General features: G+C 49.4%; 3 protein-coding genes across 4 annotated transcripts; 1 reads left to right on the top strand and 2 right to left on the bottom strand.

Annotated features, from left to right (window-relative positions):
- Positions 1-13,745: 13,745 nt before the first annotated feature.
- AK8 (adenylate kinase 8) lies at positions 13,746-147,939 on the bottom strand (the record flags this gene model as incomplete). Of its 2 annotated transcripts, XM_082656115.1 has the most annotated exons (13): positions 13,746-14,003; positions 15,126-15,206; positions 73,716-73,857; positions 94,777-94,866; positions 101,919-102,050; positions 105,488-105,688; positions 106,183-106,254; positions 106,756-106,837; positions 126,810-126,878; positions 136,085-136,198; positions 138,417-138,466; positions 145,061-145,145; positions 147,812-147,939. In XM_082656115.1, 13 exons carry the CDS (start codon positions 147,893-147,895, stop codon positions 13,766-13,768), a joined length of 1,440 nt encoding a protein of 479 aa, XP_082512241.1. In that variant the 3' UTR covers positions 13,746-13,765. The 2 variants fall into 2 exon arrangements, with proteins under 2 accessions (XP_082512241.1, XP_082512242.1); XM_082656116.1 differs by lacking the exons at positions 138,417-138,466; positions 145,061-145,145 and having other exon boundaries at positions 147,812-147,895.
- A 5,207-nt stretch (positions 147,940-153,146) lies between these two features.
- SPACA9 (sperm acrosome associated 9) lies at positions 153,147-155,702 on the top strand (the record flags this gene model as incomplete). The annotated part of the gene is made up of 4 exons (XM_082656274.1): positions 153,147-153,315; positions 154,066-154,114; positions 154,269-154,438; positions 155,641-155,702. The coding sequence occupies 4 exons, from the start codon at positions 153,147-153,149 to the stop codon at positions 155,700-155,702; spliced, it is 450 nt and encodes a 149-aa protein (XP_082512400.1).
- Positions 155,703-156,336: 634 nt separating this feature from the next.
- TSC1 (TSC complex subunit 1) lies at positions 156,337-205,157 on the bottom strand. The gene is made up of 23 exons (XM_082656151.1): positions 205,128-205,157; positions 195,931-195,993; positions 188,426-188,611; positions 186,877-186,980; positions 185,625-185,777; positions 183,543-183,687; positions 181,857-182,011; positions 181,395-181,468; positions 175,509-175,684; positions 174,777-174,892; positions 174,330-174,441; positions 173,899-174,017; positions 172,052-172,121; positions 171,540-171,644; positions 170,694-171,252; positions 169,573-169,616; positions 168,772-168,938; positions 167,796-167,978; positions 166,795-166,905; positions 165,555-165,677; positions 162,448-162,635; positions 162,205-162,366; positions 156,337-161,795 (listed from the first exon to the last, which is right to left on the bottom strand). The coding sequence occupies exons 3-23, from the start codon at positions 188,529-188,531 to the stop codon at positions 161,255-161,257; spliced, it is 3,513 nt and encodes a 1,170-aa protein (XP_082512277.1). The 5' UTR covers positions 188,532-188,611; positions 195,931-195,993; positions 205,128-205,157; the 3' UTR covers positions 156,337-161,254.
- Between the last annotated feature and the right edge of the window lie 2,634 nt (positions 205,158-207,791).

Here is a 207,791-nt window from a genome sequence, read left to right as displayed (position 1 = left end):
TGGCTGCCTCGGCCATGACCCACAGGTGTGGGGAAGCTAACACCCCAGAGCCCACCCTCAGTGGAGCCACAGGGAACTGGGGGTCAGCGTCGCAGTTCTCCGACCAGCGTTCTACAGTTTCCCAGGCCTCCCTCGTGTGACTGAGCCAGTTTCCCATAACAGTAACCTGCTGTTAACCCACCACTTAAGGCTGCCCCCTTCTCTGCCTCACCTTCCTCACTTCTTCACCTGTGCTGCTTTGGATCACCTCCTAAATAAACTACTTACACCAAGGTCCTTAAATCATGGTCTGCTTTGCTGGGAGACTTAAAGGCGAATTGGTACTTTTTCCTAAAAGTAGCCCAGGAAGCAACCCCTCAAGATGGGATCCTGGAATCAGTTCACATGCCAACTGTAGCTAACTGTAGCAATGGGCACCTCAGTGCTGCTGGAACGTCCTGGGAGCTCAAAGGGCCCTGAATGCAAAGCCAAGAAGATCTGGACTAAAATGAAGTTCCCAGTCAGGACGCTGAGATCTGGGATGGGGTCTTGAAGATACTGAATCCCCACATTCCCTGGAATCCCGTCGGCCAGCAGATTCATTCTCGCCCACTTGATAAAGGAGAGTAGCTCTGATTGCCTGGGGACCAGCCAAGACCTGGAACCTCATGGGATGATATCTTCCCTCTTCAAGACCCACCCTCACTCCCTGCATTCCCTCCAGGTCAATGACTAGGGTGAATTTTAGCCTCACCCACGTGGGGAGGACACTGCGTACTCACCAAGGAGCTGCAGGGCCTGTGGGCAGGAACCAGGGCGTTTGGGGCCAGGAGGGAGAACAGAGGCTGGAGAGGGGAGCTCATTGGTGGGGAAAACTCTGTGTGGCTCAGACGAGGACCCCTGGAAAGAGTCCTGTGTGGTGATGGGCGGCTCATCGAAGCTTGGACCTTGAAGCCGCCCTCAGGGGACTGAGGACGAGACCTGCAGCGTGAGGATGAGAGGGGTGCATGCGACAGGCTGTGTGAGGCCAGAGAGCCCCCCAGCCGACCACATTTCCCAGGAGAGACCAGGGGCGCCCTCTGGCTAAAGCCGAGGTGTGGGCACTGAGTCAGTGAGAAGCCTGGTGGCGGCTGCCCCTAGGCCAGGTTGACAGAGCTGCTGCACAGGAATCGGCCTTCCTAGGGTCAACGATGCTGGGATCCCGTCCCCTAGTGGTTGCCCTGGGCTGGTAACAGGAAATGGAATGACCACCACGGGCCGGCTAGAGCGGCCATCAGAGCCTTGGTGTGCAGGACCCTGTACCAGGCAGTTCCTATGGGTGAGAGACGGGTGGACAGTAAGGGTGTTGTTGGATTTTTACCAAAACTGGGCTTGAAAACCCAAGCTGTGGTCATTTCCCCAAAGCTGGAGTTCATATTTGGGAGAACTTAACGTCACGCACAGAGGACAGCTAAAAGGTGTGACTAATCAATACTAGATACTCGGTAGGGGGCAGCCATAGGAGGCACTGATGAAAAATTATGAACAACAGAATGTCAGAGCAAGTCTGACCAAGGATTAGAAAAGAACAGAGTGTCAGCATGAGCCTGATCAAAAAGTATGAAAAACAGTCCGTCAAAGTAAGCTCAGTGAGACCACTGACACAAACACCTGCTGTTTACTGAAACTAGGATGATGGGCAACTACTGCAGCTCTAGTTCCATAAATAGAGTTAAACACTACAACTTAGTACCCACTTGCTGGTTACCTACATGCATTAGGACATTTTGATGGTCAATAACCAAATCAGCTAGTTATATGTTTATAAACCGGTGTCTTCTGCAATGAGAAGCCCACGCACCACAACGAAGAGTGGCCCCCGCTCACCACAACTACAGAAAGCCCGCGCACAGCAACAAAGACCCAACGCGGCCAAAAATAAATAAAATAAATAATAATTTAAAAAAATAAATAAATTGGTGTCTTCCCTTGAGTCTTAATTTCTTCCCTTCTCCCCTGACACTCATCGGCTCCTCACAGTATAATCCGAAGACATTTGACTTTGATTCCACAAAATAGTGCTGGTCTGTGACACACATGGCAGCATCCTAACGACTTGGTAAACAGGAAGTGGCAACTCTTGGTATGTGGGCATCTCTGTGCCTAGAGGGAGCTGAGCATCCTGCCTGCGGGTCCTGCCACATGAGGGAAGTTGTGCGGGTCTAGTGGGCTGGGGCGTGACGTTCCCTTCGAGGTAAAGAGGAAGTGGCTGTGCCTTCACCTCCTCCCACCGAGAGACAAAGGTGCCTGCTGGGCCTCCTAGGACTGGCAGACGGCTCTGGCTCATTTACTGAGAAATTCAGGAGGCTGCGGAGCGGGGTCCACGGCAGGTCCAGGCTGCGGTGCGAGCTGCCCTGTCACTTGGCCAGGTGACCTGGAAGAGCCAGTCAAACTAGACACACCTGTGTAGATTATGGAGCCACGTGGAGTTTCCAAAAAGCCCTGACGAGCTGCAGCACAGACGCCAGGGTCCTGAGCGGGGCCGCGCCTCCACCACAGTCTGCGGGGCTCTGGGGAAGACTGAGTGCCTGACCTGTGGGACATCCAGTGACCACGTGACCAGAGCCATGCATCACACGCGGGGTACCATCAGATCCAGGACGAGACAGCCACTATCAACAAGAGCCATCCTACGATACCGTGTGCCCAGGAGCTAGAATTGATGAGTTGGGACCCCAAGCAGTGGCAGGATTTGTCCCCCCACCATCATTCCCTGTGGTCCATTTGAAGAATTTTTGCTTCCCATCACCACAAGGTCAGGCTTGGTGGAATTAGAGGTTCTGCATCCCTAGGATGTGGAATGCTTCCACCAAGGGACACAGTAAGTGTCCCACTGAACTGAAACTGTAATCACTGCCTGGTAATTTGGGGCCCCTCACACTGGTAGACCAGCAGGCAAAGGAGTAAATTATTACGCTCGTGGGGCTAAGTGACCCTGATCTCACAGGAAGCTGGGGTTTCTGACATAATGCATAGTACAAGTGGGCAATAATACATACCAGTTTTGGCCTTGTGGAAAGAATAGATACATATATATGTATAACTAAATCATTTTGCTGTATACCTGAAACTATCACAACATTGTTAATCAACTATACTCCAATATAAAATAAGAAGTTTTAAAAAATTCAACAATAATGATTTTTTAAGATGACCGGCTTTTAGCAATCTTGGAATAGGAGCAATTAACTTCCTAATTTAATAAAGTATATCTTAAAAAACCCTGATAACAAATCTTATACTTAATGGTAAAATATTGAAAACTTCTCTACTGAGATCAGGAATGATAAAAAGGCGACTTGCTATTAGCACTTCTAGTCAACATTGTACTAAAGGTCTCACACCCCTGCAAGGCAAGAAAGAGAACGGTCTAAAGACTGGAGAGAATAGGAATCATGTTCTCAATCAACATGATTAGGTATGAAAAACGTATAAAAGAATCCATTGATAACTTACCAGAGGTAAGTGAGATCAGCAAGGTTTCTGGTCAGAGTGAATCCTCAAAAAGAAACTATAGAAATATGTATGGCAGCTTTGTTGCCAGGAAACAACTCAAATGCCCATCAATAGGTAAATATATAAGCAAAATTTAGACCATCCACACAAAGGGATATTACTCAGCAATAAAAAGGAACAAATTAGTGATACACACGTGCCACTTACTGAATGTTTAATGCTCAGCTCCAGACTCACCCTTCAGCGCCTGCTCTGCTATAATGGGCAGGACTCCCTCAGCACTTCTTTGCACGGTGCTAAGCTTTGTCAATAGAGGGCACTGGAGGGACTCTGCAGAAGGAAAGGGCTTCCCGGACCTGGTGGCCTTCGTCCCTCCTTCCCTCCTTTCTTGCCCTACTTCTCCTCTTACTCTGCAGCTATGATCACAGCTGTAGAGGATGGGCCATTGGTGTTCTGCCCCAGGCTTTGCTAAGTGTCTCCAACCCTGAGGGCAGCTGGCCTGTGGGTCCCAGCTTTGATCAGCCTGATGGGGCAACCAACTCGTCCCAGTTTGCCCAAGACTGGCCTGGTTTTAAAACTGAAAGCCCCGCAGTTCCTTCAGTCCCATGGAAACTGGGACAGTGGTTCACCCTATAAACCATGCTCCCCAGACATGATTAAATAGCTTTCGAAAGGAAGGGAGAAGCACAGAAGTCCTGGGTCCTCTCTCTGCAGTTAGTGGGAAGGAGCCTGTCCTTGCCAGGACACCACCACGGCTAATGCCATACTTGGCTGTACTTCCATTTTCAGGTTCTTTCTCTCCCTTTCCCTACCTTCTCCTTAAAACGAGCAAAGAAAGATCACAGAAGCTTTGACAATGTCACGGGAACTGTCCTCCAGCTGACTGTTTGACAAGAGACCATACCATCTGCCAGCCGGGGCCCCTGCTCAGGATTCTCACGGGGGACACGTACCAGTGTCAGAAGAGTGGGGTGATCTTTCAAGACAGGTGCCCCCAAGAGTCTCCCGGGACACCCAGGGGAGGCCAGGTGTCAGGGGTGACTCCATCCAGCCCCAGGTCTGAGTCCCCAATTCTCTGATTCTCTCAGCTCTGCCCTTCTTTGCATTTCAGCTTCAGACTCAGGCTGGTAGCAGGACATGTGTGCCTGATGACGCGAAACTGTTCTCAGAGTGTGCCCACGCCCGGCCGCGCCCAAGAAGGCAAGCATGTGTCGGGCAGCAGGGAGGCTCTTAGAACCTCCAGGCTGCACGAGCTCCTCAGGTGATGCTAACGCACTTGTTAACTCACCTGCAGCCTCTCATTGCTGCCGGTCCACACGCACCACAGCTTTGCTCTACCAGGTGACCCTGATCTTTCCAAAGCCGGTAACCTGCCCACCCCCGCCGGCAGTCTGTATGAGCTCCCACTGCTTCACGTTCTTTCAACATTAGGAGCTGCCAGTTGAATTACTGCCAGTCTGGGGGCATGTAACACTATCCCAGTACGGTATGCATATCCCTGGTTACTAAAAAGATCGAGCTTTTTTCATGTATGTAGTTGGCTATTCATGTTTCCTTCTGCAAAATGCCTGCTTCATAGTTTTCTCTTCAGTCACGTGTGTGTGCTATTTAAGCCTCTCTCAAACGCATTCAGCTTTTAAATGAACATATAACATACCCGATTAAGTGTATGGCTTAAGGTTTGAGCGTAACTACTACCCAGACTGATGGAGAACGTTTACAGCCCCCAGAAGGTTCCTTGTGCCCCTGCTCATGCAATGGTCTGCTCAGAGGTGACAATTATTTCTGATTTCTATTAACAGTGATTTGTTTCATCTGTTCTTGTACTTCATCTAAATCGAATCATACATTCGATCTAGATGAATCGGTCTGGTTCTGAGACTCACCCATATTGGGGTATTTATCAGGAGTTTGTTTCATTGTCATGGAACATTTAATTATACGAATGTGCCACGATCGATGAACGCGTTGTTTCCAGTTTAGGGCTAATACAAAGACAACTGCTATTAACACGTTTGTATACATATGCACGCGTTTCTCTTGGCAATACTAGGAGAGGAACTGCCAGGTCGAGGGGCAGACACGTGTAGCATTAGTAGATGATTGCTTCACGGTTTTCCAAATGGTTAAAACCCAATGCTCCCTCCCACCAGCCCTGCAGGAGAATTCCAGTTTCTCCAACTACTCTCCAACACTTGGTGATGTCTTTGTCAAATGCTGGTGGTGGGTGGGGCAGGCAGCTATCACCGTGACCCTAATCTGCATTTCTCTGATTACTAACGAGGTTAAGCATTTTCCATCTACTGTAGTTAACTGATCATTCATGTTTCCTTCTGTGAAATATCTGCTCATGTCTGTTTTCACTTTTCTAGTTGGTTGCTTGTATTTTGGTAATATTGGGGTGTTCTCTGCATATTCTGGACAGCAATCCTGTTTAATTAAACGTATTGCTAATGTTTCTTCCGCCGCTCTATTTCTACCTGTAGGGACTGCGTTTTTCCTCCAGTCTCCATGCAGAGACCATTTCAGCTGAAGCCCTGGGCCACTAGGGGTCAGCAGATACTTCCCGGGCTGCTCTGGGGTCAGCTCTCCCCTGTCTCTTTGGATTCGTACGTTCTTATCATTTTTGGTCTCTCTATATTTTTTATTTTTTCTTGCCAGCTCAGTTATAATTTTAGAGGTTTTTTTCATACTTCATTCAGAATCTGTAGGGGTTTGTGTTAAGAAGGGTCACCAGGATATCTAATCTGCCACGTTGCCAGGGATGGATGTCTCCAGTTACTTTTGAATTTCCATGTTCTGACCACAAGGATCCTCCACAACAACGATGCAGTGATCCCCAGAGCTCAGGTCCACAGACACAGATCAATAATGGGATGTTTGCTAGAAAAACAGCCCCCCAGGGCCCACCCTGAACTTGCTGAATCAGAATCTCCAGGGATGGAGCCCAGGATTTTCATTTTAGCAAGTGTTCCAGATGCTTTTCACATGCTGAGAGAGTGCCTCTCCCAGAAGGCTGCTTGGATACAAAATTACATTCTTCAAAGTGGCTAAAATGTCTACATGAAGAAGAATGAGGCTGGCCCCCACCCTCACACCACACAGAAAAATGCACTCACCATGGACGGCACGCTTAAACGGAAGAGCTAAAACTAAGAAACTCTTAGAAGAGAAAATATAGGAGTAAATGCACGTACTTTGGATTAGGCAAAGTCTTCTTAGGTGTGACACCAAAACCACAAGTGACAAAAGAAAAAAATAGATAAATTGGACTCCGTCAAAATTTGAAACGTTTGCACTACAAACAATACCATCAAGAGAGTGAAAAGACAACCCACAGAATGGGAGACAATATTTGCAAATCATATGCCTGATAAGGGACTTGTATCTAGGCTATGTAAGAACTCGTAGCTCAATAGTAAAAAGATGAAAAACTCAATTTTCAAATGGGCAGAAGGCCTGAATAGACACTTCTCAAATGAAGACATACAAATGGCCAACAAGCACATGAAAAGATGCTCAACTTCATCAGCCATCAGGGAAATGCAAATTAAACCCACCATGAGATACCACTTCACACACACCGGGATGGCTACAAAGACAGATAATAACAAGTGTTGGCAAGAACAGAGAGAAATTGGAAACTTCAGACACTGCCGATGGAGATGTAAAAAGGTAAATCCTGAAAACAATCCAGCAGTTCTTCAAAAGGTTAAACACAGGGCTTCCCTGGTGGCGCAGTGGTTGAGAGTCCGCCTGCTGACGCAGGGGACACAGGTTCGTGCCCCGGTCCAGGAAGACCCCACATGCCGCGGAGCAGCTGGTCCCGTGAGCCATGGCCGCTGAGCCTGCGCGTCTGGAGCCTGTGCTCCGCAACGGGAGAGGCCACAACAGTGAGAGGCCCGCGTACCAAAAAACAAAACAAAACGAAACAAAAAAAGGTTAAACACAGAGTTACCATAGGACCCAGCAATTCCACTCCTGGATATCCACCTAAAGAAATTAAAACATGTGTCCACACAAAAACTTGTTCACAAATGTTCATAGCCGTGTTTTCCATAACAGCTGAAGAGTGAAAACAGCTCACAAATGCCCATCAGCTGATGAATGGATAAATAAAACATGGGACATCCCTACAATGGAATATTATTATTCCTCGGTAAAAAGGAAAGAAGTACTTATATCTTGCAACATGGATGGACCTGAAAATCTTACGCTAAGTGCAAGAAGACAGTCACAGAAGGCCACATATCGTAAGATTCCAATTATATGCAAAGACCAGAGTAGGCAAACCCAGAGAGACAGACAGTAGATTACTGGTTGCTAACAGCTAGACGTCGGGGGGATGGGGAGTGATGGCTAATGGGTACGGGGGTTCTTTAGGGGGTAACAAAATGTTTTAAAATTAGTAAGAATCGTTGCACGACTGTGTGAATACACTAAAAACCAGTTAAGTTATATACTTTAAATGGATGAATTCTACAATATGGGAATTATATCTCAATAAAGTTGATATGGCTAGAAAGTTTATATTCATGCATCTTCCTCCATCACACACGATGATCTCCAAGCTCTCGTGGTTTTGTAAAGAGCACAGAAAGTTATCACTGTGAATGACACCCTAATGCTGGCACATGTGCATTTCAACCTCCCCATAAATCCCCGGCAGCAGGTTCGACGCACAGCACCTCATACCTGGGCCTGTGAGCAGGTGCCTGTTCGTCCTTCCTCTCCTCCTGGAGATCAGTGGAGGGCTGGCTGTTTCTGAGAGTAGCTCAGTTACATGTAAATTACATGTCAGTGTTGTCATTCCAACCGCCACCAGGGATCAGGTGGAAAAGATTTGCAAAGGCAACAAGAGCTTAACAGGAAAAACTGGACTTCACCACACGGGTATCACTAAAAACCAGCCTACAGTTGACCAGAAGTGACGGCTGTGAGCAGAGCTCAGCCCTCTTGCCTTGGGGAAGGAATGACCAGGTTGGTAGGTCAGTAGCTTATTTGATAGCCCTGGATTGCTGGTGAAAAAAGAAAAATCAGGAAACTGTTCTGCTAAGGGAAGGTGCCTTATGTGACAACATGGATGTACTTCGAGGACATTATGCTCAGTGAAATCAACCAGTTACAGAGGACAAATACTGCATGATTTCACTTATATGCAGGGTCTGAAATAGTCAAACTCGGGTGTTCCATGGTGGTCCGGTGGTTAGGATTCTGGGCCTTCATTGCCGTGGCCTGGGTTCAATCCCTGGTCGGGGAACTGAGATCCTGCAAGATGCTCAGCGTGGCCAAAAAAAAAAAGTGAAATAGTCAAAACTCATAGAAGCAGAGAGAAGCCTGGTGGTTGCAGGGGCTGGTGGAGGTGGGGTGACTGCAGGGCTGCTGTTCCCTAGGTATAGAGCTTTAGTTATGTGACATGAATGAACCCCGGAGAGCTGCTTACAGCAATGAGCCTGCAGTTAACACTATACGGTCCACTGAAAAATGTAAGAGGGCAGACCTCGTGTTAGGTGTTCTTGCCACAATTCTTTACAAAAGTAGGTAACAGGGCAGGATATACAGTACAGTCCCATTGGTGTACTCGTACCCACCTATCTATCCACCCGTCCGTTCATCCATCTGTCCATGCACCCATCCATTCATCCCTTCAAACTTTTAAATTTGGGTATCTCTAGTGAATGACAAATAAGGGAGGGTTTTATCGTGGCGAGGATGGGAGTTTCACTTCCTAAGCGATGGGCTTCAGAGGTATTGAGCTTTTTATAAGTAACATTTTAATAATAATAAATATTTACAGGGCTTCCCTGGTGGCGCAGTGGTTGAGCGTCCGCCTGCTGATGCAGGGGACACGGGTTCGTGCCCTGGTCCGGGAAGATCCCACATGCCGCGGAGCAGCTGGGCCCGTGAGCCGTGGCCGCTGAGCCTGCGCGTCCGGAGCCTGTGCTCCGCAACGGGAGAGGCCACAACAGTGAGAGGACCGCGTACAGCAAAAAAATAAAAATAAAAAAATAATAATTATATTTCAATTTTTTAATGGAAGCATATTCCATGATCAACTAATAGGTCACTTTTTCTCATGCCTCTGAACTCTCCTTGGCTCAGAAGTCAGCCCCCAGGCCACCTTCACCTGCCCTAGGGGGTCTCCTGTGAGTCCTGGCCACATTTAAATTCCCTGTCCCCTGCTCCCCTGGCCCTGGGCACACCTCCAGACGAGTCCTAACCATGCCCCCGTGCCCAGGAACCTTGTCTGACCCTCTAGTCAAAAAAGCGGAGCTGGCTGGGTGGGTGCAGGGCTGTTTCATGGGACCCAGGGTCAGAGATGGGTCTCAGGAACCATCAGAAATTAGGTGGCCTCTTTTTCTCTCTCGTTTCTGTCATCTTCTTTGTAAAATGTAAGCCTCATAAGGGCAGAGATTTTGTCCTTTTTTTCCTCTGTTACATCCCCAGTGCCCGGCACAGTAGGCAGTCAGTAAATACCTGTTGGATGAATGGGGCGGACACGTGTCTGCTTCTCTCTCGGTTCCTCCAGGCAAACTTGCACTGCTCTCCTACGCACAGGCCAGACAGACACCGACACCCTCTCCTTCCTCCAAGCCGCAAGAAGAGAGTGACCAGCTGCCCTCAGTTCTTTCCAAATTCCTGGGAGAGAGGAGCTGATTGGCCAGCTCAGAGCACAGGTGTAACCCCGGTCTCAGCAGCAGCAGTCAGGTTCAGGTCCCACAGGAGAAACACCTGTGGAGGCTGCAGGGTGGGGACAGGCAGACACCCCATAGGAGCCTCTATACCATCTGGATTTCCCACTGGTGGGGAGTAGGGAAGGGACAGGGCCGAACAAACACAGACGTGAGCCAGGGTGTCGGGTGGGAAAAGAGTTTGTGGTGACAACATGATGAAAGAGGCTGGAAATGAACGAGGGAGCTGCTTTAATGATGACAGCATCAGCGATTGTTCTGCAAGTTACCTTAATCAGACCTCAGTGGTTAACTTCAAGCACAGCGGCTGATCTGGAAATTAACACATTTGCCCTCCAGCCACAGACTCCGCCTCTCCTGGGCCAGGAAGCCCCCAGCCAGTATCACTGCGGCTGGAACCGGATGCTAATACACTCCAGCCAGGCCTCCCAATTAGGCCGCGACCTGGAGCTGAGGGCTCCAATTAGAAGAGCCTAATTTGTCCCGGCAGCCTGCGACCCTGGAGCGGGGAAGCTTTGCTATGCAAAGCAGCGGGAGGGGCTGTGCGTCGCGGGGGTGAGATGAATACTATTTGCTCGTCGTTTCCGGGGGAGCTATCTACACGAGCAGGAGCGTGTTGGGCCAACCCGGCGGCGCGGCAGGGCCACCGCATTCCCGAAGGGTGCGCCCGGAATCGCGCGCCGGAGCACATCTCAGTGAAGCCCCGTCCCCGCGTCCAGGGCGGCGCGGAGCCCAACCAAGGCCCCGCCGCGGGGCATCCAGGATGCCAGGGGCTTCGGGACGCCGGGACGCGGCGGGGACGAGCTCCCCCGGGGTAAAGGCAGGGCCCTTGGCAACCCCGACGGCGACGGAGGGAGAAGCAGGTGCCGGTCATCACGTGGAGTTCTGGGACCAGCGAGTGACTCAGGTCCCGACCCCTGTTGCCACTTACCACGCACAGCCTTTCACAAGTTATTTGACTCCTCTCATCTAGGGATTAAAAACAGCACTGACCTCAAGGGGAGCTGTGAGAATGTAATTGAGAAGGGCTGCATTTATTGAGCATGTACTATGTGCCCTATTTTCAGCCTTGGTGTATGTATTCATCACTTCATCCCACAATACGAGGTTAGTATTGCCTAGGAGGCAGTGACTACTTGTTCTCATTTTACAAGGATCCAGAGGGGTGAAGCAACTTGCCCAAGGTCACACAGCAGCATGGGGACCTACACTCCTGGCGGGGACATCACCTGCCTCACAGAGGGGGCGCAGAGCTGGCACAGCTGCTCTAACGGGGTGGGGCAGGTGGAGGGAGAGGAGGGGTAAAGGTGTGGGCAGTCCAGAGAGGAGGTCGTCCACAAAGTAAGCCTTGCTATGTGAACTAAATAAATGAGCGTCTGATGATGTCCTTGGCTAAAGATCTACATCCAAATGGTATTTCACTGAGCAAAGTGAGACCACATTCTCTGGTACCCGGAATGACACGCAGAGGGGTAGGCAGGCCTGTGTTGGCCACCTCCCTGCTTTTGTCTCCTGCAATCAGGGGGTGCCGGGTACAAGTGGGCAGAGTTTCATCACAGCAACCGGGCCCTGTGGTCTGTACCTGGGACTTCTCCCGGGGCCTCCCAGGGCCCGAGGAGGCTTAATGTGCAGGAGCCCATCGTCAGGGGACTTTCAGGGTAGTTGCTGTTTTCCCTGTAGGGGTTGGGGGGAAGTGGGGCCTGGGAGGGGAGGCCCTGATGGAGTTTCAGGAGGTGGCACCCAGTGCCCGCGCAGCGTGAGGAGAGAGAGAGTCGGGCGGCTGAGCCACGAGGCAGGGGGAGGTGCAGAGGCCGGGATGCTGCCTCTGGAGAGAGGGCCCAGCCCCGGGAGGTGCTAGGGCAGGCCCAGGGCTCGGTCTGAGGTGACGGGGCAGAGGCAGGAGGGCAGGCCCGGAGGCCTGGCTCCAAGGACCCCAGCTGCCGGCTGGCACGTCACTGGCTACTGTGGCCAGCGCCAGGGTCAGATCTTTGCTGGAGGGACTCTGGGCTGCTCCAGGCTGGAAGGGGCTTTAGCCATTAGGCGTAGAGTCCCCGAGCTGCCCAGAGCCCGGGGGCTGGAGTCCTGGGCCCCGGCTGGCCTGGCCTGCTGAGCCCCGCGGGCAGAGCACCAGAACACCGGGTTCAGGTGTGCCACGGACCCGGGTGACCTCAGGCAAGTCACTTACCCTCTGCGGCTTTAGTGTCCTCTTCTGTCGATGGAGGGAATCACCCAAGTATCCTTCTAATGAGGTAAAAAAAATGGTGGGGGGAGGGGCTCATGAAAGAGGATCAAGAGCTCTGTCAGCCTAAGATGTCACTGTCCTGTCCCTCCAGGAGCTCCTCCTGGTCCTGTGGGCTCTGGGGGACCCAGAGGGGCTATTTCCGTGGGAGGTGAAGGCAGGCCTTCCGAGGGGCTCCAGCAGGTCTCAGGAAACAGCTAAGTGTGTCTAGAGCTGCCCTGACATGGCAACCACTCACCACATGTGGCCATTTACATTTTTTTCTTTTATATAAACTTATTTATTTTATTTTATTTTTTTGGCTGCGTTGGGTCTTCGTTGCAGTGAGTGGGCTTCTCATTGTGGTGGCTTCTCTTGTTGCGGAGCACGGGCTCTAGGCGTGCGGGCTCAGTAGTTGTGGCTCGTGGGCTCTAGAGCACAGGCTCAGTAGTTGTGGTGCACGGGCTTAGTAGCTCTGTGGCATGTGGGATCTTCCCAGACCAGGGCTTGAACCTGTGTCCCCTGCATTGACAGGCGGATTCTTAACCACTGCGCCACCAGGGAAGTCCCTACATTTTTTTTTTTTTTAAGCAAATTTACTTTTCCCACAGATCAATTTCCATTACCAAGGAAGTATTTAATTTTAATTTTTTTTTTTTGGCCGCACTGCTTGGCATGTGGGACCTTAGTTCCCCAGGCAGGGCTCGAACCCAGGCCCCCTGCATTGGAAGCGCGGAGTCTTAACCACTGGACCACCAGGGAAGTCCCCATTTACATTTAAATTCGCGAACATTAAGGACAATTTTTTTTTTTGGACAATTTTAAAAACATCTCAGTTGCAGTGGCCATGTTCCCCGCGCTCAGCAGCCACCTGCAGCTCGTGCCGTGTTGGACGGTCAGAGAGCATGGCCCTCATTCCAGAGAGTTCTACAGGACAGGCTGCTCTAGAGACAGCGGCTTCGGTAAACTGCATTTCCTGAGAGCACAGCATGTGCCAGGCTCCGTGCTGAGCACTTCACCACCATCATCCCGTTTAGTCCCAAAGCAACCCCGTGAGGCAGGGACTGTTGTTACCCCGTTTTAGTTGTGAGAAACGAGGGGCTCCGAGGATCGGGTGACAACCCCGGGGTGCACAGCACATTGATGCTGGAGCCACGACGCATCCCAGGTCTGACCTGGTCCGCAGCGCTCTGCTTGACTGCTCTCCGGGACTTTGCCTGTCCTGTGCTCCCAGACCCCCAAACGAGGCAACCTTCCGGCCGCCTCACCGTCAGGACACACGAGACTGCACTCCGCACTCTTTATTGGCTGAGTTTCCAGAAGGTCGGGGGAGAAGGGTTCACTTTGTTCCCCTGGGGGATGCTCCTTTGCTCTTAAGCCATCAGGGAACTTTCTTGGGCAGGGGATTAATGATCCCACTCTCTATGTATTCAAAGACCGTGTACGGGTCCTGGTCCCCGTTGAGGGTGATGGCCTGCCCATAGAACTCCTGCAGCTCAGCGGAATTCCTGTAGAACTGCTCCATTCTGAGCCTGATCTGCTCTTCAGAATCCTTTGGGCTCTGCAGGAGGCGGGCCTGGATTTCCATGGTCGGAGGTGGCTTGTACATGAGGTGGTACCTGCGAGAGGAGGGGAAGCAGGTGACCCCTGGTCCAGCTCAGAGGACAGGGCAGAAAGGGGCCCTCTGTCCTCCTGCCGAGCAAGCTGGTCACCATCACCGCCGCCACCAAACATTTGCTCTGCACCAGCTGTGTGCACACCCTCAGCTGGGTCCGGGAGCTGCAGACAGACCCAAAGCCCAGGCCCTGCCCAGGAGAGAAAAATGCAGATCAGTAATAGGACAGAACATAGTAATATACCGAGGACCGAATGCCTTTCTTTCTTTCATTCCCTTCCTTTCATCTTTCTTCTCTTCTTCATTCCAAACGATATTTATCAGCTGCCACGGACGCCTGGCACACGTTTGCTATTGACGACGCAGTGGCAGGCAAGGCAGTTGCCTCTGGCTTTATGGAGTCCAATGGGGGATGGGACATTATAACACCAAGTGTGAGCAGAGATGACGGGAAGTACCGCCGTCACTGCTGGAGCGACCCCAGGGGCATGGCCGCGTGAAGGTCATGGCACTTGACACAGGTCAGTGAAAAGATGTCCCCCAGCAGCAAGGCGACAGATCAGACCTATAGTTCAGGATAATCCTGGTATTTCCTTCGAGCCCCTCCTCACTCCCTACTGAGAAACGTGGTCTGGTGACCGAGAAACAGGGCCTTGATTACTGGGAAGATGGAAGCGTCTACCTCTTTGCAATCGCAGAGACTATACATTGGATTTCAGCACCAACACAGTGATTGTACTTGGTCAGATGCGGAATAGAACTCAGGATTTACCCCCGAGGCTGTGGGAGGGCTCGAAGGTGAACTGGTTCCCGAGGGGACGCGTCTGAACAGCAACCACACCTGGGATGTACTGTGGTCACAGCAGAGGCCTGGAGCGCCATTTCACCCGCTGAGCCCAGGACAGAGCCGGCGAACATTTCAACAACTGCTGGGGAGCCCCGGACATTAATTTTCTTGCTGCTCTTCCAGGAAAAGAGGGGCCGACAGGAAGCGCAGAGGAGCTATAGCTGGGGGAACCCCCTTTCTAGAGTCTTCTGTCAGTCGTCACTGGCGTCATCCCTGGAAACATCGGTCAGCTACGTGGGGAGAGGGGGTCCCTGGCGGGGCGTGGAGCCTGGCACAAACCTTTCTCCTGTGACAGGGTCGGTTCTTCTCAGGGTCAGCCGCTCAATGATGGAATCGTATGGCACGTTCAGGAAAAACACCCTACGAGGAAGAACAAGCACCATGGTCAGCTGGAGGGAACCGCAGGCTGCACTCGTCCGAGACCAGGGTGGGCAGCAGCCCCCGAGAGTGGGTGGAGCCTCGGTAGCCATCACTCAGGCTCGGGGTATCAGACTCTGGACGGTCACCTGGGAAAGATGCAGGCGCGGCCTCCCTGCCGAGGAAGCTCTCCGCACCCTGATTCAGGGACGGTGCCCAGCGCCCATCACTCCCGGGGGTAGGGGGGACTCTGGGGGGGGCATCACTCAGGTGAGCTTCGGGGAGCAGATGCGCCATCCTTGTGGCAGGACAGTGTGTTCTCTGGAGTCACACAGACTTGGGTTAGAATCTCACCTCCACCATGGACCTGCTAGGCGACCTTGGGCCACTAACACAAACCCTGTCAGACTCAGTTTCCTCACCAGCAAAATGGGTGCAGTGATAGTTGCTGGTGTTGAAGATGTAAGGAAAAGAAGCATGTGACAAGCTTAGTGCAGGGCTTCCTCACTTTCTCTTTCACAGAAGAGTCCTGGACCCAAGGGAGCAGGACCCTCAAAATCAACAGTCCCAGCAGAAAAGACACAGCTCTCACTTCTGATAACTCAGGACTCCGACTGGGCCTGCCTGAGAATCCATCTCCTGAACCCCTAGTTCAAATGGTTTAATCCCTTCCCTCTTTGGCGGTGGAAGTCTTTCTTTCTTTTTACTTTTTTATTTTTATTTTTTGCAGTACGCGGGCCTCTCACTGTTGCGGCCTCTCCTGTTGCGGAGCACAGGCTCCGGACGCGCAGGCTCAGCGGCCATGGCTCACGGGCCCAGCTGCTCTGCAGCACGTGGGATCCTCCCAGACCGGGGCACGAACCCGCGTCCCCTGCATCGGCAGGCGGACTCTCAACCACTGCGCCACCAGGGAAGCCCTCCTTTTAAAACTTTTATTGGAGTATAGTTGATTTACAGTGTTGTGTTACTTTCTGCTGTGCAGCAAAATCAATCAGTTATACATATATCTATTCTTTTTTAGATTCTTTTCCCATATAGGTCATTACAGAGTATTGAGAAGGGTTCCCTGTGCTATGCAGTAGGTCCTTATTAATTATTTATTTTATATAGAGTAGTGTGTACATGTCAGTCCCAATCTCCCAATTCATCCCACCTCTCCTTCCCCCCTTGGTAACCATCAGTTTGTTTCCTACATCTGTGACTCTATTTCTGTTTTGTAAATACGTTCATTTGTACCATTTTTTTTAGATTCCACATACAAGAGATACAATACGATATCTGTCCTTGGGAAGCCTTTCTTTATATAAAACCTGAGGAGAGAGGCTCTCAATCAGGGCCGATGTTGCCCTGAGAAGCTATTTGGCAACATGTTTGTGGCTGTCACAACGGGGGGCGGGGGGAGTGCTACTGGCATCTAGTGGGTGGAGGCCAGGGGTACTGCTCAGCATCTCACTCTGTGTAGGACAGGCCCTACCGCAAAGCATTACCGCCCCGTGTCAGTCGGGAGGCAAATGGAACCGGTGGGAGGTGCCAGCGCTCTGGCTGGGGTCCGGCTGGGGGAAGCGGGTCGGGGTGAAGGACCAAGTGTTCTAGCTCTTCCCCACAGATCTAATCCAGGGCCTGTCTTCTGGCATCAAACCATATCAGTTTGTTTGTTTTGTTTTTTTTTTTTTTGGTACGCGGGCCTCTCACTGTTGTGGCCTCTCCCGTTGCGGAGCACAGGCTCCGGACGCGCAGGCTCAGCGGCCACGGCTCACGGGCCCAGCCGCTCCGCGGCATGTGGGATCTTCCCGGACCGGGGCACGAACCCGTGTCCCCTGCATCGGCAGGCGGACTCTCAACCAATGCGCCACCAGGGAAGCCCTCAGTTTGTTTTTAAAAAAATAAGTTCTGGAATATTCTATGGCTCACTTACTGTTTATTCATTACTCTAATTAATTCATGCCTATGTTTATTGAGTGCCTGTCGTGTGCCAGGCTCTGCAGTGAGGCCCTGTGGTTACCAGCCCATCGTATGGGACTGAGACAGGACATTTAACAGAGTTGTCATCTCGGACATCAGCGTCCCATGACTGATGCAACTTCCACTGGGGACGACATCCGTGACAGCGGTAGCGGTGACAGCCTCACTGTGCACCCAACACCTTGTTCATGTCACTTCCGAGGAAGTAAATTCAGGCGAAAAGCACCTCTAAGTGTAAGAGAAACGTACTCAGCGATTTCCCGCCTTCACAGGTGGGTGGGAGTCTTTTCAGGGCGGATCCTCTGTCTCCTCCTAAGTTAGTGAACAAGAAGCCTTCACCGGCATCCCAGGAATTCACCAGGTGTGTTGATCAGGCCGCCAAGAGGCCAAGCTTTAGTGGGTCCAGTGGCACATTGGTCCCCATGGGCCCTGGTCCAGCCTCTTGGGCCCAGGTGCCACCCCTAGGGCCAGAGCCATGACCAGCCCCCAGCCAGTGTCCTGACACCCGGGAAGCACTCAGGAAAGGAAGGAATAAGTGAACAGGTGGCACACCATTCTAGTGCTCTATTTAAATACTCTCTCTGCCTCCTGACCGACTTTCCTCCATCCCAGCCAAAGAACTCAACCAACTGGTAGAGTTGAGAATGATGCTAAATTCCGGGGCTGGAAGGGGTCAGCGTTTCCCTAATTCCCGGGGAACAGGTGCATCAGAAGCCCCTTGGGAGACGGTGACTCTGCTGCATGCCAACACCCTGGCCCAGAAATGCTGATTCAGCAGACATTGGAGGGCGCCCAGTATTCCCCCCTCCCCACCACCCAGTGCCTGGAATCCGCTGCCTTGGAGAACACCTGGGCCAGGCACTCTTGAAGGTCCTGTGACCCCTGGAAATTACACACAAACTATGGAGTACGTGTGATTTTTGGGAAGGGATAGATCCATGTTTCACAACAGATTCTCAAAAGGGTCCTGGTTCTTAAAAAGGGTTAGGTGTCACCGGTCTGAGTTTCACAGGGCAATGAAGGATGTGGCCACAGCCGACGTGAGGAGGTGGCAGAGCTGGGCCGCCCCAGATGCCACACTCTGTCTTCACACTGCTTCCTGGCGATTTTCCTGAGCCCCTCTGGGGAGCCACCCCGATGCCCACTTATCCCTATGACTTGTTTGGAGTTATCTCATCCCCGGGCTGTGGGGCTGGGCATGAGGGAGGCCCAGGTGTGGCCAATTTGAGTGCCAGCTCCTCCTGGCCACAGAAGTTGGGTCAGGGTGCAGACTGATCGAAGCCAGGCCAATGAGACGCTGCCCCAAGGCTTGCCAGAGAGAAAGGAGCTTCACTTTTTCTGGGGCTGCTAAGCTGTTGGCACGGGAGCCTGGGGTTGCCTGGGGTCTGCACCCAGAGACAGCCTACCTGAGAATAAAGCCCACCCCGAGAGAGCAGAGAGATGGTGAGAGACACTGTTTGGGGCCCTGGATCAAGCTGTACCTGAAGCCAAACGCCCCTCAATGTTTCCCCGACATGAATACATAAATCTCTTTTGCATAAACCAGTTTGAGCTGGGTTTCCTGCAATTGTTATCCAAAGGCCATCTACTACATCTAGTCTCTCCACACCTGCTTCTGGAAAATGTGTAAATTAAAAAAAAAAAAAAAAGAGTCAAACATGAGCCAAATGCTCTCCTTCAAGACCAGCATCTCCCGGGCTTCCCTGGTGGCGCAGTGGTTAAGAATCCGCCTGCCAATGCAGGGGACATGGGTTCAAGCCCTGGGCCGGGAAGATCCCACATGCCGTGGAGCAACTAAGCCTGTGTGCCACAACTACTGAGCCTGCGCTCTGGAGCCTGCGAGCCACAACTACTGAAGCCCGCGCGCCTACAGCCCGTGCTCTGCAACAAGAGAGGCCACTGCAATGAGAAGCCCCCGCTGGCCGCAACTAGAGAAAGCCGTTGTGCAGCAACGAAGACCCAACGCAGCCAAAAATTTTAAAAAAGACTAGCGTCTCCCACTGACTTTCTTCTCGTTCTCTCTTTTTGCCCACACCGTTTGCTGAGGTTCACTTCTGCCCAGTTGCCAAGAAGCCCCTCGCTGGTAGCTGATGAAAGCTGCAGCCTCCCTTCCACGAAGTGAGCACAGCCTGGGGCGTGGGCGGGAGCCATGAAAACCCACCTCTTCCCCCGCGCACATTCTCGACAACGATCTCCATTCCCCACGTGCCTCGAAATAACAGCCCCCAAATAAAACAGGCGAGATCAGGAGCGTCTGAACACCGGAGCACAGATGTTTCAATGTGCTTTCATCTCTTACACTCCAAACATGCCTGCCCCCCCCGCACCCCCAGAACTTGAGAGGCCCAACAGCAACACCAAAACGTGGCTGTCACCGCAGCTGGCGGCTGACGGTGCCGCTCCGGATGCCGACGCCAGTAGAAAGGGAGCCAGTTTGGAAATCCGTGATAATGGATGCTGCTTCATAAACAAAGGAGCCCCCGTTGAAAGATTTTTAACCCAGCATATCAAGATCGCTTGTCGTCATTCAAGGGAATGGCTTGTGAAAGGCTGGCGAGATCAGAAGCGCAAAGGACACCAAATTGGTACTTGAAACACGTCGCTGGGAAAAGCCTCGCTGGGGAGGAGCTGTGCTTCCACACTGGAAGCTTCTGATTAGCCAGGCTCACGGCGACCTGGTGCCACAGCCAGGTGGCGGGGAGAGCGGGGAGCCTAGTCAGCTCTGCTGCCCTGTGCGTGCCCCACCTGCCGGTTTTGGGTATCATTTACAATAACAGCTAGGAAAGACAGAATGTGAAAGCAAAGAATATTCAAAGCAGGGCACACCGGGCAGAGACACCCCTGGCATATGTGCTTGGGTTCACCAGGGCAGGGAGCTACGCCTGCCTTGGGGTTTGCAGAATTTCAGGCTGGTGGCTGCCTCAGGAGGGAGCTGGAAGGTACCTCTAATCCCTCACTCCTCGCTCCTGGACCAGCAGCAAAAGTACCAGCCCCACCACCCACCCACTGAATCAGAGTCTAGAGGGATGTGTGTGCACACCGAGGCTGCAGAAGTGCCGCTCTGATCGCGTGTCTCCCAGATCTGCCTGGTGTTGGGGACCATCTGCAGGGCTTGTCTAAAACACAGATTCCGACCTGAGACTAACACACGGTTGTAAATCGTCTATTCTTCAAAAAATAATTATTAAAAAACAAAACAAAACAAAACATTCCAGGCAGCCCTCCCAGAGCTACCAAGACGAAACCTCCACGGGAGGGGCTGCGGGACCTGTATTTGTAAGTCAGCAGCTCAGGTGATCCTCCTGCTCAGGCAGGTATGGGAAGCATGGCTGTTATCCCAGGTCTCACCTTGGCCAAACCTTGGAACCGGAAGGGGAGCTTTGAGAATACTGAGGCCTGGGCCCCACCAGTAGGGATTCTGCTATAATTGGCCCAAGGGGAGGCCTGGGAGTGGAGATTTTTAAAAGCTCCCCAAGTGATTGTTGTATGCAGCCAACTTTGAGAACCACTGCTCTGATTCAATCGCTCCGTGTACAAGATGGGGAAACTGAGTCCCAGAGAGAAGAGGGCTCACACACTGTCACCCAGGGCACTGATGACAGACAGTGAATGACAGCGGGGAGCTCCTGACCCACCCCCATTATGACCCCTCTGATCATACTGCCTGGGGCTCTGTCTGGGGAGCAAAGGAAGCCTCTTCCTCAAAGGCCTTGAAGCTTACCCCCTGCTCCAGAGCTAAACTCACTGGGGACAGAGGGATAGAATTTTCTCTGGACCCATGGATAGATTTGATAAATTGAGAGATATGACATCTAAGAACTGGCTTTAAATAAATATGATGTCCCGTTCTGTCCAGAGGCAGGGGTCTGCCCTTATTAGCCTCTTGATCTCAACCAATAAGTCTCTACTCTGTGCAAAACTCCATACAAAGCACCATGATGTAACTACAATGAGATACCACTTCACACACAGCAGGGTGGTTATTATCAAAAAAACAGCAAAGGGACTTCCCTGGGTGGTCCAGTGGTTAAGACACCGTGCTCCCGAGGCAGGGGGCCTGGGTTCGATCCCTGGTCAGGGAACTAGATCCCGCAAGCGCCAACGAAGGTCCCGCGTGCCGCAAACTAAGACCCGGCGCAGCCAAATAAATAAATATTTTAAAAAACAGCAAATAACAAGTGTTGGCTGGTGAGATTGTGGAGAAAGTGGAACACTTGTGCATTGCTGGTGGGAATGTAAAATGGTGCAACAAGTGATCCAGCTATTCCACCTCTGATATATACCCAAAATAAGGGAAAGCAGAAATTGGAACAGATATTTGCACACCCAAGTTCACGGCAGCATTAGTCACAACAGCCAAAAGGCAGAAATAACCCAAACGTCCATCAGTGGACGACTGGATAAACAAAACGTGACATACACTCACAATGGAATATCATTCAGCCTTAGAAAGGAATGAAATCCTGACACCTGCTACAACGTGGATGAACCTTGAAGACATTACACTAAGTGAAATAATCAGACACAAAAGGGTAAGTATTATATAATGGCATTTATATGAGGTACCTAGATTAGTCAAATTCATAAAGACAGAAAGCAGAATGGTGGGGGAATTTCCTGATGGTCCAGTGGTTAGGACTCAGCGCTTTCACCGCAGGGGACCCGGGTACGATCCCTGGTGAGGAAACTAAGATCCCGCAAAGCCAAGCAGCTCGGCCAAAAAACAAAAAGAATGGTGGGAGCCAGGGGCTGGGGGGAGGGGAAATTTGGAGTTGTTGTTTAGTGGAGATGGAGTTTCAGTTTGGGAAGATGGAAAAGTGCTGGAGATGGATGGTGGTGACGGTTGCACAAGGAGAATGTACTTAGTACCACTGAACTGTACACTTAAAGGTACTTAAAATAGGGGACTCCCCTGATGGTTCAGTGGTTAAGACTCCAGGCTTCCACTGCAGGGGTGCGTGGGTTCGATCCCTGATCGGGGAACTAAGAGTTTACATGCTGTACGCATGGCCAAAAAAAAAGGTTAAAATATTAAATTTTATGTTATGCATATTTTCTCACAATAAAAAATAAGCACAACGGTGTGGTTAATAGACATTATGATGAAGGTAGGAGGAGGGGTGGATTTCTAGCCCTGAATAAGTTTACAATTTAATGAGGTTCTTAATATGCATATGTATACAAAAAATGGATGGACCAGAAAATATGAACCTATAATGGTACTAATTCTATACTAATTATAAGGCCAATGCTATACATACTCAGAAAATAGAAAAGGAAAGAATAGAACTTAATTAATTAGGCTGCCTTTCCCTGATACCAAAAACCAGACAAGGACACTACAAGAAAACTATAGACCAATATCCCTCATGAATACAGATGCAAAAATACTCAATAACATATTAGCAAATTGAACCCAGCAATACATAAAAAGAATAATACATTACAATAAATGGGGTTTAGCCTAGTAATGAAAATCTGGCTCGATATTTGAAAATCAATCAATATAACCATATTATTAGACTAAAGAAGAAAACTGTATAATCATCTCAATAGATGTAGGAAAGCATTTAACACAATTTTATATCAATTCCTGATAAATATTCTAAGCAAACTAGAAATAGAAGGTAACTTCCTCCTCAGTCTAATAAAAGGTATTTACCAAAAAACTACAGCTAACATCAAGACTGAATGCTGGGTTTCTCTGGTGGCGCAGTGGTTGAGAATCCACGGGTTTGACAGGGGTTCGAGCCCTGGTCTGGGAAGATCCCACATGCCGCGGAGCAACTAGGCCCGTGAGCCACAACTACTGAGCCTGCGCATCTGGAGCTCGTGCTCCACAACAAGAGAGGTCGCGACAGTGAGAGGCCCGCGCACCGCGATGAAGAGTGGCCCCCACTTGCTGCAACTAGAGAAAACCCATGCATAGAAACAAAGACCCAACACAGCCAAAATAAACAAACAAATAAATAAATAAATAATTTGAAAAATAATAAATAAATAAATAAAAGACTGAATGCTTTCCCCTTAACATTGGGAACACAGCAAGGACGTCCGTTTTCACAACTCCTATTCAACATCTTACTGGAAGTCCTGGATAGTGCAATATATCGAGAAAAGGAAATAGCAAGCATACAAATGGAAAGGGAAGAAATAAAACTGTGTTATTTGCAGATGACACGATCATCTAATTCAAAGCCCCAAAGAATCATCAAAAAGGTCACTATAACTAATAAGTACGTTTAGTGAATTCACAGACTACAAAACCAATAAACAAAATATAAACGAACTTTTCAAGACACTAGCAATAAACAACTGGAAACGGAAATTTTAAAGTACCATTTACTATAATATAAAAATGAAATACTTAGGTATAAAGCTAACAAAATATGTATAAGATCTGTCTGATGAAAATTACAAAACACTGGTGAAAGAAACCAAAGACTTAAATACATATGGGGAGCTATACCATGTTCATGGACTCAGAGACTCAATAGTGTTAAAATGTCAATCCTACTAGATCTGCAGATTCAATGCAATTCTAATCAAAATTACAAGAAAGTGTTTGAAAATTCCACACAAGTTAATTCTCAAATTTATATGGAGCGTTTTTCTGGAAAAGAATTAGAATCACTAAAACACGTTGAAAAAGCAGAGCAAATTGATTTCAAGGCTTACTACAAAGCCACAGTAGTCAAGACAGTATGAGTGTTAGTGAAAGGCTAGACACAATGGATTAAAGAGTCTGGAAGTTGACTCATACAAATATGACCAATCACTTTTCAACAAAGCTACCAACACAATTCAATGGAGAAAGATGGTTTTTTCACCCAGTGTTGCTGGAATAATTAGACGTCCATATGCAAATAATGATAATAATAATAATAATCTTGACCCATATCTCACACCATACACAAAATTTAAATCAAACTGGATCACGAACCTAAATAGAAACCTGAAACAATTAAACTTCTGGAAGAAAATCTCTGTGACTTTGGGTTAAAGAGTTCCTACATATGACACCAAAATCATGACACATAGATTTTTAAATTGATAAATTAGATTTCATTAGAAATCTAAAAATTAAAGACTTCTGCTCTTCAGAAGACCTTAAGAAAATGAAAGAGATGCCATAGACTGGGAGAAAATAACTATGAAGTCTATACCTGATAAAGGATTTGCAACCAGAGTACATACAAATGTGAATTACACGCACAACTAATGACATAAAGGAGGACGCACAAATAGATCCCTTAGTACCTTGTGTTTCCAAATTTGATGTTCAAATTGGGAAAGTCTGGTCCAGGAAAACAGTTTCCTGAAAAAGGCTCAAACGACTCCTCCTTCCCCAGTTCCTTCAAAGCCCGGAAGGAAGGCAGCGGAATTACCCACGCTTTAAACCAAGACTCAGCCTCTGCCACGCGGAGCCCTTTTTCGGGGCTGGAGCGTAGGCAGCAGTGGCTCTCAAGCTTTGATATAATCAAGGGGTCTTCTCTCAAAGGGGAACTTTGCCATGACTGCCACTGAAGCAAGGAAACAGAGAGAAAGGAGAGCCACCAAGAAAAAAGGCAAAGTGACACTGTACAGTAGAATGGTCTGCTCACCTTCAAAACGTGTGCCCCGACACATCAGAGAGGTGAGGCAACATCAAAGCTATTGCAAAATAGTCCTCACATGACTGCAACAAGTGGGGCCATTGGATAGCACAAAGCAGGAGTAACCATTGTTATGGACGCGTCAGGACAAGGTCTCCGCCTAGTCCAAGGGCAGGGAGAGGCCGCATCGTGTCTAGAGGTGACTGCATTTGGGGACGGCAGTGAGGGATGGGCAAGCTGTTAGAGGACTCTAATGGGAATGAAAGATGAATGGAGCTGAGGATGGTAGGACTTGGGAGAGAGTGGTTCGAGGGAACAAGTGAATTATGCACAGACTATCAAAAAAACAAAAAATAAGAACTGGGTCAGCTGCAGAAGGCTCCACACCTCTGAGTACACCGTGGGAGGAGCTGTCTGAGGACAGGGGCTGGGCTGCCTTGTCTGTGCTGCAACCTTCGTGCGGGGATGTGGGGAGGGCTGAATAAACGTGCAGCGAATGAGTGGATTAGCACGTGAGGGAACCAGCTGTGATGCCAGGCAAGGCCCTATTCCATCTCACAGGGACGGCCCCGTCAGCTCTCTGGGATCGGCCCCCGGGTCCACCCAGCCACAGGTGCAGGCTGATTCCCGGCACAGAATGCGATGCTGGACAGGGTTTGGATGCAAGGCCTCCCTGGAGACCGGAAAAGTCCCCGGTCACAGTTTTAAATTTTTTACTATGCATCTTTTTTACTCTGACAAGAGTACAATTTGAAAAGAAAAGGCCAAACGTCTCAACCTCATTTTAAACCCCTGTGCAGCATGCCTCCTGCCCTCAGGTAGCCGCTGCAGGGTCCCCTCCCCGCCGGCTCCCCGCTCCTTCAGAAAACAAGGCTCCCACTGGCCATTTCTTGTTTAAAACTGTGCATAATTGATAGTGGCAAATCTACACGGCCCACCTCTAAAATCTCTCCAGGGGCAGGAAGAACAGTCTCCACGACTGTCATTAACTGGGAAATTAACGAGCACGCCTGGCGGTTCAGCACGCGCTGTGCAAAGTGCCCCAGTCCGGTGTAAGGAGAATGACCCCAGGTTCAAATTCCTGCATAATCCGTCTCCATCTGAGAGTCCTTGAAACATTTCTGCCTCCATCACCACTGGGAAGAAAGAGAATAATTCCTCTGCACACGGCCACCCAGACACTTCCTAGACGATCATGAAATGCACATCATTGGAAGTCAGAAAGTTCTGCAAACTTTTCCCAAAGAGAAAGGCAGATGAGCTTAAGGCAAAAAAAATGACAGTGGACAAGTGGAAAGCAAGCTAGAGCTACACTCCAGGACTAGCCAGTCTCTGCCAACTCGGGGCGCCAGCTATACCAGTGGCTCTCAGACTGGACACAGGAGGACTCTAAAAATTCTGGCTTTCCCCGGGTCCAGGCAGGCCCGGTGTCCAAACTCTGGCAACACTGCCCTCTCCCCGCATCTCTCGTGCCCACAGAAGGTCAGCAAGTCAGCCATCAGTGCAGGGCAATCACCTGGGCGGGGCCAAAACGGCTCTCAGGGGCCACTGGGCACCTACACTCATCACTGCCTTTCCCTCGGTCGTCCTTCAGCTCCGTGTCTGTGTTTGAGGGGGCCTGGCTCACCACCCAGCTGGTGTTCTTCTGTGTGAGAAGTTCCTGTGTGTTCCTAGAAACCTGTCTTCCCTGTGCAGTAGCCAGAAGCCACACTGCGCCTTCTATCTTGCGCTCAGAGCACCTGCAGCCGCACCAGCACCTGGCTGCCTTGGGGTCCCTCCTGACAGTGGGAACACAGATCAACGCTGGTCAACCGTGACGCATGCCGGCGTGGACACCAGTTCAGTCCCGAAAGGATGACTGGGCTGGGGAACATTCTGTCAGTGCCCCGTGGTCTGGCCGACGCGTGGACGCTCCGTCGGATCCGCCGCTTCAAGAGAGAATTTGTGTCTCAGCTGTAAGGGGCAGGGTCAGCTGACAGCCTCCAGCTGTAAATATCTTCCAGGGACTTGAACCCTATGTTCTTTTTTTTTGTTTTTTTAAACATAGCTACTGAGATATAATTCACCCCCCTAAAAGCATACAATGCAGTTCTTTTTAGTGTATTTACAGCGTGTGCAACCGTCAACGCGATATAAGTTTGGGAGATTCTCATCACCCCCAAAGGAAACCCTGCACCCGTGAGAAGGCTGTCCCCACCCCCCCGCTCCCAGCCCCTGGCAACTGCCAGTCTGCTTTCTGTCTCTGCGGATCTGCCTCATCTGGACACGTCATACACATGGAATCATACAATGCGTGGCCCTCCAAGTCTCCGTTTAGGAAAATTAAGGAAAAAAAAAAAAAAGAGGACCTCACAAGGTCGTTTTAAAAGTTAAACATAATAGTGCATATAAAGTGCTTAATGCGTAATAACAACATAGAATATCCACGTGGCCCTACATGCCGGGCATCCTGCATTTAGCCTAATGTCTTGAAGGTTCATCCCCATTGTGGCATGTATCAGAACTTCCTTCCCTTTTATGGCCAAATGGTGTCCCAGTGTATGGACAGACCAGATTTTGTTTATTCATGCACCGACTGATGGACCTTTTAACCCAAGCTTTTGAGCAAGGTCACATTCTTCTGGGGTGGCCCTCGGCCAGTGAATGAGCACGGACGGGTACCAGGGCCTGGCCACTTCTGCCCCACACAGCCCTCCCTCAGGAGGTCCCTGCTGGGCCAGTGGAGTCTGGGTCAGCCTGCCTCCTGATCCCATGGCTCCCCCTGCCCCATCCTGCTTCATCCCTTTTCCTGGCTCAGCTCTTACCTGCTCACAAAGCCTTTTCCACCCCATGACTGTCTCAGCCTCTGCTTCCAGGAGAACCCAACCTGCGACATGTGCCCTGAAAGGCACCAGGAGCCTTAAAGTATTCGGTCCCATTTATGTGAACACAACTTCCTGTTTGCATGCCCATCCTCCACCAGGCTATCATCTGTAGGCAGGGACCAGTGCATTCGTGTGGCAGTGGAGAAGAGGGGACTGGCTTGGACATGGGTTCTGAGGTCAGAAAGACCTGGGTTCAAATTCCAGCGCCACCTTCTGGCCCACTGTGGGACCAGCCATTTTTACCCTCCAAGTCTCCATACGTGAGGATTAAAAAAAAAAAGTACCTTGCAAAGTTATTTTAAGGATTAAATATGAAAATCCATACAAATTGCTTAGTGTGTGATGATAAGACAAAATATCTATGGGGCCTACATGGCAGGCAGTCTTCTAAGACTTGACCTACCTTAGGTCATAACTCCTCATTGTGACCTTACAAGGGGATTATTATTATGTCCATTGTAGCATGTGAGAAAACTGAGGGACAGAGAGATTCAACCTGCCATAGTGCCCCAGCTAGAAAGTGGCCATGATGGTTAATTTTGTATGTCAACTTGAATAGGCCATAGGGTACCCAGATATTTGGACAAATATTATTCTGGGTGTATCTGTGAGAGTATTTTTGGACGAGATTAACATTTAAATTAGTGGAATACAGAAGAAATTAATACAATATTTTAAATCAACTATACTTCAATAAAATAAATTAACAAAATTAATTAGTGGAATGAATGAAGCAGATTGCCCTCCCTAATGTGGGTGGGCCTCATCCAATCAGTTGAAGGTCTAAATAGAACAAAAAGGCTGACCCTCTCCCGAGTAAGAGAGAATTCCTCCTGTCTGCTTGCTTTTGAATTGGGACATTGGCTTTCTCCTACCTTCAGATCTAGTGGGGTGGAGGTGGGATCGACAAGCTCATGTACCCCATCCTCAAGGCTCACTGGACCCCACTTCAGCCTTCCTGCCTTTTGGCCCTTCCTGGGGCTCCTGCTTTCGGACTCACCCCACAGATCTTGCAGCTTGTCAGTCTCCATAACCACATGAGCCAATTCCTTACGATGAATCTTTCTCTACATATAATACACATCCATTGGTTCTATTTCTCTGGAGAACTTTGCCTAACACAGTGGTGGAGCCAGGATGCAAACGCAGGCAGCCGGCTCCAGTGTCCGTGCAGCTGAGCACAGCACACCATCATGAATCTGCTGAAAGATGGAGGAAGGAAAGAAGGAGGGAGGGAGGCGGGGAGGGAAGAAGGAAGGGGAGAGGGAGGGAGGGGGGAGGGAGGGAGGGAGGAAGGGGAGAGGGAGGGAGGAAGGGGAGAGGGAGGGAGGAAGGGGAGAGGGAGGGAGGAAGGGGAGAGGGAGGGAGGTCTTGGCGTCCACTGCTCAGCGCAAACCCCAAACCTCAAATCCCAAATGTGTGGCCCAGCTTTAGCTCTCTGGGCTGAGCTGCAGAGTCAGCTGGAGTCAGAGCCACCTTCCTCTACTTTAAGCAGATCAACTGGAAGGGCTGTGGGGCAGGAGATGGGCAGATGCTCTGGCAAGGGGGCCTCCACCATGTGCTTTCCTCTCAGCCGCCCTGCTACCGGGCGCGCATCCCAGGTGCTGCTCCAGGAGCAGGAATTCGCTTCAGGGACCAGAGAGCAGGGTGCGCAAAACCTGGACCCTTGGACCGCCTGGGAAACAAGTGCACTCACCTCGTTGCCGCTCCCCGGAAAAGGGAAGCAGAGGGAGGGGGAGGGGAATTAATTTCGAGGTTTCCTTTCCCAGAGCCAGTCTCCCTCAGTGACAAATGGCACATGAAGACCTGTCCTGGTGAAGAGTTACATAAGCATGTCCCGGCCACCATCCGAATCTCCACTCTTGACTTTTCCACTCTATTTTTTTTAATAAGGTGCTGCAGAGAAGCTTTTGCTTTAACCCTTTCCACAGCTGGAGATTTCCTCCATGAAACTCTCTAGCGAAAAGCATTTTACTTCTTGGCTTCAATTTTTAACCCTTTGCCGCTCATTAATCTCCTCCATCACCATCATCACCTTCATTGCAAACCTTTCTATACTTACTACGTGCCAGGCACCTGCACTAATAAGCATATTACACATGTGTGTTGTGCCATTTAATCCAAGTAAGGTCCTGTGATCCTGCCCATCTCAAGGGTGAAAAAACTCAGGCTCCCAAGAGGTTAAGTGCTGCCTCCAGGCTGGGCTCCAGGTCCAGCTGCCTTTAGGTGCTCTTTCACTACCTTCCTACGTGTAAAATAACATCACTTGTTCCCTGCAGCTGTTGGAACATCCCTGAAGTCTCTGGTGAGAATCAGAAAGTGGGAAAGGGACCGACCCTGAAGCAGTTTAGGAGGGGAGCGAGTGGGGTGAGGTCCACACTGTCCATGCATCCCAACCTCAAGTTTCACTGAACCCCACCTCAGACTCCTTCGGGCCAAAGTCATCACCTCATCTGTGTCCTCCATCACCTGACCGACGGCTCCCCAGCCGCTGGGACGCCCGCCTCAGTTTGTCTCCCTGGGGACGCCGTGCACAGCTGCCTCTCAGGGTTAAAGATAAATAATGTGGATTCCAAAAGATCCTTCATCCCCAGTCGCAGCTGTCTTGCCTAAGGATTCCACCACTGTGTTTGTTAAACCCACACTTTAATTACTCCAAAATTATGTTAAAACCTTGCATAAATATTGCAGTGACATCTTCCAAAGAATTTCATTACAGCAAGTTGGGCTGCTGCCAGAGCTTCGGTTAAAAAGTAAGAGGAGAACAGACACATGCAGAAAAGATACTGTTTTCAAGATAAAAAGGCAGGGAGGTCATCCTTTGTCAGATCACCCAGGTGTCAAAGAGAAACAGACTCTCCCATTTCACAGACTGAAGGGGGAAAATGCCCTTCGGCCCTCCCACCTAATAGGTTTTACTTCTCGAAAAACCTAAATCTGATTAAATATTAATAACCAGTGGTATTAATTAAGGGGGAAAAGTCCATCAAGAGAACCCCAATATGTTTACAGTGTCCCCAGGAAACTGGGGAAATTCACAATCAAGTGTGTAAATGTTCTAAAAAAGGGTCCTGAATATTTTATGAATATTTGTCATAAAACAGAAATAATAACCACTGTGCAGAGCTATTAGAATTAATATTTATGCTGCCCGCCATGAAATATTCATGGGGACAGAGAAAGGGGGGGCTGTAAGACAAGAATTAATTTACATTGGGCTCGGTTTACCCGCTGGCTTGATGTTTAAAGACGGTTGACAAGCCTTCGGATGAATCCGCCAGTCACTTCCCGAAGCAGCCAGTGGAGTGGAGGGGGTGGGGACGGGTCCGGGCTGCTGACAGCTCACAGATTGAGTTTCTGACAGCCCTTAAAAAACCTAAACGGCCCCCCACCTTTTTTTCCTTCTTCCATTGCCCAAGGCGCTCTGTTCTGCCACCGCGCATCCGAGCTCCCCTTCCATCTGCTGAAATTAACGAATTAATGAGCGCGACCCGCTTTACAGCGGGGCCCTATGAATGTTTACAGGCGATTAAATTATAATGCGGGGCGGCTGTATAATTCATGAACCAATTAAAGGAAGTGTTAGTTGATTTGATGGGATGAGGACGTACAAAATGCATTTAACTAATGGGGAGCCACGGGCTGCGAGGGCCGGCTCCCTCTCTCTCGGATTACGCGGCTAATTGCCGCGCTTTATGGGGCTGTCACTGATAGCCATGCATATTTCATCGTTCTCAAATACTTCAATTGTGTGCGTCCGTGTCGCGGCTGTAATATGGAGAAGCCCGGCCAAACTTGGCTGTAGTTACAGCGGCCGGGCTGCGACGGAGGCTGGAAACCCGAGCCGGGGCATCGGGTGTCTCCTGCCATTAGGTGATTAAAAGGGCTCAGCGTAGGATCGCCTTTGCTTTTACCGACAATTCCGATGCTGGCTTCAGGACGGTGGCCACACCAGGGCCCTGACCCCCTTTTCTGTGGGGGAGGGGGGAGGGGAAGTCCACAGCCGCTGTATTGTTCCCAGCACGCCCACGTCTAGAGTTCAGGGGTCCCTTGGGTCACCCAGAGGGCCCAGTGTCCCCCAGGGCAGTTCACCAGGGACGCATCCTGAGCTAAGGGTTTCCTCCAGGCCCGACTTTGTCCGTCGGCACAAGGTAGCTGCTCAGGGTTTCATTATTCGCAGTTGGGGGCAAACTTGGACCCATCGTGAAGCTCTGCCATCAGCACGCTGCCGTGTGCTTGGAAGGAAATCGCAGACAAGAGGAAGCCTATTCTGCTGCTCCGGAAGAGAGAACTCGAGTCCACGGCTCTGGGCCTGAAGGGCAGGGAGAACGCGGCCCAGCGGGTGCCTGGTTCTGAGAGACGCCACCTTCATGCCCACCATCCCGGTTCACTCTTCGAGGCCTGGGCGAGCGCCCCCCAATGCACCCCAGACCATCAGAGCTCTGCCTCAAGGGTCTGCTGCTCTCAGTAGCCTGGCCAACTGGCCGGCCTCTGAAATGGCTCCGCTCTCTCCACTGGCTTCTAAGTCTGGATTTCACGGGCGCTAAACACACGTGCGCACGTGACACACACACCCCTAAAATAAATGATTTAAAAACCCTGGGGTTCATATCTTCAATCCCCCGGTGGATGCCTGAGAAAGAATTTCTTCTGCTTCCACTTTTGGCACCCAGAGCTGGGAGGAGAGACTGGCCAGCGGCCAGAGCTGCACTCTCAGATCAACGCTCACATGCTTTCTCCACATCCGCGCTCGAGAGCTTTGTGACCCTGGGCAAGCCTCAGGCTCTCTGGCTCCATGATGGGGATGGGGTAGAAGAGACTCGGCCCCACACTTAGGGTTGGGTCCGGCAAGTAATAACAGCCCACGTTATTTCAGCCGATATTATTATCGTGTGATATTAGAGATTCTAACTTATGCAAGTAGGGAGGCCCATCTCACCACTTTTCTCCTCCGCAATGCACATCGTGGTCAGGGTCGGCCTCCACCCCCCAGTTGCACATGAATGCTCCGCTGTCCAGTGAAGTGACTGCTGGTCTATCAGAAGGCCCAAGGAGTCAGCAGACCCTCCTCTTACAAGCACGGGGTGTCTCTTTGACTAGATCCAGGTGGAAAGGCTGCAGGAAGCGAGGGACCACAGGTAAGAAGAGCACCCAAACGGCTGCCACTTCAAGGATGGAGGAAGGGCCAATGGCAAGCTAACAGAAAGTAAGTTAACTCGGCCTAAATTATCTCCTTGCAACCTACACTTAAAGAGCAATGGGTAGTCCAGGTGGATTTAAGCATTCTGGTTTAAAAGAAAACAAAAGTATCATTCATCAAGTGCTTACCATGGGCAACCAACTGTCCTATCTATTTTACAAACATGACCTTATATCATCTTGCGAGGTAAACAGTAGTATTCTCAGTGCACAAACGGGGAAGCTGAGGCACAGGGCAACCGACCATCTTGGTGCAGGAATTTCTTCCAAGCAAATACTTGTGTTGACATTGGTGAAGAGGCCAAGACACACTCTTAAATTTAAAACAAAAAGTTATATAATAACATATATTATATGAGCCTGTTTAACAAGAGAAGTAAATCTAGAAGGATGTACACCAAGCTAGCCATAATGTTTATTTTGGGGGGAGGGAGTGGGGCAAAAGGGGACTTTTTGCTTTATATATATCTGCTTTTTTTTTTTTTACAATGAGAATGTATTATTTCTACAATTAGGAAAAACACTAATTATACAATAACAAGAAAAAGCTAATTTTTAAAAAGGGAAATTATCGATGTTAAGCTAAGGACCAGCATGATGGTGCGAACGCATATGAGTGGACCAGGTTCTCTTGTGCACACAAGAGTTATAGTTTAATGGGTCCAGGCACCAGCCTGACACCCTGACATCATCATGGAGTCAGCACTTCATTTCACAAGAGCGGGCAGACTGGAAACAGGACACCACAGATGGTGGCCACCGAGAGCCACAGTGAGATGAATCTGTGTGTATACCACACTGCTCACCTAATCTCCCACGTGCCCAGGTGTCAGAGGGGCCAGGTGAGAAAATAGCTCAGTGCAAACCAATGCCTCTGCGTTAGGAGAATCAACTTATGTTCATTCGTTAGACAAATATTGACCCAGTCCCTCCTGTGTGCTAGTCACCCCCTGTCCCAGGTACCACGGACCTAGCGGTGAACGAGCCAGACACGGTCCTGTCCTCACAAAGCTTCCAAGGTGTTCTCGTATACATACGAACAAAGATTTCCTGCTCTTGGCACTTGGGTTTGGTTCTGCTATTAAAAGATTAAAACATGTAGTATGAAAAAACCAGTTGGCAACCAACACAGAGATGAGATGCACAAGGTATTTGGCAAACGTGGTTCAGGCAAGGCGGGCGAAGCACACCCTAATGTCTTAAGTGAATAATTTTCCAATGCAATGGCTGTTGTTAATCAGCTAACATTGACAGTGTTTGTTACGGGCTAAGCATGCTACAGATACAGCAAGTCCCCTACACATGAACGAGTTCCGTTCCGAGAGTTTGTAAGTCCAACAAGGTTAGCCTGGGCACCCAACTAACATAATCGGCTAGATAGTACTGTACTGTAATAGGTTTATAATACTTGTCACACAAATAATTGATAAAAAGCAAACACAAGAAATAAAGACATTTTTAATCTTACAGTACAGTACCTTGAAAAGTACAGTAGTACAGTACAACAGCTGGGATACAGGAGTGGCGTCGAGTGAACAGGCAAAGAGAGTTACTAACCAGAGGAGGGAGAAGAGGTGGGAGATGGTAGAGCTGAAAGATCGTCAGCAATAGGAGACGGAGGGCGAGCTGCAATTTCACTCACGCCTGACGTTCACATCTTTGAAAGTTCGCAACTTGAAGGTTCGTATGTAGGGGACTTACTGTATAATGTTATGTCATGGAATCTCTCCCTGTACCAGGGAGGTACAACTAGTATGCCCCATTTGACGGGTGTGGAAACTGGGGCTCCAAGCAGTGAGTGAAACTCCCAAGGTCACATCCTCATTAACAGCAGACTTTTTTTTTTTAAATAAATTTATTTATTTTATTTATTTATTTTTGGCTGTGTTGGGTCTTTGCTGCCACGCGTGGGCTTTCTCTAGTTGCAGCGAGCAGGGGCTACTCTTCGTTGTCATGTGTGGGCTTCTCACTGCAGTGGCTTCTCTTGCTGCAGAGCATAGGCTCTAGGCGCATGGGCTCAGTAGTTGTGGCACGCGGGCTCAGTAGTTGTGGCTCACGGGCTCTAGAGCACAGGCTCAGTAGTTGTGGCACACGGGCCTAGTTGCTCCGCGGCATGTGGGATCTTCCTGGACCAGGGCTTGAACCCGCATCCCCTGCATTGGCAGGCGGATTCTTAACCACTGCGCCACCAGGGAAGTCCCAACAGCAGACTTTTTGAGTTCAGGTTAGTCGGACACCCCAGGCTGAGCTGTAACCATTGGGCCACAGTGCCCCTCCGGACGCTCTTGCGCAGAGCACCTCGTAAACAGCTCTGGCTCCTCAGATGTCCCGTGCCTGGCATCACGCTGAGGATGTGCGGACACCACCTCCCCATTTCACAGACGAGGCAACACACTCCATCGCCCTCCAGAGCATTTTCACTGCCTGTATTCAAAGGAGACCTGTATTCTGCTTTCTGTCTCTGTGGGCTTGCCTGGTCTGGACATTTGGTATAAGTGATCTCACATAGGGCGTGACCTTCCGTGACTGGCTCCTGTCACTCAGCATCGTGCTTTTGAGGTCGAAGTCATTCTGAAACCAGCCCATTTTACAGATGAGAAAATGGAGGCTCCACAGGAGGGAACTTGCCAAGGCCATGAAGCCAGTCAAGGGCAGAGCCAGGCTCTGACCGGGTCCATCTGATTCAAGAGCCCATAGCTGTACCAGCTCCGTGGCTAGGCTCTCGGTTCCTTTAGATGATTTGTTTCAGGAGGAACCGACTGAACGTGTGCACGTGCTCAGCTCAGCTCCTGGGTGTTGGCTGCTCACAGACCCCCAGCCCCTCCACTGCCCCGGCTCCTGACTCCCCGGCCACACGGCCTCCTTGCTGCCAGGAGCACACCCTCCGCACAGGTGGCCCCTGGCCCTCGGACTCCCAGTGGCCACGGGGCCGCCCCTTTCATTGATCCAGAGCTCCGCTGAGACGTCTCTCCCCAGGCCCCAGGGGTGAGCAGGGTCCCGACGTCTCACGCCTCCTGCTTTGTTCCCCTCAAAGCCCCCCTCCCTGGGAGACATCACAGATGCATCTGTTTGTGTTTACTCTCTGTAGGCACAGATGTGTCTGGGTTGTTCTCTGCCCTACTGTCAGCTCCTAGAACTGTGCGCAGCACACAGTAGGTGCTCAATAAACGTTTGTTGACTCAACTATGTTGTCCTCAAGAATCTCGCCCTGGGACTTCCCTGGTGGTTAAGAATCCGCCTGCCAATGCAGGGGACACGGGTTCGAGCCCTGGTCCGGGAAGATCCCACATGCCGCTGAGCAACTAAGCCCGTGAGCCACAACTACTGAGACTGCGAGCCATAACTACTGAAGCCCGTGAGCCTAGAGCCTGTGCTCTGCAATAAGAGAAGCCACCGCGATGAGAAGCCTTTGCACCGCAACGAAGAGTAGCCCCCGCTCGCCGCAACTAGAGAAAGTCCGTGCACAGCAACAAAGACCCAAGGCAGCCAAGAATAAATAAATAAATAAATTTATTAAAAAACAAAAATAGAATCTCGTCCTTTGAAGGGTGGGCTGGAGCTGAGGGCGGCTGGAAGAATCAGGGGGAGGGTAGCCACAGCCACAAGCCATAGGGACATGGCTACAAAGGCCACCACGCAGGGTGGATAGGGCTCGGCGCCTGCATGTGTCTCCTCTTATCTCCTCCACCATCTACTTCCCCTACCTTCCTCTGCATGCTGGATTCACACTCAGCTCACCTTTACTGAGTTTCTGCCGTGCACAAGCCTCTGGGGATGGGCCAGGCCTCACCCACCCGCCGTGTCCCCCTGAACTAGCCTCTCCTCTGTCGGGCCTCCACCAGCTTCACTTCGTCCACGCATTTTTCCAAAGCAGAGGCCGCAGAGACCCTACGGGAGACACACCTCCACGGCATTCCCGACACAATTCAAAGGACTTCCCGGAATGTTCCAACTCTAGGAGATCCCCTCTGGGCTTCCATTCCAGGAAAGGTACTTTCTCTTTCTTCTCAAATGTCTAAATATGACAGGAAGCTCGTACTTGTGGGCTAGAAAGACAGGCTCAGATTCTACAAAGCCAAACAGACTCCACCTGGAGAATTCCAGCGCAACTCAGACCTTCCCCCGTGGGCAGCCTCCGAGAGGGGCTCCCTTGGGCCCCGTCCCCTCCTGAATCTGCACCCAACTTCCGGGTGCATCCAGAGACAGTGGCTAATGGAAGTTGGGTAGAAGCGGAACCCTGAACTTCGTTGATCGAAACCGGAGGAAACTTCGATGTGGGGGATGCAGGACGCCTGTGCTGGGAGGCCTCGCTCAAAGCACAGCCCCGAGGTTTGGCACTGGCAGTGCCAGGAGAAGACGCCCCTGATCGTCTACTGAGGAGAAACCCAGGGTTAAACTGTTTATCTGGTTACACTCCTGGGTTAAACTTCTTAAGTGAACCTACCTATGAGGTGAAACCTGAGTCTCCAGTTAAAGCTTTTCCACATCCTTGGCTGCGGACACAGGTCTGCAACTTGAAACTTCTGGGTTTCGATAGTTGCCTAGGAATTGTATCTATTATTCGAGCCCAGAAGCCTACGGGCTCTGGAGTCATCTACCCCAAGGGCATCTCCCTGCAATAATCCTGTGTCTGTGTTGGGGCACAGCCGCTCTCAAAGGAGAGCCGTGCGGCCACTAACACAGGGGCCGGGAGAGTGTTTGTGAACAGGGATTCACGACACATTAAGTGCAAGAAAAGGATGGGATACAATGTATGTAGTTAAAACCCTGTTTTTGTAGCATATCCCTGAAAATGTCAGAATATGCATACTATATCAAAATGGTAACAATGATTGTCTCTGGGTATTGGAAATATTCTTACTTAGCTACATTTTCTAGCTGTTCCACAAACAAATGGATTCCCTGTGTAATAAAATGTTTGAAATATACAGACAAGACCCCCAGGCGACCCACAGCTCCCAGGGGCCTCCCCTGGCCTTGCCCCGGCTTATGAAGGGCTGGGTCTCAGCCTCCCCGCTACGCCCTACCCCCCGCCCCAAGATGAGCTGCCCTGGAACCTGCCTGCATGGCTCTTCCTTCCCTCTCCCCACCGCTGGCTCCTTTTCATTCAAGTCTTGGCTTAAACAGCCCCTCCTCAGAGGCGCCTTCCCCTTAGAACCTGCCACGTCGCCCTTCTCCGCCCCACTCAGCAGTTCACCTCCCCCCGGGGCACTCTGTCCTGGCACACAGTTCCCCTTTGCTTGTTTGTGTGGTGTGTGTCTCTGCCCATGGGAATGTTGTGTTCACTGCTGTAGCCCCAGGGTCTGGGACAGGGCCTGGCAAAGATCAGCCCATAATAAACACACATGGAACGCACAGATCAACGCGTGGGTGCTTTCCTTATTAGTAGGAAAGGCAGCTGCCCAACTGGGCTCTGAGTTGAGCGCTCTGCCCAGGGAATCACACGGCATTCCCACGGGAGAGGAGCCAGTCTTACTCTTGGCCTCTTTCAGTGACGACGAGTCAAACGTTCAGAGACGCAAGGTCACCACCAAAGTCACCCTTCAACGAGCGTTCACGTCCTGGGCCTCTTCATCTTGCCCCTCCATTGCCAAGACGCCCACTGGAGGGGGTAGGCCTGGCCCCAAGGGCGGGGCCCTGGAATACCTATCGAGGAAGGGCTTGGGGCAGTGGCCTGGTTAGAAGTGATGCATGGGACGTGTCTGCAGAGTCTCGTGCTGCTTAGACGATGGGTGGGAGCTCATGGGGGGAGGGGGCTGAAGCCGTCCTGGACTCTCCCCCAGGTGAGAGTCCTTCCCTATCCTCGGTAGGGAAGGGCCCGCTTAGCTCCAGGACATACTAGTTTCCTTGTGGGGGACTGGAGGTCATCCCCCTGAGGCGGCCCCCCTTCCCCCGCCTGCGGGGGTGGAACAGGCACCTTCACGTGGCGGGGCCCTGGCGACCACAGGAGATAAATGCTCTCACGGCCCATCCCTGCAGCCTCCTGGGGTGGCACTACGGTGACAGTGGGTCGGCAGGTGGCAAGCACAAAGATGTCCTGCCAGCTCTGAATTAAGAACTACTATCACCTCCATTCTTCGATGCAGAAAAGGGGCCTGGAGGAGAAATAACTGGCCTCAGTTAGTGCAGCTCAGAAGGGGCCGGCCCTTCGCTGTCACTCCACGGGGCCGCTCCCTCAACGACCAGCTGCAGGCCGACCTTGAGAATCCACTCAGCGCAGCACAAACTCCGGGGAAGGAAGAGACAAGGATGCCGACGGCCAGAACCTCTGCGCCACGGCTCCCAGAAGACGGGGACGTGCGAGGTCGGGGAGGGGAGACGCCGAGCAGATTGCTCTCTGATGTTTCTGAAGTGCCTCGGCCGCAGGCACGCACACAGGTGCATCCTGGTTCAGGACAGAAATGGCTATTTGCGTTTCATTATCTTTGAGCAGGACTGCAGAGACGAACGGGGTGATGATGGAGCAAAGCAGCTTACTGTTGGGCGGGGGGCGGGGGGAGCCCAAGGTGACCCCAGCCTGTAACACTGTCGCTGCGTCACCGATCACTCCGATGATTACGTTTTCCTAGAAGATGGCTCAGCACGCAAGTGAGGGAACAGCCCCAAGCTCCCGGGCCTACCTGAGTGGACGTGGCGGGTGTCAGGAGCGCCTCCGCCTTTTAACAGCACGTCTCCATCCAGCCAGGTGGTGTTTGGGGCTCCCATCACTCCCGCCACCGCGCTCTCTGTGGCTGCTGGCTCGTCCTGCGGCCGGCCGTTCCACGCAGGGACACCTCAGCCAAAGGCAGCTGCCCTGACTCTTCCTGCCCAGCCGTGCCTGCCTCGCAAAGCCAGCTGACTTCTTCCCTTCTGATCCCACTTTTCCCCAACCACTTACAGAAGAAGGCCTTGCGGCCCAAACATGACCGCTGACCCGATTAGCCGTGCTTTGCTGATATCTCTATCAGCATCTTCCCTTCTTCCAGCTGACAGCAGGGAGCGCTCTGTCGGGCTGGGATATTTGGATTATAACTTGCTCGTCTCAAATACTTAACAGGGTTTCATATTTTCCGTGTGTCGGGGACCTGGAAGGTCACGCGTCCTTGGCTCCCCCTCAATTGTTTTCCTGTTGAGGGTGTCTTCCCAGGGTCGAGTGCCCTACCCTACACCCCAGGAAACACCCCCAGGAGACACTGCTATGGGTTGAGCACCCGCGAATCCCCTTCTGAAAGGCAGACTTCCGGGGGGAGGGGACCGCGTCTCACCCATTTTGCATCCCCAGAGCCTGCACTGTGTGCACGCAACACTCACCATAGGGCTAATCTTAAGTTTGCAGAATGAATAAATGACCTTCCTATTTGCTGAGATCCATGCCCATGAGCTCCAGAAGCGCAGCCCCAGTAGCGGTGCAGTATAGCACCCCAGAATCAAAGAGAACCCCAGAAGCCCTCCAGTTCTGCAGGCAGAATTGCCTCGGACCAGTGACCATCGCTAATTCTCAAAGATTTCCAAGGGAAGAGATTTATCGCTCAGAAGCTTTGCTTTTTTTCTCTTATCATCACCTTTACAGACACAACAGTTCTTTTTGTCCAGACTCTTGTCCATTTCAATTCTGTTTCCCTTTGTTTTCCTCTCATAGGAAATCCCAAAGCAGCAGCTCACTCTTTATAGGTAGAGAGAATTACCCTCTCAAAAGGAGCCCCAGGTTCTACAGAGAAAAAGCTTCAGTTTCAAACCCTCTTGCCTTCTGCAGCGTCCAGAGGAAGGACGACGCTCGCTCGGGCACAGGGATGCTGGGCGCGGAGGGGAAGCAGGGCGGGGTGTGGGGGGCGGGGCCTGAAACCTATAAGAACATTAAATAAATCATTGGCGTATTTTTATTATTATTATTATTATTTTTTTTTTTTTTTTGCGGTATGCGGGCCTCTCACTGTTGTGGCCTCTCCCGTTGCGGAGCACAGGCTCCGGACGCGCAGTGTCAGCGGCCATGGCTCACGGGCCCAGCCGCACCGCGGCACGTGGGATCTTCCCGGACCGGGGCACGAACCCGCATCCCCTGCATCGGCAGGCGGACTCTCAACCACTGCGCCACCAGGGAAGCCCCATTCGCGTATTTTTAAACTTTCACTGTTCTTGGTAACAAATTCCTTCTGACCCACCTGCCCACCAACCACAGACCCACGTCTCACCCCACAGGGCAAGGGTGCCCTGGCAAGGGGAGGGCACCCCGGGGTCCACGCTCCAAAACACACATCAAACTTGAACCACCCTCCCGCCAGAATCGCTGGCACCCCTGCTGGCATCTTTCCAGACAAGTCCGAGTTCACTGGATTATCTCACTCGTTTTTTTCTGCCGCGCCTCACGGCTTGTGGGATCTTAGTTCCCCGACCAGGAATCAGTCCATCCTGGGCCCTTGGCAGCGAGAGCTTGGAGCCCTAACCACTGGACCGCCAGGGAATTCCCAATTATCTCACGCTTTGGAGCTGAAAATGTGCTCTCCTATGCAATGGACATGCATCACCTAATTGATTTCTCACCAGCCCGGGGCGCAGGTGCCATTATATCACGCCCACTTTATAGAGGAGGGGCGTGACCTGCCCGAGGTCCATGGCCAGTAAATGGCAAAGCAGGATTTGAACCTGGGCAGTGTGGACGTGACTGCCACACGGCTGCTCTACTCAGCCTCAGGGACCACAGCAGGTCAGGGCTTCAAGGCAGGTCTTGCCCTGCACAGGTACACACCTGGCTGACCTTCTGGCTAACGCGGCGCTGTGTACCGGCTGGTACCCCCAGCCAGCTGTACCTCTGCCCCTCGATTCAGGTAGCTGAAGGGCACACAGCTCGAGGCTTGGTGTGAGGCAGTGCCGCCCTTGTGGCTGTGCTCGTCAAACTAATGTCTGCACACCCATAAAACGGCGCACTCACGATCGTTACCAACCCTACGGATACAGCTCACCGGATTGGTATCTAGAGAGTTCTGCCTGCTGATTTTCTCTGTTCTTCTAAGTACTCCACAACTAAATGTTCCACAAAGCCATTTCCTCCCCAAATATTTATGTTCTCAAATGCTTATTAGCCTCTCTATCATGATCAAGATTTTATGAGCACTCTATACCAACTGTGAATTAAAGACATAATTTCGAATCCATCAAATTCCAGGTTGGCGCTACATTTGTCTCTATTACGCTGCAGCAGTCGTCATGGGCGCCCGGCAGATGACAACTGAAAGCATCTGTCCAGGGGCAGCTGAAGTGACTGATGTTTCAATCCGGAAGCAAATGGGGGATTGGTGTCTACCGCCAGCAGCAGCAGAGAAGTTTCCACGGCTCACTGACACGTGGAGGATTTGAGAGCAAAAGGCAAATCTCCGGACGACACTCTCCCACCCTCGTTCTACCAACCAGGCCGCCCCCAACCCACTCATCTCTGGCACAGGAGGGCCGGCATCTCACAGCAAATGAAAAAGACAGATGGCAAAAAACAAGCAAGGCTGTACCTTCCTCTGATGAGCCTGCCTGGGGGCCTGTTGGCTAATCCAGTTCTCTTTCTGAAACACGGAAGGAGCAACAGCTCACCAAGCTGGCACAGAAGTGCTAACTGCTACCGTTTATTATTCACATTCAGTAGAAGCCGCCTCGTTGAACCTAAGAGCGCCTTTACACCATATAGGCCATTAATTCCACTTTGAAAATTCCACTCCCACCTAGAGGGTAAGCTGGTCCGTCTGATCTGTTCACTGTCCCAGCACACAGCACGTGCTCACTACTTGTTTGTCCACTAACACCAATTCAAACTCAAGTCTTTCAGCCTACGGAACGGGAGAAAATATTTGCAAACGATGAGACCGACAAGGGCTTAATTTCCAAAATGTACAAACAGCTCATACAACTCAATGACAAAAAAACAAACAACCCAACTGAAAATGCTCAGAGGACCTACACACACATTTCTCCAAAGAAGACAGATTGCCGAGAGGCACATGAAAAGATGCTAAACGTCACTAATCATTAGAGAAATGCAAATCAAAACTACAATGAGGTACCACCTGACACCGGTCAGAATGGCCATCATTTAAAAGTCTACAAATAACAAATGCTGGAGAGGGTGTGGAGAAAAGGGAACCCGCCTACACTGTTGGTAGGAATGTAAACTGGTGCAGCCACTATGGGAAACAGTACGGAGGTTCCTCAGAAAACTAAAAATAGAATTACCATATGATCCAGCAATCCTACTCCTGGGCATATATCTGGACAAAACTCTAATTTGAAAAGATACATGCAACCCAATGTTTATAGCAGCACTATTCACAATAGCCAAGACATGAAAACAGTCTAAATGCCCATTGACAGATGAATGGATAAAGAAGATGTGGTATACATCTACAATGGAATACTACTCAGCCATAAAAAAGAATGAAATCGTGCCATTTGCAGCAACATGGACGGAACTAGAGATTATCATATTAAGTGAAGTAAGTCATAAAGAGAAAGACAAATACCATATGATATAACATATGTGGAATCTAAAATATGGCCCAAATGAACCTATTTACGAAACAGACTCACAGACATAGAGAACAGACTTGTGGTTGCCAAGGACGGGGGCACAGGGGAGGGATGGACTGAGAGTTTGGGGTTAATAGATGCAAACTAGTACATGTAGAATGGATAAACAACAAGGTCGTACTGTATAACACAGGGAACTATATTCAGTATACTGGGATAAACCATAATGGAAAGGAATATAAAAAAGAATATATATATATGTATATGTATAACTGAGTCACTATGCTGTACAGCAGAAATTAACACAACTTTGTAAATCAACTATACTTCAACTAAAAAAAAACAGGGCTTCCCTGGTGGTGCAGTGGTTGAGAATCTGCCTGCCAATGCAGGGGACACGGGTTCGAGCCCTGGTCTGGGAAGATCCCACATGCCGCAGAGCAACTAGGCCCGTGAGCCACAACTACTGAGCCTGCGCGTCTGGAGCTTGTGCTCCGCAACAAGAGAGGCCGTGACAGTGAGAGGCCCGCGCACCGCGATGTTAAAAAACAAGCAAAAAAAACCCTCGGGTCTTTGAGTCCAAAGCTCATGTCTTTAACACTAAACCTACGGCTTCTAGAAGATGTCATGGCAACGCCAGCCAGAGGTCCGCCCCCAGGGGAGCCGAGCGCGCCTGCTTCCAGGTGGAGCTCTACGTCCATGCTCTTCCGAGGTGCACAACTGTTCTCACAAAGGACGGACGAGCCTGGCATGTTTCTGCCACCGGCACCAAGACAGGCAGCCTGAACGAAGAGCGGAGTTTCCAGGCGTTGTCTTCCTGAAGGCTGGATGCCTGGGTCCCATGCCAATGGCGAGTCGGCGCCCATGCTCTGCATTTGGCAGGGGCACTGAGGTTTCTTGGAGAGGCAGCACGGCTCTCACGAGAACCACTTTCTTTCACGATTGGCCTTTACGTTCATAAGCCTGTCATGTTTTAGCTGTGGCTAGAGGCTCAAAGCATTAAAAATTGGAATAATTGTCATTACTTAAATACTCTAAGTAAATCAAAGAGGAACTGCTGTGAGCAATACAACCATTCTTGAAAGAAAACATTTAGGCATCTTTTAAATCCATCATCGAGCCTAAGAAAAAAATATGCTCCCTAAAACTTAAGTTTCCTGCAGTCAAACATTTCCACGGCTTGAGCATTTGCGTGGTGATTCAGCCGAACTGTGTCACAAACCTGGGTGGTTCCAGGGACCCACTTTGCTGCCTAGGTGTCCTCTGGAGTCCTGCAGCGTGGTATCCCCAAACCTACATGAAGTCTTTGTTCCTTGGATGGTCTAGCGGTTTCCACACACACACCTCCTTTGGTCACACAGTGCTTTATCTCCGCCAGTAGAGTCCGGAGCTCTCGGGCACTTTGGTAGCACCCACTGAAAATAAAAATTACAATCCAGCAACTCCACTTCTTAGGATTTTAATCTGTAGAGATAGTCCCATGGATATGCAGAACCACACTACAGGACATCAACTGTAGCAGTGTCTGCAAAATGAAAGAAGGAACACAGTCTAAATGCTCTTCAGTAGGGACGTGGTCAAATTGCTTACTGCCTAGTCTAAGGCTGGAACACTATGTGGCTATTAAAAAGGATGAGGCAGAGCTAATGTGCTACATGGAAATATGTCCAGATACGCTTCCAAGAGAAAAGAGAAAGTAAGCAGTGTGTGCAGTATGTCTCCATCTATATAAAATAAGTGCATATATTTATAATCTCCTTATTGATGCAGAGAAATTTTCTGGAAGAATACCCTAGAAACTACGAAGAGTTGTTGCTTATGGGGAAGGATGAGAAGAAAATATTTTCCCCATTTCTTATTATGACATATTTTGATACATAAAAATAAGTTATGTAGCATATAATCATTCAGGCCACAACTCTATTTTTTTTTTTTTGCGGTACGCAGGCCTCTCACTGTTGTGGCCTCTCCCGTTGCGGAGCACAGGCTCTGGACACGCAGGCTCAGCGGCCATGGCTCACGGGCGCAGCCGCTGAGCGGCATGTGGGATCCTCCCGGACCGAGGCACGAACCCGTGTCCCCTGCATCGGCAGGCGGACTCTCAACCACTGCGCCACCAGGGAAGCCCCAGGCCACACCTCTTTCTGGAGCACCTACTATGTGCCAGGTATTATTATTTTAGGAGCTTGAGATAAATTGGTGAATCAGACAAAGAATCCTTTACTAGAATAATTTCTATTCTGCTGGATACGGTCACTTAAGAAATGCATCCCTCCAATACTGACACACTCTGGATGCTCCTAACCCATCCCATCCCTCTGTCTGCACACACACCCCAGGAGAACCACCATCATGAATTTTGAAAAATGTGTATGAACACTTAAACAACACGTTACTTATATATAGTATCATGTCATTTGCATATAATGACAATTTTATCTCTTTCCTTCCAATTTGGATACTTTTTATTTCTTTTTCTTGTCAGATTGCTATGGCTAAGACTTCCAATACTCTGTTGAACAGAAGTGGTGAGAGTGGGCATCCTTGTCTTGTTCCAGATTTTAGCAGGAAGGCTTTCATGTTGAGTATTATATTAGTGGTGGGTTTGTCATAAATAGCTTTTACCCACTTTGGTAAGAGTTTTTATCATGATTGGATGTTGAATTTTATCAAATGCTTTTCTGCATCAATTGAGATGATCATGTGGTTTTTGTCTTTTCTTTTGTTGATGTGGTGTATCACGTTGATTGATTTGCGTATGTTGAACCATCCTTGTGACCCTGGGATGAATCCAACTTGGTTGTGGAGTATCACATGGCTTAGTTTTGCTTGTTTTTGGTATCATGCTGTATATGTTCTTTTACAACTTGTCCTTCCACTGACCATAACAAATGCATAAATACGTGTGTGTGTGTGTATACACCATTGTTGCTGCATTGTTTGTAACAGAAAATGAAAACAACTGTAAATAACTTAAATGCCTGCCACCAGAGGGCATTTAAAGACGTTATAATACATCTGGACTATGTAATCCTGTTCATAAACTATTACTATGTAATAGTTTGCAGTGTAATACTATGCAGGCAGTTAATGAGTTATAACTTTACGTAAGGATAGAGAAAGATGTCCAAAATATTTTATTAAGTACAAAAGCAAGTTACAAAAGGACATACACATGATTTTATTTTATTTTATTTTTAGACAAATTCATTGGAAAGCAATTTGGGTTTTAGTCCCAGCCACGCCACTTGAACAGTTCCCTACTTGGTTCAATCATCTAGTTATCAAAGGTGAGCATGATACAGTCTCTGCCCTCATCGAGGAGAAGCAGACAAGGCTGTGAGCGGAGAGGGAGGGGCTTCAGCAAGTTTCCCAGGAGACAACACTAAATACTCAAAACACAATGCAGAGGGGTTGACGGAGGTGCTGAAAAGGCAGGACAGTCCTGTGGGCAGGGGGCGTAGGGCAGAGCCGGGAGCACCAGACCCCATCCCACTGCCACCACTCCCTGCCAAGTGGCCTTGAGCTCCAGCCTCCCTGAGCCCCCAGTTTTAGGGGGTAAGAGATTTGCACTGACGATCCTTAAGGATTCTTCAAAGTCTGAAATTCTCTGCTGACATTCGTCAAATGCAAGGTTGACTCAGGGCGGAATCCCAAACCTCTGGGGGAAGCTGGGGGTCTTGAGCCCAAGGGAACCCTCTACGGGGACACTCCCAAGGGCGGGGACTCCAGCCTCGCAGGCCAGAGGCACTCAGTAAATGCGAGTGGAATGAATGAATGACGGAATGAGTGAAGTCAGCATGCAAGGAAGTGCGTAACAGAAGGGTTCGAGCACGATTTTAAAGGGAAAATTTTCTAAAATCGTTCTTCAAGGTGATGGTGAGCTCGCCTCTAGCACAGCCAAGTGCTGGGAAGAAAAATCAGCAGACAGGGCTCCCGTCTCTCATTTCTCACAAAGCCGAGGCCTTCTGCCCACTGCCACTTGCCACTCCTGCTAGGTAATCAGACCGTTGTTAATTAATAAAGCTGTCAGGTGAATCGTCCTCTCTGGTCATTAGTGTCCTTCCAGAAAGAGGATCCTGCTATCACTACCCCGTCCACCCCTCGGCTTGCAGCTCAATTAACTTAATGCTATGCAAATGAGAGGCTCTTCTCATCATTAGCTTATAGCCCTCGAATGTTAATCGCGTAATTGGGCCTTCAACAGGGTAATTAGACACGATTTCGTCCATTAGTCTTACAAGGCTAATTATTGTTGAGAGGAGAACGGGGGACGCTCCCAGAGCTCCACACGAAGAGGGGCCTCTGGTTAAAGCAAACACAAGGTGGAAGCTCTTGTGGAACCTCCACCAGGTACAAGGGCGGCCACATTCCAGGCCGTCCCAACCCAGCATCCTAATCCGCCGGGGGTCAGGCGAGGGAAGGGAAGGGGGACATGGGGAAGGACAGCAGGTGTGCCGGGTGGAGAAAAAGAATACACAAAACAAGAGAGCGCAGGCCTCCCTGGTGGCACAGTGGTTAAGAATCCGCCTGCCAATGCAGGGGACATGGGTTCCAGCCCTGGTCCGGGAAGATGCCACATGCCGCGCAGCAACTAAGCCCGTGCGCCACAACTACTGAGCCTGCGCTCTAGAACCCGCGAGCCACAACTACTGAAGCCCACGTGCCACAACTACTGAAGCCCGCGTGCCTAGAGCCCGTGTTCCACAACTAGAGAAGACACCACAGTGAGAAACCTGCGCACCGCAACGAAGAGTAGCCCCTGCTCGCCGCAACTAGAGAAAGCCCACGCGCAGCAGCGAAGACCCAAGGCAGCCAAAAATAAATATAAATAAATAAATAAAAATAAAGAGGTGATTAAGTTAAATGAAGTTGTCAGGGTGGGCCCTAACCCAATCTGAATGGTGTCCTAGAAGAGGGGGAAATCTGGACACACAAAGAGACACTTGTACACAGAGAAGAGAACACATGAAGAGGCAGGAAGAGGGTGGCTGTCTGAAAGCCAGGGAGAGACGCCTCAGAAGAAACCAGTCTTGCCAGCATCTTGATCTTGGACTTCCAGCCTCCAGAACTGGGAGGAAATGAATTTCCATGTTTTAAGCCACAAAGTCTGCGGTATAGCAGCCCTGGGAAACCTATTCCGATTTCCTAATAGGTATCTCACTCTTACCATGTCCAAAATGGAACTGGTGGTCCCTTCCCCCAAACCTGCTCCTTCCACATCCCTGGTCAGTAGATGGCCAGCCCATTCTTCCCATTTGCTCCAGCAAAAACTGGAGTTGTCCATATCGACCGTGTCTGTTCTGCCTTCAAAATGTAGTCAGAGCCCAAGTACATCTTGCCACTTGCATGGCTACTACCCTGGGCCAGGCCACCAGGATCTCTCACCTGGGTGATGCCAACTGCCCCCTTCCTGGCCTCCTTGCTTCTGCCCTTGTCCTCATGCCTACAGACCATTCTCCACCCAGGACTCCGAGTAATCCTTTTAAAACATAAGTATCACCACTCAACTGCTCATCACTCCCCACCCCCAGTGGCTCCCACCGGACTCAGAGGAAAAGCCCAAGTCCTCCAGAAGGCCCGTCTACCTCTGACTCACCACCCCCCCGCCCCCCCGTCGCTGCTCCATTGACAACAGCCTCCATGATGCCCCCTGAACTTGCCAAGCACATTCTCACCCCAGGGCCTTTGCACTTGCTGTTCCCCTGGCCCGAACTGCTCTACCACAGATCATCCCAGGATTTGTTTAAACCTCTGCTCAAATGTGCTCGTAACAGAAAGGCCATCCCTGACCACCTTCCAAGCGATGTGCTACCCCGCCCATCCCTCTCCACCTTCCTGCCCAACTTCCCTTCTCCCCTTTACTGTTTTACTGCTCTCCATGGGACCCAACAGAGTATGTCTCTGTTGGTTGTATATAGCCTTTCTCACGCCAGCAGGAATGTAAGCCATGTGACAGCAAGTATTTTTGGTTTTGTTTCCTTTTGTTTTCCCAGAAGTCAAGCAGTACCTGCGTGTGACAGATGCTCTGTAAATATCTGGTGCTTATCTGAACAAAATCATCCCTGTCTTGCACAGGCGGAGGCTGAAGTTCAGAGATGATAAAAAAAAAACCCTGCCCAGCCTCACACAGCCTATATGAGGCAAAGCCAGGTTTCTGGGGCCTCTTGCTTAACCACTGTCCTGTTAAGCTGCTTCCCATCCGCAGGACAACGTGTAAAGTGCCGTGAAGGTGCAGAGCAAGGAGAAGCATCAGGGAAGGCTTCCTGGAGGCGGTGGAGTTTGAGCTAAGCCTTGTAGGAAAGATAAGATTTGGACAAAAACCCAAGGTGCTCTGAAGGAAGACACATTAGGAGCGAACACTCGGTGTTTAGCAAGCAGGAAGCAGGCAGGTGTGCTCAGGTGCGGGGGCAGGAAGGGGAGGGATGGGTGGGAAAGAGGGAAGCCCTCCTCTCCTGATGCCCACCCCACTTCCTACTCTGAGGGTGGGAGTTCCAGGCCGGATGGGTTTCTTCCCAATGCACGGAGTCCTTTCCTAGGATCTAGAACCTACGCTTCATGAGACAGAGGCCCAGAGAGAAAGGAAGGGCCCCAACAGCCACATGGGGGTTCCGACCCACTTGCCCCTGGGGGAAGGGGCGGGTGTTGGGTGGGGTCTGGAATCTGCAGACACCTCAAAGCCAACAAGGAGGCAAGGCCCAGGGTTCTATAGTCTCAGAAGAAGTAAGGCTGAACTTCAATTTGTGGGAGACCTTCCTAAAAGTTTTTTTTTATTATTATTAAATAATTTCTGTGATATTTAGGGAGGAGAGCTTCAAGCTTTTAGACACCTGCCACGTGAATCTGGCAGAGGCCCAAGCTTTTAAAGCACGAGCGGGGTTCAACAGTTCAGCACTTTATTCATGCCTCCAAGGAAGATGGAAAATTGAAGTACGCTCTGATGCCTCCCGAAGTCTCCTATGGGTAAAGGAAACAAATATGATTCCTCCAGGTCATCTCGGCCTCCGTCCTCTTGTCTTTCTCTGGGAAATGAATTTAAGTCAACGGTCTAGAGTTGCGCCTGCCAAAAATGGGGGCATCTTCATCAGAGCTGGACTCAAATGCCAACTACCCGGGGCTCCATTCTGCGAAAGGTCACCTGTCACTCTCCACCGAGGCCTGGAGATTGCTTTAGATGTCTGATAGCAGGGAAGGTGTGTTTATCTCCCCTGATGTCTCAGTCACCACCGACTTAGGCCCAACTGTTACTGTTGGATAAAACCCGTTGCACCCCTAATAAGAGCTTAGAATCCACAGGGGAAACAGAAATTGAGATGTGCTTTGTCAGTGAAGAATAGTCAACCTTGATGGGGGGAAAAGGGAGAGCCGGGCAGGAGAGAAATTTTCTGACTGTGAAGGTAATCAGACGCTAAACTAGGAAACTGAGAAAAGTTGTCACTTCCTCCCCAAATGACACATTTACACGGTGTCATTTGGGGAGAAAGTGTGCTCAAGTAGAGTGTGGCAAACTCACTCTGGACCCCTCCCTAGACCTCTTAGAGACAGCAGGAGAGCCGGCCAGGCAGAACTGGGCTCTCAGAAAGTTCTTAGGAAAAAAAAAATGTTAATGGTTAATAAATACACTGAGTTAGGGGCTCCCTTGGTGGCGCAGTGGTTAAGAATCTGCCTGCCAATGCAGGGGACACGGGTTCGAGCCCTGGTCCGGGAAGATCCCACATGCCGCGGAGCAACTAAGCCCGTGCACCGCAACTACTGAGCCCACGCACCTAGAGCCTGTGCTCTGCAGCAGGAGAGACCACTGCAGAGGCCTGTGCACCACAGCGAGGGGTGGCCCCTGCGCGCAGCAACGAAGACCCAACACAACCAAAATAAATAAATAAACAAATACACTGAGTTTCAATATACTACAGCAAGACGGTTAGCGTCAGTCTTTAACTAACAAAGTTACTAAGAAAATACCACGCAAATCCCTTGTTACATGTGTGCCCTGTTTCTTCCTAAAGACTAAACTCCCCGGCCCTCCATCACCCAGCACAGGCTGCCTCTCACGCCCCTGGACTGCCGGCTGCCCTGAAGTTTCCTGCCACCAGCACACCACGCACGCTGCCTGCTGAGGACAGCAGAGCTAAGCCTGTGGTCGTCTGCGCTCGCTCTCTTTCTGAGAATTCACTGTACTTTTATATTTTATACTCTGCAAGATCCTGGAGGCTGCAGGCAAAGAGTTCAAAGGTAATGTACATTTTTGACGTCCCTGCTTCAAAAGTAATTGCTCTTATGCTCTTCCAGACAGACGACAAACCTTAGTAATAGACTGTCATAAGCTAAGTTTTAACCCTCGAAAAAAAGCGGGGCCGACCTTCCACATTTGCTTAGAATCATCCTCACCAGACTTTTTCTTACACAAACATTGGAAATAAAGTGGTAAAATGTCAACAGTCCCCCGCCCGCCCCAGCGGGTGAGCAGACAAGCCTCTCGGGCTGCTGAGGGATCTTCCAAATTCAGTCGGAGAAAAAGAGCTTCATGCAGCAGGAAGGATTTGGATTAGACAGTCAAGGACTTTTTCCCTGGGAAGTGGCCAGAGGAAGGAGTGCTGCCAAGATGGCGGAGGAGTAAGACGCGGAGATCGCCTTCCTCCCCACAGATACACCAGAAATGCATCTACGCGTGGAACAGCTCCTGCGGAGCACCTGCTGAACGCTGGCAGAGGACCTCAGACCTCCCAAAAGGAGAGGGGATTAAGAACGCTGCTTGAGAGAGCTCCGGGGACGGGCGCGAGCCGCGGTTGGAAGTGCGGAGCCCAGAGACGGACATGGGACGCTGGGGCCGCTGCTGCCGCCACCGGGAGGCCTGTGTGCGAGCGCAGGTCACTAGCCACGCGCCCTTCCGGGGAGCCTGTGCGGCCCGCCACTGCCAGGGTCCCAGGATCCAGGGACAACTCCCCCGGGAGAACGCACAGGCGCGCCTCAGGCTGCAACGTCACGCCGGCCTCTGCTGCCGCAGGCCCGCCCCGCACTCCGTGACCCTCCCTACCCCACGGCCTGAGTGAGCCAGAGCCTCCGAATCAGCGGCTCCTTTAACCCCGTCCTGTCTGAGCAAAGAACAGACGCCCTCCGGCGACCTACACGCACAGGCGGGGCCAAATCCAAAGCTGAGCCCCTGGGAACTGTGAGAACAAAGACGAGAAAGGGAAATCTCTCCCAGCAGCCTCAGAAGCAGCGGATTAAAGCTCCACAATCAACTTGATGTACCTGCATCTGTGGAATACCTGAATAGACAACGAATCATCCCAAATTAAGGAGCCCTGTGGATGAAAGGCTCTTGGTGCTGCAGCCAGGAGTCAGTGCTGTGCCTCTGAGGTGGGAGAGCCAACTTCAGGACACTGGTCCACAAGAGACCTCCCAGCTGCACATAATATCAAACAGCAAAAATCTCCGAGAGATCTCCACCTCAACCCCAGCACCCAGCTTCACTCAACGACCAGCAAGCTACAGTGCTGGACATCCTATGCCAAACAACTAGCAAGACAGGAACACAACCCCACCCATTAGCAGAGAGGCGGCCCAAAATCATAATAAGTCTACAGACACCCCAAAACACACCACCAGACGTGGACCTGCCCACCAGAAAGACAAGATCCAGCCTCATCCACCAGAACACAGGCACTAGTCCCCTCCACCAGGAAGCCTACACAACCCACTGAACCAAACTTAGCCACTGGGGACAGACACAAAAAACAACAGGAACTACGAACCTTCAGCCTGCAAAAAAGGAGACCCCAAACACAGTAAGATAAGCAAAATGAAAAGACAGAAAAACACACAGCAGATGAAGGAGCAAGATAAAAACCCACCAGACCTAACAAATGAAGAGGAAATAGGCAATCTACCTGAAAAAGAATTCAGAATAATGATAGTAAGATTGATCCGAAATCTTGGAGATAGAATGGACAGTAGAATGGACAAAATGCAAGAATCAGTTAACAAGGACCTAGAAGAACTAAAGATGAAACAAGCAATGATGAACAACACAATAAATGAAATTAAAAGTACTCTAGATGGGATCAATAGCAGAATAACTGAGGCAGAAGAACGGATAAGTGACCTGGAAGATAAAATAGTGGAAATAACTACTGCAGAGCAGAATAAAGAAAAAAGAATGAAAAGAACTGAGGACAGTCTCAGAGACCTCTGGGACAACATTAAACGCACCAACATTCGAATTATAGGGGTTCCAGACGAAGAAGAGAAAAAGAAAGGGACTGAGAAAATATTTGAAGAGATTATAGTTGAAAACTTCCCTAATATGGGAAAGGAAATAGTGAATCAAGTCCAGGAAGCACAGAGAGTCCCATACAGGATAAATCCAAGGAGAAATACGCCAAGACACATATTAATCAAACTGTCAAAAATTAAATACAAAGAAAACATATTAAAAGCAGCAAGGGAAAAACAACAAATAACACACAAGGGAATCCCCATAAGGTTAACAGCTGATCTTTCAGCAGAAACTCTGCAAGCCAGAAGGGAGTGGCAGGACATATTGAAAGTGTTGAAGGAGAAAAACCTGCAACCAAGATTACTCTACCCAGCAAGGATCTCATTCAGATTTGATGGAGAAATTAAAACCTTTTCAGACAAGCAAAAGCTGAGAGAGTTCAGCACCACCAAACCAGCTCTACAACAACAGCTAAAGGAACTTCTCTAGGCAAGAAACACAAAAGAAGGAAAAGACCTACAATAACAAACCCAAAACAATTAAGAAAATGGGAATGGGAACACACATATCGATAATTACCTTAAATGTAAATGGACTAAATGCTCCCACCAAAAGACACAGATTGGCTGAATGGATACAAAAACAAGACCCATATATTTGCTGTCTACAAGAGACCCACTTCAGACCTAGAGACACATACAGACTGAAAGTAAGGGGATGGAAAAAGGTATTTCATGCAAATGGAAACCAAAAGAAAGCTGGAGTAGCAATTCTCATATCAGACAAAATAGACTTTAAAACAAAGACTATTAGAAGAGACAAAGAAGGACACTACATAATGATCAAGGGATCGATCCAAGAGGAAGATATAACAATTGTAAATATTTATGCACCCAACATAGGTGCACCTCAATACGTAAGGCAAATACTGACAACCATAAAAGGGGAAATCGACAGTAACACATTCATAGTAGGGGACTTTAACACCCCACTTTCACCAATGGACAGATCATCCAAAATGAAAATAAATAAGGAAACACAAGCTTTAAATGATACATTAAATAACATGGACTTAATTGATATTTATAGGACATTCCATCCAAAAACAACAGAATACACATTTTTCTCAAGTGCTCATGGAACATTCTCCAGGATAGATCATATCTTGGGTCACAAATCAAGCCTTGGTAAATTTAAGAAAATTGAAATTGTATCAAGTATCTTTTCCGACCACAATGCTATGAGACTCGATATCAATTACAGGAGAAGATCTGTAAAAAATACAAACACATGGAGGCTAAACAATACACTACTTAATAACGAAGTGATCACTAGAGATCAAAGAGGAAATCAAAAAATACCTAGAAACAAATGACAATGGAGACACGACGACTCAAAATCTATGGGATGCAGCAAAAGCAGTTCTAAGAGGGAAGTTTATAGCAATACAATCTTACCTTAAGAAACAGGAAACATCTCGAATAAACAACCTAACCTTGCACCTAAAGCAATTAGAGAAAGAAGAACAAAAAAACCCCAAAGTTAGCAGGAGGAAAGAAATCATAAAAATCAGATCAGAAATAAATGAAAAAGAAATGAAGGAAACGATAGCAAAGATCAATAAAACTAAAAGCTGGTTCTTTGAAAGGATAAACAAAATTGATAAACCATTAGCCAGACTCATCAAGAAAAAAAGGGAGAAGACTCAAATCAATAGAAGTAGAAATGAAAAAGGAGAAGTAACAACTGACACTGCAGAAATACAAAAGATCATGAGAGATTACTACAAGCAACTCTATGCCAATAAAATGGACAACCTGGAAGAAATGGACAAATTCTTAGAAAGGCACAACCTGCCAAGACTGAATCAGGAAGAAATAGAAAATATGAACAGACCAATCACAAGCACTGAAATTGAAACTGTGATTAAAAATCTTCCAACAAGCAAAAGCCCAGGACCAGATGGCTTCACAGGCGAATTCTATCAAACACTTAGAGAAGAGCTATCACCTATCCTTCTCAGACTCTTCCAAAATATAGCAGAGGGAGGAACACTCCCAAACTCATTCTACGAGGCCACCATCACCCTGATACCAAAACCAGACAAGGATGTCACAAAGAAAGAAAACTACAGGCCAATATCACTGATGAACATAGATGCAAAGATCCTCAACAAAATACTAGCAAACAGAATCCAACAGCACATTAAACGGATCACACACCATGATCAAGTGGGGTTTATTCCAGGAATGCAAGGATTCTTCAATATACGCAAATCAGTCAACGTGATACACCATATTAACAAATTGAAGGAGAAAAACCATATGATCATCTCAATAGATGCAGAGAAAGCTTTTGACAAAATTCAACACCCATTTATGATAAAAACCCTGCAGAAAGTAGGCATAGAGGGAACTTTCCTCAACATAATAAAGGCCATATATGACAAACCCACAGCCAACATCGTCCTCAATGGTGAAAAACTGAAAGCATTTCCACTAAGATCAGGAACAAGACAAGGTTGCCCACTCTCACCACTCTTATTCAACATAGTTTTGGAAGTTTTAGCCACAGCAATCAGAGAAGAAAAGGAAATAAAAGGAATCCAAATCGGAAAAGAAGAAGTAAAGCTGTCACTGTTTGCAGATGACATGATACTATACATAGAGAATCCTAAAGATGCTACCAGAAAACTACTAGAGCTAATCAATGAATTTGGCAAAGTAGCAGGATACAAAATTAATGCACAGAAATCTCTGGCATTCCTATACACTAAGGATGAAAAATCTGAAAGTGAAATCAAGAAAACACTCCCATTTACCATTGCAACAAAAAGAATAAAATACCTAGGAATAAACCTACCTAAGGAGACAAAAGACCTGTATGCAGAAAATTATAAGACACTGATGAAAGAAATTAAAGATGATACAAATAGATGGAGAGATATACCATGTTCTTGGATTGGAAGAATCAACATTGTGAAAATGACTCTACTACCCAAAGCAATCTACAGATTCAATGCAATCCCTATGAAACTACCACTGGCATTTTTCACAGAACTAGAACAAAAAATTTCACAATTTGTATGGAAACACAAAAGACCCCGAATAGCCAAAGCAATCTTGAGAACGAAAAATGGAGCTGGAGGAATCAGGCTTCCTGACTTCAGACTATACTACAAAGCTACAGTAATCAAGACAGTATGGTACTGGCACAAAAACAGAAATATAGATCAATGGAACAGGATAGAAAGCCCAGAGATAAACCCACGCACATATGGTCACCTTATCTTTGACAAAGGAGGCAGAAATGTACAGTGGAGAAAGGACAGCCTCTTGAATAAGTGGTGCTGGGAAAACTGGACAAGTACATGTAAAAGTATGAGATTAGATCACTCCCTAACACCATACACAAAAATAAGCTCAAAATGGATTAAAGACCTAAATGTAAGGCCAGAAACTATCAAACTCTTAGAGGAAAACATAGGCAGAACACTCTATGACATAAATCACAGCAAGGTCCTTTTTGACCCACGTCCTAGAGAAATGGAAATAAAAACAAAAGTAAACAAATGGGACCTAATGAAACTTAAAAGCTTTTGTGCAGCAAAGGAAACCATAAAGAAGACCAAAAGACAACCCTCAGAATGGGAGAAAATATTTGCAAATGAAGCAACTGACAAAGGATTAATCTCCAAAATTTATAAGCAGCTCATGCAGCTTAATAACAAAAAAACAAACAACCCAATCCAAAAATGGGCAGAAGACCTAAATAGACATTTCTCCAAAGAAGATATACAGACTGCCAACAAACACATGAAAGAATGCTCAACATCACTAATCATTAGAGAAATGCAAATCAAAACTACAATGAGATATCATCTTACACTATCTGATGATACACTATCTGATGATAGTCAGAATGGCCATCATCAAAAAATCTAGAAACAATAAATGCTGGAGAGGGTGTGGAGAAAAGGGAACACTCTTACACTGTTGGTGGGAATGTAAATTGATACAGCCACTGTGGAGAACAGTATGGAGGTTCCTTAAAAAGCTACAAATAGAACTACCATATGACCCAGCAATCCCACTACTGGGCATATACCCTGAGAAAACCATAATTCAAAAAGAGTCATGTACCAAAATGTTCATTGCAGCCCTATTTACAATAGCCCGGAGATGGAAACAACCTAAGTGTCCATCATCGGATGAACGGATAAAGAAGATGTGGCACATATATACAATGGAATATTACGCAGCCATAAAAAGAGACGAAATTGAGCTATTTGTAATGAGGTGGATAGACCTAGAGACTGTCATACAGAGTGAAGTAAGTCAGAAAGAGAGAGACAAATACCGTATGCTAACACATATATATGGAATTTAAGAAAAAAAAAAATGTCATGAAAAACCAAGGGGTGAAACAGGAATAAAGACACAGACTTACTAGAGAATGGACTTGAGGCTATGGGGAGGGGGAAGGGTAAACGGTGACAAAGCGATAAAAAGGCATGGACATATATACACTACCAAACGTAAGGTAGATAGCTAGTGGGAAGCAGCCGCATAGCACAGGGAGATCAGCTCGGTGCTTTGTGACCGCCTGGAGGGGTGGGATAGGGAGGGTGGGAGGGAGGGAGACGCAAGCGGGAAGAGATATGGGAACATATGTATATATATAACTGATTCATTTTGTTGTGAAGCTGAAACTAACATACCATTGTAAAGCAATTATACTCCAATAAAGATGTTTAAAAAAAAAAAAAAGAATTTTGCTTCATAGCCAAAAAAAAAAAAAAAAAAAAAAAAAATGTCAACAGTCCCTAGGCGGGAAAATAATGGGAGAACTTCCCTTTTTCTACTTCAGTCCTTATTTACCGAAGGATTAAAATGCTCCAGCCCCGGGGGCCCCGACTCCACCACTGGCCACAGTCTTGAGCTGGAGGCCCAGGGTGCACCTCCTTTCCTAACTCCAGACCCGGTGACCCAGCCACCGGCTCTGAGAACCACCGCCTGCATCCCCTCCGACCTCCCGGGTGGCTGCCACATTCCCATCACCAGCTAGTATTTATTTTTGCTACAAGGAAGCGCAACACACACTCTCAGAGCCGGGACAGTTGCTGCGTGCTTTCACAATGTGCTAAGCGGCTGTGTAACGAGTGTAGTGGAAACTGAGCTGGTGGCCTGGGAAGATGGCCTACGTCCTGGGGGGAGTAGGCGAAAGCGAGGACAAGGCAGTTTACCCGAACGGGACGCCGGAGCAGGTGATGGCAGAGATTTCAGAGACGCTGGAGAGATGCAGGTGTGGCCGGGATGGAAGACCCTTGGGCTGAGTTTTAATCTCTTCAAGGCTGTCTCCAAAAGTATGCCTCGACCGTGGAAAGGTGAAACATACAGAATGAGGACAGGTGGGCAAAGTCCATCCCAAGAAGGACAGGTGTGATACGGCATTTCACAAGTGCTGTAGCGACCCAGTTTTCAAGTCACGGCTCACAACCCTCTTGGGCAGTTTGCCAAGCCCCACTCCAAGCATTCCCCTTCCCGGACTCCTACACTCCAGCCGGGGACAGCCCCCAGGCCCCGGAGCCCCTGAAATTATTTAAATTAGCCAATCCAGCAAAAGCCTGCAAAACCTAGCTAACTGCCCTCCTGCCAGACAGAAGATGCCTTCCACGGCTCAGCTGCGGTCACCCTGTCCCCAGGGTGAAGCCCCCGCACGGCCCCATGTGGCAGCCACCTCTCGTTTGGAACTGTAAGTAACAGAGTTCTGCCTTACACCGCTCTGAGCGTCATTTGGTTGTGTCCTGCCATCAAAAGAATCTTTAGGGAATTCCCTGGCGGTCCAGTGGTTAGGACTCGGCGCTTTCACTGCCGGGGCCCGAGTTTGATCCCTGGTTGGGGAACTAAGATCCTACAAGCCATGTGGCATGGCCAAAAAAAAGAAAAAAAAAAAAAAGGAATCTTTAAATCTTACAGAACAACAGGGGACCGGTGATGCACGCTTTTTCACGGCCGCCACACGATCTGCGAGACTGTTCTAGCATTCCGATTTCCCTGTTTGTCTGGCTCCTTGGCTTCTCTGACAAAAGTGCAGTTTTGTCTTTGTGTATCTGCAGGATCATCTTCTGCCCCGCCCATCGCAGGTGAACAAGGAAGTACCTTCCTCCACCCAGAGGGGAGCAGTGTGCTCCGAGCAGCCGAGAGGCCAGCCCGGGCCACAGTTCCTTGGTGAGGAACTGGTCTGACCTTGCTTTGCAGAAGCTCTGGTCTCCACGCACAGGCCCAGAGCTCCCAATGTTTTAGGAATAAATGCGGCTCCCACACCCGGAGGCCCTCGTCCATACGCCAGGCTCTGTGCAGAGTGCTTCCACATCACCGCCTCCTACCCCCGACCTGACGTCCCCAATGCCACGGTCCCTGGTCCTCAGTTGAGGAAACTGGAGCGCAGAGAGGATAATAACTGGCTGCAGGAAATGCAGGTTTCGATATGTATCTGTTGACATCATCATCTTGGCTGTACGGAGCATTTTCTAATTCCTAGTCCCACCCATATGCATTTTCCCAGGAAATACGTACATGAATTCAGCAAAGGTGAGGTAAGAAGGGCTGGGTTATCACCCCATTTGACGGATAAGGAAACCGAGGCTTAGAAAGGTTACGCAGAGCCCCCGGACCACTTACCAGTGAGCCGCAAAGCAAGATTGTCAGAAACGCGTGTCGAACTATCAAGAAGGGGAAAGACGGATGAAAAAGAGACAGCTGCTGAATGATGAAAGAAAGAAAGAACCAGAAGAGACAAGGCCTGGAGCTGCCCCCACTCCCACCTCCATCACATGCACACTTTCTTTTTTACCCGTGACCCCATTTTGTTGAGACAATGGCTACTTCCTCCAAAGCCCTCGAACCCAAGTGGACATCTGCCCAGAGGGGCCAATGGACACCATCGCTTGTGCGACAGAATCCGAGTGGTTGGGGACCCTGCTGTGGACAGGTGCACAGCGACTCTGCTGTTAGGAGGGGCATTCCGGCTCACCGATGTTTAGGGAAGATCTTTCTTCCAAAAACAAAAGGCGCCTTGGAGCACGCAGTCCATGATATGTATTCCAGCCCATGTCTGGTAAACTCTCGGATGGTGGCAGCAAGGCAGGGTCAGCCGGGTTCTATTAGCTCAATTAATGAGGAGTAAGATGAGGCTAACATCCCACTCGTTGGGCGGCTTGGCACAGGGCTGGAGTAATGGAGTTATTAACCTCAGTCAGCCACTGAATTTTGCTGCTGATTCCAGCTCCATTTCCTAGTTCAGGCCTCCATTAATGGGCTGTTTATCATCCCTAATCCACATAAGGATCAGCTGCAGAAATATGAGAGCTTCCTGGAAGGACCCAGTGATAATAAAAAAGAGAGAGAGAGAAAAAGAGAGAGGAGAGGCGAGAAACCCTCTCGTTGCGCATTTTAATTTTTCTTTGGTCCGACTGCTGCTCTCCTAAGAGATTATAACAACCTTTTCACTTGGGCACACGTCAGAAACGGTGAAGCCATTCTCTGAGGGTTTCGCTGTGTTGTCCTCCAGAGCACAGTGTCATGTGCAACTAAAAAATAATAAGCTTTTAAGTTAAATTAGAGCGCTCTGGCACATTAACTATATATCAGGTCAGTGTTTACCTTCATAACGTACCATGATTTTCCATAGTTTACATTTAACATAGCTGAACCCAAGAAATCAAACCAGCATTCAGCAGAATAATGTATCAACATTGTTAAACGCTCTGATCACAATTTTCCAGTTTGCCTGGAACCACGGGGCCCTTCCAGACAAAAGGGTGATTTTTGTCTTTGTCTATTTCAGGGCCACTCTCTCATCCCACATGCCGCCTGGTGAATGAGGAGCTACCTTCCCCAATTCCAACCAACGGGAGTCTTTAAAATGTCTTCTGTAGGTAAGAAAAGCAAGCAGATTGTGACTAGACGGAAAATATTTTGAGTAGAAATGAGTTATTTGTACCAGCCCACAGAGTAGATACAGCAATGACTCTCTGACAGTCGTCCTTCTGAGTATAACAGTATTTGCCATTTTAGCCTCTTTTTTTTTTTTTTTTTGCGGTACGCGGGCCTCTCACTGCCGTGGCCTCTCCCGTTGCGGAGCACAGGCTACGGACGCGCAGGCTCAGCGGCCATGGCTCACGGGCCCAGCCGCTCCGCGGCATGTGGGATCCTCCCGGACCGGGGCATGAACCCGCGTCCCCTGCATCGGCAGGTGGACTCTCAACCACTGCACCACCAGGGAAGCCCCATTTTAGCCTCTTTTTGTGTAATAGGAATTCAAAAGCACATGGGTAACAATCATAATAAATGTTTGCATGTTTCCATGCTTCTTAAAGTGTAGGCAAATCAGTAGCTCACCTATTTAGGGCATGGAGTGTGTAATTTATTTTGTGACAACAGGAGAGAAAACGATATCCTACACTTTGAATGAGAGTCTGTCCTCCCAGAAAGAGCTGTGGGAGGGATATTCAGAGCCAGCTCATAGAGCCCCCTGCATCCACGGCACCTGCCAATTATAAATCACACTCACACATATTCCACTTACTCTCCAGAGCACTGGTGCTGTCAGGTTAAAAGGGTAGAGGTTATTGCTCCATTTGACAGACAGGAAAACTGAGGCTAATTGTAGTTTTTTTCAAGCCAGCAAGTCAGGGGGCAGGGATAGACGCTCATCGCATTGCAGAAAGGGCACAATGGAGCCGTTCAGAGCAAAGAGCTGGGGTCCCGGTTGGTCTCCTCCATGTGGCCTGGGGCAAGGGACACGGCTCCTCTGAGCCCACATGCCTTTTACTGAACCAACCTACTTTATGGGGCTACTGAATGGATTAAAGGAGACGCAAAGCAGGCACACAATTGGCACTCAGTAGACACCAGATATCACTATCATCATTCCTGTTGTCAGGGTGATGATGAGGGTCCAAGATGAGGGGGCAGGACCGGGAAGGGGAGACGTGTCCTCAGGGACGAACAAGGCAGGACCCCTGCAGAGCAGAGTCAGAAACTGGATGCGAAGATGCAGAGGGGAGAGGAGGAGAGCAAGGGATCCAGCAGCAGCCGCCTGGTCTGAACATTCTGGGCCGCCTCCGACCACTAAGCAGAGGCTTGTTTCAAGGGTCTGGCCCAGGAAATATGAAAGCTTTCAGACCCACGTGTCTGAGGGGCCAGGCTTGCACCGGGCAGGCTCCGCTTGGGTGTGGGAGTCCCAGCTCCTCCAGGCTGGGAGTTCACATCAGCCAGCCTGGGTCCCTTTGGCAGCTCTGCTCTCTGGTTCCCTGGGGGAAAGGGCTATGCTTTTAGCAAAAGCCAACAAGACACCCAGCACCAACTGGGATCCAAGTGCAATGAGAGGAGACCTGTCACTGCTTTCCCAGGGACAACTGAACCCCTCTGGGCTCCCACAGTTATGTGGGACACACAACTGTCTAGTTTAAGAAATAACAATAAACAGGGGCTTCCCTGGTGACGCAGTGGTTGAGAGTCCGCCTGCCGATGCAGGGGACATGTGTTCGTGCCCCGGTCCGGGAAGATCCCACATGCCACGGAGTGGCTGGGCCCGTGAGCCATGGCCGCTGAGCCTGCGCGTCCAGAGCCTGTGCTCCGCAACGGGAGAGGCCACAACAGTGACAGGTCCGCGTACCGCAAAAAAAAAAAGAAAAGAAAGAATAAAAAATTAAAACCCACCACACTCGAAAAGGAACCTATACAGCAGTTACCAGTTTGCACAAAACAACCTGGGACACAACAAGCTAATCGAAAATACCTTCCTTGGGTGATTTCTTCATAGCCCCAAATTTAGTCCAATTGAGTAGAGAAAGAGAGAAATACTAAAGAAAACAGCAATAATAAAATCTCTGCTACCATTCTGCTCAATTCTATTGCCACTGACTCAGCGAGGGTCCCCTCTTTTACCCTCTTTCCGGGGATTTCTGAGAGACGCAGCAGCAGCTCTGACCTGGGACCTTGCAGTTGGACGTGACCCGGACCTTGCCCGCTGGGCCTGCAGCAGTACAGCCCGGGGGCCGGGGGAAGAGGTTCAAGGCATGGCCCACCCCGCCTCCTCTGCACAGCATCAAGGTGAGGCAGGATGCAAAGGAAAAAAAAAAACAAACAAAAAACCACCAGTCTGTCTGATACACTGCAAACTTCCCGACATCAATCAGAATCCTATACTCCCTCTCCATAGTAAACATTAATTTTAAAAGGAAATACCGTGCTACAAACTCGAAGCATGAAATGAATTATTTTATAGCCAGGCAGAGGGCAGGTTTCTGGATGGAGCCTTAGATACTTCTTTCTTTGTTTCTTTCTTCTTTCTTCTTCTTCTTCTATTTTTTTTTTACTATTATTATTATTACATTTTAAGAAACTTTATAGCCCATTTTATTTGTTCTCAAATAACTTTTTCTCCTTCTTTGTGACACATCAATTACTTGGTTTGTTTCCCTCAGTGTGGGATGTTGGAACCAGGAGTTGGATACTGCTCAGCGGAACATAATTTAGTATTATGTGCCCTGGGTTTATGAGGTAGAAGTGAAACAAAACGTGGCATTTGAACACTATCCATTTATTAGCTCTAAGAAGAGACTCGGATTTGACAAGGAGACGATAACTTTGTTCCCTGATAAGCCAGAGGGGTCTCTTTCTGTGTCCAATACAGAGTAGCTTACCCTTCCCCAATAACTCTATTTACTAGTATGAATCTATTTTACTAGTAAAATTGATAGATATGTAAATTTATTTTAATCTAATTTCATTGAATCCTCCTAAAAACAAAAAGAGCCTTTGTAGACTGTTTTCATATCTGAATTATAGATTTCTGTATTGTATTCCCAGATTGATTTCTAGGCTATAATTGTGTCAAGATTTCCTCCTGGTGTCAGAAACTGCAGCACCACAGCTAGGCTGCTCTATAATTGGCATCACAACCGAACCAGAATTACAGCCCTGATACTCATCCCAGTGCTAGGTGGGTTCATTTTAGAATGTTTCTCTCTTCCTTAGCCTATATCTGGACTTGAAGGTTCATGGCTAAAATTACTTTCTGAATTAATCATAAAAAAATACTTAATAGCAAGCTAAGGTGGAGGAAATGGATTGGTCAGAGGTGACAAAGAGGAGGAGAAAATACACCCTCAGTGATGGGAGAGAAATACAGAAGGATGACTGAACAGTGGCATAGGATTAAATCTATGTTGTAAACAAATATCTTTTTTATTTCTCTGCTTGTCCTCTGCCTTAGGGTCAAATAAATTAAATTGGCATTATTTACTAAGTCTTTAGAAACTGCTTTTTACTTCGTGGTGAACGGAGAAGTATTTCCTTGCAAGCCTGCCCTAAATCAAAGAGGTTCTTGAATAATCTTCCCTGCGGTGCTTTTAATAAACACCGTGTCCTCCCCCTGTTGGTCGTGCAGTCCTGGCATGGCGCACAGGGCTGGTAAATAAAACGGGCGTTCTTCCCCTCGGGGTTCAGAAAAATGAGCACTAGGTTCCCTCCCTATGTCTTGTCAATGACCCGCCCCCAGTCTTCTTTTAAGTGACTGTTTTTGCATTTTCCCTGATGCCTTTCATCTTCAGGTAGATGAGTTTACTCAGAAGCTAATTATTGACACAAAAGTCTGTTCCATCCCCAGCAAACGGAGGGTGGAAACTTCGCCTCATAGCACTGTGTGGTCCCCTGGAAATTCCCGGTCAACACAGGTGGAAAGACAGGATGCTCAGGCTGCCTGCTGGGTCCCTGCTGCCCTAGAACTAAACAGACCTCTCAGTCTTCTAGGAGGAAGCTCTCCGGACCCAACTCCAAGGATATAATTAAGACAGAATTGAGGAGAATCCAACCGTGAGGGACAGAATAATGCCCCCCACCGAGAGGTCCACCTCCTAACCCCCAGAATCTGTGAATATGTTACTTTACATAGAAAAGGGGATCTGCACATGAGATTACATTAAGGACGTTGATAGGTAAGATTATCTGGGTGGACCCATCCAATTACACGAGTCCTTAAAATCTGAGAACTGTTCCCAGCTCTGGTCAGAGGGAGATGTGGCCACAGAAGAAGACCAAGTGTTGCAACACTGCTGTCTTTGAACACAGAGGAAGGGGGCAGTGATCCAAGGACTGGGGGCAACCTCTAGAAGCTGAAAAAGTGAGGAAATGTACTCTTCCTAGAGCCTCCAGAAAGGAACGCAGCCTGTCTGATGTATTGATGTTAGCCTTACAGAATTGTAAGACAATAAATGTGTACTGTTTAAGCCACTGAGTTTGTGGTAATTTGTTACAACAGTCAGAGAAAACGAATTTTCTATCTATTTTCTAAAACCAACTCATGCTATTCTTAGACAAACCACAGAGCTATTCAAGGACAAGCGATTTGCAAAATAAACCCACCTTGGGACTCAGGTATAGACATTGCCAAATAAGGGTCCTAAAAGTTAAAAGAGAGAGAGAGAGAGAGAGGGAGAGAGAGAGACATAGACAATGAATACCCTTTGGAAGAAGAAGTACTCTAGGAAACAGCAGAACATTTTAGATAAAACCTTATCAATGTGCTCAAAATAATTTAGAGAGAACAGACTCTGTAATACAAGAAATCAAAGAAAAGAGGATGAGATAAAATTTAAAAGGAGATGAAAGAAAACTGATAACGTTAAGGGAAAAAACTAAGGGAAACGTAAAAGCATTATAGAAATGAAAAATAAATTAGAAGCAACAAGAAATAAATATGATAAAAAATAAAGTTATCATGAAGGACAGATGTGAAAAATAGTACAGAAAAGGGCTTCCCTGGTGGCACAGTGGTTGAGAGTCCGCCTGCCGATGCAGGGGACGCGGGTTTGTGCCCCGGTCCGGGAGGATCCCACATGCCGCGGAGCGGCTGGGCCCGTGAGCCATGGCCGCTGAGCCTGTAGGTCTGGAGCCTGTGCTCCGCAACGGGAGAGGCCACAACAGTGAGAGGCCCGTGTACTGCCAAAAAAAAAAGAAAAAAAAAAAAAACAGAAAAGAAAAGGAAAAGATAAAAGCTGCTAGAAAGAAATTGTAATTATGGAAACAGATAATAAATATCCAGCATGGACGTAATTGGTCTTCCTGAATAAGAACAAGTGAACGAACCAGAAAAATATTAATATATGAACTGGAAGAAAATTCTCCTGAAATAATGGAAATGGAAAGGATTCATAATATTCCAGAGAAAAGTAATAAAGAGAACCAAGACTGAGGCACGGCCTAGTGAATGTAAATGAACTGGGAGACAGAGCATCCAGACGTAAGAAGCACATCACCTATAATGGAAAAGAATCTCACTGGCCTCAGACATTACTGCAAGCCCACAGGGGTCAGAGCACAGTATAGAAACGGTACAGGATGCTCAGGGGTAAGAAATGTGATGGGAGAATGTTTTACCTTGCTAGACGCTGTTGACAGACGAAGCTAACAGAAGGACATTCTCACATGTGCAAGGATTTAGGAAGTTTAGCATGTCTGAACCCTTGCTGAAAATGACTCAAAGACATAATCCATTCAAATGAACAATGAATCAAAACCGATAAATGGAGAGGTTGAATCATGTAAACAGCTGGCGTTGAAATCTGAATCCAGTTGAAGAGAGAATGAAAACTTCACAAGTACAGTAATACAGCTAAAAACAGAATGTAATTGTTATATTTCTAGAAAGAAAAGCTTAGCTATCTTAAAAATAATAATCTGTGTATCATAGACTGAGGCCAAAAAATTTCAGAATGAGTCTGTCCCTCCCCACCCCCAGCCCCAGCCTGCCAGAAATGGAGAGTGGATGGGGGAGGGGAATGAGGAGGTGGTACATATGGGAGTATTTTTTCTTTCATCTTTCACTGACAGAGTCAAAATATTCTGTTTCATTTCAGAACTGACAAATTGAGAAATACAAGTTTAATCAAACCACCTTGACAAGAGTAGTAGAACTAGAAACAGATTATCTTCGAAAGCAACTTGGGGGGAGAGGAGAGAAGCCAACAATAGCAATAATAAAAGAAGGGGCTTCCCTGGTGGTGCAGTGGTTAAGAATCCACCTGCCAATGCAGGGGACATGGGTTCGAGCCCTGGTCCGGGAAGATCCCACGTGCCGCAGAGTGACTAAGCCCATGCGCCACAACTACTGAGCCCATGAGCCACAACTACTGAAGCCCGTGCGCCTGAAGCCCGTGCTCTGCAGCAAGAGAAGCCACTGCAATGAGAAGCCCGCGCACCACAATGAAGAGTAGCCCCTGCTCACCACAACTAGAGAAAGCCTGTGTTCAGCAACGAAGACCCAACGCAGCCAAAAACAAAAATAAATAAATAAATTTATAAAAAAAAAAAAAAAGGAAAACGCAGGCCATTAAAAAAAGATGGAAAACAAAGGAAACCGTGATGAAGCATAAAATAAAGTGATGAAAGTAAAAAATAAGTGGGATAAATTCAACTGTTCAAAGGAAAAGACAAGCAGGTTGAATAAAAAATGTTAAACCCAATTTCATTCTGCCCTACGTGACAACTTGAAATAAAGGAAGCAAAGGAGTTGAAGCTAAGAGACACGCGAATGCAACAAAGCAATCAAGGGTTGAGTTCCGGGTAGAAATGGCGCGTTGAAACACGCATCACATTCTGTTTCCTCCCCAAACCCGACAGAAGATTGACAGGAAAGGGATTCTGAGAACCTACGGCGACGACAGGGAGAACAGCGGAAGGGAAGGCAACGAAACAAGGGTTTTTGCGGCTGGAAGGCAGCTGGACCTGTGACAACAAGCGACGGAGACGTCAGCAAAGGCCAGATCCCGAGTCAGCAGCAGGAAAAGCTGAGAACAAACCCGGAGTCCTCACCAGCACATCCTCAAAAGGCTCAGGCGGAGGTGCTGAAACGGAGCAGGGCCCTGCGGTCCCTCCTCCCATGTCCTCCGCCTGCCTTTTGTCTGTGGAAAAACTTTAGCCAACGAATAAGTGTAATCAGAGAAAACGCAGAGGCAAAGAAAACAGTCAAACAAATAATCATAGTTTAGTCATTACGCAGAGTTAAGGACCTTTAGCTCCTCCTCAGGGGCTACGGATAATATTCTGAGCCGTATCCTGTGAACTGTCTCCTAGATACTGAAACCCCACCAGGTGGAAGAAGCTAACTACATGATGACCAGGCTGTAGCCATGACATAAGCTGCCACAATTCTGAGAACTGGCCTCAAGGAAATGGGAACAAACCGACCCTGGAACTGAAGACTAACTGTACCTAAAACAGTCAAGATGACGCTGGTCAGACCACCGCAGGACCAGTTTCAAGGTGAGTGTCAGAGCTGACTGTGCTGTTGCTACATGTAGCGCCCTCCCTCCGTCTATAAAAGCTCTTGGCCCCTGTCAGTAGGGGGAAGTCAGCCTTTGGACAGGAGTCCCGCCCCTCCCCCCTTGGGTTGCCAGCATTGGAAATAAAGCAAACTTTCCTTTCCACCAAACGTGCCTCTTTACTGGCTTTTGAGCAGTAAACAGCACCCGTAACAGTCCACTCGGAAACTGGGTGGCTAAAATAAGGACGATTGGTTGAACTTGCTTAAGGAGAGACTAAGCCCCAGATGCCCTCCTCACTCCACCCAGCTGAGTGAATCAATCCTCCTCCGCTTCGGTAGAAATGGGAGGTTTATTCTCTAGAGAGGATATAATACAGGCTCCTTGGACTTGAAGAATGCTGAGCACAGCTGAGAGTCTGAGTCTGTACCAAAATTAGGGGAATTAGGTTAAAAAAAACATATGCATATGGCGTGCAGTGTGTGAGACCTCTGCCCACCTTCTCCCAGTCTCCACTGTCCTGCTTCTCCCTCGGACCCCAGACCTTTACCCTCCAGCAGGAGATTGGGTGAGTCCTCTGTGAGGAATCTGACATTTCCAGAGGAAAAGACTTAAAGATGTTGAGTTGGTGGGAGGATTCTGCACAAAAGGCCCAAATCGTTCATCCTACACTGAAGACAAATTCTATGAGCTCCATCTATGCCCTCAGAGCTCCCAAATAGTTTTTTAGTTTCCCGTTCTTACATGTGAGCAAACAACCAAGGGTAACGCAACATCTTTCTACTGAGAAACAATGAGACCAAGACAAACAAAAACTCAGTAGGAACAGACTATGCAGGAGGGGAAAAAACCTCTCCTCATTACCCTCCTGCAAAAACAAGCTTGCCATTAACATCTTCAAGAGATAAAAAAAAAAAAAATCCATGAAATAAGATCAAGAAGCTATAAAAGTAATATTCAGATGACAAAAAAAGACCTCTTGACTGTTATAAAAGTAAAAACTGCAGCAGAAGTTAGAAATTCAGTAAAAGGGTTGAAAGAGAAAGTTGAGGAAACCTCCTAGAAAGTAGAGCAAAACAAAACAAAGGCAAACCACACACATACACAAACACAAAAACAACAAAAGATATAGGATAAAGAGAGAAAATTTTTTTTTTTTAATTTACAAGGCCAGTCCAGGAGATCTAACACCCAAATAGCGGGTTCCAGGGAGAACAGAAAAAAAAAAAAAAAGAGAGAAAAATCAACAAAATAATTCAAGAGAATTTCCCAGAACTGAAGGACATGGGTTTTCACATTAATTTTTGGCCCGATGGAGTAAATGAGACACAGACAAAAGAAATAAATGAAATTTCAGTGTGAACTTCTTCAGTCTGGAGCACACGTGATGAGGGTGTAACAGCCTACTGTCGTCAAACCATCTTTTTAACTTGAGAAGCAACTGGAAGGTATGCTACACTAAAACAAGAGAGCATGTGAGAAAGAGGAAGATGTGTGATTCAGGAAACAGGGACTCCAACTCAGAAGACAGGCCAAGGGAAGCCCTCTAATCACAGTGCAGAAAAGTTCTGGAACAGCCCTGCAGTAAGCCTACAGAAAAAGTAGTCCAAACAAGAAAGGAACGGGAGCAAATAAGAAAAACCTGGAACTCACAGTGTACGTAATATGATGGACTTTGTGGACTATTGTTCTGAGGGACTATTATAAGCTGTAGGAATAAGTAGCAAATAGATACAAAGAAAACTAGGCAAGCGAAGAAACAAGGTGATTATTAACATCAGGAAAAACAAAACGAGAAGAGAAAGGGAAAACAGACAAAAAGGACATAAAAGACCTCCTTCCAGCTGAGTTAGCTCTCTGAAAGCAGGTTTTCCGGAAATTACACTCACAACTTTGTGCTTATATCTGATTGTCCAGAACTTAGTCCTGTGGTTCTACAGAGCTGTAAAGGAGGCTGGAAAATGGGGTCTTTCATTTCAGCCACCAACGTGCTCTACTGAAAACTGATGTTTCGTTACTGAGGAGGAAAGGGAAAATTCATGTTGGAGGAGACAAGTAACGGTCCTGTCACAGACAGTCGCTTTCATCAAGATGGCACTGCACAATGAACACACAGCTGGCAAAAACCTTTATGAACTAAATAACATGGCACCAAAACATATAAAGCAAAAACTACAGGAAACACAAAATCAAATCATTAATAAGCTACCTCTCCCCCAAAGGGTCAGCTCCAAGGAACAGTTAGTGTTTTAAAAACTATTCCAGATACGGAGGAAGAATGAAAACCTATGAAATGATCACATCCTTGATACTATAAGCCTGACAAAGGACCAAAAAAAAAAAAAAGGAAAAATTCAGACCCATATTATATATGCATATTAATGCAAAAAATCTAAATAAAATGTGGCCAATACCATCCAACGGTGTATTAGTTTCCCATTGCTACTATAACAAATTACCACAAATTTAGTTTATTTAAAAAGTTCAAACTTATTATACTACTGTTCTGTAGGTCAGAAGTCTGGTACAGGCCTAACTGCACTAAAGATCAAGGTGGCCCAGGATGACCTCCCTACTTTAAAGCCAACTGATCAGTTACCTTAATTACACCTGCAAAGTTCCTTTTGCCATGTAATATAACATTCACTGGCATGGCATGGCAGGGAGGGGGACTGCTCACTTTTGATGGGGAATCAAAACTGTACCTGCCACAAGCAATATATTGAAAGAATAACACGCCAAGACCAAGTGGCAGTCATTCTAGGAATGAAAGGCTGACTTATTATTAGAAAACCTGCTAACATAATTCATTATATTCATACATCAAAAAGGGGGAAAAAACCCACATTTGTCTTAGAAGATGCTAAAAAGGCCTTCGAATAATATTCAGCATCAACTCCAGATATTTTAAATTCTAAGAGCTATACTTCTTTAACTTGATAAAAACTGTATATACCTCAAATGACAGTAGTGCCTTAGTGGTAGAATGCAGGACAGTCCTTCAGGTCAGGGGAAAAAAAAAAAACCTGTCCATCATGACTCAGTTCTGGAAGTACTGCCCAATGTAATTAGACCAAAGAGTAAAATGATAAATATAAATATTGGAAAGGAAGAGGCAAAAGGATAAATATTTGTAGATGTGACATGATCACCATCCTGAAAAGCCCAAGGGAATCAACTGAAAAACTATCAGAAGCAGTAAGGAAGTTCTAGTAAGGAAGCTGGAGTATAAAGCAAATAAGAAAAATCAATATCTTTCTTATACTCCTGAGAAATCCAGTTAGAAAATAAAATGGGTGAAAATACCCTCTTATCACAACACCAACAAGAAGAACAACAGGTAATATAATACCTAGAAATGCACTTAAAATGAAAAGCATGGGCCCCATAAAGTGTCGGTCATTTCACGAAGGGGCAAAGAGAGGACAGGGCCATAGACTGCAACAGACCAAGTGATAAACCTACTGCAATTCTAGTTAAAATGTCAATGGCAGGGACTTTCCTGGTGGGTAAGACTTCTCGCTCCCCATGCAGGGGGCCCGGGTTCGATTCCTGCTCGGGGAGCTAGATCCCGTGTGCATGCCGCAACTACGAGTTTACATGCTGAAACGAAGATCCCACGTGCCGCAACTAAGACCCGGCGCAGCTAAAATAAATAAATAAAATATTTTTTAAAAGTCAATGGCAGTTCAGGATCAAATTATCATAGTACTCATTTGGAATAACAAACGTATAAAATAGACAATAAAGAAGAGTAATGAAAGGGCTTTGTCCTGCACTGACTTGAAATACATGATAAAACTAAAGTAGTTAAACAGTGTGGTACGACTGCAGAAATAGACTTGTGGGAAACAATAGAAAGTTTAGAAGTACAACCGAGCGTACTGAGAGACTGTATTTACGAGTAGACGGTGTTCAGACCATATATAAATACCCATCCCCTGCAGCCACCAGCCCAGGACCCAATCACCATCTGCAGCAATCAACCCCCAACAGCCAGGACTTGATCAGTCACTAACAGCTGCCCTAATTTTGCCACCATTTCCAATTTAGACCCAAATGAGAGAAAGCCGAATATGTTCCCCTAACCAAGCACATAGGACACCCTGCTTCCAGCTGGCCGCCCCCAGCTTCCCCAGGCCCACAGCCTCGCTCAGGGAAGCCCTGAAGCCTTACCTTTCCCAGTAGAAGGCTCTCCCTCCCCTGTGCCTGCCTTTGAGATCCGGCCAGCTCCCTTGCTATATATAGCAAGCTCTGACTAAACAGCCTTTGCTTTTTTCATTTAGGAGGTCTTTGTTTATTTCCACAATATCTACTGTGGCGGGGTGATTTAGGAGGTCTTTGTTTATTTCCACAATATCTACCAAGGCGGGGTGCCCTCAAGTTCAAGTGAGTGGGAGAAGGACAGAGTAGTCAACAATATTCAACATTTGAGGGGGAAAAGAAAAGAGATTTGTACTGCATACCCACATCAAAATAAATATCAGACGCATCAAAGAACCAAATGTAAAAAGGAGTTGTGAAAACAGTAGAAGGAAACACGGATCGCTCGGCACCACAATCCCATGAGGAAGGCCAGACGGGTTGATGCGTATTGTCACTCACAGGTGAGACGCTCAGGTCCAGCAAGGCGAGCGGCAGAGCCAGCATCTGAACCCAAGCTTGACTCCCAGCTCCCAGCGTAAAAGGGACGAGTGGGTGGGAATGGGAATGACTAAGAGACGCTCCCCTTCCAGAACGTGGTAAGGCTCCGGCAAGCTGCCAGCAGTCAGCCGGATCTGGACAGACAGTGCCTGGGGGTGGGGACCTTCCTGGGAGGCGGCGTGGCCAGGGCCGAGGCCCCGCCGGAAGCGGACTGCTCACCTGTTGGGCTTGTAGCCCATGCTATCCATCAAGCACGCCTGGTCCCTGTCTCGCGGGAAGTCGTGCAGCACCCACCCTCTCTCAACGCAGTCCTGCTGGTCCAGGCGCTTCTTCAGCGCCTTCATGATGACGTAGCTGGGGACTGCAGAGAGAGGAAGACAGCTGGTCACTCTGCCGCCCTGGCCACCTCTCCTGACCCAACAGGAAGGTGAGGGAGCGTCCGCGGCCATGGCCCACGGCCTTCCTAACTTTATTTGACCCTGATTTGAACAGGTGAAGAGGCCGTTTTAGGTGGACAGGGCTGTGGGCGCCCGTTTCCCAGGACCCTCCGAGGTCCTAGCGATGGGAAGAACATGGCCACCCAAGAAGGGAAAAGAGCACTGGGTGACCTTGACCTTGAGCTTGAGTCTTCCCTGACTTTGACAGGATATATGCCCATCGGCCACCAGGGTAGCTCCCAGCCCTCCAGTGATATGTGGGCCTCCCTCCCCGATCCCCCTGCAACCGCAGGGATCCAGTTTTTGCAGCAAAAAGACTTTTCACAGAAGCATACCAATCCCCAGTGGAAGGTCTGGTTTTCCTCCAGGGGGATGGCAATGGTGCCCCCGAGGCTCTCTGCTAATTCACCATACACAAGCGACCCCCTTCTTTTCCCCTTGCCCCAGTTCTCACCTCCTTGATGTTCAGAATCAAATCTCTCTCAAGAATCACAGCTTTAGTTATAACCAGAGACTGAAATCGAGTCTCACGGAGAAGGAGACGTTGAGAAGCCCCTTGTTTACATTGCTGCAATTGACATTTTCCTGAAATTTATACCTCTCTTCTCAGATTCATTAAAAGGCCTGTGTTGCCGGTGTACTGCGTTCTGGCAATTTGCACTGCATTTCCTGCACTTTGCATTCATTTTTCCAGAGATACTTGGTAAATATTACCATTGTTTGCTATGAACGTGGGCCCCCCCCCCCCAACGAGCTGGTTTCCTGGAGCTGCAGTGACAGGGCGGCTCAGCAGCCTTTCTGGAGATGCCCCGTTCCCTCCGTGAGTCAGCCAAGTGGCCCTAACGCACACGCCAAAGGCCCCCGGCTGACAGCCAGGTGAACGTGGCGGTGAGAGATTCAGAAAAATTACTGCTTTCCTCCATGGCTGTGACGCGCCTGGTTACTGCCCTGTGGCCAAGAACCATAAACCTCATCTAAGTCATTTGCATTTCCCTGATTTTGTTCTTACATCTTCAGCCTTTCTTCCCCAGTCCCTAGGAAAGAGCAGGAAAGGGATTTTGCTCTAATGAGAAGATTTGGCTGAGACAGATCGGTGAGAAGTTGATACAGCTAATCCCATCCCTTCCCTGCTCAAACCTGCCATGGCTCCCCAATGCTCTGGGGATAAGAGCAGTACCCTTCCCCGTGGTCAACAGGGCCCTGCAGGACCCAAGTCCTGCCTCCCCTCCCTGTGAATCTCCCCCAGCTCTTCGCCTCCCCTTGCATGTGCCGGTCCCTCCATCCAGAGCATCCTTCCCTCATGCCTTGCCCGTGGCCAGGCCCCAGGAGTGTCCGCTCCCTGGACGGCCCGTCGCTGGGTTAGCACCTGTGCTTCTTTACCTTCACTTGCCACCCCTGTTATTAACTCTCTGGCTAATTCTTCGTGTAACGCTGCCTCTCACGAGGACAAAGGACCATGCCCGCCTCGCTCTTCCATGATAACACAGTGCCCGGCAGATAGGAGGCATGGAGGAAAGAGACAGGAACCTGCCCTTTTCAAAGCTGCAATGCAACTACACAAAGATGTTAAAACCAACTCGACCAGGCTTTGGGGAGCTCAGAAGAAGAGAGGAAGGGAAGGAGCTGGGCTGGAGGCACACACGAATGCGGGGGCTGGTCTCAGCCCTGCCCTTAGGTGCCAACCGACCTCCACTCGGTCAGGCAGGCTCTCCCAGTCTCAGTTTCCTCAACCGCCAAAGAGGATGCTGGGACCTCTCACCACAGGATCAACACGACGCACAGCTCCAGGCATGTGGGAGATGGCACTCAGATGGGGGCTGGTACTTTCCAGTTTGGGAGATGTATGTCAGGAAACAATGTTTCATGAATATGCTCATGTTTTCCCCAAGGTCAAGGTCACGGTGTGCTGAGTTGGCGCCTGGGATAAAGGATGGTTGACTTCAAACAAGCCTGGGCAGTTAAAGATGGAGAGACTTAGGGCTTCCCTGGTGGCACAGTGGTTGAGAGTCCGCCTGCCGATGCAGGGGACACGGGTTCGTGCCCCGGTCCGGGAAGATCCCACATGCCGCGGAGCGGCTGGGCCCGTGAGCCATGGCCGCTGAGCCTGTGCTCCGCAGCGGGAGAGGCCACAACAGCGAGAGGCCCGCGTACTGCAAAAAAAAAAAAAAAAAAGATGGAGAGACTTAGGGACCTCTGTCCTGAGTCCTCTGTTCGTATTCCGGGGGTAGTAAACCTACTGATCCCCCTGCCTCCACTCCCCAGGGGCTGTTTACATTCAGGGCAGCAGCGGGGAGGACAGAGGGGCAGCTGTCACAGCTTCGGCTCGTCCACCCCGTGCCCCCTTCCCCGCGCACGCAGGGTGCACCGGCTCCCACCGGCGGCCCCTGTGAGGAGTCAGGGTGCAGAGAGCCAGCACTAAGGCTACTGTGTGAATAAATAAGGGGTCTTTTCTCTGATCCAGAAACCTCATGTTTTCTGTCAAGAGAAATACAGATTAAAGACAATTGTGTGTTAAGAATCTACCATAGAGCTTTCCAATCCAGGTCTACCCCTAGATATGTACAGACATTCTCAGTGAAATAGTAACTAACACAAAAGCAAGCCTGTCCCAGGGATCCGTCCACTGGAGCGTTACGAGCATCTGTGCTGTGTCCAGGGACAAGGGCTTGACGCTGCCACACACACAGCACACAAGAAGCCAAGGGCCCTGCCCTCCTGAGGCTGACGTTCTAGCCAGCGAGACAGACAATACATAGATAAATGCCCATTTCAGAGTCATAAACACTATGAAGAAAGCAAACCAAATGATGGGATGCTGCTGGTTTGACTGGGTCCAGGATGGTCTCTGAGGTCACAACCGGCCGAGATCTGGACGGTGAGTCCAGCCTCGTGAGATCTGGGGAGGATGTTCGGGGTGGCACTGGCAAAGGCCCTGAGGCTGGAATGACCTTGGCGCGTGGAAGGGATGGAGGAAGGGCCAGTGTGGCTGGAGCAGAGTGATCTCCGGGCAGTGTGGGTGGGGAGGCCCTGCCAGGTCTTCAGGAAGGAAGGGGATCTGGCCACCCCCAGGCCATCTTGGGAATGCCCATGCTCTGGCCCTTGGTGCATATCTATTGAATGAACACGTGGGGGTTGATCTCAGGATCCTGAGCTAGGACGTCCCGGAACGCGCGCTTTGCCACGTTCGCACAAGGACTGCTTATTTTGTGGAATCAGCCAGTGGAGTCCCCAGCTGGGGTCCCCAGGTCCCATGGATGTGGCGAGTGAAGAACACTTTACCTCCTAGAAAGTCTGCAAAGAGCTTGGGCTGAGGACCCCTGAGTGCAAACCAGCTGTGAACAGCTCCAGCTTTCTAAATTTCCAAAAGGAAACCAAAAAAATTTTTTTAAAAAAAGGAATTCCCTGGTTGTCCAGTGGTTAGGACACGGTGCTTTCACTGCGGTGGCCCAGGTTCAATCCCTGGTTGGGGAACTAAGAGCTTGCAAGCCGTGTGGCACAGCCAAAAATAAAAAAAATAATAATAAATAAAAGGAAAGAAACCATCTTTTGCTGACCCCACAGGCACAGCGCCCTCAAGTCCTTGGGCACCCTGAGCAGCTGAGGGGCGCCACAAGCCTCCAGCGGCACCCCGTTAGAGAGAGGCCGGCTGTGGCAGAAAGAGCTCTCTGCACCCCTATCCCAGTCCCAGTCTCTGCGTCAGCAGACGGGGAAGGTGGGTGGCCTGAGCTCTAAGTGGGGGGCTGCAGGAAGATTTGTAAATACTGCTGCTTCTATGAGAGTTCCTTAGAATAAAACCCAGAAAAACTCAACTCTTAGCTCCCCTGGGTTCCTTTCTTCGAGCAAGTGTGAGCAGAGAGCCCAGTGGTCCGGCCGTGGGACCTCCCTGACCCTCAGAGTCCTCCTCTGGGACACCTGCCTCACTGGCTGTTATGGGGCCTGGAGACAACTTGTGGGAGCTGCCAGATGAGAGCTCTTCTTAAGGGGTGGGTCCTCGCTGCGCGCGGGCTTTCTCTAGTTGCGGCGAGCGGGGGCTGCTCTTCGTTGCGGTGCGCGGGCTTCTCATTGTGGTGGCGTCTCTTGTTGCCGAGCACGGGCTCTAGGCGCGTGGCTTCAGTAGTTGCCGCACGCAGGCTCAGTAGCTGTGGTGCACCGGCTTAGGTGCTCTGCAGCATGTGGGATCTTCCCTGACGAGGGCTCGAACCCGTGTCCCCTGCATTAGCAGGCGGATTCTTAACCACTGCGCCACCAGGGAAGTCCCTGTGTGCGTATAGTTTTAATTCCTCCTAAAAGTTTACCCAGATTCCCATCAGATGGCTACAATGAAGCTACTGGCAAGAAAATGGGACCTTTAAATTACAAACATGAAGTCCAACATCTGAGCTTGAATCTGGCTTTAGGAGAAACGGGCTTGCCCTTGGGAGAGGAGGTCATTGGGTAATTACTTTGCTGACCAGTGATACCTCAAGCCCATTAAGGCCTCAGTTGTTTGGTGGTGAGAATGGCATTGGGCCAATAATTTGTTTTCTTCAATAGTCAGGGCTTCCCTGGTGGCGCAGTGGTTGAGAGTCCGCCTGCCGATGCAGGGGACATGGGTTCGTGCCCCGGTCTGGGAAGATCCCACATGCCGCAGAGCGGCTGGGCCCGTGAGCCATGGCCGCTGAGCCTGCGCATCCGGAGCCTGTGCTCCGCAACGGGAGAGGCCACAACAGTGAGAGGCCCGCGTACCGCAAAAAAAAAAAAAAAAGTCAGTGCTGTTTGGAAACCAAGCTGCACTCCAGGAGGGATGTCTGAGCCACTGAGCTTCTAGGGGCAACAGTGGGCTGCTCGTGCAGCTCGGAGCCTTGGCGATTCAGAGAGGGAAAGACCTGGTGGTTCATCCCTTTGACCACCCCCCTCATTTCAAAGTTGAGAAACCAAGTCCCAAAAAGATTGTGCCTCGAGTGACCCACCCAAGCCAGTTTCTCAGCCTGGAAGAAATCTGACTTAAGGTCAAGAAATCTGACCAGATAAAAACACAAAGAGACTTTTTGGTTTGGGGTGGGTTTTTTTTCCCTATTAAGTTGGCAAAGATTTCTAGAGGGAACTTCCCAACTGGCATCAAAAGTTAAAATGTACATGCCTTTTAGCCCAGCAATCACGTTCCTAAGAATTTACACCTAAGATACAACAGCACATACGACCAAAGATGTGCACATAAAGATGTCCATTTCAGTGCTGTTTATAATAGTGACAATCGGAAACGATTTTAAATGTCCGTCAGTAGAGGACAGCTTAAATAAAGGATGCACGTCTATGCAATGTGATATTAGGTAAGCTCTAAAAACTCATTTATATTTATGTTGACTCGGAAAGAGGCCTAGAACAGAATATCAAATGGGAAAAAAGCAAGTAAACGGCTTGTATAATACGGTCTAATTTAAATATATATTGACATACATATACACACATGCACATATCTACACACGCACGCACGGGGGAGAGAGGAGGGCCCCGCTGATGCCCCATGAGTGACAGACGGTCCCTTGGGGGCTCAGGGTCCTGGAGTTGAGAGAGACAATAACACAAGTCAACACATCCTGGCTGGAAAGCCCTAAGGACATGGGAGGCGTGGCAGTGCTGAGCGCTTTGGAGGAGTGCAAGGTCACATTTCCGGAGGACTGGGGAAGACGACGGATACTCACACGGACTCCAGCTTCGAGCCAAAGCCAAAACAAGCCCCTCTCTTCAGGCTCTCAGATTAGCCCTTCTCCTCCGAGGGCCGTACCACAATTGTGAATCAATCATTACTGGTGCAGTATTTGTTTAATGCCTACATTCCCACCCTCACCCCCCTCTGGAGAAAGCAGGGACCCCGTCAAGGTGTCTCGTTGCTACACCCGCACATTCGGCATTGTGTCCCGCACATGGCGTAATAAACACACTTAGAATGAGTGAATGAATGAATGCAGAGTACCAATTCCCCCAAACCTGGAGCTCTGAGTCAAGTCCTGTGGCAATGGGAAACAGCCCTTCCCCCAGGGTTCCCTTCATCCATGCCACAGCCCGCCCATGAATTAAATATGCAGTCAACAGAAGACGTGTTGACGTCTGGGATTTGTTTCAAAATATTCCTGATGGAGAGGGGGGATCTTCCTGGCAGATTCCACATGCACCGGGGGTGACCATGAGCTCACATGGGCTCCTCATACTGGTTATGGGTCCCTTCATGTTCCTTATTCTATTCTCTCTGCTTTTTGCATACGTTTAAAGGCCTCCATTAACAAAGTGGGTTTTTTGTTTAAAGGAAACAATTGAAAGGCCTAAAGGAGGTGGAAATGACCACTGTGAGAGACCACTGCAAAACGACAAAGGATGAAATCTCCCTGGAGGTCTGTCCTTGCACCCCAGAAGCGGCTCCACTTTGGGGGGACCTGAGGGCTGGGCGGAGCCCTAGCCCTTCTGTCACTCCGCTCTGGGCCCTGGAAGCACTGCCCAGGAGCCTGGCACCTGCACGGATCTGCCTTCCTGGGCAATCCCGGGAAAGCTGCTGAGACCCGCACACCAGGCCATTACCCTCTCTGTGTCTCAATCAAGGTTGAACGCTGGTAACTGGGGCTCCTGGGGCCTGGGAGGCAGAGGCTGCGAGGCCACGGAGGTTCGCTGGTCCCCTCCCCCTCCAGCACGGACAGCTCTGGGCAACACCAAGGGTCCCCTCGCAGGGACGGGCTGTGCTCCCCCATTGGAGACGGGGAGACACTGCTGGCGGCGAAAACAAATGACAGACCCCTCTGGATACTGCCTCAGAGGCCCTCCCGGACACAGACACGGCGTGCGGGCCCAGGGGTGAAGGGTAAGGCGGGAAGACCCTGCCTTAAGTGCATTTCCCGGCCGAACACCTGCAAATCCTGTATCAGGTTTTCTGCTCTGTGCCTTCGTTTGGCTGCCGCCTTTTTTCCCCCTGTAGGCCATCCGCTCACTTTTCCAACCCCACATGGTCTGACCAGCCGGTTCAGCAAAAATGCAGCCTTTTCAGAGCAGATCTCGGCCGCCGTGTTCTGCTGGAAGTTGAAAGTCCCCTTGATAACGCTGTCCATCGCCCTTCATCCCCCTCTCGGAGAGAGAGATTTTCAGTGTAGTCGCAAGTCTTTCTCCACTGAGTCAGGTGCCTCAGGCTTGATTTCTGGGCTTGACAGTTAACATCTTACCCTGCGTATAAGCTACTGCCAAGGGCTACCTCTCCGGAATGTCCTGTCAACCCTAAATTTAGCAAAGTGCAAGATATGAATATCCCATTATTTCATAAAGGCCACATCACATGGTTTCGGGTGTTTTTTTTTTTTTTTTCTGAAAATCTTCCATAAAAGATGGCAGTCCTCACGTTGACCTCGAGGTTATTAAAATCTCAATCCACGTATTCCCTGCCGGCCGGCTGTGCTCGAGGGGTGGACGGGGAGCCTCGGTCACAGGCGAGAGGTTCCCAGGTCCCCCACCAACCCCACCCGGGACACCCGGCCCACCCTTGGTCTTGAAGGGGAGGCGTTCCTGTTCAAAGGCCTGGGCCCCAGGTCAAAGCCCCCGCCTGCATATCAATCCTACGGCTCAGACGGAAGAAAGTACCCCCCTGAGTCAGGCCACCATGAGGTGACTGGACAGGACTCTTCTTCCCAGGCTGCAGGTGTAACATCCTCAGTCAAGTCCAGCTCAGAATGCCAGTGGCATTCGTTAGCGAGGGCCCCGAGAGAACAGCTAAGCCAGCTCATGATTTGTCCTGTGGAAACCAAAGCCGAAGGCAGAAGGGACTCTCTCGGAGCCCTTCCCCCGACCCCTTCCTGCCGCCTGTCGTCCAAGCCTCTGCATCCCTGACCCGGGGCTCGGCTGCTGGGGGAGGGGCCCGAGGGGCACCGAGGTTGCTGGCGCTGGCCCTGAACGGCTAGGACGGAAAGTGGAGAAAAGGAAAGAGCTCCCTCAGCCGGTGCTTCAAGGTAAAAAGACCCAAGGTTGATTGACGCACCCAGGACAAGCCATTTAACCCTCCCACCACCCCCGGGCAGATCAGAAAACGCTGAGGACCTCACCACACACCCTACACACTCCCGACACACACACTCAGAAACCCACCGACACACTACACACACCCAGGCACTCACCTATAATACCCCTACACACCCCTACAGGACACGCACGTTACACACCTGCTACACGCGTACCTGCACCCTACACACGCTATCCCCCCTTGTGCAACACACACACTCTACACCCCACACCCCTCTACACACAATACAGTGCACGCACTTACCCCCTCCCCTACACACACACACACACGTGGACACACACACACGTGGACGCACACACACGCACACACATACACACACACACGCAGCCTGTAACTGCCCCTGCAACGTCTTTCCCTCTTCAAGGCCCCATTTGAAAGCAAGTAAAGGGGACACTTGGCATCTGTCGGGGGTTGTGGGAGACTCAGCATTTCCCCCCGCTTCCCAACATCCCGGCGCAGCCCCGGACCCCGCCCCCTCCTGATCAGGCCCAGTGGGAGAGTCTTGGAAAGGAACCCAGCTGCGGAGGAGAAAGAGGGGTTGCTTTCGTTTCTGTTTTTCATTTCCATCTCATGCATACTGATGCTCCAAAGAAATGGGGCTCCCATTCCCCCCACACATCTGTCTCTTCCCCACATTGCTGGGGGCTTGACCCAGGATCTGGGTTGGGCTCTTCCGGGCCCCGACTTACTATCACTGTAATTCAGTGAAAGCTAAACTCCACCATTTCTGGGAGACCGTTACCCTTCGGATGACACTGATTCCTGGCAGCTGAGGCCTGCGAGCCCTCCTCTCTGCTGTAACCAGGAATCAGGAGTGTCTTAGAAGGACCTGCAGCGCCACAGTGCCAGGACCTCAGGCCAGGCTTTCCATTAGCGACGCTCTTTGTTTATTATTTACTGCCACCTGCTGGTCAACCATGGATCCTGCGCCCCAAGTGAGCACTTAAAATGATAAACAGAACATTTCTAAAACTCGTACAGCAGATGACAAGGAGAAACCAGCTTGTTCGAATTGGTTGTACTCCACAATTCTCTGGGGGGAGCAAGCCCCTGGGAGAGCTTGCCTCCTTCGAAAACTCAAGTCACTTCCCCCGGCCAAGTGCCTGCCTTGGCCAGCCAGTGTTTCCCAGGCACAAGATGGAACGGATGTCTTTTAAGACTTCTTCAGGTTCCAAAAGTCTGTATCCTAATATCTCTATTACTTAACAACAACATTTAAATCTGCTTGGTAGACAGTGGTGCCAGGAAATAACGATTTTTAAAAAATAATTTAAAAGTTTTTGGGACTTCCCTGGTGGTCCAGTGGTTAAGACTCCACACTCCCAATGCAGGGGGCCTAGGTTTGATCCCTGGTCGGGGAACTAGATCCCAAATGCTGCAACTAAGACCCGGTGTGGCCAAATAAATAAATAAACAGATTTTTTTTTTTCTTTCTTTTGGCGGTACGCGGGCCTCTCACTGTTGTGGCCTCTCCCGTTGCGGAGCACAGGTTCCGCACGCGCAGGCTCAGCGGCCACGGCTCACGGGCCCAGCCGCTCCGTGGCATGTGGGATCTTCCCGGACCGGGGCACAAACCCGTGTCCCCTGCGTCGGCAGGTGGACTCCCAACCACTGAGCCACCAGGGAAGCCCAACAGATTTATAAAAAATAAATAAATAAAATAAAAGTTTTATTTCCTGCCACAATTAGCAAATGGGTTTCAACAGGAAGTTTTCTTCTTAGAGTTGACAACAATTTTTTAATATTGGCTTTTTTTCCCAAGTCCAAAAGAGTACATTAGGCCTGGGACTCTGACCAACCAGGAGGCTGGTCTGTACTCCTCATCCCTCGGTGAGCGGCTGCCCGCTTTCTATCACTCCCCTCTCTGCCACGTCTACCGGGGCCAAAAGCAAAGTTAAGATTGAGGTGCCAACACTGCTGACCCATTCACAGCTGAGAGGCGGCTCTCCAGCAGTGGGCCCCTGGGCTTCTCTTGCTAATGAGGTTTTAGACGAGAAAAAAAAGACCATTTAAAAACATTCTTCTGGGGTGGGGTGGTGGTGGTGGGATGAACTGGGAGATTGGAATTGACATATATACACTAATATGTATAAAAGACAGAACTAATAAGAACCTGCTGTATAAAAGATAAACTAAAATTCAAAAACAAAACCATTCTTCTGTAAATAAATGGGGCTTCACTTAGCAAATTAATAAGACTTTTAATAAAAATGCTCACTTAGACACATTGTGGATAATGATTTGGTAATTGGTTAATCTTAAAACGCAGCTTTACATCTTTCAGTGGAAAGTGAGAAGAGGCCAGCAGTCCAGATGTGGACCAGACTGTTGTAAAGTGCAGAGTATTAACATTAACGGTACACTGCGGATCAAAGGGTTTAAGGGGCACGGTTTTCCTTCCATTTTAACGAAGTCAGGGCTCAGAATCAGTTACTTCCGCCCACATCTCAAGGGCAGCGAGAATGCCGTTGCCCACATGACCCGTGAGGAGAAAATCAGCGACTACTGGGAAACCAGGAAACAACCATAAGCCCCGTATTCTGGGGTCAAAAAGACACGACGGCATAGTTACTTAACAAGCATGTGTGCCAGTGCTTACTATGAGCTCAGCTCTGTTCTGAGCATGAATTTTCTCTGATACAAGTATTGATTCATGTAATCTTCATAACAACCCCATTTTACGGATTAGGAAACTGAGGCACAGAGAGAGGAAGTAACTTGCCCAAGGCCACACACTAATAGGTCGTGGAGCCCAGAATTAAACCCAGGCCATCAGGCTCTGAGGCCACCTGCTCCACCTCTGCTCTCTGCCTGCCTTTCAGAGGAAGAAACAGCATGAATTCTGCCCTCCATTCTGCATTTTGTTTGCAGCGTGCCCTTGGGTGAGTGACTTTACCTCCCAGCTGGGTTTTCTCCCTCTTTAAAAGAGAACTAGACTCTCAGTTCTCTAAGCTCCCTGAAAGCCCCTACGTGGCACGTCTGAAGTCAGGCCACCCCCAGCTCTGAGGACCCATGAGGCCATCTGGGTTCAGCCTCACCGAGTCATGGGATGCAGCCAACCCTGAACCAAACCAGAACGTTCAATGCAAGCTTTCCCTAGGGTGGCAGATTAGAGGTGGCCACTCCTACCGCTGAGAGGGGACTCTAGCCCCCCACCCCTGCCTTGAATCTGGGCTAGTCTTATTGACTAGCTTGATGGAAGTTCATTCTGGGACTTCTGAGGCTGGCTCAGCAGAAGACATAGCTCACCCCATCCACCACCCCATCCACCACCCCATCCACCACCCCGTCCACCGTTGCCGCACTGGGCCTCCTTGGGATGCTTGTTCTGGGGGAAGCTAGGACCACATAAGGGGGGCTGATCAACCCGAGGCCGCCATGCTGGGAGGAAGCCCAAGCTAGCCGTGTGGAGAGGCTGTACAGAGAGAGGTCTCACCAGCCCCATATGGTCCAAGCATCTCACTCCAGGCCCCAGCAGATGCAATAGGGAGATGGGGATGAAGAATCCTGCCCCAGCAGATGCAATAAGGAGAAGAACCAAGGAACCAGGTTGACACCAGAACCGAGGACAACATGTAGGGCCCCAGAGGAGCCAGCCCAGTTGCCTCTAGCTGTTCAAGCCATGCCAAGTTAAGGCCCAAGGCAGTGCGGGGTGGAGCCGTCCCTGCCACACCCTGCCTGAAATCCTAGTGCACGAAATGAGGAACAAAATGAAACAGATGTCCTTTTATGCTGTCACATTGCAGGGTGGCTGCAACAGATAACTGAGCCCCAGACGTGGAGCAGACTGGACTTCTGCCAGTTCCTGGTGACCATATAGGGACCAGGCACCCAAAGCTGACATTAGTCACAAGAAGAGAATACGATACCCAGAAAATCCACCTATGAAACATCCGTCTACCGAACAATCTTGCTGCTACTACCGTGAGTTCTCCTACAATTACGACAATGAAAATACCGTAACTATTAATAATCACACTAGTAAGTATCCAGTAAGTGGCCTATCGTGTGCCACGCACAGTGCTAAACATTTTACAGACACATTCTCAGTTAGATATCTAACACGCCATGACTCTGATACTGTGAAAAGCTCCCCCTTGCAGATGAGGAAACCGTAGTTCTGAGCGGTCGGGTGACTTGCCCAAGGTCACGCAGCCGGGCAGTGGCAGGAACCGAGCTGGAATCAAGTGGTGATTGCACAGCCCAAACCTGCAGCCGCTCCCCTGACTGTCGAGGAGTGACCGTCGCTGGCCACCTGTCTAGAAACCCGTCAGGCTGCCTGCTGCCTTCTATTGCCTGTTCTCCCTTTGTTCCTTTGAGACAAACGGGGTCTCACCTACACAGAGATGCAGGCAGCAGAGGGGAGCTTCTGGGCCCCCGACGCCACAGGGCGTGCCTGCCTGCTCTTGCCGCCCCACACTGCCCCAGGGCACGTGCTGGGCGCTCAGCTGTGAAATCGTTCGTTCACCCACGAACAGTAGCTGAGCTCCTGGTATGAGCCACGCTGGCCATGGGGACTTGGGGGCAGACAGAGCAGAGCAGAAGCAGAAGCATGCAGCGGGAGGTGCTGGGAGAGGTCCCAGAGGAGGTCTTTCTTACCTCCCAGTAACCTAACCGTGGCCCAGTGGAGAGAGGGTGGTGAGATCAGAGTTCTAGCAGCCAAGGTCACAGCTCGGGTAAATGGAGGTCTGTGGTGAGAGGTGACGAAGAGGGAGGTGTCTCTCCCGCCCCCTCCCCTGGGTCCCAGAGCAGGCCCCAGGGAGGAGGGGTGGGAGGGAAGGGCACAGGCACTTCCCTATACGCTCTGTACTCTCCCTCACCTCCCGCTTCCTGCGTCTCTCTGCCCCAACCCCCGCTCCCTTCGTTCTACCCCGAGCCCACTTCTCGCTCAGGGCAAAGCTGGAGGGCATGGGCCCCCGCACTCCCCTCCCCGGCCGATCACAGCTGTGCCACGTTCCCCATGGGGAAGCTGCAGCGCTGCCTTCTAGCTGACAAACTCCGGCAGGTCTCCAGGGACGGGACGTGGCGACCGTCCGACGTGTAGGGGTCGCAGAAGGTCACCGAGGGCAGCCTCCCCTCCACACCTCAGGCCTCACTCACAGCCCAAGGAGAAAGCCGGTGTCAGCTCCCCCTCCGGGGCATTCTGAGAGGGGAAGGGGCTTCGAGCTGCACCTGCCTGGAGGGGGTCGTGAGGGGCTGGCCAGACGGTTGCGCAGGGAGACCTCCTAGCTGGAGGAGAAGGCTGGGCCTTGGGGCCTGGCCTGTCGAAGACGATTTCACAGCTGAGTGGCTCGGAAACCACCAGGGCTGCCCGTGGAGGGGAAATGCTTCCAGAAGCTTTGGTCGGAGTGAGAAGGACACCCTGCACCTCTGGGCTCCCCTTCTGTTTTGTGATCTGCACGCCTGACACACGGCAAGCCCCCGATGAACATTCAGCCCAACAAAAACAGCTGAGCTGCCCCTCTTTGGTGACACGGCAACAGTAGACAGGCCCCACTCTTGGGGGGAGAGAGATGTTTCATTGACCAGATGCACGAGTGAACTGAGAGCCCCTCGCTGCCTCAGTTTCCCCGCTGCTCTGGCCACTGAACAAACAGCTTTGCAACCTTTCGGCCACAGACTTTGGGCTGATGCCCCAGCAAAGCATCATTTTAATAATGATGCTTTTGCAAATCAAAGTCTAGTTTTTACAGACTAAGAGCTGGTCCCCTAGGGGCGCAAACCTGTTGATAAAGCTTTCTACGGCTGTCCTCATTACGGGCCTCTGGCCCTCACGACGCACCCCGACTTTGAGACCCACTGCTTCTGCTGGGCCGTCTCAGCAGGAAGACTCCTACCTAGTTTCCAGAAGGAAACCTTTGTAGTAGTCCCAGTGGAAAAGTCAAAAGTTTGACTGGAAAAAAGGAGCTACTTCAAAAGCATTGTCAGACCGCGAGGTGCGGGTGCCTTCAAAATGCATAAATTACAGGGGTGTCCATTCATCAACCGACAGGCAGCCCGACGGTGGGGCTCTGGGTGGGGGCACCAAGGGGACGTGTGGGGACACATGCGCGGGAGGTGCAGTGCGTAAAATACACGCTGGATAGAAGAGTAAATTAATGTGTTTATTACTCACTGCTTGGAGTGCGTGTGCGCGCGCGCGCGCGCGTGTGTGCGGAAAAATGAAAGAAAAATGTAGAGTTTTTTCAATAATAAAAAGGGAGTTGCACTGCGGGGCCCCTAAAGCTTGTGAAAAATTAAACTCGATGGATTCAAACTGTCCTATTTCCACTTCAAAAGAGAAGAGGCACTGAGCTCTTCCCAAGTTATCTTCAAACGCCCAGCACCCTAGAAAGTTTCTTTAAAAAAATAAAGGCTCCTGTTCCCCCAAGCACTGTACCGGTTACTGTACCCACTGTCTCTCCCTCTTCTAATTATACCCCTGTGAGTCTATTAATCAACTGGTAAATTATTTAGAGAGTCATGCGCTGTCTTCAGCTGGTACAAACACACCACATGCAAAGACTTGCTGGAAACGGGCTGGGGTCCCTCGGGGTCTCCCCTCTGCAGTAAGACAGCTTGCAGCTCACCAAGGCCGCACTGTCAAAAAACAAGAAATAGCGTTCCGCTTACCTCCTCGGATGGGAAGATTTACTTTGTCTTTCAACTCAGCAACTCTTTGCAAGGTTTTAACAAAGGAGAAAAGCGGATGTATTGTCGAATCTTTGGTGTGCATTTAGTGATGAGAATATTAATTCCCCCTAAAAAAAAAAAAGGCAGCACTTCGGCTGAGCTCTGATCCATGCCTCCTGGGATGTGGACTCGTGGAAGGCTCTCGAAAACGCTCATAATCATGCCAATTTGGGGCTGGTTTGGCTTGTCTGTGCTCCGATGGCTGCGTTGGCTGTGGTGAGGTCTCATTACCAGAAAGGGTGCAAATTAGAGTCTGGAATCTCCCTCAAATCTCCCACCTCTTCTCAGGTTCTATTAGGCCATGAGGGACCTTCTCCAGATAGAAATATTTCAGAGACACGGGGTATACGGGAGGGGGCACAGGTAACACTTGGTAATGATCTGTCTTCCGCGTTACCTTTTCTACACACCAGGACTTGCGCTTTCAGGGGAAAGTTATTACGCCAATTAAATAGCTGTTTTCTCAGCTGAAAGTCAGTATATGTGTGGCATGTGCACCAAGGAGTTTGGGCCTTTTTTAATTGAATCACTCTAGCTGTCGGAGTGCTGGCAGGGGCTGGTTACAGAGGTAAAGTGACTTAGGAGCTCCCTGTAACTTGGCCAGTGAGCCAGGTTGGCAGGTGCTGGGGTGCACAGTTCTCCCTTCCAAGGCTCCTAGAGAGACAGGAGATGGGAAAAGCTAGGGTCTAACCTGAAAACTCCACCCCGGGGACACGCCCTCGCCAGCGGTCCCCCAACCTGACAATCCCAGCACGTTCGGAGCGCAGTGGGGACGGATCTAGACAAGCATCTCACACACTTAGAGCAAAAACTTAAACCAACGAGGACAAAATATGCCTTTGGCTGTTTTAATATCTCCCCTGGGTCACCGGGCTCCGGAGAAAGCGCAAGCAATGTTCGAGAGTGAAAACAAGGCCCAGAGCCCGGGTAGAAGGCAGCCCTGCTGAACCAAAGAGACGGTGGTGCACCACTAATTAGACCCAGCAATCTGGAATGAGGTTACACCTACTGCCAACAGCCACGGGACCGTAAGTTATGGCCGAAATTCCCAGGAGAAGGACTGAAAATAAAGCAACGCAGACTTCTCTCTGATGGGGTGAGTTGAGGCCCATGAGAAGGGCTGGTTTTCGTACTAAGTGAAACTTGGGAAATGAGACATTCCGATGGGCAAAGACAGGGGCCCCCTTCCTCTGGAAGCTCCGCGTGCTGAGGGTTAAGGAATGTCACCTTCCAGAAGGCCCTTTGGTAGGAATGAAGCCCAGAGAAGGCTCAGGGCACATCATTTGCAGGTGGTGGCCGCTGTGACTCACCGGTGATTGAAGCACAGAACTGAGCTCTAGCTGCTCCTTCGCCCGATTTGGGGGAGAAAACAAGAACAACTGCACACGTGGCCCTAGTGCGCACTGGCCATAGCGCTCACCAGCACCGACCGTGGGACTTTAAATGGCATACGAGCAGGTGAGAAGTTATTTTTCCAAAGGCCCAGAAGAGTTTTTACATGTTCTGCACCCACATAAAAGCGACGGGAGCTCCCGGGCCGTCAAGCCTGCATGACATGCGGCCTGGCCCTGCGGGTCATGGGCGGGCCCCGCTCCGTGGCTGCCGGTGGGGGGGGGGGGGGTGTGGCCACGCTGGGAGCGCTGCACGGAGTGCAGCTCAAGTCGGAACGAGTTTAGGAGGTCAGACCTACGTATCTCAAAATCCGGAGCTCGGAATAAGCATCTCCCCACAGCACCCAGAGAGGCCGCCAAAAGCCCAGGATCAAGAGACTTAGGACGAGCTAAGCCGGGGCCCTGGAGTCCTTAGCCCAGTACATGTGGAAAGATGGGAAAGCAACAGTTATTAATTTTGCTGCTGATTTGAAAGGAGGAGGTGTTGGCAGCACCTGTGAGGACAAAAAAGAACGTAACTGAGCCTGCAGAGGTCACAGCTGGGACATCACATCATGAGGCCCCGCAGGGGGGAAAGAAGAGGAAGTGGCTCCCTGGGGGGAAGACGGCATCTGGATCTCTTCTCGGAGCTGCTGGTGGCGGCAGGGACCTTGAGGGTGGCCGGGATGCAGTGATAACCCTGCTGCCCGTCACTGGGGCCTGCAGCTCCGAGGCACGTGGAGAGAGAGATGGGCAGCGGGTGAGGCCGAGTCAGCCAGCGGCCAGGAGCTCGGGGCAGAGTCCTCAGTGGAGGAAGTCCAGCCCCCGGAAAGGCACTGCCTGCCTTCAGCCGGGGGGGGGGGGGGGGGATGAGGGGGGCGGTTTCTACACTAGGTTGACTGCAGGGCAGGATGTTCCGGCAGTGACATCCACCAGCTCCGAGGTGCTGGGGCTCTGCCCCTGGGGGGTGAGGCCGCTATGTCCTTATGAGAATCTCTGCCCCTTTAGATGAGCTCCCTGAACCTTGTAGGATTTCTGGAACCTTCTGGATTTCACGTGCAAACCACTGGCAGGGGCTTCCCAGGAATGCTGCTGACACCCAGCAGAGATGTCCGACACACGCCCAGGGTTCTGTGAAGGGAAATCTGCATCGCCTCGATGGTCCCACAAGGCGGAGAGGCAGCCGTGTCTCCTCCTCCCAGAAAATCCTGTCAACGGGCTGAAAGCGTTCGGGGCCATGCCTCGCTGCTCATGAGGATTCGGGAGGAACCTTCTGATCCAGGGCAGTGCTGGGAGGATGTGCTGCCTCCACCCCGCCTCACTCTTGCCTGGAAAGGAGAACCACTCATCCGACGGGCCTTGTCCCTCCAGCTGGCAGGCCCTCGCCCCTGGTGTAGAGGGATTCCCTTCCCACTTAAGCCCCTACTCGGGGCTCTTCCTGGGGAGCCTGGGCTGTTCTCCCCAACCTCACTGTCGGGGTGTGGCCGTTTATTGTAAGGTGTCACCCTTGCATCCCAACTGGCTTGTCCCCAGGCCTGGACTTGGGGGGCGGGGGTCATGTTAGGAAGCCCAGCTGGGCCCTCAGATCCCGGCCACATTCTCCATCCGATGCTCCCAGCAGACCCTGGGTCTGTCTCCTACTGGGTTCAGAACTCAGGTGTGATGTGGTTGATTCCCACCCCCAGATCTGCACCTGCACCTGAGACCCCAATGCCAGATGCCAGCGATGCTGGCTTCCAGAAGCTGTCAGCCGCTGTCATGAGAGGTGGCCACGCAGAGCTTCCGGGTTCAGTCTGACCTCGTTTTCAGACCCGACTTCAGTGGAGAATCATTTAAATTTTGGTCCTGTTTCCGCTGGTGGTGATGCGGGCGGCCAGACCCGGGTGGTTCCCGAGCTCGTCCTACCAGCCGAGCACTTTGGTTCTCCCGGCAGCGTTTCCACAGCCCACTAATGAGCCCCTGTTAGTGGTGAGGAATGTAAATGCATTCTTTGTTATCCCTGTGAGATCGGGATTAGTGAAATGACAGAATTTATTGCTTCTGTTAGGAAGATATGATATTGGTGGTTGTTGTGTCTTTCATTCTGTAGGAAGTGCAAAAGTATAGAGCTACATTGTCTAAGTAAAGAGAAGGTCGCAGAGGGAAAAATTTAGCACAAAGCGTTGAAGATCGAAGCTACCAGGGTCTCGCTCACTTTATAGGAAATTGGGAATTTTGCACCGTCTCCTAGGTATACACCAAAAAAAAGAGAAAAAAACAAAACAAACCCCCTAAACATCTCTGCCTCTTGCCCACCAGTGAAAAGGCTCCTTGGGTTTATTTTCAGGGGTCAGAGAGAGAGAGAGATTGGAAGATGCTGTACTACTGACTTTGAAGACGGAGAAAGGGGCCTCTGGAAGCTGGAAAAAGCAAAGGAAACAGATTCTCCCCAAGGGATTCCTCAGGAAGGAGTGCAGTCCTGCCAACGCGTGATTTTAGGACTCCTGACCTCCAGGACTGTAAGATAGTAAATCTGTGTTGTTTTAAACCACTAAGTTTGTTTCAGCCACGATAGAAAACAAATAACCTGGCAATACCCAGAGATGGCAAAGCCGTGGAGGACTCGAGCGTTCCGGGCACGGCTGGGAGGGGGACACCTTACTTCGGTGTCACGAGTCATGCCCGCTCATGGGTCGCAGGCATCAGTTCCTCCTAAGATGCTTCGGGGTGTCTGCAAACCCGTGCCGGTACAGAGGGCGCGTCATAGTATTGCTGAAGGGGTGCAGATTTGGAGACCAGCTGAATATTCACTTTCCGTAACTCTTTATGTTGAAAAACAATTCAAAAGTACGGGAAAGTTGCAAGAAGAGTCAAGGAATTTCCGCCTCCCCTTGTCAGAGATTTACCCACTGTCAACAGGGCCTCATCTGCTTGGTCATCGTCTCTCTTCCTGAACCACAAAATGCTTTCTCGTGGAGAATTAAACAGATTACCCTCCAGTCTGTGCAATGGAATACTACACAGCAACGTTTACAATGACATAAATCTATTAACTTGTTATCCTATTCACTCATTTATGCAACAAATGTTCTGTGGGGTGCTCATCACCTCCCCACCCCCCTGCCCCAGTAAAGGGGAAGCTGGCCTCGCTGGAGGGCAAGTGTGCTTGAGGGGGTGCCAGGCCCCCGTCCCTGCTTGCTGCTCCCACCCCTGGGTGCACACACCCCAGCCTGTCCTCACAGCAACCCTGCAACCTGGGGTTTCTGTCTCCATCTCGCCACTGGGAGGCCTGGGCTACGTGGCCGGGGTGGAGGGCAGCGGGACCTGAACCGGACAGGGAAGCACCAGAGCTGGCACTGGTTTTCACTGGCGCCCAGGTCTCCTGTTCACACATCATCCTATTCACCACCCCGGTGACTCAGGAGTGAACAGACTCGCCTGCCGAGAACATCATGTCTCACCACGCAGATCACTGTGCCTGAGGGATCCCATGCTGCCTCACCTGAACTTCACCCTGGAGACTAGAACACCTCAGGGAAGGCCTTGGGAGGGCCAGGGCGGGACATCCTTCCTGGGGGGCTCTTTGGGCTGAGGTCAGGAGCAAGCGGCCTGTCCCACGCCTCCCAGTCACAGCTTACTCCATCCGGAAAACAGTAGGAGAAGGGGAGGGCATCCTCACAACACGCGCACTGCCCATCACAACGGCCCCTCCTCTCTGGGTCAGTTTTCTTCACAGCAAGTACCTGTCCATATCAGACTTGATAACGAGCCTGTGCTGATTGCACAGAGGAGCTACAGCCCTTTACATAAGAGTGGAAGAGATAGGTGTGGGAAACGCACTGCCCGCGGATGAGCCCAGACGTGAACTGGCTCTGAGGTCCTCAGTACCTCGGTCCCTTCTCTGTGGCTCCTTTGTGGACTCAGGAGACTGGAGAGAGTGGTCTCAGTGGTGCCCTTCCTGGGGGTCAGATCTGGGGGATGCTTTCAGAGCATAGGTCACAGAGGGGTCTGGAAAGATGATCTGGTCCAGCCTCCCCTGAGGACCAATGGCTGGTCAGTCCTCCCTATCTGCAAAGCTCTCTGAACCTTCTAGCTTCTGACTGCTGATTAAATTGGAATCTTGCCCGATGGTATTTTTCTGTACACCAATTAATGAGGTGGGCGGCACTATGGCCTCTCCCGGCTCCCAGGTTTTTTTTTGTTTTGTTTTATAAATTTATTTTATTTATTTATTTTTGGCTGCGTTGGGTCTTCGTTGCTGCATGCGGACTTTCTCTAGTGGCGGCAGCTGGGGGCTACTCTTCGTTGTGGAGCACGGGCTCTAGGCACGCGGGCTCAGTAGTTGTGGCTCGCGGGCTCTAGAGCGCAGGCTCAGTAGTTGTGGCGCACAGGCTTAGTCGCTCCGTGGTATGTGGGATCTTCCCGGACCAGGGCTCGAACCCGTGTCCCCTTAGTTGGCAGGTGGATTCTTAACCACTGCGCCACCAGGGAAGTCCCCCCTGCTCCCAGTTTTAAGCGTTATCAGTTATGGAAAGCAAGCATTCTTGAGAAACAGGAACATTCCACACCACCAGTGAAATGCATCATGTCCACAGACCCCTCCCCCTCACTTGGAAGCCAAAGGGACCAACCAGGGAACAAAACCAGAGCCTTTGCCTGCCAGAAAGCCCAATTTCCATTCCCTGGTTCTTTTCCCCAGTTTGGGCCCCCGCGTGCCCAGAAAGCCTCACACAGAGGACTCTCTCTTCAGAGCCTAGAAGGTCGTGGCAGTCATGGCAAGTGTGGCCTACCTGCGGTCTCCTTTTCGAAAAAGGGCTGGATCATCTCGCCGTACTTGGACTTGTCTGCCATGGCCTCTTTGAGCAGTTGCCCACAGCAGACTAGAGGAGAGAGGAACAGAAAGACGCCCGTTAAATTTTAAATAGAAGGAAGAATGAGAAAAAAAAGAACCCCTCCCAGTGCTGCCTGCTGCGGGGAAAAAAAAAAGGTCACTGAAAAAAAATATAAAAGTGTTTTTCTGAGTGTGGGTGTGTGTCCAAGTGAAAGTAAGTATCAAAAAGGAATAAAAAAGAAGCCAAGGAGGAAGATGCGGAATGAAAAAGAATGCATTTGGCAAAGAACATATTAAAAATGGACGGTGTGGAGAAGACATAACAAGGAATGTCACCACCAGAGAAGGCCCCGCAGGGCCTCGGCGACACCCAGGATTGCTGGCCCCAGCCCCGGAGGGTGTTGAGAGTGAACGTTCTGGCGGAGAACCGCGTGGACCTGCGTGACATCCATGTTCACGCTGTTATCACGCAGGGGAGGGTGGGGACGCTTCTTGTTTCCATAGCCCCCTGGGATGACGGCTCCACAGACATCATCAGTTTCTATCACAAAGGGACACACAGGTGCCTTCCTGTCACAAGCACCACTGTGTCTCTAGACCCCAGCCGGGGCCAACACACAGGGCGTGTCAGTTAACTAGTGTGGAAGGAATTAACACAGCTGCCCTCTCCTTGGCTATGAAAACCGTAACAGCCAAAGCCAGAAGGGCCCAGCCATGTTTTCATGAGTTGGTAATTGCACAGGCTTACTTTTCTTAACTTTAAAGCTAAGGACTTTACTTCCTGCCTTAAAGAAACCGAAACCAATCCTAAAATTAACTGCATAAAGGGAATGTTTAAGACAATGACCACCACCAAAGACGTATTCTTCCGTAATGACATGTTAATTCACTGTGTGATGGCGGTGATCGTATCCAGCGTGGCTGGCAGCTTCGCTCACTAAGGGAAATGTAAGGACTAATAAAGGCTGTCAGCTACTGAGACCTCTAGTTACGCCAAGCACTATGCTGGGCTTGCTTTGTATTGTCCAGTCCTCACAACAAACTGTTGCTTTGTAGATAAGGAAACTGAGAACTGAAGATGCTGTACATACTGTTCTAGGTCACGGAGCCAGTAAGTGGCGGAGCTGGGATTCACACCCAGGTGCATGTGACATCAAACCTAGGCTTAGCTTCCAGTTCAGGACAGGAGGGAGGTGCAGGTATCATATTCACCTTCTGTCATACAAAGCCATAAAACTTAACAAAATATAAGAGGCAACTCTTTTCGGGCACTGGACAAGACAGGCACGGGCTGTGATCCTTGAGAGATGGGACACACACAAAGTGAGACCCTCACTCGCCCTGGATTTCGACCTATGGGCACTTTCCAAACCATGGCTCGGGAGGAGCGGAACCCAAACACAGCAGCAGGAAACAAGGATTGGAGTTTGGGGCCCTGAGGCAGCTGGACCATGTGGGACAGAATAATGGAGGGGGGGGTGGGGCAGGAGGGGTTCCGGAACCTGCCTGAGGGTTTACTTGAGTCACTAGTCAATGCAAAACTGCACGTGTGCAGGGGAGATGCCACAGGGCCTAGGAGACAAAAGCTATGGGGAAGCTGGGAACTGAGTGGCATCTGCCAGCCAGAGTGAGAGATCTCGCTCAACACCCCAGACATGCAGCTGAGACTCCAGGAAGGCCACGCTTCAGGTGTAGGGATACACGAGCCCTAGGGGAATCCCACCCTAATCCCATAGTAACAAAGACTAAAAATAAGCCTCAGTGGGGTCAGGTTGGTCCTCCAGTTAACCACCTGTTAGAACTCAATTCTTTTTCAGGCGATATTCTCAAAGCAGGATCACACAGTCCAGACTCTCAGGAATGTGAGAACCACAATGTCCAGCATATAATAAAAAACTACTGGAGAGGAAAATACCACCAGGAAAGTGTGACCCCTACAAGGAGAGAAAACAGGCCATAGAATCAGATCCAGAGATCACACAGATATCAGAATCTGCACATAAGAACTATAAAATGTCTATTATGAAAATGTTTAAACTTTAAAAGATGATTAAAATGAATGAAAAGATGGGGAATCTCAGCAGAGAAATGGAAACTATAAAAAAGAACCAGATGGAATTTCCAGAATATCTTAAATGGAAAACATCACTGGATGGGCTGCCATCAGTGAATCTGAAGACATGAAAAGAGGCACTAGAAAGCATTCAAACTGAAGCAAAGAGAAGGTGGGGAGGGGGCCGGAAATAAAGAAAAGGAATAAAACCTCAGGGAGTTGGAGGATAATAGCAAACAGTTTGACATACATGTACCTGGAGTTCCAGAAAGCGGGGGGGGGGGGGGGGGGGGGGGAGAGAGAGAGAATATCTGAGAAAATAATGGGAGGAGAATTTCAAAATTTGAGAAAAAATATCAACCCACAGATCCAAGATTCTGATGCCCAAGCAAAACAAACACAAAGTAAATCACACTTTGGTACATCACCGTTAAATTTCTGAAAACTAAACAGAAAATATTAGAAGCAGTTATGGGTGGGAGTAAGATGTTTTATACATAGGAGAAAAAAAAATCTCTGAGTTCTCATCAGAAGCAATGCAACGGAATGCATCAATGCAACAACGAAATGACATCTTGAAAGTGTTAAGGTTGGGGGGGACCCTGTCAACACAGATTTCTATAAGCAGCAAAAACATCCTTCAATAATGAAGGTGAAATAAAGACATTTTCAGACAGATGAAAGCTGAATTTCACCAGCAGACTTGCACTACAAGAAATGTTAAAGGAAGTTCTTTAGGTTGAAAGAAAATGATATCAGATGGATCTTAGATCTAAACAAAGGAGTGAAAAGTGTTGATATTGAGTATATATAAAAGCTCTTTCCCCCCATATGTTGACTTAAAAAAATGACTGTTTAAAGCAAAAATAATTACAATGTACTGTAGGATTCATAACATATGTAGAAATGAAATGTATGACTACAATTACACAAAGAACTAGAGCAAGGTGAAGGGAAATACACTGCTGTCAGGTTCTTGTGTTATACATGAAGAGGTATAATATTAATTCAAGATAGACTGTGATAAGTAATGGATAACAGTTAACCCCTAGAGCAACCACAAAGAAAATAAAGCAAAGAGATACAGCCAAAAAAGGCAACAGAGGAAATAAAATGGATTACTGAAAAAATACTTGATCAATCCAAAAGTTGGCAGGAAAGGAGGAACAAAGAACAGATAACACAAGTAGAAGATAAAAAACCCAGAATGGTAGACTTGAAACCAACCATATAAAAAATTACTTTAAATGGAAATGGACTAAACAATTAAAAGGCAGAAAACGTCAGGCTGAATTTTTTTTTAAAGCAATTATATGTTGTATTCAAGACACATATTTAGAATATAAGACATAGTTAAAAAAAAAAAGAATAGAGTATATACTTATCAGACAAAGTAGACTTTGAGAATTTACTGGAGAGGTAGAGGAGCATTTCCTAATGATAAAGGGATGATTTCATCAGGAAGAGATAACGATCCTTAGTGTATACCCACTTAACATAGCTTCAAATCACACGAAGCAAAGACTGGCAGAGAAATAGAGAAATCCACAGGTAAAGAGTTGGAGATTTGAACGCACCTCTCTCAGTTACTGAAATAACAAGTAGAGAGAAATCATTAAGGACGCAGAAGAAGTGAACAACACCATCAAACATCTTATCCTCATTGACATTCTTAGAGCACAATATTCAACAAAAGCAGAATACATATTCTCTTCAAGTGCACATGGAATTCACCAATCGAGAGCATATGCTCGTCCATAAAAAGTATCAATACATTTCAAAGGATTGAAATCATATAGGGTATGTTCTTCGACCAAAATAGAATTAAAGAAACAAAGAAAAAAAAATCTGGAAAATTTCCAAATATTTGGGAAGTAAGAAATACACTTCTAAATAATACATGGGTCAAAAAAGAAACCACAAAGGAGATTAGAAAATATTCTGAACTGAATGATAAAACACAACACATTAAAATTTGGGGAGATGCAGCTAAAGAAGTGTTTGGAGAAAAGTGTGTAACGGTAATGTTTATATTAGGAAAGAATGGTTTAAAACTCCTGTCTATAGCCACCTCATTCTGCAAGATCCTATGAAGACAGTACTGTTAACAGTCTGCTCTTCCTAGAGGTTCCAAGTACTAAGGCTTTAGACACACATGACCTGGGACAGTGTTGGGAGGAGCCCTGCCCCACCTCATTCCTTCCCCCAGCAGGGCCCACCTCCATCCTGAAGGGCCTCTCTTCTTCTTTCTACATGTTCCCTATCTGTGTACCAAATAACATGCACTGCATATAGCAAGCACTCAGTGAGTAAAATTAATAGTATTTTAATAAAATGCTCCATGGTTGTTCCTTGTCAGAAAATTCATGCTCGGTGCAGGGAAAAAAAAAAAGTCAGAATTGTGTAATACGTGTTTCTACAGAGATAACCAGTTTGGTCCTTCAGCTGTTTTCTTGAACATAGATTAACACATTTTTTTGAACAAAAATGAGATCATTCGGGCTTCCCTGATGGCACAGTGGATTACAATCTGCCTGCCAATGCAGGGGACACGGGTTCGATCCCTGGTCTGGGAAGATCCCACGGGCCGTGCAGCAACTAAACCCGTGCGCCACAACCACTGAGCCTGCGCTCTAGAGCCCGCGAGCCACAGCTTCTGAGCCCGCGAGCCACAGCTACTGAAGCCCACGCGCCTAGAGCCCGTGCTCCGCAGCAAGAGAAGCCACCGCAATGAGAAGCCCGCTCACTGCAACAAAGAGTAGCCCCCGCTCGCCACAACTAGAGAAAGCCCGTGTGCAGCAATGAAGACCCAACGCAGCCAAAAATAAATTACAAAAAAAAAAAGAGACCATTCCCTGAACACTGTTGAGTGACTTGCTTTCCACCCCGCCCCGACATAACAATATCTCACGGACATCGAGTCACTTTACAGGTTTCTTTTTAATAGCTGCCCAGAGCTTACTTTAACTAACCCCCTCGCGAACAGAGTTTGGGGTTGCCTTTATTTTTCACTATGCATCCTTCACATCTCTTGTTGAATACTGTGGGGAGTGTTTCAGCAGAATAAAGTCCTGGGCGTGAAATCACTGGACCAAAGGGTTTGCACAGTTAGCCTGGTAATCAGGAGTGGCCTTTATCTTTCAAAAGGTTGTACCTGTTTATATACTCGCCGATTATAGACAGGAGCCTTCCAATAAACCTTGTTGGAGTGAATGCTGGTTATTTGTCTGGAGATGTATTCCCACGACCGAGAGGTTCATAAATATGGAGATAAGAGCCAAGGCAGGGGATGGCCGGGGGGGGGGCCGGGCTGCAGCGGGGCTGGGCGGGCAGCTCCTGGAGCTCTGGGTGCAGACAGGCCTCCGCAGAGAGACCCCAAAGGACAGCTCGGTGCTTGCCTCTGCAGACCACAGGTCCCCTAAACAGGTTTACGGAAATCTCATGACGGCTTGTATTTCTCAAGAACACCTTTGAGAAATGTCAACTTTCTGAGCCAGTCTCCAAGTGCTCGGTTATTGAAAAGAGGCCCCAAATGGCTCTTCTGCTGCAAAAGCAAAAACGATGGCGAGCTTTTCTATTTTCCTTTTTGGAAAAATCTAGGCAGGTAGTTTCATTTCTTTATGATTGGTGTGCTGAAAACATTTAAATTTAAAAATACTTTTCTTGAATGGGAGTGTCTGCATAAACAAACTCCGGCACAGTGACAATTATTTAAATTAAGCTGTGCACTATATTAAGGTGTCACTGTTGTGTTTTTCAGACCCTGCCTCTGCCATTAAGGCTCTTCTCACTGTAACTCTTCATATGTCTTCACGTAACAATAAGTGCAGGCGCGTAAATAAATGTGGGTGTGGCCACACGCAGACTGTGGCCCATTCTTTACAAAGTCATCCCTAACCACAGCTGGAATTTTATTCTTATAATACTCTTAAGAGGAAAACTCCGAAGGAGAAGGAATTATTTGAATAATTCCATTAAAAAAAACCCGTTGATACAAGCAAAGCATTTTTTATCATAAAGCAGCCAGGTGAGTTTTCCATACTAATTAGATCAGAATACTGCTATTTAGCATTTTTACTAAAATACTAATACAACTATTAGTGGTTTTTTTCCATACTAGTCAGAATAATTGCTCAGTTCTCCACCTTCAATCTATGGGTATGATATTTGTCATTGACTCCTGGCTGGGAATCTCAGTGGCTTTGGAATCTTAAGCTGGAGGAGACCTAATTGAAAAGGATTTTTATTCGAAACTTGATCTTTCTGGGGTGGCATGTATATATTTGTGCATGTCAGTATACATGTATATCTGTATGGTGTATATATATCATTTGCGGGCATATACATGCATATTTCTGTATTTGGGGGTGCAGGTCTCATGTCTCCTGCTTAAATAGAGGTTATTGAGGCTTCTGGAGCACCGAAGTGGGAGGGGGTCAGTGCCTTTAACTCCCTCCAGTGCTGTGTGTCTGCTATAGCCTCCCTTCCAGCCCTTTATCCTCCTGAAACCACGCTGGCATCCAAGACCATCTGGGACCACCCCAGGAAAGACCTGGAGGACTAATTTCAATATTTTCTCTCTTCCTGGTAAAATATTTATTGAAACTGTGCTGAGCTAGAAGTCTTCCTCCGGTTCAGAAACTGTTTGCCTGTAAACACACTGACCTGGGTTTGGGGAACCAAACAAGACCGGAGAAAATAAATGAACAGCAGGTCCACATTATGCAAGAACTCCGGCTTCTGGGGAGACTGCAGGGGCAGAGCACAGAAAAACCACTGCGCCAAAGGACGTAAAAAATGATGACCAGAAAACGTTCCAGCTCTTTGGGCTGCGGGCGTGTTTTTATTGGTTAATGTTTTTATGGCCATATTCTTTGGGAGGCAAAAACCTTATCCCTGCAAAGATGGATTAAATGAAAATTGTTCGCAGCAGAGAGCAAGAAAGAGAAGTGATGCCGATCTCCTCGCCGCTCCCGTAACACGGGGAGGTCTGGGAGGGCAGGAAGCAGGGGAGGCTCTAGAAGCCGGGTGGCCGCCGGGGCACTCACCGTTGACGAGGCCATATTTCTGGGCCAGGAGGGCGGCCTGCAGACTTTTCCCGCTGCCCACGGGCCCGCACAGCAGCACCCTCGGGGTGAACGGGGCGTTAGATCGATGGATGGTTTGGACATAGGTCAGAGCTGGAACGAGAGGATGTGAGGATAATAAACCAGGGTCCTAAAGAAAGGGAACCAGCTTACGACACCTCTGCCTGGGCTCTTTTAACGGCAGTAATTATTTCTCTTTTACAGCTCCGTGGAAACCCTCTGTGAATCTGCCGGGTAACCACAGGGTGAAGCTGCGGGGAAGGAATTACCCTTCAGGCCGGGGCACCAAGGCGGGAGGGGACAAGGAGAGGCACAGAAGCCACCCTCCGAGCAGAGCACTGCCCTGGATCCCTCTGACACAGCACAGGGGCCGTGCTGCCCTCCTGGTCAAAGGACGGCTGGCCGCGTGGTTGGGGGCTGGTCCCAGGACACAGAACACACACTGAATACTGGGTTAGGGTGTTTCCAAATTGAATCCGGGCTGAGCGTCACCCTGAAGCCCCGGGACCAGGCCGACCTCCTAGAGTCAGACACGGGCTTTGATAAACGCGACAGGCCACGCGGGGGCCTCGTACTCGGGGACTTCTAAAGGCCTTCGGAATTGGTGGAGAATAATTTGCAGCCGCGCTCCAGTGACACCAACTTTATTGCAAGTCTCCAAAGAGGCAGTGATCAAATGGGTCCCGGGAGTGGGCAGATGTCGCCCTGGCCCAGGGTGCCCCTGGCATCTGAGGAACAAAGAAGTAGGGAGACAGGGCTGAGGCGCATGCAGCGTGGGGGGCACTGGATGCCCAAAGCTACTGAACATCAAACCAGGTCACCTCCCTTGAGAGTGGAGGGCAGAGGAGGGGGCACGGGTGGGCTGAGGAGGCTGCTGAAGGGCAGCCACTCGGCACCTGGGTGAGGGGAGCGGCCCGCCCGCTGAGGCAGAGGGCGGGGGTACCTCCTCCTCAGTCCCCCTTGCATCCAAAGGGGGTCTCCCTCCCCGGCCCCGCCTCCTGCCCGGGTCCCCGGACCATCCTGCGCAGGTGCCGGGCTGCCTGAAGTCAGCATGTTGGCCCCTCACCCAGGATGGAATCCATCCGAAGACAGGAAGGTGTCCCCAGGCACCACCTCGAAATCCGCGACAGGTGTGCAGGGTCTTCCAACCTTGTGCTTGACGTCGGGGCACCTCCCCGGCCTCTGCCCACCAGGTGCTGTCACGCTCCCTAGCTGTGACAGCCACAAACGTCTCCAGACATTGCCACGTGTCCCGCTGTGGCGAGAGGGCAACATTGAGAACCAATGACATATATTCACTGGGCAAATTCTGAACTCTCAAATCTTTGTAGGATGTTTTCATTGGAAGGGACATTAGAGATGCTACGATTCCCCTCTGTTTTAGAACTAAAGGTTCAGGTAAGTTACCTGTCTTCAAGGTCAAGATGATAGCCAGCATCTTCACGGCAGGGATGCATCTGCTGCTAAGCTAACCTCTACCGGCCTTACCTTATCTGATCCGTGCACGGTCCCACGAGGGATGTGCTTTCCTTGTCCCGATTTTACAGACAGTTGGCAGGGCTGGGGCAACTGTCCCAAGCCCACTGCCACGGGTAACACTTTCCATCAGCGAGACGAACCCGGAGGAAGAGATAAAGATAAAGACAGCAAGGCTGTCTTTATCCTCAGACCTTCCAGGATCCAGCCCGTCTGAAGAGCACAAATACTACAGGCAAAGCAGCCTGCTTACAAATGATGCTTAATTTACAGTAAATAACCAAGTTAATTAGAAGTAATGATCCCCCAGACGGTCTCAACAGCTAATTATTCTTTTGAAAAATATGTGGTTGCTGGATGCATAGCAGAGATATTAAAAAAAACAACACAGAGAGAATTTTGCATTCCAATGTTCAATTTCTCTCTCTGCATTATTAATTAATAATAATTAATATTCAGACACTCACATTTTTATTTACAATTTCAGGCATGAATTCTTTATGAACGATCGTATGAACTTTTAAATTTAATTAAGTAGTTTGGAAGTAATTAATGTGTAAATTCAGAATCATGGCATAAGATAAATGTTGTGGTTGTTTATCTTCGGAGCGCAGTGTTTGCTACTAAAGACTCTTCCGAGATGCGAAATCGCTGGAAATTTATAAGGCATCCATAAGCCTGGCATTTTTCAAAGTAGCATCACTCTCCAGACATGCCCCCTCGTATACCGACCCCCTTCGGAGAGCGAGGCTGTGCCGGCTCCGGCTCTCGCTCTCGGTAAAGCAAAGCCGCTCAGACAACAAGGCCACCAGCAGGTGGGGGCCGGTGGGAGGGCCGCTCTGGGGAGCTCAGAACAACCTCCCCACCAAAAGTAAACTTCTCTTGAAGAGATCTGAGAGAATATACCAAAAAAGGGCATCGTAAACCATCAAGTGTCTTAAAGTCCCTGCGGAGCTATTTTCATTGTGTCAGGCACCGGCATCGCACAGAAGGGGATAACTGCTTGTGGAGGCAACTGAAGCTCGGCAACACTTTTAAAAAATGAGGGAATTCCCCGCGGTCCAGCGGTTAGGACTCCGCGCGTTCACTGCCAAGGGCCCGGGTTCGATCCCTGGTGGGGGAACTAAGACCCCCAGAAGCCACACAGCGTGGCCAAAAATAAAATGAAATCAATAAAAGAAAATAATAAATTAAAAAAAATAAAAATGATAAATGCAGCTGCTTTGGGGGAGAACTCTTCTAACTTTCCTTGTCTTTCGGGACCGGATGTTGAATCCTGATGATAGCAACGTCCGATGTTTACTGAGCCGTTCTCTGCACCAGCTACTGGGCTCAGGGCTGCAGATACCTGCGCTGCAGGATCTCACGGAGCCCTCACCTAAGTCCGTGAGGAAGGAAGGATTTCTGTTCCCATTTTGGGGATGACAGAACTGAGGCTCAGAGGGTTTAAGAGAGTTGCCGCAGACTGCAGAGCTGACGTGTGGTGGGGCTGAGGTCACCTGGCTCCAAAGCCTCGGGACTCAATGGTCACACCCCTGACCCCCAAACAGGCCTCTTTCAGCCCATTTCTGAACATCTGTTACTGTTCCCAACGGCAGGGCCGTGCCCGGCATGCAACTGCCTATCCCTGCCCTCAGTGGACTCAGGACACCTGAGTTGTGTTGTGGTTTTTTGGGTTTTGTGGCGCTGGTGGGTTTGGTTTGTACGTTTGTTTGTTTGAATATTTATAAATTTTCTCTTCCTCTTCCTTCATCCTCAGGGCAAGACTTCTTGCTGCATGTCCCTCCCACCCCGGCCCTCACCTCTCCTCGCCCCCGCCCCCCCCGTCACTGTCAAGTCCGCTGACCATGCGGCCTATAGAATATTAGCCCAGGGTCTCAGAGGACGACGCTCCCAGGGACCCCAGACTCGTTTCTGGGCAGGGACCTTGGGCCTTCCGTGACTTGACTCCCGGGCTCCCAGGCACACCCCGGACACTGGACACCGGACACTGGCATCACTGCCAGAAGAAGTGACACCAGGATGAGAGGGGCCGAGGGTCCACCTGGATTTACCCTGGTAGAAGACGTCCACGCACGGCTGGTCGGCAGTGATGACTTTCACGATTTTGGGGTACGAGGGGAGGATCCTGACGATGTTCCTGTGATACTCCAGCAGCCTCCGCGCCGTCTCCCCTTCCGAGATGCCTGCTGGCACTATCAGTCGGTTCTGGATTTCGGACTCGGGGGGCCAGTCGAAGGTGGTGTGATAAATCTCTACCAGAGAGAGGGACACGTTTAGAGTTGCCCGCCCGACCTGGGGGCAGAGCCTGCGGGTCCCAGGGGCGCTCGTCCGCCCACCCCGGCAGCACCGTGCTCGGCTTTGGCTCCGGGCCCGCCCCCCCGTCGCTATTAACGACAACAAAGTGGCGATGATGCTCAGCGCGAGGGGAAGGGTGGCCGTGACTTTCGGAGCGCTTCCTCTGTGCCAGGCTCCCACCCCCAGGCTCTCATGTCATCCTCACAGTGAGCAGATCACAAGGCAGGGCTCAGCGTTTCCATCCTCAAGTCCAGGTGAGAAAACTGAGCCTCAGAGACACTGGGCGACTTGTCCCACGTCACACAGCTAGAAAGGGGCAGGGACCACAAACCCGGGTCTGTCTGCTGCCCAAGCCTGAGAGTAAGTGCTCAGTGAGGGGTGGGCAGGGCTGTTACTAGGATTCCCTGTGAGACCCCACGGGGTGGTTGGGGGAAGGTGGAGACAGCCGTACCTCCTGTCTGAGGGTCGATTCTCTTCCCCAAATTTCTCTCAATCAGGACCGTGTCTGGAGCGCTCAGCACGACTGGGTAGAGAAGGAAAGAAGCAAAACCAGGCGTGGTGGGCAGCCGACCTGCTGCTGTAAAAGGCATTAGAGCAACCACCATCTCCCATCCCCAGCAATGCCTTAAAAGGGAGGTCAGAACACAAACACGTAATCTCAGGACAGAGGAAGCCCACGCCTGGACGCTTCGCCCGAGGACAGGCTTCAGTGACATTTTGTGCAGGACGCTTTTGCCACATTTGGGGATTATTTCCTAAAGAGAGTTTCTCAGATGTGAGATTCCTGAAACAAGGAATCACCAGGGTCAGAGCAAAACCTCACGTTTCTCAGAACAAGCCCCGAATGCATTTAGCTCCGTGGAAAATTCGACTGTGCTGTCCTCCTTTTTCCTGTTGGCCCATCAAACCCCCTTCGGGGATGGTGCGTGGGCACCGGGGAGCCGCTGACGCAGAGTGGAGCGCTCACTCGCGGGGGCTGCAGGTCTGGGGGGAGGGCTCTCCAGGCGCGGGTGGGGCTACTCACTGACATGTCTGGGGGAGACGCCGAGGGTCTGGATCAACAGGGCCTGCTCCCGAGTTTCAGGGATGCCATCCAGAATCCAGCCCTAGGCAGAGAAGGTGGAAAGGTGCTCACCTATGTTTACTTTTCCAGATGTTTTTGGAACTACTATAAAAGGAACATCATACCTTTATAGAAAGACTGGAACTTTTAAGGTCAGAGAAAATAAACGTTCCTGACAGCCGCCTCACCTCACTTAACTCCTCTCATAATACCACATCCCCTTCTGAATCTTACTTTTAAAATGATAGTCACACCATACGTATTTTCTGTCCTGATTTCTTCCATCCCGCGTTATAACCACCACCGTATTTTTCCTGTCGGCCCACCTCCTCGCTGGCCATATAACATTCCACCGAGTGAGCTGCCTCACGCGCTGAGCCGCGCCCCACGACCAAACGCTTCACCTGCTGCGCGTCCGCACCGTTACCAATAACACCGTAAGAACATCTCTGTGCTACAGCTCTTTGCACATTTCGGATTATTTCCTACAGGGAGTTTCTCAGATGTGAGAGAAAAGGAACCACCAAGGGCAAAACAAAAACCCACTTTTCTTAAGAACAAGTCCCGAACAGAGCATTAAGCGGCCCGAGTTCAAGTTTCTGTTCCTAAGTGAACTCGTTATAGGGCTGAAATCCCTCAGGCGTCTTCTTGGATCAGCTGGGGAGCTGGTTTAGAAGATTTATTTTCATTAACCCTTTAAGTCCAATTGTGAGAGTCACATATGACTGTTGTACACTCTGTGGGAACACTAAAGAGCTGAAATAATAATGCTAGTCACTGGTAACACCACCGACCCAAACTAGCCACTGTTAACACCAAGGTGTATCTCCTTCCGGGCTTCACATAGAGATATCTATTCTCCTGGCTGGCAGGGGGCGGGGGGGGGGGGGTGCAGGGTGTGTGTGTGGGGGGGTGGAGAAAAGTCACACTGCACGTACTACTTTGTAGTCTGTTCTTTTCACATAGTGAGAACGTTTCATGCATATTTCCCATGTCACAGGATGCTCCTCTCCTGGGAGTTTCCGTAGCTGCCAGGCATCGCATGAATTGACCTGCCAAATGCGAATGCATCGCATACTGCTGCTCATTTAGTTTCATTCCGTTATAAAAAAAAACAAAAACTATTATTTAGGGACTTCCCTGGTGGTCCAGGGGTTAAGACTCCCTGCTTCCACTGCAGGGGGTGCGGGATCGATCCCTGGTGGGAGAACTAAGATCCTACCTGCTGAGCAGCCTGCGGCCGAAAAACAAACAAACAAAAACTATCGTTTAAAAAGTGCTATAAGTACATCTTGAGGTACACAGAATATCCTCATGATAAAGTTCTAAAAGTTGACACCTTCTTTTATAACTTTTGACACCTTTTGCCTCATCACAGTTTCAAAATTGCCCACCAGTTTCTGAATCCAATGGCAGATCACCTGCTTCCCTGCATCTTTGTCAATGTCAGGCTTTATCCTGGGGGAAAACCTGTCCAGCAAACTAGAGTACACGGTAGCTGCTTTAATTTACATCTCTCTGATCACTAAGGAGGTTCAACATTTTTTCCATATGTGTATTGGCTATTTGAATTTTTTTCTTTTCCAAAATGTCCATTCATGCCGTCTATTCACTCTGCCCTTGGGGTTTGGTCCTCATTTGTTTACAGGAGCTCTTTACATATTAAGAATATTAACGCGTTTTGGCAACTGCTACCACAGACTCTGAGAAAAATGATGTTGCCAACATTTTCCACAGTTTGTCTTTTGTGTATGGTGTTGTTTCTGACACACAAGTTTTTGGCCAAATCAATCAGCGCTTTCCTCTTTGGATTCTGGTGTTGCGTGGATGTATAAAAAGGCCCTTGCCACTGCAAAAGCTGATACGTGTTCACTTGCATTTAAGCTGAGTTCTCTTAACCGTTTACTCTTTACACTGAAATATTTAAAAGAGCCACATTTTATTTTGAAAATGATGTGAGCCTTGATCTCATCTGTTTCTTTGTGGATCTCCAACTGTCCCACGGTCATCTATGAAATAGCCTGTCCCCTCCCCTCTGAATGTCACCTTTTAGTCACAGCTACATGCTGATACGATGTTGGCTCTGACATCTTTCTGCCTGTAGACTCTTGCGCCATCCTCACACCATCTGAATTATCGCTGTTTTGTAGTTTATTGTTCTATCTAATAGGAGATGCTCCTCCTTCTTTTTATTTTTTTCAAAACTTTGTTCCTCCAAGTAGGCAGAAAACTATTTTGTCAAGTTCCAAAATATAAATTCTACAAGGTTGGGAATGACATTAAACGTATAGAGTAATTTATGGAGGATGGACATTTTTACAATATCAAGTCAACACATTACCTTCCTGGGAATCTCCTGGCTGTCCAGTGGTTAGGACTTGGCGCTCTCCCTGCCGGGGACCCGGGTTTGATCCCTGGTCTCAGAACTAAGATCCCACAAGCTGTGCGGCCAAAGAAGACCACAAAAAAACCCAAAAACCATGATCTTCCCATTTGCTTACGCTGTTTTCTTTTTAATGTACCTCAGCAACGTTCACATTCAACAATTTCTAAAGTCCTTTCAAATCCTATGAGCCTAGAGGCTCACATAGTGTATGTGTGTACATAGTGTATGTACACACATACACTAACACCTTCCACCTGATGGTCAGATAAAGTAGACAAAGTGAGCTTTGGAAGAGTGAAATAAAGCCGCAAATTGTCTCAGGTCTCCATTCTTTTTTTTTTTTTTGGCTGCAGTAGAAAAGGATAGCTTTATTACTTTGCCAGGCAAAGGGGGACACAGCGGGCTCCTGCCTCGAAAAACTACGTGTCCCCCTCAGGTCTCCATTCTGCAGTGAGGCGGGGTCAGACAGCCCCAAGTAGAAGCCCAGGTTTCTGATGCGGGCTCCCAAAAGGGGCCCCCTGCTCTCAGTCATTATAAGAACTTGCCTGCCGTAAGGTCAGAGGATGGACTGATAGGGTGAACTGAGACCCAAGGTCACCCATAACTTGTAACACCTGATGTACAGAACACCGTGTGGTTGAGGGCAAGGAATGTCTTTCTTTTTTAAAAAAAAAAACGGGGGGAGAGCACATTTCTTCAATATTAAAATATTTAGGTTCCAACAGCCTCAACTGACAGTTAAAAAAAAAAGCTAAACAAATTTACAGAGTAAAGAGTATTGGAAAAATCAGGCATGCTTTCATTAATTCCTTAAATTATGCAGGAGAACGCGCAGCTACGGAGCCCCTGGATTCTAGAACTAATGAAGCAAAACTGCAAAAAAAATTTTTAACAGCCTTTTGCTCCCTCAAGTCCTTGTTATAGGCAGCCAAGCGCTGGCTGCAGCTCTTACAAAGAGCAGACACCTACAGATGTGCGCACCCCTCCAGGAATCAGGAAGCACAGGGCCTGAGAGCTTCCCCACTTACAGTTCTGGAAGCTGAACCCAAATGTTCTGAACCTTGGCTTCATTCAGACCCCTTTATTTTTTCCTTATTTGGAGGGGAGGGAGTCGGAGCCCCCTGACTGCTTCTTCTAGGACAAGGGCTGGTAATTCTGTTTCGAATCCCTTTTTGAAGCTGAAAGAAGGTTGGAACCCCGCCTTCACTCAGCACTGAGAAAGGCCTCCGCTTTTAATATTGCATTACTGAGCAATCATTATAATCTTGCCCATAAATTTGCAGCTGGTATCGGTATGTGGTCCAAAGCTTTTAGAAGTATTCAGGGGAACAGCTCTCGCCGACTGGAGAAAGCGGGCCTTCCAATTACACAGGAAAAGTGCAGCAAAATGAGGAACATCTCCCTAATTAACTGGCCTCATTGGTGCCTCATTCTGGTTTGGATGTGAAATTTAAGGAAGGAGAAGAGAAGGTGGGTGGGGCGCGCTCGAAGCGAATCCCAGGCCACCTGCTCTCTGGGTTACTCTTTCAGACTCAGGGAGACGGCACCATCACCCAGGTGCAAAGAAACGAGGGCCCTGGAGGACCTCTTAGGGCAGCAACCCCACCCCACCGGTGCAGCTGTGGAGACCCTTCATCCCCGCATCAGTCCGCTTGGGAAGGAAGGGCACAGTGACCACGGCCTCTGCGTCACGGAGTGTGGGTCCTGGAGCATCCTCGAGATGGGAGCCCCAGGCTTAGCGCCTGCCAAAGATCTTCCTTCCCCGAGCTCTTGACTTTATAGAGGTTATATGCAACTGCCCAGTGGCAAAATGGACCACACTTTCAAGGCGAAACAGCACTTCTGGTTGAGAGCAAGCTAATGGCTGCAAATTCTGGCAAAGCAAGGAGTCACCGATCAGTCAGTAGCATCCCATGCCGGGATGGGACGCTGGTGAGGTGCATCGCGAGGGTCGCGGTTCTGACTTCCAGGAACGGCTGGATGCGGAGAGAGCAGTCAGTCCCTAATTAGAATATATCATCCATCTTCCTGACACTTCAGTGAAATGTCTGTTCCACTCTGGAGCTGCAGCTTTGTTCAGAGCAGGTTAATTGATATTCTGATGCCTTCGCTCGCCGTACCCCTGTGGCTCGCTTCTGTTTTATCACACATCAAAAAGGCCGTATGCTCAGGGCACTCCCTGCACCGGCACAGAGCTGGAGGTCTGCACAGCTGCGAGGGGTACGGTATCACAGGAGGGACAAGCACCGAGCAGATGTCACAGATGAAAAAACGGGGAAGAAAAGCAGCCAGCCAGCCTAGGGAACGTGGCGAGGCCCGGCAGAGCGCTGCCGGATGCCGAGTGGGCGGCCCGCCCTGTGTGAACACTGGCCTCTTCTGCCCTTCTGACTGTTATTAAAGCGCAGTTAGCAACTTCCCACTGCAGGACTCTTGCCCTCTGGGCCCCCCGCCTGTTTGATGCGGTGCCCCTTGTCTCCTCCCCTCTCCTCAAAGACCAGAGCGGGGTGCTCCCCTGGGTTCTCCCTAGGACGCCCTGATCCAGCTTCCGGCTCCAACCGCAGCCTCTGGAGCCTCCATCCCAGGCGCTCCCCGGAGCCGAAGGCTGATTCCTCACCGTCCCAAGGAGGCCGACTGAGGCTGAAGGTTTGGACTCGATCAGACGCACTCAGCTCAGAGTGTGAACCAGGAGACACACCGCAAGAGGCATCATGGGCCACCACCTCCCTCGCTTTTTTCTGATGAAACGTTATACGGTTTCCCAACATATAAAAGAGGAAAAACCGGGAGATTTTTATCAGCCAGAAAAGAAATGCATATTAAAAGATCAAGTTTGGGAAATTGATATGTTTCAAGACAATCGGTGAGAACAATTTCGATGAATACAAAAAAATGTTGACATCAAATTGCCCCAGTACTGGTTCCTTTGGTTTATACAGAAACATGACAGTCTTAGCCTGCCATGGCATCTTCGGACGCCTTCCACATGCAACTCATCTGAAAGGTGACTAGCGGGAAGTTTTACTTTGAAGTTTCATCTCAAACGATAGGCAGCAGCTGCCGGCATTCCTGACCACGTTCAAGCACGCGCTGCAGCAGGGTGAGACACTCCTGTAACTCGCCAGCACACTGGCTCTGCCGCCCCACCGAGGCTTGGCCTGGCCGTTTCCTGTGCGCAGCCCAAAAACGCACGTGCCCAGACAGGCTGAGACGGGCAGGAGAGATGTTTCTGAACAACCGACAGTGCCAAGTTCCACCCTTGCTAGCAAATCGGTGGACACAGGCCTGACGTTTTTCTATACAAAGGTGAATGTGGGAAAATCCGTACTCCTAGGTCTGCAGGTTAGAAGCCACTGATCTCCAGGGTGTTAAAATTTGGTAAAGCACAAACGTGAATGTCTAGGAGGCTTTTTATTCGTTCCAAATAGCTAAGAAAATGTTTTAAAGTCAAATTCATATAAAATGTCTGTGGGGCCACTCTGCAGAGGAAGATACAGTCAGAAAAACACACTGTTCCATCCCCAGCAGACCAGTCCCACCCCAGCTCCAAGGCTGGGCGATGCCGAGATGACCCACCGCAGAGATAACGTGCTTCACGGCATCACTGTCTAGTTCCCAGGTTCAGACACAGTGGCCTCTGGTTGAAAGCACAAGAAGCGGATAATCCAACAACGTCCAGTTAATGGGTCCATTCCTTTCAAACACTTCAGAGGATGTCTGTGGTGTGGACCCATCTCTTCAGAAAGACGATTAGTCTGTTAGGGTGTCAGTTTATCATATGCTGGTGCAGAGCAGGGGCTTGGGAACCAGCCTGTGCCACTGCCAGCCGTGGGACTTTCAACCAGGGACTCAGTCCCTTGGGGCCTCGTTCTCCTTCTCTGCAAAACGGGGACACTAACAGCAATCTACCCCACAGCTGCTGGGACGAATAAATGAGGACCATAAACAAACAAACACATAAACAACAACAAAACAAGCACAGTGCCTGGCGATGGGGAAACGGCCCAGTCCATGTGAACTGGTTTTATCATTATTATACTTTTGAGCAAGGTGAACTCTGTTCTTTTCCTCTACCTCCTGTCAGGAAGGAACCCCACTTAAGACTGTAGAACTTGGGGACTTCCCTGGCGGTCCAGTGGTTAAGACTTCACCTTCCAATGCAGGGGGTGCAGGTTCAATCCCCGGTCAGGGAGCTAAGATCCCACATGCCTCAGGGCCAAAAAACCAAAACATAAAGCAGAAGCAATATTGCAACGAATTCAATAAAGACTTTAAAAACGGTCCACATCCAAAAAAAAAAATCTTAAAAAAAAAAAGACTGCAGAACTTAATATAAAGAATTCATTTCAAAAGGCAGTCTCAGGACTTCCCTGGTGGTCCAGTGGTTACGACTCTGCACTGCCGATGCAGGGGGCACAGGTTCAATCCCTGGACGGGGAACTAAGATCCAACGTGCTGCGCGGTACGGCCACAAAAAAAAAAAAAAAAAAGGCAATCTCTTGGAAAGAGCAGTAAGTGGCATCCCAGATGTGAACTGAGGAAAGCTTTCTAATCAACGAGGACTTGGGAAAAACACATTTCGGTAAAAGTGAGGGAGTCTAGCGAGTCGTGGGCTAGCGCACGCTCACTCCAGCGTGCTCATCCGTTTTCCAGTGCCTGCCCAGGAGCCACCTGGGGCGCCAGCCTGGGTCCAGCAGACGGGAAACAACAACCATGCTTTTACAGTGGGGTGGGCATTTCCACAGGAAGACCTGGGGTGCATTCATTCGTTCATGCACCCATCCGTTTATCAACTCATTGCCGTATTTATCCACCACTGTGTGTGGTACACTGTTCTTTCATGTTGAAAAGTTCAGAAGCCCTGGGTCTGGGGGCTTGTCCAATAGATAGCACCTGGGGGTGGTCAGTCACTGGTTCATGTAACTAACTACCCCCCCCCAATCCGGCTGACCCAACTCTGTTACTTAGGACTCTTTCCTAATTGGCCATTTGACTTGTGCAAGGCACTGAACTTCATCTGTAAAACGAGAGGGTTGGACCAGGCAACTTCTAGCAAAGACATTTATGGTCTAACAAAGACATTTTAAGAGTGAACAGCTACTCATAATTATGCAGGGAAAATAGGCATCAACCAGGACGAGGGACTGCCCTGCCTCTAAGGGTCTTTGCACATTAAAACATGATAATTTACTTGCAATCATGCAGCCTGATTCTCCTGTGAAATTCTGCCAGCTCTCGAAATCATGAAAAGAAGGGGGAAAGCCCCGTAGGCAGTGGGGGCAGACCTTGGGGGCCGCTGACGAGTTACCTGGGTCTGATCAACACCTGTAATGACTCTTCTCCCAGGGAATTCCGAAGTACACACTGAAGGTCAAGTGCTGGGTCTGAGCTGGGTGCACACGTCAGCCCAGAGCTCCTGGCCTCGTTCTCAGAGGTTGCAGTGGCCCGAGTTCACTGACCCGATGGTTTCTCAGGCCTCATTCCTCTCTCTCCATTCCAAATCCACTGATCCTGGCACGGCTCGCAGCCAAGCAGCCAGCCTGTAGCTTCACGCCTCCTCCTCAAGCTGGTGCCCTCTCCCCCTTTATCCTGGGACCGCCACACCTGTCCATCTGGGCCCCGGTGCAGGGAAAGCACTGGCCACGGGCAGAGTTGTGGCTGGGTCCACAACTGGGCTCCAACACTGGAGCCTTGTGACCATCGATTACCTAAGCCTTGAGTCTCAGCCTGTAAGATGGGGGCAGTCAGACCCACCTAAGAGAAAATCCCTGCAATGATCGCACAAGATTATTGATGACACGTGTGAGGACAAAGCTCCTGACCCAAAGCAGGCGCCTCGCAGACACGGGTGCCTTTCTCTCTCCTAAGAACCGTCTGCAGTGCGAGGGCATTTGTGTTTCCGCAGGACTGAAAGAGGCTGCATCTCCAAGTGGCTGACTTTACAAGGCTGCCGTTGCAGGCCCCAAAAGGTGGGCAGTAGTCTGGGGGACGCTCTGGGCCTCACCTTCACCAGGAACAGCTGTCCCTCCATCCCCTCTGTCGGTGGGTGCTGGTCACCACTGGTCCCTTTCCCTCTGTCCGGCTGCCCCTGGCGTGTCTGGGTCATTTCCTTCAGAAACACGTCCCATTTTCATTCCCTCTCTCCCAGTCAAAACAGCCTTCCCCTGCAGGCTCAGTTCCTTGGGGACATTCACTCTCAACACACCCGGAGGCCTGGACCACTTTCCACATCTTCCTGGGCTCATCTCAGCTCAGGCCTGTGTTCTCCTGCTGCCAGAGACCAGACACCACAGTGTTGCTCCAGGAAAACCCGACCTGACCAGCTGTGGAAAGCGCAACGTGAGAGGATCGATGACGCGTTCAGAGAATGAGAACTCATCAGTCTAAAGACTAGTGAATTCCACACAGTCTCAACAAATAAAAGGCACGCCAAAATATATATATATGTTTGCTCTGGTATTCTAACCAATACTCTCATTTATAATTAATATTATAGGTAGTATGTTTATAATTAAAATTGGGGGTACTTAATATGTTACAGATTATAGCTAAAAATCATCCACTTTAGTTTCCACAATTCTTCCAAATCCCACTGACTGACGGTATTAAGCTACAAGCGGACCCCCAGACCCCCACATACCAACTGTTTAACAATCTCCTTATCTGCAAAGTAGGGATAATGCTGACGGGCCCACACTTCCTGGTGTTCAAGGTTAGGTGCAGTGATGAGCGTACAGGGCCAGCTCAAGGTCTGGCCAATTGCAGGTGCTGGAGAACGGCAGCTGCAACCGTCTCCGGTCTCTGGCACACGCCATGTTTTCACAGTTGACAGCTAGCTGCAAAACTAAGCCACACCAAGAGCCTGGGAATGGGCGATTGAGGATGCCCCTCTGTTCCGTCCTCCTGGTGGGCGTTTCCAGCTCTCGGGAGGCAGGTCTCTGATCTGGCCCCTGGATCCGACCTCAACCTGCCAAGGGTGACGTGGTCGGTGGTTCTGAGTCCAATGCGGTCTCCAACATCACCGGGCCTCTCCAACGCTCTCTGCTGCTCCGAAGTCCACTTACAGTGGCTCGAACATCGGGCTCTGTCCTGCGTTCCAGCCATCTTTTTTCCCTCCCCGACGGCAGTTAGAAGGATCCTAAGGGCATCCCAGGCACCAGCTGCCCGCAGAGCACCCGGGGTGCCTGCTGCTTAGCCAGCAGATAGGTGGGCCACACACACCATGAACAAGTCCGAGACCACACCGCAGGGTCCAGAAACACCCACAAACGAGGGACCCACAAGGGGGTACTCACGGCGTCCAGCCCAGCCCGCAGAGCCCTGCGTCGCTGTGACGCATGCCGTTCAGTTTTCCGAGTGGAGTTCCGACCTCCCCTCCAGATGCCCAGCCATCCTGACTGCATTTGTGTTAGAGGAACACACAGCCCCGGGCCTCAGCAGAGCTGTTGATCAATAAACCCGCACTCCTCAGAGGACGCGAGTGACATCTACAAACCCGTGAGTGTCAGAACAACGGCAAGAAAATCCCGCGTTCCCACCGTCAGAGGATGAGAGCTGGGTAATTCATGCCAGCCCAGTGACGCCGCCAGGAGAAGTAAAACAAACAGCGGGGGGTTCTGTAGACCAGAATCGGGCTTCTGCGTTCCGTTAGCGTTTCCACTATAAAACACTCACTCTCGTTACGGGCAGGGATGCGTCAATCTGGGACCAGACAGGAAAAAGTAAACAAGAGTCTAGAAATCTGCCAAGGAAATGTTAGACTCTCGGTTCTACAGTCAGAAGTGTGCTCCAGCAACATCTCCTTTATCATAAGTAACGGAGCATCTCCACGATATGAAATGAGATCAAAAAGAAGTTGACCTGTGAACGCAAAGTCTCACTTTGCATTTTCTGTAAAGGAAACACATGCACTGATCACGGGGGGCGGCAGGGAAGCGACCCCCTTCCAGGGTGCCTAGGAGACCTTCTTCTCCCTGACTTAGCAAGCTGGGGGCGTGGTCAAAGTTTTGCCTTTGGTGATGTCGTTCTGCAGCTCAAGGAGGGAGATGGCGAGGTGCCAGACACCGGAACTTGCTGGATTTCTGGAAAAGCAGTTCTTTTTTCAGGCAACACACGGATCCTTCCTTTGGGTCAGCAGCGGGGGTCCGGCACTGCAGCCTCCTTTTCTGTAAAGTGGGAGAATCACAGTGCTAAACGCCTACCTGCACCACCAGCCACGGGCCCGTGAAAGCGGGCACTCTGTTTCCTTCGTTCTGTTTTGTCCCTCACACAACCTAGAATGGTCCCTGTCACACAGTAGGTGCCTGTAAGTCTTGGTTGTTGTAAACCTCACAGCACAGCTGTGCGGATCTCACCGGAAAGTGCCTCTGAGCGTGGCAGTGACTTGCACCATGTGCTAGTCAAGGCTGGTTAACCTTTGGTACCTTTACCTCAATGGACCCGCATTGCTGCCCAGCACCTGTGCTGGGCTCAGTGTTGGCCTCTTCGGTGTTTTGTTTTTTAAATTTTTATTGGAGTAGAGTTGACTTACAATGTTGTGTTAGTTTCAGGTGTAAGCAAGGTGAATCAGTTATACATATACATATACCCATTCTTTTTCAGATTCTTTTCCCATATAGGTTATTACAGAACATTGAGTGGAGTTCCCCGCGCTGTACACTAGACCCTTATTAGTTATGTATTTTATATATAGTGTGTATCTGTTAATCCCAATCTCCTAACTTGTCCCTCCCCCGCCCCACGTTTCCCCTGCGGCAGCCATGTTTGATTTCGAAGTCTGTGAGTCGGGCTCTGTTGTGTAGATAAGTTCCTCCGTATCACTTTTCATTAGAGTCCACACGTAAACGGTATCACACGATTTTTGTTCTGACCTTCACCACAGTCTCAGGCCTGACGAGTCACGGGCTGGGTTGATATTTCCTGAGCTCCCTGAAGGAGGGGCCTGCTTGCATCCCATTTAAGTAACCACAGGTCCCCGGGGAAACGTTCCGTTGTTCACGCCTCTGCTTTTTGTGGAGGCGTTGGGAAGACTTCCTGACCAGCGGCTGGGGATGAGGGGGTGCTTAGAACTCAGCACCCTGAGCGCAGGCAGGGCAGCGTCCCTCCGCAGGCCTCTGCTGGGCCGCCCCGGGGGACGCGGACGCAGCAGGTGAATCTGTGTTATCAGGGTGTGTTATCCGCTCGGGTGGGTGGGACTCCAAGCACCCTGGTTTGGGAAACAGAAAGGAGAGGTGCTGCAACACAGAGTGCGACTGAGGGGGGTGCCGACTACCACGTGAGCGTGCCGATCCCTGCCCAGGTCACACTAAAGGTCGCTGCCGACGGCCCCGCTCAGCCTGCAGGGGCTTCTGGCCTCACACCTGGCGAGAACCAGCTCTAACCTCCGGAGCAGTGAACTCCAGCCCAAGTGGACGCTCACAGAAGGAAAGAAAAGCCAAGGCCAATGGACAGAAGCCAGGGCCGGGGAGGCTCCAGGTAGTTTTGAAATTTCATTGTTTTTCCCTCCAGGCACTACAATTAAAAGACTGCTGGGACTTCCCTGGTGGCGCAGTGGTTAAGACTCCACGCTCCCAGTGCAGAGGGCCTGGGTGCGATCCCTGATCAGGGAACTAAGATCCCACATGCCGCAACTAAGAGCCCACATGCTTCAACTAAAGATCCCACACGCTGCAACTAAGACCGGCACAGCCAAACAGATAAATTAAATTTAAAAAATAAATAAATAAATAAAAAGACTGCCAACTCTCATCCGTGCAGGTACGGGATGTTCCAGAGCTCACTGGAGCAATGACTCCAGAAGCATGCTGGGGGCTCGCTGGAGGGTCAGGAGCCAACCCCGGAGGGTACAGGACCCCTGCCTAACACACAGGGAGGCCCATGGGGGCAGCAGGCTTCCCCCACCCGTTAGTGATCCTGGTTTGCTCTCACTCGGCTCACTTCGCATGGGAAAGCGGGGTAACCTGCCCAGTGGGCCACAGGGCCAGGCACGGTGCTTGTCCGACGCGCTGCGCACCCCAGAGCCCTCGAGGCCTGCCTGCAATCCCCGGGCGCCCACACCGAGCCGCACTGAGGCCCGCCCAGCTCCCCCACCAGGTCCTGCTGCCGCCCACCAGCCCAGATGTGCGAGGGATGGCACAGGCCAGCAGAGGCAGACACGAGCCATCCGTGAAGGCCTCTGACTTTTCACGGGTGATGAAACTCCCAGCGCCTGACAAGCCATCATCGTTGGGCACAGCTGCTTCCTCCCCACAGCTGGGCGAGGTGGCTGGCCATACACGGAAACATCTCTTCTGTCTCTCTTAGCCTGATGGTCCCTGTCTGTGACATTCCAATCAGCCTGGTCCTGGTGATGCAGAAATACCTTTGTCAAAGGGATGGCACAGGGTCCCGGGTTCCCGGGCTGAAGCCGGGCCTGGCAGCCAGGTGTGGTGGCAGGTCCACACCTGTCCTGGCCCGCTGGTCCCCTGACCTAGGCTAAGTCCCTTCCTCCATTCGGACCTCAGTTTCCCCTTTCATAAAAGGTTTCAGGTAGGAATAGTTCTCAAGACAACGTTTAAAAAAAAAGTTGATGAGGGCTTCCCTGGTGGCGCAGTGGTTGAGAGTCCGCCTGCGGATGCAGGGGACACGGGTTTGTGCCCCGGTCCGGGAAGATCCCACATGCTGCGGAGCGGCTGGGCCCGTGAGACATGGCTGCTGAGCCTGCGCGTCCAGAGCCTGTGCTCCGCAATGGGAGAGGCCACAACAGTGAGAGGCCCACGTACCGCAAAAAAAAAAAAAAAAAAGACAGATGCTTCTCTGTGTAACAAATACTCTTCAGAAGGATGTTCTTTCAAGGGAGTGTTAACAGCAGCTGACTCCAGGTCAGCTTGGTTCCAGGGAAGGGAGCCAAGTGGCTGGGGGACAAGAGTTTGAGGGGGACCTGGGTACCTTTGAATTTTGAACCATATGAATGTTCTGCAGTCAAGAAATAAATCTGTTCATTTTTTAAAGCAATCTCTCTGGCAGCGATATGAAGGCAGGATTAGGAAGAAAGAGACCACGGTAGCTGCAGGGAGATGGATTAGGTGTCAAAGAAGGGAAAGGGATTCTTGGTAATCCAAAAAAAATGGAGAGCAAACGGTGACTATGGTGAAGGTGAGATTTAGATTCTCTTTGGTACTGAGCCTTTCCCCTCACATTTCCTGAACTCCCTGCCTTACTTCTTAGCTTCCCTTTGCCCTACAGATGTGGTCTCAAGAACTGGGCACTCCCGGACTCCAAGAACTCAGCTGCCCCTAAAGAAAAGTCAATTGGTCCCTGAACGCAGTGCCCACCTGCTTTCGATAATTCCAATACAAAGTGCTAATTTCTCTTTCTCTAATGTATTTGATGGTCACTTCAAAGACATTCTTCAAAGAGATTGCATGAGACCAAAAAAAAAAAAAAAAAAGAAAGAAAAGGAAAAAAGGCAACATTAACTACAGAATCCTGAAGGGTTATGATTGCATTCTTTTTCCCTGAACACTATTCCCTGCCTCCGTTTTGTGCTCTAAATTACCAATTCTAGTCCCTGCGAAGTTAAATAATAATCATCACCATATAAATGAATATGCATATGTGCCATTTTTCTCCCTAAAAGCAAGAAAGCCTGTTTATTTTGGATGAGGGTTCGTTTTGTTTCTGAACAACCAGAGCACATAATTAGGACCTCATCTCTTACTCTTGAAACCCTGTCTCCACCGGGAAGAGATGAAAAAGGTACTGGATGTCCCTGGAAGCTCAGAGAAATTTTCAAACAAATTAAAGAAGATATTTCTTTGCTCTGCAGGTAACAATGGCTTGGACACGATCAGAATCAGAATGTCAGGCCAGAAGGAGCTCCAGTGCTCGAGCCCGAGTCCAGTGTTTTACAGAGAGAGCAACAGAGGTCCCGGGAAGTGAAGTACTCGCTGTAGACACACAGCGTGTGATGGTCAGACAAGTACAGAGTGGCCCAAAGCATGACTCCATGTTTGTATCCTGGTTCTGGGACTGACTGTGGGGCTTTGTGCAAGACTCTGCAAGTCTTAAGCTGCTACATCCCTAAAACAGGGGTGATGACAGCCGCGAGGCTCCATTGCACTGTCGTACAAAGGAAATGAGATCGCTGATGTGGCACTCAGCCCTAAACCGCCCATCAGTGGTCACCACCAACAGTATAATAATTACAGCCTCTCTGCGTGGGGTACTCTCAGTGGGGTGTAGGGGACCAAGTGCCAGACCGGGGCTCCCAAGCCTCTGTTTGGAGTCCAGACAACATCTGCCACCATCATCAGAACAGGAATGATAATGATAATGAATATGATAAATATTAACACAAATAGTATTAATTCCACCAACAGTGTTAAGTGTAATGCACAGTACAGTCACAGAGTACGATGTAACTAACAGTGACATCACTTTGATATAATTAATTAGTAATGCTCATAAACGTTATGACCATTTTGAGGATGGTGGTAGCTGTCGGCAAGGACCTGGGATGCCTGGGCTCACGCTGTGTCCGTGCTGCAGGTGAGCTGTGCAGCCTGGGCTTTCAGAGAAGCTCCAGAAAGCCTTATGGAAGTTAAATGTGTGTTTGAGAGACTATTCTAGATTACTGAGGGCAAATCTGGGATGTCCAGTTGAAATCACAGAGAAAGTCATCCTATTTTCCCCAGAAACCATGACTCAGTGACTTACAGAGGTTAAAAAATTTTTTAAATAGACAATCAGGGCTTCCCTGGTGGCGCAGTGGTTGAGAGTCCACCTGCCAATGCAGGGGACGCGGGTTCGTGCCCTGGTCCGGGAAGATCCCACATGCCGCGGAGCAACTAAGCCTGTGCGCCACAACGACTGAGCCTGCGCTCTAGAGCCTGCAAGCCACAACTACTGAGCCCGCATGCCACAACTACTGAAACCCGCACGCCTAGAGCCCGTGCTCCACACAAGAGAAGCCAACGCAGTGAGAAGCCCGCGCACCGCAACGAAGAGTAGCCCCCGCTCAACCCAACTAAAGAAGGCCTGCGTGCAGCAACGAAGACCCAGTGCAGCCAAAAATTAATTAATTAATTAATTAAAAAAAAGTACAGCCCCCATCCCGCTGAGGGGTTCCGGTCTGGGTGACTTGGGTGCACTCATACCAAAGAAGTGACACCCACCATGTGACAAGCAGTGCTGGTGAAGAGGAGAAACAGCTCAGCTCCGAAGAGCAAAGAGACGAAAGGCAGACCCAAACGCTTCCTGCCTGGGGATCCGCAAGGCCAGAGTTGAATTAGACTCGGCAACTCATAACCAATTACGGATTAAGGCAAAGAGCGTTTTGTACGAGAAAGTCCCGTCCCGTTTCCAGTCACTTAGGGTGCTCTGCCCTCCCCTTCACTCCTGACAAACGATTCTTTCACCATTTCCCAGATAAGAGGGTGACCGATGGGTGGGTCAGTTTTAGGAAGAGTTGGTCTGAGGTTGGTTGAACTAAGGTGGTGGTAGGGGTCGGGGGAGCTATATTCCCAGTCCTGCCTTGTCTGCCTGCCGGCCCCTCTGCCCAAGACAGCCTCTCCGCAGACTGCCCCGCCCCCATCTCGAGAGGCTTCGGTGACAACTCGACTCCCCGGGGCCTGGTTTCCCTTCACACTGTGTTTGTGGCCCCATCACGAGCCTCCCCAGTCGGCTTTGCTTTGGGCACGTGAGGCTCTGTCTCCAACTGCATGTGGTGAGCCTGGGGCCCAGGGTACCACCCTGCTCATGGGGAATTGAGAAGGGTGAGTGGGGGCAGGGGGCAGGGTCCCAGCAGGATGGACAATGCCGTGCCTACAGCGGGCACTTGACTGGAGTGGGTGGAATCGAGCCGGGGGGCTTGGGAGCCGGGTCACTGGGAGGGAGCTTGGTTACAACCAAAGTCTGTGGTTAAGTGGCCTTTCTCCTAACATTGCTGGAAGGTGGAGGTCTGTTTTTTATTTAGAACTGAAGAGAAAGGGTAGAAGTGTTTTTATCATCGTGTGAAAGTATCATTTAGGACAAGGGTTAGCAAACCACAGCCTGCTACCAGTTTTTATAAATAACGTTTTACTGGAACAAACCATGTCCTTTCATTTATATATCATGTATGGCTGCTTTCACATTACATCAGAATTGAGAAATTGCGACAAAGACTGTACGGTCTGCAAAGCCTAAAATATTTACTATCTAGCCTGGACAGAAAAGAATGTGTCTACCCCCGACGTAGACTGGCCTCTGAGCTCCGGGCGCTTGCCTAGGCCTGGGCAGTAAGAGACAATCAGCTCGCTGGGAACAATCTGAAGTCAGAGGAAATGAGGCTGTTCAGACCAGACTTTGAAACTCAGACTGCAGCTTACCTGAGGCTCTCTCGTGATTTAGACCCACGCGGCCGAGGACCATGCAGAGCACGCCTGTGAGAACTGCTCCTCCTTCACCAGTGCCCTGGGAAGGTGCCCAGGCATCTTTCCAGATGTGGGCCTCTCAAGCAATTTTTAAGCAAGAGAGTGTATGTATGTGTCTGTGCGTGTGCGCACACGAGTTCTGGTTCTGGGCAAGACAGAGTAAGCCCACTGTAACCTGTCACCCCCACTGAAAGCAGCTACGATGCACGGACAGAATGCAAAGGGCGGCCGTCTGAGGACTCAGAGAGTATAAATACAGTAGTAGGTGAACTGGGGAAGAAGATCAAAGTTCAAGATCTCTGCAAGCCGGCGTCCCCGAGCTGGTCTCTCCAGGCAGCCTGAGACCTGAGATGGGCAACAGGGAGGGACAGAGACGGGGCCAGGAGCCCCTATTTCTGGCTCGAGAAGTAAGAAAGGGGACTCCCGGGCTTCCCTGGTGGCGCAGTGGTTGAGAATCCGCCTGCCGATGCAGGGGACACGGGTTCGAGCCCTGGTCTGGGAGGATCCCACATGCCGCGGAGCAACTAGGCCCGTGAGCCACTACTACTGAGCCTGCACGTCTGGAGCCTGTGCTCCCAACAAGAGAGGCCGCAACAGTGAGAGGCCCGCGCACTGCGATGAAGAGTGGCCCCCACTCGCCACAACTAGAGAAAGCCCTCGCACAGAAACGAAGACCCAACACAGCCAAAAATAAATAAATAAATAAATAAAATTAAAAAAGAAATGGGACTCCCAACACGCAGAGAGAGCAGGGGAAATCTCCCTGTGTTTTTTTTTCTTTTCTGTTTTTCTGCACTCCTGCCTTGAGGCCATCCTGCCTGACAAAGGGGGCCTGCGGGGGCCTGAAACTCTTACAGCGCAGGGGACCCTTCCTTCCCAGTCCCTAGAAAATGTAGCAAAGTCCCGTGAATATTTCCTCTCACTGTCCTCCCGCCACTTGGCCCTGGTCACAAGCATTGTCACAGGAAGACTGTGACAGAGCCAGGTAGATAAAGGCCCAGCTTTCTGGCCAAAAGATCAAATAGAGGGACACCAGGGAACTGGAGGTCACCAAGAAGACGGCAAAGAGGGGAGCGCGGGAAAGCAACCAAATGACGTCGTTTATGGAGCCCCGGCTCACCCCCGAGGTGTGCACGCATGGGGCTGACCCCGAACAGCCTTGCAGCCTTCCTGAGAAATGACCTACAGCACGCCGCTGCCCAGGCCCCCCGGGTGGCACCCACGCAGCACAGAGCTGTAGAGGACCACACAGCTCTGCAAAGGCTTGCAAACAGAACTGAGCTGGAGACCACAGCCCAGGGAAGGTGGTTAGAACTTGCGACCGAGCCCAACTGAATCAATTGTCTGCTAAGACGAAAATATCAACATTCGCCGTAGGATTCAAGCAAGACCCGGAGTCTCAGGGCAATATTTTGCACGTTCAGGTACAAAATTACTTAGCACAGGGAGAACCAGGAAATTTCAGCTCACGTGGGACGGGACATTAGACACCACTACCAACGTGACTCAAGGGCTGGAACTGTCAGACAAGACAGTGGAGCAGCTATTACTGAAACAACGACAACGACAAAGCTCCCTGTAGACAAAGGCACATAGAAATCCTCGGCAAAGAAACAGAAGACAGAAAGGAGAACCACATGGAATTGGCAGAACTGAAAAATACAATAATCAAAATTAAAAACTCACTGGGCGGGCTCAGGAGTAGCCTGGAGATGAGAGAGAAGAGATTTAAGGAGCCTGAAGCTAGTTCAATACAAATTATCAATCTCATCAACAGAGAGAAAAAAAGATAGAATAAAACAAAACAGAACAAAACAACAGAGCTTCAGCGACCCACGAGAGAACACCCGATGGCCTGACCTTCATGCCAGTGGCGTCTCGGAGGGAAGAAGAAAGAGAACAGTGTGGGAATTTAGTTGAAGAAACAATGGCCAAAAGCTTCCCAAGTTTGGAGAAAAACATAAACGTATAAATTCAAGGAGCCCCGCAGAGAATAAATCCCAAAAAATTCACGCCCAGACGCATCATAGACTTCCGAAAATACAAACAAAGAAAACAAGCTTGAAAGGGGCAAGAGAGAAAGGACACGTTATTTATGAGTTTGAATGACTGGATTTTCACCAGAAACCACAGTGTTAAAAGTGAAACATTCTGCAAAGGGCTGAAAGCAAAAACTGTCAGTCTAGAATTCTGAATCCCGAAGAAACTATCCTTCAGGAATGAAGGCAAAATAAAGACATTCCCAGATGAAGGAAAAGCGAGAGAATTAATTGCCGGCATATCTACCCTAGAAGAAGTGCTAAAAAGTTTTTCAGACGGAAAGGGACACTTGGAACATCAGGAAGGAAGGGGGAACAAGAGCAATAGTAAATACCTGAATAAATATAACAAACTATTCTCCTCTCGAGTTTTTAAAATATGTTTGATGATTGAGACCGAAAATTATAACATTTGCCCGATGAGATTTTTGATGCATATAGATGAAAACATAAGACAACTACAACATAAAGAGAAGACAGGAAAGAGACCAATATTGCACATTCTGCCTGAAATGGTAAAATACCGACTCTAAGTAGACTGTGGAAATCTAAGTTTGTATATTGTAATTGTTAGGTCATCCACTAAAAAAAAGAAAAACAAAAACACCTACAAAGAGATAACAGTAAAACACACAAGGGAAAAATTAACATGGAATACTAAAAAATTCCCGAACAACTGATAAATGGGACGAAGACCAAATACACATTTCTTCTTATAAATCACAATATCACAACCCCCGCCCACGCCCCAGGAGGCTGACCTCACGGACGGCCTCACCCGGACCCCTGCCCTCTGGCTTCACGGGGTCTGGCGGAAGAGAGCGCTGGCGAGAGGTCAGAGGATGGAAGGAGAGTTCGGGGGCCCCCCAATCCTCCCTCTGCCCCTCCAGGTCCGGGGCGTCTCCCTCCCCACTTCTGCAGCTGTCCTTCCATTAAAGGCTCTCCTGTGACCCCATGGGGTGGGCCAGCTCTTTCCTACAGGAATCCCGATGGGCTCCCCAGATGCCACCTTGTTATTTTTCCTCCATCCAAGGTGAAATCCACGTGTACAGCCTGACCTTCACCGAGTTTAGGTTCTTACCCTTCTCTGCAGGTCATCTCTGCTCTGGGACATAAACACACGGCCCTCAGTCTCCTTCATCTGGTAAAGGAGGCCCCCTCTCCCCGGAGCCCCCGCTGGCTCCACGCAGTGCTTCTCACCCGCCTGACGCAGTCCTCTTCCCTCAGGCGTTCCTGAAGCAGTCTGACGAGCAGCATGTTGGGCAACGTCTACAGGAAAGATGACACAGGATGAGAGTCTGACCTTCCGTGTGGGGCTCAAAGGGACACAAGCTGGCAGGCCAGCGGGCTCGCTAAGAACCAAGGACCCGGCCCTGTGGACGCGAAGCTTCTCCAGGTCCCGGACCAGGGCCCTGTGGCCTCTATGAAGCCCAGGCCCAGCCTGCGGCCCTGCCCTCGTCCAGCCCGGGCTCCTCTTTGATGACCCCCCCAACATGCATGCGCGCCCACCTCCATGCTCTGGCTTCTCCTGAGCCCCCGCCCCAATGCTCTGCCCCACCGCCACCTGGGCGACTCCAGGTTCCCGCTGAGCCTCAGCCCCAAGTGCCACTGCCTCCAGGCAGCCCTCCCTGACCCTTCCCGGGCTGGGTCGGCGGCTGCCATAATCCTCGATGGCAAACTCTGTTACTGCACTAACCAGACGCCCTTCCAGGGGCCTGCTCACATGTCTGTCTCCCCAGAAAGTTTCACAGTTCCTGGAGGAAAGGGACTGAGTCTTACTCGCTTTGTCCCCCAGACAACGGTGTACGAGAGGGAGCCGGTGGTGCACATCTCTTCCCAAACCCATGTTCCGTGACCTCACGGTGGTAGCCTGAAGCAGGCCCTGGTATTCTGTGGCATTTGTACCACGGAAATAGGCAAATGCTACAAAGGAGGGCTTTTTCCCTCAGAGAGCTGGTTGTGAAACATTGACCAGCACACCTCTCCCCTGTACCAAAACAGCGTCAGGGATGGAGGAAGCCCCTGCTGACTGATGACTTAACGAAATTTCACGTTCCCTAATTCGCTCAGTAAGTACTGAAAATGCTGGTGGTTTCTGCTGAGCGTGTGCTGGGTGCCAGGCTACAGTAGTCAACGTTTACAGCTCTGTGCAGTCTGTACTATTTTCATCCCCTTTATACGGATGGGGAAGCTGGGCGCCAGAGAGGTTAGGTCACCTCCCTGGGCTACACAGCCAGGCAGGAGCAGAGGCAGGACCTGAACCCGGGCCGGCCAGGTTTGGGAAGGACAAACAAGCAGCGGTCGCGGGGGACGCGGAGTGACACCTAGAGTGGCCTTCCTTCTGCTTCCTCTCTTCTCAGCTGTCTCTCTCGGATCAGAAGTGACATCCCATTTTTCACAACCAGGTCTGCTCTTTCTAACAAAACCTCAAACGCCCCAGAGCCCATGCCCCTGGAAAACCCACTCCCAGGTGTCCCCTTGACCTCCGGTCACTAAAAGCGGGTGCTTCTCCCCAAACTCCCCAACACTCGGCCAAGGGAGACTCCTGGGCCAGCCCTGGGCCACACATCCCAAGCTATGTCCGGGCTGACCAGCCTCCAGGAGGGGGCAGGGCCTCTGCCACGTGAGGGTGAGGGCCCTCAGGGCCACGGCCCAGCAGGGGAGCCCAGAGGCACCCAGCTGTGCAGTGAGGGGCAGGGGAAATCTACCTTACACTCCTTTTGCCAAGCTGGGGACCCTGAAGGGGGAACACGTAGGCCCGGGGGAACGAGCACTTTTCCCTAATTTCCCGAAGTATCCTTAGGGCAAGCGGTGGGCCTGGCAACATGTCAGTGATGCTGGAGAAAAGTCTGGACCTCTCATTTTAGAGCCAGCGTCCAGAGTGACCAGATCCTGCCTCGGGAATGCTGCCGTGTCTGCCTGGAGTGATGAAGGAGCACCTAAAGGGACAGAGAGCTGGGACATCATGGAGCCTCTGGGACAGGCTGTGGGAACGCTTGGGGCTGCTGACTTAGAAATGGCGTTTTAATAAGCGTCCATGCACGTGGCAGAACCCGTCCACACCTCACTCTCGTTATGTCCTGGGAGCGAGAGTCAGGGGAATAGACAGCACTCGGCCCCCTCCACGTTTACCTGCGCGCAGTGAAGCGGCTTTGGTCAGTTCGCACACAGAGCGATTCCGAGAGAGGGCGTGGGGAACCAGATGTGCAGAGAAGGGCTGGGAGGTAGGGGGCCAATCCCCACGGGGGCTCAAGTTCTCCTTGATTCTACAGGCGGCACCCTGACCTGTCTTCTCTTTGAGCCGTTGGAATGGGTTCCCCAACAAGAGCAGGCTGGGCCTGGGCATGTGGAGGTGGCAGTGCAGGGTGTCCCGGGAACTGGCTCACAAGGGAGGGCCAGGGGCTAGAGGGGGAGGAGGTGGAAGGCCTGTGAGCTGTGATCCAGAAGGCTCTCTCCGGCTTCAGGAGAAGGATGGCCCGAGTGGGGAAAGAATGTTCCCAGGGAGCACCTTGGGCGACCACTGGATTGGCCGGGGACTCAGACACTCATGATTTGGACCTTGGTCACCTGCTGAGTGACCCTGGACAGTGCCTTCGGTGCTCTGAGCCTCACTTTCCGCATCTGTAAATGAGACGAAGACCAAGTGCTTCAAAGAGTTGCCATGAGGATTAAATGAGGTAATACACGTGACGCCTGGGATGTGCGTGGCCCCCAGCAAGGGCTTGGTGCTATGGAAATTGTTACCCTCAGGCCCCCTTAATAAGCCCTGCACCTCCTTCCTCAGCAAGGATCTGGATGAGGAAGCAGCTCTGCCCAGTGGGCCACTGATGCCTGGGCCCAAAGCTCTCCCAACTCCCACTCACACCTCTGATAAAAGATGTGGGAAGTCAAAATAAATTCCAAATGCTAAGGCCCATTGCTGGGGGGTGGGGGATTCCTGGAACAGACGTTTTTATGTAGAGCAGAGACTCACCCTCAGCATTAGGGCTCATCCCCCCAACCCCTGCAGGAACCTTGCTTTCCACTGGATCTGGAGCTGAGAGGATGTAACAGCTGGAGCTGCAGCAGCCACTTTGCAGGCACAGGGGGGAGTATAAGGGAATAAAACCAGTACAAAAGGGGAGAGAGAAACCAGGTCTCTCAGCCCCAGAATGGCTTTTCCAGGATGTGGAATTGGAAGAGGAAGAGCAGACAGCAAGAGGATAAGGGAGGGGGCGCCTCTGATGGGAACTTGTAATGTCTCCCCTTGAAAGTTATGGGGCCACTATGGCTTCTAGAAGTGGACAGCAAAAGTCAAGAACAAGAGTGAGCGGGGGAGAGAGAATGAATGAATGAGTAGGCCAGAGACAAGAGGGAGGCTAGCCGGCATCTGGTCCCTGGATTCAGTATCTCCTAAGACACCTCTGTGTCCTTACATCTGCCCTCTGCCAATTTCCTGCTTCAGCCAGTAGTTCTCAACTTGAACGTGCATCCCGGAAGAGCTTGTTAACTCACAGATCACTGGCCTCGCCCCAGGGTTTCTGACTCGGCAGGTCCGGGTTAGGCTGGGAATCTGCATTTCGAGTAGGTTTTCAGGTGACGCTGAGGATGCTGGTCGGGGGACCACACCTGGAGCATCACCGACTTAAGCAAATTCCAGCACCCAAGACCCTACCCCACGTGGAAGAAGTTGCTGGAGAGGGAGAGTGTCCTGCTGGTGCCCATATGCCCCAATGATCCCAGGAACCGCCCCACCCCCGAGGCTGCCAAGGGGAACAGGGAGCAGCCCTGCCCCTCCCCTCCGCACGTCTTCTATCCTTTCCTGTCCCCTGATGTCCCCCGCTGCCCCAGGCGCAGCTGGTTTCCATCCTGAGATTCCTCTCCCTTCCCTGCCATCACCCATTCGGGAAGCAGCATTCAAACAGGTTCTGGGACGCGGGAGACGAAGGGGGTGCAAGCTAATCAAAGAACACGGGTTGAGGGCTTCCCTGGTGGCGCAGCGGTTGAGAGTCCGCCTGCCAACGCAGGGGACGCGGGTTCGTGCCCCAGTCCGGGAAGATCCCACATGCCGCGGAGCGGCTGGGCCCGTGATCCATGGCCGCTGAGCCTGCGCGTCCGGAGCCTGTGCTCCGCAACAGGAGGGGCCCCAGCAGTGAGAGGCCCGCGTACCGCAAAAAAAAAAAAAAAAAAAAAAAAGAACACGGGTTGAAAGGCGACAGGCCCGGGTGGAGCGCGGCGCCCCCCACGGCGGGGGACAGGCCGGCGACTTTGAGCGTGGCCCCTCGCGAGTGCTCTCCCCGCCGCTCACTGCCTCTGTGCTGTCTCGGTGCCAGCTTTGATGTGTCACGTCAGCAGCGGGGGCTTCCCAGGGGCCGCTGCTCGGAGTCCTGCCAAACTGTCTTTGCAAGAATCAGGCTCCCTCCTTCCCGAGCTCTGCTGTGCTCTCCCACCCCAACCCCCAGAGCCTGGCTTTTGGGGGACAGTCAGGGACAAACAGATAGAGCCCAGTGCAGCCCCTGCTGGTCACCTAGAAGGCCCAGCCCAGGTGCAGGCCCCTGGCCCCCCGGCATCCCACTCGGTGGCAACGCGACCGCCAGCCCGCCTCCTTGCCGTAAAGGGCAGAATCAGCTGCGTTGGCCCCGGTTTGGACCTTTCTTCTCCTCCCAGCTCCCAGTGCCCAAGCCCGGGGCAGAACTGCTAGCCTGCGAACCTCGGAGGTGCCGCCCCTGCCCCAAAGACGCAGCCCCTGGAGGCTCAAGCCCTGGCTCTGGCCCCTGGGGCACCTCACTGAGCTTCTCCAGCCTGGGCTTCCTCCACAGGATGGCAGCAGCCCACAGGGTCCCATCACCAGGCCCCAGCCTCAGGGCCCCTGACGTCACTGTGTCACGTTCGGGTAACACTTGCTCAGGAGTTGTGGGCATGTTGTTGATCAACTGTATGAACTTCCATCTGGAGCAAAGCAGAAAGGGGAAGAGTTGAGACTCCTGGTCTGCCAGGAGGGGAGAGGCCTCCCTAGAGGGGCTGCTGGTGGGGAAGGGAAGGCCCGTACTTGGACTTGCGCTCACTTAAGAACTGATCCGAGAATCCTTTAAAGACAACTCTCCTTTCAAAGTTTCTGCTGCTACTCGGGGCTGTCAGAGCAGGTTTACATGGCACGGACTCTCCTGGTTCTGAGAGGCAGGGCCCAGGCAGAGTCTGGAACGGGGACAGGAGGTGAGAGGAGGGAGAGGACAGGAGATGAGGCTTTGAAGGGAGAGCAGAGACCCCCACCACGGGGCACCGACAGGCCCACAGAGGGAGGTGGCCGGGAAGGGAAACGCAGTAGTGGGAAAGGCCAGCGAACTTTAAAGGAGCTACAGAGACTGGTCTTTGGGTTTCTCTGTCTCCATCCTGGGCTGTCCCCATCCTCCCCCCGCCCCAAACCTTCCAAAAAGGACCATTCCGCACCACTGCCTTGGGTGTCGCACAGGGAAGGACAGAGTGTGCGGGCTCCTGCTGGCTCTGTCTGAACACAGCCTCCAAGACAGAGAGCAGCCAGGTGGGAGATGGAGTGGCCGGAAGGGAAGGAGACAACCCAGAGGACTTGGAAGCCAGGACTGCGGGGCAATCCCGGAAATCCTCAGAAATACTTGCAGGGGACTACACCTCTCTGTGTAGACAGAGGCAGGACAAGGGCACAAGCGCTATTATTTGGACGTTAAAGAATGGTGACTGACAACTGGGCGCTTGGGTACATCATGTTACACCAGGTTCTTAAGTTTTAAATGGGACTGAAGTTGGGAATTAAACGGACTGAAGGTGGGAAGAATCCAGCTTTGGCTCCTTCTGGTCTGAGCAGCCGTTAGAGTGTGGCTCACTTATTCACTCAACAAACACAGGCAGCTCTGCTCTAACGCCAACAAAGAAACCTTGATTTAGCAATAACTGTGCTGTAAAAGTAGTAACTGCCATGAGAAAGGGGGAATGGTGTCTGGGCTGGGCTCCCAGACGACCAGACGAGAACTCCCTAGGGAGCGTGTTTAAATCCAGATGCCTGGTCCCCCACTTCCAGGGATTCAGACTAAAAGAGTCTGGTGGGGGCCCAGGTGAGTCTAATGTGCTGCTCAGGTGGAGCACCTCTGGACTATGCAGTTTTAAATTTGCAAATACATATGCTTCCTGCAGGGATTTCAATAATAAAGCTTTCCTTTTCTTTCTTTTCTTTTTTTTCAGTAAAAATCTAATACACTCTAGAGCAATCAGCTCCATCCAACTCCTGCTGCAAAGAAATGTCCTTTCCCCATGGAACCTGTACGCTCTTCCCCGCCCAGAGCCACGTCTAGGGCTTAGCAGGTGCTCAGAGGACACTCAGTAAATGAATTAGTCAAGCGAGCCACCGACTGACTGCATGAGGGCTTTCTGGCCCTGCATCCTCGGTTGGGTACCCTCGGTCTCCCCCACTGGCTAGAAGTTCCCAGGGGCGAGGAGAAGGAACTCATCTCTGGGTCTCCCACGGCACGGCACGCAGGACGGTGCTGGGCCTACAGGAGGCGATGAGGAAGTGTTTCAGAAACCATTTGGAAGTTCCGAAGATGGAAGCGTCTTGGTTAACACCCGCTACATAAGAGAATTCTGTATAGGAGGGCAGAGCCAAGATTAGCAGGAGAAAATTATGTATTTGAAGGTATTATTGCTGCTTGCAGAAAGAGCTATGAAGCCTCCAGGTCAGCAGATGCTCTAAAGACAACACTTAATGAGTGGCCTCGCTGGGCGGCTGCGTCTGCGGCAAGGCCACGCACCCGCCCCCACTCCTCAGAGCACGTCCCTCCTTGATCAGTCCTGACGCCTCGGCCTTTCATCTTCCCTCCACCGGCTTCCGAACCAAAGAGCCCCAACAAGACACCCTTGAAAGCACTTGGATGTAGTCTGAAATATGCTGATAATTAGAGTAATGAAACCCAGGAGGAATTTCCTTAAACGCCCTCCTCGCCGTTGAATTTTCTAACCCTAATAAAAGCATCTTTATCCTAGAAATGAGCCTGCCTCTCCCACCCTGAAAAGCTTATCTTCTGCAGGAAATGAGAGACCCACTTTCTTTCTAGAACTGTATTCCCACCCCAAAAGCTGGTGTCCCCCAAACTCTGACCACACGCTCTGACTCCTGCAAGACGGCAGGGCAGTGCAGGGGCGTCACTTGCTTGCCCTGAGAGTCCCGGCCAGGTGATGTGGGGTCCGGAAGTGCTCTGGGTTAAGCGGTGTTCGAACCGGTTCACCATTTGGGTAGCGGGGCGGGGGGTGGGCGCTGACCTTGCTGAAGGAGGTTTTCCTTCACTTCCCTCAAACTGTTACTATCGGCAAACTTGAGGTTGGGAGTTTGCCTAAGTGACACCCTCATCTCCAGGAACTGCCCGCACCCTGCCGGGCCCTCCTGGCCATGGCCGTGCTCCATGGCCTTGATGCACCTGCTGCGCACACCCCTCACCAGCTGGCCTGGCCCTGGGGCCACCTGACCAGCTAGCCCACACAAATCCCTTTTCTGGAAATTTGGCCTTGCAGCTGCCTCTGTGGGTGGTGTGAACCGAAGACACGGGAACCTGGACGAGGGTGGTGGTCGTGAGCGGCCGTGGAAGGCAGAAGACGAAAGGAAAGGAGAACCACAGGGAGAATGGAGACAGAGACAAGCAGCTGCACGGGGCAGAGGCCAGGGTGCTGCCCAGTTTCCGGCCACAGAGCCAGGGAGGTGGGTGCTCCCTCCATCCGGGGCCCAGGAGTCACTGCACCCCCCTTCCGACCCCCTTCTCTGCCCTGGGCAGCCCGGGCGGTCTCTGCTACTTGTCCCACCAGCCATCATTCATGGGCAGCCCACGAGGTCAGGAAGCTTCCTTCCGAGTTCTTGGAGGAACAGTGAGCACACGGCCACATGGTCAAGACCCGGCCTGACGAACGAGGATGAACACAAGAGGGGCGGGGACCAGCTCTCGGCTGCGGCCTCTGCGGAGACGGGGCGGGAGAGCCGGGGTTCTCGGGTGGGGCAGCCCCGGGTGGGGCCCGAACCCTGCCCTGGCCCTGGGCACTTACTCGGCCTCACCAGGTACCAGCACACCTTGCAGGAAAATCGTGAGGCGAGGGGGGGAGGCCTGCGCACACTTAGCGCTCAGCAGACACCAGGATGCCTACTCTTCTCAGCTGTCTCCCCTAACAAACAAGAGAAAGCCTGCGTGTCAGCACAGGACACCCGAAGCAGCAGCCCCGCTGCTATGGGCTGAACGCCTGTGCCCCCGCCAGTTCATGTGTTGAAATCCTCAAGGTGACGGTATTGGGAGGTGGGGCCTTTGGGCGCCCTAAGGAGAGGCTCCAGAGAGCTCCCTGCCCTCGCGCCACGTGAGGCTACCGTGAGACGACGGCGGTCGGCCAACGCTGAGCCTGCGGGCGCCATGGCCTTGGACTTCCCAGCCTCCAGCATTGTGAGGGACATTCTGCTTCCAAGCCACCCAGTCTCTGTGACAGCAGCCTGAACAGACTGAAGCATCTGCTTATGCTCCAAAGGGGATTTTGCAAAGATATTTGGAAATTTCTATTTGCATTTAAGAGAACCAACATGATCAAGCCCTATATTTCCCCTTTAAAAATGTCTTTTGGGCTTCCCTGGTGGCGCAGTGGTTAAGAATCCGCCTGCCAATGCAGGGGACACGGGTTTGAGCCCTGGTCTGGGAAGATCCCACATGCTGCAGAGCAACTAAGCCTGTGAGCCACAACTACTGAGCCTGCACTCTTGAGCCCACGAGCCACAACTACTGAGTCCACGTGCTGCAACTACTGAAGCCCGCGCACCTAGAGCCCGTGCTCCGCAACAAGAGAAGCCACCACAGTGAGAAGCCCACGCACCACAACAAAGAGTGGCCCCTCCCTGCTTGCCGCAACTAGAGAAAGCCCGTGTGCAGCAACAAAGACCCAACGCGGCCAAAAATAAATTTTTTAAAAAAGTCTTTCAAATATAGTGTTGGTGGGATTTTAGAAACAGACCCCTGATCCTCCTGGGATGCCACAGGGTGCCCACCCTGAGGGGCGGAGAGAAGTGCCCCTGAGCCGCAGCACTCAGCGTCTTTCCACTCTGGGGAGAGCTGGACCACTGCCCTTTAAACTCCCCGCCAGCTCAGGCCTGCAGGCCCTGGTGCAGGCCAGCAGGCGCATCACCTATGGGATGGAGACCCCTGCCCTGCCCCCACCCACTTGATCGGGCTGACCCTAAGAAGAGCAGGGCTGGGCCACTCCATCGGTACAGAACAGCATCCTCACAGCTGATTCTTTCCCACCACAAACCCCTCACCTCCGTGCCCACCGGGACCTGTGTGCCCTACTGAAGAATTCTCTCCTTCCTGCTGTCACATCCTTCCTATATTTCATTTTACCCCAGTATTTCCTCTCACTTAATCCACCAGGAAATGGAAAGAGTGGGGTAGGTGATGGGGGAGCCTTGGGAGCTCTCACCCCGTCCTGTTCCCCAGGACCCATCCTACCTGGAACTTCTGATAGTGCGTCCTGGCACTTGCAGCCAGAGAGGAATATTCTTTTGCTATCAAGTTCTCCACGCTGAGCAGATTGCTATTCAGATGTTTGCTAAGCCACATTGCCTGAAGAAAGGAAAGAGGAAAAGAACATTTTTGTGAAAGGAATAATTAAGAGGACACCATTACAATGCCCGGGTCCTTCCATATGCTACTAGAAAAGGCTGTCACAGGGAAGCGTAATTATTTCTGGCTGGAAGGAGGCCATCAAGGGAGACAAACCCATCAAACCCCTCCCAGCCGTGGAATTCTGCTTGCCTGCCAGTTCTTCTTCAACCAGCCACCGACTCTAAATGGACCTGGGAAACCTATGCTTTACTGCCCTGGGCCTGCCTCTTCAAGCTCTGTGGACCATGAGTTCTTAACTCAAGAAAGGTTTGGAACAGGAAACACGGGGACAGGCCCTAATAGGGGTCACGACCCATACTCAATGTTCCTTTTTTCTTAAAGAATGGGGGATGGCATATTCTCGCCAAGTGAATGTTTAGTTCATCAATGGCCACTATATATACTCTACCAGGGAAGAACACATTTGAAGGTATAATCGTGCAACAAAATGTTCTTAACACCAAGATTATACTGATGACCATTTCAGTAGTGGGATGATTCAAAAGGCCCCGGAGGGGGAATTCCCTGGCGGTTCAGTGGTTACGACTCGGCGCTTTCACTGCCGGGGCCGGGGTTCAATCCCTGGTCGGGGGACTAAGCTCCCGCAAGCCTCACGGCACGGCCAAAAAGAAAAAGAAGGCCCTAGGGGTCCCCCAGGGCAGGTAGGAACCCTCATCTTTCTGTTCCTCGTGCTGGGAAATGTCAGTGACAAGATCAGGAAAGAGCCCGTTAGGCTTTCACTAGGTATCATCTTATTGTAAAATGAGATTTGTGTGTCCCTACAGAGCAGACAGGGGTGGAAACAGTGAATTCGCCCAAAGGCTTGTAGCTGAAACACCAGTTAGCGCCAGCGACTGCCAGGTCCCCAGGTCCAGGAGCTCCTGGTTTCTAACAGTGAAATGGTGATCGGGAGGGTGGACTGCGGACAGGAGTGAAAGCTGACAGCCTGACCCTGAGGAACGAGGCAGAAAAACTGCAGAGAGATAGACGGATGGATGGATGAACGGATGGACAGACAGATAGGTGACAGACAAACAGAAGAGCTGGCTATCCTAACTCCAAAAGCAGGGCAGATGCACGTGGTTTTATGTAAGGACCAGACACCTTGACTCCTTTTCAGAATAAAGCCAGGCGCCAGCTAGTCGGGGGAAACCACCTGCCGCATCATCTGGGCCCAGGAGGAGAGCTGACAGCGATGATACAGTGATCAAGGAAGAGTTCGCTAATGTTTATTTTTTTAAGTAAAGTATATAGTTGATTTACAACGTTGTGTTAGGTTCTGGTGTATAGCAGAGTGACTCAGATATATATATATATCCTTTTTCAGATTCTTTTCCATCATAGGCTGTCACAGGATATTGAATATAGTTCCCTGTGCTCTACGGTGGGACCTTCTTGTTTATCGTTAACTTACGTTACCTGATGCTCGCTAACCAGGCTTTTGCAAACCCAGAGTTCCATCTCGGATGAGTATAACTGAAGACGCTTTGGCACTTAAAAAAGGAGCCGAAAGATTAAAACCGTACATGGAATGAAGCTTCAGCTTCGCGACAGGGGTCGCCTCCAAGGAGGGAGAGACAAAAAGGAGTGAGGGAAGTGGGGTGAGGTATTTGCCGTATCCTTAAAGTTCTACTATCTTTGAAATGGAGAGGAAGTCGTCAAAGCAAATATGACAAAACGATAAGTACCTGTAAAATCCAGGAGTGGGATACATGAGTACCTCTGGTGTAGTTTCTCTGCTTTTCTGACTGGTTAAAACATTTCATAATTAAAATTTTACGAGTGAATCTGAAGATTCCACACCAAAAGTCTTTGCAATGTGTGTGCCATTTGACCCAGCGCTTCCCCTTCTAGAAACGTATCCTAAGGATGGAACCAAGGGTTTGCCAGGATGGTGGCCATGTAGCCATGAGAAAACCCTGGAAGGAATATCCCACACATTCAAAGAATGCTTATCTCTGGATGGTTGGGGAAGTCTACTTTTGTTTTTTGTATTTTCTAGGTTTTCTACTACAAACACATACTGCCTCTTGTCATGAGAAGATAAGAAGTAGGAGAGAGAAAAGATGAAGAAAAGCTCAGTTATGTTGAAAATTCGCAGACGTGCAGTCTCATTCCATCTCTGCAGGACAAATGAGATACTCCCGTATTACCACACTTAATATGATACACTTACTATAGTTGTTTTCCCCGAGGCGGGTGGACCTAATATTACAATCTTCGGCACTGTGGAATAAAGAGATTTGAGTGTCACCATTCAACATGACAAAGCAACCTCCCGCGTCTGCAGAGCTCTGGGTGTATGTATTTCTTTCCTCCCCAGATTTCATTTTCTGGGAGTGACGCGGCCGTTTGTAACCCAGTGGCTCCGAGATGCTCCCACCACAGAACATACTCTCTGTGTTTAGAGAGGTAAGTGATCACTGAGATGGTTTATTTTTCTGTCTCCAGGGGGATGTGGACAGGGTAACTTGTTTGCCAAACTAATAAATATCGAGAAAAATTGGGATTTCAAACACCATAAAGCATTTTAAACAGGGACTTTGTCTCAGGGACACGCTCTCAAATAAAGCTGTATTTTATGTAAATCGACCTTCAAAGGTGGTTTTTTTTTTTTTTAATATCTATGCCTTTTTATTTAGCAAATTGTATTCCCCATCATTTTACAGAGGGAAATAATGGGGAAAAGCCTGGAGTGTATGGGCCAGATTTATAAAACCCCAGATAGAAAAGGCTTTGTTTTCAAATACGGGCATTTCTATGAGGATGGAAACCACTGGCTTCGGTGTGATACTCCTGGGTCTGGAAGGCTCCCGACCCTGCAGAATTCCCGAAGACACTACCAGACTAGCAAGTAGGTACTGGCCATTGGAAAAGAAAAAAAAAAAAAAAAAACCAGCATCTTAAGAAAAGTGCTGGAAGGCGTGTGCTTGGGTCAAAATGAAGGAAACGTAGTGTGGTGTCTGGACAGGTGAACCCACGCTGGTTCCTCCCTGAGTGCCACCTTGATGATGTCATCCCTCCTCCAGCTGTGGGAAGCGAGGGGTGCAGCACCCAGGTTGGGGAACCAGGCCTCTGCCTCTGCCTGTCAGCCTGGCCCCAGCCCACGGGGAAGGATGAACAGGTGTGCACAGCAACTCACGGGTCCCCTTCCTGCCAGGCCTCCGAGAGGGAGCCTCATCCAGGTGGAGGACCTCCTAGTTTGGGAGTGGACACAGAGAAGGAACTAGAGGGTCTGGCCCCCGAGTTCACGATCATCAGCAGACCTACACCTGGCCAGGCTGCTTGGGTCTAAACAGACTTGTGCCCCAGTTCACAGCACCTTCTCATTTGCAGGGGAAACGCAGAGGGCAAGTTCAGGGTAATTCACTGATTCACTCCACAAACACCCATCGAGCGCCTCATCCAAGCTCGCACTGGGCTGGATGCCGCCGAGGAAAGCAAGGTGGCCTGAGGCCCGCACCGGGTCCGCGAGGTGATCGCGTTAGGCCAGACCTGAGAGGCAGGGCCGGCCTCTGCCCCGTCTCCGCGAGGAACTGCCTCTCCTCAAGCCCACGAAGGATGTCAGACACACGTCACAGCTTTCTGCTGCTGCCTGATGTCTGTGTGCCTCCAGCTGGCGGCCTCAGAGCAAACGCTGTCGCTGTCCATGTTTCTAAATCTGGTCCACTGGCCCCACTGCTGTGAAATGTAAGCAACTTGCTTCTCGGAAGCCCAAAGCCTTTCCTGGGGCTGGCGATGTGAATCAGCGGTGTGGGACAGGAAGGCCCTGGTTGGGCAGCACCTGGCCTGCTGCCAGGAGGCACGGCCAGGCTCCAGCTCAGCAAACCCTGCACATACCCTTTCTCTCCAGGTCACGCTCGGCAAGGGAGCCTCCGGGCCTCCTCAGCAGGGCGGACTCAGCTGCCAGTGTCCTTCTGGCCAAGGGGCTCTGTGTTCCTTTAAGTCCCCTTGGACCCTTGTTGAGGGGCCTGACCCTCACCAGGAGGCTGGGATGTGTCCTGGCATCCTAACAGCCTCGCCTAGCTGGGGACCCTGAAGGTCGCCCAGGAGCCCCGAGCAATCCTCTCCCTTGACCTTGGACTTCCTCGCTCTTCTGATGATGTTCTTCCCATGTCCCTACCTTGTCACCCGTCACCTCCCCATCAGGAATGTCCTCCTCACCCCAACCCCCCCAGCCCCACTGGCTTCCTCTTCTGAGATTCTCACCCCACTCCTGATTAAGGGGCTGCTGCAGCCTTGGTGAGTTCTGAGCCCTGCTGAGCAGCTGACGGGTCCCCAGGGGGCAGCAACCAACTCTCCTCCTCCTTTCCTGCAGCCGGCGTTGCGAGGAGCCACACACGCAGCAGGACCTTGGTGGCCTCCTCCTCGGCTGCCGCCCTCTGTGGCCACTGAGTGTTTGGTTACCTTTGTCTCCACCATCACTACCTCCTCACAAAGGCGTCTTCTGCCAGCTGGCATCCTTGGTTGCAAGCTGCAGGAAGCAGATGAGGCTGAGTCGGGTAGAGAGGGGTTTATTCAAAGGCCAGCGTGGCTCAGAGAATCCTGCCCAGGCGGGAGGCAGGCCCGGGGCCACCCACCAGGAACAATGCCCCACGTGAGGCCACCAAGGGGTGTAGGCAGAGCAGCACACACTGCTGCACACGCTGGGCCCCTGACACTGCAGCCTGCGTCCAGAACGCCGCTCACGCACGGCCACGGCCACCGGGAGCCGGGCTCTGCAGGGCCGCCAGGGACAGCACCTCCCAGACCGTGTCCACAGTCGGGGCTCCACTGAGTGGAGCAGCTCAGGGCACAGGCCCAGGGCAGGCAAGGCACTTTCGGCTGCGGGGGTGGGAGCCAGGGCGGGGCTTCACAGCCCATTCTCTGCTCTGGCCTTGTAACCTGGGGCAAGGTCTGCCGGGGCCCTGCAACCTGAGGGGAGAAGCCACAGCAAGTGGAAAACACTGCTTATGGGATGAGCCTGGAAACCAGGTGGCTTGGGAAACACTTGGTCAGGGGAGATCGGAGCTGGGATGCCACGGAAGGCTGGCGGGGAGGGGCAGGATCAGGGCAGCAGGGAGGGAGGTCAAGGGCGGAGGGGACTGGTGCGCTGACGCAAAGAGCTCGCTCGGACCGCGGGGAGAACGCCTGCTTGCCGAAGCCAGAGAAAGACAGGGCGGTGGGGTGGCGGGGGGAGGATGGGGGTCTGGCTCAGGTGCCCGACGCCCTGCTGCCTCTGCAGGGCTCTAACCCCAGGCCTCCGCTGAAGCTCCCTAGAACTTGGGCCAGACGCAACAAGGCCCAGGGCCTGAGGGACCGGGCAGAAGGGGCTGGCTGCACCTTGACAAGAGCATTTTGGGAACGAGCTGACTCCCAGGTTGCACGTTCATTTTGACAAAAGTTATGAGGCTCCATGGCTGCTGGGGAAGCCCTCCCCTTCCTGGCTCTGTAAGCGGCACCCAAATTGTACACATCTATGAAAATGCTTTAAAAGGGGAACATCCACGGCCTTTCTCCCCACCTAATTTCTTGCACACATTTATGTGATTAATTTCAGTTTCTTAAAATCTAACACCTTGAAACTCCAGGCCTGCTCATGAGTAATTATTTATAAACAGTGTCATAAAAGGCTGCTTGACTGCCAAGAGTAATCAACTTCTTCAACCCACTTCAAAGGAAATCAAAAACCCTTTCCATCCACAGAGCCTTTTGAGGTTTAACTAGGAGCATGATTTAAAATTCACAAGAAAACCCTTAGGTATTGGAGCTCTAATACACAGCTTTCTTGGACAAACGTTTGATAAAAAACGAAACATACCATTATACACACCATCGCCTTCTTTCATATTGCCCAGGGCTACTGTAAATGCTCACTTTGTACTAAATCTGGTTTTCTCGCAGCGAAGGGGCTGCCAGCCCCTGTGCCGGCGGCTCCCCTCATTCCCTCACATGCACGCTCACCGCCAAGAGTCCAGAGTCTTCTGTCCCTCTACACTAGCCATTGGCCATGCCACTGTGCGTCACAGCGAACCCCTACGCACCCGATGCCCACATCCAGGAGGGAGAGGGTTGAGCGCCCGGCTGCAGTTAACACGGGCCACTGCATGGCCGGGAGAAGGCAGGACCGACCAACCCACTAGCCCGGGGCTGCAGAAGTGCTCGCTGGACATCAGGGAACCTCTCCAGGCCTCCTGTGCTCTTCTAGAACCACGAGGGTTGGGTGAAACTCTTTTCACCTTCGCCCTCTCCTAGAGAAATTCCGGAAGCATGGTCTTCTCCCCTCCTCCTCCGGCCCCCCTCTTTCTCCCACATTTTTCTTCACTTGCAGGTGGAGGCCTGGGCACGGAAGGGGAACTCAGAGATGCCCCTCTCTTCATTTAAGTGGTTGAGCCAAGGGGCAAAGATGTCCCAGCGCCCCTCAGAGCTGCCGGCCCAAGGCCTGGGAGTGGGGATGGAGGGCTCTGGGAACAAATCAACCCCTCATAACAGTTGTTACTGGGATCCAGTGACTCGATTCCCTGAGAGAGCACCTGGACCAAAAGCCTGGACTCCAGCCATGGGGGAGGACAGCCAGGAGGCCCTCCAGCTCCAGCTGAACGGGGAGGGTCTGAACTCTCCACCCCTACTGGAGAGCAACAGAGCAGGTGTGACATGGAGAAAGGAGGCAGGGCTCTGTGGAGGGCAGCCTTGGAAAGGAGGCCCTGGCAAGAATGGAAAGGGGTGCTGAGGAGGGTGGAGGGAGGTGGGAAAGGGCAGAGGAGCAGGTTCTTACAGGTGGCTGCAAGGCCAGCGCCCGAGAGGACGGTCCCACCGATGCCGACTGCACTGCATCAGATGACATTTGAACTTAAGAATTCTGGTCAAGTGGATAGTTTGACACTGAAAATCATTTCTGCACACAGAGGAGCAAGATTAAAGCATAAAGATGGACTGTGCCTCAAATTTCGGGCTCTTGAATTTCTAGCAGGGAGACTAACGAAGCCTTCAGGTCTGTGGTAGAACACACAGCGTGGCACACACGCCCCTAAACAGAATTTTTCAAACCATAAGTAGCAAGGGCCACCACAACCCAACTCAGGGTCAAATGGTTGTATTATTATCAAGTGTGGCTTTCATTTAGAAAATCCTCATTAAGCTTTTTCACAAGTGGACACTTGCGTGGCACCACCTGAAGCCCGGCGGCAGCATCAGGGCCTTGTCATCCCTTCCCACGGTGTCACTGACCAGTTGCCATGGATGAGGCTGGAGCTTTGCCGCCTCCATCTCTGTTACCAGACGTGCCCATTTTACAGAGGAGGAAACTGAGGCCGAGAGAGAGCAATGATCTCTCGCCATTTCGTCGCACTTAACTAGGAGATGTGAGCACAGATGTGCTGGAGGCTCCCTGGTGGGGGGATGGCGGGAAGGGACGCCTCCCCGAACTGCACTTCCCTGCACTTCCCTGCACTTCCCTGCACGTCCCTGCTTCTGCTTCGCTCTTCACTTTGAGTTTACTTCACTGTTACTTTACCTTTACCTGGCCTTCAACTTTTACTTCTTTTGACTTTGCTTTGCTGTATTGATTGGGAGGGGGCAGTACGAGAGGGGAACACGGGCAGAAGTGCTCCCAGCAGCCCTCAAGTAACAGAACTTAGCAACACCGGGCCCCGCGAACAGCCGGGGGGCAGGGGGCTGCAGAAACGTCTTCCTCCGGCCAACGGACGCCACTTGGTGAGGCCAGGGCGGCAAGCTGGGGTCCGGAGCAGGGACCACCAGGAAGCAAGGGGGCTTCTCACCCCACAGAGCACATGAGTCTCCCTCCCGCCCTGACCAGAGCACCAGGGAACGGAGGCCCCTTAGAAGACTCTCCACGGGGCAGACTGCAGCCCCCACCTCCGTCACCCCCCCAGCTCAGTCTCCGCCTGGGGCACACGCGCTCACACTCAGCGCCCGTTCTTGAATACGCCTCCCTGGAGGCTCAGAAAATGGCACTCCTGGGGCTCTCGCAGCACACTGAGCCGCCCTGCTTAGGCCTCTGAAACGGTCCCTCACTCCGATGCCCTGACCCTGCCCAGGCCACGGGGAAGAGGCCAGGTGTCCCTGGCAACCTGCAGGCTTGGAGTCTCCTCTCTCCCCGTTTCTTTTTTAAACTACTTAGCATCCCCTCTCATTTTAGGCCTCTGAACCCCATCACGGGGCACCTCAGGCCTCCATCCCTCTCGACTGCACCAAGCCCTCACTTCACTGGTGTGCTGGTAGCCCCTTCAAAGCGGCTAACGCTCCAGTGAAAGACACATCACAGCTCCGAGACACTGGCCTCCCTGACAGCTCACACAGGACGGCAACGAGCCTCCACGTGGGCCGAAGCGCCTCCTCTCCCACCTCCCTGTCAGGGGCTCCGGCCTTGGGTCTGGTCGGCCTGCGCTCGCTTGGGCCAGGTTTAGGGAGCTCTGGAACTCATTAACGGGCGCCGACAACAAGACCATCAGGAAAACCCAAGTGTTGCCTGTCTGGGTAGACCAGAAACCACATTTACACCTGACAAGTGGAGTGATCACAGCGCTTAAACCCAACAGGCGACATCAGCTGGGGCGTGCCAAGGCATTAATAATTAATTCTGCGGGCCATTCTGAGGTTTTCATTTTAATCACTTGGCAGGAGAATTTGTATGAGTTGTGCTCCAAAAGAAATTAAGGCATTTTTCAACTAACCACCTCCCCAAGTTGGCAAAACCTTTCCCCATCCTGTTCTGACCTCCCTTTAGACATGGGGAGGACAGAGTGGTGCCCAGAGGTTCCCAGGAAGGGGAGGGGAGGGAGACAGAGGGGGAGGGGGGAGGAGGCCCACTCCAGTGCTCACCGTAATCATTGTCTCGTTGCAAATGCTCAATCATGAATGTGATGGGGTCCTTGGGCTGCTGGATCAGGAGCTGCTCCAGCATGTTCTGTGGGCACAGGGCAGACACCCAGGTGGTTAGCACCTGCATGAGCACCCAAGGCCCCAGGCTCAGGCGGCCCAGCACCCTGGTATTGCAGTGGACACCAGTTACGGGGCCTGATCTCCCCCCTGCCCCCCACCCTAGCTGGCATCTGTTTGGGTCCCTGTGAGCAGAGGTGTGAGGGAGGGGCCGTGTGGGCTTTGCTGGGGAGGCACCCGGACGGAGGCGGAGCTGGAGGGATGGAGCGCCTGACTCAGAGCAGGCAGTCTCGGGGCCCTCGCCCCTCACTTCCTTGGTGACTCCCAGACCAGCCTCCTCTGGGTTTCTCTCCCGCGCTGCACCCGTTCACCCCTCAGAGCCCTAGCAAATGCTGTTCCTTCAGCTTGGAACACTTTTCCTCAGGCCTCAATGGAAACATACCTTCCCGATGATACTCACTAGGTCAATCCTGTCCTATGTCCCTGCAGCCCCCGTGCATCCCCTTTATCGCCTCCCCCTTGTCCCAGTGCCCGGCACAATCCCAGTAGGTGCCCCACGCGGACGTCTGCTGGGGGACGTGGCCATCGCTGCTACCTGTGTCCCTCCAGAGTGGAACAGATATCTAAAAGAGTCCTGGGATTGTCTGGTTATTTAACTCTAAGGGAAAGCAGCTTCCACGGTTCCAGAACAAAAGGCTCAGAAATTAACCAGGTGGCTGACAGCAGCCGGGCTGGTGCACTGAGGAGCAGCCTTATGCCCTAGGGACAAGCAGGGAGGGGCTGTAGCCCTTTGTGGGCAGAGGGAGAGCAGGGCAGTAAAAAACAGCATGAACCATGAGAAGTCCTAGCCCCACTCCGCTTCTCACCATCAACACCCTTCCCTTCTCCGGGCCTCAGGTTCCCTGCCCATTAAAAGGCACAGTTGGACGAGATCCCTAGTCATGTATCACTGGTGAGACGGTGTGAGATGATTTTAGGTGGTTCTCAGATGAATATTTTAAATTTCACTCGTACACAGTTGCATATCTAATGTGTATTAGAAAAATCAGTATGTTGGGCTTCCCTGGTGGCGCAGTGGTTGGGAGTCTGCCTGCCAATGCAGGGGACACGGGTTCGGGCCCTGGTCTGGGAGGATCCCAGATGCCGCGGAGCAGCTAAGCCCGTGAGCCACAACTACTGAGCTTGTGCTCCGCAACGGGAGAGGCCGTGACAGTGAGAGGCCTGCACACCGCGATGAAGAGTAGCCCCCGCTAGCCGCAACTGGAGAAAGCCCTCGCACAGAAACGAAGACCCAACACAGCCAAAAATAAATAAATAATAAAATAGATAAATAATCTGGTTTATACTTAAAAAAAAAAAATTCAACTTGATGGCAATACACTCTGAAGAGTAACTTTAAAAAAAAAATCAGTATGTCAAACCTATGATTTCAAGGATATTGCTTAGGATGAGGTGAAATAAGTTAATATTTTTAAAGTGCATTGATTTAAAGAAATGATTAAGTTAAAATGGAAATCTGGTTTTGGTTATATGAATCTATACCTGTGATAATATTTCATAGACTCATACCCAAAACATGAGTGCTGGTAAAAATGGATGAAATCCAAATAAGGTCTGTACTCTAGTTAATAGCATTGTACCAATGTCAATTTCCTGATTTTGACGATGTACTACAGCTACCTTAGATGTTACTACTAGGGGAAGCTGGATCAAGGGTACACCAGAACTCTGCACGATTTTTGTAACTTCCTGTGGGTCTAAAATTATTTTAAAATAAAAACATTGGGAATTCCCTGGCAGTCCGGTGGTTAGGACTCAGTGCTTTCACTGCTGTTGCCCAGGTTCAATCCCTGGTTAGGGAACTAAGATCCCACAGCCTCGCTGCACAGCAAAAAAAAAGCCAGAAAATGGAAATGGTAAAAACCATGGAGGGAGCACACAAATGACTAAGGACTGGAACTACTGGACCAAAAGCTTCCTCAGGCTGCTCCTTCCAACAACTGCTATGAGATACACCAGATTCTCTAGAGCGCAGCACAGTGCTCCCAGGAGTTGCCCCATCCTGCCCACCACCCAGCGACTTAGGACTCAGCTAGCCATCTTCTTTAGTTAGATTGGCCACTCAGTTTTAGAAATCTCTCATGTGCCCTCTATCAGTTAACACTTTCCAAAGGAAGCCTGTGTTTGCTGGAGACATGGAGACTCAGGTTTCTTAGTCTGAGTTCTTCTCTCAGAGCTGTCAGAGGCTCAAATGGCCACTGGCATCACTAAGGAGGTGCCTCTGGGGACGGGGTATACCCGGAGGAGCAGACAAATGCTCCAGCTTCCCTTTGGCCCTCAGAACCTCGGAGTGGCTGACAGTTCCTCCAGTCCGGCTCCTGAAAGCCTTTACTTCCACGAGATGCAGGGACCTCTTCCAGATCATGGACTTGACTGGGGCGGGGCCAGGACCAAATCATGGCCAGCATGGCCTGCCCCCTTTCCTCCCTCCAGGGAGGGTCAGGGAGCATCTTTTGGTCGAGCGGTCCCTTGGGATACGATGGCACAGGAGTCGAACAACCCAATTTGGGCGTCCTCTTGTGTAACAAACGTGACCCCTCCCTGATGCGGCGTCGCCGGCGCGCAGCCGGACCGCAGCAAAAGGTTCCCCGGCCACCGCCTGGTGTCGCGACAGGGCAGGGCTGCCCGGGTCACCTGCATCAACTCGAAGACGTGGTTCGCCTCCCCATACTGGGGCATTTCCGGGGGTATGCGGTGCGGGGCCGTGGTCGCGTCCATATCGCCGTACAACGCGTCCGCTCCCTGGTGACCGCTGTCGCTAGGGCCTCGCGTCATCAGCGCGCGCCGCTCCCTGGTGACCGCCGTCGCCAGGGGTGCCGCGCCGTTGCGTCATCAGCACGCGTCGTGCCCGCCCACCGGCGAGGCTGGAGCCTGGCCCGGGCACCCGCTTGTCCTCCGGCGCGCTCAGCCGCCTGGGGCAAGTGCTTCCCTGCCCTGGCCTCGTCCGCGCCCCTCTGCGCGCCCCCAGCGGGGCACCTCAAGTCTCCTCCAGCTGTGGCCTTCTGGGGTCAGAGGTGTCCCCTGATAGGGCCCCCCTGTGCTGAGAGACCCCAGTTAGGAGCTCCTTGAGCCACCCCGGCTCTGCTCTCAGGGCCTCAGTTTCCCCGTCTTTAAAATGAAGACGCTGAGTAGATGTGGGACAGGGTGCTTGAAAAAGGAGGGGCGGGAGGGTCGAGGGTCCCGTCGGAAACCCTCAGCCCAGCTTGCACCTTCTGAGCCCCCGAGACCCCGCCACTTGCTCCCGGGGCGGGGCGGGGCTGCCCCGTGACCCGATTGCTATGGCACCGGCGGTAACAGTCTGGCCCACGGCCCCGCCCCTTCTCACCTCAGATCTCCCCACCCCACCCACCCCTTCTCCCAAGCCCTGGGAAGGGCCTCCCCGCCCCTCCGGGGCCCCAGACACACACGGAGACACTCCAGCTTCAGGGCGCTCTGTGAGTGAAGGCCGCTCTAGGACAAGCAAGGTTAAAGCAGGCCCGGGGAGGGCCCACCCAAGCCCTGGATTTGGAAACTGGAGGGTGAGGGGGGTGGAGAATGGAGGGGGCCGCCGCTGCTGCCGCTGCCCTGAGAGAGAGAATTGGGGTGGGACGCGGAGGGGGGAAGGAAGTCTGCGAATCGTGTTAATCCCCGGTGGGCAGCCTGGTATCTGACGCGGCACTGAATTGGGAGCTCTAGCTCTTCTCCGTTGCTATTCTTAGGAGGAGCTACCGTAATGTGAGCATTATGGAGCGGGAGTATGGCATAGTCAATACAGATTGCCCAGAGTTCAAATCCTGGCTCCGCCCTTACTAGCTGTGCCAGCCTGCTCTGTGCCTCACTTTCCTCCCCTATTAAGTGGGGATTATGGAAGGTTTCCATGAACTAATATGTCAGAAGTATTAGTAACTGGTGTGTAGTAAGTGCACAATGCATAGGGGCTACTATTAGTAATATATCCCATTTAATCTTTGCGCCAACCCTGAGAAATAGGTACCTTCATTCCCATTTTACGGGTGAGAAATTGGAGGCTCAGAACGGTAAAAATTTGTTAGCTGAGCCATTTCCCTTTTCTGGACCTCTTTCCTCATCAGCTGTTGATCATGGAGCGTTAGAATCAGAAGAGCCCTTGAAAAGCCTCTAATCCAAACTCCCTCATTTTACAGATGGCTAAACTGAGGCCTGGAAAGGGGGAAATTCTAGGCCAAGGTCACTTGTTAAAGGTAGAGCCAGGCTGGAACTACGTGTCCTGACTCCTAGCCAAAGCCTTTTCCAGCAGCTACCAGCCTGGAGACATGCCCTCCAAGGGGAAGAGGCTCGCTCCCCCTCAGAACTGCCTTCTCAGAGCACATACACACTTTGGTAGGCTTGTCAAATTCAACTGCAAAGACAGCTGGGGAAGAAAAGGAAGCTGCCTCACCCTGAACAAAGAACACAACCACCAAGCCTGCAATTTGCACTGGAGAGGTTCAGTTTGCTTCCTGGACCTTTCTGAAATGACTTGCCTTCCTCCTCATTTATTTTAAGCCCTAGGCGCTTTTCATACCACGATTTAATCTTCTTTAGCAGCCTGAAAAAATACAAATCAATTAAAGCCTAAAACCTATCGGATAATCAGTTTTTTCCTTCCTCCTCCCCCAGATCAAGAAGTGCCTGCACCCTGCGCCTTTCATCCAGACTAATCTGGCTGCAGTGACGCTTGTTCAAGGGACGATCACTTTGGATAGCTTATTACAGCTCCTCTCACAATACTCCTGGTGCACGTGTCACAAGTCGATAGGATCAAGAACCAAGTTGGTTTTGCTCTCAGGGGCTCTTGGGGCCACCAGTCAAGGTAGGGCTGCTGTATCCCTAGAGAACTTGGCAGTTCCAGGAGGGTGGCAGGGAGCTGGGCACACGGGGCAGCCCCCTGAATGCTAGTCCTCGTTGCTCTGCGATGCAGAACAGGGAACAGTCTCACTCGAGCGGAAGTGAGGCCCAAGGGTCTAGGTAGTGCAGGCCCTTGGTATCCACTCCCCACCCCCACCCCACCCCCACCCCCAGCCACGGTCCATCTGGTATCTGGCGTGTTTCTCTCAATGGGCCATCACTGGGGGCTGGGGGGCGGGGGAAGGAAGGGAGGTATCCAAGATCCCAGGCTAAATAAAGTCGGGCAGAACTGAGTGGGGAAGCTGGTTTGCTCCCGTCCTAGCTGCCTGACCTCGGCTCTGTCATCTGTCGTCTGTCGTGTGGGGGTGATCGTGGTACCCCGCTGAAAGGGCTGTAGCAAGGATCTGAGGTGATGCCTGTCCAGGGTTTACCCAGAGCCTCATCGAACCAGCTGGTATTAGGAGGATTGGGCCGAGCCATCTGGGATCTCAGCTCCAGTTCACCCTGCCCTGCACCCACCCACCTCCTGCAAATGCCCCCCTTGCAGACTGTGTAGCCCTTCTGGCCATTCCCATCTGGCTTCCCTGCTTGCTTTTCTCCTCTAAACGACCGTTCACTTCACTTATCCTCATTGTCTGCCTCCCACTCTTAAAGTCCCTCCAGGGTAGGGAGTTTGTCTATTTTGTTCAATGCTGTGTATCCAGCCCAGCACCCTGCAGGTGTCTGGCACCTGGTAGGCACTGCGGCATAAATGAATGAACGAATGAATGAACGCCTGGAGTGCTCTGCACTCCTTGGCTAGAAGCTTCTGTGTTCGCTCCCACAGCTCTGCCTGACAGTGGGCCCTCAGCCTCGCCCTGCCCACCGCCCCCGCACCTGCTCACGACATTCCCTCTTCCCACCCTCTGCCCAGGGTCCCACCCCTCCGCCCACCTGCCCTCCTCCTCTCCAAAGCCGGCCTTCTTTTCTTTTCTATAAATTTACTTATGTATTTATTTATTTTTGTCTGCGTTGGGTCTTCGTTGCTGCACATGGGCTTTCTCTAGTTGCGGCGAGCCGGGGGCTACTGTTCGTTGCGGTGCGTGGACTTCTCATCACAGTGGCTTCTCTTGTTGCAGAGCACGGGCTCTAGGCGCGCAGGCTCAGTAGTTGCGGCGCGTGGGCTCAGTCGTTGTGGTTTGCGGGCTCTAGAGTAGTTGTGGCGCACGGGCTCAGTTGCTCCGCAGCATATGGGATCTTCCGGGACCAGGGCTCGAACCCGCGTCCCCTGCATTCTTAACCACTGCGCCACCAGGGAAGCCCCCGGCCTTCTTTTCAAACCTCCCCTCCCCCAGGAGGTCGAGCCCTCAGCAGCCTTGGCTTTTCAGGGTGCACATCACGCCTGATTTTACCTGTCTTGATTGCTGTGTTTCTGGCACCCGCTTACCTTTTGCAGCAAGGTGTGGGCCTCGCTCTCCTTGCCCTAGGCCAGGTCCTGGTAAGCCTGCCTCCATGCGAGGTAACAGAAAACCACTGCACCCCAGGTCGACTCATTTCTGCCTCCAGGATGGGGCTGGGGGGCCTTGGCTGGCTGTGGCACGTGTTCAACAAACAGCGGGTCCCACAGCGTCCCCACAGCCCGGCTCCCCTCTCAGCTTGTGCTGAATGGGGCGGAGGTTGAGTAGAAGGAGGCCACTGCCCTGCGTGGCCCTGGACCAGGCCTGTCCCCAGTGGAGCTGCGCTGCTCTGTTGGCAAACACAGGCTACGGCTCCCAGGGGTGGCCTCAGGACGCTGCCGCTAGAGCTGCTCCATTCAGTTTGCAGTAGACCCACCTGGGCTGGTGGGGCACGATTGTCGGGCCCCCTCCTGGCATGGTTCCTTTTTTTTTTCGGCCGTGCCTCACAGCTTGCGGGACCTTAGCTCCCCGACCAGGGATTGAACCCGCGCCCTCAGTGGTGAAAGCTCAGACCGCCAGGGAATTCCCTGGCGCGGCTCCTTTATGGCAGCGGGGCTGCGTTTAGCTCCCAGCCCAGGACTGCGGCTCCCAGCTCCAGCTCCCCAGCCCTCCCTCCTGTCGTGTCGTGGAGGCCACCTGGTGGTCTGTTCGCCTTTCATCCCCCTGATGCCGTCTCCTCTTACCACAGAGACTCCCTCATTCCGGTCCTGCTGTGTGAGGACGCTGAGGGAGACCCATTAGAAACAAGCCTCCTCTCCAGCTGGGAGCTGGCAGGAAGCCTGGCTGTGTTCTCCGCACCCCCCACCCCAGTGTTCCGGCCCCTTCCACTTGCAGCATCCCACTGGGGCCCCACCTCAGCGCAGCCTCCTCTGACTGACGCGGGGCACGTCCAAGCCTGGGCTCCATGTGTGCCAGGGCCTCGTGGTGCAGGGACAGCCGGCTGTGGCACCTTCAAGGATGCTGGTTAGACACCAGGAAACCCAGGACCTAGTGTGTCTCTGGCACAAGCTTGCTGTGACCCCCTGGGCCTCAGTTTCCCCCGGAAGTTAAGGGGAGTTGATCTACTGAGCTTCCTTCCAGCCTAAACGTTCCATAAATCCGTGACCTGGAGCATTTTGCACGTGCCCAGCAGAACTGTGATGTCATGGAGGGCAGAAGCCACTGCCTTTCTCTGCTCAGAGGAGATTCTGGACACGTCGTGGACCTCCTGGATGACACTGGGACAGTTTGTGAGGCACCAAAGGACAGTACCTCCCCGCAGCGTCAATGTTTCCAACCAGGGTCATCCCTGCAAACTCCACAGGAGGCAGGGAGGGGGCACCAGCGGCCAACTGAGGCCCGGAGAAACTCACGTCTACAGCTGAGGGAAGGAAGTCTTGTTTCACGGCAAAGAACGTGCCCCTGGAGGGTAAAAGGGCTTTGGGTTGGGCTTGGCTCCGTCGCGGACAGCCTGCCGGGTTCTTGAGCAAGTGCACAGCCTCCTAGGGCCTTGTTTCCTTCTCTGCAAAATGGGGATGAAAACAGTCCCTGCTCCCCAGCGTTGTGGGGAGCTGCTGAGCCCTGTGCGCCGCTGAGAGGGGCCGTGGGCATCTCACAACCCCCGAGCTGGATCCGTGGGTCTGGCCCTGGGAGCTCGACTCTCCTCTTCCTTGCGCAGACTCCTCCTCGCCTGTGAATGAGCAGACAGGATGATGAATGAGGTGAAGGAATCCCTTCGAAGTGTGGAGCAGAAGTACCAGCTCTTCCAGCAGCAGCAGTTCACCTTCATTGCTGCCCTGGAGCACTGCAGGGAGAATGCCAGCGACAAGATCCGGCCCATCTCCAGCATCGGGCAGGTGGAGGCTCGCGGGCTCACGAGTGGGGCCGGGCCTCATCCCCTCACTTGAACGCTGAAAAAAACCCCAAGGCCCAGAGAGGGCCAGTGCATGTGTGCCAGAATCAGGCTCAGATCCTAACTGGTGGAATGAGCCGTTCACTCGTTCCCTCACCAAATATGTGAGTGAATGGCAAAGCGGTTGAGAAGTGGGCTCAAGACTCAGCCGGCCAGGGTTTAGGTCCCGGCTCTACCACACGCCACCTCTGTGACTTCGGGCCAGTGATTCATCTCTCTTTATACATTTCATCTGGGAAATGTATAAAGAGCAGCGCACACCTCCTAGGGCTCTTATGCGGATTTAATGAGATCATCAGCAGAACCCACTCTGTCGGCACCCGGTGGTGTCGGCCTGGGCTCAGGACAGGGATGTATGGGGAACAGATGCACACGGTCCCAGCCACTGGGTTCCACTGCGGTTTAGAAACTGCGACCTGCCACGCACACTGCTAGTCACATTTGCAGACGTTGCAGACAGGCCAGGAGAAGGGGATCACAGACCAGTTGTTCCCAGAAGCCCAGGAAGAAGTGGGATGTCTGGAGCCCGGTCCCATGGGCGTCAGCACCACTAGCGTGGTTCCCTAATTCTGAGCCCTGGGGAATCCGCAACACTACCAAATTCTGGAGGAAGCTGTTTAGATACTAGGGTAAAAAGAGTCAGAGGGGCTAAACGGTGTACTTGGGAGTGATCAGAGCAGGCTTCCACAGCTCGTGATCCACGCCTTTCACACCAGGACCTCCTGGGGGCTCCTGGGCCCTAAACCCGCTCAACCGCCATGTCTGGCACCGAGAGCCTGGCCTGGTGGGCGCACAGCTCTAAAACCTCCCAGGGGGGTTCTGCAGCGGGGGCAGCTTTAGAAACCCCTGCCCGAGGCCTGGGCCGCGGCACGGGAGTCCCTGGGGCAGGGCTCAGCCGGCCCCTCTTGCCGCCCTGCAGGTGGCCTCCCGACATGGCGAACTACCTCAGCTGTCACGAGGCCAGGAACCACTGTGGAGGCGTGGTCAGCCTCATCCCCATCGTCCTAGACATGATGAAAGAATGGGTCGCCCACTCGGAGAAGCTGCCCCGCAAAGCGCTGCAGCACGTGAGCGAGCCCCAGGCCACAGGTACCCAGCCTCGGCTAAGAAAAGACAAGTGGGCAACCGACACAAGACAGCCTCAAACCTATAGGGGCAAAACAGTGTTCAAAACCGCCCTGGAGACCAGCTGGTGGGAAACTGTAACTCAGCTGGTGACCTGCTTGATCCCAATCCCATCCTGTCCCATCCCATCCCGTGGGGCACTTTGCTACTAAGCTTGGTTTCCACTAGTTGATCCATTTTCACTGGTGCCCACAGTCTTTGCCACTTACTAACCCCCAAGGGGACCACCCCACGTATGACTGAGGACCTCTTTTCCTCTTGTGCTGTGACTTCTAAATTTTCCTCACCTCTGAGCGTCAGGCTCCGTACTGATGAAGAGGACCCTCACTTAGTGTTGCCTGTAGAGGGTGTCCCGGGGAGGCCGGGAAAGGGCTAGGGCACCGACTGTCCCGCCCAGGCCCAGCTTTCCCAGCTGAGCCGTGCAGCTGGAGGAGGCCACTCAGCTCCCTTCCCGCCGCAGCGGCAGCCATAGGCGAGACGCCACTCTCTGCAAGACAGGGCTGCTCCCGCCTCCCGGGATGCTGAGGGCAGCATGCTGAACTGCTCAGTGTGATCAGGTCTCTGGACCAAAGCCCAAAGGGGAACGAACCCACCTTGCCTCTCCTTTACTTGGGAGAGACTGAGAGAAGCCGGAAGAATTGATTTTGTGGTTCCCATCCGAGGACAGTTACCTGGTTTTCACAACATAATCGAGGCCCAGACATTGTAAAATGCGTCACTGGCTTCCGAGCTTGCCAGAAGTACTGTCTGACTGTTGGTTTTTGCCTCTTCACAGGGGGCAACTTAACTTCTGTATTCTTGCTTCCTAGGAGGCGACAGTCAAGAATAAAAAGCGTTCTGCCACCTCTTTGCCTGGCCTGGTTTCCTGGGATTTATCCCTTAAAGAAAACGACATTCACCCTAAGACCCCAGAAGATGCTGGGCAGTAGCCCCACGAGCAAAACCACTAGCAAAGCGCTACCACTGTGGAGGAGAACACACCCAGCTCCAAAGAGGGTCTGCTGTGAAGACGTTTCTGCCAAAGGCCCACAGAAGGCCAGCCCAGTAACTCCTTGTATAGTTAGAGACCTACTCAGACAAGAACATCTGAATTTTCCAGACAAAACTTACAACTGCCACCTCGATGTCCTGTCCCGAAGGAGCTGATCCCGCTGTTAAATGGGCAGAGCTGACCAATTTCCAGGGCAGCTGGGCAAGCGAGCAGTGGAAAACCACACTGCAGACGTAGCTCTTCACCACTGGTCCTTTCCCAGTAAGGCCAGGGTGGATCTTGCAGTCGTTTGAAGGTAGTTTCCCTCCTTCCTCCAAACACCTGATGGCGTAGGGAAGGTGGTGGACGCGAGCTGCACTCCCTCTTCAGCACACTCGTAAGACACAATCGGCAAGGCTCAGGGTCTGTAAGCGTTTGACAACTTCGGTGCCACCTGCGCTCCTCCAAAAGGGCTGTATTAAACCCGATGTGCCGGCCAACCCCCAGGAAGGCAAGCACACACCAAAAGCAAGGCTGGATGGCTGTGCAGACCCAGCCCGCCACCTGGTTTTGAGAGCTTCTGGTAGAGATGGCTCCAGTCACCTCCCCCCACACCACCATGACACTTTGTGGGAAGAGCGTGAATTTGAGGCAGATACAGGTAGGATTTGTGGCTCTTTGCCAGAACAAAAGGATCTTACAGGGACTAAAGCCAGATTCCACTTGTCAGCACCCGCTCCAGCCACCCAAGGTCACCAACCAATCCAGACCCTGAGGCTTTCCATCTTTGGACAAGTTCCTACTTTGCCTATAAGCCCCTCAGAGGCCAACGTGAGTCACTTCATGTCAATACAGCAAAGTAGTGCAAAACAATAAATTTTTATTTGTTCACAGTTAAACACAAGCAACTGCCTTGACATTTTAGAACATTCTAAGAAGGACAGCAAACCCTTTTGATTCCAATTCCCATTCACTAAGATTGTACCATTTCCTCTTGCAGTTCGCATTTATGGCATCTGATGTGGATTGTTTGACATGCTTTTAAGATCAAGACGGGAAGGTGTAAACCTTTTGACAAGAGATGACTTCCTTAAATTTAGCTAAAAGCAGTCAGCCAAAAAAAATCTGTTTTTCAGTGATGGGACCCCTTTAAACTGCAAGTCAGCCACATATGGTTGATCCATGATTGAGTTACAAAACTAGATTATGTCTTAGCAAAATCTGTTCCTCCATAATGTATTTATGGTCCATAGACGTCTTCTGAAAAGTGATCACTGATTCTTCCTAGTGCAAAATGCCTGGCTGCCTCTTCAATAAGCCAAAGTCTCTGCCGCCAAGAGCAGCGCCGTACCCTCCTGTCCAAACACTGTATCAAGGTGGGGAGAGGGAGGAGGGGTTGGCCTGGGGGGGAAGGGTCTCCTCTAAAAGGTCTACTCCAATGGTTCAACTAGTCTACTTATCCCCGAGGATGGACAATTTTGTGGCACCGGGACGGGAAGGGGGAGAGAAAGCTCCTCTGCCTTCGTTAACTCGTTTCAAGGCCAGAAGCCGTCGTGGGCCCAGGTGCTCGACTATCGCAGGCAGGTTCCCCTTGTAGCTACAACCATCTTCTCTCAGGGCGGCACATACAGACTGCAGGACGGAGTGGAGAAGACGGAAACACCACTCCCCCGGGCACATCAGAGTCACGGACGGGGAAATGAGCCACGTGGGGACAAGGGTCACAGCAGCAGCCCGGGGGCCAGGCCCCAACCTCAATGTGTTCTTTCATCTATAAAGAAAAGCTTAATCAAGTGCAATCAATTCCTCTGTTGTGGTCTGGGAGAGGGCAAGGGCACATGTCAGAGAACTCTGGATGTAAACAGATACGCAAACATCTTCGCATACTCGTGGCTGGTCAATTTTAACGCACATACCTCGAACAGTGAAAATGCCCAGAGTGAGACGTGCCGATTTGGGTCATTCCACGAAAGACAGCTTTCTTCCCCACGCGAGACGCACACTTCTGGGTGGGCTCGGGCTGCTCCCGGAGCCACTCTGAGGAGACGGCGGCCTCTCAGAGCATCCGCACAAGGTGGGTGGCACTCCACCTCGAGAGCAGCTCTGGACTGAGTCTTCACTCTGCCCAAACCCTCCTTAGACCTGTCCACACTTTCTAACACCTCTTACTGTTTTTGGTTAGAAAAACCGCATCTCCACGTAGTACTGTCTTTCACTTGTTCTTCAGTTATTTCTTTCTGGCTTCAAGTGGTATGTTCTAGTATTTGGTGAAAATTCACATTGACTGGTCATAGCACTTTTGTTATATTCTCTACACAGAAACACCAATTTTTTACTCTTAACCGTGAGTCTGAACATCTGTGGTCTCCACGGACCCTCTCTCATCATCATGATCATCTTATTTATCCTCTTTACAAAACTACTAGAGTTTTATCTTTCTCAACAAAAACACTGGAAACTACATGTGCTGTTGCAAATGGGGACGGCCCAGGTCTGGAGTTTTGTTTCCCACTGTCCTGGTTTTGCCCAGTGGGAAGCCGGCCTCTGTGGCCATGGTGGCACGGTGGGCTAATCTTTCCAACTGTCAGTGGCTTCCAGGACACTTCCCTGGATTGTAACAGTTTACCTTTTAAGAAGAGTTTGGACTATTTCCACCCAAACACATGACATATATTCTGGCTCACAAAGCAGCTTATCTATCACTTCTCTCTCCACTCACAGAGCCTAATAGGAACCTTCAGCAGCTTATTCCCAAAGGTTGGGCAGTTCTCCCTCCTGAAAAACCCTGCTGACAAGCCTAGGGAGGTCACATCTACCCATCCACCTTATATGGTTGGTCCCAGCACTCATCTCCAAGGAAACCTCTGACCCAAGAAATGGTCTTCATCTCCTACCTTTGGATTTCAGTTAGTTTTCTTATTCATGACCAGATATTTCTTCCAATTCCACAGTGACAAATTTCATAGACTTGTGACAGAACCTTGTCAAAAGCTTTTAAAATCCGTGAAAGCTCTGTCTGATAGAGATTCATGTACTTACCTACCTGTAGTAGATTCAGGAGCCCATTCTCTCTATGGAGACCATGCTATCATCTCCCCTCCCGCCCTCTGCAACGATGCTGCAGTGCTCCCTTTTAAAACAAGGGTTCGCGCTCCCAAGACTCCCAAGAAGCAGACTCCAATCTTCTCTCAGGGTCTACGCTGACCCTGGTTAGTGTCAAGTGCTGAGCGGAACAGGTTATGGACACTTTTGGCCAAACAGCTCTGAAGCGGAGGCAAGCCTGCTCCAAGCGACTCCGGTGGAGGTTAACCCTAACGTCTGTGAATACAGGCTCTGCCTTGAATGTGACTGTTCTACTGCCTTTGCCCTGCCTGTTCCCAGGCCTGAATTCTCTCTCGGGAGTTCCCCTACCACTATCACCTTTCCATCCTTAAAAATACTCACTGCAGCATAATCGACTGACCCGCTGACTCTTGGCAAGTCTATCATTTTCAAAACCAAACCAAACTTTACTATCGATTTACTATTGACTCAAGTCCTCTGCAATATAAAAGCCTAAATGTTCAGGCTGGTAACTTCAGCACGACTCCAGGCCTCCGTCCCCCAGCCGTGGCTGAGTAAAATCCATGGCCTCCTAGAGCCCAGAGGAAGCTGCGCGCAGCCGCTGGGGTCGGCCCGGTTACGAAGCTGAGCAAACGCATGCCCCGGCGGGAGGAGTATGCCAAGGGCCTCCAGCCCGGGGCCCCAGTCCACTGTACCACGCCGCCTCCTTCTTCCCTGTATTTTTACAATCTGTCCATTAAACAAATGTTCTCCTTTCTTTACATTGGCCTCCTTGCTTTTGCAGTTAGGGTAAAGGCCTTGATTTAAGTGCCTGGTACCTTTGTTCTGTGGCACAGATCTCCTGGGCTTGGGGAGGGGATAAGCATTTAGAAACAGTTTTAATAGTTACCTTGTAACTTTTCTTTTCCTGGATTTGTTCACGTTTTCCTTTTCTAAATAAAACTGTAATAGGAAACCAGAACGTATTGGATTTTAAGCTTTCCTTTGGAAAAAGCTGAATTAAACATCCATGGTGTCATTAATACTCCACATCAGGCATCCAGCGGCAATTGCTGGCCCCGCGCTGGGCTGGAGCAGTCGGGCACACACCCTTCCTCAAGCAGGGATCCATCAGTCACACCCAGAAATCCTGTCCCAAGGAGGTGGTCTGCCAGTACAGCCATGGTGACGTGGAACCTCATTCTCTAGCTCCCTTTGGTTATTTAGGAGGCTAGAATATTTATTGCCACACTTTAAAAAACAGACTTTAACCCTCATGTGCTGGAAGCTTCCATACGCACTAAAGTTTCGTACCATTTCAGTTTGCCGTTTCCCTCTTCATGGATGAACGCTTCTACACTTTTAACTGAAAGATGAGAAAGAAAAAAGCCAAGTTCACTGGCTCTTTCCTACCAGTCTCCCCCTGCCTCAGCCTCGGCTGGATCACCAGGCAACAATTCTTAGGCTTCTAGCATTCACTTCAGGAGCACCTGCTGAGTTCAGATTCTCTGCCACGACCCATGTTCTGACTTGCGTCACCTCTCCCGAGCATGTGCAGGCAGCCCACTGGGTCCAGGCAGCCAGCTCTGTCAACCCTCTCCAGGACTCTGCTTTAATGCTCTGCCATGACCAACATGTGCAAGGGCAGCAGCATCAAGCCCCCTGCAGGGTCGGCCCCTGAAAGTCAGCATTGGTGTGAAAAAGCTGTTACCTTTTTGGTGGCCTAGAATCTACTATAGCGAGGCAACTCTCACAGCCTGAGACACGATGGTCGTAAAACTTTGAAGAAACTCTTTGGACCTTCAGAGCCTTTCTGCTGCAGCATCCCAGAGAAGCTGACGTAAACAGGAGGCACATGGGACAGGGAAGAGAGGCAAACAGCTAGCACCGCCCCGCCTGCAGGGGCAGGTCCTCATCCCCGCACTTTCCTTTTCAGGGAGCTGCTCCAGCCACCATCCTCCCTCCTGCAGAGAGCACGCCTGACCACCCACACCCCAGCCTGTAATCAGAACAGTACCAGCTTTCAAGCAAACGCCACATAGGCAAGAGGTAGTGGGGCAGGGGGACAGAGCGTTCCCGAAGGGGAGCATGGTCTCCACAGTGCCAGCTCCAGACTTTTCCAACAACAGACCTTTGTTCACATGGAACTTTCTAGGAAGCTTATCAGAACCGCCAAAAGAACTTAAGAGAGAATAAACCATCGTTTTTCTGGATCTGCGGCTTTAGATGATGGATGTTAGAACCAAAAGCAGTGACAACATCTCATGTAAAAGCTCTCATGTGAAGATGATCAACTTTGCATGTCACATCCTCCTGGAAAGGGACAAAACCAGACTTACCTGTGATGCCAACAATGACCTGGGCTCACAGAGAGCCCGCCCAGCTAACTGAGCTTCAGGAAAGGAGCGGGTGGTGTGTTAGACTCCAGGATTACATTTGGCCTCATATTGCACAGGTTCAAAGGACACAACGATTTGGGGGGAAAAGGAAGAAAATAAAGCTAGTGAGGAACGCACCCTGGCCCTCGGGTTAGTACACGCTGCCAGGTAAATGAAAGAGAGGGTGGCCGAAGGGAAACCGAAGAGGCATTTCAATGCCAGATGCAAAAACCGTTCTGCATTCAGTCAACCGTCAAAGGACCCCCATCCCATTTCCTCTGCGGGAGCTATAGCCCCTCAACGCCTGGAAACAGGAAAGCTCTGAAACGGGCACTCGCGCCTCCCGTTCCAGGCCGGCGATACACAAGTTAACACTGATTGACACCGTCCCTAGCTGTGCTCGTGCTGCGCCTCATTGTAGTCCATGATACGGAGCTGTCCCACGCTGTCTGGCTTTGGGGGAGGTGGCTGCGGGCCGTCTAGGTTCAGGGGTGGCTTGGCTTCCACACCCGAGTCTTTGCCCAGCTCTGTCTTTAGGGTCTCAGAAAGGCTACTGCTGGTCAGGCTGTCCTCATCGCACTGGCTCTCACTCTTATTACGAAATAGCTCTCGAGCCTTCATGCCCAGGAAGCTTTTTGAACTAGGAAGTGAGCCGACAGTCATAGGGATGCCCGTAGTGGGCTCTCCCACGGCAGTCTCCCACCGACTGCTGCATGGGCCCACCCTCGGGTTTGGGGGTTTCTCTGGGGTAGAAAGCTCACTGCCGCCGCTGCTGCTGCTGCTGCTGCCGCCGCCTCCGCCTCCTCTGCTTCCGCTACCGCCCCGGGCGCCGCCGGGCCTGGGGGGCTTGGTCTCCCCGTTAGGGCCAGATGCCTCTTCATTGTTGTGCCCTGTCACAGAATCCGAGCAGCCGTCACGACAACAGTCGAGCCTGTAAGAAATCCGAGGACGAGAAAGGGAGCCGGTGGTTGCAGTGCCCGTGTTTGGGAAGCATGGAATTACCCGGACGCGCGCTCGCCCCGACGCTGAACTCTGCCGGCCCCCTCTATGTTCTAGAAGAGAGGACTCCCGTGTTGAGAGCTCATGAAGAGAAACCTAAGCCACAACCAGGGATATCAGATGGCGATCTTAAATAGGAACGCCTCCCAGGACCATTATCAAGTGCCTCGGGCCCCAGGACAAGGAACTCAGAAGGGTGGCTGGGTGCTCTGAGGGATGCAGCTGAGAGCTGCAGGCTCGCCTTGTCAGGCTGGGACCGCTGCTAACACCACGCGATGCCTCCCTGCTCTGTCAGCGGCAGCCTCACGATGAGGCCATGGCTGCCGACTCTTTGCTCCTACCTTTCTTCCGCCGCTTCGGCTGCTTCTGTTTTTTCTTCTTCAAGTTTTTTCAGGAGGCCATCCTTCTCCAACCTGCCGTATAAATCTAAGATCTCCAATTCAAACACTTGGGTGATCCTCTTCTGAGCTTCATACCTGCTCTCTGCGGCCTGCAGCTGTCCTCTGAAAGATACAGACCACCCCAGAATGTGGGAAGTTCTACTTAAATACATCACAGCAAAAACCTTTCCCCCTGAAAGTTACCTTGCCTGGAGTTTGACATCCTCTAAATATTTTTTCTGTTCCAAAAGAAGGTGGTCTTTCTTGGCTAGATGAGATTCCAGTTCCAAAATCCGTTTTTGAGCAGTATCCAGCCTCTGATTCTGCTGGAGAACATGGCTTCTGTTTTTTTCTAGTTCTTTCCGATATGCAGTTTTCATCATTTCTACTTCCTGATAACAAAACAAAACAAACAAACAAAAAAGGAATTGGAGTTAGTACTTTTAAAAAATGAACATGCCATATCCACTTTGAAACATCAATGTAACAAACACTGAGAAGGTACTTTATTAGTATATTGCTAGTGGAAATAGAAACTAGTACAACTTTCTGGAAAGTAGGCTGGCAGTAAGTACCTACTAATCCTTCCCTGAAATCTATCCCTTAGGAAATCATTTGCAACATGAATAGACATTTGGGCACAAAAATAATCAGCACAGCATATTCAGAATAGCAAAAAACTAGAAACTATGAAGTCTAACGTCAAGAAAGTAAATTAAAGTACATCTTCTATTTAATAAGATTTTTAAAATTATTTGTATCAGTAAAAGATAAAAAAGCAGATTATAAAGCCACGTGAATAGTGTGATCAACTATGTTAACACACACATTCTGAAAACACGCCAATATTCAGTTATGATTTCAACACAGTGGAGGCGTGGGCCGGCACAGTGGTGGTGCAGTTCAGTGCAGTGGAGGTGCAGTTCAGAGTGGTGGCGGTGTAGGCCGGCGCAGTGGCAGTATGGGTTGTTTGTTTTCTTTTATACTCTTCTCCCTCCCCTAATACCAACTAAGATAAAGCTAGAGACGCAACAGGAATGAACATCTGCAGACCAGGTACCCTGACAAGGTTTGTCAATCACGCCAGGAAGACAACCTGCCTGCTGACCGATGGAAACAGCAAGTGTGCGCTATGCTCAGAGAGAGGTGGAAAGGATGCTCTTCTAACAAGTATATGCTACGTTTGTGTTGTGTGGCTTTTTTATTGTGGTAAAATATGCATAAACTTGAAATTACCATACATTTGTCTTTTTAAAAAAGATAATAAACCATACGGAGCAAGGAGATGAGCTTGCCTGAAGGCACCCCACCTCGAAGATGGCCAGCAAGCCCAACGCTTCCTCGGTCAGAACGGGATCGAGTTAAGCTCAGGACTGGGACCAGATAATGCGGCCGCTCCAGCTATGCCTGATGGCTCCAGGCTTCGGCATAGGTTAGGTAAACAAACTGAACTCTTGTCGGAAACGACAGTAAGTACTTATGGAGAATCAAACAAAGCACTGAACTAGGAACATCTATGCACTATCACTAACTCTCACAGCCATGTAAGAGGGGCTACACCCAGTACCTACCAGCCATTCCCCACCTGACGCTCAGATACCCATTCCTCGTCCCCTACCTGACTGACCAAGAGGAAGCCCAGCTCCAGGTCCAAACACAGGTTCAAAGCCATGGCTAGCTAGGGATGGACACATGACATAATCGTGGCCAATAACAAGGGTGGGAGGTCTGGTGGAGAGTTCCTGGGAAAGGTTTCCTTAATGACAGAGACCTGCAGGAGGCGATGCTCTCCTCCTCCAGGGGACATCATGACATCTACCTGTGACAGTGTTCACTGTGGCACACACTTTGCAACCAGGAGCACAGACTGCCCAAAGACAAGGTTGAGAGGATAGGTCGAGTGGTGCAGAAGAGGGGAAAGAACGAGGCTCCTTGCTGCTGTCCCTCAGCTGCTGACTTGACCAACCTGGAACTCACCTGCCTCGGGACTTCTTGTCAAGAGATATAATGAAACTCTTTATGGCTAAGCCGGTGAAGTCTTTTTTTGTTGCTGCTTACAGCTGAAGGTTGCAAGTCAGTATCACCATGCGCATTTTATGAACTGTGAAGCCAGGCCCAAAGAGTCAGGTGGCTTGCTTGAGGTCCCAAGGGGGTAAGTGTTCCAACCAAAAGACAGCACCGTGGCACCCATCCACATTTCTCTCGGGAGAGTTAGGAGTGTGTTTAAGTAAGCTTTTTCAGAGGTTCTCTAGTCCCTCAGGTCTCTTTTCCCTTCTTTCTTTTTCTGAGGCCATTATACTTCCAAAATTAATGAGAGCTGGTTTCTAGAGAAAGTTCCACATTTAACATCCTTCTAAAGGGAATCTGAATCTGAGAGTTGAGAGAAGCTGAGAAATAAGAATAACTATTATGAAAATTCCACCTCTCTGATTCTAAGACTACTCCCTACATTTGGCCAAGGGAAAAGAAAACAAAGCTTTACAAAGCAAAAGCCCAAGAAATCCTAAAAAGAAAGCCTGTGTGTGATGAAGAAGTTAGTGACAGGAAGCATCTAAGCATTTATTCTTAAAATTCCATTCCCAGCTCATTCACCAACATTACCCGAGGCTATTTATAAAGTGACATGAAACTTCTGCCTCGACACCACTGGTAAGGCACTAATTAACGTAAGATCATCCCGACACTGGCCTTGTTGCCAGGCCTGAACCACCATCTGCTGAAATCAAATTCAACATTACGAAGAAAAAAAATATTTCTAGCAGTATAAACCCACAGCCCAGAGAGTTATATGCTAAACAGAATTGGCTCCCCATCCTTTTTCTTTATCTGTTAGCCTGTCTCTCTCTCTTTAAAGACGGGGGCATGGGTAAGAGAAGGAAAACACTTTTGGGACTTCCCTGGTGGTCCAGTGGTTAAGACTCCACGCTTCCACTGCAGGGGGCACAGGTCTGATTCCTGGACAGGGAACTAAGATCCCGTATGCCACGCGGTATGGCCAAAAAAAAAAAAAGAAAGAAAAAGAAAAAAAAAGAAGAAAAACACTTTTATCACCTAGTCTGTACCAATTACCATTATGTGCTTTCACATATAACTGATTTAATTTCAAAGCAACCCAACTAAGGGAAACAAGTTTGTGTGACAGATGAAAAGTGCCTGTGTTGCCAGACCAGGGAGAGGTGGAAATGACATTAGGTCTGCCACGCCATCTTTCAGGAAACAATTCATAAGCCATTCTCTGTGCTGTGCCATAGACATATTGCCTGGGTCCTAACAGCGTCCCAGGTAGGGTCTGGTTCCTCAAGCCCACATACCTTTGTGGTGTCTGAATGCTTGTTCTGCAGTTGTTCCAAATACAGCTCGTTGACTTCCCCGAGAACCAACAGCTGCCTGTTCAAGAACTCCATCTGCTGTTGGACCGACTCACTATTTGAGAGCTAACAAAAACACAGAAACAAGCAAAGTGAAAGATCTGACGACACAAAGCTAGCAAATGGACATTCAACAGGGAACCAGCTAGGAGCACACTATTTCAGGGCTGAGTCAGTGTAAACAAGCCCCATGGTTTCAAAGGCCACACCAAAACGGCTGGTGGGGAGGAAGGGATACAAGGGCAACAAAAATGGACAGAAACGTACTTCAAAATTGTCCCTATGCAAAGGGGAAGAGGCGCAAATGCTCCACATCAAAACTGGCCACCCACAGGGCACCTCGAGGAGATGGGTATGTACACAACCACCACAGCAGGGACGTTAGGTCCAGTGGGATAAAGCCCTGGAGTAAACCCACAGGTTCTTGAGTAAGTGATTTACACATGAGTGCAATGACTTCCAAAGAGGGAAAGATCATAGCTCAAAAGCCTGAATGAACTCTTCACATTTATGTGAACGAAGTATTAAGAACAAGTTCCCAGGATACACACAGACCAGGGCTCAGGCTAGCTAGTTCCCTGCTGCAGGGCCGTCCATGCACTGTCTGATGTTTAGGAGCACCTCGGCCCCTCCCACTCAATGTCAGTAGCATCAAAAACGTCAACCAGTGGTGGTGCAGTGGTTAAGAATCCGCCGGCCAATGAAGGGGACATGGGTTTGAGCCCTGGTCCAGGAAGATCCCACATGCCGCAGAGCAACTAAGCCCATGTGCCACAACTACTGAGCCTGCGCTCTAGGGCCTGTGAGCCACAACTACTGAGTCTGCGTGCCACAACTACTGAAGCCCGCATGCCTAGAGCCCATGCTCTGCCACAAGAGAAGCCACCGCAATGAGAAGCCCGCGCACCACAGCGAAGAGTAGCCCCAGCTCACTGCAGCTAAAGGGGGCCCACGCATAGCAATGAAGACCTAATGCAGCCAAAAATAAATAAAACACAAAACAAAACAAAAAACGTCAGCCAAAAATGTCTCCAGATATTGCCCAATGTCCCCTGGGGGGGGGGGAGCAGAATCACTCCCTGTTGGGAAGCCCTGACACAGACACACGAGTACTACACGTGTCCTGTCTGGAGGAAGGACATCAGCAGTGGTGTGAGCATGGCCCAGCTTGCTCGCCTCTTACCTTCTGAGACACCTGGCTGAGCAGCAGCTCGGTGTGGCACACCTTGCTGTTGGCCTTCTTCAGCTCTATGCGCAGCTCCGCGATCATGTTCCTGCAGTCCTCCAGCTTCGTCTGCCCAAGGAGACGTGCCAGGAAGTTACAGGGTGCCAGCAGGCCAGGCCACGGGTGCACCTGGCCATCGGCCCACAGAGAACCGGGAAAGCCTCGTGCCTCTGTTGCTCTACTATTCTTGGGCCATCAGGCTTAAAACTAACTTAGCTTTAAAAAGTAAGTTATAGTTAATTTCTGAGTTTCTGACTGATTATCAAAAGGAAAAACAAAAAAGCGCTTATTAAATCTGCAGTTCCCAAACTGCACCAAAGAGCCCTGGGGCTACACAGCAGGCTCACAGAGGCGCTGTGGGGCTAGTTTTAAATTTCGAGGGAAACACAGCGACATCTACTGGTCATGATGTGAACTACTAGCTAGAGGGAGCTCAGCGTTTCAGTTATCAGGTGCTCTACGTGCCTGTGGAACACGTATCATCTTTGCAAAGCTGGGCTTGTACGCGGTTGCTGTGATAAGCATCACCATGAGAAAACCAATGGGAAACAGGAATTGAGGGCGTCAGTGTCTCATCTGATTCCAAGGTCTGAGACTCGGCAGTGCCCAACAGGTACACACACCGCATTTGTAAGTGACCATGGTCACTCAAAAATGAGATTGAAAATTGAAAAAAAAGTATGTGTATTATTTTCTAACAGCTACCAAGTCATTAGGACCTAAATCCTAAGTTGTCTGGATCTACTTACTAGGCAGAACTGTTAGATGTTTCTTTTGGCTGTGGAGTACCAGGAAAAAATTAATGAAATGCCGACAGAACCGTGAACCCAGAAAGCTGGGGACCCTCTGCCCTAAATAAAATGTACCTGACGTGAAATCTACGTGCCACGATTTCAGAGCTGAATCAGGTGCCTTCCCGCCCTTTCCTGGCGGCCTCTGCCGGGCGCCGCAGCGCGTACCTGTAACTCCTGGCTCTGGTTGTAGAACTCCTCCCGGTCATGCTGAAGCTGTCTGATCTGGCTGTGGAGCTGGGTGACCACCGTGTCTCGCTGCTCCTGAAGCTGACTGTATCTGGCTTGTTCTTTCTGCAGACTAACCTTCCATATCTGGATGTCTTTCTCTTGTAACTTCAACTGGTCTTTCTAGCAGAGACCAAAGAGGCCATCATTTTAGCTGCCTTCCAGCACGGGCAGTGACCCTCAAGTTCAATGCATGCTGCAGACACTTCATCTGAACAGGCACGAGCTAACCACAGGCCCAGAATCTGACAGCTCACTGCTGTCTAACTTGGCTTTTGGGCAAGGGTTTCCAAATTCCACATTAGCAAATGGATCAAAAGTTGCTTAAAGGACTTTTCTCAGCGATCAACTTGCTCCTGATACTTTCAAAAGTCCTAAGCACCAGCAATGAAGTAAGTGCTGGTACTGGCCAAGGTCGCTCAAGTGAGGAACACTGACTGAACGCTTACCTTGCACCAGCAATGCGCAAATGCTTACTGACACGGTTTTTAACCACCACAGTTAGAAAGCAGATGCTGCCATTATTATTCTCATTTTACAGAATGGGTAACAGAGGCCTCCAGAGGCTACATGACTTCCTAAGGTAATGAGCGTTAGAGCCAAGGTCACTCTCCAGGTCTGACTGGCTTAACTGCCCTCCAAGTTTCTGCCATAAAACTGCTTCAGGAGAGCCGGTTTTACATTTGGAGAAACAAAATCACCTTTGCCTCTGTTATCATCATAGCCAATTACAGACCAACAGACACAAAAAAATCACTTGTCCCCGTGGATTAGAAGAGCTGCAAGGGAATTCAGGGATGTGGCCGTTCACATATTAACCTCAGAGACGAAGTGACCTGCCCCAAGCCGCACGAGCGGGCAGAGCCAGGATGGAGAGCTCTGGCCTCGACCCCCGCCCGGGCCCCGAGGTGCTCACCATGGCAGCGTTGTGCTCCTCCAGAGCGGCTGCCCTGGTCACCTTGCGCAGGAGCCGCCTGTTCCGAAGCGCGTGCTGCTGCCTCTTAAAACGCTCATAGAGTAACTGGTTGTGCAGTAAAAGCAACTGGTTACGGAGGGAGCGGGTCTCATCTGAGGGAGCGGAGCCTGATTGTAAAGCAGAGGGAGGGTGGCAGAGACGCCTTTTACACAGCGTTCAGTCAAGCCCCAGCCAGCGGTTTGTTAGCTTAAGAAACACGATTCTTGAAGAAACAAAGTCACTCACTTTGCAAACGACCACCTGGTTTCCAGCCACAGTCACTCAATGGGGAAGGGGGAGGGGCAGTACCTACTACCCATCTTCCTTTTAAAAGAACGCACAGGGGTACAATGTAGGATGGCTCTTTGAGAGCTCCAAGTGTTTTTCCCCACAAATCCGCTATCTATCATCTATCTCTATCTATCTATCTATCTATCTATGACTCCATTTCTTGCTTCTTGGTAGGTTATCGCTCAAGAACTGTCCCAGCACCACTCACTTCACTTGGATCTTTTCTAGGGAAGGCTGGCATGAGGCCTGCCTCTTTGCACTTCTGTTCTCAAGCACGTGGTACTTGCCACTTTTCAAAAATAGGAAATGCTGACTTTGCAACACGTGAGAGACTCTGTACCCAAGCAGATAACCCAGCTGGAGCAGTAGGGAAGGGGAGATGTTTCCTATAGGGCACCTCCTTCAAGGACAGAAAAGGCAACAAAGCAGGATCTCTATGGGCTGGATTTGGAGCTAAAGTAACAACTTTACCTCCGAAGTGGGTCCAGTCGACAGACTTGCTGGGTAAAGACAACCTAGGAAAAAAAAGTTTTTGAGTGAGAAAGTTACAGATCTTACCTAGAAAAATTTAACTGGACTTTTAATTGCAGCAACATTAAGTCACTTCCTTGTGGTCACAAGTGCACAGGCATGAGAAAGTTTCAAACACAAAGCCCACCTGGGGTAAGAGGAGGGGCCTTATAGCTGATGGAAGGGGCCCCCATTAAGCACCACCAAGTTTCCAGAGTGGAAAGGCCCTAACTCGGAGCTCATACTGTAGCCTCTGAACTTTGGTCAGCTCTCCAAGGCAACTGAGTGATCAAACACACTGAGAGCTGTTTTCAACCCTCTCTGTTGAGAAGCTACTGTCACCCAAGGTTAAGGAAAAAGCAGGTAATTTACCTGAGTCTATTACACTAAACTTCATTCAAAAAGGGATCATAAACATTAATCTGTCAAATTCCACCTTAGGTTATTCTACAGAAGAAAAATTAAAACTAGCATTCCCCAAGAGCCTGTTTAGAAATGGCATCACTGTGGACTAGTGATTCCCTTATTCTTTCTCTAGATCACCTTTAAAAGTGTAATAAAGAAGGGGTGAGAACAGTGCTCTCTGGCAGGTTCTTAACCCATGTGAGCAGGGGCAGGCTGCCATGAACTTGCATTGAAATGCTGACGGTGTTTACCTTCCATCTGATGGACTATGTTACCAAAACAAAACAACAACAAATCTGCAGCTGGAGAAGGAGACTTCGTGACCACTATTTCTATATTATTTGAACACCATAACCTCATCCTCAAATTTTCAGAGAGCAAAGATGAAAGCATTTGAGCTTCTTCACAGCACAGTGGCACAAAACAGCCCAATATAAAAGACTCATTTTTAAATGGCCTGTAACCTAAGGAATTACCTGAGTTTAACGCGCCTGTGTGGAGGATACACACATTCATGTACGTCAAAGGCAACAGGCTAGAAGGACGCCTGACAAAACAGCGAACCAACTGCCTCTGGTGAGCACAAGAATAATTCCTGTTTCCAACCACCAGCTTCTTGTAGTTTATAATCAAACGGAACGTTTAAAGGAAAAGAGAACAGCGCTGCCGAGCCTCACCTGTTGAGCTCCTTGCTGTGCGCGTCTGCCCCTTGCTGTATCAGTCTGTCCAGCACTTCCATGGGGGAGGCAGAGGGCATGAAGTCCTCCTCCGTGTTCCCTTTTGCTTTCTTTAGCAGTCCCTCCGTCTTCTTGCTGACAAAATGACGGGCAGTCTTTGGCAGTGCCACCTCAAAAAGATGATCGTATGGGGGAGGTTGCCCACCGCCAAACCCCACTCCCCTCTGAGGTGGAATTTTAAAAGGGCTGGGAGTGAGGATGCTGCTCTCCAGAGAGGCCTGGCGCTCTCTGTCCCCGGCAGGGCTCTCCTCGGCGCCTCCGCAGGGCAGGTCTATGGGGGTAAAGGCTTGCTTTGGGGTGTCAGGCCCCAGCCTGTCCAGGGCGGAGTTCAGAGGCTCAGGGTTCGCACCGGTGCCCTGGGCACTGGAGACGGCTGAGTGGGTCTTCCGCGGGCAGCCCGGGAGACTGTCCCGGTAGAAGGGAGAGTCAAAGCCTCCGCGAGGAGCTAGGGGCTCGGCGTCGGCTGTTGTGATCTCAGAGAGTTCTTTAGATATTGCCGCTGCGAGCAGGGAGGGAGAGAAGAGACAGCACAGTCAACAGGCCAACCTGGGTAAGGTCAGGCAGTGTGGGGTTGCACGCTGCCCTGGGCCCCCCAGAGGGAAAGATAAACAGTGGCCTCCCTTTACTGGGCACAGGACTCAGAATACAACTCCCATCTCCTCCCCCAAGAGAAGAAAAACCAAGCAAGCCTGTGTGTGTTGACGCTAAATCCTGGTACTAGGGCACAACGAGGGCTTTATCAACTCGCAGCGATCCCACGCAAGGCCAGAATCCCGCACGTGTTACCTTCTTCTTTATCTTTTTCAATACTATCTTCTTCAGAAGCCAGGTCACCTAAAAACCCTGGAAGATCACTGAGAGTGACAGACCCTTTGCTCCCAGGTAGCTCTTCTGAAGAGAAACAAAGACAAAGAAACACACTGGTCACCCCCGTCACTGTGAAACTGCTTCCACTGTAACAGAATAGGTCTACTATGGTTCCTTCTGCTGAAGACAGAAAGCTACCACAGAAAGCCAAAATATGACAATCATCTAACTAAAGGTACCAAAAAAGAATCCCACAGAAAATATAACTCTCTGTTCTTAACATCTCAGAGAACAGATAAAGCCACAGTTCGACCAGCTCAAAACACAGGCACTTAAGAGCTCTGGGGGCTGTTGTTATGAGGCTGGTTTTTCGAATTAATTATGTTTCATTATCTCTGGGCTTCAGTGATTTGCGGTGCTCCAGAATGTCCCTGTCTCCACACATAGCCCGTCAAGAACCAAGCAAGGTCTCCTGTTACCCGAGGTTTTACCTAATCCTCTGTCATTCGGAAGATGGTGTTGTCTATGTAGACAGGGCCTTGCAGAATCTGTTCTCTCTTCCTGAAAAGACAGGTACCACTTATATCACAAGGCAGAAAATTGTGTACATGTTCTCTAATATTAGAGAAATATCCTAAACACCTACAATTTTAGCATATTGTAGCGGAGTTTAAAGTTTAGCCCCATGGTTCTCAAACTGTTTGGTCTCAGGATGCCTTCCTATTCTTAATAATTATTGAGAATCTCAAGGACTTTGTTTATGTGGTTATACCTATTGATAGTTATCATGTTACAAACTAAAACAGAATTTTAAAATTATTAATTCACTTAAAAATAACAAACCCAGGAATTCCCTGGAGGTCCAGTGGTTAGGACTCCGGCTTTCACTGCTGAGGGCAGGTTCAATCCCTGGTCAGGGAACTAAGATTCCGCAAGATGTGCGGCGCGGCCGGAAAAAAACGACCCAATACACGTAAACATAAATAACATTTTTATGATAAATAAAAATAAGTTTAGTGAGAAGCGTCAAGCTGCTTCACATTTGTGCAATCCCTTTCACATCTGGCTTCGGGGAAGAAAGCTGGGTTCTCATGTCTGCCTCTGCTCGCTGCTAGGCTATTCTGGCTCAAGTGTATGAAGAAAACTCTAGGGCCCACAGATAAGTAGTTATAAAAAGTAAACAGACTGTTTAGATAACTGTGGATAGCCATCTTTGATACTACACTAAAACTTGACAAGGGGTGTTTCTTCAAGGTTAGTTACAGTGCAGAATCTGGAACCATGGCAATTCACTCTTCACACCGTGTCGAGATCCACTGGTCTGCCTTGTCCCCCAAATGCGTCTTTTACCTACGTGTGATTCTATAACATATACACTGGGCATGTAGAATACTGGGTCACCAAGGTATGCAGATCTTCTAAGTGTGGCAACATTTCATTATACAATATCAAAAACTCAAATTATTAACCAAGCTTCCCAAGACTTTTCAATCTCATCATAAAAGACTTGGGGAAACTATTAAGCTCTTGGTGCCAGATATCAGTTTTTTAATATTCTAGTTTCACCTTTTTATCACTGGCAACAAATACCGTCAGTTGTTTATCTTGAAGTGACAGACCCAGTTTGTCATCTAAGAAGCTAACTGCCTGCCAGACACTCAGGTATGAGTAACCATAGTTTGTCACCAGTTGTTCTTTCAAACAAAACTGCTGCTCCATGAAAAAAAGCAACTAGTTCAGCTCTTAGCTCAAATAACGGCACAAATGCTTGTGGTGGCCACCACACACTGGTACGCACTCAGGTGCTTGATGTCTATTTCCTACTTCATCACAAACAATATTAAACATATGCGTTCTTTCTATGGAATACGCAAGGTTTGTTTTGTTGTTGTTCCTTTTCTTCTGTTAAACTGAAAGAACGCATCGAGGAAGAAGAATGCAATGCCTACTAGGAGAGTGTGATCTGTACTAAGGGGCAGCCCTCTTACCCACCATTGTTTCTGTGCCATGAGTGTAAGTGCCAATGTGGTAAACAGGGCGAATAACCACTTAGTATTACTAAGAAAGGAGTTCTGACCTGGCAGATGCCCTTGAAGCGTTTTGAGACCCCTGCAGTGAGCAGATCACACTCTGAGAGCTGCTGGTTAGTCTATTTTTTCTACCTCAACAAAATAAAGGCCATACAGGGTTAGTCTATTTTGAATTGATCTGATTCAAACCCATTACATTTTAGGTCAAACTTCTATCTGGCATAACAGGCTTCACAAAGTGAGGCTGGAAGCACGTCACCGTGCTCGGGCGGGGGGGTGGGGAGGGCAGCAGAGGAGCCCAGGCAAACCTTCTTGGGGGCTGTGGCCATGGCCTGCGGGAGTGAAATGTGCGCGTAGTCGTCCGAATGGCAGGGTGGGGCTGGAGGAGGAGAGGTTGCAGGGGTTCCCAGAGGAGTTCCTTTTCTACCTGCTCAGAGACAAGAGCAGAATATACACACTTTGAGGAAGTAAAACAATTAGGAAAACTGCCAAATTTGTTTCCGCTTAACTATTACTGCAAAGAAAGCTGCTAGAGTTAACTTTCTGGGGATCTAGATCAGTCTTTTTTTTTTTTTAGGTTCACTTTATGTGTTGTGAAAGCTCCAGGGGTTTGTATTGTCAAAAATAGGTTTACTACTACAAATGGCTCTCAAACTCACTATTAGATCTAAGAGATAGTTCCTTATCGTAAAAGGCCAGCCCCAACCAACCAGTCAAATCTAACCTAAGACATACATACCCGCTGTACCAAAGACTTTACTGTAAGGGTGTGACAAATCAGGTGGGACATTTCCAGGAGAAGTTGGAGGAGTGGTCATCCCACAAACCACAGATGGGCTCCAAAGAGTAGCCTAGAAGTTAATAAGGCAGGTCAGCGATAAGGAACAAACAGCTACGCCTCCCGAGTTTTAAGTCCATGATCAATGATCTTAAACTTAGCCTTTCAACTGGAAAAAGGCATCTTATTAAAGCCTTATCAAGAGACACATTGCATTTTGTAAGTCTAGACTCCAAGAGAAAGCCAAGTGGCAACAGTAACTTTTCTTGCAAATGTCATGCATCCTTAAAAACTAACTCCTGAAATGAGCAGTGAGAGATTTTCCCAACCATAGGCTAAATCCTGACCCAAATGGTCAGCTTCACCAGCAAGCAGAGAAGAAAGCAGGCACACTATTTGACACCATACTTGTGGCGGCTCAGTTAACAGCCGTGTCGACAGGGAACTCAGAGTCTGAGGTAGCTGCCCTGGCGTGTTTAACAACATCAGCCGAGAAGTGGAGTGAGGGGTAGAAGTAGCACTGCCTACAATGGAAGGGAAAGAACACAGGGGGTCAGCGTGTGGCTTCAGATTATCCTGATAAAGAATTACGGTCCTCGAGACCATTTGATCATTTAAAAGCCTCTTTAAATACCCTTTGGAAATAAAGTTTAGTAAGGTTTGATGTCTAGTTAAGCTTTAGGATAACTTGAAAAAGCACAACCTGTATGACAACTTCGCTGGGTGCTACCTATAGATAAGCCTAGACTTTTACATGAATTCAGTTCTGAATTGTCCAGGTTCATTCAAAACTGTGTCAATGTGACAGCCCAGAGGGCCTCACTAAAAGTGTCTGAAAAAATCTAAGATTCCTTTATGAGCTGGAGCCTAGAAGCCAAATCCTTTAATCCATTTTCTTTGTTAAGTGTTGACACATCCCAAGTCTGTTGACATACTATCAAGAAGGAGATCAAGGACATGGGACTGTAAATTAAACTTAGGGGAAAATGGAGCCAAATTCAAATTTTAAATATTTGGGAAATAGTTCCTAGGAGCTGACCTAAGTCTTATTCTAGGAAAGGGAAAAAAACTCAACAAAAATAAACAATGCTTTCTAGAGACAAAGTTGTAAAGCAGATAAGTACCAAAGTCACTTTTTACCATAGCTATTCTGTGTGTCAACATAAGAGCTGGCGGTGACATCGGCTGAACGATGAGGAAAACGGGCTGAGATTTGGTGAGACACAGAATAGCCATCTTCATATGAGGCTTCTGTAGGGTCCAGAGAGATTTTGGCACATTCTATGACAACATCATGTGTTTCTAATCTCTTCCACCTGTGAAAGGCAACGAAAGTCAAGAAGTGCACGTTATAATCCATTTATTCAAACCATCAAATACTGAAGAGTGCTAACTCAGTGCCAGCCACTGAACTATGGCTAGCAAAGAACAGGCAGAACCGCGCCAGCCCAAGTACTAATCAGCACTATGATATAAAGAATTAGCCATTCATTTTACAAACCTATACCCTCCCTATTTAAAATGGTTATATCAAGTTATCAGAAACTAGTCCGAAACAAAAATTCCATCAACAAAAGACCAGGCATAGCCTCAGAAGAGAACACAAACTATGCAGAGCAGCCACCAGGGGAAACTCTCCTTTGGCACAAAGGTAATCAAACAAGAGGGAGACCTGGAAACCGCCAGGTAGCTGAGGCTGACTTAAGGTCTCCTATCAAAGCCTCAGGATTCTAATCCATCCCTAGACCAGAAATACAATGCAGCAAGTCTCAAACTGAGAGAAAGCCCATGAGGATATCTGAAGAATTGTCTGAAGAGTCCTGTTATGTGATCCAGAGTTCCACTTCTAAGAATTTAGCCTATGGAAATAGACACACATCAAGATGGACAACACTCAGCGTAGCTTGTAATAGAAAGAAGAAAGGTCCAACCAAAGAGGAAGATTCGACAGAAGAAAAATTATTACACCACCGTGAAAAAGCATGCTTTCAGCAGATCAGTGGTTGCCAGGAGTGAGAGAGGAGACTGAACACCCCTCAAAGGGCATGAAGGAACTTTTGGGGCAGCTTCCGATTTTAGCTGCTTCCAGCTGAATTGTTACCCTACCTCCATATTTCTATGCTTCAAATTTCCTGATGTCTGAATTTTTAGACATCAACTATTTTTTTAAATTAATTAATTAATTTATTTTTTGGCTGTGTTGGGTCTTCCTTGCTGCACGCAGGCTTTCTCTAGTTGTGGCGAGCTGGGGTTACTCTTCGTTGCGGTGCAAGGGCTGCTCATTGAGGTGGCTTCTCGTTGCGGAGCATGGGCTCTAGGCGTGCAGGCTTCAGTAGTTGTGGCACGCGGGCTCAGCAGCTGTGGCTCGCGGGCTCTAGAGAGCAGGCTCAGTAGTTGTGGCACACGGGCTTAGTTGCTCCGCAGCATGTGGGATCTTTCCGGACCAGGGCTCGAACCCGTGTCCCCTGTGTTGGGAGGTGGATTCTTAACCACTGCACCACTAGGGATGTCCCAAGACATCAACTATTAAGGTCCTTATGGTAGGAGAGGATTTAGGTCACTTCCGTATATCCTTTTCCCTTCTCCCCAGTGCTCTCAAAACAGTGTGTCATTGTTTTGTTGTTTCAAAATTGATTTTGAACAATTCATTATAATGACTAGATAAGCACCACTCATGGCTGAGCCAAAGAATATACTACAGTATTTCCTTTGCTGCTCAATCTAGTTTCTCCTGGAGTTTGAATGTTGTTGCTCCTTTTCCTCAGTCTTCTAATGTGTCTATTACTAATCCTTCCTAATGTGGCTCTAGCAGTTCTGAAATAATGCCTAATATAATTTGTTCATAATGAAATGCAAATAGTCTACCAGGATTATTCACCCTCTCCTAAAGAGCTCCCTGCTGGAGCCCTCCCTCTCCCACTGGTTGTTCTCAGCATTGCTGTGTTATACCAAGACTTCCCTTGACCAAGACCCTAAGTCAGGTCCTCCATTTCGTGAACTCTGTGTCTTCCTCGATTTTACTCTCGTTTTGGTGGAAGACATGCTCTAGTGGTTCACTGAGGAAGGGTACATGTGAGGTAAATTTGAGTCCTTGCATGTCTAAAAATGTCTCATACTTGATAGGCAGTTTGGTTGGGTATAGAATTCTAAGCTGATAACCTTTTTTCTCTCAATTTTGAAGGTGTTTCAGAAGCTAACCTCATTCTGATTTCTGATCTTTATAGTTTTGGTTTTTTCTCTCTGAAAGATTTATCCCTGGTGTACTGAAATTTCACAATATTGAGGCTTAGTAGCATTCTTTTTCATTGACTGTGCTGGGAACTAGATAAGCACCTTCAATGTGGAAACTCACGTCCTTCAATTCTTGTATTTTCTTGTATCATTTGTACTTGTACTGGAAATTTTCTTCTGTTATTTCTTTCACAATTTCTTCCCCCACCAAAGTTTTCTCCTCCCCTTTAAAGACTTCTTTACTAGACTTCCTGGACTGATTATTTTAAATTTCTTCTTTCATTGTACTCATCTCTAGCCTTTGATTCTGCTTTCTGAGATATTCTCAACTGTACCTTTCAATTCTTTTACTGCAATGTTTATTTTGGCTATCATTTTTCATTTTCAACAGTGCTTTCTTTAGTCTCTGACTGTGCCCTTCTGTGGCATCCTGACCTTTATCTATGCACAAATGCTTCCTCTCTGTAGCTACTGTAGATGTTTTCTTCTGCTCTCTGTATTATCATTGTTTCTAGCTCCTTTTTCTTCTCTTTACATTGGTCTCTTATCTTTGGTGTTAGAACTTCCTTCAAAGGCCAGATGACCCATCTATCCAAGGTGAAGGAGGCTCTGTAAGTTGATCCAGGAGGCTTCCGAGTTAACACAGATTGGACATACACATCCAATTGTAGACTCTCCCCAAACCCCACCAAGCCTAGAGTAAAGATTCCTTTATTTGTTTCCTTTTAAATATAAACCCACAAGAAAGAAAAGAATGAGAAAACAGAGAACAGCACCACATGTTTTTGAAACTAGAAAGCAGATAGGCAAGTGGTGACTGACTCAGTGAATCCAGGAAAGCAGAATCCTAAGCTGCCAATGTTTCAAAGCTAAACGTCAACCTGATTTATACTGAGGAAGCCTTAAAAAGCTAAAGAATTGGTATACGTCGAGTACTTCTGTACACCTGTACTTCTGGAGATGAGTGACAGGTAGGTGAGGGCAGCCAAAATCAGTAAGACAGGGTAGAATCTACCGAGGAGCAGTTAGAGCCCTGAGACTCTGACTCTACACTCCCACTTTTCTCACCAGAAATCCAGATTATTCTCTGAGGAGGTTAAACAGAGAGTATCGGGACTGAGGTACTCCAGAAATGGCTGAGGGCACGAGTACTATTCAAACAAGAGGATTAAGTGAGCAGGTACATTCTGAATGCCAAGACCACTAACCTCTCCCCACCAAGCAGCCTCTTCCCTCTAGGAGTAGCCAAATCCTGGCCAGATTAGACATCAGAAGACCCTTTCCTGAAAAAGTCCGACCAGCTCAAATGGAAACCAATACTGACATCAGCATCTCCAACAGATGCTCAGATTGACCTACAAGTGAACAAGCCCCATCCCTGTGAGCAAAGCTTTTTAGTCTCCTCACCCAGATATAAACCAATCTCTGCAGAAAGCCTCAAATTTTTAAAAAGAATAACAAAAGAGCAGTTTAAAGGAAACAGGTTATGTAGGGAAAAGAAAACCTTAAAAAAACGCCTATCAATCTTATCAAAGACATGAGAGACTCCATCCATGAAATAAAAACAGGCTACTATAAAAAAGGAGCATTCAGAGAACTAAAAAGAGCTCTTAGGTACTGAAAACGTGGCAGAAATGGAACTATAATAGAAAGATCAAGAGCTAAAGACAAGGAAATCTTTAGGAATATTTCCTAAAGAGAAGAGGAGAGCAAAGAAAAGCAGAGAACTGCTCCAGGAAGTCCCAAGCAGAATACTAAGAGTTCCAGAAAGAAAGACAGAGACAGTCAAGGAAAAGAAATCAAGCACAAATAATTAAAGAAAATTTCCTAGAATTTAAAGATAGGAGCTTCCAGATTGGACAATGAGAACACATTCATAGCAAGGGACATCACTAGGAAATTTCAGAATATTACAAGAACAACCAGAAGACAGTAAACACAGATGATCAGAAATCAAAATGTCTTTTGATTTCAATAGCAGCATTGGAGGCAAGGCAGCAATGGAATAATGCCTTCAAATTGCTGAATGAGAATGACTCCCAATCTAGAAATCTATACCCACATAGAAAATGACATCCTTTCTCTAAAAGCTACTAGAAGATATATTCCATGAATGTAAGAGTGACCGAAAAAAGAAGGCATGAGATACGGGAAATGGGAGAACCTGCACAGGAGAGAGGCACAGAGAAGCCCCAGGAGAACAAGATGATAGCTGTGTACGAGGCACAGAAGACAACCTGGTCAGATCAGAACAGACATACCAAGAGACAAGTGTGTTGCAGGCCACCTCTAAGGTTTCTGCTGCCACCATACCCTCTTTGTAACTGAGGGACAGAGTGTCTAGGTGACAATAACTTGTTGGTACTGAGCTTGTCTTGTTATGCACTAATGAAGTTCCTACTCTCCCTTCTCTGCCAGGATCAGCTGAGGACATTCATTTCATCCCACAGAATGATTCTGCTCTGACCTATTCCTGGAAGCAGCCACAGTGAGTTCAGGAGCACAAACAGAGCAGTCCCCTCCCTCTGCCATATTTCGGCAGCACATCCAGCCCCTGGCCCTCACTATCTGGCCTCGCCAGATGCCCTGACTAGGGGAAGCCTTATGTTTCCCAGGACTTGTTCATGACTTTGCCCACCGACTTCCCTGGAAGGGACTCCTGTAAACTCTCAAGGAAGGGGACACCCAACCAAGACTCAGACACTCAGTTCCTCCTCTCGCCTCCTGGGAACCTTCACCTCATGATGACAAGACGGCCTTTTCCAAGGCCAGACTTTGCTTCCTAATTAGCTTTTCAAAATGAAACGATACATGTGGTCAAACTATAAAGAAAAGAAAGAGAATGATTAAAATAAAAGCAAGAATAGTAGGTGCCTCTGAGGTGAGACATGGAACAGGGAGAAAGATGGCTGCAATTGCGGAGGTTAATGTCCCATTTTTTGCAGCCAAGTGGTAGCTACACAAGTATCCATGTGTTATTACTAAACTTTTCTTACACATTTGCTATGTTTCTCTACATATATTTTACAGCAAGTTGCTTTAACCTGAGGTTCGTGTGGCAGAAGGAGGGCTCGTAGAGAAGTGAAATTTGCTGAAGGGGGATCATGCCGTGAGCCACCTTTCCCAGTGGGAGATCCTCCAATGTCAATACCCGTGGACCCCTTGTCCCCCAGAAGGCTTCAATCCCCAGCCTGGGGAGCATGAGGCTGGCAGCCAGCCAGAGAGAAGCGGTGGGGAGGGGCTGAGCCTCTCACAGCTCAGTGTGTAGGATTTCATCCTGGTCCCCCCTTTCCAGTCATGACTCAGCTCCACCCTCCATCATGCTTGGCGTCCTCAAATCAGGAGGCTTGCAGGCTCCACTTCCCCAGAGAAGGAACCTGGGCACTTCTGCCAAGCCCTGTGGAGGATGGCAGTCGCTTGGCTAAGCAGGACAGAGAAAGGGACCCGGGGAGCCCGGCCACTCGACGTCCAGACTCTCCACAGTGCACTTGGTTCCAACCACACACCTCAGCGCCCGCCTTGCACAATCACACTGAGCTGCGAGCCTTTCTGGGGTTCTGCGGCGTGGGTACCTGCACTGCAACCTCCTCCATCCTGTCTGTGAGGAATACGCTTTAGACTCACGCATACAAAGTTATTTTACTGTAAAAGTCCATATGGACTTTTATGGAATGATTCCATAAACAGAAGAACATGCTTCCCCAACAACACCTGAGAAGGGACACCTCCGAGGTCACATTTTCAATTTCTTAAGTGAGCCTATAAAATTCTGTGTCACTAGTTCAGTTTCTATACCTTCGAGGGTCCAGTTCATGGTCCTTGGATCCAGTCACTAATTCTGGGTGAATTCGCACATGCTCCATCATTGGCTGGAAGAGTTTGGGTTGACAAGTTATAAAAGGCTTAACTTTCTATGGTATTTCTACACAATGAAATATTATTTGACAATAAAAAGGAATGAAGTACTGATACATGCCACAACATGGATGAATCCCGAAACATTATGTTAAGTGAAAGAAGCCATTAACAAAAGACCACATATTATATCATTCCATATAAATGAAATGTTCAGGACAGGCAAGTCCTATAAAGGCAAAAAACAGATCAGTGGTTACCAGGGCTGGGGGCAGTGGGCAGCACAGGGAGAAGGCTGAATTTGTTTTCAAATTTCCCTGTCTATCATTTAATACAAAAGTTATAAATGCAGCCTATCTACACAGTTGCTATGTAGCAAATAAATGAGCTTTTGCTACTTACCTTGACCACCTCTTCAAAAGTCTCCAGGTTCTCCTTCATACTGTAGTGAGAACGTAGGAAGGAGACAAAGTTGCAAGGGTACATCCCATACAGGCGATGGAAGAGAGCGTAAACGCTGGCATGGAGGTGGACGAGATAGATTTCCGTTACGTGGCCTGAAAAAGAAAACATTGAAAGGAGTCACCGAGCTGAACACAAGACTGATGTGTGTGAAACAGACATGAGAACAGGGCTGCCAGCGTGACTCTGCGTACGTGTGCTCCTACCCTGCTCCAAAGACAGTTAAGTAAGTAAGAGCGGTTTTCTAAAATCCAAATCTGAACACACCAGACACCCCTGTCTGAAACCCATCAGTGGCTCCCCATGGCCTCTGGATAAACTCCTATCTACTTAGAGTGACCCATAAAGGCTCACACCGATCTAATCTCTGCGCTCCTCTCCAGTCACCCCTAAAATAGGACCCCAGACATTCTCATAATACTGAACCGCCTTTACAACGGTACTCCCTGAAATCTGTAATCACACTTCTCCACGGCCCTCCTCAGTACACGTCTCTTGAGAACAGCACTGACTCACTCACCTCTGTACCCTTAGTGCCTCGCACTGGGCTTGATGCGTGAGAGGCGTTCATATATTTGTGGAACGAATGTGTGAGAATGTTTTAAAATCAGTTTGTAGTCTTAGCTATGCAGATTTGTAACTATAGAGTGAAAAACTACCACCCAGAAATTAGCTTAAAGAGCTAAGAGTGGGAGAATTAGAAAATTTAATTCATCTAGCGTTACCTAGACCCTATGGAAAACCCCAAGTCCACAGTATACATAAAGCTCCTCTAAATTAATGGACATCCCCAGGAAAAGCCTACGAGACAAGCCGGCATCACATGCGCCTCAGGCTTGTCACTTAATCCTGCACAGGAAGCCAGAGTATTCCATTTCCCAGGGCTGACACATTTCATTCTTTCAACACGAATATCTCATGCTGGGATGACCAAAGGATTCCAAATTTTGCGTGTTTATATAGCTTCTGAATCATTTTGATAGAGCTGTACTACCTGTCGATATGGAAACAAAACCCCACTGTATTGGAAACTAGAACACTAATTAGGACGTGCTGCATTCTCTCTGCTCCTTCCACATTTACGATGGACAAGTTCTCTGAATCTGAAGCTTGTGTTCTGTCACTATAGACCAGCAGAGGAAGACAAAAGATGTACCACAAGCTTAGTCCTATACTGCTATGACACAGATTGAAGTTGTTTTTCAGTTTATTGAAAATCAGGAAGTTGTACCTACCACTCAGTTTCTCTGACAACTAATCCTTCTAAGCCAACAATATAAGGAAGGTATCTCAACAGTCGTGCTGCTTCTTCTTTTTTTTTTTAATTTGTTGGCCGTGCCACATGGCATGTGGGATCTTTGTTCCCTGACCAGGGATCGAACCTGCACCCCTTGCACTGGAAGCATGGAGTCTTAACCACTGGACCACCAGTGAAGTCCCAACAGTCATGCTTCTTATTTGTGCCTCTGGTGGACGTACCTGAGGTATTTCCTCATCTGGCTGGTGACAACCAGCCATTTGAGCTTTAGAATGCTACAAGTCCTTCCCTTCCAGCACATGATCTGTTAACCAATCATGAAAGCACTCACTTGGTGGGGCATGACAGGTATAGAAGGAGATCCTTACCTGGTTTCTTCAGGCACCATGACGAAAGACGGCCAAAAATATCAAAGAAATCACGAAGGTGCTGCTTCCCCGACTGTGGAATCATCGGTAGCACGGTTACCAACACTAAGGCCCCTGTTGTGAGGACAATGGCGTCAGTGTCCACCTGCAGGAGGGACGGTCAAGAAAGAGGAAACACCTGTCAGGTGCAGCATTAGAATCCGCACGCTTGGAGGTTCTAACACCAAGGGGTCACAGGTTAGACGCCCAGCACAGACTCATCCTCCTACCCCTAAGGGTGGGGGCACAACACTGAAACAGACGCCACCAAAAGCCACTGGGGACCAGCCCGGCCATGCTAAGTCTGCAGGGACCACGCTGACGCACCAAACTCATCTGGGGTAGGGGCCTGAGCGGGGCGTGGGGACACCCAAACCCAGAGACTTAGGATGTGCTATTTCTAGCCCTTGGAGGGAAGCACAAGAAGTTGCTTTTTAACAGAACAAAAGAACGCTGCTATTCTTGTTCATTCAACCAAATCATAAAATACTTACTTTTTAAAAGTCAATTAAAAAGAACCTTATACATTGACAAGTCGTTCACTATTTTCAAAGGATTACAACAGAAGTATAATTTAACAAGAAATTAGTATAGTACTAACAAGTCTACTTAATGGCTCACCTTCACAGCAATATTTAGAGACCAGCAAATAAAAGAAGATATGGTGACCTCTGACCATGTCTACAGTTTAAATATCAAGTCATATAAATTTAGACTAATTGAAGACACTTAATAACCAATGAATAATGAATCAACTCAGACTAGCTACAGCAGCTCACATGATCCATAATTAAATTATGAATGTTTGCCAAGTAACTGGAATTCAGATTGAAGAAACAAGATATTAATCAAAAGACTACCATGCAGGCTAAGACATTCATTATTCCTACTAAAAAAGGAATCTACGAGTCTGGAAATAAAGTTTTAAATATATTTAGCTTTTACAGCAAGCACCAAGCCATTTGTTGTGGCAGATATCTAGTAGGAAGAACATACAATACTGGTAGGAGAATCAAGAATCTATAATGAGTTTGGATAAAAAGGACTAATCCTAATTTTGGTTAACAAAACATTCTTACTGAAGGTTTGAATAACAGTCCGTAAGTAATTTTCAAGGTTTATCTTTTTGGAAAAGATAAGTATTTTGCAATCTGAACTAAACAGTGTGCCTCAAAATAGGATTATATTCTCATCGATCCATTCACTTAAAAAAATTGTTAAAATTGTTCCTGCTTTTCCTTAACATTAAATGCACATTTTTATGATACCCTACCAATATGACTCCTTGAGATCCACCTCTAGGGAGATTAAAACAGTTACCCTTGTTGGCAGAGACAAAATCAATTTGCATCGTGCTGTGTCAGATGACTCCAAAGGCACTGCCATTCTGGCACAAACACTACTGGATATTTTCATGTCATATCTCTGTGAGGTACAGATAGTTCATATTAACCACATTTCCTTATTTTATAGATAGGAAACAAGTCCAGGAGCTAAAACAGACTAAGCAAATAACGCTGAGTATTTCAGCAAGCCACGGTCAAAACTAAAAGCACAAAGTTCTACTTAGGTTTTGACTCCCTCTGTAGAAAAACACACTACGGTTAGTGCAAAAACGTAGAATGCAACTCAGCTGCAACCAGAACATGCTCCTAAATAGCTGAAAGAGCCTTTCAGCCATTTTTCTATTAGCCAAAAGAGAACTTAGAAATGGGGGTTCCCTCAAGACAAACCAGTATGTTTTCAACAGAGGAAAGGCTAGACAACGATGAAATCAAAAAGGGCTGCAACAGCATAATGTCAACCGATCTGACCGAAATGTTACCACATTTGCTTGGACCAAACATACTGCAATAGTCACAGAGATGCACTGAGAGCTTACTAAGTACCAATTTTGGACTACGTTACATTCGAGAAAAACCAAATGTCCAGAAGTTTTCAAACTCTCAAAGTTAACATCTAGCTTGCTTGCTTTAAGGTACTCAGAATTTCAGAAATTATATTCACAAAGCTATTTCGTTCAAATCCTTACAAACACTGTACCTTGAGACATTTTAGTAAAGAAGGCAAAAGAGGTGCTTGAGAGAGCTTATGTTTCCAAGACGGCTGCAGCCTCACAACGTGGCCCAGTAACGAGAGGGTGGATAACCGAGAGGCGGCTTTGCCCACGTATTCATTCATTTTGTCCAAGAGGTGCTGAAAATGCACAAGAACAAGAGAAATATATCTCAATAAAGCTGGGAAAAATCAAGGGACCAAGGGAAACGCACATATGAATGTATGAAGTTCACACAAAGAGAGGCAGCAGTGATACAGCCCAGTCTCTCAAGTCTTCCCTTTGATGTAAAGAAAGGCTCATGCAGGTAGAGATCAAATTCAAGATTTTTTAAAACCATGCTAGCAAACAACACACTGTTGCCTTTGGCCTGAGAGAGGGAAGCCAGTTTGCAACTTCTGAAAGAGGATCCCACAATACAGGTCTATAAGCCGGGGGGAGACTCCTTCATAGGCCCTCTTTCTGTAATACATATAGGCCACTTCTTATAATAACCAATGTTATAATAAGCCTGTGGTAGGTTGTTGAAGCTTCACGGGATCCTGCTGGAAGCAGTTACTTATTGCTCCCATAGCCCAGCCTACATGGATTTGGCCCCAGATATAAATCAGGTAGTAGTAGAAGTTAAAATTCAGCCCAGAGTTAAAAAAAAAAAAAACACCCAAGATGTACTGTAAAAGGCAGACAATGGCAAGGCCTTCAAATCCCAGTAAAGTAAATCACTAACACATACAAACTCAAGACGTACCAAAATCTGTAATTGCAATGCTTTGTTAGCTATTTACCATCAACAAAAATAAAAACAAAACATGAAGGAGTCTTCCAAGTGCCTGGTGCTGTGAAACAGCACTAGTCAATTAGCCCCATTAGTTGCCCACACTTACAGATTCTGCCATATTGATTAAAAGTCTGAAAATCCTACTCAGAGCATGGGTTTAAAGATGGGTACCTTATGGATCAAACTGTCACTATACAATTATAGTTTAGGATTACAGGATTTCTTTAAGCAGAAAGAGCCTTAAAAGCCTCTTGAATATGTTGTATTTTGAAAACTTTTCAGGAAACATAGGTCCTGACAATTGTTTTTATATGTAGTTATAATCTGGGGGCAGTATCATCAATGGCACGCATAAGTTGAAGGAGTGAGCTCTGGACAGACTGTGCACTGGGGCTGCACAGACACTGTCACACCACTCATAGAAAATGTATCAAATCTCTACCATCAGTTCCAGCAGTTACCTTATCATGTGGCTCTTGCAAGGTAGTCAGGATGTGCAATACAGGCTGAGAATTGGTTTCCAGGTAATAATCCACCAAGGTGTTCACAAGCATCGGACCACGGTCTAAAGAAAGAAAAGGGCAGTTTATAATAATTTCCTTTAACTTCTAAACTTACCTCAAATAGTTGCTTGTCACAAAATCCAGAAAACGTCTCTTTGTATGCTACCCAAAGTTATATGAAGTGTTGTATTTCTGCTTCCTTAAATGAATTTAGGTTTAACAATAGGATAATACCAAGTTTATTTGCCTAAATAGCCGTAAGAGCACAAGAAATACTATCTTCTTTTTTTTTAATATTATTTATGTATTTGTCTGCATCGGGTCTTAGTTGTGGCATGTGGGACCTTTCACTGTGGCGCACGGGCTCTCTAGTTGTGGCGCGCAGGCTCAGTAGTTGCGGAGCACAGGCTTAGTTGCCCCGAGGCATGTGGGATCTTAGTTCCCCAACCAGGGATCGAACCCGCGTCCCCTGCACTGGAAGGTGGATCCTTAACCACTGGACCACCAGGGAAGTCCCCTATCTTCTTTTTTTCTTGCTTTTTTAATTACAAAAAGAATTCATGTCTATTGTTAACAATTCAAGTTATATGAAAGTACATAACATGCAAGTGAACATCTTCCTCACCACCTGCCTCCCAACCCACTCTCCAGAGACAAACACCCTTGGGTTTGGTTCATGTCCTTTCAAAACTTTTCACACTTGTACAATCACACACACCTAGGCCCCGTGTCCATATACCCATGGTCTGTGTATGTGTGTTTTTTCCACTCAGCAAGGTGTTGTAGACACCTTTCCATGACAGCATCTATGACTTACTTCATTCTCTTTATTGAGCTCCTTGTTCTCCACTGCACGGCTCTACATAATTAATTTAACCATTCACCTGCTGAAGGACACTTAGGTTTTCCCAAGTTTCCACTACATTTCATTCAAGGCTATAATGAAATACAGATTCTTGTAAGTCTGTAAGCCAAATGGCACACGCTTTTAAGTTGATGACAGATACTCCAAAAGGGCAGAGCACCCATGTATTCGCCTGCTAACAGTGCCCATTTCTATGACCAATATTTGATTCCTGCCAGCCCGGTAAGGAGGAAAGGGTACTGTTTAAATTTATATTTCTCTGATAAAAAGAGAGGTTAAGCATGTTTCATATTAAAAATTACATGTGATTTACAGATGAAATGATATACCTGGGATTTGCTTTAAAATACCTGGGTGGGGGGAAGTCAGGGAGGTAAGATGAAACAGGAAAGGCTGGGTATATGGAGTTCATTATGTGACTCTTACTTCTATGTTTGTGTGTATATTTGAGTATTTCCATAACTAAAAGCTTGAAACACATGTAGAATGTAGAATGAATCCACCGATGTATGCTTTTCCTTGGTGGTTTTAAAGACTCTCTTTAGAAGATGAAAACCAAAATTTATCAGTAGGATTCTAGTCATCTCTAGGTCAATCTCGTCTGATTAGCAGATAAGCTAACCAGGGTTCGATTCTGCTTACCAGAATTGAGGTTCTCTTTAAAGACAGCTGTTACATCATCACGCACACTCAGCATGGGGGAATCCAACATGGAGAGGAGCTCCCCAATATTTGCTTGTTGGGCCATTATCTTACACGAATGCGCTGTGCTGGGTCCAGGATGTGTGTTAAAGACTTTGAAGGCTCTTCATTGGTGCCACTACCAGACTGAAAAGAAGAAGAGGAATGGTGTAACAAAATGGCCCCATTTTTCCCCACAAAAAACTACCTGCCAGACAAACTGAGCATATATTCGAAGCAGTGAAAAGTTTGTCCAGAACTTTGCTGATAAAAGAAGCTAGGGCGTGTAAATAATTCTGTCCTTGACACATTTATGAAGAGGAGTTCTAGGGAATGCAACAGAGAGAAACCTAAAAAAAAAAACAATACCAGTTGGAATCATCACAGCAACTTAATAATGGGACTAAATCTAAGTTCTATTCCTACTCTAAGTCTACCTTGGGTTTTGGCTAAGACTATGTTTATGTTTCAAATCAGTGATCTAAAGAGCAGATGAACTATTTTCAGAAAGAGAGCTGAAAGCATGCTATCTTCTTCTTGACAACCCCATCAGAGTCTAGAAGTTAGTATGGCCAGTTAGGTCACAAGTGCGTAAACCTCATTTGAACCAGGGATGGTTCCTCTATTTTTAGTGTACGCGCCTCACCCCAGACATCTACCACACACTCAAATGCTGCTAGTTACAGGGAAGTAGGCATGAACGGGGGAAGCCTGCACCTTCAAAAACTCAGTCCTTTATGGCAGTGGAGCAGTCACCTTATCTTTATAGAGAAAAAGCAGCTCATTCTCCAGTGTCACTATACACATTTACAATTATTCATTTCTCCCCACTATGGTCCCTAAAGCTATATTTTCAAAACCAAGTAAAGACAGCTACCATTTATTAGACAGGCACTGCACACCTTTCACAAACATCATCAAATACACTCCTTATATAACTACAGTATGACTGGCTCTTTTGTCCCCATTTTACAGGGAGAGGAACAAAGATCAACCCCATTTGCTTACGGTCAGAAAGCTAGCAGGAGGCAAAGCCAGGGAGAACTGAAATTTGAGCCGAAATCTGCTTCACTCAAAGCACTAAGCCCATAATTGTGACATTAAACTAACTTGTGGTTTTGATCCTCACAGCAACTGTGAGGTAAGCAGATATTATCCTTATTTTACAGATGAGAATATGGATACTCAAAAAGGATAAATAATTTTGCCAAGGTCACATAGTAAAGCAGAAGTGAGATGCCTCAGCTCCCAGGCCAACAACTGTATACATCACTTGCAGTCACATCAGAATATATTCTTATTTTCTATTTGCTTGTCTTTGGGTAAGCTAAAGTAGCAGTTCTCAGGCTTCAGTGTGTATCCAAACCACCTCGGATCTAACTTCTGGGCCCATTCCAGAACTGGATTGTGGGCTTAGGAATATGCATTTTAATAAGCACCCCAGAATAATTCTTATATGGGTGATAAATAAGCCGCACTTGAGAAACACCACGCTAAGGGAAAACTCCGCTAAAGAGTTAAGCTCCTACAAGGATGCCAAATTTAAAGTAGCAATGACCCCTGAAACTGGCGAGTATTAACTTACTATCATCTATGCTCTGGTTTAATTACAACCTGGTGATATTCACTGATTTTGCTCTTGGTGAATCAGAAATTCATTAGCCAGAAAAATCAATTAAAATGTATAAATGTATTTTTGATAGAAAATCCTGATGTAGAAAGTATGATGTAGGAATATAATACAAATTTATATTTACATAAATATAAATCTTACAGGTAAATCATAAAGGAAGTCAATTTCAAAGGACTCAGAAATGTGAGACCATAACTGGTAAGATTTTATTGTAAAAGTTCAAAGCTGAAAACAATAAAATTTCACCTTATTGTGAGATGGATTAAATTAAATTTACAAGTGAAGATAATACCAACCTGTCAGGGTTTATTGTTCACCAAGAGGATTAAATGACACAACGTGTATCACACAGTTAGCACAGCACCTGGCACAGATAAACACTCACTGAGTAGTACTCACACATTATCAGAAAGAATACTGGTAAAAACCTTTGGGCCACCACTTTCAAGATGACTGGAATAGCACATTTATCTAGCTAGCCTCCACATTCATTTCTACTTCAGGTAAATCACAAATGATTCTCAGGCTTAAAAGTAATTTGCCCCTAAGTTTCGTTTTGTTCCAATAAAACTGCTACTTACCCAGTCTCAGGCTAGTGAGACTCTGCGTTTGTCTTCTGTATATTCAGAAGACAGTAATGTCAGAGCTGTCCCTCCAAATGCAGGCAGCCCAGAGCAGAGCGCCATGAGCTCAAATCTAAACAAAGATGGCGCCCATCCAGTCACCTTGGCGATACTCAGGGCTGACCGTCATGGGTCACCTAGCTTGTTTTTCAGATTGTAAATGTAATTTAGGTATAAAAGTCTGATTTCTGGAGCCTACTCTTTCCAGATGCTTTACAGAAAGCAAAAATAAGGTTTTATTCTAACATACATTAGTATCTATTTTTGGCAACAAGCTTTTGTTGCTCTTCTCTCCAGTTCTAAAATTCTACCTTTTAACCATATTTTTTAAACCTCAGAAAAAATATAAATTATGGGCTTTGTGTGGGATTCTTCATTTAAGTGCCTCAAGTTCAAGGATTTTTGACATTCTAAAAAGCCCTCACGGGAGTTCAAGCATAAGCTTTTGGAATTAGTTCCATGATTGGAATATCTCCCCTTTTAAACTTATTCAAATATTTCTTGAGGGACTGAGTGCAGGATGCTAAGTAGAGAAGACAGACTTAGCAAGTGCAATGAAGAACTATATGTACACGAGCAGGAAATGGACATGATTTAGTGAGTACACAAAGGAGGGAAGGGACCAGCTTCACCTGGATGTGGTGGGAATGGGTGAGTTGCACACATGTTAAACACACTTTACAGCCTAGAGAAGATAAGGGGAAAGTCCCTGAGAGGTTAGCACCACAGGCACATGAAGCATCCACTTCAGCCATGAAAGTCTCTCTTGCATCTTGGAAGTAACCAAGTATAGAAAATAGACAGAAGAAGCCAAAAGTCAATATTTAGTTAATACATTTCTGTACCCTACACGCCAAAGCAACATTCCATTTAGCTTAATATTATCTTTGGGGCTTCCCTGGTGGCGCAGTGGTTGGGAGTCCACCTGCCGATGCAGGGGACACCGGTTCATGCCCCGGTCTGGGAAGATCCCACGTGCCGCGGAGCGGCTGGGCCCGTGAGCCATGGTCGCTGAGCCTGTGCGTCCGGAGCCTGTGCTCCGCAGCGGGAGAGGCCACAACAGTGAGAGGCCCGCGTACCGCAAAAAAAAAAAAAAAATTATCTTTGGCGCCCACAAGCCACAGTACCGCGCTATCGATGATGCTATTTACATTAGGGAGCCATGACTTCCAACGCCCGCCCCGCCCCCACCCCAAGACCTGTCACTCTGATAGTCTCCTGGACCTCAGTAAAAGGCATGGTCGTCAGTCTCTAGCAAACGTCTAGGTGACATCCGTGCTCTTCCACCACTCGTACCCTCACATCTAATCCGCTGGCAAACCCACTGACTTATCCCTTTTGTTGTCACCCCAGCCCAAGCCCCCATCATCCCCCCTTGGAGACAAGGGAGCAGCAGGCTCCCTCACTACCCTCGCCCTACAACTTATCTGCCACCAAACAACCACAAAAGACTCTGAAATAGGGAAATCAGAATCTTTCACTCCCCTGTTTAAAATCATCCAGTGGCTTCCCATGGAGCTAATAAGCGCCAGCTCCCAAGGGGCTGCAAGGCTCCACCAGATTGGGCCAGTTGTGAAGTCCCCACTCCCTCTGCCTCCGTTTCACAGCACTCCACCCCCTCGTCTCTCTGCTCTAGTCTCAGGCTCCTGAAACTCAGGAAAACAGCTTCTTGCTCAGGCCTCTGCACTTGCTGTTGCTCTTCTCCCAGATCCTTGTGTGGCTGTTTCAAGTCTCTGCTCAAAATGTCACACCATCTCTGAGAGGCCTCCCCGACCACCCAATCTAAAGCAACAGCGGGGTTCTTAGTCACCACCTTTGAATAAACCAAACTGAAACTCTACACTGGTAACCAGATTTGAGATTTATGGTTGGAAAATAGAGATTTACCAAAGTTCGATTTTAGTCTTTATACTTGGCCAAAATCTGGCTGCGGCCTTGGTCTTTAGGACTGAAAGTTGAACAATCGCCCACTTCTGCAGCATTTCTGGCATCTCTGACTGTGTATGTGTGACCAACAACTATATGTTAATGTTACCATCATACCTAATCCACATGATGTCAGTAATGCGGACAAGGCATGCATACAGAAGTACTATTAATATCTGAATAAAGGTAAAAACATTCTAGATGTAACATCTAAGTTTTGTGTTTTATTAAGTTGAAATTCTGTCAATACAATACTTATTTATACATTTATTATTACAAAAATAAAAGCTTCAGTTAACGATGTGATTTTTATGTTCAAAAACAATTAAGAACTTTCAAACAGTTAAATATATTAACTAATATTATGAGTATTAAGAAGGTAGATTCGCTAGATAGCTTTACAAATAACAGTAATTATTCTTTGAGCCAAATGTTTATAAAAATTTTAGTAACACATGGTTAAATAACAGAAATTAAACTATATTTTAATTCTAACTTTTATAGAATTGTTTTATAACATTTATTACGAACAGAATAATCTTTAAGAACTTCACCTAATTTGTAGTCCTGATTTGTAGTCTTTCAAGAAAAAGTCATATTTGGGAATACCTCATATCTTGTGAGGGTGAATTAAAAATAAAATGCCAACCTGTCACCTCAATTTTATGACATGAAAAAACCCCAAAATCACAGTCAACAATATCCATGATAAATCACCTTCAAGCCAAACATAAAGAATATATAGAGGGGCTTCCCAGGTGGCGCAGTGGTTGAGAGTCCGCCTGCCGATGCAGGGGACACGGGTTCGTGCCCCGGTCCGGGAGGATCCCACATGCCGCGGAGCGGCTGGGCCCATGAGCCATGGCTGCTGAGCCTGTGCATACGGAGCCTGTGCTCCGCAACAGGAGAGGCCACAACAGTGAGAGGCCCGCGTACCGCAAAAAACAAAACAAACAAACAAAAAAAACCCAAAGAATATATAGAGTATGAAGAAAACAATGTTAAGAAAAAATGAAATACTCAAACACATTTTGTACTCACTAATAAAATTTCAAAACAGACTTTACAAAACTGTTTTAAGAAGACAATTTCTTGTAGTTGTGTGTATACAGAGGCTAAAAATTTAATCAAAAAGCTTTTCAAAATGATTGGTATAGGGCTTCCCTGGTGGCGCAGTGGTTAAGTGTCCGCCTGCCGATGCAGGGGACACGGGTTCATGCCCTGGTCCGGGAAGATCCCACATGCCGCAGAGCGGCTGGGCCCGTGAGCCATGGCCGCTGAGTCTGCGCGTCCGGAGCCTGTGCTCCGCAACAGGAGAGGCCACAACAGTGAGAGGCCCGCATACCACAAAAAAAAAAAAAAAAAAAAAAAGATTGGTATAGACTGTCAACAATTTTTAGTAGCTGAAGATGAAGGATCCTTGAGGCTTGCCCAAGCTATGAATCCCAGGTACAGGTTCCTTCCAGAAAACAATTTAGCAGAAACTCTCCCGAATTACATTCTGCTTTGTCTAAAAAGGTTAGTGATGGGACTAAACGCGGCAGCTGAAGACAAATGTCCTTCCGGTATCAAACACGTGTTAACCCAGGAGCAATCTAGCGGCTGACACAGCTGACCAATTTGCTAAAATTTCAAATTTTAACAATCTGACTACTAAAACGGAATACAAATGCAATACTGAAAAATGTTTAATAAAATCTGAGATTTGTGGGACTTCCCTGGTGGTGCAGTGGTTAAGAATCCGCCTGCCAATGCAGGGGACACGGGTTCAATCCCTGGTCCAGGACGATCCCACATGCCGTGGAGCAACTAAGCCCGTGCGCCACAGCTACTGAAGCCCGCGCGCCTAGAGCCCATGCTCTGCAACAAGAGAAGCCGCCGCAGTGAGAAGCCTGCACGCCGCAATGAAGAAGCCCCCGCTTGCCGCAACTAGAGAGAGCCTGTGCGCAGCAACGAAGACCTAATGCAGCCAAAAAATAAATAAATAAATGAATAAAAATTAAAAAAAAAAAATCTGAGATTTGTGATGTGTGATGTTCAGCTTGGGTCTCAATGATTTGATCATGACCATCTGACACTGGGTTCAAATTCATATGCAGTAGATTTCCGACAAAGGACAGGGTGAAGTACACATAAAATATTTTAAAGTAAAAAGTTAAACTTAGAAAGCTTCCCCTACTCGGGAGGGAACAATACTTCCACCTTCTTGTTAGACAGTCTACAATCTGTATTAAGTCCCTGTTTGTGAACAGACACCAATCTTTAAGGCAAAAATCTCCACCTTATTTCACAATTCCTAGGAGGTAAGGTGAGGAAGACAGTGACAGAACACAGCAAATAGCAACCAGTGAGGCATTAAATGAATCCCATCAGCCATCTGTGTATAAAGACAGCAGACCAAACACTTCCCTATCTCCCCTACACCCTTCCTGCAGACACGGAACGCTGTTGCAGTGCACACCCCTGCCAGTAAACTCAAAATTAGAGCTCAGGGATCAGTCAGGTCACTCAGACTACACTAGTATCCACAGAAATGCCAAAGCCTCAATATTTAGGAAGGATATATTCCAGGGCTCTGAGAATCCTCCAATTCCCAGAAACCACGATAGCATGCAACTCATCCCCAAAAAACTAATTAAGACAATTAATAAATAAAGCCACGTTACAATGTAAATGCTAATTCCTTAGCTCAGGGGTCCTCAGCCCAGGACGTACATTAGAATCACCTGGAGAGTCCACACAATCCTGAGCAGGTTAAGGGGTGGGGTCCAGACAGGACGTCTGGCTTGTTTTATAGGCCTGTGTGGATTGTTAAGGCACAGCCAGGGTTGAGAACCTCTGTGCTAGTTAAATGACTTGCTCAGACACACAGGCTTCAATTTTATCTAGGCGTTAGAACCAAATTCTGCTGCTAGATTGAACTGATTTGAGTCGCAGGTACACCGGGTACTAACTATACAACCTTAGGAAAATTACGTAACATTTCAGAGCCCAACTCCTCATCTGTAAAACGGAGATACACCAAAAGTGTGGCTGTGAAGAACAAAATAAATAACCACAGAATGCACTTAACACCATGCCTGGCACTGAATAAGCAGTTAAAAAATTACCGGTAATTTGACTAATTACTTCACGACACAGAAGGTCTAGTTCCTGGCAAGTAGCTAAAACCATCAACGTTAATCCTGAATGCAAAGAAATATCTTTGCCCCAGTACAACCACAGACAGGATAAATGATTCTCTTCCACCTTCCCCCAACCACTGGATTGAGTTTGCACCTTACCTGTTCTGGGGACAATTGGTACTTCAGTTTCCAGTGCTGTCAACCTGGTGTCTTTCATGGTCACTGAAGAGAAGAAACACGCATCTGTCAATATCAATCTCACAATGAAGTGAGATCCCAGAAGCAATCAGAGAAGTTCAGGATTCACTGGCTTCCACCTCTTTCCTACTGCACATCCCTGACAGGTGGCCATCCGGTTTCCGCTGGAATGAACACTTATAATCACTGGGTGCACATGCCTCTCCCCGTCTACATTTCTGAACAGTTGGTTGCTGGAAAATTCTTTATATTGTGCTGAACTTGTAAACTCTGCCTTTTGTTAACTGTCTTTATTAGAGCTATAAACGAATGGGCAGGAAATGCATGGGCAGGATGGGCTCCAGAATTAGAGCTCCGAGTTGAAATCCAAGCTCTGCCACTGAGTAGCGGTGTAACTTTGGGTGATTTATCTTATGTCTCTAATGTCCAACCTTAAATTACGTCACTGTACAGTGAGAAGAACGGTGGCGTCTACCTCACTAATCCAGGAGAGGAACGCCCATAGCCCTCGGCACGGTACGTGGCACAGAGAAACCACCCGAGGAGCCCGAGAGGAAGAGCAGCGCCAGGCACGAAGCGCTTGGTGGGTCTGCATCACTTCAAACCCACCACGCCCCCTCCCTCCCCACGGCCCTGCCCCACTAGCCACACAGTCTCTCAGCCAAGCCACACACGTCCCCACTTCAGGACCAGGTACATGTTGTCCCTGTGCCCAAGAGACTCTACCTCTGCCCCCTCCCAAGCTCAGTCTTCACCCTGAAAAACCTCAGCTTAAACATGCGCTTCATCAGAGAAGCTTTCACTTCCCTCCACTCAGGACCAGACCAGGTCAGGCCCCATCACATACTCTCAGCAGCCTGTATTTCTTGGTGTCACGGACCACAACCGACTAAGCAAGTGTAATTAGTCACTGAATATGTCCCCCTCACCAGAACAGCAGTTCCAGCCAGGGAGAGACAGGGGCCTCTCCAGTACTGTGCCTCTTGCAGCTGCCACAGTGCCTGGGACTTGTTCACTGAATGATAAGGAGTTAAAATATTTCTTAAATAAATGTACAAAGTTGAATTCTGCCTTTGAAACCACACAACCTTAATCTAATCCTTCTACATGACAAGCATAAAATATTTGAGAACAGCTATCATTTCTCCCTATTTTCTTTCCCTTTTTGCCCTGCTTTCTACCTAAATTACCTCATATTAAATATCCTTGTTAAATATGAGTATATGTAAATACATTCCAGTTTGCTTTTAAAATGTGGGCCCTTCAAACTATGTTTAGGTACAGCCTGATCACTAGATTGTAAGCTCCATGGGGACAGGGACCCAGGGCCTATTGCAGCATCTGGCACACAAGGGGCAAATATACCCCGTTCAAGTCAACAAAGATTTCATCAGCTTCTTTGGTAGCCATTCCAGGGTTGAATACAGATATGAAAAGCTGAACCTCATACACTATATATGCCTAATTACACTGAACACGGAAGAGGTAGGAAACGAGACGTTCCACATACAGTCCTGGTCAAAGTTGAACTAGTGTGTTGAGCAGCTCTCTAACAATTAAAACCTCTTGCTCCAGATGACGCGGTAATTATACTTCCCTGTAGAACACATTCTAGGCACTAACGCCGTTAACTGTGGTCCTCAGTGGCATACTGCAAGTGTGTGCAGAGCTGGAAGGCGGGCTGGCTTTCCAAAAAGGCCAACGAAACCATTCACACAGGGGGTGCTTGCCCAGCCACAGTCACTCAACCAAAAGAGCTAGAATTAAAACACTGGAGCCTCTGATCTTTAGAATCTTAACTTCAGCTGTTACTCCACTGAGTCATGTAGACTTCCTCTTGCAATTAATCCCAGTTGGATCTTTTACCTGAAAAGGAATATCTAAGGCAAGGGTAAAATTAGGATGTATACAAGATGAGATCTTATAGCCTGCCTAGCCAGGATCACTGTCCTATATAAAGGAACTGGCATAGGAAATCAGAATGTTTTTTGTCCAATGCTCGACATTAAGACTTCTTACCTTCTTTATTGCTATGCTAAAAAATGGTAATGGTGATAAATGTTGGCCAGTCAGGGGCTACCTGGCATTATTTATATTTTAAGTGTTTACTTATTCATTTATATTTAAATCCTGCCCTATGGAGGTACTACTAGGTAAAATCATGCAACCTGTGAACTTCCTGATCAGAAGTGAGGAACGGAGAAGACCCTCTTCAAAAATGTGTACCCTTGAGGGGTACGGATGGAAACACCTGTCAGAGCATAACAGGGCCAATCCATGTTCTTATCTTCGAAAGCCAAATTAAAAAAGAAACATGCCCTCAGATCTGGACTCTTCCTCTTGGACCCAAAAGTTGTATTCTCATCAGAAAGCAACACTGTAATTGCACTTCTACAAGTCTTTTTGAATAGAAATAAAGGGTAGGTTTGGGGAAGATGACAGCTCTGTGCTTTAGTGTTTTGAGATTAAGCAGAAGGAATATAGGTCAACTTGTTTTCACATTTCACCTTCATTTCATTCTGTAGGTGTTTACAGAGCGACGGTGTGTATATGTGGGGTACACACAAACTCCAGCTCAACAGCCATGTAGAGATGTCATTAGCAGGACTTGTACACAGTTTTTCACACATCTCTGCCCTAGGCAAGATGCAGTACGAGGCATGAGAGACCTGAGAGCTGTAATATACCTTTATGAAATACTATTGGCAGGTACCTAAATGCCTTCACGAAGTATTTTATCTGAAAATATCAGCTGAGCATTCAGACTTTTGGAAAATCAGTGTTGTGTGTGGCCTTCTATCCCCTAGGACTCCTCAGAACCCCAAATCACATAAAATATGTAACTGCATATCACATCGCCTAGATAATTTTGTGCAACTTTTCTATGATGTAAAAACACAACTACAGGTATAAACGAAAGCAGATGTCTCTTCACTGTAACTTGTTTTCTGTACTGAGGTTTTTATCTAAAAAAGTTCAAAGACAATTCAGATACAGGTTCAGGCATAGATAGACTATTTCATTATCAAGTACAGTATAAGTAGAACAGAAACATTACACAGATAATACAGATAATAATAATATGTCAATAACACACTACTGGGCTTCCCTCGTGGCACAGTGGTTAAGAATCCGCCTTCCAATGCAGGGGACATGGGTCCGAGTCCTGGTCTGGGAAGATCCCACATGCCGTGGAGCAACTAAGCCCGTGTGCCACAACTGCTGAGCTGACGTGCCACAACTACTGAAGCCCACACACCTAGAGCCCGTGCTTTGCAACAAGAGAAGCCACCACAATGAGAAGCCCATGCACCACAACGAAGAGTAGCCCCCGCTCGCAGCAACTAGAGGAAGCCCACGCACAGCAACGAAGACCCAACACAGCCAAAAATAAATAAATAAATAAATTTATTAAAATTAATAATACACTACTACACAATTATGTTTGGCTCAGCAACGCTCAGGTGATTTCTTAGAGTAATATTCTATGAAGTGAATAAAGTTGCCTTCAGCACAAATGCATCCAAAAAAGGTAAGCTACAAGCTCCAATTCACTCTTCCTACCAATGCACAGAAGGAAAGAAAGGGGTAGGAAATACCACTCAGTGTGTGAAAGTAAAACAGCTGGTAGCAAAACCTGCCAAACTGTGTAGTCACGTGTGATCTACATGGTCTCAGCAGTTGTGGTCTCTCTCAAGGTTGTATAAACAGGGGCAGGGGAGCTCCAGATTCTCCACTCAGAACTTTTGCCATGAGGGACCTGGAAGGACAATTCGCTGAAGCGTATACCTACCCTATTTCAGAGGTAAATCCTCTAGTAACTTGCCTGCAGGGACAGAGCTTGATTTTGGTAAGGTGTAGCTCTTCTATAAATAATGTTTCTTATGTTTTAACTTTCTATTAGCATGAACAAAATTATTTACCAAGAAAATAAACCAAATATCATGTATGTTTCAAAAACAGAGCTTCCCTTAAAAGAAATCTGAGAGGGGCCTCCCTGGTGGCGCAGTGGTTGAGAGTCCGCCTGCCGATGCAGGGGACGCAGGTTCGTGCCCCGGTCCGGGAGGATCCCACGTGCCGCGGAGCGGCTGGGCTCGTGAGCCACGGCCGCTGGGCCTGCGCGTCCGGAGCCTGTGCTCCGCAACGGGAGAGGCCACAACAGTGAGAGGCCTGCGTACCACAAAAAAAAGAAATCTGAGGAAAACTGTTAAGATTTCTTTAGGTTTCAAGTTCACAAGACTAAAACAGAAATATCCTAGGGAATAAAGGCACAGGGTTTGATAGTCTAGGACTAACACATGTGGTTCTCAAATGTGGTCCTCACACCAGCAACATCAGCATCACCTGGGGATTTGCTAGAAATGCAAATTCTTGGGCCTTGAGCCTTGGTGGTCAGAGACCTCTGAATCTGGGAGTGGGTCTTCCTGGCGATTCTGATGCCCACAAGAGGTTGAGAACCACTAGTCTAGGAAGAAGGATGAAGGCAAGAAATATTAAAAATATATATTTTATATATATTTTATATACACTTTTGAGGTTCTAAAGGAAAAAAACAGTGCATAAACCCTGGGGAAAAAAGCCCAATGGAATTCTGCCAGGTGCTAAAGGTACACACAGACCGAATGCCAAGCTTGCAAGCATTTAGCAAGTTACACACCTGAGTTCTCCACTTATAATTTTTTTTTAATGTGGCACCTAAGGTTGGTCTCCCAGTGAAGTGTAAAGAACCTTTCAATATAAAAGTTTAAGAAAATGATTTATAATACAAACAGTACATAGTCCATCTTTAAAAGACGTGGGCCTTTCCTATCTACTGTTTTGTTTGTCGTTTGTTTCTTTTTTAAAGCCCAAGTCCATTTTTAAGAGCAGTAGTCTATCTAGAATGATCAGCTGGGCTTTAGGCTGGGTCTGTGAAGTTCCTGAAGCCATATCCAGAATTTCATATCTGTATGAATTTTGTTCTTGGTGCTGATGGGACAGAAAACGATATTTGGTCCACAGCTTCCCACAAATCCTCAGAGGGTAACGGAGGCCCCCCCAAAACTTAAGAACCATTGACCTTTGAGTTAGTTTATGAGATCAGCAGTTCAGACAATTTATCACAGTGCAAGATTAAATGTGTGTGTTCTAGAGTCAACCAACAGGGCTCAAATCCCAGCTCAGCCACCAAATAAGTGACCTTAAGCCTCAGCGTGCTCATCTCTCTCTCCCGCCCCTTAAGGCTGTGGGAAGAGCTAACAGGATCATGCATGTAAAAAACATAGCACATTGTTTGGCACTGTGCCAATAAATATAAACTTTATTATAACAATATTACTACTAAACAAAATGGGTACATAAGCCTTAGAAGTCTACATTTAATAACTTATACTTGAAACACTGATACAGTCATCCTGTAGCTTAAAATGGATACACTTCATGTTTGCTGCTGTACTCATGTGCTCTGTGGAACTACTCAGAGCAGCACAGGTCTTAACAACTGCAGACATTACGGTCACCACATCTGTTTTTTCTTACCACGGCCCATTGTGTCCTCTATCACCGACCAAAGGGTAAAGTTGTCCCTTGTTACTCAAACACGTCTTGGCTTCTATTGCCATTATCTTTACTCTAGAAAGTGACCTGTGAATTCTAGGCCAGTAACTACCATGTCTTGCTCTGTATCAAAGCTAAGTTTTTAGGGCACTTTACTCATTAGATGACAATCTGAATCCATTCAACCTTAAAAAGTGTTCTATAACCTTTTGCTACTTCCCTGTATAGAACAAAAGTTAGTACTGCACGAGAGAATGGACAAGAAGAAATTAGCAAGGTCCTGGGATTACATATGTTTCATATATACATATTTTTTTAAATTCTCCCCCTCCCAAAAATAGACACTAGACATTAAATTACTAATGTCTAGGAACTACACGCTTAATAAGTAAATCAGAAAAAGAATAATCTAAAATTGCTGATGGTAATTTTAAACCAATTTAATTGGTCTAAAACCTTTTTCAGACCAATAGAAAAAATCAGTATTTCATGCAAACTAAACACTGAGGGGGGAAAATTCAGTTTTTGAGTATATGCTAATTATAAATATATATGTATTTTTAAAGCAAAAAGCTCGAGATTTAAATGCTGTCGAGTATACTTTTCTTTCATGCTTGCAGCTACTTAAATGACAAACAAAACTAATACAAATAAAACTAATCTCTCGAAGAGAGATTTATAATATGAGGAACTTTTAAGGAATACCTTCTTAAAAATGTGATATAAAGGAAAGGATAAAAACAGGTCGCGCTAAAGGTCATCCATTTGCTCAGTTATTATAAAGCCATTAACACTTCGATTCAATCAATGTAGAATCTTTAACTGAAGCCCCAGAAGGACTTGAAATCTCAGAAATTTAGACTTTGAAATACGCATTTACAATCCAACTCTCTTATTTCACAGATGAATAAACTGAAGCTCAGAGAACCCCGTGGCTTGTTAGAAGTCGAAAGCTATCTGACTTCTAGAAAAGCTTGAAATGGTTGATGTACTGCTGTATTTGGCTCATCTGCAGCCAAGAATATCCAGTTAATTCCAGAAAAAGTTAACTTTAGTCTACCATGGCCCTAAACCCGGAAAAGAACCATACCTGTACCTTAACAAACTCTGAAAGAAGACAGATCTGTACGATCAAGTCAGCTCTAATTCAGAGCCCCAAACTTACCCACCACTATATACACCAGAGGTTAGAAGCTATTTTAAGAAATGCCTCTGCAATAAATTATAAATTAAAAGAAAAATAGCCAAAGTGGCTACTTTAGCCACTGGTCCGCAACCCCTGGTGCACATCAGAATCACCTATGACTTCTTCCAAAATACACTTAAAGACCAAATATGCAAATCTACCTACTAGGGGGCCAGATACCTGTGCATGAAGGTTCTGATGGACATTACTGTTAGAGATCTCTCGTTTCCGGTAATTTCATTACTCTATAAACATCCCATAGACAGGCATGTATTTGATTTGTCCTAGTAAGACTGCTCAGTTTCACCTCACAAATGAAAACAGGTATGCACAGAAAGCATCTTATTACACCCGGACAGCAGCAGCATGGGACATCTTTGCTCTCAAGAAACCAGTGAGGAAGAGTACAACTGAGTCACAGGATTTGGGACACTCCAATTTCATGAAAACAAGTAAGAATGCGTGTAGTTGCCTAGGAATCTGTCTAGCTAGGCAATTAGGAACATCCCAAAGTCTTTATGACACCAGGAAATGCGTGAAGCAAAGAAAGCTTACATCGTTCGCCCTTCCATGCACGTGACGTAAGAGCGTCTGGGTAAGATACATAGTTTGGTAAGAGGATAGTTTCCATTGACACCCTCTATAAATACCCCTTAAGTTTACACCAGGTGGTTAGAGGGAGAACCTGTGACTCCCCAGAGAAATAGGAAAGAATCTGTCAGTGTTTCTGAGGCACCTCATTGGCCCGATGCGTGACTGTTAAAGGTGCATTTCCCCGCTCGACCCTACATCAGTTTTCACACGTGCATGTTCCAGGTTTACTCAGGAACGGGCAACTTAAGAATCACAGGTGGTTGCTCTGTAAATCAAGGGCTCCCACAAGGGTTGGTTTTATGACGCTTCTCGAAATTTACAGCTCCACTTTGCCGGCACGTGTGAATTCAGACGACTCCAAGTTGATCCCCAAATTATAAACCGATGGATCTCAGAAGAGTATTATTCTATTTTAGTACTTTTACAGCTTACGCTATGTAAAATGAAGGGCTATTTCCATGCTTTCTATAAAAAAAACCCAGCAAGGATTTTAGCACGACTTCTTTCTGCAGTAAACGCGTGAGTTTTATGAAAACATCAAATACTTTCCGGCGTAATTTAGACTAACATGTTTACAGGCACAACCCTGCCACCCCCAACAAAAGCTAAGGTATATAAGCAAGGGTGTCCCTCCTCAAAATTAAAGACACACACACACACACACACACACAGGGACTTATGCACAGACCTCGGCCAACTGATTAATTCTAATCACCTACTTAGAATGACGGGCCAGCTTTGATCAAATAAGAGATAAATGAGAGAGTCATAGGTGTACAAATAGAGACAGGAGCACAGTCTGGGAGGCAGTCAGACCCCAGTTCCAGTCCTGGCTCACATAATCCTAGAGGGGTGACCTTGGGCAAGGGACCCTCATCTCTCGGGGCCTCAGTTTCTTCATCTGAGAAATGGAGGCGTTAAGAGTGGCTGCCTTTCCCCTTTGTCTCGAGGGCTACAGGAGAGGATGAGTGCAAAGCACTTGCACAGCGAGCGCCCCATAAACAAGCTGCTGTTGTCGAGAGGACCGCGCCCCCTCCAAAGCCTCCCCCCACACCCCCAAATCCGAAGCAAAACTCTTGCAAAGGAAACACAAAGAAACAGCTTTCATTCTCAAAGGGCTCTCTGACTGCGGGCTCTTCACTCTCCAGTTCCTCAAATGAATGAATGAGCGTCTAGGAGTGGCTCTGCAAATAGCTGTCTCTTAAGAATCACCTCTGCTGACTCGAAAGCAACTGTCTTTCACCGTCGATTAAATACCCACGAGCACACCCGGAGCGACGCGCTCGGTCATGCAAATTTCAGCGGAGACACCGAGTCCAGGCGGGTCCTTGATGCCCACAGGCAGCCTCCATTCATCCCCCGCCCCCCCAACCCCTGACCCCTCTCAACAAGCCCGGGGACCAGCCCCACCGCCCGGCCCCGCCCCCCAGCCGAGGGTCTCTCCCCCGCTCTCCGCACCCCGCGGGAACCTGTCACCCCACCCAGCGAGGGGCTGGCGACCAGGCCCACCTCACCCCTGCCCTCGGCTCCGCGGTGCGGGGGTGCAGCCGTCCCCTCCGTCGCCGAAGAGGGGCGACGTGCCGGCCGGGGCCGCCTCTCCTCCCCAGAGACCCGCCAGCCTGGCCGGGCCCCGCCGGAGATAGAGCGTAATAAGAGGGAGGGGAAAGCTGTCCGAACCCTCCTTCCCGGAGTCCCTTCTCCGGCAAGAGAGCCCCTTGCCCCAGCCCCACAGGGCCTCCCAGACTGAGGCCATGGTGCCAGGACTGCCCTGAGAAGCCCCCATGAAAGGGAGGGGGCGACACCCTCATCCTCACACACCGTCTCCTCCCCCTCAGCTGTTTACCTCACAGCTCCTCCAGCCTACAGGGCGCCGCCATCTTGGACGTACAGCACCTCCCCCCTCGTCGTGAAATGTCCGCGGCCGCTGCAGCCTCCGCCACGAAAAAGAGTCCCAGCAGGGTCTCGCCCCCCACCCCGTCGAACCCGACGACAGATGACCGCGGTCGGCAGCACCTTTGGAAGGAAGGGGAAGTTCTGCTCATTACTGATGATGCTAACCAGTCGAGAAAGAACCAAGGAGAGTTTGTAAGGTAGGGGGGCGGGGACGGGCGGAAGGATTCCGAAAGGGAGCCGCTGAGGGTCTTGTGACTGCGAAGGAGGCAAAAAGAAGGGCCGGCGCGGCGGGAGGAGCTACGCGAGAGAGCGAGGGGCGGGGCGGCGGGCCGGGCCGGGCCGGGCAAGAGGCGTAAACAAGTTGGCCCGGCTGGGTGTGGTTGGAGTGCCACACGCCTTCCGGAGGTTCCTTCTCCGCTCGCAGACCCGGGTGCCCCTTCCAGGGTCTCCGTGTGCCCGGCCGCAGAGCTGCGTTCATGTTTCCCGAAGAGCCCGTAGGGCCCCTGTGGGCGAAGGGTCTGCTGTGGAGCCTTGGAGGAGTGGCAGCTCATCTGCGGAAAGAGAAAAGCTGCACCTGGGCAGCCTTCTTTCCTTCGCGGAGTATTTACAGAAGCCCACTTCTGGGCCTACGGAGACCCACGGTGGCTTCTACCCTCAGATTGCTGGCGTTTCAGACCTGGTCGCGGCGTCTATGGAAAACCACCCTGATCAGAGCAGGCAGCTTTAAAAGCAGAACCCCTCAGTTCAGTTCCTGCTCCGCTGCTTCCTAGCAGTGTAAACCTGGGCAAGTCTTGAAGGCCCTTGAGCCTCAGTTTCTTCCTCTGTGAAATGGGCATAAGAACAGGAGTGAAGTGAGGATTCAGGGAGAAAAAGTATGGAGAGTGTTTAGCACGGCGACCCGCGCCGAGTGAATGCTTGAAGGATGATGGCCCTTATCAGAGGCAGGGGATAGCAGACGCTGTGACTGGTGCAAAGCAGCCTGAGAGAGGCCGCAGTTGAGCTGTGGTGTCTGAAAGGCTTTCTGAAAGAGTGAGCATCCCGCCGGGTTTTAAAAGAAAGGTAGGTTTCATGAAATAGGAATGGGAGAGGCGTTTGGGAAGAAAAGAACTAAAGTTTGGAAAGAAAAGAACTAAAAGAAGCAAGGGCCTGCCGGGCCGGGGGAGTTATGGAAATAACACGTTTGGTCATGGGAACTAGTTGGGTCACGAGGCAAGGCGGCATATGGCTTAAGGGGCCTGCTGTGTGAGTCGCTAGCACGTTGGGTGCTGTCAGAATTCCAAGAGGCCCAGGGGGGTCGGCTACTGTTAGTCCGTGGGTTGCCTTTGTGAGAATTAAAAAAAAAAGGCACTCCTTCTGGGCCCATAGCCCACGTGAGCAGAGCCCGGGCTGTATTTTGGCCTCTACCCACCTACACGCACCCACACTCCTCCTGGGGACCCTTGAGCCGTGCACATCCTGTATAATCATTCTGGCTTCTGGGGGAGGTGAGCATTGACCTGGAAATTCCACCAGCCTAACACACCATGGAGGCAGCTGGGGGAAGCCAAGAGGTCGTGATTCAAACAGACGAGCGTGAAGGCAGGTTTCTGCCATCGTGCGGACTGGGTGAGCCTTAGTTTCCTCATCTGCAGCATAGGGGTAATAATAATGCCTACCTAATGGGGTGGATTCAATGAGACGTTAAGATGTAACCAGCATAGAACCTATGTCAATAAATGTTAGTTTTGTTAATTTGTTAACTGCACTCACAGTCAGCACGCAGCCACTGCCTGGAGTCAGGCCACCCAGTGCTGACTTCCGTGTAGTTACCCAACATAGTCGGCTCGGGGCCCAGAGATGGAAAGTTTGGGGGAGAAGGGGTGGGGTGGTCTGGGTTCAGGAACAGATTTCTGCCTTTGCGTTAGCACCATGGCAGGAACTCAGGGACATTCTGAGACCACCAGTGAGTGGGAGAGTTAGGTTAAGGGATGGAGTCGGGGGATGGGCACTGCTCCAGAGCTCCAGCCCAGGAACCCCCTTTCCCCACCCACAATCTTCCTGGGCTCCGTGATCTCATCCTGCTGGAATGCTCTCCTCCATGGAAGGGAGCAATGATACAGGAGCCTCATCAGCTCCTGGACCTCAAGGGGGCCATAACCACGCTGTTACTGTTTATACAGTGTCTGGAAGAAGAATGGTAATTCTCTCAATATGGACCACCAGGGGCTGTGAGAAGAAGCTGGGAAGAAAGGCAGAGGCAGCCCTGCCACTGTCTCCGTCCACTCCCCAGGGGCTGCCTTGCTATTTTCTGCTTTTCTGGAGTTGATTTTTGTCATTGGCTAAATAGACGTTAATCAGACCACTACCTTCCACGTACCACCCTGGAGCCTCCCCATGGCAGGGGCTTCCTGACCGGGCTTTCTCCAACCATCATGTCCAGCCTGTATGAGTGTGACAGAAGACAGAAGGGGTGAGCCCTTGGAGGCAGGTGGCACCCACTTGATGTGTGTGAGGCATTCATCTGTGCAGCAGCTCCCCCTCCCCTTCCTGGGGACAACCACAGCATCACCCTCAGGCCACAGGCACCTGGACCAGGTCTAGCCAATCCAAGGTCCTGGGTATCCAGCCAAAGGGC

This window comes from Grampus griseus, assembly GCF_964374135.1.
Source record: "Grampus griseus genome assembly, chromosome: 6".
Taxonomy (NCBI): Eukaryota; Metazoa; Chordata; class Mammalia; order Artiodactyla; family Delphinidae; genus Grampus; species Grampus griseus.
Note: the sequence above shows the minus strand (reverse complement) of the source record. Positions and strands in the feature narration are given on the sequence as shown.

What these genes read in the sequence shown, in the direction of transcription:
- TSC1 (XM_082656151.1), bottom strand. Translation starts at nt 188,531, where the DNA reads ATGGCCCAACAAGCAAATATTGGGGAGCTCCTCTCCATGTTGGATTCC. An exon ending in CTTTACTAAAATGTCTCAAG is followed by an intron (nt 183,688 to 185,624) that starts GTACAGTGTTTG and finishes TCCCTCCTGCAG; the next exon opens with GTGGACACTGACGCCATTGT. An exon ending in TGTTAACTGAGCCGCCACAA is followed by an intron (nt 174,442 to 174,776) that starts GTATGGTGTCAA and finishes ATTAACTTCTAG; the next exon opens with GCTACTCTTTGGAGCCCATC.